General features: G+C 36.6%; 4 protein-coding genes, 1 non-coding gene and 1 pseudogene across 18 annotated transcripts; 3 read left to right on the top strand and 3 right to left on the bottom strand.

Moving 5' to 3' along the window:
- Nucleotides 1-105367: 105367 nt before the first annotated feature.
- MIS18BP1 (MIS18 binding protein 1) lies at nt 105368-162731 on the top strand. Of its 6 annotated transcripts, none has more exons than XM_007097543.3 (17): nt 105371-105712; nt 109385-110016; nt 113660-113764; nt 113987-114471; nt 132995-133068; nt 134749-134879; nt 137151-137238; nt 138216-138373; nt 138989-139140; nt 139612-139708; nt 142053-142920; nt 151874-152046; nt 152814-152974; nt 155212-155360; nt 159778-159865; nt 161563-161617; nt 161800-162731. In XM_007097543.3, exons 2-17 carry the CDS (start codon nt 109479-109481, stop codon nt 161901-161903), a joined length of 3426 nt encoding a protein of 1141 aa, XP_007097605.2. In that variant the 5' UTR covers nt 105371-105712; nt 109385-109478; the 3' UTR covers nt 161904-162731. The 6 variants fall into 6 exon arrangements, with proteins under 6 accessions (XP_042845564.1, XP_007097605.2, XP_042845562.1 ...); XM_042989627.1 differs by lacking the exon at nt 105371-105712 and adding an exon at nt 105794-105812; XM_042989626.1 differs by lacking the exon at nt 105371-105712 and adding an exon at nt 106346-106415.
- On the top strand, nt 146219-147151 carry LOC102955217 (annotated as a pseudogene).
- On the bottom strand, nt 159798-230856 carry FANCM (FA complementation group M). Of its 3 annotated transcripts, XM_042989623.1 has the most exons (24): nt 230035-230856; nt 229295-229467; nt 226579-226656; nt 221150-221308; nt 214548-214679; nt 212768-212900; nt 211539-211664; nt 210961-211047; nt 207070-207254; nt 196205-196411; nt 194306-194519; nt 189231-189388; nt 188326-188481; nt 184873-186778; nt 180587-180678; nt 180404-180472; nt 178664-178792; nt 177557-177713; nt 174289-174395; nt 172719-173285; nt 168188-168563; nt 166009-166300; nt 165281-165433; nt 159798-160353 (listed from the first exon to the last, which is right to left on the bottom strand). In XM_042989623.1, the coding sequence occupies exons 1-23, from the start codon at nt 230549-230551 to the stop codon at nt 165295-165297; spliced, it is 6159 nt and encodes a 2052-aa protein (XP_042845557.1). In that variant the 5' UTR covers nt 230552-230856; the 3' UTR covers nt 159798-160353; nt 165281-165294. The 3 variants fall into 3 exon arrangements, with proteins under 3 accessions (XP_042845557.1, XP_007097604.2, XP_042845558.1); XM_007097542.3 differs by lacking the exon at nt 159798-160353 and having other exon boundaries at nt 165176-165433; XM_042989624.1 differs by lacking the exons at nt 159798-160353; nt 221150-221308 and having other exon boundaries at nt 165176-165433.
- A 1069-nt stretch (nt 230857-231925) lies between these two features.
- FKBP3 (FKBP prolyl isomerase 3) lies at nt 231926-244899 on the top strand. Of its 3 annotated transcripts, none has more exons than XM_042989633.1 (7): nt 231926-232153; nt 234648-234749; nt 235411-235518; nt 240658-240793; nt 241275-241342; nt 243165-243279; nt 244551-244899. In XM_042989633.1, coding segments are annotated over exons 1-7 (639 nt in total). In that variant the 5' UTR covers nt 231926-232045; the 3' UTR covers nt 244553-244899. The 3 variants fall into 3 exon arrangements, with proteins under 3 accessions (XP_042845567.1, XP_007097603.1, XP_015399964.1); XM_007097541.2 differs by having other exon boundaries at nt 231952-232153; nt 243165-243262; XM_015544478.2 differs by lacking the exon at nt 231926-232153 and adding an exon at nt 232268-232577 and having other exon boundaries at nt 243165-243262.
- A 297-nt stretch (nt 244900-245196) lies between these two features.
- PRPF39 (pre-mRNA processing factor 39) lies at nt 245197-283862 on the bottom strand. 5 transcript variants are annotated; one of them, XM_007097536.3, is made up of 14 exons: nt 283734-283862; nt 265111-265457; nt 264515-264640; nt 263748-263866; nt 258899-259066; nt 254294-254459; nt 253728-253835; nt 252006-252170; nt 251565-251691; nt 250889-251157; nt 249899-250083; nt 246890-246964; nt 246254-246374; nt 245197-245937 (listed from the first exon to the last, which is right to left on the bottom strand). In XM_007097536.3, exons 2-14 carry the CDS (start codon nt 265426-265428, stop codon nt 245881-245883), a joined length of 2004 nt encoding a protein of 667 aa, XP_007097598.1. In that variant the 5' UTR covers nt 265429-265457; nt 283734-283862; the 3' UTR covers nt 245197-245880. The 5 variants fall into 5 exon arrangements, with proteins under 5 accessions (XP_007097598.1, XP_007097602.1, XP_007097600.1 ...); XM_007097540.2 differs by lacking the exons at nt 265111-265457; nt 283734-283862 and adding exons at nt 263995-264157; nt 264261-264329 and having other exon boundaries at nt 264515-264601; XM_007097538.2 differs by lacking the exons at nt 265111-265457; nt 283734-283862 and adding an exon at nt 263995-264329 and having other exon boundaries at nt 264515-264601.
- Nucleotides 250725-250810, bottom strand: LOC122239995. Its single transcript, XR_006219379.1, has one exon. It is a non-coding gene; the product is annotated as a small nucleolar RNA SNORD127 (small nucleolar RNA).
- Nucleotides 283863-288358: the final 4496 nt, after the last annotated feature.

Below are 288358 nucleotides of genomic sequence, written 5' to 3'. Positions count from 1 at the left end.
ACAATGTGATGGCAAACAACCATTGTGGTAGTAGTTCCAACTGCCAGTATCTACATTAGTCAGAAGAGGCTAAGCCTAACATACAACCCCAAAGTTTTCATGGCTCAACACTCTGGGGCTGTGTGTCCACTGTAAGTCAAGTGATCTGTAGTGCAGCTGGGCTCCTCATGGTGGCTCAGCCACCGAGGCTGCTTTCAGGCTAGTTGCTTCATGCCAACACACTGCTTCCATGGTCATCACTGAAGAGTGATCCATATCACTTCCCTTCACAGCCCATTAGCTAGAAGCATGTGTTCTCTCTCTCTCTCTTTCTCTCTAAATAAACTTAAAATTTTTTTTTTAACATTTATTCATTTTTGAGAGACAGAGAATGAGCGGGGGAGGAACAGAGAGAGAGGGAGACACAGAATCCGAAGCAGGCTCCAGGCTCTGAGCTGTCAGCACAGAGCCTAATGTGGGGCTCGAACCCACTGACTGTGAGACCATGACCTGAGCTGAAGTTGGTGACTTAACTGACTGAGCCACCCAGGTGCCCCTAAATAAACTTTTTAAAAAATAGATCCTTGAGCAGGAATTTAGTTGCCAAATTCATTCACTAAATTAATCGGAAACATTGGAATTTCTACAACATAACTAGAAATACAACAGAAACAAGACAACAGAAATAAGAGGCTTCTACTCTAAAAGGCAAGATAGCAATTTATTGTAGTAAGTGCTATATGGATAAGAATGGGGGCTCCTCTGGACAGATACTTAACTGGCTGCTTATAACCATTATTCATTCTGAATGAACTATTCTCTGTTTTGTTTGCTTGGCACCCATGCCATAGCAGGTGACAAATATCTTCAATAGCAAGCCATGGTGCCATTATAACAGATGAGAAGGGCACCTACCTGAGTGTCCAGCTTGTTCAATAACTGCAAGGAATACACTACACCTGTATCCTGGAGTGTAAAATGGAGAGTGGCAATGGAGAAGACTGGAGAAATAAACTGTGGTCACATCATAAGGGTCTTCTACATTATTTTTGGGTAAATGGGGAGCTATCGAAGGGATTTTAGTCAAGAGAGCAAGATGTCAAGCAGTATAAGGCAATTTCCAGAATACAGGAAAGAGAAAGTGAAGTTAAATATAATGAGGCTAGAGGATATTAGACAAATCTCAGATATTAACAAAGTGGAATTTAAAGGATTTTGTGATTATTGGATGTGAGTAAGGCAGAGAGGAAGATAGAGGAAGGAAGCTTTCAAGGATGATCTTCAGATTTCCTGTGTGGCAAATGGGAGGATGGCTGCTGACTGACAAAGGCACAACCCTGGCTGTCCTGTGACTACTGGCCACGGCAAGACAGAAAAACAGCAATAGCAGCTCAGTTCCAGCTGAGACAGCCAAAGATGACAGGACATGGTGCTCAGGTCTGGCTTGGATGGGGAACAGAAACCAAGGAGTTTAGGCAGGTGGGCAGGATATGCTGCCTCTCCCCCTATCCTCTGCTACAAGCAATACAAAGACTTGAAGGTTACAATTATTGTAAGAGAGTAGAGCTGGACATGTTCATGTTGTACAGTGTTGTAGAAGTAAAGGACATGGTGTTTTCTGTAGGGGACTTGTGTAAATGGGAGCAAAATGGGGAGAGTTTGAGCCCAGCTAGAAATACCAAAGTCACCGGGAAAAACAGAACCTAAGTCCTGGGCACTACTCCTACCCCAAGGAATACTTTACTAGCCTTTCTATGCCAATAAAAGCTACCCTGTAGAGCAAGATTTCAAGAAAACCAATAGGCTAGCATGTCCTAACCAGGAAATTAAGAATTTTATAGCCCCATTCCTTTTAGCAATTGAAATCTCCTGAATGAAACCACCTCAGGTAGGGGGTGCCTGAGTGGCTCAGTCGGTAAGGGTCCAACTTCAGCTCAGGTCATGATCTCACGGTTCATGAGTTTAAGCCCTGCATCAGGCTCTGTGCTGCCAGCTCAGAACCTGGAGCCTGCTTCGGATTCTGTGTCTCCCTCTCTCTCTGCTCCTCCCCCACTCACACTCTGTTTCTCTCTCTCAAAAATAAATAAACATTTAAAAACATTTTTTTAATAAAAAAAAATCCTCAGGTAGGATTGTGGAAGTTTAATCATAATAGGTTCTTCCAGGAAGAGCAAATAGAAAAATATTATCTCAGGTCCTAGAGAAATATTAATATTGAGGTTCCTGTGCATTAGCTGTTTGCTAAAGAATTGTTTCCTCTGGGTCATTTCACAGTTTGGGAACCATCCAAAATGCACCGATATCTTCATGGAAGAACATCTGATAGTCTCACCAATTCTGCAAGTTTCCCTTAAAATTATCTGATTTGTAATTCCTTTTTCTCAAGTAATTCTTAGTTATAATCCAGTTACAAATATCTTTATTTAATATCTAAATAATCTTCCCAAGGGTCTTGTCATTTTTAAAAGAGGTCATTCTAAGGCATTGTTTTAAAGTCTCTCCAACATTCCTGCTAAAGTCACTCACTGGACAGTTTCTTCCAGTATCACTTTAAATAACCTACAGACATTTTGTTTAACTTCTTCCTTTCAATAGCTTTGAGCAAGTACTATTATAATTGATTAAAACTGCAATTGCCTCTTCAGAGACAACTTGGGAGTTTTGTGTGTCCTTGACTTACAAAGATATGTCTCAGCTTTGGAAAATAAAATTAATATTTCAAAAGCAAATCACTCTATGGTATCTATGGTATTAAAATGTAATTTGTCTAAGAATGGGTCATTCTCACAGAATTGTAAAACAGAGATGTCTGCCTGACTCAACATATGTAAGACTAAACTTACTATCCTTATTATTTCTCCCCAACCCAATTTCAACCCTGTTTTTTCTTTCATATTTACTCTCTTGGAAGTTGCAATACCAGCTACCCAACCAACGAAGACAAGTCTTGGTATTATTGTATATTTCCCACATTTACCGATCACCAAATCCTATTTGTTCTATTCCCAAAACAGTTTTTCTCTCTACTGCATCAAAGTTACTCATGCCACTTCCTATAGTTTGGTCATACAGAATTGCTGGATAGTACCTCCAAACCCAGTATACCTTATATCTCCATAGCTTTTCTCAGCTTGTTTTATTTTGTGGAATGTCCATTCTTTCTTTTTCCTTTATCCATTTTTCAGGACTCAGATAGTATCATCTTCCCAGTTAATCTTTTCTTAACCAAATACTGACTCCCCACACCCACCAAAACTTTATCCCCCTACTGAATCTCATATATGCTTTTAATAAAGCACCTATAATAAACTGTCTATTTATGGTACTGCTTACATGGCCATATCCAAACTATTAAACCAAAAGCTCCTTCTGGAAAGAGACCATTTCTGAATTTGCTTTGTATCCCTAGGCCCTAGCACAATGCCTGGGTAGGTAAATGTCTGTTGAATTAATTAATTAATTAATTAATTCAAACAATGCACAGTTCTTGTAATATGTTATGCATCAGAGTAGACACTGAGATTATGGGCTTTAGAGTCATGCAAATATAGAATTAAGTCCTCAGTTTAACAGTGTCTTAGTTGTTTGTCCTTGGCAAGTTAGCCTCTTAAAACTCCAGTTTCCTCATTTAGAAAATAGGATAATACCACTACTTCATCCAGTTCTGGTGAGCATTGAATAGGGAAATGTATGAAAAGAAACCAGGAGTCAATTGCCATCTAGCAAGGACTTAACACATATTGGTCAGTATTTCCCTGATTCCTTCCCCACCATCCCTCTTGTTTTAGATGATATTCTTCTTTTTCACCTTTCTCAAAGCACCTTATATTGTCTCACTCACAGCACATATCATACACAGCAAGTGACTGTTTCCCCAAGTCTTGCACTAACCATGAGCTTCATAAGAACAGAGCTCTGCATTTTACCCCCAGAACCTAGCAATATGCATACAGGTATTTTGCACCCAATAAATGACAGTTAAAAGAAGAAATACTATCTATTAAAGTGTCATGAACTCAGACATGCAAATATTTCTTGATGATTCAATAAGGTCAAATGGATGATTTGCTATGTCTGTAATGTTGCTTGGAATAGATTAAATTAATTCCATATTGAATTCAAATGATGCCACCTAGAACAGAAATAAATTAAGTGATCAGTTAGGATATTTCATTTTGGTCAATATGGAGAAATTGGGTATTATAGCACATGATTTCAAGACCCTTTATGAACAAGCTCTTGTTTATATTTGTAGTTCTACCTTACAGCTAATTTCAAAAACTAAGCTGGGAGAGCTAACTTAACCTGAAGTACAATAAAGCTTGATAGTAAACTCTTTTAGTCCCAAAAGCTATTTCTTGCCAGGCTTTCTTTTTTTTATCATTATTTTAAATGTTTATTGCTTTATTCTCCATTCCACTTAACACAAGCAAATTAAGATTATGAACCTTAGTCTTAATTTCCACACATCACTACAAGGAAACCTGCAGAAAATAGCAAATTTTGCTCATGTAATTTAAGGTTTGACTTGTATTTGATGAAGAAAATTTCATCCCTGAAAACAGCATGGAATCCTACGATAATGGCTTAAAATATTTATTTATAATTGGGAGGGCAGACAGACTCTCAATCATGCCATGACTTAATTATACCAGCATAAGCATAATTACCACTGTTGTAATATATTACTAATTTGTAAGATGAATTATCTTGCTTCAGTTTTCAAAATAGAAAGAATTCAACACATGATTGTATGACTACTTGTTTTAAATTATTTTTCTTCTGGATCTTGTCTGATGATAACTAAACATTAAATTTTTTTATTCCTTTCTCTACACATTAATTTTAACATCTCAAAGTTAAAAAGAAGAATATCAACCTATTAGCCATTTTAATTTGTGCTATTCATTGGACATCAGCTTTCATTATATATTTACCTTTTTTAAGCTTATTTCTTTTTTGATTACTGATTCAATTTCCTTAACGGTTATAGGTCTTTTCAAATTTTATATTTCTTCCTGTTTCAGTTTTGGGAGTTTATATGTTTCTAGGAATTTATCCAGTGCTTCCAGGTTGCCCAATTTGTTGACATATAATTGCTCATTATGTTCTCTTTTGTTTGTATTTCTGTAGTGTGGGTTATGATCTTTCTCTTTCATTCATGATTTTATTTATTTGGGTCCTTTCTCTTTTATTTTTGATAAATCTGGCTAGCGGGGGTATCAATTTTTTTTTTAATTCTTTCAAAGAAACAGCTCCTAGTTTCATTGCTCTGTTCTACCGTTTTTTGTTTTGTTTTGTTTTTATTTATTTCAATATCATTGATTTCTGCTCTGATCTTTATTACTTCCCTTCTTCTGCTGGTTTGGGGCTTTATTTGGTGTTCTTTATCCAGATCCTTTAGGTGTAAAGTTAGGTTGTGTATTTGAGACCTTTCTTCCTTCTTTAGGAAAGCCTGGAATGTTATGTACTTCCCTCTTGTAAATGCCTTTGTTGAATCCCAAAGGTTTTGGACTGTCATGTTTCATTTCCATTGGCTTTCTATGTACTTTTTAACTTCCTCTTTAATTTCTTCATTAATCCATTCATTCTTTAGAGGGATGTTCTTGAATCTCCAATTATCCATGGTTTTTCCAAATTTTTTTCTTGTGGTTGATTCAAGTTTCATACTGTTGTAGTCTGAAAATATGCATAGTATGATCTAGATCTTTTTATACTTGTTGAGGGCTGATTTGTGACCTAGTATGTGATCTATTTTGGAGAATTTTCCATGTGCATTTGAGAGGAATGTGTATTCTGTTGATTAAGATGAAATGTTCTGAATATATCTGTTAAGTCCATCCAGTCCATTGTGTCATTCAAAGCCATTGTTTCCTTGTTGATTTTCTGCTTAGATGACTTGTCCGTTGCTCTAAGTGGGGTGTTAAAATCCCCTACAATAATGGTATTATTACCAATACATTTGTTTATGTTTGTGATTAATTGATTTATATATTTGGGCATTTCCAAATTGAGGGCATAAATATTTATGATTGTTAGATGTTGGTGAATAGGACTTTTAATTATGGTATAATGCCCTTCTTCCTTTCTTGGTACAGTCTTTATTTTAAAATCTAGTTTGTGAGAACAAACTGAGGGTTGATGGGGGGTGGGAGGGAGGGCAGGGTGGGTGATGGGTATTGAGGAGGGCACCTTTTGGGATGAGCACTGGGTGTTGTATGGAAACCAATTTGACAGTAAATTTCATATATTAAAAAATAAATAAATAAATAAAATAAAATAAAATAAAATCTAGTTTGTCTGATATAAGTATGGCTACTCTGGCTTTCTTTTGATGGCCAGTAGGATGATAGATGGTTCTCCATCCCCTTTCAATCTGCATGTATCTTAAGGTCTAAAATGAATCTTGGAGTGCCCGGGTGTCTCAGTTGGTTGAGCATCTGACTTCAGCTCAGGTCACGATCTCATGTGGGTCCAAGGCCCTCATTGGGCTCTCTGATGTCAGCATGGAACCCAATTTGGATCCTCTGTTCCCCTCTTTCTTTCTGCCCCTCCCCCACTTATGTGCATCCTTTCTTTCAAAAATAATAATAAATATTTTAAAAACTATTTAAAATTAGCTTCTTCTAGGCAGCATATAGATGGGTCTTGGTGGTTGTTTGTTTGTTTGTTTGTTTGTTTTAATCCATTCTGATATGCTATGTCTTTTGATTGGACCATTTAGTCCATTTACATTTGGAGTTATTGAAAAATACGAGTTTAGTGCCATTGTGCTACCTGTAGAGTTAGTGTTTCTCTGTTCCCTTCTAGTCTTTGTTGCTTTTGGTCTTGTTTTGTTTTGTTTTGTTTTGTTTTTTCTCCACTCAGAAAGTCCCACTTACAATTTCTTGTAGAACTGATTTAGTGGTCATTAACTCCTTTAGTTTTTGTTTGTCTGAGAAACTCTTTATCTCTCCTTCTATTTTGAATGACAGCCTTGCTGGATAAAGAATTCTTGGCTGCATATTATTGCAATTCAATATGTTGAATATATCCTGCCACTTCTTTCTGGCCTGCCAAGTTTCTGTGGACAGATCTCCTGTGAACCTGATCTGGCTTCCCTTGTAGGTTAAGCAATTTTTTTTCTCTTGCTGCTCTCAGAATTCTTTCCCTGTCTGTATATTTTATAAATTTGACTATGATATGCCTTGGTGATGGATTTTGTTGAATCTAATGGAAGTTCTTTGTGTTTCTTGGATTTTGATGTCTGTGTCCTTCCCCAGATTAGGAAAGTTTTCATCTAGAATATGTTTACATAAATCTTCTGCCCCTTTTTCTCTCTCTTCATCTTCTGGGACTCCTATGATACGAATGTTATTCCTCTTTAATAAGTCACTGAGTTCCCTAAGTCTTGTATCGTGATCTCTTGCCTTGTTTTCCTCTTTTTTTTCTGATTCATTATTTTCCATAATTTTTCTTCTGTATCATTGATTTGCTCCTCTGCTTCATTCATCCTTGCCATCACAACTTTCATTCGAGATTGAATATCAGTTATAGAATTTTTAATTTCAGCCTGACTAGTTTTTAGTTATTTTATCTCTAGATAAAGGGATTCTATGGGGTCTTCTATGCTTTTTTCAACCCCAGCTAGTATTCTTATAATCGTGGTTTTAAAATCTAGTTCATACATCTTAATTATATCTGTTGATTAAATCCCTGGTGGTCACTTCTTCCTGTTCTTTCTTTTGGGATGAATTCCTCCAAACTGAATATTTGCAAATGACATATCAGATAAAGGGTTAGTATACAAAAACTATAAATAATTTATCAAACTCAACACCCACAAAACAAATAATCCAGTGAAGAAATAGGCAAAAGACATGAACACTTTTCCAAAGAAGATATCCAAATGGCTAATAGACAAATGAAAAGATGCTCAACACCACTCATCAGCAAGGAAATACAAATCAAAACCACAGTGAGATATCACCTCACACCTGTCACAATGGCTAAAATCAACAACTCAGGAAACAACAGATGTTGGCAAGGATGTGGAGAAAGGGGAACATTTTTGCACTGTTGGTGGTAATGTAAGCTGGTGCAGCCACTCTGGAAAACATTATGGAGGATCCTCAAAAAAACTAAAAAGAGAGCTACCCTACAACCCAGCAATTGCACTACTAGGTATTTATTAAAAGGATACAAAATAATGATTCAAAGGGGCACATACACTCCAAAATTTAGAGCAGCACTATCAACAATAGCCAAATTATGGAAAGAACCCAAATATCCATTGACTGATGAATGGATAAAGAAGAGGTGGTGTATATAATTATAGATAGATACATACATACACACATACATACATACATAGAGAGATATAGATAGATATAGATAATGGAATATTACTCAGCAATCAAAAAGAATGAAATCTTGCCATTTGCAATAAGTGGATCAAACCAGAAGGTATTATGCTAAGTGAAATAAGTCAGTCAAATAAAGACAAATATCATTCACTCATATGTGGAATTTAAGAAACTAAGCAGATGGACACAGGGTAAGATAAGGAAAAATAAGATAAAAATAGATATGCAAGGAAACCATAAAAGACTCTTAAATACAGAGAACTGAGGGTTTTTGGAGACGTCGTGTGGGAGGATGGGTGAAATGAGTGATGGGCATTAAGGAGGGCACTTATTGGAATGGGCACTGGGTGTTATATGTAAGTGATGTATGTAAATTCTACTCCTGAAACCATTGTTACACTATATATTAACTAACTTGGATTTAAATAATTTTTTTTAATTTTTGAAAAACTATGTTGATAAAAAATATTAATAAAGTTTATTTATTTATTTTGAGAGAAAGAGAGTAGGGGAGGGGCAGAGAGAGAGGAAGACAAAGAATCTCAAGCAATGCAGAGCTTAAACCCACAAACTGTGAGATCATGACCTGAGCCAAAATCAAGAGTTGGACATTTAACTGACCAAGTCACACAGGTGCCTTTTATTACCTGTTTGTTAATTTGTTTAAAATAGTTCTCAACACTTGTTATCCTGCTCACTGATACATGAGTAAAATTCAGCATTAGTATTATGCCCAAGGTATGGTGAGGCATAGTGAGAAAGACAGAAAAATGCCTTGGAAATTATACAAGTTAATGGCTGAAAAGTACTTCATAGTTAATTCTAATTCTTCAGAACAGTATCATTTGGTGTTTTTATAACAATGCTTTGCTTTTATTTTTCAACTTAATGTTTAAAACTCATTTTTAAAATGACATAATTTTAACCATAATTCTTAGAAAAGAGACATGAAAGCAACATATCACTAATTTTAATGTCACCTACTTCCTACTATCTTTTTTTCCCCTTTATTACTTTGCCATTCACTATAGAATGTATTCTGGTAATAAACTCTAGGCCTGACATACATTGCTGGAAAAAATTGGCCATTAAAAAAATTTTTTTTAACGTTTTATTTTATTTTTTGAGAGACAGAGAGAGACAGATGGGAGCAGGGGAGGGGTAGAGAGAGAGGGAGACACAGAATCTGAAGCAGGATCCAGGCTCTGAGCTGTCAGCACAGAGCCCAATGCGGGGCTCCAACCAATGAATGCAGGATCATGACCTGAGCCAAAGTCCAATGCTCAACCAACTGAGCCACCCAGGTGCCCTGAAAAAATGTCTATTTAAAATTTTTTTCAAGATGATTTTTTGCCACAAATTCAAGGCATTCTTTTTTCCTTTTAAAAAAAAAGAGGGGGGGCGCCTGGGTGGCTCAGTCATTTGAGCATCTGGCTCAGTTTCAACTCAGGTCAGCTCAGCCCACATTGGGCTCTAAGCTGACAGCATGGAGCCTGCTTGGGTTTCTCTCTCCCTCTCTCTTTGCCCCTCCCCCGCTTGTGCTGTCTCTGTCTCTCTCAAAATAAGTAAATAAACTTTAAAAAATTATTTAAAAAAACAGATATTGGGAAAGAAGTGTGTGTCATTGTTGCATCAGAGACAAGAATGTCTCTACAAAACTAAGTAAAGAATTAGAACAAATTTCAGGATTATCTAAGTTCCAGTATGTCCAAGCAAAGTGGATTTAAGGAGCTTGAATTCTCCTGACAGTTGACTCAATGCTTCAACTCACTTTCAAATTGTAGAGGATGATATATTGGAGGAGTTTATATAGTTAAGCCTTAAGAAATTCAACATATAATTTGGGGGTAATGAGGTCATTTTCTGAAAACACAGATGTGATCACCTTATTCTGGTGGATTCTTTGTCCCCAGTCTGCCTTACTTCAGAACTGCTCTTCAGCTTCAGATCAGCTCTGCAGATTGGTGGGATATACAAGCTCATCACAGATGTCTCTCAGATAAGCATTAATGAGACATTTGCCTCTGCCAGGACTTCAAGAATCCAATCTCCGTGACTCAGCACTGAAATAATTTACTACCATGGAGAGCCCAAGAGAATCAAAGGAGAAAAAACTGATTAAGAAATTCAATCTGAAACTAATTACAGAAATCATAAAATTTAGAGATATTAACCTAATTAGATATTTTCTTTTATTTTTTTCCCCAGGGTAATATACCATGGCCTTGCCTAATTCCTTTGCATATTTTTATGATAGAGTAATACCATTTACAGTAAAAAAAATGTAATTGCATCTAGAGGTATAAATATTCAATTAAATATTTTCACTTGAATACAAATTGAAATGTGCAATATTACTGGTCCTTCCTTTTATTTAATCTCCCCCTAGACAATTTTATGGGTTCTTCTTGACAGTACCACTCTCAGCATCAGTCATAACAATGAAACTCCAGCTTACATGTGTGAGGGAGAACATCACTTAAAGCTGACATAGTCATATCATTGACCTTGAGCTGCTCCTGAAGAAAATGAATTGGCTTACTGAGGCAGTCAAGTAGAAAGCAAAAACCATCATTTTCTAAAGGTTTTCAAGGTAGAAATCCTCAGGGACAATCTTTAGTCAGTGTCTAAAGGCTTGATTAACTGTCTTAATTCACTATGATTAATGATTTTTAAAACTCTGGGGCACCAAGTTTCTTATACGTTGTATTGTATAAACCTTATAAGTGGGATGTTCTTCAAATGAACATCATAACCTATACACAAACTACATCAACAACTGTAATAGGCAATTATGCATTATGTCACATAATATAAAAGACATTTCCAGTTGAGAGTCCTTATTCATTTAAATAGTGATATCAATTTCTTACCCAAAATACGTATCTTATCACAGAGATAATTTTTCTTCCATCAACAATGACACTCGATTCTTCCTGTTTCCACAAGTGACTGTGCTCTTAGAAAACCCATTAATGACTCATTTTTGTCAAATTCAGATTTAAGTCATATGATTTAAAAATCTCTTTATTTCTTAACTGCTAATGACTAGAAAATATGAAATAGAAGAAATGAATATGAATGCATTTGGAATGTCAAAACTCTGCATATTTTTAAAGATAATAAAGTTCGAGTTCCAATATCCAGTGAAAATTATGTAAAATTTGGTGTGCTGCTATTATATAAAGTGGATAGGACACTGATTTCCATCTTTGGAATCAAAAGTAGGATCAATCACAATCACTTGCCACAAAACTTATAAAACTGACACATAAGTTGTACTGATGTATCTCAGTTTCTGCAGGATAGAGAGAATGAGAACCAAAACCTTTCTTCAAACCCCTGTATGATCTTCAAACAGATGCCAGTGATGGCACTGTGATGGACTACTCAGATTTCTTATCAGTCTTATTTACCCTCAAGCCAATTTATTTCAGGTTCACAAGCACTCAGAAAAGGAGGCATGCCTCATGCCCCCAGGCTCTCCATAAGTGTGTCAGCAATATGCAATTCTAACCCTTGGACTTACTTATTTTCCCCTTGCTTTAGGATAAAGTCACATCATCACAAGCAACCAAAACTAGTCAGGGACCAAAGCATTACCCTACTAATACTACTGCCTTAAAGGATTGCTCCAAAAACATACCCTAACTTTAGAGAGAAGGAAGTATGCCAAACTTAGGACAAAATTGACATGATGTATATATCAGATGATCATATGAAACCTTCAGAAGTTATCAACATTGAAACACAAAGATAAAGGGAAACTTTACAAGGAAATAAAATCCTCATTCCACCAAACTCATCCCCTTAATAAACTTAAATAACTCTAGCTAGTGAATCACTTATAAATTATATATAATTTTGATGAGTCAAGTAATTTAAATACAAATTACCTCTTCTCTAAAGTCTACGTATTTCATTATAGATACGGAATTCATCATTTGAATTATTTTTTCTTCTTGCAGAGAGAAATAATGAGTTTAATTTTACGTGGTTGATATGTGTTTAAGATAGCTTTAAAAAGAATACCAAAGGAGGGCTTTATTCATAGAAAATAAAATTGTCTCAGAGAATACATTGGCTGGCCATTAGATTTTTTTCCCCTTACATTTCTTTTCCATGTTAAGCTTAATTGATGAAGTAGTTCAGCTCTTAGTAATGTAAAAATTTTTGATGTCAATAAAAAAGACACAAATTAATTAACTAGGATAAGAAATGAATACACAGACACATGATCTATAGGTGTTGATAGGTGGTCATTAATCATTCTAGGAAGGTTAAAACAGTACAGTACCCAGTAAAAATCTGCAACATGTTTTTTTAGCACAAGGTCTATGACAGTTGAAAAATCCATTCTATTTCTGCCCTTGTTAATAAAATGCACAACTTATACCTCTGAAAATTTTTATAGTTAAACCTCTAGGGACTGAATTTCTGTCCTGTACATAAAGGGAAAATGTTCACAAGTGGAGCCTTGTGAGTAGATGACCTTGAGAGGTTTATTCATTGGATTATCTCTCTTGTAAAGAAGTATCATTTTGAAGAAAATAACTAAATAAATGTCTCCCCTTTTGTGCAAAAACCTATATAACAAAATAGCTTATGTTAATAAAATAATTCCCATATAATACATGCTATAAGGGAAAGTTAATTTATATATTTTATTAGCTAGTAAAGGGCATAAATGGACATTATCATGCATCAGTTAGCTATTTCTGCGTAACAAACCACAACATAACTCAATGGCTTAAAACAAGTTATTTGTTATTATAGTTCACATGTCTGTGAGTCAGCTAGAGGTCAGCTTAACTCAAATGGACTCACCCATGTACCTACTGTGCATTATTCACGCACTGGAAGTTGTCTAGGGACTCTGCTCTAGGATGACTTCATCTAGAGCAGCTTAACTAGGGCACCTCCACTCCAAGTGTGTCTCATCCTCCTCCTAAAACTAGAAGGCTAGGCTGGACATGTTCCATGTCTTTCTTGTGCTGGTAGCAGAATTACTAGAGAACAGCAGAAATCACATAAGCACTTTTTCAAGTTTTGCTTATATCATGATTTCTAGTGTTCCATCAACAGAAGCAAGCAATACGTCCAATCACAGATTCAATAGAAAGGAAAATATGGAAGGAGTGGTAAACTTACCTGGCAAATGGTGTGGTTAACAAAGAGAGGTAAAGAATGGGGGTCATTAAAGCACTCTACCACATAATTGAGAAGAGACATGGGCAATAAATAGGATTAATATGGAAACTACAAAGCAAACTAGCAAACTTTTAGAAAATGCCAGAAATTAGGAAAATTTCTTTTCTGCCTTATTCTTAACAGCTACACCAGCCTTATTTGTCTGTACATGTATATCCCCTGGTCGTACCACACTATAGATAGGGGTAAGTGCTATGATTACTCCTCCACAACCTGACTTCCAGGTAGTATGTTACAGTGAAAGTAAGCTTCAAAACAAATTCTGCTATATATAAAAACACTCATTAGCCATCATGACTCAAATAGTTATATAAGATTATTTTGTAAGCTTGGTAAAGTTCATACCTCCCTGTCCTGTAAGGCATCTTGATGACCTCAATACTTAAAAGGTTCAATTCCAAGTGGACACAATAAGGAGCGCCTGAGTGGCTCAGTCGGTTCAGTGTCCGACTTCAGCTCAGATTGACAGCTCAGAGTCTGGAGCCTGCTTCAGATTCTGTGTCTTCCTCTCTTTCTGCTCCTCCCTTGCTCGCTCTCTCTCTCTCTCTCTCTCTCAAAAATAAATAAACATGAAAAAAAATTTTTTAAATTACGTGGACACAATAATATCCTGAAAGCAACACCAGCCAACTCTGTAGAGTTCTTGGAGTTCTTGGAACTCCAGATCTAGGTCACTGCCAGCACTATTTTGTATAAGTTATTTTCTTCCCAAATTTTTACCTCTTGTTTTTCTCAAGAGATGCAATGAATGTACAGTTCTAGTCCTCAGCATTTCCTGAGCACCACTCATTTCAGCAGGGGATAATTATTTCTAAGATCCCTTTTGTTAACTAATGGACATTTTGGTACTTACTTAGATGGTGATATTTGAGTTGTTTGCTATAGCAACCTTTGGAGTGTATATTCCTCATTAAGTTACTTTAGAGAGTAACCAACAACCCCTGGAATGTAAATTCTGATTAGGGCCCCTCTAATGTTCACTAACAGCCCCTTAGCTATAACAGAAAATTAACTTAAATACACCATGTACCTCACACTGTTTGTACTGAAATATTTTAAAGCAAATTACAGGCAATATAATCCCCATACAATACAAAATGTAAGGGACAATCTTCATAATAAAGTCTGGCAGTTTAATTATATAGTATTCAACAAATGTCTTTTAACAGTTCTTTTTTTTTTTTTTTTTTCATTTTCCAACACTCAGAGTCTCAATTTTTAAGACTGGCTCTGCTGCTTTTTTCTAACTATGATTCTATTTATTTTGTTCATTTCACAAACTCTTCAAATTGTTGATTATAAATGCCATCTTCATTTCTTCAGTGTCCCCGAGTTCCTTAAAATCTTCCTTCTAGAGTCTGAAACTGGCATCTAAGATCCATTTTTAACTCTCAAACAGAAATCTCTCTGCAGTATTTGCTATTGTTGGCCATCATCTCTTTTCTAACACTATCTTCCACAGACCTCTAACCTCCTCTAATGGTTCTTAAACTGGCTCTTCTAACTTCTCTTTCCCCTCACTTATATGCCTGTACACCGCACTCTCTACCCCACACCCATGCAGACCTCAGCACCTTTGCACCTCTTTGATGGAGAATTTCTCTCCAAATTCACTTTCATGGAGAGATCACCTGTCTCATCATGGCTTAAACCATCACCACGATATTGAAGACTCCTACATTGACTGTAACTAAGCTTCAAACCCATGTCACCAAAACATGTCTTCCTCTCTTAAATTCTTCCCACCAAATTAGCCAGCAGCCAGTCCTTTGCTGTCCTTTCCAACTGTGCCAATTCTCATTGCTCTTTACTGTTTTAAGAGTTTTTCTACTCTTTAATAGTTTTTCTCAAATTCATTTGACAAATATTTGCTGAATACTCACCACTTGCCAGGCACATCTGAGAGGCTAGGGATATGGTAGTCAACAAGATTAATAAAATCAATAAGATAGACACCTCATCAAGTTTGAAGCCCCCCTTCACTGAGATCTTCCAGTTCCTACATTTCTTTCAAAAGACTTTACCATATCCATAAAGGTATCCCATTCTGGTTCTCCATCTCCGTTTTTCTTTTTTTAATTCATTCTCATTTTCTGTTGTATATAACCTGTACCTTATCATCTAGTCCTTGAGTTGAATAATTTTTATAGCTAATATACACATATATAATCTATTTGTAACATATATGCACATTTAATGATACATTATATAACATAAATAATATGTTTGAAGGCATATGGAAAATTTCTCAACTACTTTGTAAGTTCTTAAAGGATAACATATTTCTATTTAATGCCTGTAGCACACAGTAAGAACATACAACTATTTAAGAAATGTATCATAAAGAACACTATTGGAAAGGGAACATCTTTTGGGGCATAAATAGAACAGAGGAAAAACATCAACTTAATTCCTTATTGCAAAAATAATATGTAACTTATTGAATAGTTATATGTGCCAACCATCATTGTAAGATTTTTATACATATTTAATCCCTCAAAATAAAATCTTATGAGAGGTACTATTACTATCATCATTTTTTAAGTTTATTTATTTTGAGAGAGACAGAGAGAGTGCAAGCAGGGAAGGGGCTGAGAGAGAGGGAGAATTCCAAGCCGACTCCATTCACGGTCCTCACAGAGCCCAATGCAGGGTTCAAACCCATGAAACCATGAAATCATGACCTGGCCTGATCAAAAATCAAGAGTCGGTCACTTAACTGACTGAGCCACCCAGGCACCCCACTATCCTCATTTTTTTTAATGTAAAGCTGAGGCAGAGAAAAGTTAAATAAGTTTTCAAAGCCAGTAAATTATACAGTCAGAATTCAAATCCAGGAAAATTTGATTCCAAATCTAATATTCCAGTCTATTCTGCTATACTGTTCTTTCATGATTCTGAATCTACAGATTTAGACTTCTGGCACTAACAAATGTTTTTATTCTAATAACCTTCATAAGTATCTGCATATTAATGTCATAGTGAAATCTCCAGCTGTCAATAGAAAATAAAAATCCCTAATAAATTCATGAATTAGACTTGTGTTAACATATCAGCTTTATGTAAGGTGACTTTATAATTTTTCATCCAAATAAAAACACTTTTGGAAGTAGAGGGGGTACTCCATTTACTATATTTTGCTGCATAACAAATTATCCCCAAATTTAGCAGCATAACAAATACTCGTTATCTCACCCGCTTTCCCAGGGTCATAAATTCAAGAGAGGTCTAACTGGGTGGTTCTATGTCAGAGTTTCTTATGAAGTTGCAGTCAAGATATAGGCCCAGACTATAGTGATCTGAAGGCTTGACTGGGATGGATCAGTTCCTCACATAAGCCTTTCCATGAAGGCTGTTCCCAGCAAGGTATCAGGCTTCTCCAAGGCCTTTCCATGAAGGCTGCTCCTGGCAAGGTACCAGGCTTTCTGAATGACAAGAAAGAGAGAGAGAGAAAGAGAGAGAGAGAAAGAGAGAAAAGAGAGTTTGAATCACAGTGCCTTTTATAATGTAATCTCAGAAACGACATATAATCACTTTTGCTTTATTCTACTGGTCAAACAGACCAACCCTGGTGTAATGTGGTAGAGTGTGAACACTGGCAAGCAGGGATCATCGGGTATCATCGTGGAGGATCTTATTATAATTAAGCCACGACATCAGGCATAAGTGAGGACAGTCGCTGACAAATCAAGGTTTATCACTTATACTCTATGTCTTGATTTATATTTATCCCATCAGGCAGTAATTTCCTATCTATAAAATTATTTACGTCTATGACTAAGTGCCTGAAAATCCATAATATGAATAACTGCCATAACCTTGTCCTCCTCAGTCCCACAAAATCCCTCTCATGACATTGCTGTGGAAGCTACCAGCAGTCAAAAACCAGTGGCTTTTCAAACAGGTCTCTCTTCTCTGCTACTGAAAATACTGGATTGTTTCCCTGTGTCCCTCACAGTTTCACCTAGGTCCTCAAATATCCATATATGTCTCTGCAGCAGTCTGGGACTTTCATAAATGATAAGAATGTCAGTAACCTTGTAAAACACTAATAATATTGAAAATAAAGTACTTTACAATTTAAATAGGTTTTGATAAGCCTAACCCTGAAATTACAACCATGATATTTGCCATGACAGATCAGTTTACTGGAAGAAGAAAACACTGAATTCTGAACAGGATTTGCTAATAACTATTGGTACTTCCTATACTGGGCGTTTTCCTTCAATAGTTAACTTGACCACTATGCCATCTTAATAAGTTCCTTGTGAATTTGGCTCTGGTGCTAAAGTCAACTCCAACTCACCTTCTTAGTCTTTAGAACAAGAACTAAAGCATAAGCAACATGTCTAGATTATGGAGTTTGGTTATTAGTTTTATCAATTCTCCTTTTTTTCTGGGATATAATGCTAGATATCAAGCAGATCTATCTATGCCCTGAAATAGGGCAAAAAATAAAAATTCATGAATGATACTGTATTATTATTCATTGGAACAGAGTTAAGTAATCCAATCAAGTCAGAAAAACAATATTCTCCTTCTAATAACTGTTAAAGGTAATAAAAATAAAGAATTGTCAAGATTAAAGTTGTTTGGGAGGAACTCAAACTATTATTTTTTTACCCTGTTAATATGATATAAGACCATCTTAGACATGAGCTCATTAAAGGTGCACAAAGTGTGGCTGTCTCAAATATAGCAATAAGCATCATCACATCATAGTCAGACTGGTAATTTAAGAATCAAGCTTAAAACCAGAGAGTCCATTCATGATTCATTGACACTGATATGTTGATATGCTGAAGGGAGAGAAAGAGATTGAGACTGAGAGAGAAAGAAGAAGCAGAAACTTTACCTCCTCCTTCCTCCTGTAATTATTTATCCAAACTCATGACTAGGGAAGTCAGGACCTACCTATCTAAAGAATGAAAATGACTCTAAACTCCCCATGAAAATCAAGCAAGAAACAATGAACCAAGAGAAACAGAAATAAGGTATTTCACCAATGTCTGTCATGATTCATTTTTACATTCATTCAATTTCCAGAACCATCTTGATAAGCCCTGTTAGTAAGGATAAAGCAAAGTAACTGCTTAACCAGAGTACATTATATTGCTTTCTTTCTTCCTCCTTTCAGTTGTGTTGCAGAAATAAGTTGGCTGCTATTTTCTAAATTTTCCCCTGTTGATAACATATCTTCCCATATCATTTGTAAGCCAAGACTTTTTTCTTATTTCACTTTTAAAACAAACCTCTTGCCAATTGAAGTTGACTTCACCTTACCATAGGCTGGGTAATTCCTCTAGGCAGTAGAATATCTCATTATTCACTTAAATGTTGTTTTCTTTAGTGGAGTCCTGTCAACTATATTTTTTTCTTGTTCATCTATTCCATTCCAGTTAGAGATTACCCTAAGTTAAGTCAGCTTGCTCTAAAATTTTTCTAGCTGTGATTTGGGAGTATTCATTCAGGTCCATATAACAACAGCCATGAATCACATTTTCCTATGTTTTTAATCTTAAACCTTTAAGCATCTGCTAGAGTTATTCTTGCTTCTTTTTTGTTTTTGCAACACACAAACAAAACATTATTTATTGGAGAAGCTAAATTGTAAACCTTCTCTCTGTTTAGAAGAAATCATAAAATATATATTTTCATGCAAAGAAAATGTTTTGTGTATTTATAAACTGCATAAAGGAAAAGAGTATTCAATCCTATTTGAAAGAAACTGCAAACTAGCTTCATTCTTTAGATTGTGTTTTCTAATTAAACTGAGTTACTTTTCTAGTATGTTCCAAACTTTCCAGTTTTTCTGTCTAGGTTTCCTAGACTTTATAATAATACAGCTTGTGTTCTTAGAATGAATTTCTCATTATGTACACAAATCCAATAAAATTATCTGTTGCACATCAAACAGTCCACATTGCTCTTCACTACTGGTTATCAAAAGCTACAGAGAATTGACACCCAGGTTTATCAAATAAAAAATATGATACCTTTTGTTTTTGCATTTCCTTCCCACTTGTACATTACAGTTACTGTGTTCATATAATAAATATATACGGAGTGCCTGGCATGTGCTAGATAGTAAAAAGATTAAGAGACAAAGTGCTTTATCTCCAGGGAAATACCATTTCAGGAATTTTGAATTTATTTTATTTTTAATCTTAACTCAGTGTTTTTCAAATATTTTTAGCCACATTTAATACATACAACTGATAAGAGCTGAAAATCTGGGTTAGCAGAAAGCTCAGCGGAGGGCATTCACCTAGCAGCCCTGACATTCAGCCTCCAAAGTGGACAGTGAGGCACCTCTGAGAATCCTGGAGCTCCACAGAATACTTTTAAATCCAGGAACATAGCCAACCTCCTTATTTTTCAGGTAAAAAAGCAAAAAACAAACAAACAAACAAACAAACAAAAAAAACTTTAAGTTCGAGGTACTGTACAACTTGCCCAGAGTCATCAGCCAGCCAGAGGCATGCCCAGAACTCTCCATGTCTCTTGACACTCAGGTTCTCAGTTCTTTCCAGGGATCTATAAACACTTCTTACTTTGAGTAATGTTGATACTTGTCAGAATTATTTCTGCTTGTAAATATTTACCTTTTAAGGCTTGATGAGTTCTTAAGATAGACTTGATTACATCCCAAAAAGCTAAAAAGAAAAGAAAAATCTTCCAGAATTGCTCATCTCTGATGTTAGACCTTAAGTTGATTTTTAAAAGCCTTATATCTTCCATAAAGTAAATAGATGAGAAGAGGGTAGTTCATCAGCCCCGTGCATATCAGAGTGCTAACCACTATAGCTCAGCAAAAAGAAAAGATTTATTCACCTTTGAATCACTGAAAGAAATTCCTATTACTAATACTTCTCCTAGCAAATAGCAATCCTGCATATGTCTGGGTAAATAAATAATGAAATGGTAAACATACGCCCTAGGCTGCTACCCTTCCCAGACTATTTCTCCTTTGTTGCTTTGCCTTTTTGTACCATTGCACCTAGATGCTTCTCACACCCTCCTTCAACACTTAGAGTGAAGTTGTTATGTCACAACCTTTGCCCCTCCCCTTGCCCGTGCCATGTGCCCTCCTGCTAATAATACCTTCCATTGTTAAGAATACAGTGGCAGCTGAGACACAGCGGCCAGAACAAGAATAATGCCTCCCATCATATTTTTGTTCATTATTGATCACAGCTATGCATATACCTGAACTATTCAAAAAACTAATTTGAGCTGGCTTCATCTCTAGCTCTTAATTACAATGAAGCACTCTCTCTCACCTCATCAATTAGTATATATTCATAGCCAAGAATATAGCACTTTTTTAAAAAGTTAATTCTTATCCTTTATTTAAAATAAAAACATTAACTGCTACCCCATGCTATGCTGGTAAAACATTAAACCCAGGCTCCTGAAGTACACTGCTTTTATACTGCAGATATTGAAATGTGACCCTTACCATTATAGACTAATTAAAAATGAAGTTTTATGGCATCTCAGCATGCAGTCTGCTTTTAAAGATTAAAAAAAATGAAGAGAGTGAAGAATAATGAATTACAAAGGCAGTTGGAGCTATCAAAAAGTGCTTAATTTAAAAAGCATTTCCCATAGTTGTGGTACAAGATGTTAGTGCTCATAGCTAAATTAGTTTACAACTCACCTGCATTAAATTCCTTAATTATTCAATTATTACCATGTATATTGTTTAAAGAGGCCAAATGACCTTCAGGATAATTGCTTTCTTTTTGGTTGTTGTTGTTTTCAGTATACACTTAATTCCTTGAAACAGATCGTCAAGTATATCAACAGATTTCTTCAATAAACAGTTTAGCTTTATGTTAGATAGCCAATATGTTTGGAAATTTTCCCAACAATGTTCAGAAGTCATGTACCTTAACACCGTATGATTTATTTTCCTCACTGAACAATTATCTGATGTAAGGAATAGCATGTTGTTTTTCATATTTGTATAAAATAAGTCATAATATCACTTAATCATATAAGTGTCCACTATATTAACAATTTTGTTTTATGACTGCACATTTAATTTTCATGATCTTGCTTACCTAATGGTTTAACCTCCTATACATACAAATTAGGTCTCTCAAAATATTTCAGATAGAAAAAGAAGATACGTAATGTTTAAAATAAAGTAATATTAAAATAGACCCAACCTATGTTGTGTAAAGTAGCCTTGGAATGAAGGAAAAAGAATATAGAGTTATCCAAATGGTTTGAAAATATAGGCTTTTGTTATACCCAAAGATGTGTCTGAGCCCTCATGAATCCCAAATTTGTGAATATACTAAAGCATATCATCTCCTTCATAAAAATCAATGAGGTACAACTGAAAAATTTAGGTGATTACTTCAGATGTTTAATGATTCCATAAATATGAGACTGGAGTCATTTGTAAAACTATTAAAATAAATTCTGCCTCTAAAATAAACTCACCACTACATTACATCATGTCATTACTGTAATAATGTGACACAAAATTAACTGAGTCTCTACATTCTTATAGCTTAAATTGGGCCCTGCCCAGGCATGTGTAGCCAAGTGCCTATGTGGGAGCTGAAGTCCACTTGCCAGGCTGAGTACAGAGCTGCATAAGGCCAGCATCAGCCTAGGAAAAAGGAGACTTTTTCTATTCTCACATAGGATCTATAAATTCTACTGATGACCCTTCTTCTTCTAACTCTGGACAAGCCAAAGTTGAGTAGTAAATCATGTAACTAGAGCCAAGATTGTCTTTCTTAGTCCCCCTGTTGGCATTACTGCATAGAAAGAAAGAAAGAAAGAAAGAAAGAAAGAAAGAAAGAAAGAAAGAAAGAAAGAAAGAAAGAAAGAAAGAAAGAAAGAAAGAAAAAAAGAAGAAAGAAAAAGAAAGAAAGAAAGAAAAGAAAGCACCAAGTACCTGGAATCCTGGCCCAGGGGAAGATGACTGCTGACTGGCTTACATCTGTGTAAAGATTCTGCGTCTGGGCAGGTAAATGCTTGGATTGTTCAGCCTCTCCTTCCATCCTCCAATCCCCTCTAGGGAGGATAAGTGGGTGAGTCACTCTCTGTGATACCAACCACAGCTCACTGACCAGCACTGAAGAGGATGGCAAAGGACTGGAACAGTGCTTGGCATATTCTCTGGGATGGAGTTTCCCAAAAAGATGATGCTAAATACAGGCTTGTATGTATCTGATCAATTTGAAAAATCAGTAGAGGTAAGGAAGGGGGTGCGGAGATGGAAGGGAGAATCTTCTTAGGTTCCCAAGGGAACTCATGGGGAAGAAGTTCAAATGAAGAAACTGGAAGAGTTTTCCTCAGGGCAAGGAAAGAAGGCCAGGCATCCAGGTATCCAAGGCACAAAGTTCCTTTTGCAAAGCTTGCCCATGGTGCTAGCAAAAAACATAGAGGCTTGCAAGACAGAGAATCAGTCCTTCTAAAGGTTCGGCCATGGTATGAGCCAGGATATCTGGAGAATTCGAATGAATGTAGGAAGAAATGAAGCTGGGACAGATAATCCCTGTGCATCTTGACCCACACCAATTTGACAGCAGGACTGAAAAAGCAACAACTACCTGCTGAAGGAGGAACTGTGCCAAACCCCAAGGAGACCAGGAAGGACAAAATGAAAAGGAGCTTCCCTTCCTCTTTCTGCTCATGGGAGAGGGTGACTAAGAACAGTACAGGCACTGGGATGATTGGAGCAGAGCTCCAGATGAGGTCCCCAAGGGCTTCCAAGTACACAGCTGGCCAGGGGCCCAGGGTTGTTTAATCACCATGCCAGGAAAAAGTGATGTCACTCCTGTTAGAAAGCAAGTCAGGAACTTAAGGCTGAATACTTGAAGGCTGATTCCCAAGTTCTGTGTCCAAGGAGGAATCAAGGAGGAATAGGAGAAGAGGGAGGCTAGTCATGGCAAGGGAAATTTCCTGATCTTCTTCAAAGTAACACTTCCCTCAGAGACAAGTGGGAGAAATTTCTGTAAGCATTAGAGATACAGAGACCCCAGAGGTGCACTGAATAAATGCCAAAAGTTTCGAATGGTGGAGGGAGCACAACTAAAGCTAAGCTATTTTACTGGCCTTTTCTGAAGAGGTGGCTAAGCATAAACAAAGTTTCCGAGTTAATGTTTTATCTATGAGTAACTCTATATTACAATGAAGGCACTAAACCTTTCTCAAATCTCTGAAATCATACTGAAAACCAGTTGGTGTACATGTGTCCAGAGGTTCCAGAATTTGTTTCGTTGGGAATATATGTGTATATTTTGTGTATATGTATAAATGTATATTCCCTTTCATAAAATTAAAAACAAACTTTTGAAATTCTGCTTGGAATAGGTAGATGTGGTGTATACAGCCTGATCAAATGGATCAGTTACATATTTGGTCTAGGTGTGAAGGACAGTGAAAGCCTCTACATTTAATCATTTCCAGGGCGGTCCACATTCCCTTGTATACTGAATTGCAATGGTCTTAAGAAAATTAAACTAAATATTTGGCATAAACACGTGTGTTTTAAATTACTAACATCTCTAATTCATGGAAAAATTTTTACTGGGGCCTGAATTATACCCAGTAGAAAGAGATAAGAGAGGGTATAATTTGACAGTAATATGCCTAGAAACAGTAGAAACAGGGGTATCAAAATGTTCTTCCCAGAAACTAAGGCTTTTGAACTATATGTTTTTATTCTGTTTTATCATTTTGGAACATTGGCATGAGGCCGTGACTTCTGAGTGCAACACCATCACCTCCATAGCCCTTCTCTAATACACAGTGATTTGTTGAAGAGGCTTACAAAGGTTTTCCACTTGGAACATTTTAGCATTAAAAGCTTTTAATATAGGGGCACCTGGGTGGCTCAGTTGGTTAAGCATCCAACTCTTGGTTTCAGCTCAGGTCATGATCCCATGGTTTGTGCTTTCAAGCCCTGCCCTGGGCTCTGTGCTGACAGAGCAGAGCCTGCTTGAGATCCTTTCTCTCTCTCTTTCTCTCTCTGCCCTTCCCTCACTCGCTTTCTCTCTCAAAATAAATAAATAAACTTAAATTTTTTTTAATATTTTAATATAAACTAAAAATAAAAGATGTCACAGAAATGAGAAAGCAAACTTCTTTACTGCTAGAACTTTTTTGCCCTTTGCTCCAAACTTAAAATGGAATAAGAACATTGTTATACTTGACTCTTTTATGGAAATTAATCCTTTAATATTATTTTCTGCTTTTCCACTGATGACCATGCAATGACCACAGAATATAAAATTGAGGACATGATATTAGTTTAAAATTATGCATATATATAAGACACATATATTTTCTAAAGAAAATAAATTCAAATATGGAGTACAAATGGGAAAAAAACTGGGAAAAGACATTAAACAAACTTGAAAGCCAATGTTTGTCTTATTTTGCCTTTCATTATTGTCTTTATTCATTGTGCAGGAACTCAGCTCCGATGCAAACCACTGTCTGTGAGGCATCTACCTGGGCCTGCTATGTATAACCCTGTAGGACTTGGGGATTACCGGGAACTGAGGGGAACATGAAGCTCATGCTGACAGCTGTGCTGAGTAACAATGTCCTTTGTATCTAACTCGGAAATCCTGTGTCTTCTGCCAGCACTGGTGAAATCATGCAGGCTAACTTGTGAGGTTGTAGACAGGGTGAAATCCTAGACAACTTCATAGTTCTTGATACCAGGCATATTGTATTTGGGTGTTCTCTTGTATTCCCCTGGAGATAAGTTGGAATTGTTATTGTTGTTATTGTTTCAAGAAAATTTAGTATTGAATGATGGTGACAAGATGCTCTTGGAACCATTTCCAGGATGCTAGAATGAAATGTTTCAAAAATGAAGAAAGAAAAGGAAATGGAGACTTCAGGGCTTAAGGAGCAACATAGTAATTTAACCTTATGAGCTGGAGAGCTAAGAACTAATATAGCATATATTGCAATTAGCTGACAAAGGAAAAAAATCAGTAGCTCATAAAAGGAAAGAAATAAATAGTAAGACCTTGAACTTAGTAAAAGCTGAGATAAATTGGACCCATTAATCTCCAGACACATTTGTGACCTCTTCTCTTTGAACCTCACTCTTTGTCTAACCCATGGGCACTGGTTTCTTCCTTTGTGACGTGACATTTCTTTTAGTCTTGCAATCTCACCTGGGGGCTGTCAACTGCCAGCAAGTGACTTTAAGATGTCCCTGGGTTGGGGCGCCTGGGTGGCGTAGTCGGTTAAGCGTCCGACTTCAGCCAGGTCACGATCTCGCGGTCTGTGAGTTCGAGCCCTGCGTCAGGCTCTGGGCTGATGGCTCGGAGCCTGGAGCCTGTTTCCGATTCTGTGTCTCCCTCTCTCTCTGCCCCTCCCCCGTTCATGCTCTGTCTTTCTCTGTCCCAAAAATAAATAAAAAACGTTAAAAAAAATTTAAAAAAATAAAAATAAAAAATAAAAAAATAAAAAAAAAAAAGATGTCCCCGGGTAAATAGACTTCCTTTGCCTATTTGATTGACATTTATTTCATTTGTTTTGATAAAATGCCTTGATTTCTGGGCTACCAAGAAAACTACAGAATGTGATGGCTGAAGAAAGAGACAGAGAAATAGACACAGAGAGACAGAAAGAGAATTCATCAAGTCTATGCCTCTTATTGTATGGATAAGAAACATCTAAAGAAATTAAAGTATAATTTGATATTGCTATACATTAAATTCATTATGACAATCTAGGAATCCATATCACAGGAATCTCTAAAACAGGGAAAAACAAGACATCACTTCAAATGTTTTCATTTAACAGTATCACTTAAATATTTTTGACAAATATTTCTCTTTTTAATATGGACTTCGGAGGAAAATTGCTTACATTTCAGCTATAGAAAATCTCAGTTTAAGATCTTTGAGACTTGAAATATATGCTTTAAAGAGATTTTGCTTATGGCATTATTTATTCTAATAATAAACATTATAAAATGGTAAATTTCAAATAGATTTTTAAACTGTGCTCAAAGTTGTGAGCACACTTTTAAAAGTTGCCACTGGGTCGAGAAGGATCAGCCCTTCAATCCTAGAGAATTGTTTGAATCAGCCCCACATTAGCTCCAATGTTCCAATCTCTCTGAGGCTTGACAACTTTAGGTGTTTTCCAGGTCTCTTTCTAGGTAATTTTCAGTATATCTCAGTGTCTACTAACTCTCTTCAAGGTAACCTTGTTTTTCCATTCACCATCCTGCCTGCGAGTTCACGAAAACAAACTTGTCACTGGTGCAGTTATTTACAAGACTGATACTATGCACCCATGATTGTCACCACTGCTGGGTCAAATGTCTTTCCTAGCCTCTCTTCCTCTTACATTTTTTGTTGTTGTCTTTTGCTTGATGCTTCTGACTAAATCTATCAACTATCCAGCCTTAGCTCAAAACCCAATCCATCTGACTGTTTCTACTGAGTGGTACCTCCACTTTCACTTTCAAATCAGTCCTCCTGGCTCCATGTTATAACAGGCACTAGTGAATCAAGATACCAAGACACCAGGAGCAGTTCGGTTCTTTATCTCCTCAGAGGTTATTTTGGAGACTCTTCATCTGAAGACAGTAGATGTCCTCTTAAAATCTCTTCACTTTTTATAGCCTTATATGCCTCCTTCAAATCTTTGTTTTATCCTTATCAATTTTAAGATTTTTTTTCCACAGAGAAGATAGAAGCAAAATTGGATTTGATTCATTTCTTCCTTTTTTCACCCAGTGGCTTTTCCATCAGTCCTAAGCTGAACATATACTTTTTTAACTTTCTTATACTCTAAATTTTTTTTTAATTTTGTTAACTGCATCATACTTTTTATAAGACTCAACTTCTGATTCTATTCTTAAAAGTCTATGACAGTCTCACTTCATCCTCTGTCATGTGCTCTTCTTTCTATCTTTGGTCATGGCTTTTAACATCTGAGCTCGTTAGGAATCCTCAGTGTGCTCATGCTGATTTCTTTGGGTCCTTCTTCCTCTTCTCCCTCATTTGTAATCATGTGGCAAGAATGGCCTCTTTGATAATATTCTAAACCTTTAGCACATTTCTCTTTCAGGGACTCATGCCATATAATTATGCCTATTTTTTTCTTCTCAACTTTGTAAAATCTGCCTTCCTAAAATCTAGGCTGTTTATTATGCCCAGTCTTCTTCTCACTGGTTGTCATGGAGTATGCAGTCATGGAGTTACAGACAAGAGGTTTAGAGTCACAAAGCCTGGATTGTAATCCCATATTTTGTTCATTACTCAACCAGGGAGATGGCTTATATAACTTCTCTGAGCCCAAATTTCACCCTTTGAAAAATGAGGCTAGTATTCTAATACTTACTTCATAATTTACTAAGTGAAAAAATATACTCTATAAAAAGTGACTGCCATGTTGCCTGATAAATATGCTCCCTTTTTCATAACCAGAATATTTCTCTTTCTGGTCAGAATTAAGTTCCAAGCAGCAGATCTTTTAACTAGTTAGACGAAATTATCAGTAAAACAGGTCAAGAACATGCCAAATGTTCTTAGTTTATTAGAGGTTTAGAATGTTCTAGATAGCTTAAAATGCCCATCTCCACCAAAGCTTGCCCTCATGGAAGTTCTTGTGATCTGATCATACAAACTTACAATGTGACCAATAGTGAAATTCCACTATAATATTGTTTCTTTTCTCTTTCTTTTCTCTCCATGGGTTTTCTCATGGGCATATTTGTAATTGCTCACAGCAATATTCTTCCTCCACTTCTAACATGTCTATTCTGAATAGCATATGCTGTTGCCTGACTACATTTCAGTCCTGAGCTTCAAACCACCAATGTTTCCTAAGCTCACTTTCTTGGTTACTTAGTATAACACTAAGGAGAAATTTGAGGGCATAAGCAGCATTACTGACCTCTTCCTAAGTGGTATATCATCTTATGAAGAACTCCTTCACTCTTTGCTCCAAGTCATATATGGTATCATCATTAGCCACTGTTCTCATTAGTTTATCTAAGTATTTTTCTTTCTCCTTTTATATGCAGCTCAGTACCTTCCTCCTCAAAGTAATTTGGCTTTATCCAAATATATCCTCTCATGTTTTTATGCAATGTATTAACCAAGAGTTCAATATACTAGAATTTTAATCCATAGGACATGAAATAGAAGCCCTATTCATGATAGGCATATGCAGCTCTTTACCTTCCAGGTCATCTTCTCTCTTCTTATGTATCAACCCTAAGTAGGAGTAAGTCAATAAATTAACAGCTGAGTTCCTAATTCCTTTTGCTTCCATAATGGTTAGGTATTTTGCAATGAGCATGGTTTACTTTTACAAATAGGAAAAAAAATCAAGATATTTAAATTTTAACTCTAAGGACTTTTGAGAAACACTCAAATTTATAAAAGCAAAAAATCTGCTAGAAAACAAAGACAAAATCCTTCCTGGTTGAAAGTTCATGATTTATCTCTGTGCTGACACTCAAAATTCAGCAAAATAATGTTTTGAGGAATAGATACTGGTCATCTTTTTTGTGATAATCCACAAAGAATAATACTGATGATAATTGGTAAGATATCTACTATAGGTCTCATTTTCTGATCCTCACTCAACCCCAAATGGTGGTATCATGCCCTCTATCTTCAGCTTAGGAAACTTAGGCTCAGGGACACGAAGGGACTTATTTCTGTGGTTCAGTCAGTAATGGACAGGGCCCAGGATTTGAACGAAGTTTGTCTAATTCACACCCTCTCCAGAATGTCACCATGCCTCTCTGTATATTGAAATGTAATACAAGAGCGTCTCTGACTATTGCAGGCTCATCTTTTATGAGGCTCCCAAGAGTAGAAGTTCTATACAAAAAAAAAAAAATCAAGAATCAGATTAGAGTCAAATTTGTCAAGTGTCACACTGATGTTAAAGGTCGGTAACAAAATACTTTCAAATTATTTCCTAAAACGTATTTATTATTTCCTAAAATTATTTGCTAGAATTCTATTAACAGCCAAACTATCAGTTAGATATGAAGGTAGAATACATTTTCAACCCTTTTTATTCATCTTCTTAAGAAGATGAAATTAATGGACTACCTGATATGTTTGAGCATATTGAGAGGAGACAAATTAAAAAGTATGTAGAAAACAAAACAAAGCAAAAAATGAAAATTATAACCTCAAGGAAAGCAAAAAGTTGTATATACATGTCTACTGTATGGTTCAGCTTTTAACAGCATACACAAAGTAACAGCAATGTAAACACCAAACTTTTAACTAACCAAAATTGCAATATAGCTCTATTGACAGGATAAGGGACAAGAAGGGACACACTAGTATACATACATACTAGGGAATGTGTGTGCTTAAGGTGGGGTGTGAAAAAAAAAACACTAAATCCTTCATTTAAAAAGCTATCATCTTGGGGAGCCTGGGTGGCTCAGTTGGCTAAGCAACCAAATCATGGTCATGATCTCATGGTCTGTGGGTTCAATCTATGCATTGGGCTCTGTGCTGACAGCTCAGAACCTGGAGCCTGCTTCAGATTCTATTCCTCCCTCTATCTCTCTGCCCCTCCCCTGCTCATACTCTCTCTCTCAAAAATAAACATTAAAAAAATCTTTAAGCTATCATCTTTTGGAGGAGGGACCAAGATGGCAGAGCAGCATGGAAGTGCTCTGCTTTTCTCATCCCTGAAATGCAGCTAGATCAGCACCAAACCATTTTGTACACCTAGAAAATTGATCTGAGGATTAACACAACAATCTGTATGACTTGAGCTACAGACCTTGGCAGGTACACGGCACATAGAGGTGAACTGAGAGAGAGACAGAAGCTGTGGAGGGTAGGGAGCTGTTTTTGTGGAGAGAGGACAGAGGAATGGGGGAGAGTGCCGGAAAAGCACTCCCCCAGAAGTAGCTGGAGAGAAAGAGAAAGAGTGGAAACACCCACAAGTGACTAAACAAGAAAGGGACAAAGGAAAAAGGAGAGGGTTTCAATGCCTTTAGGACTCTATAAACAGGGGAAAGCAGAGTTGGAAATTCCGCAGCTCGATACCTGGCAGTGCTCTGGTGGGAAGAGCAAATCCCCAGAAGCAGGAAGCAAAGTTTAAGGAGTCCATGGGCTACCCAGGGAGAAGTGGCTCCCCTGCTAGGAGGGCATTTGGTGGAGACCATATGGCCTCCACTCAGGCAAAGGTCCCAGCGGACCCCAGATTACAGCCACGTTTGCTGGCTTTGGAATAAAGTTGCTAGGGTATGATGAAACCTGGTGCTGGTTGTGTGTTGTGATTTACCATAATCCCTGAACCACTGCTGCTACATGATCACACAAACTTTTTCTGTGGCAAGCAGGCACCCAGCCACAATCTCCAAGCCTCTGCAGCAGTGCAATTGCAGGAATGTTCCTGGGGACAAGCCAGCACCCAGTCACTGCTCAGCAAGACCCTCTCCCATAGGGTCAAAGTGGGTCTAAGCCACAGGGCCTCAAAAGTGAGGGGTTTGGAAACATAGCCCCATCTGAGATAAAATTCTGGATGGAGGTGCTGCCTGGCAGGCTGACGGCTTGGTTGCAGACAGCATAGAAGTGGGGAATGGATGGATGCCAGAGACAAAAGAGGGGTGCTTGATTGCTGGTCGGTGAGAGCACGGAGCTCTGGTGCTAGAGACTGGAAAGCTGGGTGATGCCATTTTCACCTCTCCTGCTCATGCACATACACGCATACACATGCCACAACAATCCATGCCATTAAGCTAAGCAATGCCACCTAGTGTAGAACAGGGCCATTACACTAAGCCCTGTCCAACTGTGCCAACCAAGTCCTAGAGGACAACCACAACTCTCCACCTAACTTAGTGTATGGACTATAAAGTGCTTCAGAGTTTGACTTCTAAGGGAAACTGGATGTAATTTCATTCAGATTTAATTCTGTTCGCTGGTCCACCTAGTCATGTTTTTTCTTTTTCTTTTCTTATTCTTGGATATAGAAAGAGAAAAAATTTAATTTTATTTTCTGTTTTTATTTTAAATGTTTAATTTTTTATTATATTTTTGTAAATCTTTTTTATTCTATTTTACTCTCTTCATTTCATCTTATTCTATTTTATTGTATACACTTTTTAATTTTTTAACATTTTCTTACCTTTTTTTCTTTTTTTTTTTTTCTTTCCCTTTTTCTCTGTTCTATCAAGCTTCTTTCAACATCCAGATAAAACACAGTTAGGATCTAGCTTCCTTTATTTGATTTTTTGTGTTGTTTTAAATTTTTTAATTTTAACTTTTTATTTTATTAATATTTTTTTCCTCCAAAATGATGAAATGAAGGAATTCACCCCAAAAGAAAGAATAGGAAGATATGATAGCCAGGGATTTAATCAACACATATATAAGCAAGATGTCTGAACTAGAATTTAGAATCATAATGATAAGAATACTAGCTTGTTTTGAAAATAGCATAGAACCCCTTTCTGTGGAGATAAAAGAAGTAAAATCTAGTCAGGATGAAATTAAAATGCTATAACTGAGATGCAATTTTTAATGGATGCCACAGTGGCAAGGATGGATGAAGCAGAGCAGCAAGAGAGAAACTAAGGCAAAACAGCACAATATAAAAATTAGAGAACTCTGTGACTCATTAAAAAGGAATAACATCTGAATCAGAGGAGTCCCAGAAGATGAAGAGAGAGAAAAAAGGGTAGAAGGTTTATGTGAGCAAATCAGGGTAGAAAACTTTCCTAACCTGGGGAAAGACACAGACATGAAAATCCAAGAAGCACAGAGAACTCCCATCAGATTCAACAAAAACCAACCATCAACAAGGCATATCATAGTCAAATTCACAAAAAGACAGTGAAAGAATTATGAAAGCAGCAAGGGGAAAAAGTCCTTAACCTATAGGGGAGGACAGATCAGGTTCACAGCAGACCTGTCCACAGGCCAGAAAGGAGAAGCAGAATATATTCAATGTGCTGAATCAGAAAAATATGCAGCCAAGAATTGTTTATCCAGCAATGCTGACATTCAGAATAGAAGGAGAGAGGTAAAGAGTTTCCCAGACAAACAAAAACTAAATGAGTTCATGACCACAAAACCAGCCCTGCAAAATATTTTAAGGGGGACTCTCTGAGGGGAGAAAAGATGAAACAACAACAACAACAACAAAAAGACCAAAAGCAACAAAGACTAGAAAGGACCAGAGACCACCAGAAACTCCAACTCTACAAGAAACACAACAACAGTAAATTCATATCTTTCAGTACTCACTAAATGTCAATGGACTAAATTCTCCAATCAAAAGACATAGGGTATCAGAATGGATAAGAAAACAAGATACGTCTATATGCTGTTTACAAGAGACCCATTTGAGATCTAAAGTCACCTTCAAATTGAATGTAAGGGGATGGAGAACCATCTATCATGCTAATGGTCGCCAAAAGAAAGCTGGAGTAGCCATACTTATATCAGACAATCTAAATTTTAAAATAGACTGTAACAGAGAGATGAAGGGCATCATATCATTAATTAAGGATAATAATTAGATATCATAATCTATCTACCAAGATGATCTAACAATTGTAAACATTTATGTCCCCAGTGTGAAAGCACACAAATATATAATAAATCAATTAATCACAAACATAAAGAAACTCATTGATAATAATACCATAATAGTAGGGGACTTCATCATACCACTTACAGCAATGGAAAGATGATCATGTGAGCAGAAAATCAACAAGGAAACAACGGCTTTGAATGACACACTGGACCAGATGGACTTAACAGATATATTCAGAACATTTCATCCTAAAGCAGCAGAATACACATCTTCCCGAGTGCACATGGAACATCCTCCAGAATAGATCACATACTGGGTCACAAATCAGCCCTTAGCAAGTACAAAAAGATCTAGATCATACTATGCATATTTTCAGACTACAACACTATGAAACTTGAAATCAACCACAAGAAAAAATTTGGAAAAACCATGAATAATTGGAGATTAAAGAACATCCCTCTAAAGAATGAATGGGTTAACCAAGAAGTTAAAGAGGAAATTAAAAAGTACATGGAAGCCAATGAAAATGATAACACCGCAGCCCAAAATCTCTGGGAAGCAGCAAAGGCAGTCATAAGAGGGAAGTATATAGCAATCCAGGCCTTCCCAAAGAAGGAAGAATGATCTCAGATACACAACTTAACCTTACACCTTAGAAGAGCTGGAAAAATAACAGCAAATAAAACCCAAAACTAGCAGAAGACATGAAATAATAAAGATTAGAGTAGAAATTAATGATATTGAAACCAAACACACACACACACACACACACACACACACACACACACACGCACGCACAGTAGAACAGATCAATGAAACCAGGAGCTGGTTCTTTGAAAGAATTAACAAAACTGATAAACCCCTAGCCATAATGATCAAAAAGAAAAAGGAAAGGACCCAAATATAAAATCAAGAATGGAAGAGGAGAGATAAGAACCAACACTGCAAAAATAAAAAGCTACCATTTTTCATAGGAGGGAGTCAATAGATAATGCCTCAAACTAAAAAATTAAGAATAGTATATTGCTTATATGGCAATAAATGATCAAAAGACAATGTATAAATTGTTGAAAATGGTTGCCTATGAAAGTGGCTGGAAAGCAAGACAGGGGAGTCTGCTCCTTTTTGAAACAAGCCTTGGTTTACTTTTGACTTTTTAAGCCATGTGATCAAAAACAAGAAGAAAACTAATTTTTACAAAGAAAGAAAAGGCAGTTACTCTCAAGGTGTCCACAATTCAATGGAAGACATCAAATGGTAATTGGTTAAGCAGTATTAGAAGCATGTACAAATGTTCTGGGTGAAACTAAGGAGGTACATTCATTCTTCTTTGGGCAGAAGGAATAGGTAAGAAGCTACAGATTAGGTCTTCTTTGGTTAGAACCTAAAGTTTCTAAGTGGTTTTAAGTTGTTTTTAAGTTTTTAGTGGTTTTCCAGTCAGAATAATAGGGAAAAGATATTCAAGTCTAGCCAGGGAAAACAGCGTTAGCAAAGGCATGGGAGCATGGAAGTACTTTCAGGAACTCGGTGTCCTTACTATGGCTAGGCTGTACTGTAATCCAGATAAATGCCAAGTGATAGGGCTAGAGAGTTTATTTGGTTAAAGATGGCATAAAGCCTTATACATCAATCTATAGAAAAATATTCTCAAAGTCATAAATCCAAGCATATTTCCTGAATGACATCACCATCTATCCAGTAGCTTAGTCAATAACTCAGGAGTCATTGTTGACCTTTCCATGTCTCGTAATCCACATTTCTCATCTATCACCAACTGTCACTCCCTGTGAGTAGATAAAAATCTATGGGCAAGTGGAGCACAGAGCTTTTGTGCAGTGCATTTTCCATACAACTGTATGGGGCAGCCCGCTCCACCTTAGTACAAATTCCTACCATCTCCTAACTAGGGATGACTCTTTCCCTTGCATTCTCTATTGGCAGCCACAGTGATCTCATAATGCAAATCCTACTGTGTCAAACTTCCTACTTATAATATTGTAGTGACTTCCCATTTCTCTTAAGATAAAAACTGATTATCATTAACATGGTCTTCAATCCTCTGCAGGGTCAGGTCTAGGCATCATCTCCATCATGGCCCCCACCCTCACCTTACATGGAGCCATTGCTGTCCTCCAGCCACAACGGCCTTCTTCCAGTAATTTTAACTTTATATATGCTCTCCACCACTGGCCCTTTGCACATAATGCTCCTGCAGCTTTGAACACTCTTCCAGTACTTTCCACCACTTCTATCACCATTTTCACATTTGCCTAATTAATTTCTTTCCATCCTTCAGATGTGTGCCTTCAGGACATTAATGCATATATCTTTTGTGGCATCGATCATGATTGCAATTTTAAATTCATTTATAAGATTATTTGACTAAAGTCTATCTTCTATACTATAAGTTCAATGTGAACAGGAACTATACATTAATATGTACTTGTTTAATTCATAAATAAATAGCATGCTTATTGAAATCTGCAAGAATTCTGTAAAGGCCTTAGAGAACAACAGTAATTTTTACTTACGCAGCAACAATTCCAGAAAAATTGGCTCCTCAATGCCATGAACACAATCGATCATGATGGATCAATTGTTGATGGATAAGTTGTCCTGAAGTAATGTCAATATACAAAACACAAGAAAACACACAAATAAAATAAGATATAATTGGAAGTGAGCTCTGAAATGGGACACTTGATTTTATGCCATCTAAGCAATGTGGCAGATTTTTACCATCTTTTAGGTGGCCTACCCTCTCTGATTCCTATTTTCAGCTTTTAAAAATGCTGAGAACAGACTATAAGGAGACTGATAAAAACACAAAACCTATTCAATAAGAGTTTCCTCTTCCATTTCCTTCTGAGTAAAAATAAGTATCATCTTCACCAAACTTCTAGCCATCAGCAGGCCAGATAATCCATCTGTTTTTTTAATTAAACAGACGGAACATTACTTCATTGGAATTGGACACTCTCCAATCTTTCTAAAGTTTTTCTATCCACAGAGCTGCTTATCTATTAAAAAATTCAGGAATTATACCTCATATTCACTCCTTAACTAAAAGTAGAGATCCTGATTTGCCAATATATTTTCTTCCTTAACCCATTTAAAACCAGATGCTCTCTCCAGAAAAACAATGATTAATGTGTTAATTTAACTATGGGTGTTTAAGTGCTTTTATGCCTTCTCTTTTTAGATGAACAGGAAGAACAAAGTTATGAAATTACTAGTAAATAGTTAGCAGAAAAATTCCTTTATTCCATTAGCAATAACTCAATAAGTCATCCAACAGCTAATTGTCATGGTCACAAAGGAATTAACTGCCCACCTTCATTTATTCATTTGTACAACAAAGGTTTGTATTAAACACTTGTCAGGCACTCAACTTGGGGAAAAAGATGAAAATTATAGTCCCTGCCTTCAAGGAGCTCAGAGTCTAGGGAAGGAGAAAGAAAATCCATACAACTTGATAGATGCCAAGACAGATTTCAGTCATGCCAGTTGAAAGAAAAGAAAGAGTGACCTTAAAAAAGGAGACAAGGACAATTTAGGCTGAAAAAAAAAAACTTCATAAATCTTTGAAATTTAAAGGGCTGAAGAAACTGAAAGGAGGAAAGTAAAGTCTGGAAAAGCAAGTAGGACTTATTGTTAAAAAGAGAGAGAGAGACTTTGGATATTTCACTCTGCAGAGTTTTCATTTTATCCTAAAATTGAAGAGAAAGGATCATAAGAAAATTTGTGACATCAAATTTCTTATTTAGAAAAATTACCTCAGCAGTGATAGGGAAGATTAACCTGAAAGGCTAAAAACTTTCCATAAAGCCTAAAAACAATAACTCCTAAAATAGAAGACACTTTCATATTACCACAAAAATAAAAAGAAATTACACCTAAGCTGACTATTTAAAAATTTAAAATACTCTTTCTTGCAATAGAAATAATTTGTTACATAAATCCAGCAAATCCAGCTCTGTAAAGATTAAAAAGTTAGTCTCAAAATTAGCAACAGTTAATATCTAATTTTATTCTTAGTGTGACCAAGACAGTCCTGACATTCCCTTCAGCTTGACGAAAACTTGGGTTTCTTCCTGAAGTTAGCCCCCTGACCTCCCTTTTTCATAGAGCATTTATTTTAGAAAATTTCAAATTATAATTCTTTCCCTGCCCCTCTTAGAGGGTAAATTATCTCCCAGCCTCTTGTAGTCTTATAACCAAGGAATGTCTTTCTCAAGGATTTAAGAGCTATCCTTTTGAAATGTAATCATGGAGAAAGACAGTACCTCTAACTCCTAGTTTCTCTGTGAGGGTAGGAGCCTAACTTCTATAAGTGCCAATTAGTAAAGGCAGATGGCCTAATCACACTGACCAACTCCTACCCCTATGTTCTCCAGTATTTTTCCACTACGTCACCTCAATACATTAAAAAAAACTTCTGCCTTTTGTTTCAGTGGAGTTGAGTTCAATATCTCTCCACTATTGCTCTAGGAGCATTCATCTATATCCTCTTTGATTTACTAATTCCAATACATCCTTCACATCTCAGCTTGAATACCACTTCTTCTAGGTAGTCTTCTGTGCTACCAGGGCTCCAAATCTAGGTCTAGGAACCTCCTCCATTTTATCTTACATAGCATTTATTATGGACTGAACACTTGTGCCCCCCCCCCCATATTGGAGCTCTACTCCCCAGTGTGATGATATTAGAAGTTGGGACCATTGGGAGGTAATTAGGATTAGGTGAGCTCATCAGAGTGGAGCCCTCATGAATGAGATTTATGCCCTTAAAAGGGTTATGAGGGTGCTTGCTTTCCCTCTCTTCTTTCCACCATGTGAGGATATAATGAGAAGTCAGCAGTCTGCAATCTGAAAAAGGATCCTCAACAGGACTGTATTTGTTACACTTTATCAATTGCCCATTTTCTTGTCTCTACCCCATACTAAATTCATAACTTCATCAGGACAATATTTGTTGTGTTCTTTATAGTGCATATAATATTAATGAATAAATATTTGTTGAATGAAATAATGAATGATTATGAAAGTGGCCCAGTCTTTAATGTTGAAACCAGGACACTGATTAGGCTCCTGAACTCTCAATATAGGATGTTATCTATGTCACCTTCTTATCTGTTTTCATGCTATGCAGTCGCTTAACAGGAAGTGCAAGCATTCAATGCCATTGTCAGAAACTACAACCTCAAATTGTCTGTTCTCCTCTTTCTGTAGAATCTTAGCCAAGAGAATTTAAGACAAATTGCCCTAGGAAAAAGCAATATGCCTTTTCCTTTACATGCTCTGAACTATCTTTAAAAAAAGTCTAAGAGGAAAATAGCTTCATATTACTCTAAAAGTATAAAAAGAAGAATCAAGTTGAACCACTAAAAAGTCGACATATTTGGACATACCATTTTGGTCCCTCAAAGGTTCACCTGAAGCCACTACATCTGAAAACTCCAGGGGCACTATGTACTTAGAATTCTGTGTGAAAAGCACACTCTTCCCCCAACTCCCCTTGCATATACTTTATAGTCTATTTGAATAGAGTTATATAAAGCAGTGGTCCTGGAATCACCTCCACTGAGTTGCTCTTCGTATTAAGCCTCTGGCTTTTATAAAAAGCTGGAAATAGACATAAGAAATCATTCCTGAATTTCCAGTATACATATTGTTAATGATATTGTCTTCTTCAATAATCAATGTACTCTATATGAAGTCCCACAGAGAAATGTATTTTTTTAATTTGATGTTTGCTCAGATCCAAAGCTAGTTTCTTCAAAGAAAAGTAGTAAAACACACAAAACACTATCAAGTTTAGAAAATTAAAGAGGCCCTACTCACTGCATCCCTAAGATGGAAGAAGCTTTCCATGGACTGGTCAAATTCCAAAATGATCTTTGGGTTACAGCATTGTCTTTTGGGAATGTCTAACTTCAGTGATGCTGGAGATATGAAGTGGGGCCCAGGTGTTTCACTTCCTTGGAAAGAAGTAATCTCCTCACCCATATCTCATTGCCTTCTACCCTCTTAAAAAGCCAACTGGGAAACCAGAATAAGCCTGAGGGAAAAGACATGTACTTTGGTCTGCCTATTCTAAGAAAAAGAAGTATTCAGGGGTGTCTGGGTGGTTCAGTCAGTTATTCATCTGACTCTTGATTTCAGCTCAGGTCAAGATTTCACAGTTTGTGAGATTGAGCCCATGTTGGGCTCTGTGCTGACAGCACAGAGCCTGCTTGGGATTCTCTCTCTCCCTATCAGAATAAGTGAATAAACTTAAAAATAAAAAAGGGAGGAGTACCTGGTGGTGGAGGTGGCTCAGTAGGTTGAGTGACTGACTCTTGATTTTGGCTCAGGTCATGATCTCATGGCTCAAGAGTTTGAGACCCACATTAGGTTCTTCATTGACAGTGGAGCCTGCTTGAGATTTTCTCTCTGCCCCTCTCCCTCTCTCACTCTCTCTCCTTCAAAATAAATAAACTTTAAAAGAAAAAGAAGTACTCAAAAATAACCTAACTCACCAGCACTAAGGATTCCACTAGGTTTTGAGTCAAAGCTCAGGCTAGAAAAAAATAATATTGCTTTTTCTGGTATTGTCCCTATGGATATATTTCTCCTGAGAGGTGGTAATGAAAAGATGGATTGAATATTTGGTACACTGGTTTATTTCCACAGAAATATCCATTTTGACAGATCTAAGAATAGCTAAAGTTGTTCAAAAGGAAAAAATGATGTTATAAATATGAAAACATATTATAAAACCATAAACGTTAAAATGTGACATTTACAGACAGATAAACTGAACAAAATAGTTTTAAGCAGAGGAATAACAATCAGATTTGCATTTTGAAAGAGAATGTGGAAAGTGGATTAAAAGAGGGCAAGAGTGGACATGGAATAAAACTTTTTAAGCCTCTGTGGTAATCCAAAGAGGAAGTGACAGAGGACTAAATAATGGAAATGGCAGAGGGAATGGAGATAAATGTACAAATCCAAGAAATATCTTAAAAATGAGAATCACCATAGCTTGCAAGTTGATGAAATGTTAGAGGTAAGAGAGAGGAAGGAAGTGAGAATGGTGCTGGGCTTCCTAAATTTGCCACCTAGTGGATACAGTGTCATTCCCAGAGCTTGGAAACATAACAGGAGTAGAAAGTTTGGAAGTAAAATATTAAGTTGGGTTTTGAGATAGTTTTAGTGTAAGACAACTGTATGATACACAAGCAGAGATAAAGTGTCTGTTGGGTTTGAGTTCAGAGAGAATTGTGGTCTGGAAATGTAGATTCAGGGAGTCAGCAACACATAACTAATTCTTAAAGTCACGATAGTGCTGAATAGTACCCAAAAGAATGTATACAGTGAGAAAAGATGAATGACAATACTTTGAGGATTACCTAAAGAATGGTAAATATTGGTCAAAGGAGATAAGAAGAAGCAAGAGAGAAGGTGATATATCAGAGCAACTAGAGAAGGAGAGATTTTTCAGAAAGGAGTTGAGTGTGACACCAGGTCAATGGTGTCAAATATTACTGATAGGTCAAGTAAAAATAAAAAGCTGAAAAATATCCATTGCACTCAGAACGATGAAGTCAGGACCTTGACAGAAGTAGTTTAGTGAAATGAAAGGAGTCTATATGGCAAAAGATTGAGAAATGAATGCAAGGGAGAGAACAGTAGCAAAGAATATAGACAACAGTTTCAAGAATTTCAAATGTAAAGAAAAGAAAAAAAAGGAGAAAAATAAGGCAAAATTTAGAAGAGGTTGTACACTACAAGATTATTTGGTGTAACTGTTTCTTTGGTTAGTTGTTTGGTTAGTTGTTTGCATTTGTTTGTTTTTAAGATAGGCGAACATTAAATATGTTTCAAAGTCTATGAGAAACTATGGCAGCCAGCCACAGAGACAACCTTAATAATCCCTGCCTCCTGGTATTCATGTAGCGTCCTGCCTACCCCCTACCACATTGAATAGTACAGATCTGTGCAAGGAATGGGAAAGTGTAAAAATAATGGTGTGTGATTCTTGAGGTAAATGATAAAAGACATTGTGACTTCTGCCTTGCTCTCTTGAATCACTAGCTCTGGAGGAAGCCAGCTGTCATCTTGTGAAGACACTCAAGCAGCCCTATGGAGAGTTCCATGTGGCACAGAACACTCATTCCGCTCACAGCTAGCAAGAAACTGAGGCTCCCTGCCAATAGCCATGTAAGTGAGCCATCTTGAAACAGATTTTCCAACCCCAATCAAGCATTCAGATGACTGTCCCCTGAGGCTGACATCTTGACTGCAACCTCATGAGAGACTCTGAGCCAAAATCTCCCACATTCCTGATCTACAAAAATTGTGAGATAATAAACATGTGTTGTTTTAAGATGGTAAACTGTTATGCAGCAATAGATAACTAATACAAAAGGTTATAGTGTTAAAAGGGAGAAGTTAAAAGTACAAAAGAAGGAAATAATTGATACGCAAGGTGTCTGGGCAGGTAGAAAAAGAGTGTTCTCTAAGTGAGATGATCAACTTCAGATCAAAAAAGAGTGTGTCATTCATTTCACAGGAGGAAAATAAAAAGATGATGGTTTGAGGTCAAAGCTGTTGGTCAGTGGCAGGGAGTAATGAAGTTTGAATTTGATAGTCTTGTTTTCTCTGTCAGTAGAAAGTGGAGTCATCTGTTATGAGTGATGAAAGAGGTGGGAGAAGTTTCACGTCTGAAGGGGGGAACAGTGGCTCATTCAGCTGAGCATCTGACTTTGGCTCAGGTCATGATCTCATGGTTTGTGAGTTTGAGCCACATATCAGGCTCACTGCTGTCAGCATGGAACCCGCTTGGGATCTCCTGTTCCTCTCTCTCTCTCTCTCTCTCTCTCTCTCTCTCTCAAATAAATAAACGTTTTTAAAAAATGAATAGGATGGAGATTAAGGAAGGCACTTGTGATGAGCATCGGGTGTTGTATGGAAATGTTGAATCACTATATTGTACACCTAAAACTAACATCACACTGCATGTTAACTAACTAGAATTTCAATAAAATCTTCAAAAAAATAAAAACAATATATTTTTAAAATGTTAAAAAGAAATTTTACATAGCTACTGTGGAGTATAGGAAAGAGGTGACCAGGAAAATACAGAAGGATATTTCGGTAGCATTGAGAGCCCAGTTGATGTCAGAGATCATGAATTTTTTATGTAACCAATCTGTGAATTTTCTACAAAGTAGAGGTGAGCTACAGGAGTACCTGTTGGCAAAGTCTCACAAAGCAGACTTTGGATCATACTTCAAATTAAGACAAAGTTGCCTGTACTGTGGTCTAATCACAGCTTGAGGATTAAAGATGGCAAGTCCTACTGAAGAGAAGCACAGTGCTTTACGTTACAAAAAGATGGAAAACCGTATGGCCAAGGAAATTCAAACTTATCCTCCACCCACTGTAGAGCCTTAGCTAGGTAGCTAGCTGTTTTAAAAATTCATCAATCTAATAGTATAGGAAATTATTAGAAATATTTTCTGGGCATTATTAATGATTTATTATTTCTTGCTTTTCCATCTAAATACCTTTCCCTTCTCTTCTTGTCTCTCTTATTCCTTTAATAGGCAATTATCAATGGAGTCTAATAGAACTGTCTCAAAAACAAAAATTACCTCCCTCCCATGCTTCTGTGTAATAAACTGCATTCTTCAGAATTGGTCCATCACATTTGCTGAGTTGTATGTAAGTGATGAAGCATTAGATTCTACACCTGAAACTAATATTACACTGTATGTCAATTAAATGAATTTAAATAAAAACCTGAGGTGGGGGGAATAATTTACCTATCAGGTATGTTTTACACTTTGAACACAACATATACATAAACTTAATCTAACAAATAATTGGGGAAATAATTGCTATGATCTAATCTACAAAGCAAACTTTCCCCTCTAAAATAAATACTTATCATTGGATTCCAAAGAGCAGAGCTGTAGTATACATACCAACTTCAATCAACTAGTTCTAGTTTGCCTCTTTAGATACTTTTTTTTTAATTCCAAAATAAACCAGGCGTAGAAAGATTTATACGATCCCACCATGCATTAACTGAACAATAAGCAATGATATCCTAAATATGAATGCAGCTCCTTGTATTAATCATATTCATTAAGGGATAAAATATTTCATACAAATAAAAGTTTTTAGGCCCCAAGGTATGAAATGCAGTATTTCTTAGCCATGACTATTTTTAAAGAGGTGTATTTCTGAAAATACCTTGGGCTTTATTTCAGCAAACAATAACACATACTAATGCAAACAGATACACTGCCAAGTCATTATTCCCATCCTTATTAAGGCAAATAGTCAGACAAACCTGAAGCACTATAAATAATGAGAGTGTTAAACTGAATCCAATGAATAATTCATGGAACCTAATTCTTCCAGCTTCTTTGGCAGTTCTCTCACAGCCAACTGAAACAATGCAGAATGATTACAAAGATGTATCATCTGTACTGTTGGGGTGTATGCCTTATCTATTAAACTAGCTCATTTATTTAAAAAATAATCATCATCTCATGGCTACTTTGCATTCTAAATGTTTGTTTTTGTAGGATAATGTGATGCAAATGTACCTTTTTGGAGTTTAAAAATGAAGTAATGTCCAAGGAGTATCTACCTTACAATCAAGACTTGATTTAGTGGTGAAGTAGAGATCCAAGAGTAAAATGGAACAGTCTGTGACTCTCAGAGGCATTGTGTTACATTCGTGGTCCAACACTTCACCAGCATGAAAAAAATATAGTTTCACCAAAAAGGATCCTGGGTGTTAAGTGAGCTGAGACATTAGTTCTATTCCTGGATCTGCCATTGACTTGATTTGGCCCCAGCCATATAATTAAACTTGTCTAGACTTTTGTCTCTTATTCTATCACATTAAAGTATGGACCCAAATAACTATGAGGTTCCTTCCATTCTTTGTGTTCAGCAATCTACATCACCAGCAAATCCATCTCCTATCTTCCAACCATACTCTACTAGATTATAAGAATCATGAAGGAAGAGAGAAGTCTGTTTTGTTCACCAGTATATCCTCAGCACCTAGCATAGTGCCTGGCCCATTAAAGTATTTAAATAAATGTGCATTGAATAAACAAATGAACCCATTCCAATTGAGGAACACAGTATCAGTCCCAAGTCTGTTTCTTCTTTCACACAATAACTGATATAGCAAAATTTTGAAACAGCCAAAGCCCTAAGTTACTGACAGAAGCTAAAGATAAGAGAAATTATAACATTCAGCAACAAATATCTTAGCATTGGTTTTCTTGTCAAGTTATTAGAATATGCTTTTCTATTACTCAGTGTAGATGGGCTTAGGACTGGCATTCTGAATAACCAACTGGCTATCCTTTTCTATAGAAATCCTATGGTAAAGGAACAGATTCTCTCTGTCTCCCAATACACATGTATGAACACATGCACACTTAAGCCTATATCTCTCCTCAAAACAGACTCAAGACTATACACAATAAGAAGAGGTTTATAGTAGATACCATGGAAGATTCTGGAAGAGAATAATCTGTAGTTGCTGCCAGCTTCATGCTTACCACATTTTATTTTGTATTTTATCCCTATTGCTTGATTCAACCTCTGTTCTATGGAATTTTGGCACTATATTCAAGAATCGAGGATTAGTCCTCTGTTCCCTCCCTCAGGAATCCTTTCTGACTTAGGAGAGCAGTGTGGGAGAGAAGCATTTTAACTTTTGGATTCCAATATATGAAATTTATTCAAGCAGGCTATTGTAACCATTCAAAACATGAAAGAAAGACATTTTATATCTAATAAAACTCTCTGTAGCAGATGCTTTGTACTATATTGTGCTTTGTATAATAATAATACAATATGAAAGATTATAATGTAAGTCATAAAGTATAGGGAATAACCCAGAACCAGTTAATAAAGTCATTGTGGTGATGCTTATAACAGATACCCGATAGTTACTCTCCCATTCTTCCACTGAGAAATATAAATTGTGGCTTCAGAAATTTATTTAAGTGCAAATTTGCCAGTGATTGGTTCAGGAATGAGTATGTGGCACAATTATTATCAATTAGACATGAGAAGAGAAATGCAAGCTTTTAGAAGTATTATGCTTTCCTTCTAAGGCAGTGGCAAAAACAAACAAACAAACAAACAAACAAAAAACTGGTGTCTTTCTATAGCTGGAAATGAATAAGAAAACATGCAACCATGCAGACAAGATGGCAGCCAGTGAAAAATCACAAGGCAACTAGCCTTGGTTTGAAACCCAGTACTACTGACAGCATAATGGGGGGAAAAAAGAGCCTAGGTCCCAATGCCATTAGTGTATCACTAACGCAGTTACATTTATCGCCTACTCTACTTCTGAATTTCCTTTTATTTGAGACAATAAATGACCTTACTGTTTAGGTTAAGTCAAGGCTTCTGTTACTTGCAGCCCAAAGAACCCTATCTGATACATTTAATTATCTATTTGTGGAGGCCATCTACTATGTAATTTTAAATAAGCATATAGTTACATTGATTGAAGATGATTTAAAAAAAACAGAATTGAAAAAAGAATAGCAAACAAGTGAAGAGTTCAGCCATATATACCATTTAAAAATTACACACAATAGTCTACTCTGAGCACACAGTATACGCAGCAAGTATTTCCTATTTGATTTATCAAGTTTTTTATTTGACTATTCACGAGTGATTTTTTTGAAATGTTAAACACAAAAGGCATCCTAGAAATAAAACTTTACATGGCAGTCTGTCCCTGTGGAAAGAATTTTATGAAAGTAAAAGATGGAAGAGGTCTGTCTGATTTGTCCCTTTGTCAAGGCATGAGTTTCTTACGATATATTTTCTTGTTAAAATTATACAAAGGGTCTCAATCCTGAGGATTTAATGAATAAGCTGACTTCTAGCTGGGATTGAAATGAGATTTTTTCCCCCAAGGAATAGTACTACACGTGTGATCAAGAGAATTACTGAGGGATTTCACCCTACTCTATAAGAATCCTGGTCTGTTTCAGGGTGATAATTTCTAAATACAGAGAATGAGGAAAGGGCAAATGTATATCTTTGAGTAAACTGAAAACTCAAAAGAGAAATTAAATTCAACAGAAGGAGTTGCTCTCAGTTTCCACCACAGCTACAGAAAGATATGAAAAACATGTGCAAGTAAATTTTCTAAAAGATCATTCCAGTTATAAGGGCCATAAAAACAACCTCAATAATCTAACTTGGCCTCACTTCCTAACAGGCATCAATCACACTAAAGTAGTCAGGCTTTGCAGTTTCTTACAATATATTTATTCTTCCATGTTTTTGCTTGTGAAGGTTCCTTTGTCTACGATGGACTTCCCGTTCCTCCCATCCCTCCCACACTTGTCTCCACTCATGCCTCTACTCTGTTCTTTTCTCACTTCTTCCCTACTGTCTCTTCCTCTTTTCCTCCCAATTCCCATTCATCATTTCAGGTTTAATTCAAGTCTGACCTTCAGAAAGTCCTCCCTGCACATTCCTTTCCTCTGAATTCCTATAAAGAAAAGTCTATGCCACAAGATTCCAACATGTCCTGATTTAATTAATCAAAATGGTATAATGAAAAGCATAGTCCTTAAGAAGAAATAAGAATTCATCTCTGACACTCTAGCAGACCCTCAATGAATACTACTGGTCGTTATCATTATTAATAGCAATAACAATTAGCAGTTATTAAAAGTTGATTTTGCTATGCAGTAATTTTATGATCCCAAGCAAGATGTTTAGCCTATCAAAACTTCAGTTTTTCTATCTGTAAAAATTAATAACATCTGTCCACTAACCTCATAAGATTATGAGAATTGAAATGAGATGATGTGTGTGATAGTGCTTAAAATGATTATTATACAAATATTTACATGATAGATTCTAAGAGAGCTATTAAAGATATTCATTAAAAGATTATTAATAACATGAGAGAATGCTTATGTTGTAATGTCAAATGAACAGAGAAAAATACACAGTTGTTCAACAATGTGATTAAAAACTACATAAAAAGTGCATTTTGTGAAAAGACTAATGAGACATTAGTAGTAGTTTTCAGGGCAGGGACTAGGGTAAAGCAAGTGAGGTGCCCAGGCACAAAATTTAAGAAGGCACTCTCTTATCGACTGCAAGAGCAAGGCTAGCCTCCTTAAATTTTGTGCCCAAGATAACATTCTCGATACCCTGATAAAGTTGCAATGCTGGGGCAATAGAGCGTCAATTGCAACTGAAATACAATGGCTATGGGGCGCCTGGGTGGCTCAGTTGGTAAGCGTCCGACTTTAGCTCAGGTCATGATCTCAAGGTTGGTGGGTTCAAGCCCCGCATCGGGCTCTGTGCTGACAGCTCAGAGCCTGGAACCTGCTTCGGATTCTGTGTCTCCCTCTCTCTCTCTCTCTCTCTCTGCTCCTCCCCCACTCACACTCTGTCTCTCTCTCAAAAATAAACATTAAAAAAAAAAAAAACAATGACTAAATAATTAGTACACCAATTAATTAAAGCTTTCACTAGGGGGAGCCTGGGTGGCTTAGTCATTAAGTGTCTGACTTAGGCTCAGGTCATGATTTCACTGTTGGTGAGTTTGAGTCCCACATTGGGTAAGCTCAAGCTCCACTTAGAGTGAGCACCAGCCCTGTGAGCACCCGCCCTGCTTCTGGTGAACCCCGCTTCTCTCTCTCTCTCTGTCTGTCTGTCTCTGTCTCTCTCTCTCTCTCTCTCTCTCTCTCTCTCTGTCTCTGCCCCTCCTGGGATTCTCTTCTCTCTCTGCCCCTAGATCACTTGCGCCCTCTCTCTCTCAAAAAACAAATAATTTTTTTTAATTAAAAAACAGAACTTTCACTAGGAAGACTATGTCTTAATTGCTTTCCTTATAATCAAATTGTTTCTAAAGATAAATTCTGGCAAAGTTCGCAAAGTCCCAACTCCCAGCTAGAAGAAGGCATAGAGCAAAAGCAGAGCCTACCATAGATTTTAATGTAGTGAAATGGCTTGTCTTGAGTTGAAAGCAGAGCCTGCCTGGTATTTTTTTAGTCAATATATGACTACATGGACCTAGAATAATCAATTTTCCAAAGAAATAACTCAGAAAGGATATAGGCAGCATAATGTTGTGGTTGGCAGCATGAGAGTGCTGAAAACAGATCACCCAGTTTCAACTCCCAGCTCCACCATTTATAGGCCTACTTATTTCAGGAAATTCCTAACTTCTTTGCGATTTAGTTTGATCTATAAGGCAAATATAATAATAGCACCTACCTGATAGTGCTACTGTAAAAATTAAATGAATTAATCTACATGCAGCGGTGAGTAGCGCATGAAACATAGTAAATCCTTAATAAATCTTAGCTACTATTCCTGCCAGATAACTAAAATTCTTCCCTTAGTTTAAAAAAGTATAGGGGCGCCTGGATGGCGCAGTCGGTTAAGCGGCCGACTTCAGCCAGGTCACGATCTCGCGGTCCGTGAGTTCGAGCCCCGCGTCGGGCTCTGGGCTGACGGCTCGGAGCCCGGAGCCTGTTTCCGATTCTGTGTCTCCCTCTCTCTCTGCCTCTCCCCCGTTCATGCTCTGTCTCTCTCTGTCCCAAAAATAAATAAAAAACGTTGAAAAAAAAAAATAAAATAAATAAATAAATAAATAAATAAGTATAAATGCCTCTGGGGATAACTCTGTAACTTAGGATTGGTTGTTTATACTAAAGTCTAAATAAAAGATCTGAGGGAAGATTTGAGGGAAAAAAAAACACGAGGAATCAGGAGTGGAGATTTGGGAGAACATGAAGTAGTAGGTTTGTAAAAGATAAAAAGAAGAAATAATATACTGTAAGGTCCAAAATATTTTGCTCACAGTCATAGAGCAAAGACAAGAGCCTAGTTTAAAAGTGGAACAGCAGTGCCTAGGACTCCTTCTTTCCCTTTGACTAAATGAACTAATAAGAAGCATTTGGGCAGTATAGTACCTACCTAGAGCTATGCAAAGGATATAAATAAATAAGCAAATAAATAATAAATAAATAAATAAATAAATAAATAAATAAATAAATAGTGTTATCAAGAAATTCACTAGAAGAAACACAATTCATAATCATGAAATAATTAGAGACTGTATCAAACAGCATATAGCAAAAAACTAAAGTATCTGAAATAAACAGTAAGGCCATAGAAGTTTAGAGATAGAAGGGACAAATCATCTACTTTACTGAGGCTACAGGAACCCATCTCTTGCTGCACACAACACTTCCCAGTATCAATAACTCCAAAGGTCCTGGGGTAACATAATTAAATCAGAGATAATTTGATTGGCAGAATGTAAGATTTTATTGGCAACTACAGAGATCAAAGATATGGTCTCAGCCTGACACAGAAGATTTCATGAAAATTTTCTAAGTCCCCAAATTACAGTAACCTTTCTAGCTTCAAATTCTCCCTTCTGTCATCATATTGCCTACATCCATGTAACATGGAGAGGGGAAGAGAAGGAGGAGGAGCAGGTGTCATGTCAGGAAAGAAAGCTTGCTTTTTCCTAAGAGGTTTCTAAACCTATCTGGTTCAATGGCTTTACTTACTTTTTGATCTTTCAAATAGGTCATGATGAGACTCCTTTATCCCTCAAGACCAGCCTCACAGATCTTAAATGTATAAGGGAATAAATGAAGGAAATCAGTCTTTACCATTCCCACCTTAGCCTTGTTTTCAGAGGGAGCCATAACTGATCATTAGAAAATTAGCCTCCATACCTCAGCTAACTGGTTTTCAATTAGTGAAGCTTTCAAACTATGCTTTGCAACTATTTCCAAAAAAAAAAAGATCATGAAATCCATTTTTCAAAATTATGTTATATATTTTATTTAGGTTCACATGTACTGGCTCATGATATTAAATGCTTTCTTAGTCAGGGTCACAAGTCAAAATAGTTGTGAAACACTGGCCTAATCTATTTACAGGGAATGAGTCGAACCAGGAAATACACCATATTGACACCTAGCTATACAATGCTATATTGACATAATTTTCAGCAGATGAGGGGAGAGTAAAGGTCACCTGATCTGCCAGATCTCCTTATAATATCAGAACAGTGTCGATTATTAATATGATAGTTCAACTTATCTCCTCTCATAGAAGGATCTGGAGAGGACTCCAAACTTACATGTTGAGTTCATTCTCCCCCAGTATTTAGTATATAATGGTTGTCATTTCCCAAGGTCTATAAATAAAGGTATATATGCCTATGGGTGCTGAAGAGTTTATGTGTCTATGTACAAAATATGTAAGTGTAAAGTGGTATTTATTGTTAAAATGGGAAATATTTTATATGGACCTGTCCATAATAAAGTTTGTTTAAGAGACTTCATCTGATAGAACACATGTAGCATGGGCAATTACCTCAGAGGGTGTGGAGGAGAATGCCCTAAAGAATCGAACTGCAAGTCATGATAAGCTGTCTGTAAGCATTGAGTAGATGTCTGCAGTCAGGTGGCCAATAGGACAGCTGACAAGAAACATAGAACATTCCATGTGTGAAATGGCTTCCTTGTTTCTTCCTATCCTGCTGTTTCCTGCCTATGTATCCCTGGAAAGCTCAGCCCCACTGATGCCAAAACTGCCCTGAATATGAATCCAGGCCTAGGTGGAGCAGTTGCCTTCATCACCATTACTGCTCATTGTTTTTATCATATCTCTTTATCTTCTTTTTTTAGATGATGTGCATTATGTGCTATATGCTATATGTGTTAACTGACAAATTCATAAAATTGGTTGTTTGCTACACTGCCGGGCTGTGTATAAAAAGCTGTTCGAACAATATGTTCATAAAGAAAATCATTTTCTCATCCACACATTTTTCATCTGCACAAACTCTAAATCTAAAAGAAATGGAAAGTCTAAAGGAAGCATACAGAACTTCCCACAGAGAAGAATAAATCAATTTCACTCTAGTCTCACCTCTTTATCCCCAAATATGGTCATTACACTACCTGGAACTGACATAAATAGGAGAAAGAAATGCATGAGGGAGTAGAGGCTGGGTGGGAGTACTATTAAATGCCATTTTCATAGCTCTTAGCAATTTTACAAAAGCACTTACATATACATTATAACACTTAATCCAGACTACATTTAGATGCTGTAGACAATATTATTCATCTTCATTTTTCAAATAAGTCATGGAGGCTTGGAAGGGTAAAAACAAAGTCAAGATTCAAACAGAGTCCATCACCTGATCCTTCCATCTATCACACTGCTTCTCTATTGACTCAAGATGCGTGAGGCTTATTCAAAAGGGATGAGTTAAAAACCTTAAAAAAATTTTTTTCTTTAATTTGTAGGGTGGTATATCATCTCAATCCATATACAATATTGAAAAGGCCTCTATTTGCTCTGGTCATCAGTCTCTAACTGCTACTAATTATCATGTTCCATAGTCATCCAAAGCAGCAGTGATAACTGTCTAGAACAAAGCAAACACTCTACTTGTCCCCATTCTCTCAGAGCAAACAATTTCTGTATCTGAATCAAACATATTATGCTAAAATTTAGGGTCAAAATCAGGAAATTTTGTCATGCTTATTATACATATAAAACACAAATACAGGGGGGTCGCCTGGGTGGCTCAGTCGGTTAAGCGTCTGACTTCGGCCCAGGTCATGATCTCACAGTTTGTGAGTTCAAGCCCCACGTCGGGCTCTGTGCTGACGGCTTGGAGCCTGGAGCCCTCTTCGGATTCTGTGTCTCCCTCTCTCTCTGCCCCTCCCCAGCTCATGCTCTCACTCTGTCTCTGTCAAAAATAAATAAACTTAAAAAAAATTTTTTAACATAAATACAGGGTAACCAAAGAACCCAAGTTAAGGTCCTCCCAGGACGTTCACCCACTTACATGGGTGTGTTTGCTAGGAAAATTAGTGTAAATCTGAAAAGAAACAGCTTCTCCAGCAACTCAGTCTTTCTCAGTCTCATGTCCAAGAAAGTGATGGAAAAGATATTAAGCTATTCATCAAGGGAAGTATGAAAGTGTTGAATCACTATATTGTACACCTGAAACTAATATTACACTGTTGTTAACTAACTGGAATTTAAGTAAAAACTTTTTTAAAAGAAGAGATATTAAGCTATTGAAAGTAAAAAATCACTTTGATAGATATAGCATTGTATCTAAAAAGAGTTTAGTAAACATCTCTAACGTGCGAGCCTGTACCTGCCACAACTACCACAAAATTAGTAATAGTGGTAGAGCTTTAGAGACCTTGTGGTTCAGGCCCCTGGAAAATGGACAATAATTTTTATTTGATATCTTGTCTTAACAGTCTCCTTATTCTTCCCTTTCTTTCTTCCACAAAGCAATAAGCTACAAATATAACTCAGAACTAAAAGTTCCTAATTAGGACCACTCATATCCACATAGTGTTGCAGAAAGAACAACTCTGAATCACCTCTTGCCCTGACTTAATAGGTAATATCAACAAAGGGTTCAGTTGTTTCATTTTGGGAAAGGTTTTTTGTTTGTTTGCTTGCTTTGATTTTTGTTTGCTTGCTTGCTTTTGTGGTTCTTATTTAGTTTTTTTTAGAACTAGATCTCTGAACTATAGAGTTTAGTAACACACACACACACACACACACAAACACACACACACCCTAATCCACACCCAAATTCAAAATAATCAAACTATAGAGTTTAGTAACACACACACACACACACACACACACACACACACACACCCTAATCCACATCCAAATTCAAAATAATCAAATCCAAAAGGGGACATCAGATAGAAAACTACCAGAGACCTCAGATAGGTTCATTGTAATTAACAGAGGCCTCATATTTTATTCCTTACCGTATTTCTTTCTTAGAATATTTTTACCATATTCCTGATTATTCATCCTGTAATACTGTTTAGTTTTTAACAGACAGAAGTACTGCTATTGTTTGAAAAGCTTTTATTGTGCATTCAAAATGAATTTTCTGTTTTAATCATTTCAAATGAATTAGAAACACAATACTTAATCTGTGGTAAACCTTTTTGTTAAAGTGAATATTTGTAGCAATGCATAAAGTTGAAATTTCATACATTGGATTTCATGTTGACTGTGCTCCTAACTGGGGTAGGTTGTTTTGAAGTTCCATATTCACAACCAAATGTAATACTACAAATAGGGCTGACTGTATGTCCATCAACATTTCATTTTAAAATGGCTGAAAACACCACATAACTGTCTTGATCAATCTCATTATTGTTCACTACAAGGGATTCAGTAAATGCATTACAGATGCAACAAGGACTTCAACAACTGTAGTGTCTGGTTCGTATAGATAGTATTCCTCATAAGAAAATAAAAACTGACAACCTAAGTTGGTATGAAAAGGTACAACCTAATGGTCTGAGATACCACTCTTTCTTTCTGACCTCAATCTATCATTCAATAACACAATGTTACCATAAGTGAACTGAGACTGAGATTTACACATACTGAAAATTGCTTAGCATTTCTAGAACAGCACATGCCATAATGATGTGCATGCTAGTTTCTCTGATTTAGAAGGCTCAGCTGAGAAAGTTACTCTCATCAGGCTTAGGTAAAATAAGATTCTAACCTATCCATACCTTATTAAAAGTCTCAAAAAAAAAAACAGAAAAGAAAAGAAAATAGCCACTCACTTTCTTTCCTGGTTCGTTCCAGGGAGAAAACGAAAAACAATAGAAGGAAAGGGGAATTGCTTATCAATTTCTCCCTTAGGGAAGGTCCTCAGTGGTCTAGAGAGAGGCTGATTTTTATGCTTTATATTCTGCTTTCCCAGTGGCTTAGGGGAAAAGTTAGAGAAAGAAGCTATACATCAAAGCAAGAGGGGGCATTTCATGAGAAGATGGGAAAATTCAAAATTCCTTAAGAGGCTTCCTACCTCTTAAGGTCAAGGTCAAACTAATATAAATTCATCCTAATTTAGGAACAGAAGAGAGAAAAGGAAGCCCTAATTCCAAAGGCGAATACTCCAATTGTCCAGCTCTTCTCAAGGCTGTGTCGCATGCAAAGCCTACTTGGCCAGCAATGAAGCAACAACCTGGAGCCCCTCTGCGTGGGGAGCCTGAGCCCTGACTTGTGCCTGACTGACTCAGTGCCACAGCCATTTGTCTTCCTACCTGAACTGAGCTGGGCTGATGTTTTACTAAGCATCCGTCCCACTTCTTCAAATAAGGAAAGTCCGGCATGGCGTGGCATACATTACAAAAATTTCTTAAGAGCCTTTCAAGCTCTCCTTTCAGTAAGACACAATCATAAATTTAACAAACAGTTCTAGTCAAATAGATTAGACTTTCAAAAATTTTGTTCAAATAAGGAATCCAACAGCTTTCATCTTTTCCCTCTTGGCATATGAAAAATAAAAGAAGTAACAATAATTCCCTTCTGACTTAACCTTTTTAAGGTTTTCAACTTTTGAATATTTTTACCTTTCAGAACACAGAAATGTTGCTCTAAATATTACTTTCAGAACAACAAATTATCATGTAAGATGAGCAACAGCATCGTAGAGTTTTTAGGGGTTACAGTTTTCTTTCCCAGAACATAGCAACGATGTATAAAATCCAAGCATCTTACAAGACCCTTTGCTAGAAACAAAATTTTCAAGGATGTTTTTATGACAAAAAATAAAATTGTGTGTGTGTGTTTCTGCAAATATAAAGGAAGAGGGAATACTTTATCCTTCTTATCTTGCTGAGATTTTCATCAGCAGTTAGAAGTCCCCACAGTTTTATTGCTAGTACCAGAATTTCATTAATTAGCATCAAGAGAAAAATAAAGACTAGGCTGAAAAGCTCAAAACTCACAAAGTGGAAAAGGGAAAGGGCCAAATAAGATTATTAATAAGTGAAAATTGGGGCATGTAATGTTTTGCATCCTCATCTGACAACTCAATGACATTACAATTAGAAATAATAATTATTGCTCATATAAAGGGAGCTCCATTACATGGGAGAATTATGATAATTTGTGTGCATAGCTTAAGCTTCAAAAGTCTGACTTACAAAATTTTTAGTTAATATATTAATTCTAGATATTTCCTTTATAAAAAAATTGGTAAATATATAATGTCCTCATCTGAAATATAAATGAATTTTTAATTCCTTAAAGGGATTCTGCATTATACAAAAGAAATTTGAGAATTAGTATGCAATTCTGAAGATCAAGGCCCTTTCTAGAAGCATAAAATATTCAATTAACTCTCCTGTAGAATTTTTAATTGTGACATTGAAATGCTAAGCAGAGCATTAACATCTATTATTCTTTATGAATTAATATTTTCCAGGCCTGCATACACTGCCAGTTCTATAATAGCACTTCAGGGCACTATTTAAGGTTTTGGTTTCATTTCTCAACCCATGTTAAAGGGTCATGTTTAATTCTGACTAAGCCACCTTTCATAACCAATGAAGCATCACTTCAAAACAAGGAAACATACTTGTTTAATTTAAAAGGGGTGGGGTAATATGGTTTCACTCTTATGTGGATCCTGAGAAACGTAACAGAAACCCATGGGGGAGGGGAAGGAAAAAAAAAAAAAAAGAGGTCAGAGTGGGAGAGAGCCAAAGCATAAGAGACTGTTAAAAACTGAGAACAAACTGAGGGTTGATGGGGGGTGGGAGGGAGGGCAGGGTGGCTGATGGGTATTGAGGAGGGCACCTTTTGGGATGAGCACTGGGTGTTGTATGGAAACCAATTTGACAGTAAATTTCATATATTAAAAAAATAAAAAATAATAAAAATAATAAAAAATAAAATAAAATAAAATAAAATAAAATAAAATAAAATAAAATAAAAGGGGTGGGGTATTTTTTAATATACCAGGACAACGTCTTCCATAATTTCAAAATCAAGATGTTCCAAATTCCTAACACTATGCTATAAGAAATTACTCCCATAATGTGCTTTCTGGCTCATTTCTTTCCTTCACAAAGAGAGCAACAAGTTCTCCACCCCACTTCCAGAAAACAAGCCAGCTCTGCATAAAAGTGTAATCAGCACAGTATGCAGGTAGCCTAAAACAGTATTGTTACACACCACCAAAACTTAAATGAAAGGAACTGATACCAAATAATGGTTAAGAGTCTGAGCTGTGAAGTCAGAAAGTCAGAGGGAGCAGATCTAAATATTGGCCACCAACTTATTAGTTCTATGACTGGGAGCAAATTACTTAATCCCTTTAAGTCTCAGTTTTCTCATCTGTAAAATGGAAATAATGATAATACCACCATCATAGGGCTCCTGTGAGAATTAGGAGATAATGCAGGTGTAACACTGAACCCAGTGCTTGGTCCCTAGAGAATGATCAGTAGATATTTTACTTTTATTACATTAAGACTCTGATTAATCATCTGGACATTTCTAAATTCAGTATAACTCCAGAATAATAAACAGATTTTGAACTTATCTATAGCTGCAACCAATTGGCAGCAGTTACTTGGAGCATTGTGTTAAGAATAGTCAAGGAAGCATCGCTTCAAACCAAGGAAAGATTATATTTGCTTAATAAAAGAGGGGCGAATTTTTAATATATTTGTTATAACAACTTCTTACATAATTTCACAATCAATCTGAGTTTGGACTCAGCAGAAAAGAATTATCAATTATTGCTCTCTACTATGAGCCCAGAATGGGGAAATAGCCATGTTTCTATCCCTAGTATAGCTATGTATTTGTTGTCATATAATTCATTTTCCTGCTGATGAAATTTTTTTGCTTTTCACTTAGTTTGCTTTCGTATGAATAAGAAAATCCATTCACATGTGTGAAAGAAAGACTGTGAACAGATCTAGAGAAAATTACTAAAATAGCTTTGGTCCAGAATATCCCAATTCAAACTGCCAATGCAGCACTGCCAAGAAGGTTCAACTGACTGACATTATTTAAAATAATGTTTATTTTTTACATAAATACATATGTATAAACATTAGGTCAAATATTTTTACATATTAAAAAAATATGTTTATTCCTTTTTGAAAAGTGTGAAGAAAGCTGGAGATCACTTGCATTAAAGTAGTTTTTTAATAGTGGTGATTTTTTTCAAGAAACAAACATTCAAAAAAGATCCTACCACCCTGCTGCCAAGTTCCTTAGTTTAAAAATAGGTATGATTTTAATGGTTTCCTGTCTCACATTTAGATCTTTCATCCATTTTGAATTTATTTTTGTGTATGGTGTAAGAAAGTGGTCCAGTTTCATTCTTTTGCATGCTGCTGTCCAGTTTTCCCAACACCATTTGTTTCAAAGACTTTTTTCCATGGATATTCTTTCCCGCTTTGTCAAAGACTAATTGACCATACATTTGTGGGTTCATTTCCAGGTTTTCTATTCTGTTCCATTGATCTATGTGTCTATTTTTGTGCCAGTACCATACTGCCTTGATGTTAGAAAAGCAAGCAATGCAGAAGAGAATATAATTTTTAAAACAACTTTAAAAACAGAGCTCATCTGCTAAACTCATATAAGTTCATTAGGTTTACAAAAGATGTGTTTCAACAGTTCCCATTGAATCCTATTCAATATTTATCTTCTGCTGCAGATAATGTATCAAAATACAGATTTTGTTGCCATGAAAGTAGTATAGTTAATTATAGCATCCAGCAAGACATGAAAGATTAAGCCATCTTCCCCAAATATCTACATAACCAAACACTGACACAGCATGTTTAACTTACCAACTGAAAGTTACTGCTAATTCTACTTGCATAATCAGTTGAAATAAAGGGGTTTTATTAAAATACAATGCTATCACTCATAGTTTGACTAATGAGCATTTTGTTTTTAATTTTTTTATGTTGTAATACATCTTTTTTTTTGGTAGATAAGCAGAACATTTCTACTATCACCTGCAAATTTATATTTTCTTCATAAATGGTCCTATGAACTACTTAGTATAAACTGAGTGCTCTAAGAAAATTTGCATGTAATGCTTTTCACTAGATTATTATTTTGAAGAAAAGAAAACCCTTGTATATTAAAACTAGAATAGATTGTGTCTAAGAATCACGGAATCTTAAAGTTGGAAGACTGTTGAAAGCAGTAATTGCCAATGATTTTACCAGGAAAAAAATCCTTTTAAATGCTATCTAACATAATTCATGTTTTAAAAATTCTCTATATCAAAAAAAAATGCATTTAGAGAAGCGATTATTTTTCCTACTCTTAATGAATATATGGAGCTATGCCCACTTTCCAATGGGCTTTAGGAATGGCTCATGCACCAGTGTGAGCACATCGTGCTGGTAAAGGGTGTGATATCCAGAACCAGATGCCTAGGTTCAATCCTAGATCCACCACTTACTATTTGCATTATCTTTGCTTGTTTCTTTAGTAACTACCTCATAGGAGTAAATACTAACATGTGTAAAACAATGCCTGGCAGATAGTAATTGCTCATTAACTATTAATTATGGGGGCACCTCAGTGGCTCAGTTGGTTGAAGGACCAACTCTTGGTGTCAGCTTAGGTCATGATCCCAAGGTCATGGGATTGAGCCCCACACCAGGCTCTATGCTGTGCATGGAGCCTGCTTGGGATTCTCTCCCTCTGTGTCCCTATCTCTCTGCCCTTCTCCTGCTTGCACATGTGCGCATGCACTCTCTCTCTCAAATAAGAAAATTTTTTAATTAAAAAAATTATTATGTTAATATTACCATTGTATTCCATGAGAAGGAAACCATCTTTGAACTCTTCTAGTCTAAGTATTCACCCAAGTATTTTTTCCTATAACAGTCTTGACTGATAGCCAATCATCTCCTTCTTGAACATGACTAACCAACAGAGAATGTGTCAGCTACCTATTGGCACAATAATACTGCATAACAAACCACCTAAAAACACAGTGACTTAAAACTATAACCATTTTTTTCAATTTATAATAAACAAATGGATCAGCAACTTAAAGTGGGCTTGCCTGGGCAGTTCCGGACTTAGTTGTATTCAACTTGTATATCTGGGGGCCAGCTGGCCTTCAGCTGATTTATAAACGCCTCAACGGGAAAGACCAAGATGACTCATGTGCATCTCATTCTCCAAAAATCTAGGCCAAGCATGTTCCTATGGTCCCCACAAAGATATAGGAGAAAACAAACCCCATCGTGCAAGCCTACATCAATCCTCCGCTTGTATCACATCTGCTAACATCCCATTGACCAAACAAGTCACATAGTTCAGCCCAGCGTTAAGGGGTAGAACAGCTCAAACTGCCCATAGTGGGAGGCTCTGCTAAGTTACATGACAAAAGACATGGATACAGAGAGTGGTGATAAGTTAGATCATCACTGCCATTATACACAGGGAGTTTATTACATCAAAAGTCAGTCCTATGCAATTGTCAGGTACTGGGGCTGAGCCAAAACTTCCCTCTCTTTAACTTCTCTGATTTGTTCTTAGTTAATTCTCTGGAGCTATAACTGCGTAACTCTAATCATTCTTCCAAATGACATTAAGTAGCATTAAAATATTTGATTAGGCTTGTCATAAATCATCTTTTGCTAGCTTAAAAAAAAAAAACTCAGTTCCTTCTTTTGTACTTCATATCTGGAAAATGATCTGGCTTATACTGTCAACATTCCCTTTAAATCATGATACTTTAGGGGAACCTGGATGGCTCAGTCAGTTAAGCTTCTGACTCTTGGTTTCAGTTCAGGTCATGATCTCATTGTTGGTGGGTTCCAACCCCACATCAAGCCCCACATTGAGCTCTGCACCCAGCCTGCTTGGGATTCTCTCTCCCTCTCTCAAGCCCCTCCCCCACTTGCTCATGCTCTCTCTCTCTCAAAATAAATAAATAATTTTTTTTTAAATTTTAAATAATGGTACTTTATCAGAAACACTCTTATGCTACTTAAATTATTCTCATTATTCTGCATACTATATACTCATTATTATATTATAAAAAATAGCATAGGCTTTTTTGGATACTGAACTCACAATTGAGCTTGGCAGCAAATAAAATCCCCAGGTGTTTTTCATAGAATATTGTTAAGGAAGCTCCTCTTAGGATGTATTTCCCATAGATTGACCCAAGAACAGACTTTCCTGAGTACATGCTTTAGCTGACAATAAATTGGTATGGCATAATCATGGTTTTCTTGTTGCCAATTTGAGTTATCTGAATTGCTTGTTACATGTTTGTAAACTCACTGACCACATGTCAATCCTTAGTGAACTGCCTGTCATTTACTGGCAAAGCACTTACCACGTTGTGTTGTGAATTATTTGTCTATATATCTATCTCTTCTGTCAAAATATGAGCTCCAATGGGCAGGAATTATTCTCTCCTCCATTGTATACATTCCCTCAACTATACCTTATATGATGTGGCTTCAGCTCACTCTTCTCTGGATACACTCTAGTTGGTCAAAGTCATTTTCAAAATATGATACCCAGAACTAAACACAATCTACCAAATGTATTTTACAGGGAAGGGAAGGTGTTATTTCCCTGTGATAGGACCAATGACTGGATTACTGCTTTTTTCTTTTTCCCTGGCAACTATATCACACTGTCAACTTATTTTAACTTTACAGTCAACGATATCCTTAAGATGTTTTCACATGTACTAAAGTTTGCACAGGGTTTTTGGTTGTCTTTCCCCCCCCACCTAAGTGAAGCACTTTGTATTCAGTTTTAGGAAATTTCATTTTCTTAGATTTAACTTTTGATCTCCCATTCCAGCTAATTAGGATCACTTATATTTTAATTCAATCATTTGACATATAAGCTATGTCTCCCAGCTTCATCATTTCCCAGGTTAATGAGTATGTCATTTTAATAAAATGATTTTTAAATGTTGACCCCAACATTTCAAAAGACCCATTACTAGAGATCTATTTTAGGCACTATTTGAGCACAGCCTTCAAACAAGTTAAAAATCCAATTTCTGTGTTTTTCATGTACTATGCCTTACAAGCATGTTTATATTTTAGTATGAAACCTTTAAAAGACCAAAACCTGCAAGGCCAATAGAAATTAATTTCTAACCATGAAACTTAAGAGTTGTGGGAGAAAAAGTTCTGCCAGGAGAGTTCTATTGTAGTTGTCTGTCTATTCATAAGCCTACACTAGCTAATAGCATCCTTGCCTAGGTTTTTAATTCCTTCTCTTCACAATAGTAGTTGAATTGTGCTGAGAATTTATTAAAAGTATTGCCTTGAGTGAGACTGATCTGAGGGAGATATGATCAGCTGATTTCTTTTAAACATAAACTCTAATGCATATTATCTCTCATACTAATATCTGTGGTGAGCAGCTCCACATAAAGAATCTCTAAGGGTTCCAGGTAATCATGAGGGCTGTAACAATACAATATTAAAATGATTTCCTTATGTAAAATCTGAAGAAAGTCAGAACATCCAGATATTAGGCTTGATTTTTGGCATACATAAGTTACTATGATCATCTCCTAAATTCATTTTGGATTCAGCAATTTTACTTCCATTTTTATAACTCTCTTATGTCACTGAATCTTCCCTAGAATCTACAGCCCTGACTCAGTGAAAACGAGGTGAATCACAAGCTATACTTGTTTTATTTTTAGTGTGCAGCACAATCCTGAGGGAGTTGCAGATGTTCAGAAACAAAAAAAAAAAAAAAAAGCAAAAACCTTGTAAGGCCAACATAACACTCCTTTGCGCCATAAAGCGAGTGTTTCCTGTTGTCTGAATCTTAATACATGTCAAGAGAGAGGGGGCTGTGTGACACTTTTAGGAGAAACTATTTTCTCTCTGCCCTTTTCTGATACCTTTTTCAGTGTGACAAAAGGCACAAATGGCAAAGGAAAAATACCACATTTATGAGCCAGGTGAGTAGTCTACCACACAATTTCATTTCTATTACTCACAGGCTGTGTGTGAGATGCATGGAGGAAAAGAAAACCAGGAGTGACTCCTTTACAGCCAAAACAAACCCTTTTACCAGAGATAAGAAAACTGTGCTAACATTATGCTAAATTAAAGCATGTCAGAAAACAGGTTCCAAACACAACTCTAAAGCTATTTTTAAACAGTCATAGCTACTCCCTTGAGTAATAAAATGTTTGCCAATAATTAATTCTAATTTTTCTCCCTTCTTTTGCTTTAGAAATTTTTATAGTTAATGCAGACTGCTATTGGAAATGAATACAAATTAAATCTGAGCTTAAAATATTACTACACAATTCAAGTGATTTTTTTCTTCTAAATGAGCTTATATCAATGAAATCACATACTATCAGGCTTTATTTTTACAATACACTGAGATGACTATCGCTCAATAAAAATAGTGCTTTTTCTTTACCTTGGAAAAGTATGTTACTACATAGGCTTAATTGGTAATGAGGTCTAACGTCCAAAAAGAAAGCCCCAGCTGTCAAAGTGACATCACCTCAAGACGTTGTGAGATAAAAAACATGATTTATTCAGTAGAATTAACTTTACATATAAAGCAAACAAGTACTCAGAAGGAAATGGTCCATTTTTTATTTAAATGGCATTCTCTATCCGTAGCATTTCCTGAACTTCCCAACGGATTCATGGCCCATCTACAAGATATGGTCAAATAGAAAATTTTCCAGTTATAAATATTTATTACACAATTACAGGAATCAGATATATGGGTATTTTTACTTGTACCCTAGTACCTTCTGACTCAAAGTGTGGTTTATAGATCAGTAACACTGGCCTCAGCTATGAGCTTTTTAAAAATGCAGAATCTCTGGCCCCACCCCTTACTTCCAATTTATAATCTTCACTTTAAAGAGATCCCCAGGTGATTCCTATGCACGCTGAAATTTGAGAAATGTAGACTTTAAAACTCTCTTCTAGCTTTGATCTTCCACAGTCAGGACCCTGTACTCCCATTTAAATAACTAAAGCACGTGAATAATACATATATTGTTGAGTCCCGCATTCCTTTTAAATTAACTGGAATAAAAATTTGTATGAACTTGTCAAATAATGAATAAATAACTGATTGTGGTGGCAAGAATGAAAGTTACAGGAAAATTGTACTTAAGCAGGGAAAACAAATCTGGTGGATATGATAACACATTCAGTATGCTTACTGCTTGTAAAGGTGCAAAGGATGCTACTAAGTAAGATCAAATGAAGTAGCTATACTGAAATGAAAGAACATCAAAGACAAAGGCAAGAAGAAAATTATAATACCAAATGTGAGGTTGTATTTGAAATAGGAAATTGAATTTTTGTGCAGATTGTTGTGAAAATGACAGTTACAGAGAGTCATGACGTAGATCTTATTAAATCCTCCCCTTTGTCTCTCTGCCCCACCCTGCCCCACGGAGGTGTTGTGGAGAGAACCCTGTGTCCTCATCTCTGGGCAAAACTGCTCCTAAACAACTTCAAGCAAGTGATCACTCCAGGATTTTTAAACAAACATCTTTAATTCCTCCCTATATTTTTACCAGAGTGATTTTTTAATGCAAACAAAAAATTATTTTCCAGATTGAATCCTTCAGTGGTCCAACCCCCTTAACAAATACACAGATCCTTTCATGAGCTGCTTATGACTTTCCAGGCTCACATCCTGCTACTTCCACATGCCCCACCATACAGCCATCTCACACTGCCAACTCAAGCATTCAAGTCTTTGACCTTTGTTCCTTCTTCCTAAAATGGTCCTCTCTGGTGCTTTCCCCTTATCTCCTGGGTACATATCCTTCAAGTCTCAGGTTTCAGTAGAATTAGTCTTCCCTCTGTTCTACCAATGTAGTAGCACTTAATATGCTCTATTCAAATTTATTGACATCTCAGGGTACCTGGGTGGCTCAGTCAGTTAAGCAGTCAACTCTGCCTCAGGTCATCTTTCAGTTCATGAGTTCAATTCCTACATCAGGCTCTGTGCTGATAACATGAAGCCTGCTTGGGATTTTTTTTTTTCTCTCTCTCTCTTTCTCAAAATAAATAAATAAAACACAAAAAAATTTATTGACATCTCTTTCTCTTCCACTAAGCTAAGTTCCTTAAGAACAGAAATTCCTTACTCATCTTTTTTTTAATTTTTTTAATGTTTTATTTATTTTTGAGAGAGAGAGAGAGAGTATGAGCTGGGCAGGGGCAGAGAGAGAGGGAGACAGGATCCACAAAGCAGGCTCCAGGCTCTGAGCTGTCAGCACAGAACCAGATGCGGGGCTTGAACCCATGAACCACAAGATCATGACCTGAGCTGCAGTCAGACGCCCAACCGCCTAAGCCACCCAGGCACCCCTCCTTACTCATCTTTTAACCCCAGTACCTAGTACACTAGAGAGCACTAGATGTGTGTCTCCATTCCTGGATTCTCTATTTTTTAGTAATTTCTTGATTAGCTGGACTCCATTTGATGAGACCTGGTGCTGATTTCTTTCTTTTTCTTTTTAAGATCTTCAATACTCATTCTCTGAATCCTTCATATTTGAATGATAACATGTGTGGACATAATATTTTGAATATTTAGACAAATATTCCTTTGTCAAAGAATGTGGTAGGCATATCTGTATCTTTTAGCATTAAGTGTTTCTGCAACAGTCTGACACCAGCTTGAATTTTCCCCTTTGTAAGTAACTTGCTCTTAATGCTTTATATCTAAAGAGCTCTTTCCTGGGGCTTCTGCATGGCTCAGTTGCTTTAAGTGTCTGACTCTTGATCTCAGCTCAGGTCATGATCTCACGGTTCGTGAGTTGAAGCCCCGCATTGAGTTCTGTGCTGACAGCACAGAATCTGCTTGGGATTCTCTCTCTCCATCTCTCTCTCTCTCTGCCCCTCCCTCACCCACGCTCTCTCTCAAAATAAATCTGTAAACTTTAAAAACAATTTAAAAAAAGAATTCTTTCTTTTTTTAGTCCTTGAGGCTCAATAACAACCAGGACATGTCTCAATGTTGATATTCAATATCAGATTTTCCTGTTAGATGTGTACACTTCCTGATTAAAGAAATTTTCTATTACTGTATCTCTGAATACTTTTTTCACCATCTGTTGTCTACTTCAGAGATACCAGTTATCTTTGTCATTCATCCATGTCTGTCTTCCTCTTCTTAATTGCTTTCATCTCCACCTGCTTTCCATTCACTGTAATCTTATGCCTTTCTTCTGTTACATTAACATGAATTTTATCATTTCTGTTCCTTACTCTTTTAACACATTTATTAGATTTAAAATGTTATCTCAGTGAGTTTCCCTATGCACTTGCCTTTTTATTTCATTCTGTTGTTTTATATTCTTCTGTTTAAACTTTCATTTTATTGAATTTGTATTCATATAAAATTCTTCTACAGCAAGAAGCATTTATAAGGAAACAGTTTCTGTTAATGAAGTTATGATTTATTTCAGACAATTTCCTCATCTGATACATATAGATAGATAGATAGATAGATAGATAGACAGACAGATATAGATATATCTCTGTCTTTCTCTACGGTAAATTTATACAGTTTTATGTCATTTCTTTTCATCTTGTACATACTTAAATAGGTAACATTGTCCAGACATTATTTACTCTAGTATAGTGTTTTGCAATCATTCTTATTTCTTTACACAGTCTTTCACAAAGGTCATGCTAGAATGTCTACAAGAGAGAAGAAAATAATAACTAATATTTTAAACACAACTATGTGTCAAACACTGTGCTAAATGCTTTAATTTACTATGTTTTTGAAAAAACACTTAAAAAGTAGTGGTTAGGAGAATAGGCTATGGATCAAACTATCTAGGCTTGAACCTAGACAGTTTATCTTCAGCTAATATATTATTTAATCTCTCAAAGCTTCCATTTCCCAATCTCTAAAGTAAGACTAATAGATCCTGGAAACTTGGATCCTAGGCAGTTTTGCAGAACCCTGACATCTATGGACTCTAACATGGACCTCATTTAAAGAAATCCACAGACCATTAATGGAAAAAAATGAATCAATTTGTATTATGGCATTCAAATCCTAGCACTTTGGGAAAGCATTGTTCACAATAGCCAAGATGTGGAAACAACCTACATGTCCGTCACTGGATTAATGGATAAAGAAAATGTGTGTATGTATACACTGGAATATTATTGAGTCATAAAAAAGGGAAACCATGTTATTTGTGACAACATGGATGAACCTAGAGGATATTATGTTAAGTAATATAATTATTGGAATTATTTGACAAAAAATATTTTTTCAGAATTTGTAAATAAGAACAAAGTAAGCTTCCTGATTTATTAAAATCACATATGTAGAAGCCTTTACATTTTCTGAAGCATGGGAAAATGTTTCTTTTAATATTAAGTTTAAAAAGCGAGACACAAAGCTGGAAAAAAGGCACAATCTTAGCTAATTAATAAACATGCAATAAAAAGACTGAAAGATAATGTACAAAAACATTAACAATGGTTATTATAAAAGGACTATTTTTTATATTTTCTTTTAATTTTAAAAAATACAAAAAGATTATCATTTTAAAAAGGGTCCTCACCAACCTCTTTGGGAAACTATCTGGAAATATCTATCGAAGCTGAACATGTACCTCGTGTGACCCAGAAGCTAGTAACATTTACTGAATGAACACCTATGTGCCAGGCCTTGTCCTGAGCACTTCATATGTATGTTGAATTGATGTGGTGCAAGTGGACATCCTTGCCATTTTTCCAATCTTAGGGGAAAAGATTTTCATGTTTCATCATTACTATGATATTGCTGTAAGTTTTATATAGATCTATTTTATCAGTTTAAAGACGTGGTCTTCTATTCCTAGTTTTATGAGAATTTTTATGCGAAGGAGTGTTGAATTTCATCAAATGCTTTTGCTGCATCTATTAAGATGATTGTATCATTAGTCTCTTTTATTCTCTTAATGTTGTGTATTATATTGTTTGAGTTTGCTGACATTAAACCAACTTTTCATTCTTAGATAAAATGCCATTTCAGTCCAAAAAAATGGACTAATTAAAGCATCTGATATCATTGTTGGGAGGGGAGTAAGTGAAACAAAGTATGGAAAACACATAAGAGGTACACAGTGTTTGTCACATGAACGAATGAATATATATTCTCTGGATAAAACTTTTGAACACCATAATATATTTTCAGTTTCAGTTTGAATAACTTGATTCTAAATCTGACTAAGCTTGAGAATCAGGCCTTTATCATTTTTTGATACAAGTGCAGCTGTCTCATGAAAACATGTAAGTTTGAAATAGCTGCAATTTTTTAGCTTGATGCCATGGAGAAATTGAAAGAGGATGCTTGCCATCTAGTGGAAACCCGTTAAATTCCAGCACTGCTTCTGCATTTTGGCAAGTTTTTAGAATCAAGTGAATTATTCATTTTGTAATATCTTTTGTGAGAAACTTCCTTCACATAATTTTTCGTACACATTTATAGGGAGAAAAAGCTCTGCAGTAGAGCAAAATCATCATCATCATCTTCAGCAGCAGCAGCAGCCTTGAATTAACCTCTGATCAAACAGGATCTGTTTTACCAGATAATATATGTGTAACAGTATTTTCATTTTTGTTTTGTTTTGTTTTTTAATATGAAATTTATTGTCAAGTTGGTTTCCATACAACACCCAGTGCTCATCCCAAAAGATGCCCTCCTCAATATCCATCACCCACCCTCCCCGCCATCCCACCCCCATCAACCCTCAGTTTGTTCTCAGTTTTTAAGAGTCTCTTATGCTTTGTAACAGTATTTTCAAATGAAGCCTGAAAGAAAATTCCAGAGAATAATCAACAGTACAAAAGACACACACTCATTTAAGGAAATTTCAGAATTTCTTCCACAGTGCCCATGCAGAAGGGCCACGACTATAAATAGGTTCATGCTCTCAGATTTCTATCTGTTTTCTATCTGATTTTAATGTCCAGTTTCTCTATAATTACTCTCCTTTCTTTTTCTCTGCATTTATTTTTTTTTTTTTGGATCAAAGTCTGATCACAAAATTCCAACCTATTCTGTCTTTCAAGAAACCATTTCCTTTTACTATTAAAACTACCTAAACACATTTTCTTTTCCCTTAATAGATTACCATGTTTTATAAGCACTTCTTGATTTGAGTTTAATTTTACTCCTGTAATCACCATAGAGATAAAACCCTAAAGTAGCTAAGTCTTAAGAAACTAACTCATATTTCAAGAAACAAATTACACTGGTAGGGCCATGAGTTTTGGCATTGATGTACAGTTCTTGGGTCAAAGGGTAACCAATCTGCATGTTGAATAAGGTTCCTTTTCTTTGAAAATGAGGGAACCTGACAAAGTTATGGGTGATAATTCTTAAAAGAGGCAAGTAAGTAGATTCCATAAAATTATTTGAAAGGTTAATGGCTTTAAAATATAATGACCCAGGAACTATGAGTAACAGGAAAAAAATGTGCCAGTAAGATAGGATAAAAGCCTGTGTGCAAAGGATATAGTAGACAATGATTTCCAGGACCTTCTGTCTTTTAAGGCTACGATTGAGTAGGGCTATTTTTGACTTTCATCTACATACTAAGCTGACTCATCCATAAATTAAGGTTGTGTTTTCTTTTTACCCTTCAGATAGTCCATACAGAATACCATACAGAATATCCATACATAATCAGAGGCATGAGCTGAGGGAACGGCACTGATATAACTCTGCCATGAGGGTCTGTGATATTTGCTCATGAAGCTTGTTTGTACCATCTGGTAATGCTTGTACTTACTCCCAAATGTACCACTTCCATCTTGCAGTGTACTGTTGCTGATCCTATCTGACCTTATTATTTGGGGAGTCTGACAGGATTCAGCCCATCATAGAAATTTCTAAATAGATGGCCACTAGATGCTCCATGGCCAGGCATTGTGTCTCCACCAGGAAATAGAGGCACATGAAAAGGCATATAATTCTCCACTGAAAATCATGGCCTTGCTTCAGAACTTAAGGGGCTTCCATTAGGCTTTTCCCACTGGGGCTTGTGACAATCTCCAGGTAACATGTTTTCTCACCAACACCTTTAACATAATAGGTTCTGCCAAACTGTATGGCCCAAATGGCAAAGCTACCTACACCACAGCTTGAACCTGTCACTGAGCTCTTTTCTACTCTAGATCCCATTTAAAATTGGCAGCCTCTTACTTATGACCCAGGGAAGTATCCCTAGGAATGGAATTATGCTGCCTTCAGAACTCAAGGGCTCACCAGGTATTGTGCTTCCTTTTTAATAAGAGATATATGATGCAGTAATTTGTATTTTACTTTGAAGGATATATCCAGGCACATCACTGATCAATAGGCCTCTATAATATTTATGGATGTGGTAGGCACTTGAATCTTCGTAGGATTTGTCTCCTACACTCTAGAGTACATATCTTACCAATGCCTCCACTGTGCTAGCTATCTCTTGCAAATCCAACTCAATCAATATAATGTCATTAAAGTAATATAGTGCAGAATGACAAGATGGTCCATATCTACTCAGATTATATTTTGACAGAAGGTAGGAGACTTAAAACAGCCCTGGGACAAGCCTATAAATACATATCATTATCCATTTCATATGACTATTAACTGTTTCTTATTCCCTTTTCTACCTGAAATAAAAAAGAAAGCATTTTCCAACTCAGTGGCCACTCACCACATACCTAAGGCCAAACTAATCCACAGTGATTAGATGAGGCTGTGTTAGTCTACAGTCATTCTTTAAGATATGCTGGATTCTGCAGATGCCAGGTAAATTAAATGGAGATGTGATAGGTACTACCACTCCAGCATCCAACTGGGAGCTGACAAACTTTTTCTGTAAAAGGCAAAGTTGTAAATAATTCTGTGTATGAGTCTGTGGGTCATACTATCTCTGCGGCTACTATTCAGCTCTGCCATTGTAGTGCAAAAGTAGCCATAGACAAAATATAAATAAGTCAGCATAGCTGTATTACAATTAAATTCTATTTACAAAAACAGGTATCAGGTCACATACTTAGTAACAGCCATCCAATTTTGTTATCTGTATATATGCATATATGGACTTTTCCTCCATAAATCTCCAGTACCTAATATATTCACCCATTAGTATATTCCCATATACCAGTTTACCCTCCCAGTTCGCTAAGGGTAAAAGCTTAACAATGAACCACCACTATTGTCAGGAACTATTTAGGTTCTTCATTGGCTGCCAGGAAGTGAGTAATCCAACTCTAAAATCCCACCTTATCAATGTTTTCTTTTTAGCCTACTCCCAGTCCAACAGCCAGCAACTGAAGTTCTCTACAAGCAGATGGATCAGAGTTTGAGGTACAAGATGTTGATTAATGATCAACACCAATGAAAGGAAAGAGGAGAAAACAGGACTGAGGAAAGACAGAAATTAAACTATAACAAACATCCAATAAAGCCTCAATCAATTTGGCATGGAGCCCTGAAGCTAGTATTGCCTATCAAACTATCCTAGGCTGGGCCAAAATGGCCAGGCATTTAAACTGCTGTTTCACTCAGTCACCCGATACAAGCTGAGCAGACAGGATGTGACTTCAGGGAAAGTGGTTCTCTGCATCAAAGGCAGACACTAGAAAGAGACTTAACAGCTGTGGTGGGCTGAATAATGGTTCCAAATGTATCCATGTTCTAATGTAACCTGTGAATGTTACCCTATACGGTAAAAGGGACTTTGCATATGTGATTAAGTTAAGGGTCTTGAGAACAGAGAATATCTTAGACTATTGGGAGGAGGAAGAAGGGAGCCGCTGAAGATGTGGTGTAATCATGGTGGTTCTTTGAAAACAGATGCAGGAGTAGTCAGAGTTAAAGGAGAAGGCAACATAATGATGGAAGCAAAAATTATAGTTATACACTTTGAAGATGGGGGAGGGGCCACAAGCCAAGGAATACAAATGACCACTAGAAACTGAATAAGGTAGGGCAACAGATTCTCCCTTCAGAGCTCAGAGCTCCCAGAATGAACTACCTCTGCCTATAGCTTGCCTTTAGTCCAGTGACACTGATTTTGGACTTCTGACCTTCAGAACTGTGTAAAAAACAAACAAACAAACAAACAAATCCGTGTGGCTTTAAATCAATAATTTGTTACAGCAGCCATAGAAAACTAATACTGCCACAAATGTGCTTGGTGTATGTCCCTGCCTACCACACTAGTAAAGTCATTAAATCTCAGTCTATGGGTCTTACAGGAGGTATATAAGCTTCACTACAACACCTGCACCCTAGAAACCACTTTATTGTAACAAAGAAAAGGAAGCAGGCAGAAAATATGATTTCATGAGATTAAATACACTCTGTAAGTCATGATGGATCAAAATCACAGTCTACCATTCATGGGTAGGGAGCACTACGAATCATTTAGAGATAGAAGATAATGTTGGTCTTAGAAACCTCAAGACTTAAACATCAGGAACCCCAAATGATGCCGGCTTAGACACTAGATTCTAAGGTACTACATCATAGAACACAAAGATGGGTTGATATCCAGAAATATCACCCATTCATTAGATAATCTAAAGGTTCTTGGTTTTATGCTTCATGTAACACCAAACCAGGAAACAGCTCCCAATGACTTCTGTAATCACGGGAATGGCATATTCTACAAGACTGCAATAATACAAATACATGGATGGAGTTCCTCCAGGTTCTTATTCTACCATGCCCTATATATTTAGGGTATATTGGTCCAAAAAGTAAAACTCAACTGAGAATCATAGATATTGGATCATGTTTAATGAGACACTGTTTTGTTGAGATGAACTAATGCATAATGCTCAATTCCAAAGTTGCTCCTCTCCCTCCCTCCTCCATGAACCCCTTCAGACTCTCTTTGATTCCTCTTCCTCTGGTAAACTTCCATGTCTCCTCCCCTACCCATACTCCCACCAGGCTCAGTTCAGTAACAGTGGGCAAAAGTAAAACTAGAAGAGAGCCAAAAACTACTGCCCCCAAGTTAGCAAATGCTTATGTTCTTGGCATTTGTTCCTTTGGATGTGACATATGAAAGGACATGGCTTACTGTGCTTGTTCCAATCCTTCCCATCCTTAGGAGAATCAGAAAAGTAAGTTTAGCTCTGGAGAAGTCATCTTAATAGAATAGATGCAAGGTTCACTACAGTAACCTCAGACTGTGATAAGAGTTTTGAGCTTTTTATTGCTCATCACCTAATTCAGGACTGGGCCAGAGAGAGAGAGGGTGGTGATTTTCAGGACTATTTCATGAGGAACAGAGGGGTTATCTTTTATTGCATATTTTCTCCTAAGACAGAGGCAGAAATATGACAGAAAACTTCTATTGGTTCCACTACCAGTTTAATACATCAGTACATTCATCTCTGGATTATGTGGATATGAATGAAATTATCTTTATATTTATAATACACTCGGAACCAAAGCATACTCACTATTTGAACCTTGGACATTAGGATAGCCTTGGCTTCTATTTTCCAAAGGAATAAAAAAACATCTGCAGAAGAAAATCCTCAGAACCCAGCTGAAATAAATTTTACATTTGTTCTATGTTCACCCCCCCAAGTTTAGATAATCATAAAACCTAAGAAAATACCTCTATAAGACTTTTTTTTAACTGACTCAGATTTGCAAAAAGGAGTGGGGAGAAGACGCTTTAAAAACTGAAACAGCAAGACATTTTTGTATATTTTTAAACTGCACAATAGCTCTGAAATGGCTGAGTGGCACTGTTGAACAACCATTTGGGTACGCAAAAGTATGATAGTTATTGATATTCTAATCTCATCTATTAAACAGACATAAACTGTTCCAAAGAGAAGATTCCTCTTATTTTGCAAAGACTTCCGAAGAAAAAAACTTGGATACTTCACATCATCTGTCAGGAATCTTTTCTGGTTTTTTTTTTAAGTTTATTTATTTTGAGAGAGTAAGAGAGTGCACATGAGTAGGGAAGGGGCAGAGAAAGAGAGGGAGAGAGAGAATCCCAAGTAGGCTCAGCACTGTCAGCACAGAGCCCAGTGCAGGGCTTGAACTCATGAACCATGAGACCATGACCTGAGCCTAAATCAAGAGGGACGCTTAGCCGACTGAGCACCCAGGTGCCTCAGGAATCTTCTTTTATAATGCAGGTGACTATTTCTGTCACTACAAAAGGGTATACTAACCTGCCTTAGTCAGCTCCCAAAGTATAGGTCTCAGTAGGAAACAGAAGACACTCAGCTGAGGTTTGCAGATATTTTAATAAAGAGACTATCCACAGATGTATGAAAAGAGTTAAGATACGCAACAGCAATGTTGAGCACTATGGGACTGTTACCACTTCTAGGCCTAAAGGACAAGCTGGAGCTGGAGTGACCGAGGAGTTAGGAAAATGGAAGCCTATAGTGTGTAGCATTCAACCACAGCCAGAACACAGCTATAAGGCAGGAACAGAGAGAAGGAAGAAACACCTTCATCTGTTCTCTCTCCCTCCTCACACCCTACAACCTCTTGCTCGTGCCTCCCACTGCCTATAACCTCTTGTTGTTACTTTATTGGAAGCCAGAGGACAAGAGTCTACATAATGCAGTTTATCAGGATCCACCTCCAGCAGCAAAAAGTAGGGCAGAGAAGGGTGGAAAATAAATCTGGGGAAGAGGAGTGGGGGAAACAGAAAATAATCAGCACTCAGGTATTTTACCTACTGATGACTAATAGCAAGTATAAAACAACCCATGTCCTGTTCCTCTAAGAGTCTTCTATGGTCATCCCTAAGGAGTGTCATCTCCGAGAGTCCATGAAGCACATGTCTCAAGACTGAGTAGCCACCTCTCATCGGAGCAGAAATAAGCTGTCTCTAATGGAGCATTCTAATATCTTTATATCATTTTAGTTAACTATCAGAATTGCCCTACCTACTCTGCTTCATTCAAGGAACAAGGCGCCAAAACTTATCTCTGAATTCCTTCAATTACTTTGAATATCAGGTTTTAACTAGATACTTTGTTGTGAGCCATAATACTTCATGAAAAAGTAGTTATAACAGTTTTTGGAAAGACGAATTAAATATTTTAGGATGCTAACGAAATCCAACTCACATGGGACATATATTAACCAGAGATAGATATATCTAAGTACTACAAAAATAATAGTATGAATTTAAAATAAAATCAGTTCTCTTTAAAAAAAAAAAATCATTTGCTAAAAATCATTTTGCCCACATACAAACATGTCAACTGAAACAAAAGAACAAAGGAAAAGTGAAATCGCTATTTGATAGAAAAATAAGTCAAATAAACATAATTAAGAATATACATTATATAAAATAATGGGCATTTTCTTTCATATACAAAAAAATGGCACAAAAATGTAAAGTCACTGCCATTTAAGCTACATCACACATTTGAATTGTTTTACTCATCATATCACAGAAATTGTATATCCTGTACCATGCTTTTGTTGACATATTAGCAACTCAAACTATCACTAATTTTCCATGTATGAAGTATCTGTTGGATTTAGGTCTTAGGACAAGTGCATTATACTATTACTTGCTCTCAGAAGGCTCCCTATAAGATCCCTGTTTGCAGAAAGTATAGCATGAGCCCTGGAGATGGATGACCAGCTCTGCCAACTGTGTGTCCTCAGGCAAGTATATTTAACTTCTCTGTGCATTGATTTCTTCATCTATAAAATGGGTGAGTAACTGCCTCATGGGAGGTTGTGAAGATTAAAGGAGTCAATTCATGTGCAGTGCTTTCAACAGTGTCTTGAATAAATAAATACACAATACATACTAGCTCTTGTTATGGTAGTTATCCTCTTCCTCATGCCTAAGATTACTCCTTAAAAGCATGTTAAGCAATTACGAGGAAACAGGATCTCTTTGTGCTACACTCTCATTCTTTTACTCTACAAATTATCCTACTCTCAATATAATCATTGGTTTCAAAGGAGAGCACAAGTATGACTAAGAAATATTCATCGTATCAGGAACTGCAGTTGGGCTGCAATAAATAGTCATTAAAAAAAAGCGTAAAGCAAAAAAAAAAAAAATCTTGTTCTTTTCTCTAAGAATACAGAGGTGATAGGGTGGCTCCACGAAAAGCATCAAGGACCCTGAATCATTCTATCTCCTCCATTTTCTGTGAATAGTTTTCATGTTCAAAGTTGCCTCATGAACCAGGATGACTGCTGAGCTCTAGCTAACACATTCACATTCCAAAATAGCAGAAAAGGCAAATTAATCCTCTTCCAACCAAACCCACTCCCAGTAAGAACCTTCCCAGAAGTCCCACACAACACTACCATTGAACTCAGTCAGTTGGTCACATCTACCTGAAAATAAGATTGGAAAATATAATCCTTTAGTTGGGTGTATTGCTGCTCTGAAAAAAATCTGGAGTTCTAATTCCCTGATTCAAGGATTCAGACTGTGAAATCCACTTTCTCTAATTAGAAAGACTGGTAGACCACAAAAAATAGCTCTCAAGAATATATTGATGATGACTTTATAAAGAGTTGACTGAAAGTTTGCTTATTTAGTATTTATTGTTTTAAGTTTGTTTTATTTTGTTTTGTTTTGTTTTATTGGAAATGAATGACTTTATTTAGGTAGATATTGAGACTGCATATGTACTTATTAACTCTGAAGAGAAGATACCTTAGTTTAACTAATAACTGGCTAGATCTAGAAAATGTCACAGTCTAATCTAAAATCCCCACTCTTTTTTTTTCTTTATTCAAATGTTTATTTAAATTCCAGTTAGTTAACATACAGTGTAATATTAGCTTCACATGTAGAATTTAGTGATTCATCACTTATATACAACACCCAGTGCCCTCCTCAGAACCCATCACCTATTTAATCCATCCCCCCACCCAACTCCGCTCCATTAACCCTCAGTTTGTTCTCTGTAGTTAAGAGTCCGTTTCCTGGCTTATCTTTCTTTATTCCCCAATATGTTCATTTGTTTTGTTTATTAAATTCCACATGAGTAAAATTACTTGGTTTTTGTCTTTCTCTGACTGACTTATTTTGCTTTCCATAATGCTTTCTAGTTCCATCCACATTGCTGCAAATGGCAAGATTTCATTATTTTTCATGGCTGAGCATATATATAATATACCACCTCTGACAGCACAGAGCCTGCTTGGGATTCTCTCTCTCTCTCTCTCTCTCTCTCTCTCTCTGCCCCTTACCCACTTGCAAGCACATGCACTCTCTCTCCTCTCAAAATAAATAAATAAATAAAAATAAAGTCCCCTACTATTATTGTATTATTATCAATGAGTTCCTTTATGTTTGTTATTAATTGTTTCATATATTTGGGTGTTTCATGTTTGGGGACATAAATATTAACCAATGTTAGATCTTGTTGGATAGACTCCTTTATGATGATATAATGTCTTTTTCCATACCTTATTACAATCTTTGATTTAAAATTGAGTTTGTCTGATATAAGTATTGCTACTCTGGCTTCCTTTTGACTTCCATTTGCCTGGTAAATGTTTCTCCATCCCCTTACTTTCAATCTGAAGGTGACTTTAGGTCTAAAATTAGTATTTTGTAGGCAGCATATAGAGGACTCTTGTTTTTTTTTTATGCATTCTGACACTCTATGTCTTTTGATTGGAGCATTTAGTCCATTTACATTCAGAATAGTCATTGATAGATATGTGTTTAGTGCCATTTTATTACTTGTTTTGTCATTGTTTATGAAGATTTTTTCTGTTCCTTTCTAGTCTTTGTCACTTTCTTTGTTCCTTTCTGGTCTTTCTTTCCCACTCAAAGTGTCCCCTTTAATATTTCTTGCAGGGCTGGTTTAATGGTCACAAACCCCCTTAGTTTTTGTTTGTCTGGGAAATTCTTTATCTCTCTTTCTATTCTGAATGATAACCTTGCTGGATAGAGTATTCTTGGCTGCAGATTTTTCCCATTTAGCACGTTGAATATATCATGCCACTCCCTTCTGGCCTGCCAAGTTTCTCTGGTGAGATCTGTAGCTATCCTTATGGGTCTTCCCTTGTAAATTAGGGACTTCTCTTGTATTACTGCTTTTAGGATTTTTTCTTTATCACTATATTTTGCAAATTTAACTACAATATGTCTTGGTGTTGGCTTGCTTTGTTGATTTTGATAGGAGTTTTCTGTGTGTCCTGGATTTGGATGTCTGTTTCCTTTCCCAGATTAGGGAATTTTTCAGCTTTTATATCCTCAAATAAACCTTCTTCCCTTTTTTCTCTCTCATCTTCTGGTACTCCCTATGATGTGAATGTTATTACATTTGATGGCGTCTCTGAGTTCCCTAAGTCTATTCTTGTGACCCATAATTCTCTCTTTTGTTCAGCTTCATTATTTTTCATTATTCTATCTTCTATATCATTTATTCATTACTCTGGTTCCTTCATCCTTAAGGTCATTACATCCAGTCTGTTTCAAATCTCAGTTATTATATTCTTCAGTTCTGACAGGTTGTTTTTAACTCTTATTTCTGAAGTAAGGTTCTCCCTGATGTCTTCCATGCTTTTCTTAAGTCCAGCAAGTATCCTTATGATTACTACTTTAAATTCTCCATCAGGCATATTACTTATGTCTATTTCAATTAGATCTCTGGCTGTGACCTTTTCTTGTTCTTTCTTTTGGGATGAATTCCTCTGTCTTGGCATTTTACCTAAGTCTCTGTCTTCTTCCATGTGTTAGAAAAGCCTGTTGTTTCCTGCTCCTGAGAGTAATGGCTTTATGAAGGAAAGGTCATAACAGTGTCCATGGTATGGCGTTTCAGGAAGTGTCTCTGGTGTGTGTTGTATGCACTCTGCTGCTGTGTTTTGACTGATTCATCCTTCAGGTCAGTTATCTGTAGAGGCTCTCCTTGCCTGCAATGGGCAGTGTTTGGACCTTGACCAGAGTGTGATGAGTTTTAATTAGGTGTGCTCTGGTCTGCTTGTTAAATGAGACCTGATGCTACTTCCACTGGAACTGAAGCCTTACAGAACTCTCTGGTCAGTAAATGCTGTGTGTGCAGGGGGTTCTGCTGGTCTTCTGGGGAAGGGGCCCACTGAGCTTGTCCTTAGGCACACTTACCCAAGAAAACCAGTACCAGCAGAACACAGGAGGGTGGGACTTGGTGAAGCAGGTTAAGCAGCCAGTGTTTGCACTGTGCTGTTTACTGAAGTTGGTTTATGCTTAGGGGCAGGGGAGGGAAATGGCACTAGCCAGCTCCTTTGTCCCCAGAGAGGGGGGTCCGTGCTTGCCACTCTCAGAAGCACTCCCAAAAGAGCAGATAATTTCCTCTTGTGCATCCCAGACATTTTCAGATCACTGTTTTCATGCTGTCTGTCTCAAGGTTGCTTGCCTGCCTGGAGCAGCACAGTGTACATTGGCTTCTATTCCAGCCAAGCCTGCTGACTTTTAAAACTCCAAACTTTAGGGACCTGGTATGGTGGGGACCTGTTCTGGTCTTCTGGGGGAAAGTCTCACTGCACTGAGACAGATGCAGGTTTGACCAAGGGCAGTCGCACCAGAGTACAGGGGTGTGGGATCTGGAGCAAGCAGGCTAAACAGATGGTGTCCAGGTTAGCCACCCTCAGCAGATGTCTCTGTACCTATGCCAAGGGTTGGGGGGGGGGGGAGTGGGAAATGGAACCCAGTGGCTCTTTTGTCCCTGGAGAAGCATCTCTGTGAATACCATCTCTCACAGATGTGCTCCAAGAAGAGCCAACAGTCTCTACTACTGTGCCTTAGGTGATCCTCAGGTCACGCATTCTATGCCGGGTTGCTTGTGTGCCTTCTCTTTAGGAGTAGGGCAGCACCCTCAGGGCTCTATCACAGCCAAACCCACAAACATGTAAAACTCCAGTGTTTGAGCCCTGCTGGTTACAAAAACTCACAAAATCAGCCACTCTTGTTTTTCCAGCCAATGGCTTTGGGAGAGTATTCTCCTTGCACATATCTCTGTGCACTCTGCTCTCTCTCACCTTTCTCTGAGACCAGGGTTTCCTCCCCTCTGCTGCACCCAAAATCCATTTCTCCCCCAAACCATGTCTCCATGCCTCCTACCTTCCTCAATGTGGCCTCTTCTCTCCCTGTGGTTGCACAGTTTGTTCTATCAGTCCTCGCGTCTATTTCTTGGATATTCATTAGGATTTGATAGTTATCTAGTTGTGTTCAAGGGACAAGACAAACCTCGGGTCCTCCTATTATGCCATCTTCTAAAATCTCCTCCTTACTTGGTGCTTAGACATGTAAAAAGGAAGAGTAAAATACTAAGTTTAAAACAAGAATGTTTTTCTCTTAATTTCATGTATATTTTAGGTGAAGGAGATTTTATGGCCCAAAAAAGCCAAAACTATTTTTATCGAGCATGAACAAAATGAACCTAAAAAACAGATTTACCCTTGAGAAAAGGAACTCAAGGTTACTTGGTTCACATACACTTCTAATAATTTATCTCCATGGTATTACCTTTTCCAAGTGATCATCTAGCCTATATTTGAACCTATGTTAGAACTTAGTATTTCTTGAGGCAATGCACACCATTCTTAGAAAATTCTAACTTTGAAAATTCTTATGTGTAGCCAACACCTCTTCATGGCCTCCATCCCCTCTTTCTAACTCATAGGACCATGCATCATAGCCTTGGGACTATACAAATACTTTTTTACAAGGTAGCCAATAAATATTTAAACAGAACTATCATGTTCCCCTGAGTCTTCTTTTCAATACTATAGTTGAAACTAGAGTTCAATACTAAGTTCTTATCATTTATCTTTTTGTTTCAAAATTGGAATAACTTTGTTTTACTCCACATGAAAGAAATATATTCTCACTATAAATAATTTTTAATAGAGGTGTATATAAAATGTAATGTAAAAGCCTCACTCCTAATCCCACCTCTTCAAAACAACCACAGTTAATATTTTAATGTATAAAATAGACACAGCTGGGATGGCTTTTCCAGTCCACAGCTATACCTCAGGGGCCATATTCGTGCTTATGGAAGCAGTCCTCAACCATGACAACAAGCTGGCAAATTGTAGACTCTAACCCTCACTGTAACACTAATTGGTCAAAAATGTGGGCATATAATACAAGGCTAATCAAAATCCTGCCCTGAGATTTTCATACTGGGAAGCTAAAAGAGAGAAATCTTTTCTCCCATTCTTGTTTTAGAATTATACAATGCGTATCTGTATCTGTACCATAACCAGTAAGGAGCCCTACACCAGGCTTGATCCACAACAAAGAGACCATGGCCTGAGCTGAAATCAAGAGTCAGTCACTTAACTAACTGAGCCACCCAGGTGCCACGTAATTTCTTTTAGTGTGAACTACTCAGTCCCTTCAACAAATCTCCTTTTCTGTATAAACTAATTTGAGTTGAATTTGGAACCCTAGGAGTTACTGGCTAATTCAAAGAATATCTTTTCACATTTTTTAAATGCATCAAAAATATGTTCAAATAAGTGGGATTATAGTGTAATTACTATTATTTAACTTGTTTTGCATCTTAACTTAAAAATAATCATGGCGGGGTGCCTGGGTGGCTCAGTCAGTTAAACACCTGACTCTTGATTTCAGCTCAGGTCATGATCTCAGTTCCTGAAATCTAGCCCCACATCAGGCTCCATGCTGAGCATGGAGCCTTCTTAGGATTCTCTCTCTCCCTCTCTCTGGCCTCCCCTGCTCACACTTGTGCGCGTGCTCTCTCTCTCTCTCTCTCTCTCTCTCCCTCTCAAAATAAATAAATAAATATATTTTTTAATCATGGCAGGGGCACCTGGCTGGCTCAGTTGGTGAAGCATGCAATTCTTGATCTCAGGGTTGTAAGTTCAGGCCCCAATTCAAGTGTAGAGATTACTCTAAAAATTTTTTAAATCTTTTAAAAAAAATCATGGCATTTCTGTGGCAAAACCTATACATCTCTCATCAGTTTTAAAGGCTCTCTCATAAGTTTTAAGCATTAATTTGTATAAGGTACCATTTCTTTTTTTTTTTTAATTTTTTTTTAATGTTTATTTTATTATTTTTGAGACAGAGAGAAAGACAGATCATGAACAGGGGAGGGGCAGAGAGAGAGGGAGACACAGAATCGGAAGCAGGCTCCAGGCTCTGAGCCATCAGCCCAGAGCCCAACGCGGGGCTCGAACTCACGGACCGCAAGATCGTGACCTGAGCCGAAGTCAGACACTTAACCGACTGAGCCACCCAGGCGCCCCTCTTTTTTTTTAAATATACGAAATTTATTGTCAAATTGGTTTCCATACAACACCTAGTGCTCATCCCAAAAGATGCCCTCTTCAATACCCATCACCCACACTCCCCTCCCTCCCACCCTCCATGAGCCCTCAGTTAAGGTACCATTTCTTATTTAACCAATTACCTATGGAAAATATTTAGATAATTTTTCATTTCATTCGTATAAATAATATTTCACTTATCCTTGTACATATATTTTCAGATACTTATGCAGTTAATTATTTTGAATAAACTTCTAAAAGCAAAATTGTTGGCTAAAAGGATACATACATTTAAAACTTTGATAGCTTTTATCAAATTTCCATCTAGAAAGTTGTAAACATTTCTATTTCTAGCAACTGTGTGGGCAAGTGCCCTCACCAGGACTGAGTATAATCACAGTTTAATCTTTACCAATATAGTTGTCAAATGTGCTGTCTCATTGCTGTTTTTATTTTTGGTTATCTAACTAGAAGAAAGATTGAGCATCTTTTCACTTTGGCCATTCATAATTATACTTCTTTCTCTTCTCCTTTTTTTCCTCCTCCTCTTCTTCCTCCACCTCTTTCTTTGAAAATGACATCCTGTAACAAACATAACACTCCAGGACTGATATATTGGGTCCAGAACAGGGCAGGAATATTAATCACTGCATTTATTCCAAATACTTATGGTAATGCTGTCATATATTACATACACTTTTTTAGTTACACATGAGTTAAGACAAGTGACAAAAGTTGATTCAAACTGGCTTAAGGAATAAAGGGAAAATTCGTTCATGTAATTAAGACGCCAAGGGCTATTGCTGGGTTGAAATGTACCTTGATCCACAGCCTAGCTCTGCTCTCTCCATATCTTGGCTCTGCTTGTTCTGTATTTATTCTTTTCTCAGGCAAAACTCTTCACATATGGTGTCAAGATAACCACAGAAACTGCTCACATCATCTCTGATTTAAGTCCATGAGAAACAAGAAATTGTACTTTCCTGAGGCCACCTTGATCTTCATAACTAGCATGGTGATCTTAAATAGGTGTCTTTAAGTTCATATGATTGATTTGCTAACCTTTCTTGTATGTCTATAAATCTTACATTCCTTTCTACAAGATGAATAGAAAGACCTCACACATCACAGAACAGAAATTAGACCTCTTCCACAATCTTCAAGCACTGAAAACTGTAAATAGGCACCACTAAATCTACACAGAATCAGGAAATGTTATAGGCCACTGCACTCTCTCACTGATTAATGACCCCCAGTCCTTTTAAAATCTTCTTGGCTAGACAGAAACTGCAGAGTCGGATTTTGAACAAAAGTACATCTTCTCCTCAGGTGGTTGGTTGGCCTCCTGAATAAAGCTCATATTCCTTTCCAATCAACACTCACCTTTTGAGTCTTGCCTTTTCAATCAACAGGCAGCCAAACTTGGGATTCAGTAACATTCCTAGTAACAAATCTCCTAAGATTTACTATGAGTGACCTAGATCATTTGTCCACCCTGACCCAAACACTGATCAGGCAGTACAATATACTGATTGATTAAAGCCTTGGTCACCTATTCTATCACTAGGGCCAAAGGTGAAGTACCATTTAGAACTATATAGTATTGAGAATGGGAAAAGACTAAATTCTAGAAATAAGACCAGATTCTAGATATTGTTACCAAAAGAAGGGTGAAAGGAAGCTAGAGAGGCAATCAACAAATAACTCCTACAGATAGTCACGTTTATTATTAACTAAATGAACTGCCAACCAAAACCCTGATATCTTTTTCACAAATAAATTAAGTCCATGATCACTGATTCTTTCTGGAAAGAAGACTATATCTTCTACCTTCTCTTCAGGTTACTTTTGGTAGGAGTAGAGAACACATATATAATGACACGCAGGCCTAATTAGGAATTAAGAATTAAAGAAGCGGGGCTTCTGGGAAGATGGCGGCATAGGAGGACGCTGAGCTCACTGCGTCCTGCGGATCACTTAGATTCCACCCACACCTGCCTAAATAACCCAGAAAATCACCAGAAGACTAGCAGAACGGATTATTGGAGGCAAGCATAGATTAGAGGTCCACGGAAGAGGGTAGGAAGGGCGGAGAGGCGGTGCACGCTACACGGACTGGCAGGAGGGAGCTGGGGCAGAGGGGCAGCCTGCCGGCCAAGACGAGGCCCCGAGTCTGGCTGGCAAAAGTGGAGGGGCTGTACGGAGTGTGTTCTGACAGCAAGCGGGACTTAACATCTGGAAGGTTATAAGTTAACAGCTCTGCTCAGAGAACAGGAGGGCTGGAGGACAACGGGAGGGAGAGTTGCTGAGCCCCTGATGACAGAGCTCAGCTTGGCGGGGAACAAAGGCACTTGCCAACACCATCTCCCTCACCCATCCCCCAGCCAAAATCCCAAAGGGAACCAGTTCCTGCCAGGGAACTTGCTTGCACTGTGCAAACACTGAAGGCTGTGCTTCTGCGGATCCATCCCTCCAGCGGGTCTGACTCCCTCCCGGTGCTGCAGGGCCCCTCCGGAAGCGGATCTCCGAAGGAAAAGCGAACTGAGCCTGCCCCTCCCGCCCCTGTGCACCTTGCCGATCCACCCCAGCTGATACGCCATATCCCCAGCACCACAAGCCTGGCAGTGTGCAAGTAGCCCAGACGGGCCATGCCAACCCACAGTGAATCCCACCCCTAGGAGAGGGGAAGAGAAGGCACACACCAGTCTGACTGTTGCCCCATCGGTGGGCTGGGGGCAGACATCAGGTCTGACTGTGGCCCCACCCACCAATGCAAGTTATTCAAGACAGCACAGGGGAAATGCCCCGCAGTTCCGCACCACTACAGGGACTATCCAAAATTACGAAATGGAAAAATTCCCCTCAACTGATCAAAAACGATTTAAACAATACAACAGAAAGTGAATTTAGAATAATAGTCATAAAGTTAATCGCTGGGCTTGAAAACAGTATAAAGGACAGCAGAGAATCTATTGCTATAGAGATCAAGGGACTAAGGAACAGCCAGGAGGAGCTAAAAAATGATATTTATGATCTGCAAAATAAAATGGAGACAACTACGGCTCGGATTGAAGAGGCAGAGGAGAGAATAGGTGAACTAGAAGATAAAATTATGGAAAAAGAAGAAGCTGAGAAAAAGAGAGATAAAAAAATCCAGGAGTATGAGGGGAAAATTAGAGAACTAAGTGATGCACTAAAGAGAAATAATCTACGCATAATTGGTATTCCAGAGGAGGAAGAGAGAGGGAAAGGTGCTGAAGGTGTACTTGAAGAAATGATAGCTGAGAACTTCCCTGATCTGGGGAAGGAAAAAGGCATTGAAATCCAAGAGGCACAGAGAACTTCCTTCAGACATAACTTGAATCGATCTTCTGCATGACATATCATAGTGAAACTGGCAAAATACAAGGATAAAGAGAAAATTCTGAAAGCAGCTAGGGATAAACATGCTCGAACATATAAAGGGAGACCTATAAGACTCGTGACTGATCTCTCTACTGAAACTTGGCAGGCCAGAAAGGAATGGCAGGAGATCTTCAATGTGATTAACAGAAAAAATTTTTCCCTGAGAATCCTTTATCCAGCAAGTCTGTCATTTAGAATAGAAGGAGAGATAAAGGTCTTCCCAAACAAGCAAAAACTGAAGGAATTCGACACCACTAAACCAGCCCTATAAGAGATCCTAAGGGGGATCCTGTGAGACAAAGCACCAGAGACATCACTACAAGCATGAAACCTACGGACATCATAATGACTCTAAACCCATATCTTTCTATAATAACACTGAATGTAAATGGACTAAATGCACCAACCAAAAGACATAGGGTATCAGAATGGATAAAAAAACAAGACCCATCTATTTGCTGTCTACAAGAGACTCATTTTAGACCTGAGGACACCTTTGGATTGAGAGTGAGGGGAAGGAGAACTATTTATCATGCCACTGGAAGTCAAAAGAAAGCTGGAGTAGCCATACTTATATCAGACAAACTAAACTTTAAATTAAAGGCTGTAACAAGAGATGAAGAAGGGCATTATATAATAGGGTCTATCCATCAGGATGTATAGGGTCTATATAACAGGGTCTATCCATCAGGAAGAACTAACAATTATAAATGTCTATGCGCCGAATACAGGAGCCCCCAAATATATAAAACAATTACTCACAAACATAAGCAACCTTATTGATAAGAATGTGGTAATTGCAGGGGACTTTAACACTCCACTTACAGAAATGGATAGATCATCTAGACACATGGTCAATAAAGAAACAAGGGCCCTGAATGACACATTGGATCAGATGGACTTGACAGATAGATTTAGAACTCTGCATCCCAAAGCAACAGAATATACTTTCTTCTCGAGCACACATGGAACATTCTCCAAGATAGATCACATACTGGATCACAAAACAGCCCTTCATAAGTGTACAAGAAGTGAAATCATACCATGCATACTTTCAGACCACAATGCTAAGGAGCTTGAAATCAACCACAGGAAAAAGTCTGGAAAACCTCAAAAGCATGGAGGTTAAAGAACACCCTACTAAAGAAGGAGTGGGTCAACCAGGCAATTAGAGAAGAAATTTAAAAATATATGGAAACAAACAAAAATGAAAATACAACAATCCAAACGTTTTGGGATGCAGCAAAGGCAGTCCTGAGAGGAAAATACATTGAAATCCAGGCCTATCTCAAGAAACAAGAAAAATCCCAAATACAAAATCTAACAGCACACCTAAAGGAAATAGAAGCAGAACAGCAAAGACAGCCTAAATCCAGCAGAAGAAGAGAAATAATAAAGATCAGAGCAGAAATAAACAATATAGAATCTAAAAAAAACTGTAGGGCAGACCAACGAAACCAAGAGTTGGTTTTTTGAAAAAATAAACAAAATTGATAAACCTCTAGCCAGGCTTCTCAAAAAGAAAAGGGAGATGACCCAAATAGATAAAATCATGAATGAAAATGGAATTATTACAACCAATCCCTCAGAGATACAAGCAATTATCAGGGAATACTATGAAAAATTATATGCCAACAAACTGAACAACCTGGAAGAAATGGACAAATTCCTAAACACCCACACGCTTCGAAAACTCAATCAGGAGGAAATAGAAGCTTGAACAAGCCCGTAACCAGCGAAGAAATTGAATCAGTCATCAAAAATCTCCCAACAAATAAGAGTCCAGGACCAGATGGCTTCCCAGGGGAGTTCTACCAGACGTTTAAAGCAGAGATAATACCTATCCTTCTTAAGCTATTCCAAAAAATAGAAAGGGAAGGAAAACTTCCAGACTCATTCTATGAAGCCAGTATTACTTTGATTCCTAAACCAGACAGAGACCCAGTAAAAAAAGAGAACTACAGGCCAATATCTCTGATGAATATGGATGCAAAAATTCTCAATAAGATACTAGCAAATCGAATTCAACAGCATATAAAAAGAATTCTTCACCATGATCAAGTGGGATTCATTCCTGGGATGCAGGGCTGGTTCAACATTCACAAATCAAACAATGTGACACATCACATTAATAAAAGAAAAGATAAGAACCATATGATCCTGTCAATCAATGCAGAAATGGCATTTGACAAAATTCAACAACGTTTCTTAATAAAAACCCTCGAGAAAGTTGGGATAGAAGGAACATACTTAAAGATCATAAAAGCCATTTATGAAACGCCCACAGCTAACATCATCCTCAATGGGGAAAAACTGAGAGCTTTTTCCCTGAGATCAGGAACACGACAGGGATGTCCACTCTCACCGCTGTTGTTTAACATAGTGTCGGAAGTGCTAGCATCAGCAATCAAACAAAAGGAAATCAAAGGCATCAAAATTGGCAAAGATGAAGTCAAGCTTTCACTTTTTGCAGATGACATGATATTATACATGGAAAATCCGATAGACTCCACCAAAAGTCTGCTAGAACTCATACATGAATTTAGCAAAGTCGCAGGATACAAAATCAATGTACAGAAATCAGTTGCATTCTTATACACTAATAATGAAGCAACAGAAAGACAAATAAAGAAACTGATCCCATTCACAATTGCACCAAGAAGCATAAAATACCTAGCGATAAATCTAACCAAAGATGTAGAAGATCTGTATGCTGAAAACTATAGAAAGCTTATGAAGATAATTGAAGAAGATATAAAGAAATGGAAAGACATTCCCTGCTCATGGATTGGAAGAATAAATACTGTCAAAATGTCAATACTACCCAAAGCTATCTACACATTCAATGCAATCCCAATCAAAATTGCACCAGCATTCTTCTCGAAACTAGAACAAGCAATCCTAAAATTCATATGGAACCACAAAAGGCCCCGAATGGCCAAAGTAATTTTGAAGAAGAAGACCAAAGCAGGAGGCATCACAATCCCAGACTTTAGCCTCTACTACAGAGCTGTCATTATCAAGACAGCATGGTATTGGCACAAAAACAGACACATAGACCAATGGAATAGAAAAAAACCCCAGAACTAGACCCACAAACGTATGGCCAACTCATCTTTGACAAAGCAGGAAAGAACATCCAATGGAAAAAAGACAGTCTCTTTAACAAATGGTGCTGGGAGAACTGGACAGCAACATGCAGAAGATTGAAACTAGACCACTTTCTCACACCATTCACAAAAAGAAACCCAAAATGGATAAAGAACCTGAATGTGAGACAGGAAACCATCAAAACCCTAGAGGAGAAAGCAGGAAAAGACCTCTCTGACCTCAGCCGTAGCAATTTCTTACTTGACACATACCCAAAGGCAAGGGAATTAAAAGCAAAAATGAACTACTGGGACCTTATGAAGATACAAAGGTTCTGCACAGCAAAGGAAACAACCAACAAAACTAAAAGGCAACCAACGGAATGGGAAAAGATATTTGCAAATGACATATCGGACAAAGGGCTAGTATCCAAAATCTATAAAGAGCTCACCAAACTCCACACCCGAAAAACAAATAACCCAGTGAAGAAATGGGCAGAAAACATGAATAGACACTTCTCTAAAGAAGACATCTGGATGGTCAACAGGCACATGAGAAGATGTTCAACGTTGCTCCTTATCAGGGAAATACAAATCAAAACCACACTCAGATATCACCTCACGCCAGTCAGAGTGGCCAAAATGAACAAATCAGGAGACTATAGATGCTGGAGAGGATGTGGAGAAACGGGAACCCTCTTGCACTGTTGGTGGGAATGCAAACTGGTGCAGCCACTCTGGAAAACAGTGTGGAGGTTCCTCAAAAAATTAAAAATAGACCTACCCTATGACCCAGCAATAGCACTGCTAGGAATTTACCCAAGGGATACAGGAGTACTGATGCAAAGGGGCACTTGTACCCCAATGTTTATAGCAGCACTCTCAACAATAGCCAAATTATGGAAAGAGCCTAAATGTCCATCAACTGATGAATGGATAAAGAAATTGTGGTTTATATACACAATGGAGTACTATGTGGCAATAAGAAAGAATGAAATCTGGCCCTTTGTAGCAACGTGGATGGAACTGGAGAGTGTGATGCTAAGTGAAATAAGCCGTACAGAGAAAGACAGATACTATATGTTTTCACTCTTAGATGGATCCTGAGAAACTTAACAGCAAGGAAAAAAAAAAAAGAGGTTAGAGTGGGAGAGAGCCAAAGCATAAGAGACTCTTAAAAACTGAGAACAAACTGAGGGTTGATGGGGGGTGGGAGGGAGGGGAGTGTGGGTGATGGGTATTGAGGAGGGCTCCTTTTGGGATGAGCACTGGGTGTTGTATGGAAAGCAATTTGACAATAAATTTCATATATTGAAAAAAAAGAATTAAGAATTAAAGAGGATCTAAATAAGTAGGTATGCATGATGTTCATCTACTGGAAGCAATATTGTTAACACGCAATTCTCCCCAAGTTGGTATACAGATTGAATGGAATCAAAATAATAAACATATATCCATCACCCCCACATTTTTTGCACACGCCTTTATAATGTTTCTCCTCTTCCTCTTCCCTCCCAATCCTTAGTCTGCTCAGGCTGCCACAACAAAATATCACAGACTGGGTAACTTAAATGACAGAATTTTCTCACAATTCTGGAGGCTAGATGTCCTAGATCAACATGCCGGCCAATTTGGTTTCTGGGGAGAGCTGTCTTCCTGGCTTGCAGATGGCCTCCTTCTTGTTGCATCCTTACATGGTTGTTCCTCTACAGTGCATGGAGAGAAAAGACTCTGGTGTTTTTTCCCTTTCTTACATGGACACAAGTTCTTTTGGATTAGTGCCCCATTCTAATGACCTCATCTAACCTTAATTATTTCCTTAACGGTCCTATCTCCAAATATATCTCATTGGAAGTCTGGTGAGGCTTATGGATCCCTTATCAAAATAATGTTTTAACATTCATCAAATGAAATGCTTGTATTCCCAAAACAATTATATTGGGATACATTTCTATCTCTATATCCAAGGAAAAGCTCTGCACACAGTGACCACTTCCAACATGGCAAAGGGACAGAGCAGTAGCAACTTCAGACAGCTGTGGATGGATAAGATGGAGGCAGCAACCCTGGTTCCCTATGTGTAGTCCTCTTATGCACTAGACCCACATATGCCTCCAGTGAAGGGATATGCAAGTCTGAGATCCTTGGGAAGAAAAGAGAGGCCATGGTGTGGGGATACTTCAAGACACCTTAAAGTATGTAAGACCATGCACTCCAGCAGCATACATTAGCACCCTGAAAGGCAGATAGAATGAATCTTATCTCAGTAGTCACCAGTCCAATGAGCAAAACTAACCAGCTACTCCACATCAGAGACCAGAAAGAATGTAGAGAACATGGTATCTCAGTCAGGATTTTTTATCCCTTCCCTCTCCTGAAAGTGAGAAAGAGAGAAAAAGAAACAGAAAAGACTGAGAATTCACTAGAAAAAAAAATGAGTGAAAAGTAGTAGTTAAGACCATGAAGATGGTCTCTCCAAGAGACACTGAGAGAACATAAACTCCACAACCACCATCTCCCTGCCATGCCTAAATCCTTGGATTTCCCAAAGTTACATAAGAAAGAGTATGGACTTATTGTACTTGACTGTTAAAAGAAAAGGTAACCCCATAAAGCTATAAATTTTCATAATATTTAGGATGCACATGTTACTTCCTTGCCACTTCTCTACATTACATTTCTGTAGTTGGTTATGGTTTTGAGGAACCCACTTATTTCCACCCCAATAAGACCTTTTTCACTCCCCAATTAAATTCTATTGAGTTTATTTAGCCCATCAAGCCTTTTGAAGATATTTTGTATCCTGATTTTACCATACATTTGCTCTCTACCCTAGAGTTACAATGGTGGCACATTTGATTTGCCTTTCTTTATCATTCTCATCAAAATCCTTAATTAAAATGTTGGCCAACTATGACAAGGGAACCAAGAATACTCAAAGGAGAAAAGACAATCTCTTCAATAAATTGTGCTAGTTTCACTGGATATTTGGACATAAAAGAATGAAACTGGACATCTATCTTACACCACTCACAAAAATTAACTCCAAATGGATTAAAAACTTAAATGGAAGACCTTAAGTCATAAAATTCCTAGAAAAAACAAAGAAGTAAAGCCTTGACATGGGTCTTGGTAATTATTTTTTGGATAAATATTTTGGATAAATGTTTTGGTAATTATTTTGGGGATATGAGACCTAAAACACAAGCAATCAAATCAAAATAAACAAGTGGGACTACCTCAAACTAAAAAGCTTCTTTCTGTACAGCAAAAGAAACCCTCAACAAAGTGAAAAGACCACCTACAGAACAGGAAAAAATATTTGCAACGATACATCTGATAAGGGGTTAATATGCAAAATATATTTTAAGAAAAACTCATACAACTTAATAGAAAAAACACAAATAACCCAATTAAAAATGGGCAAAGGACCTAAATAGATACTTTCCAAAAAACGTATATGAAAGGCTAACAGGTACATGAAAAGATGTTCAACATCACTAGTCATTATGGAAGTGTAAATTTAAACCATAATGAGATATCACCTCGTGTCTGTAAGTACGGCCATCATCAAAAAGACAAGAGATAACAAATGCTGGCATGGATGTGGACAAAAGGGAACACTTGTGTACTGTTACAAGGATTGTAAATTGGTACAGCCAGTATATAAAACAGTATGAAAGGTCCTCAAAAAATTAAAAATAGAACTACTACATGATCCAGTAATTCTACTGTTGGGACTACATCCAAAAGAAATGAAAACACTAACTTGGAAAGATATCTGCACCCCCATGTTCATAGCAGCATTATTTACAAGAGCCAAGACATGGGGAAACTTAAGTGTCAGTTGAATAATGAATGGATAATGAAGTTGGGAGATATATATATATATATATATAGTTGCCAATGGTAGGATTTCCTCATTTTTATGACTGAAATCCTACCATTGGCAACAATATGGATGAACCTTGAAGGTATTACGCTAAATGAAATAAGTCAGAGAAAGACAAAACTGTACAATCTTACTAATAAGTGGAATATAAAACAAAGAAACGCTTAAACTCATAAAAAAGAGATCAGACTTGTGGTTACTACAGGTGGAGTTGGGGGAAGAGGGAATTGGAGGAAGATGGTCAAAAGGTACAAACTTCCAGTTATAAAATGAGTACGTTGGGACACCTGGGTGGCTCAGTCAGTTAAATATCTGACTTTGGCTTAGGTCATGATCTTGCAGTTCATGGGTTCAAGCCCCACATCAGGCTCTGTGTTGACAGCTCAGAGCCTGGATCCTGCTTCAGATTCTGTGTCTCCCTCTCTCTCTGCCCCTCCCCCACATGCGCGCGCGCGCGCGCGCGCGCTCTCTCTCTCTCTCTCTCTCTCTCTCTCCAAAATAAATAAACATTAAAAAAAATTTTTTAATAAATAACTAAAATAAGTATCAGGGATGTAATGAACAACATAGTGACTATATTTACATTGCTGTATGATATGTTGAAAAATTGCTGAGAGTTAATTCTAAGAGTTCTCATCACAAGGAAAAAATTTTTTCTTTTTGTTTTCTTTTTACTGTATCTATATGAGATGATGGATGTTAGCTGAACCTATTGCGTAATCATTTTTACAACACATGTAAATCAAATCATCATGTTGTACACATTAAGTTTATACAGTGATGTTATGCCAATTATTTCTCAATAAAACTGGGGAAATTTTTTTTAATGTTAAGTCTCACAGTTTGGGGCAGATAGAACCATCAAAGCAACCACTAGTGGGCATCGTTCAGCCAGTCATTTCAGAAATACATATATCATCCCAAGTTCTAAAATTTAAGAAGTCCTTATCAAATGACCTTGTGAAGCCTATTGATATTTCTCTAGTATTTTCCTGATCTTTCTGAAATAGTAAATACCAGAAATAGTAAAGCTAACATCTTTAGTGAAATGTTTCAGTGAAAACTGACCTAGTGGACAAGATATATCAGAGACCTAACCTGCAGGGGTAAGGAAACCAGCAAGAAAAAAGCTGATTTATATCACAAATGCCAGAAAATTTCAGGAATTGTAATTATGCTCCAGGTATATCTGAAGGCAGAGTGTGGAACTGAGGTGAAAATAGGAGAAATGGTTGAGAGTCTACATTAAAAAGAAAAAAAAGTTTCCATGACCTTTTTCTTCAGCCTAGATTTGGGGACACCTATTTAAAGCTGAGGGTTAAGTTGCCATCTGAAAACAGACTAATTGAAAGTCTTCATATTGAAAGGTGACATCCCAGCCCTCTCCCCATGTTCTCCTCATGGAACACTAGCAGACAAGTGTATGTTCTGTGCTGACTGTTCTTTGTTTAGCTCTCCACCATTCTCTGCCCTACTCTGGGAGGATACCTCCATGGACTACATCACCCAGGATTCCTTTGCCTTTGCTATCATTTGAAATCAGCCAGTGAGACACCAGCAGAATAACAAAGGGTAGAAGGAGAGGGGGGTTGGACTCTGTATCCTACCTCAGCCCCCAACAACCACCACACACTTTTGACAGTAGCTATGTTCCTCTGCTTTCAAACACAGTAACTGTTCAGTGTACTCCCATATACAGTTACAGATCTTTCCAGGTTCCAGTAACACAGTCCTTTCCCCTTGCATCTTTAGGCCTACAAGAGATAAAGGCTTCCAACTGTTTTTAGTCTTTAGGTATTTTACCATCCTTGAAGGACCCTGTTTGTAAATATTCCCCTCATTAAATTCTCCTCTAGGTGCCCTTCCATTATCTCTTCAGTGTGATTCAACTGCTTCCTTCAGGCCCAAACAGATACATACTTGTGGAAGTTTTGTAGCATGCCTCTAGGGAACCTGAACAAGCTGGAGAGAAAGATCTACAGGTGTTTGTTCCTAAACAAAAGGGAACAGCTCCCTGTATTCCAGGAACAATAAGTGTTACTAGATGTGTGAGGTGAAGAGTGGAGAGGAGGCTCAGAAGTAGACAAACGCCAACTCAAAGAGTACTTGTCATAACTTGGACAGTAGCAGAAGAACGGAGGAAAGAGACTGAAAATGAGATGTCATTTGGAATTTTGAGGCAGAATAAAGGAATGAAGGGGAGAAAAGAAAAAGAATCAGAATTGCTCTTAAGCCTCTAATTTTTAGCAGTGGATGAACTGTCTTTCACTGAGATAAAGAGCAGAGGAGAAGAGAGTTTCAGAGTGGCATTCACTGAAGAGAAGGGGGTGAGGGCAAGGAGGGGGTGTATAAGGGAGACAGTAGGCTGCATAATGCAAAGTTCTATTCTGAAGATGTTGATTTGGAATACCTATGGGAAATCAAGGTGAAATCTTCCTTGAGGCACAGGGAAAGAGCTTTCCTTCAACTCACTGAACTCATCTAGTCAGTGTAAACCAGATCTAGATCCACAGAAAAAAAGCTAAGCTAAATTGCTTTTAACCAATTTAAGAGAGCAGTAGGCAGTAGGCAAGACCGGAATAAAAGGTTCCCAGTGCAGTCACCTATTTAACCACAAGGTGGAGTCAGAGTTAAACTACAGGAGAGCCTTAGTCAGAACCTCCTCCAATGCAACGAAGCCATCACTTATGCCATCTGTAGATTTTGTTTTTTAGCAAAGAAGAGCTACTTGCTGGCAAATATGGCTGAAAACAACCATTGAGAACATTCTAAAACAAATTATATAGGTGCCAGTATGGTTTAGGAGCCAAGAAGATAGTGTGTGATGAGCAGACAACTGAAGGGACTCAAGAGTCAGATGTCTGTTTACATTGGACCTTAGGGGCTATGAGATAGTGGGTCTGAGCCTTGAAGATGAACTACAAGTTTTAAAAGCTGGTCAAGAAGTTAGGTCAATTGGCATAACAGTCAGAAACAAGAATGAAGACAATAACCAGTCTATGCATCACCAAGCAGGACTCCAGGCTTCACTCCAGTTGATCTTTGAAGAGTCTCAGGTACCCCCAGGCTAAATATTACATCTGGGCATCATGCCATCTTGGCCCTTAATAAATGCCACTGCAAACACTGCAGTGCGGTCACTCACTGTGGATTCAGATGAGTTAGCAAAAAAGAAACCAAATCTGTCTTAGCATCTCATTCCTTCATTCCCAACTTAGTTCCTAGGAATCATGTCAGCACAGGGAGGAGATGGAGGCAGCAGGACTACAGTGAAATTTTAGGCATTCCCACCTCCTGGAGGGGAAGGAGAATATTGTGCTTTTGAGTGACAGGGATCTTCAGGTGGCAGAATTAGGTCAAGATATTTTCAGGGTGGTAACTAGAGAAACAGGTATTTGACAGACCACAATTGGAAACAGAGATTTGGAAAATCAAACCATTTCCTGTTTATTTCCTAATAATTTGAGACTCTTTTGTAAACTGGTTCCATCTCAAATCTTTGACTTCAGGTTGGCTTCAGTGCAGCTTCTAGGTAGCTGTATGTAGCTTCTTTTATTCTCATAAAATTTATCAGAAACAAAAATTGCCAGTCCTACAAATTGGTGCTACAGCAAATCTTGATTCCAGCTTTAGCCTGATGTTCAATATGCTCCAACAATCATTCTGTTTCTCTCTCAAGTCAACCTTCATGTCTTCTATTAATGCTATTCCAAAATGTAATCACTCTTCTCACAGAGGAATTATAGTGAAGATTAAATATTTCAATACTCCTAGCTCACCCTTAACACATGATCTCTCTCTTATATCATAGCCAAAAATATAAACCATGAGAAGATTTCAACTTTAAGGCTATTCCTTACCTAAAAATCCTCATGCATCTCTACCAACCACTCCGTCCTTCCATACAGCTACTTATTCTAAAAGAAATGTCCCTCCATTTGTATCAGCTTAATAATTCATCAGCATTTGCCCTAAGAAAAAAAATCCTACTTAAGTCAAAGTCAAGTCTTTCCAACCTTGGGGGGAAAACATTTCTTTAGCCCTAGAAGTTCTTCTTGCTCTCTCTTTCCTTTCTTTAGACATTTCTTGAGTACAGAAGAGGGAAGGAGTCTCTGTGACTATCTCCATGCATTTCCACCCAAATGTTCCCTAACCTACTGTAACTGAGTTTCTGCCCTACTGAAGACGTGTGGTCCCCCAAGGCCTCGTTGTTGCTAAATCCAAAGACTGTACTTTAGCTAGCCCTTATCACATTTGTCTTTGGGGCAGCATTTGACAATAGAGAGAACATTATTCAAATTGTGAATCTATAATAATAATAGCAACTACCATTTACTGAGTACTTAATATATGCCAGCCCCTATCTGTTTTATACATATTACCCTATTTAATTGTCACAACAATTATGTCTCATAAATGAGAAAATGGAGGTAAAGTAACTTGCCAGAGGATGAATAAAGAGTAAAAGAAAGAACTGGGATTGCTATCAAGGTTTCTCTGAATCCAAAATCCATTCTCTTAATGAGTATGCTATTTTCAGATGTATATAACGAGCTGCCTACTGGCCAATCCCACATGGATGCTACACAGGAACTTCAAAATCACTATGTCCAAAACCAAACATATCTTTTTAGCCCGAGACCAATACTTTTTCTGATACTATTTACTTCTATAAATGGTGCCATTATCCATCAAATTGCCAAACCAGAAATAAGAAAGTTTTGTTTTAAAATTTTCCATCTCCTTGGGTGCCTGGGTGGCTCAGTCAGTTAAGCGTCTGACTTCGGCTCAGGTCATGAGTTTGAGCCCCGCATAGGGCACTGTGCTGACAGCTCAGAGCCTGGAGCCCGCTTTGGATTCTGTATCTCCCGGTCTCTCCACCCCTCCCCTGCTTATGCTCTGTCTCTTAAAATAAAATAAAATAAAATAAAATAAAATAAAATAAAATAAAATAAAATAAAATAAAATAAAATAAAATAAAATAAAATAAAATAAAACAAAACTTTACATCTCCCAGGTCCCACATAAAACTGGCCATTTAATTCTGTCAACTGCACTCCTTTAATCTCTCTTCTATCTGTCCATCCTCACTGTCAAAGTTTGGGTTTAGGCTCTTATCATGTCTTACCTTGACTGCTACAAAATCTTCTGAAATGGTTTTTCCCTTCTACAATGTCATACCATTCTAATCAGTTCTCCACATAGAGCCAAAGTGTCATTCTAAAATCTAAATGCTAGTAGGAATGTTTAGAAACTCAATCACTCATACATTGCTGGTGGAACTGTAAAATGCTACAGCCACTCTGGAAAATAATTTGCAGTTTCTTAAAAAAACTAAACATACACTCACACTTACCATATGATCTAGATATTACACTCATGGGGATTTGTCCCAGAAAAATGAAAATAAATCCCTCAAAATATGTAAATGATTGTTTATAACAGTTTCTTTGTAATGCCAAAAAACTGGAAATAACTAAAATCTCCATAAATATATGAATAGGTAAACAAACTGTAGGTATATATATAAAAATAAAAATGAACAAACTATTGATACAGCTTGAATAGATCTCAAGGCATTATGTTGGGTGGGAAAAAAGAGTGGATCTCAAAACCTCAGAACATGTTCTATAATGAGTCTGTTTATATACACTCTTGAAATGACAAAATTACTGAAACAGAAAACATATCAGTGGTGTCAGGGTTTGGAATTGTTGGGCAGGGAGGTGGTGGGGGCAGGTATGGGTGTAACTATACAGATTAGAATGAGGGTGATCTTCCTGGTAATGAAATAGTTTTGTTTCTTTTTTTTAATGTTTATTTATTTATTTTGAGAGAGAGAGAGAGGGAGAGGTAGAGCAAGCACAACAGTAGGGGAGGAGCAGAGAGAGAGGGAGAGAGAGAGAGTCCCAGGCAGGCTCTAGGCTGACAGTGCAGAGCCTGATGTGGGGCATGATCTCACAACCTGTGAGATCATGACCTGAGCTGAAATCAAAAGGCAGAAGAAGCTCAACCAACTGAGTCACCCTGGTTCCCCTTCAGTTTTTTCTTGATTGTAGTGGTTGTTACACAAATCTACAGATAGGATAAATTGACATAAAGCTATATGCATCTATATCACTGTCAAATTTCCATTTGGGTATTGTACTATGCTTATAATTATATAAGATGTAACCACTGGAGGAAAATATACAAAGGGTACTCAGGGACTCTCTGGCTACCTTTGCAACATCCTATAAATCTCTAGTTACTTTTAAATGAAAAGCTAACAGTAAACTAAAATAGCAGTTTAAGCTTTCAATAAGTTGTAGAAAAAGAAAATAAGGTGATTAAAATATCTAATTTGTCCCCACTTATGGGCAGAATATACCTGAGCCATCCTATCTTTTTAAAGTTGATCTCTTTTCTGTTATTTGCCAGAAGACTTCATTGAGTCATGCTTCTTCTATCTGCATCAATATTTGTTTAGTTTTTTATTTCCTGCATTAGAAAATGATCATCTTCACATTGCAGCCAAGGGGATCTCTTTAAAACAATCTGACCTTGTCATTCTCTTACTTAAAACCATTCAGGGGGCGACTGGGTGGCGCAGTCGGTTAAGCGTCCGACTTCAGCCAGGTCACGATCTCGCGGTCCGTGAGTTCGAGCCCCGCGTCAGGCTCTGGGCTGATGGCTCGGAGCCTGGAGCCTGTTTCTGATTCTGTGTCTCCCTCTCTCTCTGCCCCTCCCTCGTTCATGCTCTGTCTCTCTCTGTCCCAAAAATAAATAAAAAACGTTGAAAAAAAAAAAAAAACATTCAGTGTCTTCACTTTTCCCTTAGAGTTCTTAACAGGCTCCTTCAAAATGATCAGACTCTTAACTCCCTCTTTAACTTTATCCACCACCACTCTTCTGGAGCTTTTATCCTTTAAGTCTTTAAACAAACCATTACATTCTTTCCGTCTCAGTGTCATCATCCTAGATGATCCTTCTGCCAGGAATTTTTCCCCTCCTTCTCCTAGTTAACTCCTAACATTCTTTAGGCGTCAGCTTAAATAATATTGCCTCATGGAAGGCTATCTTGATCCATTAACATAATAAAACGACCTGGAGTATGGTTTTCCTACTGCTGTGGGATATGAAATTATTTTAGTGGTATATAAGGTTTTAATCCTGTATTTATTTTCTTAATAGCAAACGTGAGATTTCTAGATTAGGACTTACTATTACTACTTAGAGCAATAACCACATTAGTGTCCCAAGATCCATTTTCCCTGTATGAAGTGATGTGATAACAGCCAGATGGTTATTTCTGCACCTATACAAACAGGGTTCTTAATATCCCTGAAATTATGAATCTGAGAGCTTATATAACAACTGCAACACTGCTACACCCTCATCTCCTGAGAGAAGAAAAAACTTTATCTCCCTAAGGTAAACAAATCATGTGGAACAGAAACAGATGCCTCTGTATTTCATTCCTTTAAAATGTGAGGAACAAATGGATCTGGTAGAAGAAGACATTCTTCATCTTTATTAGAAGACAATTTTCTTTACTCAAAAAGCCTGATCAAGCAAAAATGGCAAAACAGGTAATTCCAAGAGTCCATTTTTTTTTTTTTTTACATTAAACAATCAAATTGTTAGAATCAGCTTTGTCAGTACTCTGGAAAATAGTCAAAAGTTTATAGCAACCAAGAAAATGTCAAATTAAAAAGGAGGCAACTTAAAAGTAGTACCAAAATTTTATGAGAAGCATTTTTAATTGCCATTCCTAAATTCTCCTTCCTGGCTAGGTAGCAGTCTTGAAGACAGAATCCCACATTCCAAGAATGGGACCCCAGTCTCTTGCTCCAGAGAGAGCAGAACAGACTTCATTCTCAAAGAATTGTGTTTGTCTGTTCCCACCTGTCTGGGTGCTACTTGAAAAAATGATGCAAGGGGCCTGCTTTTGATTTGCTCAAGTTGGAAGTCAGTCAGCACAGAAAAATGGCCACACATTCCTCAAAAAATTGTCAGAAAAAATGAACAACATACCATTGCCTGGAGCAAAAGATTACTGTTGAGGCAAATAGTAGGTGCACTGAAAGAATGGAAGGAAAAGCTGGGAAAAGAGTTTCTTTGGAAAATTGGGACATTCAAAAATGCCTGCATATACTGGGTAATTTAGAAAGACACATACAGTCCTAGGGCAGAATGCATGTGCAGAAATGACCTGAGAAGACCTTGAGCTTTCACCTCTGATGAAATTTTATTTTATTTTATTTAACACTTATTTTTCATTCTATTCTAGTTCCTGGTGATCATGGAAATCTCTGTCAAACACTAGACAAACACAAGCTAAAGAAACAGATACTTCAGATATCACACATAACAAAGAATATGAACTTTACAAAAATAGTGTCCAAAAAAATCTCTAAACAAGCAAACGGCTACAGCCCAAAGCAAACAGCTACAGAAACAAAAACAAATCCTGATGAGGGAAAAGAATCTGTTACCAGAGTTAGCACATTTTTTAAAGTTTATTTATTTATATTTAGAGAGAGAGAGAGAGCATGCACAAGGGAGGGGCAGAAAGAGAGAGGGAGAGAGAGAAAATCTAAAGCAGGCTTTACACTGTCAGCATGGAGCCTGATTCAGGGCTCAAACTCACAAACTGTGAGATCATGACCTGAGCCTAAGTTGGACAAATTAACCAACTGAGCCACCTAGGCACCCCCAGAGATAGTACATTTTAATATTCAAATGTCCAGTTTCTAACAAAAAAATGACAAAGCATGTAAAGAAACAAGAAATTATGGCCCATTCACAAGAGAAATTAACACAAATTATCCCTGAGGAGACACAGACATTGGACTTACTAGACAAAAATTTTAAGTCAACTGTTCAAATTGCTTAAGAAAACCATAGACAAAGAGTGAAAGGAAACCAGCAGAATAACCTCTCGACAAACAGAAAATATCAGTAAAGAGACATAAATTATGAAAAGGAACCAAAAATAAGTTGTGAAGCTGAAAAGTATAACAACTGAAATGAAAACTTCACTAGAGGTTTTCAATAGCAGATTTATGCAGGCAGAAGAAAGAATGGGTGAATCTGAACATAGGCCAATTGAAAGTATCCAGTTTGAAGAACATAAAGAAAAAAGAATGAAGAAAAATAAACAGAACCTAAGATATCTACAGGAACCATCAAGTACATCCACATATTCATTATGGGAGGCCCTGAAGGAGAGAAGAAAGAATGGTGAAGAAAGAATATTTCAAGAAATAGTTAGAAACTTTGACACCACAAGCAAAGGCAACAAAAGCAAAAATAAACAAGTGAGACTACATCAAACTAAAAAGCTTCTGCACAGCAAAGAAAGCCATCCATGAAACGAAAAAGCAACCTACAGAATGGGAGAAAATATTTGTGAATCATAAACCTCATAAAGGATTAATATCCAAAATATATGAAGAATTCACACAACTCAAAAGCAAAGCAAAACCCCATAATCTGATTTACAAATGGGCAAAGGGACTGAATAGACATTTTTTCCAAAAAGACATAGAAATGGCCAACAGGTACATGAAAAGAGATTTAACATCACTAATCCTCAAGGAAATGCAAATCAAACCCACAATGCGATATCACCTCACACCTGTCAGAATGGCTATCATCAAAAAGACAAGAGGGGAACCTGGGTGGTTCAGACAGTTAGGCATCCAACTCTTGATCTTGGTTCAGGTCATGATCTCATGGTTTGTGAGTTCGAGCCCTGCATCAGCCTCAGCATTGACAGTGTGGAGCCTGCTTGGTATTCTCTCTCTCCTTCTCTCTCTCTCTGCCTCTCCCCCAGTTGTGCGTGCGCACGCACGCTCTCTTTCTCTCTCTCTCTCTCTCAAATAAACTTAAAAAATTGTTTAAAGACAAGAGATAACAAGTGTTGGCAAGGGTGTGAAGAAAGGGGAATATTTGTGTACTGCTGTTGAGATTGTAAACTGGTGCAGTCACTAAAAAAAATAATAATAATACAGAGATTGCTCCAAAAATTAAAATAGAACTACTATATGATCCAGCAATTGTACCACTGGGTATATATCTGAAGGAAATGAAATCACTATCTCAAAAAGTTATATGCACTCCCATGTTCACCGCAGCATTATTAACAATAGCCAAGATGGTAACAACCTAAGTGTCCACTGACGAATGAATGGATAAAAGATGTGGCATATATGTAATATATATACACATATATGTTATATTATATATAAATAATATATATAATATACAAATAATATATGATAATATTCAGCCATAAAAGAAGAAAATCCTGCCATTTGCAACAACATGGATGGACCTTGAGGGCATTATGGTAAGTAAAAATGGCCAGGCAGAGAAAGGCAAAAACTTTATGATTTTATTTTAATATGAAATTTAAAAACAAAACAAAATAAGAAGATGTGGTAGGTATATGACCTGAAGTTGGACAATTGACCAACTGAAAAGAGGAAAATCCTATCATTTGCAGCAACATGGATGGACCTTGAGGGCATTATGCTAAGTAAAATAAGCCAGGCAAAGAAACACAAAAACTATATGATTTTATTTTAATATGAAATTTAAAAACAAAACAAAATAAAAACAAACTCATAGGTATGGAGAAAAGATTGGTGGTTACCAGAGGCAGGGGTGGGGATGTGTAAAATGGGCAAAGGTGGTCAAAAGGTACAAACTTCCAGTTATAAGATAAATAAGTCCTAAGGATGGAATGTACATCATGGTGACTGTAGTTAATAATACTTATTCTATATTTGAAAGTTGGTAATAGAGTAGATCTTAAAATTTCTCATGACAAGAAAAAAATGCAACTGTGTACTGATGGATGTTAACCAGACATATTGTGATCATTTTGCAATATATACATATATCAAATCATTATGTTGTACATCTGACACTAATATAATGCTATATATCAATTATATCTCAATCCAAAAAAATTAATCAAATTTTTTTTTAAGATTTTAGAGTAATCACTACACCCAAAGTGGCTTGCATTCACAACCCTGAGCTCAAGAGTGGCAAGCTTTACCAACTGAGCCAGCCAGGTACCCCTAAAAAATGTTTATTAAGCCTTTGAGTCAAGGCCATCTTTTTCCCAGGCAGCCTCCACAATATTGGATTCCAGGATCTGCCCATTTCAAGACACCTCTGATGGGTTACCCCAAGTCTCCCTATTGGGTTGGCCAATACTTTGTCAAATATGCATCGCAAGCTTAGGCTCCCTCTGTCCAATTCTGCTTCCTTCTCCCTTTTTCTTTCACAAATGTCACATCTGCATCAAAGTCTGAAGATTTATCAGGCCCAATCCTTCTCCCTCTCCCTTAAACCTTCACAGGTATTATCTCCCAATAAATCTCATGTACTCCTAAATCCATCATACCATCAGCTTCTTGCAGGATCTGTCCTGATATATCTCAACAGCACTTATTACAATTTTTTAATGATATGTTTGTAATATTGACTCTATCACATAGCAATCTCTGGAAGTTTTTTCCACTGAAGGGTCCTCCCCTCGCACAGCCTGGATAACCTCTCTTTTGACTGCATCCTCATCTCTCCTCCAGGCCCCGACATAGCAGTAGTGATTCTATAGTTGCACCTCACAAAAGGGAACACAGCTGAGAGAGTGAGAAGAGTCTAAACTTCTTACAAGTGTAGGATAGGGCTATATCTTACAAGTGTAGGATTTCTCAACCCTTGGCACTATCAACATTTTAAACTAGATAATTCTTTGTAGTGGAGGGGCTGTCCTGCACATCGTAGGATGTTTAGTAGCATTCCTGTCCTCTACTCACTAGATGCCAGTAGCACTCCTCTCAATTGTGACATTTATGATTTACAGGTCTCCAGACATTGCCAAATGTCCCCCCCCCCCGAGGTGGGGGGGGTATGCAAAATCACCCCTGGTTGAGAATATTCAGCCTTAAAGAAAGAGCATCTTTTTTCTAATTATCCCCAAAATGCCATATGGTTAATTGTACTGATTGTTCCCTGCTGGAACTTACCATGGTCCTGGGAATATTCTTTCAGGCTAAGCAGACCCAGATGTTTTGGCAGCAGCTCCCACACAGTGTGTGGTTTTCATTCCCTTCCTCCTGTGTCTGTCCCTTGGACCCTAAGTGGGTCTGCATTTGTTTCCATGAATAACAGACTTAAGCCTGGACAGATTGTCCCAGGTGGCTGGCTGTGACGTGGAGAAGCTCTCCCCTCTTGACAGAAACTTAAAAGAGGGCCCAACCAGGGCAGTATGTTGATGTCCCAGTGGACAGATGAACATTGTCCCTTGGCCTGTATGCCTTGTCATCACACTTTGTTATCCACAAACTGTTTTCTCCAGTTTTGTTTGTAAAATCATTAGTCATGCTTACATAAATCCCTGTGGCTGTTCACCCTGGAGTCTGGTAGGCACTAGCTACTCCTCAAAAGAAAAATGACTAATTAAAAAAATGAAAGTGTATATTTCTGAGAGTCTACTCTTAATATTTCAAGGTTCCTATTCTGGCTGAATGTGTGAGACACGGCCATCTCCATATCAGGCATAAAAACCTTTTATACTTCTATTTCTGATGCTTTGGAATATGAATGCCTATCCCCTCAAAGTCTCTCTGTCACACAAAATGCATTTCATACACTTTCATACATGTCATTTAACAGGTATCTTAAGTGTAGCTTTTCCCAGAAATCTGGTACAAATTCATGTCCAGCCATTTTCTCATTATGCTGCACAGACAGAAACTTCATTTTATCTATGTAGATTTGCTTTCCTCTCCTCGCCGAAACTGGTTTCTTCTCCTTACTTGCATTCATTTGCACGTTTTAAATTTTTATTTCGGATTCTGAATATTGTGTGTACAAGACTTAGTGGTTACAAGATTCAGACGAGGGGATTGCGAAAGTCACTTTAAAAAATCAATCCTTTATAACCATTTCAGTCCCGTGTTAACGGAGAAATGCGATATATGGTTCTAGGATGCTAAGGAATTTTCTTGGATGAGGCATAAACTCTCCTGTCCCGTTCTGACTTGTTGGGGAGCGGGCGGAGTTAATGGAGAGAAGATGCAGGATCGGAGCTGGAAGGGGTTTAGGACTGAAAACATTCATTACTCCTCTGGCTCCTACTTCTCCGCCCCCAACACTGAAACAAGGCGCCCTGTACGATGCTTCCAGCCAGCGAATGTTCCTTGCCAGGGCGCTGAGACGGAAGATGCACAACACTCCGCGGTTGTTAAGAGTACAGAATCACTGGGTGCAATCAATCTAAGGCAGGCTCAGTCTAAGTGACACTGTCACAAACTGCTTTGCAACCTCAGTCGTCAAGATTAAAACTTTTAGGATTCGATAAGATGAGGTTCAAAAAACATCACACTTCTTGGGGAAATAGTTCAGACTAAACATCCCATGGCAAGTTTAACTTTGCATTCAGTATATTATCCTCTCAAGAACAAAACGTTCTTTCTCGTTCTCAAATATCTGGCAGCCAGGGAGGGCTAAAAGCTCTCCGACGAACTCGGCAAGCTGTTCCTTCACACAGGTAAGCAACAGCGACGATACACCACGGGCTACCAAACCAGTAGGGTAGAAGAGTGGCCGAGAAAGGCCAAACTTAAAAAACCGCAGTAGCGCCGAAGAACGCAGCCGACGTCTGACGTAAGCCTTCCTGTCGCAGAGCATAACGGGAGGAGCGGCGGAACGCGCTGGTGGCACGCGCCCTCTGTAAACGAAAAGAATTCTGCGGAAGACTAGAGCGGTGCTCTCGGTTCTCGTGGCAGCTTGGGGTTACCCACCTGTTGTGGAAACAGCACTGCGCACGCGGTACGGGCCGCCCCCGCCAGTTTTCTTGAGTCGCACGGTGACGCCATTCCGGAGCGCGCCAATCAGGGCTGGCTGGAGGGCGGGCTCTTCAAATTTGAATTCCGAAACTTGTGTCAGAGAGCCTCGCTGAGGAAGTGAGGGTCACCTGTGGCCGGGCTACGGGGGGCTGGAGCCGACTTGGGCCAGAGGCGCGAGCCCTGGGGCGCCCGGCCCACCCCCGTGCGAAGCCAAGCCCGGACTGCCGCCTTCTAGCTCTATCAGGCCCTTCACCCAAGGTATGAACTCCTTGCTCTGCTTCCCTCGCCCCCTGCCATCGGTCCGCCTCTGGCGCTGAGGGTCCCAGCCCATCAACATTCTCGGTCCGCGTAGACTTCTGTAAGTTTTTAGCTTTGGTAGGAGTTTCACGACTACTCACTCATCCGTTGTATACATATTTGTTGCGTGTCTACTGCAGTTATCAAGAGAGTAGACCACTATTCGTTCAGATTCGTTTTGTAAGTGAACGCTGTAGGCCTTTGTTCTAAAATCACTTCTAGCAAGAAAAAAAGCTTTACGTTAGAATGATTTGTGTGCGTCACTGCCCTGGGACCCCAAGATCCACAGTGCTATAGAAACCGTTGATCCATCGAGCTCATGTTTTTTTTCTGGTTAAATTTCACATTGGTTGCAAACACATGTGGATATTAATAAAATTATTTAGAAAATGGAGGGCCCTTCATCCTCCTCTTCAAAGTTAAACACTGTTTACAATTTGGTATGATTCCAGATATTTCCCCCTATGCTTTTTGCTCGTGTGTGTTTACTGAAATGCAATTGTACGTCCTGTTCTGCTTCCTTTTTAATATATCCTAACTATATTCTTTGTCAGTACATATACAGGCATATATCTTTTTATTGAATATACAGAATTCGGTTGTATGGATGTAGCAGAATTTCATCCCATAGTGGTGAAGATCTAGATTATTTATAATTTCTCCGGTAAGTCAGTGAATATCCCTGTACAGTGCTTGTTTAAGAACTTGGGCTTGGCAGTCAGACTTAGGTCCTGCTCTGAATCGTTGTCAGTGGAACCTTGGGCACCTGTGCCTTAGTTTCCTCATCTTCAGAACTCTTAAGATTATTTGCCGTAAGGTTATGTAGTGTCTGACATATATGCAGTAAATATCCACTGTTATTGCTACTTACATATATTTGAATTCTTATGTAGTAGTTTCTGTAAGGAAAAAATTTAGAAGTGCAATTTCTTGAACAACAGCATGCACACCTGTATTTTGAAATTAATCTTTACCAATCTGCTAAACTTAAGAACTTCCACTGTTTAGTTTGTTTAGTTTCACTTATTAGTGAAATGAAGTGTCATTTGACTCCCTAGGTGGCCTTTTGTATTCTTTAGTAATTGCCTTTCGTGCCTTTTGGCCATTTTCTGTGTTGATCATTTTTAAAATTGATTCATTGGTCTCTTTGAATGTTATTTATATTATATGTCAAGTGCTGGGTCCCCCCACCTCCACCCCAAGTGTTATCATTTGCCAGTTAACTTAAAATTAGTTTCATTTTTCCCACCTCCACCTCCCAGTTTTGGTTGGTGTTCTTTGGGATTTTTGACTCTTTCCATTATAGTAATAATTCAATTACTGCTGCTACCATGACAGTAAATTCCTAGAAAAACTTTTCATGTAATTTTGGGAAAAAGAGTAACAGTTACATTCAGAATCATTCATATCCATGATAATAACAGTTGTTTAGCCTTATATATTTACATATGCTGTAAGTGCTCATAGCTAGATTTTTCATTTAATGATTTTCCATGCTTGTCTTTATTTTAATAAATAACAAATTTTAATTCGTACATCAGCATTTGCCAACATTCAGAGTAAATGACAAAGATCAGATTTTTCAAATAGTTTTAAGCACTTAGTGAAGCACAAGCATAACGTTTTAGAATTCACCTTCCCTTCTCTAGTCCAAAAAGGAACTAACAGTTTCTTGCTAGCAATCTTTTGTTAGGTCAAGTATGTTTGGCCTTCAGGATACTGTTTTCCTCAACCTAGGAATGCCTGTCACTTGAATCCGCATCCTCTAGCATGTGTCTCTTCTATCAGAGTCTGAGCATCATAATCTGTTTTCTCTGTTTTGCTCTTTTTTAACCAGGAGGAGAATGGGGCTTTGAGTGTTTGGCCTCTAACAAGTGATTTCTTGTTTTCTTCTGTATCTGTTCTGCAAAGCTATAGGTCAGAAAATTCTAGGTAATTTTTTTCCCTCTACATCCTCTCTTTTACCAGCCACACTGAAACCACAGACAACTGTTGCCAACTCTTTGGACTTCTGCTGAGTTGCTGTTTATAACATAATGGGAAATAGGGGCTCCTAGGAATCTTCTGCGTCTTTTTTGGAGACGGGGGTGGAATTTGAGGTTTTTCAGAATCTTGACTGCTCATCTCCATGCTATAACATGCTTGAATTGGGAGGGAAGAGGTTGGGCAACATGCAAGAGGAGTTATATGCTGGTTCTTTAAGCCTTTCAGTAGGACCGCAGTTATCTGCCTTTAGATGAAAAAACTAATGTGTACGTCTACTACAGATTGGTCCTGTTTTCAGTTCCACTAATTTATTTGTATTTTGTAATTCTGTTGAGCATTTCCTTAGGTTGTGAAGAATTGAGATTTTATAAACCTGCACATACTTTGCCTTTTTTTTTTTTTTTTTTTTTGTGCACTTGGCTCAATTTATTCACTTTCGATTTTGAGAGTTTAAAGTGAACTGCTAGTGAGTATTTTAACTCCCAGAACAGGATTCTTATCACTCACACATTGCCAAACACATAAATCTATGCATTAGTACATATTTACTGGATTAACATTTTGTGGAAGAGTTCAGTGATTTTTGTGTGACAGGGCTAGACCCAAGATAGCCTGCTTTGTCAGTTCTTGTTATTGAGGATTATTTCTTTTTTCTCTTAAAAACTATTGGATAAAATGCTATTTGTATATGAATTTTTATCTTGCATATTTCTCACAGAAGTTACTTAAGTAAAGATATTTGAGTCTTTGATATGACTACATTAATATTTTCTGTGGTAGGCTTTTTATGTTTATATGATGTCAAAGACTGGTTAGAATAGTTGTAAATTCAGCAATAGGAGATGCAGTAAGGTGAAATTAGTAAGTTCCAAGCACCTTGCGTGGAAATGTTTTATTTACTAAGTATTACAGAATGCAAGTGTATGGTTCATCACCTAGAATCTTAATTTCTAGGTGTGGGAAATAAAATGTGTTTATAAAAGCAAGCTAAAACAAGTCTAAGACCATGTATGCTCAAGTACATGATTGCCTCTAAAAATTGTAAATAGAATTAACTTTTAAAAATAATGAGTATAATTTACTTTTGATTTGAGGGTATTTCAGCTAAAACCTCATAGTTAAAATGTTCTGCAGCATAACAAAATCAAGACTGGGGATGATTTAACTAAAAAATTGAATGAATTTTTCAGCTTTCATTAAGACATATCATCATAGTTGCTGCCTTAAATTTAAGTGCCTAAAGGGAAAAGTTATGTTTGTGAAATTTAATCCTTTATAGTCTAATATAGTACCATATGCAGATGTAATTTAATGCTTTTTGATGTAAATATTAGATTGGAATCTCCAGGACTTGAGGTTCAAGTATCTTTAAAAACCAGGTACTCAATATTCAGTTCTTAGTGTTCTTAAGTAGATGATTTGATGAATGCTGCTTTTTTTAGAGAAGTAAATTTAAAGACCAAACTGCTCATCTAAAATAATAATAAAATGAGTCTTTAACAAAAATATAAAACCTTAGATTTGTGAGCTATAGATTATCCAGTGTTGTTATGAACCACTTAAGCCTTAGTATAATATAATTATGGAAAGCAAATAATCTTTTTTGCATCAAAGCATGATAAAGGTTGATTTCACATTGAACTACAGGTTCCTCTGGGCCCCTGCTGAAAGTCTCCTATCCTGAAAACTGTGGTTAAGTGAATTATCTGTTAGAGAAAACTTATTGCTACTGTTTATCAAGATGATTGCAACACCTTTGAAACATCCAGGAATTCATTTGTCTTCAGAGACATCTCAAAGAAGAAATATGCCTATGCATGCAGTCTTTTTTGACAGCATTCCTGCAGGCACACTTACTCCTGTAAAAGATTTGGCAAAATATCAGAACCCCTCTTTAAAATTGAATGACCATGAAAAAACTCATTTCCTAGAAATGACAAATTTTAATAATAAAAAAATATTTCATTCTACCATGCTAGCAGAGACTACCTCCTCTAACAGCTCTCTTGATATCAGTGTTATAAAGCCCAACAAGGATAGATTAAAAAATAAAGCAAACTATGAATCACCAGGAAAAATATTTCAAAGAATGAAAGAAAAAGTACTGCGTGACAAGCAAGAACAAGCGTCAGGCAACAGTAGTTTGTTGGAACCAGTGAAAAGTGAAAAGAAAATTTTCACTCCCAAAAGAGATGAGAAAAGAGTATTGCAGAATACCTGCGTCTGTGAAGAAAAGGAAAACAACATATCACTCCAATCAGATAACATTTCACCAAGAGGTTAGTTTTATTATGTGTTGGTTGAAAAGCTATAATGTGTTATTTTTATTATGTCTTATACTGTTGTGGGTACTCAAGATATAAGAGTGAACAAAGTGGACAAAAATCCCAGCCCTAACACGTTCACATTCAGGTTGTGGGAGAGACAAATTTAAATTAGTAGTTTTTATGGTACAATAGAAGAGAAGTGCTATGGAAAGAAAAGCAGAGCAAGGATGATGGGGACAGTTGGAGTAGGTTGTAATTTTCCATGTGGTGATCAGGGTATGGTTCAATGAGAAGATGACATTTGAACCAAAACATTGAAGTAGGTGATAGATAGATACAGATGGATATCTTGGAGGAATTGGGAAGGATGATCCAGACAAAGTAACAGCTGGTACAAATGCCCTGAAATAGGAGCATTCCTCAAATTCAAGGACCAGTTATGAGATTAGTAAATCATAGAGTGAGTGCATAGAGGTGGGGAAGGGGGGCTAATTAAGGGTCAGATAATGTAGAGTGTTATAGATGAATGTAAGAGTTTGGGCTATTACGTGAGCAAAGTAAGAAATCAGTGGAGGGTTCCAAGCTGATAAGTGACAAGATCTGATTCATTTTAAAAATATCACTCACTGTCGATTTGAAATAGTTACTGTAGTAGTCTAGGTGAGAGATGGTGTTAGTTTGGTTTAGGTGGTAGCAGTGAAAATAATACGTGCTTGGATTCTGGGTGTATTTTGAAGGAAGAGCTCATAGGATGTGGAACATAAAAGATATAAAGGGTGGCTGTAGGGTGTTTTATGTTGTTTGGTTGGTTCTGGGTTGTTTTTTGGTTTTTTGGCTTTTTGTTTTTTTGTTTGTTTGTTTGTTTTTTGCCCGAGTAACTGGAAGGATAGAGTGGTTTAACTGAAATGGAATAGACAGGGCAGGGGGCTCTGTAATTACATTTTTGGTATGTTAATTTTGCTATATCTATTAAAAATTGAAGTGTAGATGTGAATTAACACTTATGAAAAAATTCGTTGGAATTTAGAGAAGTGGTTCAGGTAAGAAAAATACATTTGGGAATTATTAGCACCTAAATGGTATTTAAAGAGATTAAAGGAGATCATCAAGGAGTAAGTGTAAAAAGAGAAACATTCAGTGATGAATCCTGGAGCACCCCAAAATTTGGAATTTCAAATAAAAGATAGTAGTGAAGACCATGAGAAGAAGATGAGGAAGAAGAAAAACCAAGAGTGATACTTTGGAAGCCAAAGGAACAAAATGCTTGAAGGAAGGAGTCTTTGGCTGTATCTAATGCTGCTAATGAGTGAAGTAAGATAAAGGCTGAGATTTGAATGCTGGATTTAGCAACATGAGGGTCACTGGTGGCTTTAATAAGGGGAGTTTGGTGAAGTGATAGGAGCAAAAACATGATTCAAGAGGGTTCAAGAGAGAATGTGAGGGAGAGAAATTGACAGTGGTGAATATAGATAACTCTTAGAAGACAGCAGAGAAATATGGGCAATATGGTTTTAAAATATTGTTTTTAATGTATGATGAAAGAACATTTTTGTATGCTATTGGAAATGATCCAGTAGGGAAGGAAAAACTAAAATTGGTAGTATGATACCCTTGAGTAGTTGAAAGGGAACTGAATCTAAAAGTGGAGATTTTGGCCTTAGCAAGAAACATAAACAGACCATAAATCAAACAAGAAGATAGGCAGTGTTGTATGGAGAAATAATCTGAAGTACACAGTAAAATCATCAGCTGAGAGTAAGCATGGGAAGCAGGTATTAAAGTTTGAGGAGGTGGAGGTTTGAATAATGCAGGAGAATGGAAGAGTCTAGGCCTAAATTTGATTTCTTGGGTAACATTAAGGACCTGCTTGAAACTTGTGAGCATGAATTTAAATGAGAGCAATAAATATGGTTATGAGTTTTCCTCTAGCCCTATTTAGCTGCACAGATGCTGCTCAGGAGCAGGCAGAGAGTTGGATTTTATCAGGATTGTAATTTTATCAGATAGGATGAAGAGGACAAAGGTGGTATGTAAGGGCACCATGAAATTTAAGTTAGTTATATAAAGAGGACCTGAAGGAAATGAGGAAGTATAAAGAAGTGTAGGGTGTTGTTAGGATAGTCGTTGGATTTGAGAGAATAATCTGGGAAGATAGGAAGTGGTCAGAATCTGAGACATTTGAAGTTGAGATTTTTAATGAGTTACAGTAATTGATAAATATGTTTTATATGGATTTATCTCATAATCCTTTCAGCAGACACTATGGGTAGATGCTCATTTAATAGTCTAGGAAATGGGGCTTACAAAAAGGTTATGTCTGCTCTATGTATGACATATGATAAGCGATGGGCTAAGAATTAATACAGGTGTGTATTTGAAAGCCCATGCTCTTTACTGCACAATAGATTGTGGATATACTGTTGTATTTCAAAGACAGTGTTATATTTTAACACAAAAAGAGTTTTCTAAGGGAGCTTAAGATAGAGGTAGGGGAATACACAAAATCTGATTCATACAGTCTTGGAGAAAAGGGAGTAGCAAATGAAATAATGCACATTAAAACATATTTTATTTGTCAAGTGGAACTAGAGAGGAAGAAACAACTCATTGCTTTGAGAATCTGATGACTCTTTCCCCAGAAAATGCACGTATATACAAACACAAATTTCGTGTGTAATTTCAGAGACTTTTTAAATAGTCTACATGAACTTTGTACTCTAAAATAAATGACCCAGATTCTATAGCCTGTTATATCTGATTGAATTACCTGTTTGTCTTTACTACATTGCCTTGCCATTTCTAATAGAATGAGCTAAAGAAATAGAAACTTAACCTTTTATGACACACATCATTATGATAAAAATCTTCATATTAAGATTTCTAAGACTAAAGCTACATACTTAAGCAAAGTCACCACCAATTTTTTTCAATCATAATATTTGAAATTAAACATATAAAATAAAATAATTGATTTTTTCCTCCAGTTTTAAGTCTATTACCTTCCCCTCTTTATGTAAAAGAAACTCAACCATCAAGAAATAAAACTTAAACCATCTAGGATGCAAAGTAGAATAAAATGTAAGCAATACAATTAGTCCGTACTTGTCTAGTTGATAAGCCTACCAGATTTTTGCCTTTGAAGGCTTACTAAAGAGATGTCAGAGGGGTATAAATTATGGTTGTGTCTGCTATTGAGTCACAACATTTCAACTTTTAACATATAAGCCACAACTCTTCGGCCGTTCTTTCAACATTTGAGAAATTTACAGCAACCAGAAGCAGAATCAGAATATTCAAGACTGGATGGTACTTCATATATAATCTTAAGATATACCTATCTGATTTGTTGCAGCACCAGAATTGTATTCCAGATCTCTAAGCTTCTAAGTCCAGTAATATACTTTTGTCTAGAGCTGGCAAGTTATAACATGTAGAGTTTAGAAAAAGTTCTTTCTTGGTGTAATGTAGATAGAATGTGATGAAGGCATGAAAAAACAGAATGAGAAATGGAACTCCTATGTTACAGAAGTGTACTATATTGATCTGATCATTATTGAATGTAACTCTTTAAGACTTTAAGAAGGCTTTTTTTCTTCTCAATGACTAATATAATTCAATTTCCTCTTTCTTTAAAAAAAAAAAAACTCAACCTCAGTGCAAGAAGTTCCTCTAGAATCATCAAATAGTACTTTCCTTCCGATAAAGCAAAAGATTCAATGTCAGCAGGAAAAGAAAGCACCTCTGCATAATTTAACTTATGGTAAAGTGCTTTTTGTTTTGTTCAATGTATAGTTAAATGTTCTGGATAATTATTCTCCGGCGTAGGCAATCCATGTCAGAGAAACACTGGGCAGAAGGGTGGAGCATTCCTAACCTGAAGACTTCTTTCATATATAAACGGTTTTATATTATTCTATTTCTCTCTTTTAATTTCATTTGATTCTTCTCTAAATTTTGTTTGGCTTTGTATTTTTTTTTGCAGAGATTCCATTTCTGAACCAAGAACATGAAAATGTTTCAGCTGCAGGATTCTCAAACAAGACATTACCTAGAACTCAGTTGGATAAACAAATTCTTCACTCAAAGGAGAATACATTTGTAACCACTAAGTCTAAAAAGGACACCTTTGTTTTAGAAGGTGTTGATTCTATCATTGAAAAATCCCAAAATACTACTGTTGAGACTCTAAATACTAACTGTGTTCCTGTTAAAAATGATGATCAGTTAATGGTTTCTGATAGTAAAGTGGCAACAAAAAGGACTTCACAACAGGAAATTAAGGAAGGAAATGAGAACTCAGTGCCCAGAGAGACCGATCTTCTGGGTTCCATGAATGATACATGTAAAATCGTGCTTGCAACTCCAAGATTTCATATAACAATACCTCAGAAATCAAAAAGAAATGCTTCAAATCGTTCTCTTCCAAGTACACCTCAAACTCTTTCAAATGAAGTTAAAGAAATTAAGGTAGGAAAACTGAAGGCCAATGTACATTTGTGTTTTTACCCTCATTCTTCAAGAGCTTGAGCTCCTAAGCTCTCTCATTAACAGTTTCATGTTTCATTATTATTTAGTGTAGAGGCAGGGTGCTCTAGTGAAAAGTGCAGTGGGTTGAAAGTAAGAGAATCCAAGTGTTAAGTTTTAACTTTGCTCTATTATCAGTTGTATCATCTTCAACGGTTTACTTATTCCCTTTGGGGATGAACACTGAGTTCATTTCTTATTTTTTGTTTATTTGTTGTTGTTGTTTTCCTGATTCTTGGGTACTATTAACAGCTATTAAAAGAGAAAGGTATTAGAGGTGCCTGGGTGGCTTAGTTGGTTAAGTGTCCAACTTTGGCTCAGGTCATGATCTTGCGGTTTGTGAGTTCAAGCCCCATGCCTGGAGCCCGTTTCAGAATCTGTGTCTGCCCTTCCCTGCCTCACACTCTGTCTCTCTCTCCTTCAAAAAAATAAACATTAATTTTTTTTTTAAAGAAAAGAATTATAGCATCTGAATATTTGAGAATTTTTCCTGTTGTAAAGTAATATAGAATGATCATTAAAACACTTTAGGCCATCACACTATGTTATATTAGGATAAATTCTCTGAATGAAGTGGAATGGAAATCCAAGTTCAAGGAGAAAGATTCAGTGTACATTTGTGGTTCTATTTCTAGATTCTGGATTCTGTTCCATTGATCTGAGTGTCTGTTTTTGTGCCAGTACCATACTGTCATGATGATTACAGCTTTGTAACATCACTTGAAGTACGGGATTGTGATGCCTCCTGCTTTGGTTTTCTTTTTCAAGATTTCTTTGGCTATTCGGGGTGTTTTCTGGTTCCATACAAATTTCAGGATTGTTTGTTTCAGCTCTGTGAAGAATGTTCGTATTACTTTCATAGGGATCATGTTGAATATGTAGATTGCTTTTGGTAGTATCAACATTTTAACAATGTTTGTTCTTCTTATCCAGGAGCGTGGAATATTTTTCCATTCTTTTGTGTCTTCAGTTTCTTTCATAAACTTTCTATAGTTTTTAGTATAAATTTTTCACCTCTTTGGTTAAGTTTATTCCTAGGTATTTTATGGTTTTTGGTGCAATTGTAAATGGGATCGATTCCTTGATTTCTCTTTCTTCATTGTTGCTTCATTGTTGGTGTGTAGGAATGCAACCGATTTCTGTGTATTGATTTTATATCCTGCAACTTTCCTGAATTCATGGATCAATCTAGCAGGGTTTTGGTGGAATCTTTTGGGTTTTCCATATAGAGTATCATGTCATCTGTGAAGAGTGAAAAGTTTGACTTCCTCCTGGCTGATTTGGATACCTTTTGTTCCTTTGTGTTGTCTGATTGCCGAGGCTAAGACTTCAAGTACTACGTTGAATAACAGTGGTGGTAGTGGACATCCCTGTCATGTTCCTGACCTTAGGGGGAAAGCTCTCAGTTTTTCCCCATTGAGGATGATATTAGAGGTGGGTCTTTCATATATGGCTTTTATGATCTTAAGGTATGATCCTATACCTACTTTCTTGAGGATTTTTATCAAGAAAGGGTGCTGTATTTTCTCAAATGCTTTCTCTGCATCTATTGAGAGGATCATGTGGTTCTTGTCCTTTCTTCTATTGATGTGATGTATCAAATTGATTGTTTTATGGATATTGAACCAGCCCTGCATCTCAGGTATAAACCCATTAATCGTGGTGAATAATTCTTTTAATGTATTGTTGGATCCTGTTGGCTACTATCTGGTTGAGGATTTTTGCATCCATGTTAATCAGGGAAATTGGTCTATTGTTCTCTTTTTTAGTGGGGTCTTTGTCTTGTTTTGGAATCAAGGTAATGCTGGCTTCCTAGAAAGAGTTTGGAAATTTTCCTTCCATTTCTTTGTGGAACAGCTTCAAGAGAATAGATGCCAACTCTCCTTTAAATGTTTGGTAGAATTCTCCTGGAAAGCCATCTGGCCCTGGACTCTTGTTTTTTGGGAGATTTTTTATTACTAATTTGACTTCTTTACTGGTTATGGGTCTGTTCAAATTTTCTATTTCTTCCTGTTTCAGTTTTGGGAGTTTATATGTTTCCAGGAATTTGTCCATTTCTTCCAGATTACCCAAAATATTGGCATATAATTGCTCATAATATTCTCTTAATATTGTTTGTATTTCTGCTGTGTTGGTTATGATCTCTCTTCTTTCATTCTTGATTTTATTTATTTGGGTCCTTTCTTTTTTCTTTTGATCAGACTGGCTAGGGGTTTATCAATTTTGTTAATTCTTTCAAAGAACTAGTTCCTGGTTTCACTGATCTGTTGTACTGGGTTTTTTGTTTGTTTGAATAGCATTGATTTCTGCTGTAATCTTTACTATTTCCTGTCCGCTGCTGGTTTTGGGTTTTATTTGCTGTTCTTATACCTCCTTAAAGTGTAAGTTTAGGTTGTGTATCTGAGACCTTTCTTTCTTCTTTAGGAAGGCATGGATTGCTATATACTTTCCTCTTATGACCGCCTTTGCTGCGTCCCAGAGTTTTTAGGCTGTGGTGTTATCATTTTCATTGGCTTCCATGTACTTTTTAATTTCCTCTTTAACTTCTTGGTTAGCCCTTCATTCTTTAGTAGGATGTTCTTTAGTGTCCAAGTATTTGTTATCTTTCCAAATTTTTTCTTGTGGTCGATTTTCGATTTTGAGTTTTGTAGTGTTGTGGTCTGAAAATAAGCACAGTATGATCTTGAAATTTTTGTATTTGTTGAGAGCTGATTTGTGACCCAGTATGTCATCTATTCTGGAGAATGTTCCATGTGAACTCGAGAAGATGTGTATTCTGCTGCTTTAGGATGAAATGTTCTGAATATATCTGTTAAGTCCATCCAGTGCAGTATGTCATTCAAAGCCATTGTTTCCTTATTGATATTCTGTTTAGATGATCTGTCCATTGCTGTAAGTAAGGTGTTAAAGTTCCCTACTATTATGGTATTACTATCAATGAGTTTCTTTATGTTTGTAATTAATTTATTTATATATTTGGGTGCTTTCATGTTTGGAGCATAAATGTTTACAATTGTTAGACCTTCTTGGTGGATAGACCCCTTAATTGTGATATAATGCCTTTCTTCATCTCTCTGTTACAGTCTTTATTTTAAAATGTAGATTGTCTGATATAAGTATGGCTACTCCAGCTTTCTTTTGATGACCATTAGCATGATAGGTGGTTTTCCATCTCCTTACTTTCAATCTGAAGGTGTCTTTAGGTCTAAAGTGGGTCTTTTGTAAACAGCATATAGATGGATCTTGTTTTCTTATCCATTCTGTTACCCTGTGTCTTTTGATTGGAGCATTTAGTCCATTGACGTTTAGAGTGGGGACTAAAAGGTATGAATTCATTACCATTATGTTGTCTGTAGAGTTGGGAGTTTCTGGTGGTGTTCTCTGGTCTTTCTAGTTTTTGTTGCTTTTGGGCTTTTGGTTTTTTTGTTTTGTTTTGTTTCATCTCTTCTCCCCTCAGAGAGTCCCCCTTAAAATTTCTTGCAGGGCTGGTTTAGTGGTCATGAACTCCTTTGTTTTTGGTCTGGGAAACTTTAATCTCTCCTTCTATTCTGAATGACAGCCTTAGTGGGTAAAGAATTCTTGGCTGCATATTTTTTCCGAATCAGCACATTGAATATATCCTGCCACTCCTTTCTGCCTGCTAAGGTTCTGTGGATAGGTCTGCTCTGAACCTGATCTGTCTTCCTTGTAGGTTAAGGACTTTGTTTCCCTTGCTGCTTTCATTATTCTTTCCTTGCCTGAGTATTTTGTGAATTTGACTATGATATGCCTTGTTGATGGTCAGTTTTTGTTGGATCTAATGGGAATTCTCTTTGCTTCCTGGATTTTAATGTCTTGTGTTTCCCCAGGTTAGGAAAATTTTCTGCTATCATGTGCTCACATAAACCTTTTACCCCTTTCTCTCTCTCTCTCCATCTTCTGGAACCCCTGTGATTTTGACGTTATTCCTTTTTAATGAATCACTTAGTTCTCTAATTCTTATATCATGCTATTTTGCCTTAGTCTCCCTCCTTTGTTCTGTTTCATTATTCTCTATAAGTTTGTCCTCTGTATCACTGACTTGCTCCTCTACTTCCTCCATCCTTGCCACCATGGCATCCATTTAAAAATGCAGCTCAGTTATAGCATTTTTATTTCATCCTGACTTTGACTTGTTTTAACTCCACAGAATGGGATTCTATGCTATTTTCAACACCAGCTAGTATTCTTATTATCATGATTCTAAATTCTGGTTCAGACATCTTGCTTGTATCTGTGTTGATTTAGTCCCTGGCTGTCATTTCTTTCTGTTCTTCCTTTTGGGGTGAATTCCTTCATTTTGTCATTTTGAAGGGAAAAAAGGAATTAATAAAGTAAAAAAAAAATTAATAAAAAACAGCACAAAAAAATCAAATAAATGATGCTAGATCCTAGGTGTGATTTGGTCTGGTTGTGAAAGAAGCTTGACAGAGAAAAAAGGGAAAGAAAAGGAAAATGGAAAATGTTTGAAAATTTTAAAAAAGGAAAACAGTAAACTAGAATAAAATGAAGTGATGAAAGTAAAATAGAATGTAAAAAATTTACAAAAAAATAAAAAATATAGTAGAAAAAATTTAAGAAAAATCTTTTAAATAAAAACGGAAATTAAAAGTAAATTTTTTCTCTTTCTGTGTTAAAGAATAAGAAAAAAAAAATTGAATAGATGGACCATAAATATAATGAAATATGATTGAAATTACATCCTGTTTCCCCTAGAAGTCAAACTATGAAGCACTTAATAGTCTGTAAACTAAGCAGAAGGAGAGACTTGTGTTCTTCAAGAACGAGGTTGGCCTAGTTGGGCGGGACTTAGTGTAATGGCTCTGTTCTCTACCAGATGGTGCTGCTTAGCTTACTGGGGTGGATTGTTATGGAAGATGTAGGCATGTATGTGCATGCATGGGAGGGCTGAAAATGGCATCACCCAGCTACCCAGTCTCTAGTATCAGAACTCTGTGCTCTCCCCTACCGGTAATCAAGCATCCTTCCTTTGCCTCCAGTTTCCATACATTCCTCGCTTCTACAGTGTCCGTGACCATGCCATCAGGCTGCCAGGAGGCACCTCCTCCTAAGTTTTATCATAAGTGGGGCTGTATTTCTCAACCCCCCCTCACTTCTGAAGGACTGCAGCTTTGACCTCCCTCTCAGACCCCCTGGGGGAGGGTCTTACTGAGCAATGACTGGGTGCAGGCCTGCCCCGAGTTTCATTCGTGAGATTATGCTGCTGCCAATGCCCAGAGACTGTGGCTGGGTGCCAGCTTGCCCCAGAAAAAGTTCATGTGATTATGTAGCAGCAGCGTTTCAGGGATTATGGCAAATCACAACATACATTTGGTACCGGACTTCCCCCTTAACATCCTTCTTCCAACACCAGCAGATGTGCTTGTTCTCCAGGGTCCCCTGGGACCTTTGCCTACAGCATCTACCAGATGTTCTCCCAGAGGGGAACTGCCACTCTTTATGTGGCCCGAGGAGCCCTTGGACCTTGCTCTCTGTTCCTGGGGATTTGCCCTTCCCACCAGACCACTGCCAGGTATTGAGCTGCAGAGTTCAGACTCTGTGCTCCCCCTGTTTATAGAGTCTTAATGGAATTTAAACCTTCTTCTTTCTGCTTTCTTCCTTTTTTTGTTCAGTCCCTTGTGGCTGTTTCCACTCTTCCAGTTACTCTCCAGGTGCTTTCAGGGTGGGGGGTGCTTTTCCTGTACTCTCTCCCTGTCTCAGTCTTTTCTCCACAAGCAAAAACAGCTCCCTGACCTCTGCGGCTTCTCTCTCCCCGAGATCACCTCTCCATGCTGCAGTGTGCTTGCTGAGTTCTGTGGTTTAGGTTGTACAATTGTTGTGTTAATCCTCAAATCAGTTTCCTACATGTACAAGATGGTTTAGTGTTGATCTGGCTGCATTTCAGGGATGAGAGATGCAAAAAAACTTCTGTGCTGTTCTACCATCTTGGCCCCTTAGAGATTACTTTAAAATAAAATCTTTAAAAAATAAATAAATAAAATAAAATCTTAAAAAAAAATAAATCCTATCTAAATTGAAAGTGTGATGTAACATAGTTTTATATTTCAGTGTATTCTTAGAAGTTGCATTATTCACAAATATTTAGACTTACAATGAAAATTTTTAGATTTTGCTTTAAAAACATGTGAGATGGGTTGAGCAAAAAAGTTTGAGGACAACTGTAATGGGAGATCCCACAGCACTAATACTATCATTGCTACAGTGCTGTTTATCTTACTACGAGAAGACTAAGCCTCCCAAGACTCTTATCTCTATACAGTTCTATACATCCCCTAATTCTGACACTATCTCTCACTCATCTCCAGTTATCCAAACATTACATTGTACCCTCTTGAACTCAAGGTATGTCATTAGCAAAATCTTATATTCTCAGTCTTCTGTGAACTTTTCTTAACTTTGCTATAACCAGAATATGACTTCTTAAATGGTGGTTCTTTTTTCTCCCATATCCCACATTGTCGGACCTAGAGATGATATAATATGCCTCTTTTGTTCCTCATTACGGTTTCAGGCCATTTTCCTTCTTTGTCTTTAACAGAAACCCTCCCCTGCCCCAGCTTCTTTGATGTATGTGCTGTAAAACTTTATTGATCCTGTTCCTCTTTTTGTGGTCACATAAAATACAATATAGTCATGTTGCATGACTATTGAAGTGTTTAATACCTGTTACTTTTTCCTCTGTTACTACTTCTGTCATCAACTCTGGTGACACCAACATCCATATTGATAATCCATCCAGCCTCCTTGAATTATTATTATTTTTTTTTATATTTTTAAAGTTTATTTATATGGATAGAGTGAACAGGAGAGGGGCAGAGAGGGGGAGAGAGAGAATTCTAAGCAGGCCCTGCCCTGTCAGCATGGAGCCTGACACAGGGCTCGAACTCATGAACTGTGAAATCATGACCTGAGCTGAAGCCAAGAGTTGGACACCCAATTGACTGAGCCACCCAGGTGCCCCCGGCCTCCTTAAATTCTTGATCTTAAGCGACCTTTCCCTTATCCACTATTCTAGTCACATCATACCTTGTCTTTGCCAGTACCTGCACCAGATTTTCAGTTTCAAGCATCCTGCTCTCACCAACTCCTATCTTTCTAGACAATTCTACCCCTACCACTCTTCTTCCCCCACTATCAATACTCTACCTAAGGCAATCTTTAGTCCATCAACTCTCTCGTCCTCATTTCCCTCTTTACCTGACACAAATTCCATGGCCTTATTATTATAACCATTCTTTTGATTTAACTTTTAGTTCTCTATTGCTTTTCCTTCTGTCCCCTTTTAACAAAGTTGTGACCTTAGTTAAAATTATCTCTTCTTTTGCTATATACCTATATCTAAGAAGCAGCAGCTGGAACAAAATGCACAACCATACTGACTGGTCTCATTTTAAATTTGACAACAAACCTCAAGTGGACTCTCAATATTGCATATCAGTCCTGCTACACTTCACTTGTCAATCCACCCTACACTCTGACTTTCATAGAATAATATTTCATGCTCTTTCTCTCTTAAGATCTCCAAATCTCTCTCCTCCTCATTCTCAACTTATTGAGAGCCTTATATTCCCATTATTAAATCTGCCAATCTACTTACTGCTTCATCTACATATTCTGCTTTCCCTTCTGTTATATGAACAATTTGTGCTCCCGTTTCTTTTATTTTTTTAATTTTTTTTAATGCTGATTTATTTTTAAGAGAGAGAGAGAGTACAAGCAGGGGAAGAACAGAGAGAGAGGAAGACACAGAATCTGAAACAGGCTCCAGGCTTTGAACTGTCAGCACAGAGCCTGATGCAGGGCTTGAACTCAGGAACCATGAGGTCATGACCTGAGCCAAATTCAGACGCTCAACTGACTGAGCCACCCAGGCGCCCCTTGTGCTCCCTTTTCAAGGCCAGTTCATTTCCTCTTACCACCTAAAAGATTTTGTCCCTCTCATTATCCCCTTGTTTCCTCTCTTTTGGATCATTCCATTAGCATAGAAACGTGTTGAAACGTGGCTTGCATTTTATTTTATTTTTTTAAGTTTATTTTAAGAGAGAAAGAGAGCACAAGCAGGGAAGGGGTAGAGAAAGAATCCCAAACAGGGTCCTCACTGTCAGTGCCAACCCCGGCATGGGGCTTGAACCCACAAACCATAGGATCATGACCTGAGCTGAGACCAAAGGATGCTTAATTGACTGAGCCACCCAGGTGCCCCATTTTTTTTTTAAGTTTATTTATCTATTTTGAGAGAGAGAGCACAAGCAGGGGAGGGGCAGAGCTTGCATTTAAAAAAAAAAACAAAAAACAAAACTAAGCCCACCTTCCTTTTACTCCCTATCCCATTTCATCTACCATCCAATTTTTGTTTGTTTCTACTTAACTGCAAAACACCTTGAAAGAGTTATATGTATTCACAGTTTTCATTTCTTCTCATTCCCTCTTAAATATGTTCCACTTTGGACATTTATAATCACCCCTCCATTAAAGTTGTCCTTTTTAGACTCAGCAGTAATCTCCTTATCACCAAGCCCAATGGTTATTATTTCTTACTGTTACATTGCTTACAAAGGTTTAACACAGTGAATCAAAACATCCTTCTTAAAATGTATCACTTTTTTTTTTTTTTAATTCAGGATATTTCACTCTTGATTTTCTATTATCTCACTGGCCATTTTTCTCATTCCCCTTTGCTGCTTCCTCTTGTCACAACCCGTAATGTTGGAATTCCCCCAAATCAGTCCTAGAAACTGACTCTCTAGTATCTATTCACACTTACAAGACTGTATATCCAGTGCTATAGCTTTAAATTCCATTTCTCTGCTGATAGTTCCCAAATACATGTCTCCAGTCCAGAACATTCTCCTGAATCCCACACTCACATATTCAGTTGTCTGTATGACTTCTTCATTGAGATCTAATAGGAATTTTAGATTTAATATGATTTGTTCCCCCCCAAAACTTCTCTGTTTTGTTTTAATATTAGTACATAGTAATACCATTTCCCCAAATACTTAGGTTAAAAATTTTTAGATTTACTTGAGACTCTTGTTTTTCTCTTATACACCACATCCAAACCTTGAGGAAATCCTCTTGATTCTGCTGTCCTGAATTTGGCCACTTCTCACTATTCAATCACTGCTTAGTGGTCCAGAGCACTATAATTTCTTGCATTATATATATACACTAATGGTCTCCCTGCTTCCTCTGTTGCCTCCCTCTCCAGAAAGAAGCCAGATTTTTTATATAGTCCAATTTCTACCTAGTAGCCCCTTAAAATAATAAATCATCTCATTACTCTGCTCCAAATCCTCTAAATTTTCTGTCTTCAAGAGAAAACCCTAAGCCTTTACCATAGTTTACAAGACTCTACATAATTTCGTCCTGGACATGCCTACCCCTTGCTCTCTTGATTACTCCTTTCAAGCTACTTTGCCCTCTGTGCTATCTGCTAAGGGCCTTTGTACGTGTTCCCTTTGCCTGGAAGACTCTACTCCGAGATACCCATATGGCTTATTCCTCACTTTATTCATTTCTCTGTTCCAAGACCTTCCATGACTAAGTAAGTATTCCTTATACTTACTATTTTTTTTATTTTGAACATGAACAGGGAGAATTTTTATTTTTATTTTTTATATTAAATATAATTTATTGTGAAATTGGTTTCCATACAACATCCAGCGCTCATCCCAACAGGTGCCCTCCTCAATGCCCATCACCCATTTCCCCTCTCCCCCAACCCCCATCAACCCTCAGTTTGTTCTCAGTATGTAAGAGTCTATTATGGTTTGCCTCCTTCCCTCTCTGTAACGTTTTTACCCCCTTCACCTCCCCCATGGACTTCTGTTAAGTTTCTCAGGATCCACGTAGGAGTGAAAACATACGATACCTTTCTTTCTCTGCCTGACTTACTTCACTTACCATAATACTCTCCAGTTCCATCCCCGTTGCTACAAATGGCCAGATTTCATTCTTTGTCATTGCCAAGTAGTATTCCATTGTATACATAAACCACAATTTCTTTATCCATTCATCAGTTGATGGACATTTAGGCTCTTTCCATAATTTGGCTACTGTTGAAAGTGCTGCTATAAACATTGCAGTACAAGGGCCCCTACGCATCACCATTCCTGTATCCCTTGGGTAAATTCCTAGCAGTGCTATTGCTGGTCATAGGGTAGATCTATTTTTAATTTTTTGAGGAACTTTCACACTGTCTTCCAGAGCGGCTGCATTAGTTTGCATTCCCACCAACAGTGCAAGAGGGTTCCCATTTCCCCACATCCTCTCCAGCATCAATAGTCTCCTGATTTGTTCATTTTAGTCACTCTGACAGGCACGAGGTGGTATCTCAGTGTGGTTTTGATTTGTATTTCCCTGATGAGGAATAACATTGAGCATCTTTTCATGTGCCTGTTGGCCGTCTGGATGTCTTCTTTAGAAAAATGTCTATTCTTGTCTTCTGCCCATTTCTTCACTAGATTATTTGTTTTTCGGGTGTGGAGTTTGGTGAGTTCTTCATAGATTTTGGATACTAGCCCTTTATCCGATATGCCATTTGCAAATATCTTTTCCCATTCTGTCAGTTGCCTTTTAGTTTTGTTGATTGTTTCCTTTGCATTGCAGAAGCTTTTTATCTTGATGAAGTCCCAATAGTTCATGTTTGCTTTTAATTCCCTTGCCTTTGGAGATGTATCGAGTAAGAAATTGCTGTGGCTGAGGTCAGAGAGGTTTTTTCCTGCTTTCTCCTCTAGGGTTTGATGGTTTCCTGTCTCACATTCAGGTCCTTCATCCATTTTGAGTTTATTTTTGTGAATGGTGTAAGAAAGTGGTCTAGTTTTATTCTCCTTCTGCATGTTGCTGTCCAGTTCTCCCAGCACCATTTGTTAAAGAGACTGTCTTTTTTCCATTGGATATTCTTTCCTGCTTTGTCAGAGATTAGTTGGCCATACTTTTGTGGGTCCAATTCTGGAGTCTCTTTTCTATTCCATTGGTCTATGTGTCTGTTTTTGTGCCAATACCATGCTGTCTTGATGATTATAGCTTTGTAGTAGAGGCTAAAAGTCTGGGATTGTGATGCCTCCCACTTTGGTTTTCTTCAGTATTACCTTGGCTATTTGGGGTCTTTTGTGGTTCCATACAAATTTTAGAATTGTTTGTTCTAGTTTTGAGAAGAATGCCAGTGCAGTTTTGATTGGAATTGCATTGAATGTGTAGATTGTTTTGGGTAGTATTAACGTTTTAACAATATTTATTCTTCGAATCCATGAGCATGGAATGTTTTTCCATTTCTTTGTATCTTCTTCAGTTTCCTTCATAAGCTTCCTATAGTTTTCAGCATACAGATCTTTTACCTCTTTGGTTAGGTTTATTTCTAGATATTTTGTGGTTCTGGGTGCAACTGTGAATGGGATCAGTTTCTTTATTTCTCTTTCTGTTGCTTCATTATTGGTGTATAAAAATGCAACCAATTTCTGTACATTGATTTGGTACCCTGTGACTTTGCTGAATTCATGTATCAGTTCCAGCAGACTTTTGGAGTCTGTGAGGTTTTCCATGTAGAGTATCATGTTGTCTGTGAAAAGTGAAAGTTTGACTTCATCTTTGCCAATTTTGATGCCTTTGATTTCCTTTTGTTGTCTGATTGCTGATGCTAGGACTTCCAATTCTATGTTAAACAACAGTGGTGGGAGTGGACATCCCTGTTGTGTTGCTGATCTCAGGCGGAAAGCTCTCAGTTTTTCCGCATTGAGGATATTAACTGTGGGCTTTTCATAAGTGACTCTTATGATGTTTAAGTATGTTCCTTGTATCCCAACTTTCTGGAGGGCTTTTATTAAGAAAGGATGCTGTATTTTGTCAAATGCTTTTTCTACATCTAGTGACAGGATCATATGGTTCTTATCTTTTATTAATATGATGTATCACATTGATTGATTTGTAAATATTGAACCAGCCCTGCAACCCAGGAATGAATCCCACTTGATCATGGTGAATAATTCTTTTTATATGCTGTTGAATTCAATTTGCTAGTATCTTGTTGAGAATTTTTGCATCCATATTCATCAGGGATATTGGCCTGTAGTTCTCGTTTTTTGCTGGGTTTCTCTGGTTTGGAAATCAAAGTAATGGTGGCTTCATAGAATAAGTCTGGAAGTTTTCCTTCCCTTTCTGTTTTTTGGAACAGCTTGAGAAAGATAGGTATTATCTCTGCTTAAATGTCCGGTAGAATTCACCAGGGAAGCCATCTGGTCCTGGAGTTTTATTTTGTTGGGAGATTTTTATTTTTATTTTTTAATGTTTATTTATTTTTGACAGAGAGAGAGAGACAGAGCATGAGTGGGGGAGGGGCAGAGAGAGAGGGAGACACAAAATCCGAAGCAAGCTCCAGGCTTTGAGGTGTCAGCACAGAGCCTGACATGGGGCTCGAACTCACAGACCGTGAGATCATGACCTGAGCCAAAGTCGGACGCTCAACTGACTGAGCCCCATCCAGGTGCCCCATTTGGGAGATTTTTGATAACTGATTTAATATCTTCCCTATTTATGGGCCTGTTCAAATTTTCTATTTCTTCCCATTTGAGTTTTGGAACTGTGTGGGTGCTTAGGAATTTGTCCGTTTCTTCCAGGTTGTCCAGTTTGTTGGCATATAATTTTTCATAGTATTCCCTGAAAATTTCTCAGGGATTGATTGTAATAATTTCATTTTCATTTGTGATTTTATCTATTTGGGTCCTCTCTCTTTTCTTTTCGAGAAGCCTGGCTAGAGGTTTATCAATTTTGCTTATTTTTTCAAAAAACCAACTCTTGGTTTCATTGATCTGATCTACTGTTTTTTTTGGATTCTGTATTGTTTATTTCTGCTCTGATCTTTATTATTTCTCTTTTTCTGCTGGGTTTGAGGTGTCTTTGCTGTTTTGCTTCTAGTTTCTTTAGGTGTGCTATTCGATTTTGTATTTGGGATTTTTCTTGTTTCTTGAGATAGGCCTGGATTGCAATGCATTTTCCTCTCAGGACTGCCTTCGCTGCATCCCAAAGCGTTTGAATTGTTGTATTTTCATTTTGTTTCCATATATTTTTTAATTTCTTCTCTAATTGCCTGGTTGACCCATTCATTCTTTAGTAGGATGTTCTTTAACCTCCATGCTTTTGGAGGTTTTCCAGACTTTTTCCTGTGGTTGATTTCAAACTTCATAGCATTGTGATCTGAAAGTGTGCATGGTATGATCTCAGTTATTTTATACTTATTAAAGTCTGTTTTGTGGCCCAGTATGTGATCTATCTTAGAGAATTTCCATGTGCACTCAAGAAGAAAGTATATTTTGTTGCTTTGGAATACAGAGTTCTAAATATATCTGTCAAGTCTATCCGGTCCAATGTATCATTCAGGGTTCTTGTTTCTTTATTGATTCTCTGTCTAGATGATCTGTCCATTGTTGTAAGTAGAGTATTAATGTCCCCTGTAGTTACCACATTCTTATCAGTAAGATTGCTCATGTTTGTGATTGTTTTATATATTTGGGTGTTGCCGAATTCAGTGCATAGACATTTATAATTGTTTGCTTTTCCTGATGGATAGACCCTGTAATTATTATATAATGCCCTTCTTCATCTCTTGTTACAGCCTTTAATTTAAAGTCGAGTTTGTTTGATGTAAGTATGGCTACTCCAGCTTTCTTTTGACTTCCAGTAACATGACAGATAGTTCTCCATCCCCTCACTTTCAATCTGAAGGTGTCCTCAGGTCTAAAATGAGTCTCTTGTAGACAGCAGAGAGATGGGTCTTGTTTTTTTGTCCATTCTGATACCCTCTGTCTTTTGGTTGGAGTATTTAGTCCATTTACATTCAGTGTTATTATTGACAGATATGGGTTTAGAATCATTGTGATGTCTGTAGGTTTCATGCTTGTAGTGATGTCTCTGGTACTTTGTGGTCCTTGCAACATTTCACTCGCAGAGTTCCCCTTAGGATCTCTTGTAGGGCTGGTTTAGTGGTGACGAATTCCTTCAGTTTTTGTTTGTTTGGGAAAACCTTTATCTTTCCTATTCTGAATTACAGGCTTGCTGGATAAAGGATTCTTGGCTACATATTTTTCCTGTTCATCACATTGAAGATTTCCTGTCATTCCTTTCTGGCCTGCCAAGTTTCAGTACATAAGTCTGCTACTACCCTTATATGTCTACCTTTGTATGTTAAGGCCTGTTTATCCCTAGCTGCTTTCAGAATTCTCTCCTTATTCTTGTATTTTGCCACTTTCACTATGATATGTCATGCAGCAGATCGATTCAAGTTTCATCTGATGGGAGTACTCTGTGCATCTTGGATTTCACTGCCTGTTTCCTTCCCCAGATTGGGGAAGTTCTCAGCTATGAATTGTTCAAGTACATCTTCAGCCCTTTTCTTTCTCTTTTCATCTTCTGGAATTCCTATGATACAGATATTCTTCCATTTGATTGCACCCCTTAGTTCTCTAATCCTCCCCTCGTATTCCTGGATTTTTTAATCTTTTTCTCAGCTTCCTCTTTTTCCATAATTTTATCTTCTCATTCACCTATTCTCCCCTCTGCTTCTTCAGTCCACACTGTGGCCACCTCAGTTTTATTTTGCACTTCATTTATAGCATTTTTTCATTCATCATGACTGTTTTTGAGTCCCTTGATCTCTGTAGCAGTAGATTCTCTGCTGTCCTCTGTGCTTTTTTCAAGCCCAGCAATTAATTTTATGACTATTATTCTAAATTCTTGTTCACTTATATCACTTAAATTGGTTTGATTAGTTCATTAGCTGTTGCTACTTACTGGAATTTCTTTTGAGGAGAATTCTTCCGTCTCATCATTTTGGCTAGTTTTCTGTCCCTTATGTGTTTTAAAAGCTTGTTGTGTGCTCTGCACCTGCGAGCACTGCTATATTAAAGGAGGGTCATACACTGTCCACAGCCTGGCCCTTCAGGAGGTGTTTTTTCGAAGATTGTTACTTGCTCTCTGTTGTTGTGACTTTGGTTATTTTATTACTCTACTCTTAGTGATATTTTGGACCCCCCACCAGGTGTGCTTTGATTTGTTCTTTGGATTAGCCCTGTAAAGGAGAACAGATAGACAAACAGGAGACAAAAACATGCAAACACACAAACAACACAAACAAATAAACAAAAACAAAAATCTAAAGACTAAAAACAAGAAACCCCAAAACACCAACTACAAGTAATGAAGAGGGTGGAGGCAGTGCTGAAGGAGGAGCACATACAAAGAGAGAAATGACAGGAGGCGGGGGTTGGGGGGGAGAAAAAATAAACATTGACGAGGCAGAGAGACTAAAAGGCTTAATCCAGAGAGAGAGAAAGGAAAATAAAGAAGGAGGCGGAGAAAATGAAACAAAGATAAAGTTACCTAGACAGAGAAACTATATGGCTTGATTATTTCAGAGAGAGAGAAGGGAGTGTTAAGAAGGAGGTGTAGAACATGTATCAAGACAATGGATTGAATATGTCTGTTTAGACCAATAACCAGAGTAACCAGCCTAGGGGAAGGAAGAGATAAGGAGGAGAAATGGGGTGGGTAGAATATATCTATATATCCAGAATTGACCTAGAGTTAATCCAGGCAACGCTGCTGCACTTGTTTGGAGGAGCTGTCCGCAGGGTCTGTCCTGCTCTGGTAGATAGGCAGTTAGTTACCCAGTGCAAAGGGGCATGGTTTGGTGTAGTCTGGACCCACCTCCACTGTGGGCCCCTTGAGTGATCCCTGAGGCCCTGCCTTGGTGGTGGTGGTGGTGGTGGTGGCGGCAGCGGGGAGATGGTGATTCCCTAGTCTCTTCTCCACAGAGCTGGACCCGGTGGACTCAGTTTGAGTCATCCTCACTGTGCCATGGCTGCAGACGGGGCATTCCTTCTCTCTCTGCCAACTCCCCTGACCCTGTGCTTGGCTAGGACTCAAGGCCCGTTCCGTGCACTCTGGCACTGGGGAAGCTTCTCTCAATGCAGCCCGATATGTGGTCCCGGCTGGATATGTCTGTGCCTCCGCACTTCAGGGAAGATTGCCTTCTCCTACTGCAGACTGCACCGCAGTACTTGCCGCCAGGGGTGGTGAACGCAGGCGGACACAGGCAGGCTTTGTCTTTTCCCACAGCACTCCAGGGAGAGGGCCACTTTCTCCTATTGTAGACTGCGCAGCCAGCCGACCTACCTTGCTGGGGAGCCCCCTGGGGTGGCAGACACAGGCAGGCTTTGTCTTTTCCCACAGCACTCCAGGGAGGGGGCCTCCTTCTCCTACTGCGGCCTGTGTCCTCAGCCCAGCCACTGAGCCCCGGGGATGGCAGACGCAGGCAGGCTTTGTACTATCGCGCAGCCCCCCAGGGAGGGAATCACTTTCTCCAACTGCGGACTGCTCCCCTGACCTACCCAGGTGCGTGGACAGGCAGCCGACCCCAGTGCAAAGAAAGCCCCTCAGTTAGAGATAGGATCCCTCTCAGTCTCAGTCTGAGGTCTTTCTCCTGGCCAGATATGGTCCTGCACTTCCCTAGCCGCTTTTTCTGTTTCCTTTGTTTTTCTGCGGAAGGGAGTCTCTCACCTCCGTGCCCACACAGCCCTTTTTATCTCCCCCAGTTCGCAGTCACCCACCTATCTTTTCTCCAGTTTTCCTGTTTTCTTCCTGGTAGATTCAGTCTCTTTTCCTCCCAGGCTCTGGGGTTCAAAGTCCTCTGGCTTCTGCACTTCTTTCTTTGAGAGACACGGGAAGTATGGATCCCCCTACTTCTCCCCTTGTACTTATTTTTGATAATTATCACTGGCAGACATTATTTGTCCATTTGTTTGGATATAACCACCACCAGTCGACTTGCTTCCACACATCCTCTCCCCCCTCAACCCCTGTGCTTATACGTGCATGCACACACACATTACACATTTGCTCTAATAGGGCAGCCGTTTTATTTTGTTTCTTGCCAAAACCCACTGCCTAAAACAGTGCCTGGCACATAGTAGAGCTCAAGAAATATTTGCTGAATGACTATGAATAAACATTTTGATATTTTATGTAAGCAGGATGGCACAAGATACTAGAGCCAGAATTCCCAAATTTGTAACCCCACTGTGCCCCTCACTAGCTGCATGTGACATGGACAAGGTATTTAACTAGACTTTGTAGTTTTTCTTTATAAAATGAGGATAATATTACCTGCCTCCTAGTGTTACCAGGTTAACATGAGTCATTGAATCTAAGGTGCTTGGAGCACTGCCTAGTGGTTTTTATTTTTAATATCATCTACATCTGTCAGTTCTTTGATCTATCTTAGGTAGTTCCAGATGTGGAAGTGTTAAAAAGAAAAAAGGAATTTCATTGCCTGTTCCCCAAGTTCTACCTGTAACTTTAAAAATGAAAATAACTGAGGAAAAAAAATAAAAATTAAAATGAACATAATTGAGAAGTGCAATAATTAAGAGCACCTTCCATTTTAGCACATTTTTCTGGCTTAGCATAAAATTACCACTGAAGAATTTATCTTTATAAATTTGTAATTTTTTATATGTAAAGTAAATGGCTACTCAAATTATTTTATGACTTTTGCTGAATTTCTCATCAGAAATAGTTCAGTGTTAAATTGTTAGTCAATAAAAGCAATTCCTTAATACAGACATTCATAGAAATTTTCCTCTACAATTGTATTTTGTCCTAAAATAAAGAATTTTCTGAGCTGTTTAGATGTTTGCTTTGGGATAGATTGCTGTTAAATACAGATTATTAGCAATCACCTTCATAGTTTAGAAAAAACTGAATGCAACTCAAAATCAACCTTGCAAAAACAAAATGCTGTGTTTTTTAGGGGATAAGAGTGACGGTGAAGTGTATACTATATAACTGATTCTTTTTTCTAAGTTAGGTCTTTTGTCTTTAATGGATACCTTAGAATTTTAGGTAATTTTTTTTCTCCAGTGGTGGAAATATTTGACATAATATTTGAAGTATAATTGATTTTGGATTGGAGAGCAAATTATGCAGTATAACCCCCATTCATTCTCCCTCTTTTCTGTTTCATTATATATAAGAGTTTTTACCTTATTACTATTAAAAAAATTTTTTTAATGTTTATTTATTTTTGAGAGGGAGACAGAGAATGTGAGCAGGGGAAGGGCAGAGAGAGGGAGATACAGAATCCGAAGCAGGCTCCAAGCTCTGAGCTGTCAGCACAGAGCCTGATGCGGGGCTCAAACTCACAAACTGTGAGATCATGACCCAGGCTGTGGTTGGACACTTAACCGACTTAGCCACCCAGGCACCCCATGCCTTATTACTATTTGAAATAGAATGTGATTCTTATATAGATGAGCACTAAGGAATCATTTGCATTACTTATATGAGTTTTTCTTTTAATTTAATGTAAATTGATTTTGTAATATTTATGCTACAAGTAATACAGGGAATATATACTTCATTTTATGCTGATTAGGTGGTCCAACTACAGGAATGGATGATTAAAGTCATCAATAATAATACTGCTATATGTGTAGAAGGAAAATTGACGTAAGTATAACATTTCAATATTTTATAAAATGTATAACAAAATAAGATACTCATGTATAAGAGCTTAAAGGAGATTGATGGAAAATAGCATCCTCCTACAAAACAAAAGACTTTCTAACAAGTTTACAGACTGAAGACAGGAAAGTAAAATGACTATGCAGTACCTGACCATGTTGATTGTGAACAGCTTTCTTGGTTTTGCCTGTTAAGTTACTTTTAGAATAGTAACAGCTCAAATTTATATACACAGCGCTTTATTTTTTTTTCAGAGGTTCTAATAAGTGGACTGGTATTCTCTGCTTAATTACATATAGTTAGCTAATATTTACTACATGCATTTCAGTTCAGATTCTCACATGTAAATTGGGACAACCAGATTTAAATTACTGATCCAGAAAAGGAATCAGAATTATTTAAAACTTTGCCATACAGCTACATATTAGGTAATCATTGGCACTTTCTGGTTCTCCCTAAAGCAAAAGTATCATCAGGTAAGTGGGCTTTGCCTAATTCTGCTACTCTCTTACCACCATTTCCTTTTTTTCGAAACCAATTTCTTAGTGGTACAATGTTTGTAATAAAAGGTTGTAATAAAATAATACAGGATATTACTGGTCAGGGTACTTACCTAGAAGTTTGTAAGTTGATTATTTAAAATCTGCCTTTCCCACTCTATTTCTGCTTGTCTTGTGCCCATTTCCTTAATATCAAAGAGACAGTCTATGTTGCCTTTGTTGGAATCCCTTTTGCTGCTATCTTCCAAGCTATATGACCTGGACAAGTTACTTATCCTTTTTCAGTTTCAGTCTCTTTCTCTGTGCAGTGGTGATAATAACATTACCCATTCTTGCGTTATTTTGAGTATTAAATTAATATTTGTAAGACTTGAAGACAGTGCTTTTAGAGTGCTATTTAAATGTTAGTTAAATAAAATAAAAAGGAACAAGATCACTGTATTAAAATAGTAGGAGTTTAATCCCATTTGACCAAATGAAAGGAACTTCACTGTCATATTATGCTTGTATTTAGTATGTTTATCTGATGAATTGGGAGTGTTCAACATCTATCTAATACATCTTAAAGTTTTGTTCTTTCTGTTTTATATTCTTAGCATCATTTAAGGAAATAAGAAGAGTAGATTTATGGGTTAGTGATTTGATTCTACAGTTTGTTTTTTTCCCAACTGGAACCTCTTTTTGGTACTTTTTAAAGAGGAAGGTAAAAACACTTGGCTGTGTAGTGAGGGTAAAAAAACCCCGCAAGATTAGAGGGATCCAAACTATATAACTGCATGAAATCTAACACAGTATAGGCTCTGAGGAGAGGGACAGGAAAATCATTCTTTGGAAAGTTGGCATCAGTTAAGATGAAGTTGCAGGCATTGTCAGCATCAGTTATTTAGAGAAGGCCCCTGCTTCCTTGATGAGGATAAATTTTATATTAGTGGTTTGGTTTGGCCACAGTACAGTTTGGCACATATTCTGAGGATCACATTAGCAAGGCAGTTGAGTTCTGCAATGTTTGGCCCTCAGATGTTTTGTAATTAGATGAATAACACTGCGAATGTAGCTGGAGTGCAAATTTATTACTTTTTAGTATAATTTGTATGCTTATATATGTACATTGTGATTATTGGTAAAATGTGAATATTTTGGCCTTAACTACGCTATTTTCTCCTAGAGACATCACTAACATATATTGGCACAGTAATGTAATTATAGAACGGATTAAGCACAACAAACTTAAGACTTTATCAGGCAACATTTATATATTAAAAGGGATGATAGACCGGATTTCCATGAAAGAAGCAGGTAATGACTGACATTATTAGTTGATAAATTACTTTCAATGAAGCAGTTAACCATATTTCTAACTGATATATATGTTTTTACTCTTAATTAGGTGTTTTAAAATGATGAATCAATCAAAACTAAGTTTTAAAACAGAATTGACCACATTATGTAAAACTATTATATGTGTTGGTCATTTTCCCTAATTTAATCACCCTTATTGACAGTTTGAGTCGGTCTAGTGATTTTAAAAAGTTCATGTGAGATATTATAAGGCTATAATTTAACTAGTTTATTGAACCTGCCCAGTACAACCCCATTCCTGGTATAATCTAATTTTCTGTCTATGCCTTGAACACGGTAATGTGGCTGAAGAAAAACACACCTGAGCATTCTACTTTAAGATGGTGATTACCAGCAAAAATTGTGGTCTCTTAGTGCCATTTGGTATCCTACCACATTTCCCTAATGCATTCACTCTCCCATCCTCCTTAGTGACTATTGCATATTTTTACAAATTTTCAATTCCTCCTTTCTCCCACTCATAGGGGAGGTGGCAGGGAGGGGAGCACCTTAGCAATAGAAACAATCAGAAGAGAACTTCACCATCACCTAACTGACCTGCTTGCATCTATATCTGTTTTTGTTATGAATGAACTGTTCATGTTGTCTTTGTCAGCCTCTCCATTTGTACTCTATTTCTCATTTTTTCTCTTACTCAAGGATATCGCTCTAGTAATTCTCCCTTCTCCTGTCAAAACAAAAACAAACAAAAAAGTCGTTTAACTCCACTTATTTCAGCCACTGTTTGCTCTTAGTTACAGCAAAACAACTCAGAAGATTTGTTATATCTAATTCCTTGAATTCTTTCCCACTTTTAAAAAATTCTCTTTAATCATGCCTTAAACCCCAAATCTTTACCAAACAGCCCTTATCACAGTTACCAGTGGCCCCCACATTGTTAAATCCAATATATGTTTACTGCACTTAATCACACTTACTTCCTTTTAATTCCTTATTTGCCTTCTGGAACACCATATTCCAATTTTCATGCCACCTCACTTCCTGTTCCTTCTTAGTTTATTTGCTTATTTTGCTCTTTCTTCTTTGCCTCTGAATAATAGGATAGACTAGAGCTCTTTCCACACTCAGTGCTGTGTTGATTTCTTTTAGGCTTTAATCTATATGATGACAAATGCCAAATTTATGTCTCTTACCAAAAATACTCCTCAAGCCACCCAACTCATTTTCCATCTGCCCATTTGACATCTCCACTAGGATATCTACAGGCATCTCAAACTTCATGTGTCTAAAACCTGATTTCTCTGAAATCTGTTTAATGGTCTTCCCCCTTTCTTTGTTTCCAGTGGCTAGCCAGAATCCTTGGAGAGATCTTAAATCCTTTTTCTCTCACACCCACATCTAGTGGGTAGGTACATCCTATTGGCATTATCTCCAAAAATATATCCAGAACCCAGGCCTCTGCTGACTTCTATGGTATATACATCTCCCTTATCTTTTGTCTGAATGATTACAAAATCCTAACTGGTCTCGTTATTTCTTCACTTTTACTTCCACAGACTTCTCAAAATAGCAGCTAATACAGTCCTGTTAAAGTGAGTCAAATCCTGTGGCTCCTCTGCTCACAATCTTCATATAGCTTCCCATTTCACCCACAGTCAAAGACTAGGTCGTGAAGTGACCACAAGGCCTTATAATCTTTCATGTTCCTCCACTGTTCCTACTCCCTTCTGAAGAGCCTCCTAGTGCTAGCCTTTCTTCACTCTGCTCCATCTGCACTAATTTTTACAGACAGGCCAGGCACACACACACCATAGCCTTTTGCTTTGTCCCTTTTGCTTCCAGTGTTTTAATCCCATATTAAACTCACTACCTCATGTCCTTCAGAGCTTTACTCAAATGATGCTAGTTCAGTAAGAACCTCTCTGTCTTTTAAAAGTGCAATCTGCTTCCCATTCCTCCCTCAGCATAAATACACTAATACTCCTTGACCCATTAAGTGCATAATTTTTCTCCATAGCATTGATGACCATCTAACAAAAAAAAATGTATGTTTATTGGTTTGCTTTCTGTTTGACATGAAAATGCAGGTTCCATGAAGGCAGGGATTTTTGTTTCATTTTGTTGACTGATGAATCCTTAGTATTTGTGGCTGTGCCTGGCCCACAGTTAGCAATAAGTGTATATGTTTTTAATGACTTAGTGAACCAATTACATGCCTTTAAAATTTTTGGCTTTTAGGTAATTTTTTGTTTGTTTTTTGTTGAATAGGATATCCAAATTATCTCATAAGGAAGTTTATGTTTGGCTTTCCAGAAAAGTGGAAAGAGCATATTGATAATTTTCTGGAACAATTAAGGTAAAGTACTCCTTAACTTTTTAAAAACTAACTTTATTGAGGTATAATTTGCATTTGATAAAATGTGCCCATTTTGGGTATAAAATTGGAGGTTTTACAAATGTATCTTTTCATGTAACCAATGTAAATTGGTTTTCTTTTTTTTTTTCTGCAAATGACAGTTTTGAAGTAGTTCTCTTGATCTTGGATCTTTAGAAAGCAATAGTTTACTAGAATTTCTGTCATATGAAATAAATGTAGAAGGAAAATAACAGTGTTGACATTTCAGGAAGCATCCTCATTCACCCACCCTTTGAGAGGGTGTACCTATTAAACATGAGTGTAAAGTTCTTGGTCCTTTTTCTTTCATTCATTCCTTCAGAAGTTAATATCAGTTGTTTAGCACACACTGTATTGGCACAGGGAAAGCAAAGAAAATTTGATTAATTCTTGCCCTTAAGGAACTCATAGGGGATACTGTGATATAAGTTAATTAATCATAGTACAATATAATAACTTCAAATGGGGGGGACAGTTTTTTCCTGTAAAGAGCCAGATAGGAAGTGTTTTTATGGGCATGCTGCCTCTATTGCAACTGTTCAACTCTGCCTTTGTAGCAGAAGAGCAGCCATAGACAGTAGTTGAATGAATGTGGTGGTGTGGATGAATGTGGTGAAATAAATAAAATTTATTTCCAAAAATAGGTAATGGCAGGATTTGTCCTGTAATTTTTTTACAGGATTAGCTTAAGTAGAGATGTAAGAGTGCATAGAGTAGGAAGCACTTGAGTTTTATTTGATTCTTTTGACTTAAGACCTTATACCTAAGTTCTTTGTGGGGGAAAGGGTAGAATCATGAAGACTTAAATAATGTAAGATTAAAGGTAATCTTTGCTGGGCGCATAAAACTTTATCTGAGGGACTTTATTTAAATTTAGTTTTTTTGTTTTAGTTTTTTGAGATAAAAATTAAAGGAAAAATATTACACTTGTGTTTTAGGGCTTGTGAAAAGAAAGAGAGAAAGGCCAGACAAAAACAGAAAACTGGAAAATTTGTCCCTGACGTACAAAAATCAGCGAAAAATAATGCAAGAGAAAACCAAACAGATGTTCTGCAAAGAGCCAGCACCACTTATGACATTGATTGTTGTCATTTGGGTATGTCTCTTCTTTTCTGCTGATATAGTGGTAAATTCTTACATGAGCTCCATATTTATCTGTTTATAGTTTATATTGTATTGAGTTTTTGACTTGTACTGCCTTGAAATTATTTTTTAATACTTAAAAAACTGTAGTGCAGTCTGCTCATAGCATTCAGCTTTTTTTTTTTTTTTTTTTTTAAAGAGAAGGAGAGAACACATGTGCCTGAACTGGGGAGAGGGGCAGAGTGAGGGAGAGAGAAAATCGTAAGCACGCTCCACGCTCAGCACAAAGCCCAACACAGGTCTCGGTCCCACAAACCATGAGATCATGACCTGAGCTGAAATCAAGGGTTGAACGCTCAACCAACTGAGCCCACCCCAGGCGCCTGGATTTTTCTTTTTTTTTTTTTGAATGTCCATTACTATAAAGGTAGCTGGCAGAACTTTTTTGTGTTCACTCTTTGCCAAAACTATAATCTGACTAACATCCCATCGCACCCTCCCTGCTGGAAAAAAGTATGAACATTAACCTACAGCCTTTGCTAGATAATATTTCGAAAGTGAATTCTTTAATATGGAAAGGCAGCTTATATATAATAATTTATTGAAATCTCCATCTTTGTACTCATAGAACTGAAGAATGGTAAGCGCAGGAGGTTGCCAGCAGCCCCAGAATTAAACGTGTGCCATGATAATTGCCAAAATAAACCACGATTAAGGCTCTCAGATGACCAAAGGCATAATACTTGTCAAAATGGAGGAGAAAATGACTTAACTAATCAGGTAAACTTTTACTATACCCTATGATACGAAGAGTGATGGTGTGATGCTACTAAAAAGTTTTGGGACCAAATCAGAAATCATTTTGTTTGTTAAGTATCTGTTAAGTATCAGCTTAACAATCAGTTTGGCAATGTCTTGCTTGATATTTATTTTCTCAGTGTCTCATTGGGAAAGTGTAATCAGTAATAACAGAAAGGTTAGCTCTTAGAGTTAGGGTTAAAGTGTGTGTGTGTGTTTGCACCTAACAAATCACATGTATTAAATTTATAAAAGAAATATCTAAGATAGTGGATGCCCACATGGTGCTTCCAAAGCTCAGGCTCTGGCAAATGAGTTTCTAAATACCTCCACTAATGAAATTTGTAGAACGGCAAGTACCTAGATACTTGTATGCTTGATACATAATGTGAAAATGCTTGAGGTCATGTTTATAGATAGTAGTTGTTAAAAAGCTAACTTTTTGTTTTGAAGGAAATAATTGGAAAGAAAGCATACGAAAAGTTGTCTTCAAAGAAACTTGAAAATTGTGAAAGAACAAATGAAAGGATAATTAAAAGTCAGAAGCAAGGTGATATATCTTTATTGGTTTTATAATAAGCATACAGCTCTTATTTGAAATGTTTTTAATATAATAAAAGTGATGTCTTAAATTTCCAAATCTAAAAATGGCAAACTAAGTATTACAGTCATTATAAATGTCTGGGGATTTTTTATTGTTTTGTTGGTTTTTTTTTAGAATTACTTTTTTTTTCTTTAAAGCATAATTAACATAGTGTTACTAGTTTCAGATGTACAATAGGGTTTTGCTTTTCTATACAGCATGATTTGCTGTAAAATCCATTACATTAGTAAAAAAATCCATTACATTACATACCATATGTACAATAGGGTTTTGCTTTTCTATACAGCATGATTTGCTGTAAAATCCATTACATTAGTAAAAAAATCCATTACATTACATACCATACATATTTACTTGTAGGTTTGCCTCCCTTTATCTTGGCACTAAATAATTTTTATTATTTATTTATTTATCTATTTAATTATTTAAACTGTATGTCCAACATGGGCTTAAACTCACAACCCCAAGATCAAGAGTCACATGCTCTACCAACTGAGCCAGCCAGGCTTCCCTAATCTTTTTGTTAAAAACAGAATTGTATATCATTTTAAATATGCTTTTTGGAATGTTTAAAGGCTATGAATCTCTTTATTAAATTAATGCCATAGTTTAGCTATGTGTGAGTGTGGATTTCCAGTATGATTTCATTGAAATCCTATATAACAGATTTAAAGAAACTTTTCTTGACACATTAGCAAGTTTGAAATTTCATATTGAGTTAAATCCATCAGCTTAGTAGCATTTTTTTGTATTACTTCTTATAAGTGGAAAGTAGTGAAAGTGAAGAACATTTATAAGTGTTTAAAAGAAGTAGAGAGGAAGGCAATACTGTTTAGACTATCAGGATCATGTAACTTAGGTTAAAGTATCCAGAATAGCTTGAATCTTCATTCAAATTATTTAATAAAATGAATAAAAATATTTTAAAAGTGATTTGTTCAAAATTAGAAATTTCAAAATTTTCAAATTTCCCGTTAAACATTTGAGTCAGATTTATATGAGGAATTAAAAGAAAACACTTCCTTCACAAAGATAGATAATTCCATTGAGAAATCTTATAGAAACTTTGATTACCTTTTATCAGTACCACTTTTCCATGAATTATAATTTAGTGGCTTCTTTTCTCCCCAGCATTCAACATTACTCATCAGTCTTTAATTTTATCATTCATCTTGTAAAGTGGTACGTAACATGTGTAGGTCATTGAAGTATTTAACTAGGATGGTTGCTGTGACAGTTTATAATTTGTATATATTTATAATTGCAATTGGATAATTTACAATTAGAAATTAAATTAGTTTGGCTTCTGGTTTCTTAAGTTTCAAATTAGAGAATTTCTCTCATTTTAATTTGCTTTCTTTAGTGACACAGTATAATAAAGATTCTCAATTTCTGGTTTGCTTGTTATCCATGATACTTCATGGAGTTTGGGTGAATCAGCAGAAATGTCTTTCCACGGCCACCACTGGGAATGAGAATAGGGCCATACCTATCGAGTTCCATATTCCCCTAATTAGGATAGCTTCCATTCCGTATATTAAATACCTAGTAAGGTTTTGCAACCTTACTGGTTTTCTTATGTCACCTAAATAAGATTTAACAAATACTGATTTATCATTCACTGTACATGTGAAAGACTCTGTACTAACTGCAAAAAAAAAAAGAAAGAAAAAAAGATTCCAAAAGCGAAAACAAAATTCATACCATTAAGGATTTTTTTTTTTCAGTCTACTTCAAAGACAAATTTGTTAAGTATAATGCAAGGCACATTGTCAAACATGGCATTATTTAAAAGTATTCTGGAAATTTGAAGGAGAGTTTTCATTCAAATGAGAGAATCAGGATAAAGTTTGTGGATTAGGTGGGTTATAGAATGGAATTGAAGCAGGTAGTGATTTGGTTTTTGAGTGAAGAAAACTTTCCATGTAGAATGATATTAGTGAAAAGTTGAGAATCAGGAAAACCGTGGTGTAGTAGACATAGAATTTGGTTCACATTTGAGTACAGTGAGAGATTAGAACTACATTGAAGGCCAGACAGAGGAACTTATATGTACACTAAGTAGACTTTAAGAAGTCAAGGACCGGTTGGTATAAAAAATATGTTTACAATTGAAGGGGCAGTAATCTGAATCAACCGGTGCTTCTGAAAAACTAATAATGACAGTAGTGTGTACAATGGAGTTTATGGAGAAAAAAAATATATATTTTATTTTAGAAAAAAAAAATCTGTGCTTTGTTTGTAGCTAATTTGAGATTTTGATCTTTGGTTTTGTCTTATGAAATTAAAGAGAGAACTGAAGAATCGAATGTATCCATTGACATTCTGACCTTAAGGCAACCGTTTTTCTTGGACGAAGAAAGAAAATGTATGGCTCTTAATCCGAAGAAAGCTTATATTTTAATGACACCACTTAAATCTAAAAAAGTGATAGAACAAAAATGCATGAAGTATAATCTGTCTTATAGCACTATTAAAGCAGTTACAGATTTTGCAGTGCCAAAGCATCAAAAAGAAAGTAAATCAGACTTAAATGAAACTACCAGTTTGATCAGTAAGCCCACAAAAACCTTCAAAAATGCATTTGAGTTTAGTGAGGGCCATGAAAGTAAAAACAAGGAAGACTGCAGTGAATGTGATTTACTCACTGTCAACCAGAAAATCAAAATATCTAGTCCTAAAAAAGGACAAATGGTCACCTCTGACTTTAAGAAAAATGCAAGGTTGTTACCAAAATCGAAGAAAATAAAAAATGTGTCTATGTCATTTTACAAGCAGCAGTCCTCATCAGATTTGTCTAGTGAAGAGAGTGAAACAGAAAAGGGAATTAGAAGGAAAGCTGCAGTTGCTAAGAAAAATACAGCAAGAAATCCTGAAGAAACAGTGGTTCACCTGAGGAAAAGCACAAGAAACACCACAAGGAAAATCCCAGTGATTTCTGAATCTGAAACTGAAGAAAGTGAAAGTGAATTTTATATCAAACAAAAGAAAGCTAGATGTTCTGCTAAAGAAAATCTTCAGAAGTCTGGTATTAGGAATGAGTTTCCAGTTATTGAGGCGATCAGATCTGATGAGACAAACAGGCATCCTTTTGAATGTTTTCCTGGCTTAATTCAGGATGAGGAATGGAATGAGAAGGAATTACAGAAACTTCATTGGTAAGTAGTTAGATTTGACTCTGAAATATCTAGAGTGGCCACACAACAATCGAAGACCTAAAAATTCCAATAAAGGGCTGATTTGGTGACCTCTAATCATTAAAATGGAAAATATCCAAAAACACATGGAGAGAAATAACAATTTATACAAAGAATATAGGGAGAATACAGATAAAACTTCTAACTAGGTACCTTGTGGCCATCTCTACAACTTGCATATGAGCAAAGGAAAAGTTAACCTTATTTTCTTTCCATTTAATATTTCAAGACAGCTACCCTCCCCCTCAGGAAAAGGGTAACTGTGTGGGGGATGGATGTGTCATTTATCTTGATTGTGGTGATCATTTCCCCATGAAATGTATATAAAGTGATCCCATGTACACTGTATACAGTATAATTTATTTGCCACTTATACCTCAGGGTGTGGGAAAATATTTTAACATAGACAAATGCTGCTCTCTCAGATCTTCATATTTTAAGAAATATTTTATTGTTATTTTTTCTGTTTTAAAACCTTAAAGCTGAATTCAGACCTGCAGATTATTTAAGATGCTCTTTTCCCTGCATTTATAGAATAGAAATAGCCTCAAAAATTAGGTGATCCATCCAAGGTTTCATGGTTAGTGCTAGTAATAAACCAAGTATGACAAGAATTGGATTTGGCTACATAGCCTTGACAAGCAGTTTGAGTAGTGCAGTAGCACTGGAAGCTAAAACATAGCTGAGCAATGAAGAGTGAGTGAAAGAGTAAAAACAACCTAGGTGGACAACACAAGAAATTGGCAGTGATAGGGGACAACAAAATGGATAGGTAATAGAAGAATGTGAAGATAAGGGAAGACATATGTTTGATTGCTTGTTTGTAAGAGGACTCATGCCAGAGTATGGTGGTGTGTTGATGGAAATGATCTAGTAGAAAGGAAGATGTGATTGATCAGAGTGAAGAGCATAGAAACATACTACATTCAGTGATTCACTTGCTTGAGTACTCCCTAACCTTATAATATTTGGAATTTATTTTCAGATCTACCTTCTTGAAACACTATTCCTCAGGCATCTCTGTGCCACTACGCTCCTTTTTTAATTTCTTAAGTGTTCTTTCTCTGTCTTATCTTCAGGTAGTTAAGATAATTTTCCTTCTTCTCCATAGTTCTTGTTTTTGGATGCTTTCTTCCTATTATAATGTAGTCTTCAATGGTCTTTTCCTTCTATAGTTCTAACTTTACTCTTTGGACAGGGATTCCCAAGTCTGTATCTCTAGTTCTAAATTCTTATATTTAGATTTTTATTTCCCTTTGCCTGTTGGACATCTCTCTATAAATCTCATTTACAGAGATTCTCACTTAATGTGTCAAAAACCAAACATTTTTTCCCTGCCTATCTACTTTGTCTGACATTCCTGACTCTGAAAATGGAATTCTTTCAGTCAACTAGGTTTAAACTCCTTGATCATTATTGATACCTCAGGTAGCCTCTGTCCCCCTGGCCCACTCCTGGGGATGAGGGGGTTACCCCTTCCCAGTGTTTTTTATTCCTGTGTAACTTTGTAAAAAAATAAAAAATAATAAATAAAATGAAAAGTAAAAATTAAAAAATCTAATTAGTTCCCAAGGAACTATAGATTTTCCCACAGGACCATTCCATCTGCACCCTTTCTTGACACTACTTTTTTTCAGACTTTTAATGCCTGCCTACTTTAATGGAAGTAGCCTTGTATTTGTACTTTGTTTTTTTCATCTGGTGATCTGTTTTATATATCTTCAGATTTGTGTTTCTTTAAATTTTTTTTCAAGTTTTATTTATTTTTGAGAGAGAGAGCATGAGTTGGGGAGAGGCAGAGAGAGAGGGAGACACAGAATCTGAAGCACTCTCCAGGCTCTGAGCTGTCAGCACAGAGCTCGATGTGGGGCTCTAACTCACAGACTGTGAGATCATGACCTGAGCTGAAGTGAGACGCTTAACAGACTGAGCCTCCCAGGCGCCCCTCTCCAGATTAATTTTTGTGTTTTTTTTTTTAACGTTTATTTATTTTTGAGACAGAGAGAGACAGAGCATGAATGGGGGAGAGTCAGAGAGAGAGGGAAACACAGAATCTGAAATAGGCTCCAGGCTCCTAGCTGTCAGCACAGAGCCTGACACGGGGCTCGAACCCATGGACCGCGAGACCATGACCTAAGCCAAAGTCAGACGCTTAACCGAGCCACCCAGGCGCCCCCGGGTTAGTTTTAATGTATAGTTGTGATTCTAACATCAGAAACCTTCACTGCATTCTTACTCATTTTCAAATTATATGGAGATCATTCTGCCTTAAATTGACAGCATATCATACTTTACCTTAATTATCTTTCCAGCTATCTCTCCTGTTGTTTCGTTATAGTAAAGGTTCTCAACGTTTACTGTATATCCATATCATCTAAGAAGATTATTTTAATACCTGAACTGCAAAGATTCCAGTTCCCAGTAAGATGAGGAAATCAGGAAAATGACTGAGCCACCCAGGCATTCCCAGAAAGACTAGAATTTTAAGTAACACTGAAGTGGGGGCAGATTTCCAGTTTTCCTTTGGTGTTCCTTAACCTAGATTAAGGCCACTTAAAAATTAGAAATTGTTGCTGAGGCATGACTAAGAGAGTTCAAAGAAAAGCCTTATATTTTTGGCTTGAGGAAGAGGGAAGGGGACTACTAACACTCAGAAACAGTGAAAGAAATCCCCAGTTCTCTTTTTCTTTTCTCCTTTCTCTTATGGCCCAGTCTGCGTACAGTCCTGCAGGGGTAAAAATCACAGCAGCATATGGAGCCCATATGCACCTAAAATCCTGAAAGTAGGAAACCTCTTCTGGAATATAGGACTCAGAAAGTGTAGGGCAACTTGTGTTACATGTTTCTTTTTCTGTCTTTTGTGCTTCACACTGCAGAAAGATGCGGTTGTGTGATATGTACTCCAGAGTTGGGTAACTAAAGCCCTAGCTTTCTGCCAAAGAACCAAAAACAGGAATCCTGGGGAACTAAAAGTTGCAAAGGGAAGATCTAGGGAAAACAACCTTATATAAAGTTGTTTATGAATTTTATTTATTTTTTTTTTAATTTTTTTTAATGTTTATTTATTTTTGAGAGACAGAGTGCAAGCCAGGGATGGGCAGAAAGGGAGACAGAATCTAAAGCAGCCTCCAGGCTCTGAGCTGTCAGCACAGAGCCCGACGTGGGGCTCGAACTCACAAGCAGTGAGATCATGACCTGAGCCGAAGTCAGAGGCTCAACCGACTGAGCCACCCAGGCGCCCCTGTTTATGAATTTTAGATCTCACTCCTGAGTTGAGCATTTAAGGATTTGATCCTAAACAGCATACTCAAGACTGACAACTGAACTAAGAGGTAGACTGGCCCCCAGTTTCCAAGCCAGCCACTCAGTGTCTCCTACACAGAATATTTTAATATCACTGCAAAACTTTAAAAATGGAACTGATACTGAAACTGCAACTGCAAAAGACTGACTAGAATTTATAGTTCAGGTTACAACCAGCTTGATTGCCTGCTAAAACAAAAATATTAACATTCTCCATAGGATACAAACATGACCCAGAGTTTTACAGTATTTTTAAATGCCTAGGAAATAATCCAAAATTAGTATATGAAGAACCAGGAAAATTTTTAACTCTCATAGGAAAAAAAAGAACAGATGCCATTGCTAGGATGACACAGATGTTGAAATTATCTGACAAGATTCTGAAGCAGGTATATAAAATTGCTTCAGAAAAAAAGGCCGACAAGATGGCAGAAGTAGAGCAGAAGAAGAAGCGCACCTTCCCATAAGTTCTCATACCACGGTATGGATCTAGACCAGCTGCTGGACGCATCTTACAAGCCATTGATGCAGCTGTATGGGGCTGTGCAGTGGTGGCAGCTGAACGGAAGTTTGCAGAGGAAGCCTCAGAAGGATGCTCTCCCCATGGAGAAGTCCGAGGTGGTTAAGAAGCACCTGTGGGACATGATCGTCCTGCCCGAGGTGGTGGGCAGTGTGTTGGCTGTCTACAATGCCAAGACCTTCAACCAGGTGGAAATTAAGCCCAAGGTGATTGACCACTACGTGGGCAAGTTCTTCACCACCTACAAGCCTTTGAAGCAGGACAGGCCCAGCATCTGGGCCACCTACTCCTCCCGTTTCATCTCTCCCAAGTAGCCTGTTTAGCCAATAAAGACAGATTTCTCTACTCAAAAAAAGAAAAAAGAAAACTCCAGGAACTAAGAGCATACATTCTTGAAAAGAACAGAAATTTAGAAAATCTCAGAGAGAAATAGAAGATAAAAAGAAGGATCAAATGGAAATTTTAGAACTGGAAAAATAGGATAATCAAAATGTAAAACTTACTAGATAGGCTCAATAACAGAATGGAGAGGACAGAGGAAGGAGGCAGTCAGTATCAGGTATGAAGGAATAGCAAGAGAAATGGTATCTGGATAAATAATAAATTGTTCTCTTGAGTTCTTTAAAATGTTTAATGGCTGAAAGCAAATATTAACAATGTATGGTGGGGTTTTCAATATATGTAAATTTAATACAAAGCAATATAAAGAAGAATGGAGAAGATGGTAAATTTTTACATTCCACTTGAGCAGTAAAAAACTTAAGTATGTAGTAATCACTAGAGCAACTACTAAAATACAGTAAAATACTGTTAAGTATGTTTGTAGTAATCACTAGAGCAACTACTAAAAACTACAAAGATTTTTTTTTATATACAATAGATAAAATACTAAAAAAAAAAAAAATACAGAAAAGAAATAGAGAAATAGGAAACAAAACAGAAAGCAAATAAAATGGGTGACCTAAATCCAAACATTATGTTAGAGATCTAAATGCACCATTTAAAAAACAGATTGTCGGAATGAATTTAAAAACATTCCATTTTATTACCATGTAAAAGAAACTCACTTCAAATATGAATAGATAAGTTACAAGTAGAAAGGTAGAAGAATACGCACACTCATAGCTGGAGTGGCTGTACCCTATCAAAGATTTCAGTACAAAGAAAATTATCAAGGATAAAGAACATTACAAAATGATAGAACTGTGAGTTCACCAGGAAGAGAGCAATCCTAAATGTATATGCACCGAACCCTCAAAATACATGAATCAAAGTCTGACATAACTAAAAGGAAACAACTGAACTGAAAAGTTAAAACTACATTTATAGTTGGAAACTTCAATGCTTTTCTCTTGTAATGGTTGACTAGTAGACAAAACTAGCAAGGATGCAAGAACTGAACACCACCATCAACCAACTATCTAATCAACATTTGTGTAACATTCCATTCAACAATAGGGAAAGAAATACATTTTTTTCCCCAAGGGTAGATGGATCATTCACCAGATAGAACATTGACTAGGTCACAAAACAAACCTTAACAAATTTAAAATAACTGAAGTCATACAGAGGGTGTTCTCATCACAGTTGAATTAAACTACAAATCAATAAAAGAAAAATCAAAGGAACATTTCCAAGCAGTTGAAAGTTAAATAACATATTTGTGAATAATCCATGGGTCAAAAAAGACAAAGTCTCAAGAGAAAAAAAAATGCTGAACAGAAATGAAAATATATCATAATTTGTGGTGTGAGCACAGAAGTTCACAAACAACTTTATATGGTGGTTTTATAGAGCTCAGTTCTGTTGGTTTCCATAGAACTTTCTACATAAACCATGGTACACTCTTAAATGAATGGGCGACTGTGTAATAAAAAGAACTATCGGTGTGTGTAACAACTTGAATGAATTTTAAAGGCATTATGCCAAGTGAAAAAAGCCAGATCAAATGGTTACATACTGTATGATTCCATTTATATCACATTCTGGAAAGAAAAAACTAAGAAAAGAGATCAGCAGTTGCTGGTGATTATAGTGGTGGACAACAACAAAGAGGATGCACTAGGAATTTTTTTCAGTGTAATGGAACATTTCTGTATCCTAACTGTGATCATGGTTCTACAAATCTGTTTATCCATTAAGATTCATAGAACCATATGCAAAAAGGCCATTTACTGTATGTTAACTTAAAAAAAATATGTTAAGGTGCCTAGACTGCATACTACTAAAATATTTAGATATGGCAAGCTTGGGTTTGGACTCTCTAGTTTTTTCAAAGCTCTAATCTGCAGCCGTTCCTTTGAAATTTACCATACTATAAATACGAACTACTGTCTATTCCCTAACCTTATGTCCTGTCTCCTCATCTTCATTTCTTTGTCAATACTGTTGCCTCATTTTCAACTGTTCTATTTTATCCATCCTTCAAATTTTCCCTCACATATCAGTCACCTCTTCCCTGTAACCTTTCTTTGTCATCACGTATTCCTGCTACCCACTCAATTGGGATATAATGCTCCTTTTTTAACATAAAGTAATTCTAATCCTGACTGCACAGCAGAACAATCACCTGAGGAACTTCTGAAAAATGTGAAGTGTTGCCAATGCAAACCTACTAAATTGAAATCTTAAGGGGCTGACTTTATGAATCTGTTTACTTGTTTTACTGCCTTATTTGCTTGCTTGTACTTTTTTTTTTAATGTTCATTTAGTTTTGAGAGAGACTAAGTGTGAGCAAGGGAGGGACAGAGATAGAGACACAGAATCTGAAGCAGGCTCCAGGCTCCAAGCTGTTCACACAGAGCCCGATGTGGGGCTCGAACTCAGGAACCACAAGATCATGACCTGAGCTGGAGTTGGACACTTAACCTTGACTGAACCACCCAGGTGCCCTGCTTGCTTGTACTTCTGATCTAAACTCCAATGACTCTGAGTTGCAGCCCAGTTTTGTACTCATCATGCTTATAACCTAGTTAGCAAATAATCACTCTTTAAGTTTAGGAGAATATAGATCAGGGAAATCTGACTTAGCTTAAGCAGATACTTGAACTAAGATCTGAAGGACAAATAAGAATTATTTAAGCCAAATTTCCATGATAAGTTCATTTGAAATAAAACAGCATATGTAAAAGTGGATAGGAGGAAAACACATTTAGAAATCCTAAAAGAAGGCCAAAATAAGTGGAGTACAGAAAATGAGGGACGAACAGTACGGGATGAGACTAGAGAGACCAGAACAATGAAAGTCATATTAAATGCTTTGGTTTTCATGCTAGGAAATTATAAAAGCAAGTTGCTTTTTTCTTCCTCTGTCACCTATGAAAGCAAGTTTTAAGTAGAATTGGAGTGACATGACTATATTTGCCTTTAAAAATTATCTAGGATAAACTAGAGATGTGTTAATTACAGACTAATTTCTCATTAAATGCATTAAGTATTTTTATTTTTTTATTTTCTTAATGCTTATTTATTCATGAGACAGAGACAGTGTGAACAGGGGAGGGGCAGATAGAGAGGGAGACACAGAATCTGAAACAGGTTCCAGGCTCTGAGCTGTCAGCACAGAGTCCAACACAGGGCTCGAACCCACGAACTGTGAGATCATGACCTGAGCCGAAGTAGGACGCTTAACCGACTGAGCCACCCAGGTGCCCCGCATTAAGTATTTTTATCATGAAAAATAGTCCTAGCAGTTCTACACTTGCAAATTAATGATGTACACAAATGGAAAACAATGTACACAAATGGAAGCTTGAGCCTCCATATCCTTTTAGTTCTCTACTTTAGAACACCTGTAGAATGATTATGTGCAAAAGAGTAGAGCATTCATTAACAATAAGTATTTGTCTTCCTTTTGTACATGGAATGAGTGGTATTCTGTAGTCACGTGGTACCCATTCACAAGATCAGATTCACACAGATTCACAAGTAAATTTATTAATACCCTAACTCATCACTTCCTAATTATTTTACTAAATTTATTATTGTTATATATGCCTTAAGTTCTTCACATCATTTGTGTCTGTATGGTGGAAATTCTGTATAATTGTGTCCCATCACACATTTCTTATTCCACATTCAGAGACATCATGTTGGTAGCTTGAAATCAGCCACAATAGTTACTTACAATATGGAAATTGGCAAACACTACAAATAAGGACTATTTCAGTGAGAGCTGATTTTAAAAATTTACCAGCATAATAACGCTGCATAGGTTAATTAGATCTTTTCTGGCTGAACTGCCAGCTTAACTGCAATACGTAAAATATATTTGGGAGGGAGGGGAGCAGAAATACATGTACCAGTTTCTGAATATTTACAAATAAACTTTAGAATGTAACTCATTTGTTAAATTAGATGACAACCTTATATTGACTAACAGTTTTTTTCTCTTTCAGTTTTCATTTCCCTCAATTATATATAAAACATCACATTCTGTAAATTATAATAGAGTGAAAGCAAGAATAATACTTTTAAAAAAAAGTTTGTTTTGAGAGAGCCCGTGTGCACTAGTGGGGGAGGGCAGATAGGATGTGAGAGGATCCTAAGCTGACAGCATAGAGCTCTACATGGGGCTTGATCCCATGAATTGTGAGACCATGACCTGAGCTGAAACTGAGTTGGACGCTTAACCAACTGAGCCATCCAGGTGCCCCAAGAATAACACTTTTTAATAAGAATTTATAACCTAGAGTATATAGGAACTAAGAGCTCATTTTCCAATATACTTAGCACCAGCAAGGTTTGAGCAACATTGTTGAAAAGTTAGTCATGCTAAAGTCCCCCAGAAGATCAAATCACTGATAGGTGGACTTAGGAAAAAGATGTTGAAAGAAAGACCTGGGATGATTGTTCAGGTTTCATAGAATACAACAAAATAGAAGGTATCTACTCGATATGTAAAATTACACCTTTATATTTTAAGCACTCAAGTAAGTTACTGAATGGAAATAATGGTATCTTCTTTTCAAACAGTTATCTAGAATGATTCCTTTAGCTCAATAAATCTCATTGATTTAGTGGTATGCATTCAGGATGTTGTTTTTATTGATTTGAATTTCTGGTTCTTCAACTGGTTTTGGTCTTCCATAGTGCTTTTGCATCTTTTCCAAAGCACAAACCTGGTTTCTGGTCAGATGTAGCAATGGCTGTAGGTTCTCGATCTGCTGAAGAATGCCAGAGGAAGTACATGGAAGACCCCAGAGGAAAAGAATCCCAGAAACCTGTCACTAAGAAAAAACCAGTTAATCCCAAAGGCCAAAATGGTAATCTTTATAAATTGTTTTTGCTTAGTTCTCAGTATTGATTTCTGATTAGTCACTAGATGTATTTGATATTTATGTATCATCTTATAGGTGTTTTCTCAAAATGTTAAAGCTAGAAAGAACTATAAAGGTCATTATTTAATTTTTAGGTCTTATCTAGACAGTTACTTCTATCAATAGTAGCCTTAGCAGCCTTGTGCTTTGAGTTTGTTCTAGGAAACTAGATGCAGTTAGTTAGATATGCAGTTAGATCCAAAGATTCCAATATCTGGATTATTGTTCAAAGAGTCTATTGTAATCTGAGGCCACTTGGGAAAGACCCTCTAGAAATTCATAATAAAATTCAAAATAAATTTAGTTTTTGTACTCCCCAGGAGTACGCATTCCTGCTTAGGGTTTATGACAGGACTTGTACTAAGCTTTAGAGCATATCCTATCCCTACCCTAATCCAGTAAGGTTTATATTTTTGCAAAATCAATAAATTAGGCATTCAGCAAGGGGAATATGGGAGGTAACCTTTCTCACAGGGTATAGAACTTTTTCACCTCACACTGGCTAATCTTATGTAGTTTCTTCATGAGTATCTTGTGGGCTAGTCATACTGCATAGATCCCAGTATAGAAAAAATCATTTGCTATATTGGAGATTTACTAATAGTAGGTGAGTATACTTAATACAGATAAACAGTTTAGGTTTTGTAAAATCTGTTAACTTTAAAGCACTTACTATAAACGAATCCTTATCAAAATGTTTGCTAACTCTTAAGGCAAAATAGGTGATGCCGATAAGAAGCAAATGATTAAGATAACTGCCAAAGTGGGAACTCTTAAAAGGAAGCAGCAAATGAGGAATTTTCTGGAACAGTTGCCAAAAGATGATCATGATGATTTTTTCAGTACAACACCTTTGCAGAACCAGAGAGTAGTGGTAAGAGTCTTAAATGCATGAAATCATTGCTCTCTTTATATTGACTTTTACATCTTTCATTTTTATATATGGTTAGTGTTCATCCCTAGTATTTAGGCCAAGGATTGATAGCCTATACAGACATCACCCAAAATGTACTGTAGGAAGCAGTCTGCCAGTACATGCTGTTCTCATCAGTGTAATGGTTGTAGAGCCAAATTGAAAACCCAGAAATAGGCTAAACGTCTATATTTAAAATTTCGTATGTAATGAGGCAAACTTAAAAAGGTGATGGGGCACCTGGGTGGCTCAGTCAGTTAAGCATCTGACCCTTGATCTCAGCTCAGGTCTTGATCTCAGGGTCATGATTTCAAGCTCCACATTGGGCTTGGCACTGGGCATGAAGCCTACTTAAAAACAAAAAAAAAAAGGTGGTAAGAAAAGATTATTACCTACTCTATAGTAAATTCAATGGAAGGATTAGATGACAGCACGAAGTTGACATTTGAATGTATAAAATATTTTTTGTAGTATGAAAAATCGTACAACTAAAAACTTCAATTGGGGAAAAATATTTACAACAAATAAAGACAATGCTTATAATATGAAGAACTCATTCAGATGTTACTGGAATACTAAAAATTGTCAAGATCACAGGGGAAAAGTGGGCAAGAAAATATTTTAAAGGCTGAATGAATATTTGGAAAAGTGGTTAGTTATACTGGCTAGCAATTGGAGGAAAACAAAGTAAATCATATGTATATATTCCAAATTACAGAATCTTTTACAAAAAAGTTAAAATTTCCATAACAAAAAGCAGTGGAAACTTTGAAATAGTCATACATCAGTGGATGTATAAGTGAATCATACCTTTTGGAAAGCATCATGGCAATATTTGAGAGCCATAAGATTAATTCTGTTCATGGAAATTTATCCTAAGAAATTCAAAAGAAGCCAGAAGTCTCCACAAAGACCTTCATTGCAGGTTTATCTTTACAGCAAAAAACTGGAAGCAGTCTATATCCAATAAGGATGTTCTTCATAAATGGTCAAATACAATATAAAGTACAAATTTGAGACTATTTCTAGAATATAAATGTTAAGAATATTAAGGTTAATGCAAAAATGGATAGATATAGACAACTGATAGAAGTATAAAATCTTTTAGTGAGCTAACCATCAGGGATAATTTTTTAATTTACTCATTTAATGTATTTTTTTAACTTTATTTATTTTGAGAGAAAGAGAGAACGAGCAAGCACACAGGGACAAGGGAGGGGCAGAGAGAGAGAATCCCAAGCAGGCTCTTTGCTGGCAGGTGAAGCCCAATGCAAGGACTCGATCCCACAAACTGTTAGATTATGACCTGAGCTGAAATTAAGGATTGGATGCTTAATGAACTGAGCCACCCAGGTGCCCCTCATTTCTTAATATTGTTACATTATCTCCAATATTAAAAGGCAACACAAATGCTTTAAGAATTTAGTAACATCATTATCTAGGCTCCATTTGCCTACAGAGGTTGTAAAGGGAGATCTCTAAAGGAGCCAGCTGAGTCTCTTACTGTGTTCCCTGCATAACAACCATGGTCCTTTAGAGGTTATATCCTTTATATAATTCTACCATCATTTCAGGTTTTATATATGTTTTGGCTTAAATGCAATAGTAGCGACATTTTAAAAACAAAAATAATAAAACGTAGAAAGCAGTGAAGTAAGTTCATTTTCTGTGGGATAAATCCACTTTTTCTAATGTTTTGATGTAAACTTAGATAAAATCTTAATGATTGAATTGCTGTTTACTAGATATATACACAAAAGTTTAATACTTGCTTGAGTTCCTATAATATTCAGTGAATTAATTCTGTTTTGTTCTGATTACACAAAGGTAAGCAAACCATGACCCATGGATCAAATTCGGTAGACCACATTTTCTATAAACAAAATTTTATTGGCATATAGACATGCTCACTGTTTACATAGCTATGTCTGATTTCATGCTACAACAGTAGAGTTTAATATTTGGGACAGAGACTGTATGCACCACAAAGCTTAAAATATATACTAACTCATTACAGAAAACATTTGCTGACACTGGTCTTTTCACAACTTTGTCATTGTCTCCATTTAACACAATAGAAAATAAGGTTTTTTTGGAGGTTAAGGTTCTGTTCCATCCCACCCAAAAATATTTAGTGATAATGAGAAATCCCATTCTTAGGGGAGCCTGCTGGCTAGTAAGAAATATTTGTTTTTTAGTTGCCAAGTCTCCAGGACAGTGCAGAAGAGGATGATATTCTGCCCAGTATGGACAAAAATCCAACAACTCCATCATCAGTTGTCTTTCCATTGGCAAAAACTCCTCAGTGTCAGCATGTCAGTCCTGGCATGCTAGCCTCTATAAATAGGTAAATATGCATATGATACTGTAATCTCTGCATCAGCATTTGGCATTTCATGAGTTGAAGAGAGTAGATGTCAATAATGAGAAGAGGCATCATTAAAAAGGAAATCAAGAAAGGATAGTTTCTAGAAGTACAGGTTGGACAGTTTCAACAAGTAGGGGTGGTGTTCAGTAGGGACACACAGCTCACACTTTACCTCAGGATAATTCCAAATGGATCAAAGTTTTGCATGTAACAAATTTAACTATAAAATATACCTAAAGAAACCTTGGAGGATTATCTTATGATTGTAGATTAGTGAAAGTCTTTTCTAACTATGATGCAAGACTCAGAAAACACTAACAAAACAAATGGTAAAGTCAACCAAATAAAAAGTTTTACCCCATACCAACCACCCTAAGCAATCAAAAGGTCAACAGTAATCTGAGAAAAGAGTATATGGAACCCATCAAAGGAAAAGGCTAATATTCCTAATACAGCACTCCTACAAATTAAGAGGAAAAGAAAGCCATTCTCATGCATTACTAGTGAGGAGAAGGTAAATTAGTGCAGTCTCTGCAGACAGCAATTTGTAAATATCTATCAAAATTGTAAATACACACAGTCTTTAACCTATCCATCCTGCTTTTAGAATAGTGAATGTACAGCTTTTTAGGGTATTGTTTATAATAGCAAAAGTCTGGAAACAATTCGAATCCTCACCACTGGGACTAATCACAAAAATTGGTTTATTATATAGCCATAGAAATTAATGAGGAAATTATTATTACAGAAAAATGTTCACGATTTATTAAATGAAAAAAGGTAGATACAATGAATTACGTGTTATCATTTGTGTAAATAGGAGCTGTGTATTTATGTATGTATATGTATATACTTGCATATATATGTGTATATATACAGAATTGCTTTCCTTTGATGAAATATCTCTTATAGAATACATAAATTGAAAACGGGTGATCCCTACAAAGAGAAACTAAGATAGCTTGGAGAGTAGAATAAGAGGGAAGCTTTTTGAATTTTGAACTATGTGAATATAGAAGCACTTAAAATATAAATAAAATTAAGAAAAATCAGGGGTGGCCAGCAATTGAATGACACAGAGAAAAAATGGAAAGTAATAAAAATGAGGCCTGAAAATAAGCCATTCTATCTGGCAATCAAGCAGGACAATGCTGTTTTTAGTAAGAGTAATTTCCATGGGGTATGAGGCAAAAGCCAATAATAATGACTGTGAAAAAAGTATTCATTCGTCTCCTGAAGCTTGGTGAAATTTTAATTTGCATTTATTTATTAAAAACATATTTTTTCCCCAGCAATCCACAAATTATTTTTGTTTATTTTTTATTTAGTATTCATTGCAGGTGAAAGTATTCAGAGTATAATTTTGGACAAAGCTTTTGGTAAGCACGTTGGCCAAATCATGAAAAGCTTTAAAATACTCATCTCTTTGGCTCTTGGGTTTTGTGAGTCAATTCTGAGGAAATATATTTGGGCAAGTATGTATGTAAATTTGTATGAACAAAGATGTTCATCATGAAACATAATACTAAAAATATAAAAATGACCTAAATGTCCAATAAGTTAAGAAATTAGGATTTATCCACATAATAGAATAAGTAATAATTAAAAACCATGCCTTCAAGAATTTTTAATGACAAAGAATAGTGTTCAGTAGACAATAGTTTTTAAAAGCTAAGAAGTTAAATTATATACAATATGATTCCAATTCACAACAGCATGTATTCAGAAAGGAAATTTCTTGACTAAAAACATCACCAGCTGTTATCTAGGTTATTGAATTACATTTAAGTGAGTTTTGGTGTATCACTTTTACAATTACAGGAATACATTCTTTTTTCTTATAGACTACATAGTATACATAGATTCATTTATATCATGAATATATTTCCTAAAACTTTTTTATTTTAAAAAATGTCTCCTAGGCCTCTACACTATCTCTTGACTCACCAGCTCGAATAGATTACTTCCTTTTTATAACAATTTTCAATAATGAAACAATTTTTATCACTTCAGAAGTGACTTCTTCTGACAACAGAGTCATGAGGTACTGATCCTGAACAGCTGGCTAGGCTTCTTACTAGCTACGCAGCATTTTTTTGTGGTTCACATTAATATCTTAATACAATCACACATTTAGAAATTTCTACGTGTCATACCTTTAAGGTTGCTCCTAAATAGTCATAAAGGAAAAGATCATTGATCAAAAAGGATCTTGGAGCCAAGAGAATCAGAAGTGTTGTTCAACTGAGATTTACTGTCATAAGCAGCACTAGAAATTGCAGGGAGAAATGAAATAGCCATTCTGTTTGGCTTCAGTTTGTAACTCTACTTGAGTCAAGCCTGTTTGCTAAGAATGAGAGGGGAAAGAAAGTAAAAAGAAATGAAAAAAAATTTCATAGTTGGTGTGGAGAATATAAACAAGATGTAACTATGTAGAAATAAAAGACTTGCGGACTGAATTGAAGACTGAATTGAGAGTTTTCATCACCAGGTATATCCTTAAAATGGTTACCTGTGAGATTCAGTGTGATGGGGAAGAAAGTGAACAGGAGAAAGGAGTGAGAGGTCTAATAAAAGGGAGTCCAGGGACAAGAAGTCTCTGGATTCTGGAAAAGAGAGGCAGCAAGATAGTGGTTGGAAAGGGCACAAATGGGACAATGAACAGTAAGCAAAACCATAATTTCCTAGAATGCTCATATTCAGTGTTTCCTTTAAAATGTTTGGTTGAAGCATTTTGTCCATTTCTATCAGTACACCATGGTCTTTTTAAAAATGGAAAAGAAAAATATACCTTTTTGTTGTAGTTTTTATTTAAATTCCAGTTAACATAAAGTAATACTAGTTTCAGGTGTATGATATAGTGATTCAGCACTTCTGTATTATCAGTGCTCATCACAGCAAGTGCCCTCCTTAAAACCCACCACCTGTTTCACCCATCCCCCTACCTCTCCTCTGGTAACCATCAGTTCTTTATAGTTGAGAGTCTGTTTCTTGGCTTGCCTCTTTTTGTTTCCCTTTGTTCGTTTCTTAAATTCCACATATGAATTAAATCATATGGTATTTGTCTTTCTCTGACCTATTTTGCTTAACATTATACTCTCTAGCTCCATCCATGTCATTGTAAGATTTCATTCCTTTTGATGGCTGAGTAATATTCCATTGTATATGTATACCACATCTTTATCCATTCATCAGTTGATGGACACTTGGGCTGTTTCCATAATTTGGCTATTGTAGATAGTGCTGCTCTTAACATCGGGGTACATGTATCCCTTTGAATTAGTGTTTTTGTGTTCTTTGGTTCAATAGCTAGTAGTGCAATTGCTGGATCATAGGATGGTTCAAGTTTTAACTTTTTGAGGAGGCTCTTGTTTTCGAGAATGGCTGCACCAATTTGCATTCCCACTAAAAGTGCAAGATTCCCCCCTTTCTACATCCTAACACCTGTTGTTTCATGTGTTGCTGATTTTAGCCATTTTCTTTTTCTTTTTTTAAAGTGTATTTATTTTGAGGGAGAGATGAGGACAAGGGCAGAGATGGAGAGAGAGAATCTCAGGCTCCGGGCTGTCAGCACAGAGCCCAACTCAGGGCTTGAACTCATGAAGCACGAGATCATGACCTGAGCCAAAGTCAGACACCTGACTGAGCCACCCAGACACCCCTGATTTTAGCCTGACAGGTGTAAGATGCTGTCTCATTGTAGTTTTGATTTGTATTTCCTGGATGAGTGATGTTGAGCAGCTTTTCATGTGTCTGTTGGCTATCTGGATGTCTTCTTTGGAAAAAATGTCTATTTCTTTTGCCCATTTTTCAATTGGATTGTTTTTTGGGTGTTGAGTTTTATAAGTTCTTTATATATTTTGGATACTAAACCTTTGTTGGATATGTCATTTGCAAATATCTTCTCCAATTCCATAGGTTGCCTTTTAGTTTTGTTGATGGTTTCCTTTGCTGTACAAAAGCTATCTACTTTGCCGGGGGTGGGGGGGGGGGGGGAGGGGGAAGCTATTTACTTTGATATAGTCCCAATAGTTTATTTTTGCTTTTGTTTCCCAGAAAATACACTTTTTAGAAAAGCTTGGAGGGGTGCCTGGGTGGTTCAGTCAGTTAAGCGTCCGACTTTGGCTCAGGTCATGATCTTGCAGTTCAAGAGTTCGAGCCCCACATTGGGCTCTGTGCTGACAGCACGGAACCAGGAGCCTATTTCAGATTCTGTGTCTCCCTCTCTCTCTGCCCCCTCCCCCACTCATGCTCTGTTTCTGTCTCTCGAAAGTGAATAAATGCTAAAAAAATTTTTTTAAATAAAGCTTGGAACACATTTTAATTTGGTCAACTGCTGTTCAACCTGTGAATAGAAATATGATAATGTTGACAAAACTATTTTGTATTCAAACAGGGATGACTGTGATAAATATGTTTTTCGTATGCAAAAAGAACATAAAAGTAAAGGTGGCATTGTCTGGGGCAATATCAAGAAAAAAACAGTAAGTATTCATTTATCCATCACATCTGTTGATATATTGATAGATGGCAAATTGTGGAGTTTTAAGTTATGTAAGTCCTTGCTCTCAAAGTAGTTAATCTTAGAGAAATACAATTTATGGAGGTAAAAATGTTGAAGACCACCTTTTCTCCTGATTGTATATTCCTTCTGATCAGGTTATGGCAATTTCTTCCTCCCTCACCCATGTTGAAATACTGTTACTGTAGCATGCATGCAGTATAATTCTTCTCAGAGTTTCTAAACTAAACATTGGCATTACATAATCACATCCAATCTTTATGGGTTTCATTTGTCCATAGGAAATGGTAGACACTTCTGGGCAGTTTGGTTTAAAATCATCCTGGAGACTAAATTCTTCAAAAGAAATCTCTAAAATTGAAGGTGTAGACAGATTCCATGTTTCTTAGATTCTCTTTTTCCAGTCTCACATTCCTTATGAGAATGAAATTTTGGTTTGTTGCAGAGGACCTGGAATCAACATAGTAAGAAAGACTTGTTTGGCTTCTAGTTCCTATTTTGCCAGTGTGAAGTTAGGCTGCTTTGACAGTTTTTTCACAAGCTTTAATGTGCATAGAAGTCCCTTATGGATCTTGTTAAACACCAGATTCTGATCCAGCAGATTTGAGATTTCTGCATTTCTCACCAAATCCAGGTGTCTGTGTTGCTGATCCATGGACCATACTGAGTGGTAGCAAGATCCTAATCCATTCAGTCTGTTCTGTCTGCATAATGATGAAAAGTTCATATGGATAGATCTATAAGGACTATTCCTATTAATAATTTTTATTTCTCTGCATTTCTGACATCATCCTAAGCACTACTGGGCCTTTGTTTTTCTTAATGGGTCATAATTTGAGTAGCCTACCAAACTATGGTATCTTTGTGATTTAGTCCTATTTTTTCATTGACTCATATTTTAGTCAATGCATGAGGATAGAAAGAGCAAAGGATTTAGTGTCAAAAAATTTTTATTTCAAGATCTGACTGACCATACAGCTTTATAATAAGCTACTTGAACTTTCTAATCTCGTTTTGTTCATATATGAGTAAAATGTACCATCAGTGTGGGAATCATATTGATTTAATGTCACTGAATGATCTTGAGAGCTAAATGATATAATAGTGTTTTAACTCATTTCAAAGTACATTTACGTCACAATCTGAACACGAGTGTATCTTGAAAGTTTCAACAATATTCACTCTTAATACAGTGAATATGCCCTGTCATATTTTCTATTCTATTCCTTTTCATTTTTAAAGATAGCCAGCCATGGCCAATAGTTTAAAAGCACTGATGTAGTAAGTCTCAATCATACACTTAAAACTTGTCTATCAACAATTTAAATTTTGCTAGTGTCATGGAATGGAATGAGTACCTAGATTTTGGCAACTGTCAGAGGCCCATAGACTATCTTGTAACCTCTATAGCATTAGCATTAGTTTGTAATATTTTCTTATAGTTTGCCGGCAGTGGGAAATAACATTGAAGAAGTATTCTTTCTGTGGATAAATTCAACTTAAAGGAGAATTAGATGTTTCACAGATACTTATGTGATTAGGTATTGTTATAGGCATGTGTTCGAGGTACTCAGGGGATGAAGCAAGCTTATTCTGTTTATGTTTGAGGCAGAATTCACAGGAGGTACTATTTAGCTATTAACATGAACTCTCTTACAGGTTGAAACTGAGTTTTCAACTCCAACATCAAGGAAAAAAACTCTGTATAACAAAGGTAATTTATTTGTATCTTTCTTTGGTAGCTCAGTTCTATTGTAAGATAGTCTCTTTATTCACATGGTACTAAAATTAGCTGCTTGCAAGTGGGCAGACCTATTCAGTTTCTCATTATTTTCAATTTCATTGAAATTACTTTTAGAAGTATATTAATCTTTTTTATTAAATTTCTCTTTACAGAATTAGGAGAACACTCTGGTATTGGAAAACTTTTCACCAATGCTATGGAGTCTTTAGATGAAGAAGAGAAAGATTATTATTTTTCAAACTCTGATTCTGCATAGTATAAATGAGAAAATATTTCCAGGATTTTTGTCAAGAAGCAGACAGTGTATTTATATCTTTTTTTGGAATACATATTATTTTCCTTATAATGTGCCTTCATATGAAATTGTGGATTCCTTCTCAAAGGTTTTAGGTGTTTGTATTCAGAGTAAAACATCCTTCTGTAGAATGCTGTTCATTGATACAGGTTACTAAAATATAAGGAAAATTGTTTTGCTTGTATACATACTTGTATATTTCTGTTTTTTGAACATTAAAATATTCTAGATAAGTCTCTCTTAAGCATCTGTTTAAGAAAATCATGTCCTAAACAGATTTTTTTAAAAAGCTCCCAAGAAAATGTTGCTACCCTTAAGGGGTAGGGGAGGGGAAATAAAAAGTAGACTGTATTGCTGGCTACAAATTCATGACAACTGTATTAGCATTTGTTACCACTTGATTTTTTCCTTAAAACTTATCTTTGGCACAGCTATGAAACCTATGTAAATTTAGTACTTTTATTAGGTAGAATCAGAGAATAAATTTTGTCACATTAAGCCTTATTTACATATGCAGACATTCATAGTTTACATTTGGCCTTAGTATTAAAAAGACTGGATTAGACGTTCACGTAATTGATCTACCATTATAAAGAGTCAAGTTAATATGCCATGTCTTAATAAAACATTATTTTCCTCCTTTCAGACAGCTCCTTTGGAAATAAACTTTAGCTTATTCTGTCATTCTGTTTTAAAATTTGACAGAATATTTCTCCTCTGGTTACAGTATATATTCACTTACCCTTTCTCTCCAGTTAGATTGTTCAAATAAATTTTGCTTTTAGAACATTTGGATTTGTATTTTGCTGGATCATTAAAATTAAACAGGCATTTTGTTATTGGTTCAGCTTGTTTCTTCAAAAAAATGCCAGAACTTTTAGTAAAACATAATTTTTTTTAAGAATTTAGTCAGTTTATAAAACTATAGGATTTATAGAAACATAAGATTTTACAAGAATATTACAGTTAGACTGAGATCATAATTGTTTCTGCCACAAAGACCTTTAGATGTCTTTGTGGATGGATGGAACAAATGAGGGATTATTTCAGAGTGAAATACTGTTGTAGAACTTAAGTTGCCAGTATTTGGTATAAGAACTTAAGTTGCCAGTATTTGGTATAATACCATGCTGCTTATTAATGTTAATGGATAATGTTAACGTTAACTCCTTTTAAGGAGTTAGAAGGTAGTTATACTGAGAAACAAAGGGATAATTTTGATGCAGCACAGACTTAATACAAACCAAAGAGTGTGGCCCTCCTCCCCCAAATTCCGTGTCCTATTGGAACTGCTTCAATGTCCTTCCTAGTCAGTTTTATTGTATCCCACCTGCCAGGTACCTGGTTAGTCCCATCAGAACATAAGTTATGCTAGGAAGGGTTGAAGTAACCTCCAAAGGACACTTGAAAGCGCGCTTAAAGATTAATCATCAGCAGGGCTGAAAGTTCAGTGCTACCAGTAAGAGTATGAAGGCTATTGCAGCTTAAATATGGATAAATCTCTGTACACAGCAAGCATAAGTAAGTGAAATCCTCTAGGTTATGTCCCTCATACCATGTTAACTTATATTTTGTCTGATGGGTGGACACAAAGAATTTGAGCACACTGTTGTCTGCATGGGAGATGCTGCAAGGTGGTCATCTGCCCAAGTCAATGTGAATTTGCTGAGGTAAGGCAGAGAACCACCAAATGTCCCCACCCACATGCACCGCTAACCCCGTGTAAGAGGAACAAGAAGCAGCAAAACAACATACTGGAACAAGAAAGAAGCCCCTTTCTTCCTTCTACTGACAAAGCTTAAATCATGCTCACTGTAGGTAGAAATATTCAAAAAGTCCAGTCCATTATAGCAAAGCAAGATACTAAAGGGTAAATTTAAGCCTGAGAAATAAATCAATAGCTGCACATCAGCCAACAACTTCTAGAACTTCTTTTCTCTCTGGCTTTGACAGAATTATTGAATAGCAAAACTATGAAATCTGCTAGTCTCAGAAAAATTAAGAATTTATACTACCCCAAGGAAGCTATGTTTACAATTAGAATAACTTTTTAGTGAAAAATAATTGTATCTAGTTCCTGGGTTCTGGTTCTGGATTTCCCAGTAAACTTGAGTAAGTCACTTGTTTGTGGGCCTCACTTCAATCACCTGATAAGAAAAAAAGCAATTTGATTTGGATGAACTCTGAAGCCCCTGCCAAGTCTAAGGCAAGGAGACCTCTCCGCTGTGATGTTGGTTCACCTACCCTACAGTGTAGCAAGAAAAAATAAGACAAACAGAATAAACTCTAAATGGGGGTGTCGGTGGGGGTGGGAATCCATAGTTAAAGGCTGCATTAGCACTAGACTGACTAGAAAGAAGGGCCTCAGATGTTGCAGATATAAACGTGGAGATGTCTGTCTTAAAATATTAATAATATCACAGATACACTGTTACGGGCACAACGAAGTCCCTATTCAACAGCTCATCTATACTAAATTTCCCAAATCTAAGCCAATATCCCACTTCTTTGAATATGGTATTTCAACAAAAAAAAGTGTATGTAAGGTGAAGTTCATAATAACAGGATCTGACTGTACTTGATTGAGACACTTTTGGTAAGATGAACATACTCAGTTAAATTTCCAACTCTACTAATTACTAGAGCATTTATCTCACAATACAGCTACTGCCCTATACACACACACACACACACACACACACACATATACACACTGCCCTTATCCAATATATAGGTAGATTCAGGACATTGAAAATATTCTAGATATTATGATTTATATATAGGAAAAATTACGACCACTAAGTTGGTGGCAGACACCTCAACCTATTAATGCTAACAAATGGCAACCACAGTACTATAATCTTTAGAAAAATTCTAAAATATGTCTCTAACTCTATTACTTCTAAGTTTATTTATTTATTTTGAGAGAGAGAGAGCACAAGCAGGGGAGGGGCAGAGAGAAAGAATCCCAAGTAGGCTCCAATGTGGGGCTCGAACTCACAAACCGCAAGATCATGACCTGAGCCAAACCAAGAGTTGGATGCTTAACCGACTGAGCCACCCAGGCGCCCGCTTTTACTTTCTTAATAGCTCCTTCAGTAAACCTTTTTTTTTTTTTTTTTCAGTAAAAGAATGAGTTTCATAATCTAGTTAATGAAAATGATTACTGAACGTCAGGTTTTCTTTTAAAATAATTTATAATCTATATAAATAAAAATGTACACCACATAAAACAGATGTGGGAATATTATTTTACATATTTTAAACTGATTATCACAGACCACAGCAATGATTATTGAAATGCATTTAGTATTGTGAGAGTTCTTTCATAACCGCACCTTGAGCAGTATCATTATGCATCAGATTGTAGTCTCCCTTGGTTAAGACCATTTGGTAACATTTGCATGTCAAATACGTAGTGAAGATATCTATAGATCTCCTCAGCCTTCTGATGAGTTACTTGTGCACATGTGGAGATTTCTTGAGGTGAGCTGAAAAATAAATTAGAACTTTTTGACTTAACACAATATTCTTACTTGCTTAAAGAACACCAAACATAAGCCTTTAAGAAAAGCATTTCTTCTAAGCATTTTACATCTAGTTAATATGTCCTTAGCATGGTTTAAATAAAACATACTTATTCCCTATATTCAAAGTCACTTATAACAATTTCAACATCTTACCTGGGCCTTTAATTTAAAATAACCCATTTTCTAAAATTTTCCTTTTCAAGCAATATAATAATCAAAAACTAGTAAAATCTATACTGTGATATTTTTCTACTTCTAGAACTAAACAGCCCAGAAATGTTAGAATGCAAGATCAAATACAAGCGCTGTCTAGCTCTCAGAGGACTCTAAGCTCCCCAAAGGCGGTGCCTATCTTTTCCCTCCATTAACGTCCTCAACTTCATGCAGTGACTGTAACATTGGGAAGCAAAAAGTCTTTACTGAATGAGATACTCTAATATGCACTTATACATGTTTAGTTTTTAAATAAAATTTCTATGAAGTAGTTCTAAGAATCATTTTACAGTAACCGTTTAAAAATATTAAGACTGACATACCTGTTAGTCATCTTTCTCACAGAAGAAAACCAGTGACACATATTTAATGCAGTTACATAACTTATATTGGGAATACTTAGATAAAACTGAAGTGCTTCGCATTTATTTCTGTTCACCACTATTGGAACATGAATACCAACATTCTTTCTTTGTTCTACTAAAGACAGTTCCTTTAGCAAATCTGCAGTTTCTTCTTGGCAGGAACTGAAAAGAACTCGGATTCCGGCCCCAATTAAGGTAGTCAGCAAGTTGTCGTAGCTCTTTGTTCTCCTAAACATCTTGGATGTGTCTCCTAAATATTTCATATTTAGGAAAATGCAAACGTGAGTAACTTACATTAAGTAGAATCATTAATACTATATATTAAAATCCCAAGATCTACGACCATTAAGCAAATTAGTGCCACATTATGCTAATGAGAAACCCTACTAGTAAAGATTTAAAGTGACTCTCAAATACCTGGGAGTTAAAATAAGAACTATCTTTATAAGTGTCTTCAGTTGGTATCAAATAGTAAGATGAGTAGGCAGAGGAGAGCTTATATTCCTAGATAATTCATTCATGAAGACCAAGACCATATTACTTATCTCTACAATTCCTCATAATGCTACAACTGATAAGTAACTCAAGTATTGGCTTGATACAAAATCTTACGTATTTATTCTAAGAATAACTCAAAACCCTGCATACCCATTTTAATGTCATCTTTAACTCTTGCCTCTTAATTTACTTCCTTACCTTTCCCATTCATTTCTTTCCATATTCTACCCTCTATCATTTTAGGGGCACTTTTCATTATGGAAAAACAAAACTTTTTACATAACTTCCCCCCCCCCCCCCCGTAACTTTTGCAATGTTACTTTTCTCTTTATTCCAAATTTATTTCCTTTATAAAGGATATGTTGGTGAAGAAGAAATTATAGAATTTTAGCACTAAGAGAACCCAAGAGATCACTGAATATAAAGCCCTCACTTGTCAAATAAAATAAAACTAAGAAAAAAACTTGGTTACTGAAAGTGTGACTTATTCAAGGCCACAGTTTACCAGTGACAGCATGGGGATAAAAAGGTACAATGCTCAATTACCAAACCAATGTTTTACATAAACTATGCTATCTTCTTTTACTATATCCTGTTATGACTGTATAATTCTTGAACTCTTCCATAGTGGCATTTGCCTATATGATTTCACATAATCCTCATAACATCGAAAGATGAATAGGACAAGTATATTATTAATCCCTCAGAGGGAGTGATTTGTCAATGCAACATCACATAGCTGTAGTGACACCAGAACTCAGTGTCTTCTGATTCCATATTCCATGACCTTTACACCATCCTCAGGGCTCCACCTATAATTAAATATGAGCCATAGAAATCCCCTAACTGAAGCTCCTATGCACCTATTTGAGCTACCAAATAAGAACTTAGTGTGTTCAACTGAACACCCCTTGTGCCTCAAATCTGCTCTTCTCTAATATTCATAATTTCAATAAAGAGCACCACTACCTAACTGCCCAGTGACCAAGAAACTGGTCAACACAGAAGAGTAATTCTTGGAATGCCTGGGTGGCCCAGTCAGTTAAGCGTCAGACTCTTGATTTCAACTCAGGTCATGATCTCATGGTTTGTGGGATTGAGGTCTGCTTCAGATTCCATGCTGGTAGCGTGGAACCTACTTGGGGTTCTCTCCCTCTCTGCACCTTCCCCATTCGTGTGTGCATGTACACACTGGAGCTCTCACGCTGTCTCAAAATAAATAAACCTAAAAAAAAAAAAAAGTAATTCTTGCCTCCTTTCACCAACTACTGCTAATCCTACCTCCTAAACCCCCTGAATCCTTGTCCCTTTTCCCACTGCTGCCTGAAAGGTGCTAATCCTTTCTGGGGCTCCTAAAAAAAGACATACTGGTTCACTTGCCTTCAGTTTCTCACCCTTCAACTCTCAAACTCATTTAAACACAATGAGTAAAAAAATACAGAAAGAAACCTATTTATGAAACAAAAACATAAACACAATGACTAATGAAAAGCATGGCTTTGTATAAGTATGAAGTAACATTTATGAGTCAGGTATTTATATTTTAAGAGTTTTCCACATCCTGACAGTAGAAGAGTGAACTAAATAATAGCTGAGTTCCTTTATAGCCTTATAAACAAAAACATTTAAAAACACAAACCTGTTTTTTCTCTGTCCTTTTCCACAATCACACATATTCTTTCAAACATGCTCTGTAGGTACCGGATCTGGTCAATGAGTTTGTTCTTATTGATACTATTTAACATCTCAGACTGAGACCTCCTTTCTACCACCATGCGGTTACTCACAATGTAATCACAGCCATTTAGAGGACAGACCTCTACGTGAATGCCATGAACTGCTCTTAAGGAAGAAATTACTTCAGAACCAGAAGTGATTTCACAACTATCTACAAGAATACAAGTTTTTTGGCCTTCCTGTGGAAGTCTAAGAGAAGCATGTGTGCCAGACAAATGTGGTCTTGAGTTGGAACAGTATGCCATTGACGTGCTAGAATCCTCCAGGGCACTACCAACCTGCAAAGGTGGAAAATATTGGTATCAGGTTAAATATATATTAGTGCCAAAAACTTCTAACACCTGAAGTTGATTTTTTCTTACTGATAATATTATTTCCTTTTTTTTTAACTCTTTTTTTCTTCCTTCAGTATGACCGAAGTGACTATATACATGAAGGACCAAGCTACCACTTCACACCTAGTAGAATGGCTAAAATTAAAAACAAAATAAAACAGTAAAATAAACGTTGTTAGAATGTGAAAAAAAACTGGAACATACATATCTGGTGGGAATGTAAAATAGTGCAGCCGCTGTGGAAAACTGGCGATTCCTCAAAAGTTAAAGAGAATTACTGTATGACCCAGAAATTCTATTCCTAGGTATATACCAAAAAGACCTCAAAACAGACTCACATACTCATTTGCCAGTGTTCATTAACTTTGGAAAATTCTCAGCCATTGACTGTTTAAATACACTTTCTATCCTTTCCTCACTTCTTAATTCCATGTATCTTAGACTATAGGATACAATCCTACAGCTCTTGGATGCTCCATTCTGTTTTTCACTCTTTGTGTTTCATACTGCGTCATTTCTACAGGCCTAGCTTTAAGTTTCTTGGTTCTTTCTGTGGCTGTATTAAGTCTATTGATGGGCTCATTAAAGATATTCTTCATCTGGGGCGCCTGGGTGGCTCAGGTGGTTGAGCGTCCAACTCTTGCTTTCAGCTCAGGTCATGATCCCAGGGATCATGGTCTAGTCAAAGGTTGAGATGAGTTTGGGTTTATTGCTATGATTACCCTAGGTACAACCAGAGGCTTCAAACTCCCATAGTGTTATTTGGATTTAGGGTGGGACAAGGTTTGTCAGATGATTTTTCCAAATGTTCTCTCAGCTTTCGATCTTCTCTGTTTCCTTGTACCTTAGAGAGGTTCTTTCCTCATACTCTTGTCTTCCTCTCAGCAGTTGACTGCTTTTATGTTACTAAGTGCTTGCTAGCCTAGTTGGAGGGAATGCTAGGTGCATGGGGTGGCATGGTGGCAGGACAGGAGGAGAGGGTAAGTTCTATTCTACTTCAGCCTGAGCAGGACTTGTGTCCGTCAGTTCCCAAAACAGGACCTTTACAGTGATCCTGCCCTCCCTTCCCAGGGCTGGAGATAGCTAATGATCTAGGCCCAAGATGTTTTCATGCCCCTGTCTCAGGTACAGAACATTTTTTAATTCTTGCCTTCCTCCATCTGTAAAGGGTCTTCTTCACCTAGGCCCTGAGGAATAGCTATAAGGTCTGCTGGTAATCCCCAGCAGCTTAAAGCTTTTTGTTCTATAGGGGAAATACGGTAGAAGGAACCAGATGGGGTTTGTTGCCTTTCCACAATAATTGCTGGTCACTTCCCCCAAGCCGTGGCATCAGCAAGGGAGGCTTTCTCTGATTCTCAATCTTTCCTGTGAACACCCAATGAGTCTATGGAGAAGAGCCCTCAAAAGGTTATGAACTCCCCTTTTGTCTGCAATTCCCAGGGGTTCTAAACTCTCATGCTGGTTCACTGCCTTTTGCAATTTATTAAAGGTTTAGCTCAATTCCTCTTACCAAATTATACAGAGCCCAGGGAATGTCCCAAATCAATAAGTCTCTCTTTGGAGACACTTGTCTTTCCTTAGAAATGAGACCAATTGGTTGTCCTACACCCTCAGCTCCATAATAGTTTCAGATAAAACCATGACTCTGGAGACTATCCGGCTTTTTTGTTGTTACTAGGATGGAAGAGCGCTCTTTCCAATTTTCTATATCCTAAGCTAAAGATAGAAATCCTAATCATTCAGAAAATAATCTTTAAAATAATTCAGTATTCAATTCCAAAAAGCAAAAAATAAATGTAGTAAAGGAAAAAATGGTACTAAAGATCAAAACAAAAGTACTGGAACTACTTAGTTATTCTGAAGTAGAAAATGGCTTCCTAAACATGACACTGAAGTTCAGGAACCGTAAAGAAAAAATTGAGACTGAATAAAAAAGTTACCTTTTCCTATGGCACAAACCACCATAAATAAACAAAAAGGCAAATGACTGACATGGAATACTGTTTGCAATATACATGACAAAATAGATGTTAACTTTTTTTTATATATCTAACAGTTTTCTACAAGATAGTCTATTTTCTGTCTTCTCAAAACTACCTCAAATTCTTCCCCTCCTAATTTCAAGTGAGAAGAATCATACTACATGGAATCATAGGGTAACAGAAGAAAATTTAAAACACATTTCTGTAAAAATATATGTGTCTTTTTTCACAGTCCCCAAAGTATTACTAGCCTGAATCCAGTTTTTAGTTAGAGCATGCCAACGTAGAAATGTAGCTAGTGCTTAGTGGTTTTCAAAGTACTGTTCATAGACAGATCTTTCTCAACTTATAATAAGATTACCTCCCAATAAACCCATCATAAGTCAAAAAAATCCTAAGTAGAAAATGCATTTAAAGTAACCTACCAAACATCATAGCTTAGCAAAGCCTAGCCTGCCTTAATTGTGCTCAGAACACTTATACTGGCCTATAGCTGGGCAATCATCTGATATAAAGCCTATTTTATAAGAAAGTGTTGAATATCTCAGGTAATTTCCTGAATACTGTACTGAAAGTGAAAAACAGGATGGCTGTATGAGTACATAAAAGTTCTAAGTGTATCAGCTGTTTGCCCTTGTAACCATGTGACTGGGAACTGTGGCTGCCAACATGATGGGTATCATACCGCAAGTTGCTAGCTCAGGAGAAGATCAAAATTCAATATTTGAAGTATGGTTTCTATAGAATGCATATTGCTTTCACACCATCATAATGTCAAAAAATTGTAAGTTGAACCATCATGAATCTGGGACCATATTACCTACCTTGACCCTTGGGATTACTATCTTTATACTACAGTTGAGGATACTGAGGCTCAGAGAAATGAAGTAGTCTCTATTTCCCCAATCTATTACAAGACTTAACCTAGTCAACCTTATCCTAAGTATGTCTTGAAGAAATAACTTTGTGCAAAAAAGCCTGGGGACAATTTAAAACTGTAAACTTCAATTTAAGTGCCCCTGGGTCAACACTGAAGCATGTTGCTACAGCACAATGGCCTGAAACACCCGAATACTACAGAGAAATAGAAGGTTAGGTCTGGGTCTCACTCCAAGATGACAATCAAGGAAAGGAATCAGTTATATACAGGTAAGGGATTCCTGTTACTAAACTTTTAATTAACCCCTATTTAACTACTATAACTATAAACTTATTAAACTATAAGCCCCTAGAACTATAAACTCTTAAAAACTAAAAGTGGTTTTAGGGATGGATTATTTCAGCAATAATAAGACAAGGAGAAGCAGGAAACTGGAATACTTAGCCATTCTAAAAAGAGAAATTTAAACGAAGGAAATCAGGTAGTGTCCCTAACTCTTCTCCTCAATAAAGACAGTTACATATCTGAAGCCTTCAGTGGGGAAAAGAAAAGTTAATCTGTGGGGAATTAGTTCTGAGCATGTAATTTCTGTTAATTTTATCTTGTAGGAAGACTATTTTCCTATCTCCTTTTCATAAAACTAGCAAGTTTCCTTACAGAGTTTTACTAAGAAAACTGTGATCACACTTAAAAAATTAAAACCTAAAGGCGCATCTGAGTGGCTCAGTTGGTTAAGCCTCTGACTCTTCATGTCCGCTCAGATCATGATCTCACGGTTTGTGGGTTCAAGCCTCACATAGGGCACTACACTGACAGTGGGCACTATGCTGACAGTGTGAAGCCTCCTTGGGATTCTGTCTCCCTCTCTCTGCCCCTCCCCCACCCTCTTTCTCTCAAAAATAAATAAACATTAAAAAAATTAAAACCTACGCATCCTTATACAAATTAGCAATATAATTTAGCGTGCTATTTTCTTGTTTGAAGAATTTCACCACTTGGTAATTTTTGTTTGACCTAGTTATTTAATACAAAACACAAAAGAAAGCAAAACAACAGGGGCTCCTGGCTGGCTCAGTCAGAAGAGCATGTGACTCTGGACCTTGGGGTTGTGAGTTCAAGCCCCACATTGGATGCAGAGATTACTTTAAACAAATAAATAAATAAACTTAAAAAGGCAAAACGACAAAAAAAACCCTTTCGGTAAACATAAGGCTTTTTCTCTAATTTGATTCATACCTTCAAATGAATTGGAAATTTTCTACAGTCTTTCTGTGAATCAACAGTAGGGAATGGTGGTGAAGTACGTTCAATTTTATTACAGCTCCGAGGTTTGAGGTCTGAGACATCAGAAACTGCATCTTTTAAAGTGAGAGGTATCTGTCCTCTCTGCTTTGGTGACTGATTAACAGTTGGATCAGAATGGTCCTTGGACTGCAATGAAGACCCAAAAGGCACTCTATTGACACAATGGTCCTGCTGTTTGCTCTTATTAACAGTGCTTGGGTTAACCACAAGACTGGATTCTCTTTTATCATTTACATTGTTTTCTTCCTCACTCGAGTCACCGGGTAAAATAATTCTGGATAATTTTTTTTTTGAACGTGCACAATTTTGTCTCATCTCCATTTGTTTTAGCTTTACTGCACGTCTGGTTCTATAGTTTTTGCTCCCACTTGCAAGGCAATCTTCAGTTATTATGTTAAAATCAACATACACTTCTTCTTCACTTGATTGACTTTTATAAGACTCATCTTCATCAACACAAAAACTGTCTTCTAAATAGGTTTCGTCTTGCTCAGGAATCTACAGTAAAAATACAAATTAGCATATTATAAATTTCTTTCATAAAATCAGTATGTATTTAACATTCTTTTAAGTACATGAAATCTTTATGATTATTTCACTTACTTCATTAATTCAGTCACTTGTGCTCAACTACCATAATACTGAGTATATGCTTTATGGAAAAAAATGGGGAGACTGGGGTTATAAAAAGAATGATTTACTCTCTAGAAATGTACAGTCTCTTGTAGGTAGCCAGAAAAATAAACAATTTATAAACAATGTGATAAGGGCTACATAACAAACACAATGGAAGTACAGAGATACGAACATTACACCAAGCTGAATACTGGCAATTTATTAACAAAGAAGACTAATGTGAAAATGTTGTCCATAAATCAAAAATAATCTATAATTTTAGAAAATAACATCTTTATAAAAAAGAATTTTTTTTTTTTTTAAATTTTTTTTCCACGTTTTTTTATTTATTTTTGGGATAGAGAGAGACAGAGCATGAACGGGGGAGGGGCAGAGAGAGAGGGAGACACAGAATCGGAAACAGGCTCCAGGCTCCGAGCCATCAGCCCAGAGCCTGACGCGGGGCTCGAACTCACGGACCGCGAGATCGTGACCTGGCTGAAGTCGGACGCTTAACCGACTGCGCCACCCAGGCGCCCCTATAAAAAATAATTTTTAAGACAAATAAAAGAATAAAAGAAAAAATAAGAAATAAAAATGTAACTCATGATTAAATTCCATTCACTTCTTTTAAATATTCTCCTAATTGGAAACCAATTCAACAGTATATTCTAATTAGCTCAAATTAAAGATAGGGTAATTTGATCAAATTAGGACTAAAAGGGATTCTGAGAATTCATCTAGTCCACCTTTCTGAGTCAGAGCAGAAATTATCCCAAATAGCTCTGACAGTCCAGTACTAGAAACAAAATGGAGACTTCATTAACAGGAACATATCTCAACATTACCATCAGGAAATTCTCCACTGTATTTCTATAGTTCATACCTGTGAGAAAATATTTATGTTGTTATGCTTCTTACGGACCATTTTATACCGATTGTTCATCAGTGGACTACGCAAAGACTTCATGTAAATAGCTCTCATTTCAGAATCTGTGTAAAGATAGTAAGAATTTCAAGTAGCAGAATTATTTAAATGAAAACCAGTAGAGTATTTAACTTTGACCTATTCCAAATTCACATAATTCAAACCTGCAGAATTATTTTATACAAAAGATATTTAATGTATATCGAAACAAGTTTAAAAACAATTATTAAAAACTGTAAAGTTAGTTTTGCCTTCAAAATCAGACCATCTGGTTGCATGATTGTGACAATTCATTTAAGCTCTCTGCCTTAGCTCTGAAAATGAGTATTAAGGTAGTGTCTTTTCATGAAAAATAAATGTGTATGAAAATCTGAGGACTGTACTTGACTTACAGAAAGTACTAAATAAAACATAAGACATCCAGGCAAAAAAGAAAACATATGCTTAAAGACATCAAAAGACACAGCTAGGAGGTAAGGTCGTTTCATAACTTGCTGTCAAGCAAAAACTGGGAAACACATGAGTTTCTATTTATGTGTACTTTCAGGGTTATAATCAGAGAGCAATTTTATTTTTGTCTCTCATTTTCCATTACATTTTTTGGAGTGATTAAATTAATCAACTTAGGTTATTTTCAAGGCTAACACTAATTTAATGACCGCACTGCTTGGAACAAGATGTATAATTTTTTCTTTGAATAATATTCCCCTTCCCTCCATTCCATAGCATAGCTATCAACTACTAGGTATCCTCCTGATTACCTATCCACTCCTTACTCATGCTAAATCCCTATAAACTTAGTGAGACTTTACTTCTAGTTTCTTATTTAGAAGGACTCAGGATCTAGGAGCTTTCAGAGACTTTTTTTGTTTTATAGATTTTTTTTTTTAATTTTTTTTAACGTTTTATTTATTTTTGAGACAGGGAGAGACAGAGCATGAACGGGGGAGGGTCAGAGAGAGAGGGAGACACAGAATCTGAAACAGGCTCCAGGTTCTGAGCAGTAAGCACAGAGCCCGACACGGGGCTCGAACTCACAGACAGTGAGATCGTGACCTGAGCCGAAGTCGGATGCTTAACCGAATGAGCCACCCAGGCGCCCCTAGATTTTTTTTTTTTTTTTGGTAGAATGTATATACAATAAAATGCATCCTCCTTCAGGATACAATTCTGTCTTGACAAATGCATCATATGACAAACAATAATCTATTTGCTGTCCCTGCTGTTTTTACCTTTTCCCAAATGTCATACAAATGGAAAAAAAAAAAAACAAAACTTTGAAATCCTACATATTTAAAAAAAATTTTTTTTACTGTTTATTTTTAGAGAGAGTGAGACACAGAGCATGAACAGGGAAGGGGCAAAGAGAGGAGACACAGAATCAGAAGCAGGCTCCAGGCTCCAAGCTGTCAGCACAGAGCCCAATGCGAGGCTCAAACTCACAAACCATATGATCATGACCTGAGCCGAAGTCGAACGCTTAACCAACTGAGCCACCCAGGCATCCCTGAAATCCTACATATTTTAAATGCACTATGTCTAAATGGAGTTTCAGGGATGTCTGGCTGACTCAGTCATAAGAGCATTTAACTCTTGATCTAGGGGTCATGAGTTCAAGCCCCATACTCAGTGTAGAGATTATTAAAAAAATAACTTTTGAAAAATTAAAAAAATTAAAATGGAGTTTCAGATCTCCTTACTCCCTATCCTAAGGGCTCCACCTGTAGCCTGCCTAATATAAGACAGCAACAACTATGTCCTTCCTGTTGCCCAAACACACTGACTCCTTTTTTTCTCTCAAATCCATCAGGAAAACCTGGCAGCTCTAAGTATCCACAATCCAATCTTTCTGACCCTGGCACTGCTACCACATTGGTAAAAGACTGTATCATTCCTTAGATTACTGCAATGAACTTGTAATTGGTCTCTTCTCCCACCTTTGCTCCCCTGAAGACCATTCTCAACAGTGAAGCTAGAGTGATACTACTAAAATAAGTCAGACCATGAGCTGGACATTGCTTGTTGTCTTTGCATCAATATTCCCCGCCAGATTAATACTGCAAACCTTCAAAAGTCACTGTTACTGAACATTAAGGGCATAGTACTAAGAAACCTTATTCTGCAAGTCATTTCAGTATCAAGGGCATAGTACTGAGAACTTAAGTCTCTAAAACCTTTTTTTTTTTAATTTTTAATGTTTGTTTTTTTTTTAGTTTTTGAGAGAGAGCGTGAGCAGGGGAGGGGCAGAGACAGGAGACACAGAATCTGAAGCATGCTCCAGGCTCTGAGCTGTCAGCGCAGAGCCCAATACGGGTCTCAAACTTGAGAGTACAAGATCATGACCTGAGCTAAAGTTGGATGCTTAACCAACTGAGCCGCCCAGGTGCCCCTAAAACCTTTTTTTCTCTCAAGTAGAGCTTGGGAAAATTTGCTGTCTTACAACATATCAGACAGTACAGGAGCAAAATAAATGGCAGGATTTGTGAAAGATTAGAACACTGAAAATCTCACCAGAATCTTTCCTATTTCTATTACAGCCAATTGGACTCATCTGTAATTAATATATATAAGATCTGCTCAAGCATTGTTTGGAGAGAATGTTTTCCAAAAGCAGATCTCTCTTACTTGGCAAATTTAATAAACTTAGGTTTGTATCTCACCTGTTTTTAACATTCAGCATTGCTCAAGTCCTCATCTCCTTCTAATCTTTGATCAAATATCATCTTCTCAATGAAGCCTACCCCTAATTACCTTATTTAAAGTTACACCATGTCCATTGTTAATACTGCTAGCTCCTCCCACTCCAAATCCTCATCTTACTCTTTTTTTCATTTTTATGTAAACTGTTGTGTATACTGTTTATCTCTTTCCATTCACATGGAAGCTTCATAAGGGCAAGGATTTTTGTCCACTGATACAGCTTTTTCAAGAACTTTACACAGTACCAGCACACAGTAGTCACTAACTACTTGTACAATGAACATATGACACTGAGCCAACCAGGTCATTCTGGTAAGATCTGATCAAATTAGCAGAAGCCTATAAGCAACCGAGTCTAAAATAAAGCAAACATTACAGAATTTGAATGAAAGTGACCAAATATTTCAGACATACCAAATTTTCTTCCTTTATAACTCAAAGATCTTTAAAAACTAAAATATTTAAACATAATCACGTTAAAAGCACTGAAAACTAGAAGAAAAAGAAGCATCATTATATCATTTACCATTTATATCCTGTGAGAGTTGAGTTGCATCATTTAAGAAGTCAAGTAATGAGGAATCTTGTTCATTTTCTGACTGATCATTTTCATCTGATGAAACATACTCTGCCTCTCCTTGGGAAAGTTCTGCTTCGTCATCTAAAAACTTTCTAGCTGCAAGCTGTGACAAATTAGAAAACAAGGAAACACACTTAAGAAAATAATTTACTTTCTTACATAACTGGAAATAGTTTTGTAAAATGGATTTCTTGCCAATGCTTTAAAGAAAAAGAAAACTTCAAGAAGAAATGCCAAAGTAGCACACCTATTTAAATTTTCCTCTGATAACTCTACTGTAAGTAAAATACAGTACAACTCAGCATGTCAGCTTGCTGGATGTTTCTTAATAAGCAGAGAGTTTCCCAAGTCTTCTGGCTAATTTTTGCCAGGAAAAATACTGCACCACAAAAAGGTTGATTACGAAAAGAAAAGGTGTAGGGGTGCCTGGGTGGCTCAGTCGGTTAAGCGTTTGACTTTGGCTCAGGTCGTGATCTCGTGGTTCGTGAATTCGAGTCCTGCATCAGGGTCTGTGCTGACCGCTCAGAGCCTGGAACCTGCTTCAGATTCTGTGTCTCCCTCTCTCTGCCCCTCCCCTGCCCTCACCCTTGCCCTCTCTTCTCTCCCTCTCATAAACATAAAAGGAAAAAAAAAAAGGTGCTGAGGATTCTTTTCCAAGGATTTGAGTATCATATAGACATAAGAAAAATGATGTACTGACTGTAAAAACAAATAATCTAAAACTCAGATTTCTGTCTCTGTATTTTTTCAGTTTGAATCTTAAATTTTCACTAAAGTTTCTTCATTCAGTCATTCAAAATAACAAAGCACTGAAAGATAATTTCAAAACATAAAAAGAAACTAAACTATCACACCTTGAGATTTTAACTCCAGTAAAACAAGTAAAATTAGAGTGAAAATATTTTTAATTTTTGGATTTTTTCCTATAAAGAAATTTTAACAAGAAATCTACTAATGTAAAACCTAATTTTTATTATTAATACATATGATATATGGGTGTGTATATATATATTTAAATACATATATATATATATGAAAATGAAAAAAGTTGACCTTAAGGTGACTCTGTTTCTTTTGGACTTTGATGCCTCTGTTTGCATTCCTGTTATGACCCCTGAAGTCTTCTAACTGTGGATGTTGTTTGTGAAAATTGTCACTCTCATCACTAGATGAAAATTCTAACTGTAATAATTCAAAAAATGTCTTGCATAAGAAAATATAATTGAGTTGTATTTTAATGTATTTCTCACAGGTTTTTGCTTTTATTTTCTTTTTCTTTTTAAATAGTTGACCTAACATTTTTTGTTAGAAAAATAAAATACTCTCACAACTCAAAGCCATGTTAAAAATACATAATACTTAAGAATTTAAAAGTGATGCTAAGTACTAAAACACTAAATTAGGTACTACTATAGTCTTCATTCAATTTAGTATACATCAAATGCATATGATGAATACTTATAGTTTTCATTTATCTCCTCTAGAAGATCCTAAAGGGCTGTACAAAAATTAATGAAGACTATAAATATAACTCTCAGAATCAGTCATCAACGTACAGCCCTTTCCAACCAAGAAATGACTAAAACCATGACAAATTTTGACAATGAGGCCTATCACTATATCTCTTCAGAACAACATAAAACCAATCAAAACAATCAAAAGTTTACCAAAATAATTTCAAGTAACAGGAAAAACTTTAAAATGGATTGATCACCAGCATTGTCAATATTTTAATTCATTTATGATGAGGCAGTCAGACATTCCAGTTAAGGTAGCAAGCTAAAGCAATTTTTCTAGTGTTATAGGAGTATATACAAAATAAACATGAGCTGATAACATTTTTAATAATTTTGCAGTTTCTCCTAAATTGCATTAGAGAATTAAAATACACAATATTACCTAATCTCAACTTTTAGTTATCAAATAGCTATAAACTGATAACAAATGAACATCATTAGCCTTCAGACTTGCCCTCTACCTAAACTGCAGATTCAGTCCTGCCAGACAATGCCTGCCACTGTCACATCACTATTCCACAAAATCCTCAAACTCAAACATGCTCAACACTGAATTTATCATCTTTTTGCCTTCTCTAAATTTGTGAAACATATTCCAAACAGCCCTAGCCAAAAACCAGGGACTCATCTTGAACTCCTTTCTTTCCTTCTTTCAAACCCATTCAGTAAGCAAATGAAAGAATAAGGCCTTCCAAAACTGACCCAAATTTTTCTGCAATTTTACTTCCTGGCACTCTTTGTCTTTACAATCCAGTAATAAAGAGATGCTATTTCCCTGCTTTGCGTCATTCATTAAGCTGCTAGCTTTCTTGGCAAGCCTTTCCATTGGCTTACTACCATATATGCTCTAAGGTATTTATATCTTCAAGAAACATTCCAGAACTCCTAAGGACTAAGCTAAAGGCTTATAATTTTTTATCATTTATTAAAGAATTATATTGAAATTATCTGTTTACTTATCTGTCTCTCCTGTTAAGACTGTAGGTGACTTTAGACAATTCCAGGATATCATACTTATAGTAGTACCCTGAGCATCTTACACAGTAGATAGAGAGCAGATATTTAGTGAACTGAAGTGTATTGACTAAAGTAAGAATAGTTTTTAAAGAAGTATAAATTTGAAACAGAAATTCCAATCACATAGGAATTACTATTCTTGTGTTAACCATATACCTATTAGATCAAATACACCTACATTCACCTACACAAATATTTTTCTTGTAATATTTACTCTAAAATAATTTGAACTACTATGCATTATCTATTATCTACTTACTCTGTTTAGAGGAACTCTGCGCTTTTTCACAGCATGAAGTGGGGAAGCAACTTCCCCATTTTTCTCATCCTGGATAAAGTAGATAAATAGATAAAAAGTTTTAAAAAAAGACTTAAGTGGGGGCGGGGCAGATAGGGAGGAGAAAGCCTTTATATAATCACATTGTTGTCATTACTGACTCACCTGTGGGGATTCTAAAACATTTCCTTTTGTTTTTTTACTTTTTCTTCGGAAAATCTCATCATCTTCACTTTCACTGCTTGTTAATTGTTCATCTAAAATTTATTAAAAAATGAATCTGGTCAATAGATTTAAGTTCATCCACAACTATTTTATTGATTGGGTACATTATTTAATGTTAGTTTTTTTTTTTTTTAATGTTTATTTTGAGAGACAGCATGCAAGCAGGGGAGGGACAGAGAGAGAGGGAGAGAGAATCCCAAGTAGGTTCCATGCAATGCAGCAAAGACCCCGATGTGGGGTTTGATCTCATGAACTATGAGATCATGACCTAAGCTGAAATCAAGAGTCAGACACTTAATTGACTAAGCCAGCCAGGTGCCCCTGATGGGTGCATTATTTAAAAAGAGTTTTTCAGAAGTTTGGCCAAAAAAATCAGCAGGAGACAGAAAAATAAAACAGAGCCAGTGAGGAAATTAAGAGGATAACTTTTGCTAATAACCACATATTTAACTAAAATAACATTTGTATAAATACGTTAAATTGCCCATAGTTGGTAGTTAAATATAATGCTAGAAAAAGTTTTAATGAAAATCTGACATAAAGATAGGAAAAATGATCTCACCCATTAAGAGACTTAATATTAAAGTGTTAAAAGCAAATACTGGAGGCTCAAAGGTAACATAAACTTGGTAAAAATATAAATGTTAGAGTATATCCAAAACTATGCAAAAGAGTTAATTTTTAAAAATTAAACATATTTCGGGGCGCCTGGGTGGCGCAGTCGGTTAAGCGTCCGACTTCAGCCAGGTCACGATCTCGCGGTCCGTGAGTTCAAGCCCCGCGTCAGGCTCTGGGCTGATGGCTCGGAGCCTGGAGCCTGTTTCCGATTCTGTGTCTCCCTCTCTCTCTGCATGCTCCCCCGTTCATGCTCTGTCTCTCTCTGTCCCAAAAATAAATAAAAAACGTTGAAAAAAAAATTTTTTTTAAATAAATAAAATAAAAATTAAACATATTTCCAGACCTTAAATAAGTTTTCATCTTAAATGAAACATTCATAAATCATGTCCTTGATGCCAATGAGAATAACATAATAAAAGATTTACATCTCAATAGATGCAGAAAAAACATTTGACAAAATACAGCATCGTTTCTTGATAAAAACCCTCAAGAAAGCCAGAATAGAAGGAACATACCTCAAGATCATAAAGGCCATATACCAAAGAAAAACCCACAGCTAATATCATCCTCAATGGAGAAAAGCTGAGAGCTTTCCCCCTAAGATAAGGAACATGACAAGGGTGTCCACTCTCACCTCTGTTATTCAACACAGTGTTGGAAGTCCTAGCCTCAGCAATCAGACAACACAAAGAAATAAAAGGCATCCAAACCGGCAAGGAGGAAGTCAAACTTTCACTCTTCACAGATGACATGATACTGGAAAACCCCAAAGACTATACCAAAAAACTACTAGAACTGATCCATGAGTTCAGCAAAGTCACAGGATATAAAATCAATGTTCAGAAATTGGGTGCATTTCTAAACACTAATAATAAAGCAGCAGAGAGAGAAATCAAGGAACCAATCCCATTTACAGATGCACCAATAAACATAAAATACCTAGGAATAAACCTAACCAAAGAGGTGAAAAATCTATACTGAAAACTATTAGAAAACTTATGAAAGAAATTCAAGAAGACATAAAAAAAAATGGAAAAACAATCCATGTCCATAGATTGGAATAACAAATATTGTTAAAATGTCAATACTACCGAAAGCAATCTACACATTCAATGCAATCACCTGTCTAAAGAACACCAGCATTCTATACAGAACTAGAACAAACAATCCCGAAATTTGTATGGAACCAGAAAAGACCCCAAATGCCCAAAGCAATCCTGAAAAAGAAAATCAAAGCTGGAACCATCACAATTCTGGATTTCAAGCTGTATTACAAAACTGTAATCATCAAGCCAGTATGGTACTGGCACAAAAACAGACACTCAGATCAATGGAACAGAATAGAGAACCCAGAAATGGACTCACAAACGTATGGCCATCTAATCTTTGTCAAAGTAGGAAAGAATATTCAATGGAAAAAAGTTTCTTCAGCAAATGGCTGTTGGGAAAACTGGACAGTGATATGCAGCAGAATGAACCTGGAGCACTTTCTTACACCATACACAAAAATAAACTAAAAATGGATGAAAGACCTAAACATAAGACAGAAAGCCATCAAAATCCTAGAGAAAGCAGGCAAAAACCTCTTTGACCTCGGCCACAGCAACTTCTTACTTGACATGTCTCTGGAGGCAAGGGAAATAAAAGCAAAAATGAACTACTGGGACTTCATCAAGATAAAAATCTTCTGCAAAGAGAAGGAAACAATCAGCAAAACTAAAAGGCAACTGACAGAATGGGAGAAGATATTTGCAAATGACATATCAAATAAAGGGTTAGTATCCAAAATCTATTAAGAACTTACCAAACTCAACACCCAAAAGACAAATAATCCAGTGAAGAAATGGGCAAAAGACATGAATAGACACTTTTCCAAAGAAGACATCACGAAAAGATGCTCAACATCACTCATTATCATGGAAATACAAATCAAAACCATAAGGAGATACCACCTCACGCTTGTCAGAATGGCTAAAATTAACAACTCAGACAGCAACAGATGTTGGCGAGGATGAGGAGAAAGAAGAACCCTTTTGCATTGCTGGTGGGAATGCAAACTGGTGCAGTCACTCTGGAAAATAGTATGGAGGTTCCTCAAAAAATTAAAACTACCCTAAGACTCAGCAATTACATTACTAGGTATTTATCCAAAGGATACAGCAGTGTTGAATTGAAGGGGCACATGCACCCCAATGTTTACAGCAGCACAATGGACAATAGTCAAAGTCTGGCAAGAGCCCAAATGTCCATTGACTGATGAATGGATAATGATGTGGTGTGTGTACATGTATGTATGTATATATATAATATATACATATATGTACAATGGAATATTATTCAGTGATCAAAAAGAATGAAATCTTTGATTTGCAATAACGTGGATGGAATGAGAGTGTATTATGCTAAGCAAAATAAGTCAGTGAAAGACAAATATCATATGATTTCACTCATGTGAAATTTAAGAAACAAAACAGATGAACATAGGGAAGGGAAGCAAAAATTAGATAAAAACAGAGAGGGAGACAAACCATAGGAGACTCTTAAATACACAGAACAAACTAAAGATTGCTGGTGGGGTGTTGAGTGGGGGGGGGGGATGGGCTAAATGGACGATGGGCATTAAGGAGGACACTTGCTGGGATGAGCACCCAGTGTTATATATAAGTGGATGAATCACTAAATTCTACTCCTGAAATCATAATAATGATTTGTATGAAAATAAGGAAAAAAAGAAAGAAGAAAGAAAGAAAGAAAGAAAGAAAGAAAGAAAGAAAGAAAGAAAGAAAGAAAGAAAGAAAGAAAATAAACATGGAAAGTAAAAAAAATTTTCAGAGCAAACTCATTTTACCCTACAGCCTGCTACAATAATCTATACATAAGCTAGAATTGAGTTCTGTCACGGTACTTAAATACTACTAAGTCATTTTAGTACCAAACATCTATCACTATATTTTCTAGTGTTCTACAAGTGTTTAGAATTAGATCACAGAAAGCCAGAGATTTCTCTGGAACTTCTGTGGTCTTATCTCAGTCCTCCAAATACAGTCTTGTTTCTCAACTTTTTTCAACTATTTTGCTATATGAATCATCTACTTTATACTGTTCCCTCCAAATCTTACACTTCCTTTTCCCTTTGTTTTCATTTTATAACCAAATTCCCTATTATTTTCAACATATTCAAATTGTAAATATTCCTGAAGAGTCAAAATGAAAATCTACATTAAGAAATCTACATTACCAATCTAACCCAGTCCACAATTCTGTCATCTTCTGAACCTCCTAAATATCCACTATCTTATTATTTATTTGGTAGTTATTTCCACAATTTACTATGATCTTTTCAAATGTATATGTCACACAATTGTTTGGGTTTTCCAGCCAAGGGGCAGGGGCCAAAGGGCAGGAATGCCTTTCCCATGGCATGCATGCCATAAATATATGCAGATAAAATACATCTTTTATTAGTAAGCATCAACTTAAGAAATACATATACATCAATGATCTCATTCAATACACCAAATATTGAAAAATTACATTTTGAAAAATTACAGAAGCTTATGTAAATTATTCTAGCAAGATTTATGTGCTTTATTAAGATGGAATCTTACCTTCAGCAAGATGACGGGATTGACGAAGACTGATTTGCTCCCTGCTTTTAGCCTTTTCTACAGAAAGTCCTGAATCATCAAAAGTTGCATTCAATATTTCTTTGAAACTTTGTAGATCTACTTTTCCCTTATTAGAATCTGGTGTCCTAGGCATTTCCTTTCTCTTAGAAAATGAGTTCAATGTGTTTGATTCAGAAAGTGGTGTACTCACAACTTTTTCTCCTACTGGCAAAGAAAATTGAGAATAACCAGGAGACATAAATTCTTTATTTTTTGCTGCACTCAGTGGAAATTGTGCAAAATTTGGACTCCACTTATCTTCACTTGATGGGAGAGTAATGGTTCTACTCGTAGAACTAGCAACATGATTTTGTGGTATTACTGCTTGATTTGAAGCATAATTTGCATCACTTATCTCCTTAATATCTAAACACCTTTCAGATAGATCTAAAAACTTATTATTTATATCTGATGCATGTTCTAATATTTCATCATCAGAATCTGGACTACAAAATCCTAAATCAAAAGTAACAGAGAATAAATCCTTAGAGCAGTCAAAAACATATTCATCACTCTTCAGGTTTTCCTCATGCACACCTCTCAAATCTTGATGAGATTTCCAACTATTAGTATCACAGATAATTTGATCTTGGGGTTCAGAATCATTGTCTAACAAAAGTTCATCAGAAATTAAGAACTGAGAGACAGGTGCCATTTCACTTACAGCAGGTTTGTCTGGCACACAAGAAAATTTATATTTATTGTTTGAGGGAGAAAGGCTCACATCATTAAACTCTGCATTAACATCTTTGAATAGTGGTAAACTCTCATCCTGATCAGTGAGCAGTATTGGGAGGCCATTGCTATCCCTATAATTTTTCTTTTCAACTAAATACTTTGGAGGGCCTATGTTTATTTGAATATGACTGCTGGATACTAAATTTTCATTTATATTATCTTTATGTACTTCATCAACATAGTCATTGAAGCTTGGGTCATCAGAAATTTTATCATTAGTTGCACTATAAAAGCAACTTTTTGCAAAAGCATGATTAATAGATTTAAGCGAATTCAATTCTAAATCCTGTTGAGAATTTACAGGTGAATATGACATCATACGGGTAGATATATCATTCTGTAAATACTCAGTGCAGGGTAGGAAAGGCAAATTATCAAGTTCAGAACCCTTAACAATTTCATATTCCAAATTTGAGAGTCCAATGAGAGGTGGAGGAGAATGAGACAAAAATCTCTCTACATTAACTAGTACCTCTTCCGTTAATGAATGACAATTATAAAATCTGTCATCTATTCTAGTTATACAAAGTTCTTCCTCAAATGGAAGAAATAAGCTAGATGAAACATATTTCTCATCAATGAAACTGTTATAACCAGAGTCTAAAAAATTTCCTACAAATGAACTAGATTTATTTATGAATTGACCTTCCATCAATCCACGTGGCTGATGAACAACATTTTCACTGACAGCACATACGGCAGCAGCAACTTCATCTATATCTGAGGCCCTTTTATCATTTAGTACGTCTACCTGAAAAATATTTTCAACAGTAGCACCGCCATCAGTATCTAAAGAATCCATAACAACATCATTATTTTCTTTTTTAGGCTGATCTTTTTTCAATTCTTTAGAAGATTTTTTCTTTAAAGAAGCAATTTTAATAGGTTTGATTTGAGTTTGTTTAAAAATTTCAGCACATTCTTCATCAGATTCTGCCACTGAGAATGAACTGTCTTGACTTATATTCCTTGAAAATGATGATTTCTTGTTACTAGTAAAGGTGCCATTGGCAAGAGGATTGTATCCATTCTTGGAAGCACGAAATGTTGAACTAACATCTTCCATTTGTAAATAAGATATAATTTCTGATTCATAGCTGCATTTTCCCTAGGAAATCGGAAAATGAAAAAGTCACAAGAAAACAAAAGAGCCAATACTAAACGAGTTTACTTTATGTTATTTTCCAAACAGTATTACATTATTCAAATAATTTTCTCTTATAACTTAAAAATTATTCTAATAAATCAAACAAAATTATAAATGACACTACTGTATAATTATCATAAATTATCTTTAATCAGTCAATATTTTTGCATCCTCAAAATTTAATACATGGAAGACCCACAATAACTGTTTGCAGAAAGAACAAATTTAATAAACACATAAGATTATAAACACTAAGTTTTTCACTTCTAACATTTAGTTGAGCAACTATTCTAATTTCCTAAAAAAACCGATATTTAAGTAATTAATGTATATAAATGCAAACAACATATATGTATGTTAAATTTACTCTCTTGATAAAGGTAAACTAAGAACAGCTTTTAGAGCATCTGAAATAGATGTACCGGTACATCTATTAAGCTGTAGGATGGAATATACTATTTTTAACAAATTTCCCAATCAAGAACTCTTAGAGTAAATTTGTCTTATTTATCTCTAAATCTAAAACAATAGTCCCCCTCCCCCCCCCCCCCATTTCTGACCCACACTTCCCTCTTCCTCCTGAGTGGCTACTTTAGTTAGGATTCCTCTACTATTCAGGGACTGAGCAATTAACTAATTTTTTTGTATAATAAGTACACTAAGTATTCATTTGAGAATGTTTGTCTCCCTGCTGGTGTCTATGCTTCCCACAGACAGAGTATTTCATTTAGCCAAATGATGTATAACTGGGCCTGGGATAGAGGTGGACATATACAAGTGCAGATTTTATGGGATCCACAAATAATTACTTTCTATATGTATTCATGAACACTAGCTAATAATACAAATAGCAGCTACAATCTATTGAGTCTGCCAGTTACTATTCTAAGTGCTTTACACATATTAACTCATTTAATCCTCACAACCCTATGAAGAAAGTATTATTGTTATCCCCATTTTACAGATGAAACTGAGGTCCAGAGAGGTTAAGTAATTTATAGATACATGAGTAATAAGATGTAGAGTTAGAATTCTAACCCAGACATTTTGGATTTCATACTTATAGTAGGTTCATCATTCTGATTCTCTCAAGGAAGAAAATCAAGAAACTACTCAAGTAATCAATAATTCTCTAAACTACTACCAGGATCAAAGAGACATACACCAAATGACCTATGTGATGGAGAATATTTCAATAAATCCCATTCTAACAAGAATCCTAAACTAGCTTTACTAACAGTTTATATAAATCATTAGTATATTAAATTTTTACTCTGGTTTATCTGTATTTTAGATGATATTCTTCTAATTAAGTCTACTAACTCACCTAAGGCAGAAAACTGGTTCCCTATTAAGATCACTAGGAACTTTATAAGAAACCAAAATATTCTAACTATCATTATTTATATTAAACACTTGTTTCTTGTAACTTCAAATTAAGAAGAATAAATATCAAGTATTCTAGTTTCACCATCATATCAGTAAGAAAAAGTTACAACAAACTCTACCTCTTCATGTCTCATTCCTTCTATCATTTGCATAATGCTTATAAAATGGTGGCAACGATCTGAATGGTCCACTTGATACGTAGGAAAAGGATGATCCTGCCATACTCTCCAATCAGATAGAGAGAGTTGATGAATTCCAATGGCTGGGTCTTGAGTCTTGAATAATGATTTAAAAAATAGCAAAAATGATAAATATACATACTCAGATTTCATAAACTTATTTAAAAAAACAGTATAATCAGCCTACTATAAATAATCAATTGATTTGGGTATTTTGAACTAAAAACTCAGGAGAATAAAGAAAAATAAAATAACAGTTCATGAGTTTGAGCCCTGCATCAGGCTCCGACTGACAGCACATAGCCTGCTTGGAATTCTCTCCTTCTCCTCTCTGCCCCCTGCCTCCCCCCCTCTCTCTCTGTGCCTCCCTCACTCCCATACTATTTCTCTCTCTCTCTCTCTCTCTCAAAATAACTTAAAAAAAAAAAGTTTTACATAGTTTCAAAAAAGTGTACAAGGATACTCATGACAGCATGATTTTGTTAGTAACATATTAAAAAGAATTCCAAAAACACAACAGGAAAATAAGTAGTGAAGCAAACTATGGTATACTACAGAGTAACATAACAACCATGGAAATTATGCCTATGGAAATGCTCATATAGTAGAAAGTAATTGGAAAAATGCAGACATTATGTAAATACACTACAGTGAAATAAAAATATATACACAATAAAGAATATAAAGAAATTAGTTCTACAAACTTAGACTTTAATATTCTTTTTAAACTGTTTACATTCTTAATTTTTTAAGTAAGCTGACATTCTAAACATACACATTCCTCTCCACTCCCAAAGCTATTGCATTATCACTCTAAAGAGCATCTGAAAACATGTTCAACTTACTGGTCTGTCTTCCTCATTTTCTAAAGATAAAAACTGAACTTGAGGCAATGTTATTTCCTTAATTTCATCACTGTCTCTTAACCTATAAAGTTTGTTCCATAATTTAAATTCTTCTGCTGATAGGTACCAATCTTTCTTTGAATTACTTTGCTTCATTCCTACAAGTTGAAAAAAGAATTGAAAAGAAGTTTTTAAAAATCTGCTAGGCAAACACAAAATACACAACATCAACTCAAACTCTCTGTTTATATCTATTTATGTTTGCTAAATGACTGATTCTCTTCCTCAAAACCAGTATTCTTCACATAATCATTTGTGATTCTTCACATATTCACATTCATATTCTTCACATAATTCATAATCACATAATCCTGCTTCTATAGATCTTCTAACTTTCTCTCACCTCTTTGAAAGTACTAGTACAGCCTCCTGTCCAGAAGCTAACCTTCCATAATGACTTTGTTAATATAACAGAGCCAGGCAGCTAGGCTCTCAATCTTGGTTCGTTTTGGACTCTCTCCATGTTGTTGTCTAAGATCTGGCACAAAAGAGTCAAAAAACTTACCAATGAAAACTGGTATGACTCTATCATTGTCATCTGAAAGATTATCTGACATTTGGTTGGGAGTAGGGGAAGATGTCAAGTCTAAAAAGCATTTTTAGCTTTAAGTCTTAAATGAGGGGGGGACGTGGAGGTAAACAGAAAAGACCTGCTTCAGAAAGTGAAATAATACACTTTTTTTAAAAAGTATACCAAATTAGGGCACCTAGGTGGCATAGTCGGTTAGGCGTCCAACTCTTGATCTTGGCTCAGGTCATCATCTCAGGGTTCATGAGTTCAAGCTCTGCATGGGGCTCTGCACTGATAGCGCAGAGCCTGCTCGGGATTCTGTCACTCTTTTTGTCTCTGCCTCTCCCCTGTCTGTGCATGCGCTTGCTCACTGTCTCTCTCAAAATAAACTAAAAAAAAATTTTTTTTGAAGGTATACTAAATTAACCCTTTCTGACTTCCATAACCTCTACAAAGGAAAATAATCAGCAAACTGGAAAGGATAAACAGTATAAAGAACAAACTCTGGTCCAATACCAATGAGGACAGAAAACAATCAGAAAGTCTACTGAATTAGGAATCAGACAACTTCTGTCTTAGCTATTCCCAAATACTGTATAACAAGCTTTTGAAGGCACCTGGGTGGTTCAGTTGGTTAAGCGTCCCACTTTGGCTGGGGTCAGGATCACATGGTTCATGGGTTTGAGCCTGTGTTAGGCTCTGTGCTGGCAGCACAGAACTTACTTGGAATTCTGTCTCTTTCTCTGCCCCTCCCCAACTCATGCTTTCTCTCTCTCTCAAAATAAACAAATTACAAACTTTAAAAAAAAAAAAAAGCTTTTGTTAAATAACAGGTTTAAATTTTCAGGTCCCTTTGAGATCTAACAATTTGAGGCTCTCAGACTCTTAAAATTGGAAGGCATGCCTATCTTTTAGTCACTTTAAATAAGTTCAGATCTCTAAGCCCAGATGAATTGTATACTAATATACAGAAGATTACATTTATACAGACAATCTTAGCAAGATGAATCACTGACACTTGAAAAATCAGGAAGGGGCGCCTGGGTGGTTCAGTCGGTTGAGCGTCCGACTTCGGCTCAGGTCATGATCTCACGATTTGTGAGTTCGAGCCCGCATCTGGCTCTGTGCTGACAGCTCAGAGCCTGGAGCCTGCTTCTGATTCTGTGTCTCCCTCGCTCTCTACCCCTCCCCCACTCATGCTCTGTCTCAGAAATAAATAAACATTAAAAAAAATTTTTTTTTTAAAAAAAGAAAAATCAGGGAGAATGGGGAAAAAAGCATAGAAACATGAACATGAGCTATTATTTTTAAAAATAGGTTCTAAAAAAAAGGTTCTAGAATTTTACAAAAGAAATTTGTCATCCATGTCTAGTTACATTTTAGAACCAATTATTAAACATATGGTTTATTTTCACATTTACAAAAATACAATTATCACTGAGAATAATTAATGCCAAGTTAATCAAGTTTTGATGCTATTATTAGTTAAATAAATTCAAAACAATCCAAAATACCATTGACTCCTAAATAATTCAGGGGTTAGGTTATGCCCCAGCTAAAAACGGGCACTTAACTTTTGGCTCCCCTAAAACTTAACTACTAATAGCCTACTGTTGTTTGGAAGCCTTACTGATAACATAAATAGTCGATTAACATATATGCTTTCTATGTTTTATGTATTATTTACTATATTCTTATAATAAATGTAGAAAAATATTAAGAAAACCATAAAAGAAAATACATTTACAGTATTGAGCTATATTTACTAAAAAAAACTACAGTTAGACCAGTGTTGTTCATGGATCAACTATACATACTATCTTTTTTCTTTAGCCAAAGGTCTGGCAAAGTATTGTGAATGACAGGTATATTCCTATTAAGTAGATTTGTCTGAGGTTTAATAAGCATATCCAATAACAGCTGATTTATTAGCTGTTACTAATAATTAGCAATAACACTGGTTAACAGCTCTGAGTTAATGGAAAGAACATTAATAAAGTGAATCCAAAGCAACGGACTAGGGGGGAAAGGATCTTGAAACTTCATGGTATGAAAATCAGTGGAACTGACAGTTAAATTTGAGAGGTATCGTCTTCAAATATATAAAGAACTGCTACTTAAGTACACAAAGGATCAAAACCATTCCTTGTATCTAGAAGATAACACTAAATCAATGAGAAGAAGGTACAAAGACATTTTTCAACATATGAAAGAAACTTCTTCTGTATAGGGCTTCTACATAGGGAAGAACCTTTATAAAGAAATAGAATTTCTAGATTAAAAGATATTCAAGCTGAGACTGAATATGCATTTAACAAGAATACTGAATGCAGATCAAAACCACAAAGAAACATCATCTCCCAGCTGTTAGGAGGGCTACAATCAGAACGTTGAAACATAACAAGTGTTGGTGAGGATATGGAGAAATTTGAATCCCAGTATACTGTTGGTGGCGTCATAGAGTGGTACAGCTGTTAGAGAAAACAGCATGGAGGTTCCTCAAAAAATTAAAAATAGAACTACCATAGGATCCAGCAATTCCACTTCTGGGTACATACTCAAAAGAACTGAAATCAAAGAGATACATGCACCCCATGTACACTGTAGCAGTATTCACTATATGTAAGAGATGTAAGCAATCCAAATGTCCACTGACAGATGAATGGAGAAAATGTGGTATGTACAAACAATGGAATATTATTTAACCTTAAAAAAGAAATCCTAACTGGGGCACCTGGGTGGCTCAGTCAGTTAAGTATCCAACTCCTGATTTCGGCTCAGGTCATAATCTCATGATCATGAGATCAAGCCCCATATTGGGCTCTGAGCTGGGTGTGGAGCTTAAGATTCTCTCCCTCTGCCCCTGTACAACCCTCAAAAAAAAAAAAAAAAAAAAAAAAAAAATCCTACCATTTGCTACAACATGAATGAACCTATAGGAAATTATGGTAAGGGAAATAAGCCAATCACCGAAGCACAGGTACCGCATGATTAGACTATCGATATAATATTATCTAAAATAACACAATCAGAGAACAGAATGGTGTTGCCAGGGGCTGGGTGGAGGGAAAAATTGGGAGTTCTTGCTCAAAACATCTAAAGTTCCAGTTGTATAAGATGAATACATTTTATAGATCTGCTATATAACATAGTGCCTAAAGCTAATATGACCTCCTTCTTAAAATATTTTTTAAAAATAGCTGCAGAAATACCTCCTATCTTGATAGGTAATTTGACCAGATGATCCCCAAGGTTCCTTCCAAATGTTAAAATATAACTATATGATTTTATGATTCTTTAAAAGCTCTAAAGATTAAGCAAAATTTAAAACAAAAAATTTTCAGTTTCTCTTCTTCATAGTGTTAACATTTCAAGATATTTTCTTGATATCACCAAAATCTCTGCAGTTCTTAAACTACCAACTCTCATTACTAGATATGCTCCCTGGCACCAAAGTATTTGTTTCTCACTGACTCAGTATCACCAGGAACTTGGTCTAACTTGGCCACTATCTCATATAAGAGTAAATTTAAAAATAAAAAAAAAAAAATCTCTTTTGCAGAAAGGGAAAGAAACCATTTCCCTTCCTTATCTTTTATTTATTTTTTTAACTTTCTTTTTTTAAATAGGTTCCTTGCCCAATGTGGAGCTTGAACTCACAACCCTAAGATGTAGAGTCAGGTGCTCTACCCACTAAGCCAGTCAGGAGCCCCCCTTCCCCTTCCTTTTCTTAAAATAATTCCAGAGATCCCTAATGTTTATAAATCTTTTAACTCTTTGGTATTTTATGTGAATCTCTGTAAAGTCTGAGCAAGCCTCTAGTTAGCATTTCAACCATAGAGGTTTCCCTAAGGATGTAGGAACTCTCTCTGAAACATCAAGGAAGATAGTGACTCTCTCTCCTAGTTACCAGGGAAGTTTAGCCCTAGGCACCATTCCCTTCACTATCTATTTGCACAGATAAAAGAAGTCTTATTTCTTTGAATAAAGGCACTAAACCTACCACAAATGGCTACCTTAATTACCAGGTGAATTGAAGATGAACTATGAAAGAATATATAGAAAAAGGTGCTATCCTCTTATGTGAGGATAAATTACAATTAATCTTGAGAATATGTATGTAAACAATTGTAACTACCTGAAGGGATGTATAGGGTAGAATTTCTGTTTTGTATTACCTTAGTGGATTGTCTACGAATGCACACTAAAATCTGATTCAATCTCTATTCAATAATAAAACTGTTTCCTTCCTTTTCTATATTTTGTAAAGATGATTCTCTGAGTTGATAGGCCATTTTTAATCTTCCCAACACTGAGTTTCTATCACTATTCTGTCACTGTCTCCTTCCCTTTGTCACGTGAATAATCTCTTATCCTCTTCAACACTCATAACATCCTAAAATATACACTGAGTTTCTCAAAAAGAAAATATATCAACATATGGCCTGTTAACTAACAACAGGGGGAAAAAATGCATGGTTCAAATGCAAAGTTTTTTACTCACCATTCTTATAGGAAAAGATAGAGGACTTCCGCTGCAAGTTCCGAGAAGGCTTCTCTGGTTCATAGACACCACATGTGATGAACATTTTATGTAATTCTGGATTGATTCCATCAGGCACCATTCGTGGACTTCCTTGGTAAAAATGAAGAACTTGCTTGTTACCTGAAATAGCTTTATAAATACTTCTTTTGTTGCACTGACTTTGATTATAAGTCTGCAAAGACAAATGTCAAATTACATTATTTCTATAATAATCATCTAGCCATGACAAGAAGTTTGGATTTGTTATAAACAGTAAATTAAACTCTGATCCACTTAAATACTGAGAATATCTATCTTGAATTTGAGGCCAGTTCAATTAACTCTTGAAAATCAGTTCAGGGGCACCTGGGTGGCTCAGTCGGTTGAGCGTCCGACTTTGGCTCAGGTCATGATTTCGCAGTCTGTGAGTTCAAGCCCCGTGTCAGGCTCTGTGCTGACAGCTCAGAGCCTGGAGCCTGCTTTGGATTCTGTGTCTCCCTCTCTCTCTGCCCCTCCCCCACTCATGCTTGCGCTCTCTCTCTCTCTCTCTGTCAAAAATAAATAAACATTAAAAAAATTTTTCAAAAAATCAGTTCAAAATCTAGTATTGTAAAAGCCTACCTTCATAACTATATTGCAAAAAGGAAATCTATTATTTAGGATCTTGCCATTTTTGAATAAGGCGAATATTTATATGTAAGTGTAAATTGCTTTTTTTAAAAATACTATTCCCTTATTCCAGCTTGTTACTTCATCTTTTTACACCTCAACTTTCTTTACTGTACACTGTATATCATTTAAATGAGAAAATGTATCTGAAGCACTTAGAAGAGTGTCCAGGAGAGCAAGTGCTCATTAAACATGGGCAATTATGACTAGTTTACAGATAAGAAAACTAACAACTGAACACAGAAGTTAAGTGGTTTGCCTGAGGTAACATAATTATAACCTAATCCATTTATTGATAGTACACAGATTTTATAAGCTGCCAGATATTTCATTTATTGAGATCATTTTATAGATCAAAAGAATGTTACATAACATGCTATAATCACATGAAAAGTATCTGGGGAGAAATTCATTTTTCAGGATGAATTTTAAAGGGTCTATTAAACATTTTAAATCACTTTTTTTTTTTTTTTTAATTTTTTTTTTTCAACGTTTTTTTATTTATTTTTGGGACAGAGAGAGACAGAGCATGAACGGGGGAGGGTCAGAGAGAGAGGGAGACACAGAATCGGAAACAGGCTCCAGGCTCCGAGCCATCAGCCCAGAGCCTGACGCGGGGCTCGAACTCACGGACCGCGAGATCGTGACCTGGCTGAAGTCGGACGCTTAACCGACTGCGCCACCCAGGCGCCCCTTAAATCACTTTTTTAAAACTACTATAATTAACGAAAAATCTATATGAAACGACATATTGGGCCAAGGAAATAATCCCATTGAGTTGCAAAAGTTACTCAACATTATAGCAAGATACATTCATACTTTACTATAATCTTGAGTGATGTAATTCAAGTCTCTTATCACTTTAAAAGAAAAAACTAAAAATAAAAAACAAGCCTTAGAAGCACAGGGAAATAGTAAAACAAAATAATACAAAAATAGTGATTTTTTTTTTTGGTGTCTCTAAGTTGGTACTGAAGTACAAAAAATGTGTTTCTTCAATATGGATAAAAATTAGAGACTGAATCCAGTTAAGAATTCTCCCAATTACAAGAAAATAAATAGTCAGAATCTACTACAAAGTGGGGGGGAAAAATCAACCACAATTTCCTACAGATTGTTTCCACTTTGAATGTTAACAGATTGATATTTGTCTTAGGCTTTATTTCTCAAATTTCAAGTATCAAATCTCGTTTCTGAAAGTCTACTTACACGTTCTTCTCGTCCTTCAGCAAGGATAACAACAATTCTGCCTTGACGTTTGCGGCCAGTTCTACCCATTCGTTGTATAAGACGAATTGGGCTCTTCTGGGCATCAAAACATATTATAAGATCAACTTCTCCTATATCCAAACCTTCTTCACCAACACAAGTAGAAACCAATGTATTATAACCACCACTACGAAACTGTTTCACAACCTAAAATAAGAATGATTTAAAAATAACCAGATACAAACATAAGAGACTTGTAGGTCAAAACATACTTTTCCACTCACCCCAAAATGGTGAAATTGGATTATAAATCAGAATCCAGAATACCATGGAATAAGAAGTGGCAAAATGGCAATATAAACCAAAACAGATTGTGGTAAAATGCAAAGAGCAGTCCTAATGCTTTGGTTACATAACGGTTGTGATGGCAAAAGTGTTTGCTAATCATTTACACATAAATAAGAAATCCCTGATATTATTTAGCATCACTAAAAGAGCCATGGGCAGGTAAATGGCCCAGAGCAATTACTGCTGCTTAATCATATCCTAGACTTATATTTATTTTTTGGTGTATCTAAAGTAAAAACTTTTATTACTCCTAAAACTCCTATCTTACCTTTTATACTGCCATTCTAATGAAGGGTAGCAGAATACGCCACCCCAAAATATGACTGTGGGAGTCTAGGACATACTGCCCCGAAATATGTTGCTTTGACATATTGACAATATTGAACTGTAGACACTTGAAAAACAGCAAAAGCAGGGAAAGGCTTCCTCTCCCCTTATCTGTCCAAAAACAGATTCTCCAAAAGGAACTCAACTGTCATAAATCCCCTCCCCTGAGATTTTCATCAACCAGAAAAAACTGACTCATCACAAGGAGAGGCAACTAAAAGTTATTCCTGCACTTAGACAAACTTGATTACAAATTATCACACCTCCCATTTTTCTTCTAAGGGCCCATTCATCTTTCCTAAAAATCAATTAATTTCTACTTAGGAGCCTATGTCCCTCCTCTCCTTTCTCTTTTAAGATGGTATTTAAGGGGCAGCTGGGTGGCTCAGTCGGTTGAGCATCTGACTTCCACTCAGGTCATGATCTCCTGGTTCATGGGTTGGAGCCAGTGTCGGGCTCTGTGCTGACAGCTCAGAGCCCGAAGCCTGCTTTGGATTCTGTGTCTCCCTCTCTCTCTGCCACCCCGTCCCCACTTGCACTTGCACCCTCTCTCTCTCTTTCAAAAATAAACGAACATTAAAAAAAAAAAATTTTTTTAAAGATGGTATTTAAGTCTGAATTCTAAGCCACCTTAGGGAGTTACTGATTTTCCCTGAGTATCTCCCATGTATAACATAAGATATATATGTTAATAAACTTATTTGTTTTTCTCTTGTTAAGCTGCCTTTTATTACTGGGGGCTCAACTAACAGCCAAAAAGGAATAATTATTTTTCCTCTTCTATACCAAGATTTCTATCACTTTAATAAAACTGCAGTAGCCTAAGAATTAATAAAAAGTCAACGAAACATTTTGAAAAACTTCCTTGAGCCTTAAAAACTTATTCTGAACTGCTCTGAGCCTCAGTTTCTCCACATAACACCAAAGTTGCAGTTTTGTATGTGGCAGACAGAGGTAGTAATAAGATAATATTCAACAGATAGATAAAGAATAGAAACAAAAGTAGAATGATAGTATTCCAGAGAAATCAGTCATGCACTTGAGTAAAGCCTCTATAAATGCCTATTAAAATATCAGAATACCCAACACAGGGCTCCATTCCACAATCCTGGGATCATGACCTGAGCCGAAATCAAGACTCAGGACTTCAACCAACTGAGCACCTATCCTTAAACTAGCTCTATTATTGACAACAACAACCTCAAAAGCATGATTATAAATTTAAACTTATATTAAATCCTCTTGTAAACTTTTCCAGTAGCTTAGTAAGAGAGTTTTCTTTGAATATGAGAAACCTCAGAGTACAGGGATAACCAGTGATCATGATTAAAAGTTAAGATTAATCATTTCTCTTTGGAATCTGGAATCACATTAAGCCAAGGAAAGACTAACCTAATATTACCTGTATATAACTTAAAACACATGTCCTCTTTGCTCCCCCCCCGACCAAAAAATGGGTCACAGTCTTAGAAATGTAAAAGAAAAATAATTCTTTAATATAAATAGTTAACAGATGAATAAAAGATAGTTGACATACTTTTTAGGTAACATGTATAAATGAAACTATTATTTATTTGCCTAACACTGACTAATTTGCCGGGACTTTGAAAAATAATCAATCATAGAAAGGGATATGTGATTAATTAAACAAATTCTACCAGGATTTGTAATCCACTGATCCTATCATTTTTTCATTGCTTACACTTTACCCTCACTCCACTCTCATATCATAGTCCTCTGACTAAACTCCACCACTGAATATATCCCACTTTCCAACCAAATCTAAGCCTGTACCCACATAGGTGAATGGAAGAAAATACCAACCATTCTTATTGGTTTCACTTTAAACTCATAATCCCTCACTTGAGAGGGCCTTTAGTGCTATCTGAAAATCATTTCATATTCCCTAATCCATTCACTTTCCCCATTCTTCTAGAAAACTATATCCTCTTCTCTCCTCTTTGATCAAATTTCCATCCAACATTTCCTCCCATCCTCATTCTTGGCTGATGACAGGACAAAAATTGAGCAATCAAAAAAGACCTCCCACAGGATATCACTGTCACGTCTACTTACTCACCTGTATCTGTGCCTAAATAGTTCACCTTCCCTCCTGCTGTTTTGGATAAACTGCGTTTTTAACTGAGATCAGCTCCTATAGTTTTGTATACTAGATCCCATCGGTTTCCTCATCTACTCAAAGATCATACTAGCTATACTCTTGTCTCTGCTCTATTAACAATTTTTCTTTCTCAGTTGATCATTCCTATCAGTATACAAGCATATTGTTAGATCTCCTAATTTCAAAGAAACAATACTTCCATCTCTGCTCTCCTTTACAGCAAAAATTCTTGAAAGACTTGTATACTTGCTATCTCTAGGTCTCCTCTTCCTGTTCTCTCTTGAAAATACCTCAATCAGTCTTGTCCCCACAATTCCAATGAAACTGTCCTTTTCAAGGTCACCTGCCTTCTGATCTCTTAATCCAAAGGTCAATTCCCATTTTTCATCTCATGACCTACTAGCAGTAGGTCTGCGACTAGCAGCACTTAAACAGTTCCTCCTGCTCATTTGGCCCACAGGTATCACACTCTCCTGGTTTTTCTACTATTACTAGCTACTTACTCTTATTCCCAAGGAAATCATAATTACTGCCTATACTAATAACAATGAAACCCTTGGCTCAGTCTTTGGACATCTTGTCTATCTCTATTCCATCACTTGGTAATTTCATCCAGTCTCACGTATATGATGATGATGCTCCCAAATATATATTTCCACAAACCTGTGAACTCATGAACTTAAGATTCATATATTCAACTGTTTATTCAACATCTCTATTTGACATTTAAAACAATGCAACTCAAAGTGTAGTTCGTGAACTGTTTATTACTGTTGAGGTTCAGGTGTTTAGAAATTTGACAGAGTAATACTATGTTTGCTGGCTTTAATAATAAAAAATCTGGCCATGAATATTGTTTTCATTAATTTTATTTTTTTAGTAATTCATTTTTATTCAACTGTATCTGTGACATACTAAGAGGAAATAAACTAGTCCTCCATCAACTAGTCCTCCATCAACTTTGATACTCCAAAAAACACTAATCTCATAGGTATGCCAAAGTTAACTCATCCAGAACCAAGTTACTGATATTTCTCTCCAAAACTTGCTCTTCCTACAGTCTTATCCATCTTCGTTAATAGCAGCTCTTTTCAGTTGCTCAAGCCAAATTCCTGGAATCATCATTGGAGTCACCCTTCACCCTCCTCAATCTCACACTCCACTTTAATTTGTCAATAAATCCCATCAGCTTGACCTTAAAATATATCCAGAATCCAACCAGTTCTCACAACCTTCCATGCTACCACTATAGTCTAAGCTACCATCATCTTTAGCTTGGTATCATAATAAGTCTTCCAATTGGGTTTCCTGTTTCTACCCTTAGTACCCTATACTTTATTCTGAAGATAGCAACCAGTGTGATTCTTTTAAAATATAAACCAGGCTGTAACCCTCGCCTATTTCAAACTCTCTAAAAGGGCTTCTTCTTTTCCCATCTCCCTCACAGTAAAAGCCAAAGTTACTGAAATGGATACACTCCACTTACACCACTGCACAGAGCATCTAAATTGACAATAAATAAGCAAACAGTGGCTTTGAATGACACACTGGACCAGATGGACTTAACAAATATATTCAGAACATTCCATCCTATATCAGAATACCCATTCTTTTCAAGTGCACATGGAATATTCTCCAGAAAAGATCACATATTAGATCACAAAACAGGCCCCAAGAAATTCACAAAGATTGAGAGCATACCATGTATCTTATCTGACCACAATGTTATGAAACTAAAAGTCAACCACATGAAAAATTTAGAAAGACCACAAATACATAGAGGTTAAAGAACATCCTACTAAAAACATGAATGGGTCAACGAAGAAATCAAAGAAATAAAAACAAAATACAGTAAAACAAATGAAAATTAAACAGTCGAAAATCTTTAGGATGCAGCAAAAGTGGCCATAAGAGGGAAGTATACAGCAATACAGGCCAACTTCAGGAAGCAAGAAAAATCTCAAACAACCTAACCTTACACCAAAAGTGACTAGAAAAAGAAAAAAAAAAAAAAAAAGGAAGCCTAAAGTCAGGAGAAGGAAGGAAATAATAAATATTAGAGCAGAAATAAATGATACAGAAACTAAAAAAAGAAACAAAAACAAAACAATAAAATGGGTCAATGAAACCAGGAGCTGGTTCTTTGGAAAAAAAAAAAAAATCAATAAAGTTGATAAAACTCTAGCCAGATTTATCAAAAAGAAAAGAGGGCCCAAATTTTAAAAAATCGCAAATCATAGAGGAGAAATAAGAACACCACAAAAGTACAATTATAAGACAACCTGGAAGAAATGGATAAATTCCTAGGAACATATTAACCACCAAATGGAAACAGGAAGAAATAGAAAACTTGAACAGACTGATATCCAGCAAAGAAACTGAATCAGTATTCAAAAATCTCCCAAGACACAAAACTCCAGGGCCAGATGGCTTCACAGGCAAATTCTACCAAACATTTAAAGAAGAGTTAATACCGGGGCGCCTGGGTGGCTCAGGTGGTTAAGCTTCCAACTTCGGCTCAGGTCATGATCTCATAGTTCACGAGTTCAAGCCCCGCATCAGGCTCTCTGCTGACAGCTAAGAGTTAGGAGCCTGCTTCAGATTCTGTGTCTCCCTCTCTTTCTGCCTCTCCCTCCCTCCCTCTCTCTCTCTCAAAAATAAATAAAACATTAAAAAAAAATTTTTTTAAAAAGGAGAGTTAAAACCTATTCTTCTCAAACTATTCCCAAAAAAAAAAAAAAAAAAAAAACCAGAAAAGGAAGGAAAACTTCCCAATTCATTCTATGAGGCCAGCATTACCCTGACACCAAAAGCAGAAAAAGACACCACTAAAAAAGAGAACTATAGGCCAATATCCCTGATGAACATGAATGCAAAAATTCTGAACAAAATACCAGCAAACCAAATAAAAAAATACATTAAAAGAATCATCAAGTGGGATTTATTCCTAGGCTCCAAGGGTGGTTCAACATTTGCAAATCAATCGATGTAATGCACCACAGTAATAAAAGAAAGGATAAGAACCATATGATCTTTTCAATAGATGCAGAGAAGACATTTGAAAAAGTACAACATCCATTCATGATAAAAACCCTCAACAAGGTAAGTTTACAGGGAATATACCACAACATAATAAAGGCCATAGATGCAAAACCCACAGCTGCTATCATCCTCAATGGGGAAAAAGTAAGAGCTTTTCTCTATGTTCAGAAACAAGAGAAGGATATCTATTCTCACCTGTGTTATTTAACATAGTACTGGAAGTCTAGCTATACCAATCAGACAACACAAAGAAATAAAAGGCATCCAAATCAGCAAGGAAGAAGTCAAACATTCACTATTTGCAAATAACATGATACTGTATGTAGAAAACCCAAAGACTCCACCAAAAACTGCTACAACTGATAAATTCAGTAAAGTTGCAGCATACAAAAATCAACGTACAGGGGCCCCTGGGTGGCTCAGTCAGTTGAGCGTCCGACTTCGGCTCAGGTCATGATCTCGCGGTCCGTGGGTTCGAGCCCCGCATTGGGCTCTGGGCTGACAGCTCAGAGCCTAGAGCCTGTTTCAGATTCTGTGTCTCCCTCTTTCTCTGACCCTCCCCTGTTCATGCTCTCTGTCTCAAAAATAAATAAATGTTAAAAAAAAATTTTTTTTTAAATAAAAAAAATCAATGTACAGGAATCTGTTGCATTTCTATAGACCAATAATGAAGTAGCCCAAAGAGAAATTATGGAATCGATCCCATTTACAACTGCAGCAAAAACCATAAGATACATAGGGATAAACCGAAACAAAGAGGTGAAAGACCTGTACTCTGAAAATTATAAAACAATGATGAAAGAAACTGATGATACAAAGAAATGGAAAAACATTCCATGCTCATGGATTGGAAGAACAAATATTGTTAAACTGTCTATACTACCCAAAGCAATTTACACATTTAATCAATCTCTTTCAAAATACCACCAGCATTTTTCACAGAGCTAGAACAAACAATCCCAATATTTGTATGGAACTCCAAAAGACCCCAAATAGCCAAAGCAACCTTAAAAAAGAAACGTAAAGCTGGAGGCATCACAATTCTGGACTTCAAGTTACATTACAAAGCTATAGTGATCAAAATAATATGGTAGTGGCACAAAAACAGACACATAGATCAACAGAACAGAATAGAAAATCTGAAAATGGATCCACAACTGTCTGGTCAATTAATCTTCCACAAAGCAAGAAAGAATATCCAATGGGAAAAGACAGTCTCTTCAAATTAATGGTGTTGAGAAAACTTGACAGCAACGTACAGAAGAATGAAACTGGACCACTTTTTTTACACCATACAAAAAAATAAATTCAAAATGGATTGAAGACCTAAATGTGAGACTTGAAACCATCAAAATTCTAGAGTAGAATAAAGGTAGTAACCTCTTGACATCAGCTGTAGCAACTTATCCTGAGGGAAGAGAAACAAAAGCAAAGATAAACTACTGGGACTACATCAAAATAAAAAACTTGTGCACAATGAGTGAAACAATCAATAAACCTAAAAGGCAACCTATGGAATGGAAGAAGACATTTGCAAATGACATAGCCGACAAAAGGTTAGTATCCAAAATATCTAAAGAATTTATAAAACTCAACACCCAGGGTGCCTGGATGGCTCAGTTGGTTAAGCATCCAACTTCAGCTCAGGTCATGATCTCACAGTTCGTGGGTTCGAGCCCCACATGGGACTCTGTGCTGATAGCTCAGAACCTGGAGCCTGCTTTGGATTCTGTGTCTCCCTCTCTCTCTGCCCCTCCCCTTCTCACACTCTGTCTCTCTTTCTCTCTCTCTCAAAAATTAATAAACATTAAAAAATATTTTTTAAAAAAACTCAACACCCAACAAAGAAAGAATCCAATTTAAAAATGGACATAAATTAACATTCTTCCAAAGAAAACATCCAGATGGCTAACAGATACATGAAAAGATGCTCACCATCACTATCAAGGAAATACAAATCAAAACTATAATGAGAGATCACCTCACACTAGTCAGAATGGCTGAACTGAACAACACAAGAGACAGCAGGTGTTGACAAGGATGTGGAGACAGGGGAACCCTCTTATGCTGGTGGTGGGAATGCAAACTGGTGCAGCCACTCTGGAAAACTGTATGGAGATTCCTCAAAAAGTTAAAAATAGAACTACCATATGATCGAGCAATTGCACTGCTAGGTATTTACCCAAAGAAGACAAATATACTAATTCCAAGGGATATATGATCCCTATGTTTATTGCAGCATTATTTAAAGTAGTCAAATTATGGAAACAGCCCAAGTATCTATCTATCGACTAATGAATGGATAAAGAAGATATAGTGTGTGTGTGTGTGTGTGTGTGTGTGTGTGTGTGTGTGTGTATGTGTATATATATATATATATATGTGTGTGTATATATATATATATGTATGTATATAAAATGGAATATTACTCAGCCATAAAAGAGAATGAAATCTTGCCATTTGCAGTGAAATGGATGGAGTTAGACAGTATTATGCTAAGTGAAATAAGTCAGTCAAAGAAAGACAAATCACATATGATTTCACTCATATGGAATTTAAGAAACAAAACAAATGAGCAAAGGAAAAGAAAGAAGAGAGAGGGAGACAAACCTGGAAACAGAACAAACTGACGGTTATCAGAGGGGAGGTGGGTAGGAAAATGGCTAAAATAAGTGATGGGGATTAAGGAGTACACTTATGTGATGAGCTCCATTTGTTGTATGGAAGTGTGACTCACTGTATCATACATCTGAAACTAATATTATACTGTACGTTAATTAACTGAAATTCAAATAAAAACTTAAAACAAAATTGGGGTGCCTGGGTGGCTCAGTTGGTTAAGCATCCGACTTCAGCTCAGGTCATGATCTCACGGTTCATGAGTTTGGGCCCCACATCAGGCTCTGTGCTGACAGCTTGGAACCTGGAGCCTGCTTCGGGTTCTATGTCTCCCTCTCTCTGTGCCCCACCCCCTCTCACTCTTTGTCTCTCTCTCTCTCAAAAATAAATAAAAACATTTAAAAAAATTTTTTTTAACTTAAAAAAAATGGAAATGACCTAAAAAGTCCTAAAGGATCTGGTCTCCTACTTCCTCTCTCACTTCATCTCCTGTTTTTAAAGAAATGAAAAAATTTACTTAAAACTATTTGCACAAAAGCTTATTTTAGAATACAACTGCAGGAAAGCAATTATTGCAGGAATAAGAAAAAGGGTTGCTACTCTAGCCTATATAAAAATATTACTGACATAAGTGAGGAAAGGACAAAGCTAATATAAAATCAATAAGGTTTCTTATGGTAACTGACAAACTCAGGAAATAATGATTTTAGGTAATAATAAAACTGGCCAGAGATTAGGTTGGTACTATCAGTATTTCAAAATGCTTAACCCCTTAGACAAAAAGCTACTTCATTTTTCATTCATATATAAATGTAAGAGTAGTAATAATAACCTGCTAGATATCTTAATCTTTTAAAATACATATAATCAGACTCGAGAAAGGTAAAGTTATTCTGTTTCAGATCCAGGGAAACCTCTTAGACTGTCCCCACAGATCCAGTCAGCTTAAACAAACTCTGCGGAGTGCAGTGAGGACTGGTATAAAAGGTATTTAAAGAATAGTATTCCTCTTGTAACTAATGTTTACAAACTGAAGAAAAGATCTGTCAAAATTAATTAGACATTAAAGACACACCTAATTGTCAATGACTACTCAAATGAAGACCTATAGTTAATCTACAGAAACCTGTATACAATTTATAAAAATCAATAGTCTAAAACATCCCAAAAACACATACATAGCACTTAGAAAACTTATGACCTCTTATTCAGAGCATAAATGGTTTCATCTGACTGTATTTTTAAATTAAGATTTTTAAATAATAGGGCACCTGACTGGCTCAGTCTGTTGAGCATGTGACATTTGATCTGGGGGTTGTGAGTTTGAGCCCCATATTGGGTGTAGAAATCACTTAAATAAATAAAAATTGGGGCTCCCAGGTGGCTCAGTCAGTTAAGCAGCAGACTTCAGCTCAGGTCATAATCTCACAGTCTGTGAGTTCGATTCCCGTGTCAGGCTGTGTGCTGACAGCTCAGAGTCTGAAGCCTGCTTCCGATTCTGTGTCTTCCTCTCTCTCTGCCCCTTCCCTGCTCGCTCTCTCTCTCTCTCTCTCTCTCAAAAATAATAAACATTAAAAAAATTTTTTTAATAAAAAAAAAGAAAAAATTTTTAAAAAAATGCATCTTTGGGGTGCCTGGCTGGCTCAGTCAGTGCAACGTGTGACTCCTGATCTCAGGGTTGTGAGTTTAAGCCCCACACTTGGGTGTAGGGATTTCTTAAAAATAAAATCTAAGGGAAAAAAAAGATTTTTAAATAACAGAAAAAAGAAATAAGCTCATTATTTGTTCAGAATATATAACTAAAGTGACTTAAAATAAATAAATAGTAAACATTTACTGAAGGCTCTACAGTATGATTTCACTTAATGCTTGCGACAACTCTATCAACTATGTTTACAGGTAAGGAAAACTGCGGCACAAGAAGTAGAGGAACTAAGTGGTAGGGCCAGGATTCCAACCTCGGTAATATGATTTCAGAGCCTTTCTCCTTAACCACTACACATTACCTTACTTGAATAAAGTCTCAAAATCACAAAAAACACTTTTCTGATCTTTCAAAATATGACTCTGTTTATTTACATGTTTACTATAAAATTATCTTTAAGAAGTAGCTGATTGAGGGGTGCCTGGGTGGCTCAGTCGGTTGAGTGTCCAACTCTTGATTTCGGCTCAGGTCATGATCTCACAGTTCATGGGATCGAATTCTGTGCTGGGTTCTGCACTGAGAGCGTGGAGCCTGCTTGGGATTCTCTCTCCCCAATTCACGTGCACTCCCTCTCTCTCTCTCTCTCTCTTAAAATAAATAAACTTAAAAACAAAGTAGCTAACCAACAAATTAAAACAAAAGAGGCATAAATACAAGCTAATCAATATTATTTTAATATTCATCACCTCCAAAAGTAATTACCTCCAGTTGTTCCTTCTGGGTAAACCCTTTCATGCTTTTCCCTGAGGCGTGGCCGACGAAAGTCATCACTCTAATAACTGGCTGATGCTTTAAAAGCATTTCCGCAATTTCTTGAACACTATCTCGAAATGAAGAGAAGATTATAACTCTGGTCTCACCACATTTCTTTTCAGAGGCATTTTGAGCTACGTAACAAAAAAACACTGTCATTACAATTTTTTTTAAAAGCAATATACAAAAAGTATTTCAAAAGACAACCCTGAAACTATATACTAATGAATGATAATTCTTTCAAAAAAGTAATTGAAAATGTCTTAAACCTTTGCTGGTTTCCTCCTACCTTCTCTAGTAATTTTAATGTTCTTGGCTCCCTACCTCTCATTGGCTATCATAATAATCCTAAACAAATCATTGGCTGTCATAATAATCCTAAACAAATCAAATAAAAATCCTAAACAAATCAAATAAACATTACCTGAATCCCTTTTAACCAGTACTTCAATTCATGCATGATGCCTGTTATTCGCCTTTACTTTCTAAGTCAGAATCACAGAATTGTAGAGCTCCCACTGACTTCATAAATATTTCCTTTTCTTTTTGTTCACTAAAGGCACTTTCTTAATCCAGGCCATAGCATTCTGTCCCTGAATCTAAGATACTTGTAAATTCTCCAAGGTTAGGGGCACCTGGGGGCTCAGTCTGTTAGATGTCTGACTTGGGCTCAGGTCAGGATCTCACAGTTTGTGAGTTCAAGCCCTGCATCAGGCTCTCTGCTGTCAGTGCAGAGCCCAATTTGGATCCTCTGTCCCTCTTTCTCTCTGCCTTTCCCCTGTTTGTGGTCTCTCCCTAAAATAAATAAATGTTAAAAAAAAAATTTTTTTTTAATTCTCCAAGTCTAACTATAGAATATACCCTATAGTCAATCACAAAACTGATCCCAGTATCTCTGTGCTTGGGAGGTAGTAGAATACACAGAATAATTACATGATCTTTGAGGGTGGGCCTCTTACTTTTCTGGGTTATGTGAAACTGTGACAGTTCATCTTTTTAAGCTTTAATTTCTTCATATCTAAAATGAATTGAATATAAAGTATATAGACTTGCACAAAGCAACTGGTTAATAATTGAATATTGTATGAGGTTTTTTTGTTATTTACTTTTAAGCTTGCTTAGGACTTTGACAATCCTTTTCTTTGTTAGGATTTATGTTAATCTTTATGTGTGTGCCATACACTAAGCATTTTATACATTAACTCATTTAGTCTTCATAAAAACTCTAAGAATTAAATGATTTAATATATATAAAGTTAATTCATAATACCTAAGGAAAAAGCAACAGCTGTTGCAAAGAAAATTATTCTAGATAAACCTTCTTTGAATTACCATAGCATCAAGCCTCTACATCTGACCAACTTCTGACCAACTGCTACTTTCAATGCAAACCCTATCAGCTTCAACAGGCTATGTAGCCAAAGTTCTACCTTCATTCCACTGAAGACCCTCTACAAAAGACATCAATAACTTACATATTGCCAAATTCAATGGCCACTTTTTTTTAAATTTATTACCTTTATTTATCTTAAGAGAGAGACAGAGTGTGAGCAGGGGAGGGGCAGAGAGAGAGGGAGACACAGAATGCAAAGCAAGCACCAGGCTCAGAGCTATCAGCACAGAGCCCGACGTGGAGCTTGAACCCACAAGCCATGAGATCATGACCTGAACCAAAGTCAGATGTTTAACTGACTGAGCCACCCAGGCGCCCCCAATGGTCACTTTTTAGTTCATTTTACCAACCTCTCAGCAGCATCTAACACAGTCCACTACTTCTCACTGAAATAGTCTCTTCCCTCAGCTTCTCTGCCATTCACTTGTTCAGTTTCTTTCTTAACCTCCTTTGTGGTGGTTTTTTGCTCTGATTTTTTTTTTAGGATTTTATCTTTAAGTAATCTCTACACCCAACATGGGGCTCAAACTCACTACCCTGAGATCAAGAGTCACATGATCCACCAACTGAGCCAGCCAGACATCCCCCCCAACTTTAAAAGGACTACATTCTAGGCCTTCTCTGGTCTCTAAACTGTATTCCCGGTAATGTGATGATAACCATTTCTGAAACTTTAAATATTACCTTTATGCTGAAGACTCCAAAATTTATTCATATATATGTAGAGAATATACATATTCTATAAAAATAGCCCAGATCATTCTTCTGAGATCCTGTTTCACTTAGTCAGTACTTACATATCTCTACCTACATATCTCAAAACCATCTAAAAGTGCATGTTCTTTCTTCTGTATGCTGTTCCTAATTTTTTTTGTTCATACAATTACACACACACACACACACACACACACACACACACACACACAAAGGATTCCTTTTATTTTTCTTATATCCTATGTCCAATCTACCAGCAAATACTGTTGGCTCCAAATTCAAAGTATATGTAGAATCGATAACCACTCAGCACCTCCACTACTACCATCTTGGCACCAGCCACCATCATCTGGCATCTTCTTAAACATGACGATAGTCTCCTAAGATGCTAATGTTTACACTCTGCAAAAGCTACCACAGTGATCTTTTAAAAATGTAAGTCAGGGGTGTCTGGGTGGCTCAGCTGGTTAAGCATCTGACTTCACCTCAGGTCATGATCTTGCAGTTTGTGAGTTCGAGCCCCGTGTCAGGCTCTGTGCTGACAGCTCAGAGCCTGAAGCCTGCTTTAGATTCTGTGTCTCCCTCTCTCTGCCATCCCGCACTCATGCTCTGTCTCTCAGTCTAATACATAAATATTAAAAAAATAAAAAAATAAAAAAATAAGAGGCACCTGGGTGGCTCAGTCAAATAAGTATCAGACTTCGGCTCAGGTCATGATCTTGTGTTCGTGAGTTCAAGCCCGACATCAGGTTCCCTGCTGTCAGCGTGGAGCCTGCTATGAAACCTCTGTCCCTCTCTCTCTGCCCCTCTCACACTTGTGTGCTTTCTCTCAAAATAAACATTAAAAAAGAATGTCTTTAAAAACTAAATACATAAATAAAATGTAAGTCAGAACACATCACTCTCCTGCTCTAAAGGTCCCTCTAACAGTTTCACAAAGCACAAACATTTGTAAAATAAAAACCAAAGCCTTGACTTGGCCTATAAGCTACCTCTCCAATCTTTGCCTATACCATTCTTTTGTTTTCCTTAATGTTTCTTTATTTTTGAGAGAGAGAGAGAGAGAGAGAGAACATGAACAGGGGAGGGGCAGAGAGAGAGGGGGCACAGAGGATCCAAAGCAAGCTCTGCGCTGACACCAAAATGCAGGGCTTGAACTCACCAACCGTGAGATCATGACCTGAGCTGAAGTCAGATGCTCAATCAACTGAGCCACCCAGGCACCAGGCCTATACCACTCTTACACTACTCCAGCACATTGGTTTGTTTACTGATCCTCAATCATACCAAATACCCTATTGATTCAGGGACTTTGAATCTACTATTCTCTCTGCCTGATATGATCATCCCCCAGAAATACACAAGGCTTACAACCTCACTTCCATCAGGTAATGACTCAAACATCACCCTAGAGATAGGCTTTCTCTAACACTCTATATAAAACAGCACTCCTCCACGACTATTTCCTTACCTGCCTTACTTCTCCCCACTATTATATATTGTTTTACTGTCTGCTTGCCTTCTATTGCCCCAGATTGACTTTTCTTTTTCATATAATACCTTATTCTTAACATTCCCACCATGTCCCTTGTCCCACCCTCCCAAAACTTCTCAAAATCTTCTTTTTTACATTTATTATCCAGGGTAATTAAAAGCCCATCTTCCCCATAAAGTCAGAGTTTTAGCCCTTTCAGTAACTTTGTCTTGCCTTGAAGCTACTAAACATGACTTACTATTCCATGACTTGAAATGTTCAACTACAACTTCTTCTAATTTCTTTAACTTTGGATGACTATAGACAAAACTTTTATCTTTATCTCCTGTAAAACAAAAACCAAAAAATCATTCTATATTTTCTATATTCAATTAATGTATTTTAATTATCCTTTTCAAAATAGATTTGTTAAATCTTACTTTTTTTCTGTTCATTTAAATACTAAGTAGCATCTGGGTAGCACATAAGCCCTACTATAAAATAAACTTTGAATTTTTATTATAATTTCATTCTGAAAGAGAATCCAGATGAAATCAGAAGCAAAGTAGATGGGAAAAATAGGTTTTGAATTAAGCTTTAAATCAGTTTTTGGTAGTTCAAAGAATTTTCACTAACAGTAACAACTACTAGCATCTATTTAAAGTTTATAACCTTGAATATATACTTATCCTAACTTAAAGAATAAAATCTTTAAGCATTTAACAGATCCGTTGCCACAGAAATAAAAGTGATTATAGATAATTTGGATCAATGAAGTCTAATTTCAAAATTAATCTGATAAAGAAATAATATAAAGTTTTAAAAGAAAAACCAGACCTTTTTGGATAGTAGAAGAGCCACTTGCTGAAGTACCACGTGTATGTGCAAACATGCACTCTAGATGATTATAGAGTTTCATGAAGTCTTCATTTCGGCTAAGTTCATTTTTTGCCCGAGTCATTCCTTCAGAAATTAAGTAAAGATTTTCCAAATTAACAAATAAGTTAATCAAATTTATTATTCATTAAAAAGAAATTAGGGGCGCCTGGGTGGCTCAGTCAGTTGAGCATCAAACTCTTAATTTCGGCTCATGTCATGATCTCATGGTTCGTGAGTTCAAGCCCCACATCGGGCTCGACACTGAAGGTGCAGAGCCTGCTTAGGATTCTCTCTCCCTCTCTCTCTGCCTCTCCCCAGCCCCTCTCTCTGAAAATAAATAAATACAGCTTTAAAAAATAATAAAATAAAAATTAAAAGAAATTAAACTTTAGCAATGAATACAAATTTTTCTAATTTAAACATAAAAACCAGCAACTGTTTTCAGTTCCACAGTCACATATGTATTAAATGGCTTGCTTTTTACTACCAATTTATCAAAAACAAAAAAAGTCATTTGTTACATAACTATTACATTGCTTTTTGTTTGTTTTGTTTTGTTAAATAATCTCTACGCCCAAAGTAGGGTTCGAATTCAATATGCATTCAAGAGCTGCATATTCTACTGAGTCAGCCAGGCACCCCTATTTTATTGCTTTTTAAAATAAAGCATTTTGGATGCACCTAGGTGGCTCAGTGGGTTAAGCATCCAACTCCCGACTTCAGCTCAGGTCATGACCTCACAGTTTGTGAGATTGAGACCCATATTGAGCTCTGCACTGAGCATGAAGCCTGCTTGGGATTCTCTCTCTCCTCTCTTCTGTCCCTCCCCTGCTCATACTCCCTCTCTCTCAAATAAATAAATAAACATTTTAAATAAATAAATAAAGCATTTAAAAATTTTTTTTAATTTTATTTTTGAGAGAGACAGAGCGTGAGTGGGAGAGGGGCAGAGAGAGCGGGAGACACAGAATCCAAAGCAGGCTCCAGGCTGTCAGCACAGAGCCCAATGTGGGGCTCGAACTCACGAGATGGGAGATCATGACCTGAGCTAAAGTCAGATGCTCAACCAACTGAGCTACCCAGGCACCCCTAAAATAAAGCATTTTTAAGTAACCCAAGTGTTCAATATATCTTTAACCAAAATAATAACATGTCATTATTCCTTTAAATAATTTAATATAATTTACCTTTAGTTCCATCCATAATTCCACAAAGAAAGAAATATAATGATCTCATTCCCATTTGCTGCAATAATTCATAACCATGATATAAACTAATACAAATAGCAAACTCTCCCTCGATAATGCCTTGTTGTATTCCCTAGAAAAACAAGCACAGACCAAATTTAACCAAAGGAAGAAATAAAGATACATGTTCTGTGTAGAATTTACTGCTCTATTGAAGGTCTACCTATAGAATATCATAGGACCTTGCTTTGGAAAGGGGCCAGTGTATTTCCCATATAAAATCTGTGCCTTTATTTTTTTTAATTCAATACGAAACTTACACTTTAAAGAGAATAAGTGAAGGAGAGAAATATGTATCATATACTGTTTCTCATTATAGGTAAATTATTAGCAGTATGTATATTCATTTGTTCTTTCAAAACTATTTAACATATCAAGCATGGAGATAGATATTTGGGATATAATGGAAAATAAGTCACATATTGGCCTGTCCTCATAAATGTTACTGGCACCAGAACAGAATTTAATCAGACAGTTTAACACTAATATTTCACACCACACATACATACCATAGTAACATGTGACACTGTCTTAGCACCAGACACTGTTCTAAGCACATCACTTACACAAACTCACTTAATCTCAACACCTGGGAGGTAGGTACTATGGTTATGCCCATTTTATAGATGAGGAAACTGTAGAGCCAGTATTTGAATCCACAAACTCTGGCTCAGGGTACTTGTGCTTTTAACCACTACTCTCAAGGAAAAGTGAAATACGTATTCCTTTAATGAGAACATACAGCAGGTGTAACTATGTAATAAGGTAAGAGAGACCACTGAAAATAGATTTTTATTATTTTCCTTTATTCAAGATAACTATTATTCTGGACCTTACATTCCTAGTAGCATTTAAGATCAATAAATAGCAATAGCCATTTTAAATGTTCACAGCATAGTGATAAATGCCCTAAAATGGCACCCCAATTACCTGAAAGGGTAAAACCCTGTCTCTACAAAATATAAACTCTCATTAGTGAGATCCAAGTTCAACAGGTTCAGATTTAGTACTTAAAATTTAAATGAACCTTTAACTCCTAGCAGAAATTTAAACACATCCTATTAAAGTTTAGTATAATATAATGTAATTTTACAGAAAAGTTTCCCTTAGTGGTTCCCCCAGATACTATGAGATAAAAATCAGTATTTCTCGGTGTAATATTTAAAACCATTCTTGTGTGCACACAACCTAGACTATCATATCTGACTTCCTCGATCTTTTACCTCAGCCACAATGGCTAGTTCACTGACTCCTTCATACCATCATTCAATGCCTCTGTTCTTTTGCACACGCATTACCTCTCAGTTCAAAGAATGACTCAGTGCCTTTTTGTACTTGTGAGCATCTCTTCTAACTTTGGACCTAGCTTGATGGGTATGTTCCTATCCATCTAATTTTTTCCTAAGAAGATTAGAAATAAGAAACTTACTATGATGCTCTAGGTGAAAAGTTAGTTAGAATCTACCCTCTCATAGCACTTTGATTTTGCAACACAGAAATGAACTAAAATACCAAGTCTTTATTAAAAGTTAGAAGATAAAATTAACTTAATTCAAAGCATTAAGGTGCATTCTTGCTAGATTTTTTCATGCTTTTATGAACTACATAAATCATATCTGAATTCTTGATGAGCTAATATATACCAAGAAAACAACCATTATTTACATTTTATCATAGCACTAAAACTTAATCTCTTCAAAATTAATTTAAAAATACCTACCACAATATTTGGAGATGGGTTTTTCCTAAACTGATCTCTTGCCAAAATTAACTGGTATTTTGTTAGATTAGGGATATCCCTTCTCATCAAAACATTCCTCTGAATCAAAGAACTGGCAAATGCTTCCAAAACCTGCAAATTTCAATGAAATTTAGTTTAAGCTTAATTTAAAGTCCTTTTTCAAGGGGCGCCTGGGTGGCTCAGTTAGTTAAGCGTCTGACTTCAGCTCAGGTCATGAGCTCACGGGTGGGTTCGAGCCCCACATCAGGCTCTGTGCTGACAGCTTGGAGCTTGCTTCGGATTCTGTGTCTCCCATTCTCTCTGCTCCTCCCCTGCTCATGTGCTCTGTCTCTCTCAGAAATAAACATTAAAAAAATAAAGTCTTTTCTCAAATATAATCATTGCCTCACACATTAAAATAGAAGTCATATATTAAATGAAGTTTGTCTTACATTTTGAAGTAAACACAGCAAAATAACAAAACTTAAGAATACTTAACATTTATCCCCAGAAAACATCCATATGAAAGTCAGCATAACCAATTACTAGATCCAACTATAATTTAAGAACATATATGTTGGGGTGCCTAGGTGGCCCAGTCGGTTGAGTGTCCGACTTCAGCTCAGGTCATGATGTCACAGTCTGTGAGTTCAAGCCCCATGTCAGGCTCTGTGCTGACAGCTCAGAACCTGGAGCCTGCTTCAGATTCTGTGTCTCCCTCTCTCTCTGCCCCTCTCTTGCTTTCTCCTTCTCTCAAAAATAAACATTAAAAAAATTTTTTTTAAATAACAAGACATACATGTTTATCTGTGTATTTCTTAAGTCCGTTTCCTCCCCAACCCACACACACTATAATCTAAGCACAATTAATGGAGGACTTTTAATTTCTCACTGATGCATCTCAATTGAAGAACAAAGTCTGGCATATAGGTAAATATTTGCAGTCTGGCTGACTAAATCAAAATGCCTTGAGTACATTCAATGTGATTCGTTGATTCATTCTTTCAAGAAATATTTATTAAGCACCTAGTATATGTCAAGCATTGTCCTAACGGCTGAGAATTTGTAGCTGAGACAAATGAAGTCACTACTTTCATAAAAACATATATCCGATGAAGGGAAGCAAAGAACAAAGAGTGAACAAAGAGATAAATGTACAAGAACCTAAAACACAGTAATACTATAGTTTTTGAGGGAAAGGTAAACAAAGATAGTCTCTCTGAAGAGTACTATTGGAACCGACATGTGAATGCTGACAGGTTTTGAGGAAAGAGCCAGAGGAAACAGCATTCGAAAGGTCCTGATGCAGGAATGAGTTTGATGGCAGAGGGAAGGAAAACAGAGACTTCCCGATGAAGACCTACTACAACAATACAGTTGTATAAAAGTTTAAACTTTTGCCTGATTCATATTTCCTAAAATAGGGCAATTTAGTAGAGTTTTATTTTTCCTCCCTTCCAGTTTTGCTGATCATAATACCTACAGAAGTACTCTAAAAATATCACTAAAATTAAATGCCTACTATATGTGTTTATAAAAATTATAATTTTTAGATCCTTATAAATGCAATGATTTTAATCATGAGAAAATGTATTAGTATTAAGGAAGTGATTATTACATCAAAATAAAAAGCTTCCGGGAGCTCCTGGCTGGCTCAGTTGGTATAGCATGCAACTCTTGATCTCGGGGTAGTGAGTTCAAGCCACATGTTGGGTGAAGAGTTTACTTTAAAAAAATAAATTGGGACACATGGGTGGCTCAGTCAGTTAAACATCCGACTTCGGCTCAGGTCATGATCTCGCAGTTTCTGAGTTTGAGCCCCACGGTGGACTCTGTGCTGACAGCTCGGAGCCTGAAGCCTGCTTCAGATTGTGTGCCTCCTTCTCTCTCTGCCCCTCCCCCACTTGTGCTCTGTCTCTATCAAAAATAAATAAATGTAAAAAGAGTTAAATAAAAAAAAAATTAATAAATTAAATAAATAAATAAATAAATAAATAAATAGGCATTGCAAAGGAAACCATAGTCAATGATATAGTAACATCGCATGGTGACAGATGGTAGTTACAACTGTGATGAGCATAGCAAAACATATAAACTTGACAAATCACTATTTTGTACACCTGAAACTACTGCAACATTTCATGACAACTATATCTAAATAAATTTTTTTTTTAATTAAAAAGGAGATGAGGGACACCTGAGTGGCTTAGTCAGTTAAGTGCTGGATTCTGAATTTTGGCTCAGGTCATGATCTCACAGTTGTTAGTTCGAATACCCTGCTTGGTTTTCTGTCTCTCTCTCTGATCTTCCCCACCCTCAAAAATAAATAAATATTTTTTTTTAAGTTAAAATTTAAAAAAAGAGATGATTACTTGAAATTCTTTGCCGTATCTTAAATTAGTAATGCTTCAAATTTGTTACAATTTAAAAATATTAACCATAATCCTATAGAACTTTTCTTTAAAAAGACTTATTAAAGGTTAAATGATAAATGAATATTTTGGTTATCTATTTCTGCATTACAAAGTACTTCAAAACATAAGAAATTAAAACAACTGGGGCACATGAGTGGCTCAGTTGGTTAAGCGTCTGATTTTTGGTTTCAGCTCAAGTCATGACCTCACATTTCATGAGTTCAAGCTTTGTGTTGAGCTCTGTGCTGACAGTGTGGAGCCTGCTTGGGATTCTCTCTCTCCCTCTCTGTCTCTCCTCAGCTTATGTACATGCATGCTTTCTCTCAAAATAAATAAATTAAAAACTTAAACAAACTCAATTAAAAAAACATTTACTCACGATTCTAATTCTTCAGATAAGAATTCAACCAGTAATGCTAAGTTAGCGGTCAGTTAAGCTTCCAACTCTTGATTTTGGCTCAGGTCATGATCTCACAGTTCATGGGATAGAGCCCCATGTCGGGCTCTATTCTGGTGGTGAGGAGCTTCCTTGGGATTCTCTCCCCCACCCCCCCCGGGCCCTCATCAAATAAATAAATAAAACTTAAAAAAAAATAAAAAAGAATTCACTAAGGGCTCAGGTCAAGACACCACAGTAACAATGAGCACACCTAACACACAGATCTTGGTTTGAAAATACCAATCTCCCATAAAAGGAACAAGAATTTCCTGGAGAAATGGTCCATTCCATGGCTGGGACACAAGAAAAACTTAATGAGAATGAAACATCTTGTGATGCCAGAAAGTTAAGCATTAAAAAAAACAAAAAGGCACAAGCCCAAAGACCACAAGGAGCTCTAAATGGCCAAAGCTGAAGCAATATGAGCAACAAAATTAATAATGACAGTATTAGATTGTAGTGCACAGAGAAAAATAAATACCTATTAGTCTATATTGATACAAAGAACTGAATTAGTAAATGAAGGAGAAGAAACAGGTCTTCATTATATAAGAATTCAAGTTGACAATATGAAAGAATTGAGGAAAAGGAGAAACCGTGATTATGCAAACAGAAATAACTGTAGCAGGCAAGAACCATTATTGCATGCTAAAATTGGAGGGCACAGGCAAAAACCTCTTTGATCTTGGCCACAGCAACTTCTTACTCAACATATCTCCGGAGGCAAGGGAAACAAAAGCAAAAATGAACTACTGGGACCTCATCAAAATAAAAAGCTTTTGCACAGCAAAGGAAACAATCAGCAAAACTAAAAGGCAAATGGAAGAATGGGAGAAGATATTTGCAAATGACATATCAGACAAAGGGTTAGTATCCAAAATCTATAAAGAAATTATCAAATTCAACATCCAAAAAACCAGTGAAGAATAATAATCCAGTGAAGAAATGGGCGAAAGACATGAATAGACACTTCTCCAAGGAAGACATCCAGATGGCCAACCGACACATGAAAAATGCTCAACATCACTCATCATCAGGGAAATACAAATCAAAACCACAATGAGATACCACCTTACACCTGTCAGAATGGCTAACATTAACAACTCAGGCAACAACAGATGCTGGCAAGTATGCGGAGAAAGAGGATCTCTTTTGCATTGTTGGTGGCAATGCAAGCTGGTGCAGCCACTCTGGAAAACAGTATGGAGGTTCCTCAAAAACCTAAAAATAGAACTACCCTATGACTTAGCAAATGCACTACTAGGCATTCATCCACGGGATACAAGTGTGCTGTTTCAAAGGGACACATGCACCCCCATGTTTATAGCAGCACTATCAACAACAGCCAAAGTATGGAAAGAACCCAAATGCCCCATCAATGGATGAATGGATAAAGAAGATGTGGTATATATATATAAATGGAGTATTACTCGGCAATCAAAAAGAATGAAATCTTGCCATTTGCAACTACGTGGATGGAACTAGAGGGTATTATGCTAAGTGAAATCAGTCAGAGAAAGACAAAAATCATATGACTTCACTCATATGAGGATTTTTAAGAGACATAACAGATGAACATAAGGGAAGGGAAACAAAAATAATATAAAAACAGAGAGGGGGACAAAACAGAAGAGAATCATAAATATGGAGAACAAAGTGAGGGTTGCTAGAGGGGTTGTGGGAGGGGGTATGGGCTAAATGGGTAAGGGACATTAAGGAATCTACTCCTGAAATCACTGTTTCACTATATGCTAACTAATTTGGATGCAAATATTAAAAAATAAAAAAAAAATTATATAAATAAAATAAAATAGGCCAAAGTATGTTGAGAAATAGGACTTTCAAGCAGTCTCACAGTATCTCCCCAATGGAAATCTCTATACTATTTGTGCATATTTCCTGAAAATCTAAAACTACTGTAAAATAAAATGTCAAAAGTCAAAAATTCTGTCAGGGCACTGCAGGGACAGCTAATCTCTGCTCTTTGATGTCTAGAGCCTCAAATAGCTGGAGGTTAAGGGTTAACATACCTCGACTGGGGCCATATGTCTATGCCTTCGATTCTAGCTATCTACTGTTTCCTCATTTCTCCTGAACATGGCTTAGCTGAGTTTCATCATGGCTTACTTAGGGTTTATCACATTCTGCTGGTGAAAGTGAGTCACAGAGACAGTCTAGATTGGAGGGAAAAGAAAATGCATCTTCTCTCTCCATGGGAGGAGTGTGAAAAATCTGCAGGCATCTTTAATCCATAACAATGAAGATATGAAAACAAAATGTTCTCTTAGCATGACACTAATTATGAACTATAGAAAAAGAATGTGTTACCTCAAATTTTTCCCATTGGATGTGATGACTGTCTAAGCAATTTCTCAATCACTGTAATACTGACAATTGGCCCAGATAATTCTTTGTGGTTGGAGGTCTATCCTGTTCATTACAGATGAATTAAGCAGCATTCTTAGTCTCTACATATTGGGTTCTACTAGCAACTGTACTCTACCCTTTCCAGTTATGACAACCAAAACTGTGTCAAGACTGCCAAATGTTACCAGGTGGGCAAAACTGCCTCCAGTTGAGAATCATTGCTGTATAAGAGACCCAGGAAGAAAATACTGAAAATATATTTTCTTATAAAGAAGCTTCTGGGGGCGCCTGGGTGGCTCAGTCGGTTAAGCGGCCGACTTCGGCTCAGGTCATGATCTCGCGGTCCGTGAGTTCGAGCCCCGCGTCGGGCTCTGTGCTGACAGCTCAGAGCCTGGAGCCTGTTTCAGATTCTGTGTCTCCCTCTCTCTGACCCTCCCCCGTTCATGCTCTGTCTCTCTCTGTCTCAAAAATAAATAAACGATGGGGCGCCTGGGTGGCGCAGTCGGTTAAGCGTCAGACTTCAGCCAGGTCACGATCTCGCGGTCCGTGAGTTCGAGCCCCGCGTCAGGCTCTGGGCTGATGGCTCGGAGCCTGGAGCCTGTTTCCGATTCTGTGTCTCCCACTCTCTCTGCCCCTCCCCCATTCATGCTCTGTCTCTCTCTGTCCCAAAAATAAATTAAAAAAAACGTTGAAAAAAAAAAAAAATTTAAAAAAAAATAAATAAATAAATAAATAAACGTTAAAAAAAATAAATAAATAAAATAAAGAAGCTTCTGTTTACATCTGGACATGTATTCTAAGTGTGTTCACTATATGAAAATTCAGTGAGCTATACACTTAGGTTTTCTATGCTCTGCTATTTATACGCATGTGTGTGTGTTTTAATAGGTGTATTTTAAAAAATAAGGTTGGGGGCGCCTGGGTGGCTCAGTCAGTTGAGCGTCCGACTTCGGCTCAGGTCATGATCTCACAGCTCGTGAGTTCGAGCCCCGCGTCGGGCGCTGTGCTGACAGCTCAGAGCCTGGAGCCTGCTTCTGCTTCTGTGTCTCCCTCTCTCTCTGCCCCTAACCCACTCGCATTGTCTCTGTCTCTCTCAAAAATAAATAAACAATTAAAAAAAAATTTTTTTAAATAAATAAAAAATAAAAAATAAGGTTGTTATTGGCTTGTAGAAACGGTCCATCATTTTATATTTCCTCTTTAACTAATAGTAACTAACAAAACAGGGTACTCATTCCAAAAATATTAATTTCAAAGAATATTTCAAATACTAATGATATAAAATGATATAAATATGTAATATGCTCACACCAGATTCTACAAAATAAAATACATTATCAGTTCATTCATCAAAACCCTGAATTGTGATACAAATGTCTTACCTGGATATATGCCTTTTGGATGGCTACAAGTTCTTCACCAAGGGGAACAACTAGCTTTTCAACTCGTCTTTCATGAGAGTACGGCAAAATATCTGGAGAATCTTCAGAACGAAGTTCTATCTGCCCAATTCGTAGGTTAGTAATAACCTGTTGAACAGCCTACACAAAATCAAGTATGATTATAATTATATTACATGTTAAATTTTTAGTTTAGGCTACCAACAAAAATAAAATAGTGGTAAAATTCATATTAAACCTTTTTTAAACTATAATAGTGGTACAATAGGAGGATAAGGCTTTGAAACATCTTTCATGCAGCCTTTCCAGCCAAGCATCTAAAAAATAAGAATATTAGTAAACATCCAATAAGTTCCTCAAACATATTCTGCACCTTTCAACGGGAGTGATATATTCCTTCATCTACATCTTATGAAGACTCAGACAAAACAGAAGCTTTAGATTAGCAAATAAATCACCAAAACATTATGTAACATAGTCAATTTTAGAGCCAGAACTACAACCCAGATTTCCTTGTTTTCTGGCAAACACTTTTGTCCAATGGTGTGTGTGTATGTGTGTGTGTGTGTGTGTGTGTGTGTGTGTAGAACAGAGAAGTCTTGTTACTGTTAAATGACACAAACATATCTTAGAAGTACTTTACAAATTGACTTGTTAAGAAATTGAGGAGATAGGGTATATGCTACACTAAATTAATTATTGATAAATTAGAATATTTTCCAGTATATATAATGTGAATATATTTCTGGATATACTGTACTTCTAAATTTTCTTCACTGAAAGCTTATACAAAAGTTGAATTGTAATTTCAGGGAACTGGAGCAAAAACATAAATTCAAATACTGACAGTGTGATCAAAGTTGAAAGAAAGGGGCACCTGTGTGCCTCAGTCGGTTAAGAGAATCTTGATTTCAGCTCAGGTCATGATCTCACAGTTAGTGAGATCGAGCCCTAGCACAGCACAGAGCCTGCCTAGGATTCTCTCTCCCCCTTTCCCTGCCCCTCCCCTGGTAGTGCTCACGCACGCACACTCTCTATCTCCATCTCAAAATAAATAACATTTTTTTTTTTTAAAGTTCAAAGAAACTTAAAGACTCCACCGAAAAACTTAGAATAAATGAATTCAATAAAGTTGCAGGATACAAAATTATTATACAGAAATCTGTTGCATTTCTATAGACTAGTAACAAAGAAGTAGAGAGAGAAATGAAGAAAATCAATTTACAACCGCACCCAAAAGAATAAAATACCTAGAAATAAATGTAACCAAAGAGGTGAAAGACCTATTGCAGCATTATTTACAATAGCCAAGATATGAAAGCAACCCAATTGTACCTCAATAAATATGTGAGATACCTCACATACATGTGATATATATATACACATATATATATAGTGTGTATGTTACACTCACACACATACACACTGATTATGCAGCCATAAAAAATGAAATCATGCCATTTGTGACAACATAGATGGACATGGATATGCTAAGTGAAATAAGTCAGAGAAAAACAAATGCCATATTATTTCACTTATATGTGGAATCTAAAAATCAAAACAAACAAATAAGACTCTTAAATATAGAAAATGAACTGGTGGTTGCCAGAGAAGAGGTGGGTGGAGGAATAGGCAAAATAAGTGAAGTACAAACTTCCAGTCATAAAATAAGTTACAGAGATGACAAGCACAGCATAGAGAATATAGTCAATAATACTGTAATAATGTTATACAGTGACAAATTGTGACTTTAATTATTGTGGTGAGCACTGAGTAATGTATAGAATTGTCAAGTCACTAATGTGGGACACCTGAGACTAACATAACATGTCAACTATACCTCATTGATAATTTTTTTTTAAAAAAGAATTGAAAGAAAGAATAAATGAACCAATGTGGGGGTGGGGGGCAGGGGGGAGAATCTGAAAGTGTCTAGAAATTAAGAGCTTTATTTTTATTTTAATGTTTATTTATTCTTGAGACAGAGCAAGAGAGACAGTGGGAGAGGGGAGAGATACAGAGGGAGACAGAAGATCTGAAGTGGACTCCAAGCTGATAGCAGAGAGTTTGATGCGGAGCTCGAATTCACGAACCATGAGATCATGACCTGAGCCAAAGTCAGATGCTTTACTGACTGAGCCACCTGGGCGTCCCAAGAGCTTTTTTTTTTAAAGCTAGAAAAGCCTCATAAGTTTTCAAAAAAACAAACAAAATATAATTGCATGTATATATTAGTTTTTAAGTAAGGTCTACCCCCAATGTGGGCCTTGAGCTTACAATCCTGAGATCATGAGTCATACACATTACTGACTGAGCCAGCCAGGTGCCCCAAACTAAATATAATTTCAAATTATATTTATATAAATGTATTATATAAATTTATATAATATCAATTTAACAAATCATATAAAATCAATTTAACAAATTTATATATTATCAAATTATATAAATAGAATTTCAAATAAAAAATACTCTAGAACAAGAATCATATCTTAATCATCTTTGTATTCGCAACATGTGGTACAATACATAATATAGTACACTACAGTTACTGAGGGTCCACATAATCTGCAGTAGAATTATGACCATTTTATAAAACTGAGTAAGACATTAATATTTTAACATTTATTCATTTTTGAGAGTGAGAGAGACAGAGCATGAGCAGGGGAGGGGCAGAGAGAGAGAGGGAGACACAGAATCCGAAGCAGGCTCCAGGCTCTCAGCTGTCAGCACAGAGCCCAATGCGGGGCTCAAACTCCTGGACCGCAAGATCATGACCTGAGCCGAAGTCGGACACTCAACCGACTGAGCCACCCAGGCGCCCCAAGACATTAATATTTTTAATCATTCAATAAATATTTGAATGATTCCCACAGGCCAGGCATTGGGTTGATAATACAGCTATGACCAAGATAGACATAATCTCTATAATCATATAGCTACTACTTTCACGGGGGAAAAAGACAACAAATAAATGAATAAGTAAAAGAATGACATATTATGATTAAGAACAAAAACACACACACACAAGAGGAAATCACAACATAGGGAGAGCTAACTTTTGATAGCTTAGAGTGAAACTTTTTGAAGTGTAACATTTCAGCAAAGACTTGAAAGATGACAAAAACCATCAAGCATGGGGGCACCTGGGTGGCTCAGTCAGTTAAGAGTCCAACTTCAGCTCAGGTCATGATTTCTCAGTTCATGAGTTCAAGCCCTGCATCAGGTTCTCTTCTCTGCTGTCAGCAGAGAGCCTGCTTCAGATCCTCTGTTTCCCTCTCTCTGCCCTTCCCCCTGCCCCCCCCCCCGCCCCCACCGGTTCTCTTTTTCTTTCCCAAAATAAATAAATAAACTTAAAAAATAAATAAAAACCATCAAGCATGTTTAAAGAGATTGGGGTAAGATCAGAGACAGTACAGAAATTTCTGAAAAAATATCAAGGCTATGAACAGAAGAAAAAAGTCTTACAACTTGACAGGATTGAAACTTATCATAGAAAGTCTTCAAAACTCAATACAGTAGACCATTCAGAGCTACTAAATTAGAGTGTCATGAGATGGGGTTCAAAACCTGCACTTTTATCCTCCTTTAATAAAGGAAACCAGAGGTCCCTGGAGAAATGATTGATTCCATGGCTGGGACATGAAAAATATTAAATGAGCATAAAATATCCTGTGATGCAAGATGGAAAGTGTTCACAAGGAAAAAAAAAGTGCATGTCCAAAAGAACATAGGTGCCATCTTAAAAGAGCTCCCAATGGCCAAAGATGGAATAATCTGAACAAAAAATTAATAATGATAACACTGGAATGCAGCCCATAGATAAAAATAAATATCTATTAGTCCATATTGATACAAAGAATTGAATAAATTGGAGAGAAGAAACAGCTTTTCACTAAAATAAATATCTATTAGTCCATATTGATACAAAGAATTGAATAAATTGGAGAGAAGAAATAGCTTTTCACTACAAAAGAATTCACATTAACAAATGTAAAAGAAATGAGAGAAAGGAAACAATGATTAGGAAAATACCACAGAAATTGCTATTGCAAGCAAGAACCATCATTGGAAAACAGAGAGGATAACAGTAATTCTAAAATGCAGAAACTGGGAAGACATCACTTTAACCAAGTCAAAATTAACAGCAACAGCCGTAAGACAAATCAACATCATGTATTCTCTGATACCATGCCCTAAGAAAGGTACGGTATCACTTCTGAAGTATTCTTGCCAAAAAGGCATAACCTCACTCCAATGTTTTCATTAGAAAACATCAGACACACCCAAACTGAGGAATATTCTACAAAATAACTGGCAGCTACTTTTTTTTTTTTTTAATGTTTAGGTCTTTTTTTTTTTTTTTTTTTTTAGAGAGAGCATGCAAGTGGGAAGAGGGGGAGAAAGGGAAAGAAAGAAAGAGAGAGAGAGAGAGAGAGAGAGAGAGAGAGAGAGAGAGAATCCCAAACAGACTCAACGCTTAGTATGGAGCCCTACGAGGGGTTTGATCCCATGAACCATGAGATTATGACCTAAGTCAGAAATCAAGAGTCAGATGCCTAACCAACTGAGTCACCCAGGTGCCCCTGGCATTTACTCTTAAAAGCATCAAGGTCATGGAAGACAAGAAAATACTGAGGAGCAATCACAGATAGGAAGGACTGACACATGACAACTAAATGCAATATGAGATCCTGGACCAGACAGACCCTGGAACTGAAAAGAACAGTGGTGGGTAAAGTGACAAATTCAAGCAAGGTCTACAGAGTAGTTACTAGTATTGTACCAATGTTAATTTTCCGGTTTTATCAATTTTATTATGGTTCTATGTTAACATTAAGGGAAGCTGAGCAAAGGATAGAGATTACAATTTTTGCAAATTTCCTGTAAATCTAAGTTATCTCAGACTTTATTTAAAAAAATTTTTTTTTTAATGTTCGTTTATTTTTGAGAAAGAGACAGAGCACAAGCAGGAGAGGATCAGAGGAAGAGAGAAACATAGTATCTGAAGCAGGCGACCAGCTCTGAGCTGTCAGCACAAAGCCCAACATGGGACTCAAACTCATGAAATGTGAGATCATGACCTGAGCCAAAGTCAGATGTTTAACCAACTGAGGCACCCAGGTGCCCCTCAAAATAAAACTTTAAAAGAACCCTGAAAATATAAACAATTTAAAAACCACTTATACTATGTACGAATTTAGTACTTTTAACAAACTACTTTAGGTTTCTTATGCACACTCACATCTGAAAACTACTAATGTAGAAAAAAACTCCTCCAACCAAGGTAGGCATGTTTACGAAATGCAGTCTTGATGTCAAACTAAATACTAGAATGACAAACTGATCTGGCCCCATACAAAAGTTCTTATATTCTCAACTGTTAATAAATGGAAAGACATTTTACTTACCTTTATATCACTACCTGGTGTGGCACTAAGAGCCAAGATTCTAAAATGATCTGTGTATTTGACTAGTTCTCTCACAACCTTAAAAAAAAAAAAATTTTTTTTTTAATTTCATCTATCCAATACAAAAATATCAGTGATTCTGTTAAACAAGCTATTATATTGTTCCAATGTTCTATTATCATTATTCCTTATTCAGAGTATTGATGGGCTAAGGGATGGAACTATCATTAGTCACATTACCTGAAAAGCAAATAATTCAAGTTCATACTCTACACCAATCAAAAACACTTTAGGGATTCTTATATACATAAAGCTACAATGTCAAGGCCTAATTAGAGGCAAATCGAAATAATGAGAATTCAAGGGCAAATGAAAGAAGCAGAGTCTACTCTCTGTGGTCTGGGCCACAGTTTAGCTTTACAGCTATATCCGTATACACACTTACCAGATTAAGATAAGTCATAACATAAAAATGGAAAAAAAAATACCAGTATGAATTTAGATTTGAAATGGAAAAAAAAAAAAATGTTTTAGGAAAAGACTTTAAAAACCCACCTCTCCTTTTAAATTCTAACACATTTTCTCAGTGGCACCAAAGCATCATTCTAGACTTTGCAGTATGATTTCAACCCACCCCTTCTGGTATGATTAATATCGGATATTTCACCAGATACATGTGGTCCTTATATAGGCAAAAGGACCCCTAAGTAAACCCAACTGCAGGAACAGCTCTCAGTACCCCAGATTTCCACCTTAGATATAGGAAACAGTTAAATCAGATTATCTAAAAACTGCTCTTATTTCAACCTATGTCAAGGATGAATTCAATGAGATACTGAATTTGGACTAATCTCAAAAAACATTATTTTTTTTTAACATAATAGAGAATACACACAAAGATAAAATATCATACTTAATGTAGAATTGTTCTAAAAACTGATGCAAGACAAAATGTCCCTAATACACTATTCTTATGAAAGCGGGATTCTCAAGCATTTTGTAGAAGAGGAAATGATGCTGTGTTTGTAACCCAGGAAGCTACATTCTTCATGGACTTGGTGTGCCTGTTGGACTCTATAATATTCAATACAGCATAAACACTAAGGGGTATCTGGATATTAATGAAGTCAGTGTATGTCTCTTTGTACTCAATAAAAGCATCAATATTGTAATTAAAAAAATTAACAATGCTAGAAATTTTTTGCAAATAAAATAAATGAGTTAAAGTTGCTGAGTATTAGTAAATCTACAAAGTAAATTCACAGACTTAAAATTTTTAAATGCCCCTCTCAAGCAGAAACATTAACACATTGGATATTAACTTGGAAAGATATTAATAATATATACATATACACACACACAGATATATGTGTGTGTATATATACATATATATACATGTATATACATATATACATATATACACATATACATGTATATACACATATATACATATATACACATATACATGTATATATACATATACACATATATACATATATATACATATACATGTATATATACATATACATATATATACACACACACACAGATATATATATGTGTGTGTGTGTGTATATATATATATATATCCATTTCCTTCTTAAAATCAACTCTAAGAAAGAGGACTATTCTCTTCAGAAGACAACAAAGAGATATAATACAATAACACGTAAAGTCCCCAAGGAAACTACAAATGCACAAACTGGCAGTAAAATTCATCTCTTTGCACTAAATAAAATCAATTTTCACTTGTATTCTTACTCTATACCTTCTCCCTGATATCACCAGCTTATAGTTTTAACTACCTACCACCTATATGCTGGTAATTTCCAAATCTGTATCTCCAGCTCAGAACTCCCCACTGAGATTGAAAGTTGTCTCCCACTGCCCACTGGGCCTTGATAGCTAGATTCCTCACAGACACTTCAAACTCAACAATCTAAACTGCACTCATCTTTCCACAGTACCCAAATCTTCTGTGTCTCCAGAACTGTCCATCTCGACTAGAAGCACAATCTTCCAAGTCAGACACTTGGGAGTCATCCTAAATTGCTCCTCTCTCTCATCGTACACTCTACTTTTAGTCTTCTCTCTTCTAATCTCTTTTAAATCTTAAGTATCACCCCAGTAAACACTTTTCAATGAGTCTCCACTACCTACATCCCCAGTGTCCTACAAACAGCATTCAAACTGCTAAGCATAAAATACAAATGCCTCCATGACCTGGACTTCAAGTACCTCTCCAGCCATATCCCACCTCTTCACCTTTGTAATTCATATTCATGTGCCTTCAACAGAAGGCTCTGTGTTAGGTATGTCCCATACATTATGTCAATCATTCTTGGTAACAACTCTTGACAGTTAAGTATGATTTTTACCTAGCTGCCAAGGAATGATACTGCATATACACTACCAATCTTTGGATTATTATCTTACTTCCAAAACTCACCCATAACCTTATTTTGGATCACTGCCTCAATCAGGACTAGGCTTTCATCATCTACACCTGACACTAATGGTCTTGTCAAGGATTAAAAAAAAAAAAAAAGACAACACAGACACTGATTTGAATGAAGTAGTTCCTATCATCATCTATTCGGAAATAAGAGGCTGTTTCATAATGATAATACATCAATAACTTCCATCAAGAAGTAGTCACCAAAATACTCGTTAACAATATATTCACAGTACAAAATACTTTTAAATAAAATATTACCTGGCAATAAGCATAGTTTCCAAGAGCTTTATGAGCTTCATCAATAACTAGACACTTTATTTCAGCAGCCGGACAAGCTCCTCTAGAAAGATCATTTACCATGACTTGAGGTGTAAGAAAAAGGACTCTCTTACTGCGCCATATTTCCTTCCTGGTTAAAGCTTGAGTAGATCCTGTAAACAAAAGTGACATCCTACATTCTAAACACCAAGGCTATTATCTTTAAAATATTTATAAACAATCTGGCCTAATTTCAGAATGCAGCCCTGCTTGGTAATCTGCCTTCAGACAAGAACAATTTAACAAATCACGGAAATGTTACGTTTTAAACTCTGCTGTGACCCAAATGTCAACGCTGGCTAAAAACAACAAAACTAGCCTGTCTTTAGAGAATTCCTACCAAAATGGCATAATAGCTGCAGAGAAGTACCTTCTTCAACTGGGAAATCTTTCTGGGGAAGAAAGTCAGAAAACCTCATGTTCACTTACCAATGGGGTATACACACATAATCAATCGCTTCAAAATGCTCAAACTACGGGGAGTCTCTGAAAATTGAATAAATCAGCCCTTTTCGTTAGGGCCAGACTTGCTACAAGTAGATAATGCCTTAAGGGAGAATATGTAAAATACGGATATTGAGATCTGGGTACTATTCCACATGGGTCAGGAATTCCTTTACTTCCATTTCCACCAGAATGCGTGCTCTTAATTTCAAATTAGCCCATTCTTTCTAAAATACCTGTCATTTCGGCCATGTGGGACTGCGGGATACCCATCACTCGGTAGCAAGCCTCTATCTGCTGTGTCACCAAAGGTTTCGTGGGGGCCATGAAGACCACCTTGCCGGAAGGAAACCAGCGGTAGAAATTGTACATGACCACGGCGGCAATAAAGGTCTTTCCCAATCCAGTCGGCAGACACACCAGCGTGTTGCAAAACAGAGAGGTCCGGGCAATGTGTAGCTGGTAGTCCCGCACTGGGCAATTAGTTGGGTAAATCCACAGGGAGCCCGCTGAGGTGCAGAAACCGCCATTCTCTAGACTCAGCTGCCGCTCTGCCTCGTACACTGCAACCAGCAATACATCATCGTCCGAATCCGGCGGAACCTCGGCAACCTCTACCGCTGGAGGACAACGTGCCCTGGAGATGCCAGGGCTCTGAGGCCGCTCAGGTCCAGAGTTGCAAGCCGGAGCCCCTACGGATCGAGAAAAACTTGAGCCCCACGTCTGGAAAAGCGTTTTTTGCCGTCCGCTCATTAGGCCGACAACCACCAAACGCTTCTCTCGGACACTAGCAGTTGCAGCAGCTCAACCGCCATTCGGCTCCACATCGGTTACCTTCGCACACAACAGTGGAACGTGAAGGCGGGACTGCGGCCGGTTCATCTAGTTGAAAATACCGCCACTGAGTTTGCGTTGGAAATATAATTGGCTGGCTTCCCGGAAACTCTCGCGGCCTCCCGGAGACGCATGCGCATTGTTAAGGAGTTAGTCTAAATGTGGTCCGTAGTTAATTTCTTTACAGACTCTAAATCTAAGTTCCGTTCCCAAGGACTTTGTGTGTCCGGGCCTCATCGCTCAAGTGATACTGTTTAAAAAGATAAAAATAAATAACCTTGAGATACTAGGAACAACAGATACCCATATTTTTGTGAATTTAACGTTTTTGAGCGTCTAACATTCCTTATTGGCTGTGTTTTTAAATCAGAAGATGAGGTGAAAAGGATTTAGGTAGAATTAAATATCTAGTCTTATTTCTTTATCCAAACTGAGGAAAAAAAATGTCTCTTTTTCACAGTATTTGGAGAGTCAACCCGTTATGTTAATAGTTTTATTGTTAAGAGTGAATGGCTTGGTCCTGTATTTATCGGGAAATCCAAAAGAAAAAAGTTAGGTTTTCCTGATACTCCACCATTACATCTTCATAAATGATACAGAGCAGTAAGCGTCAGTGTGGCATTATTCTATTCTAGCAATAGCTTTCTACGTCAGACTTGGATATGATTCCCGACTTCTCCACTCTAAACCTTGGCAACTTGGAGTAACCTCTCTAAATTTGTTTCCTCGTGTATTGAGAAAAAGTACATTCACCTGAAGTTGTTTTGAACATTGATGACGTCACCCTCATCAGCAAGCGTGCTTCTTTACATCGTTTTATTTGCTCAAGTTTCTTGAACTTGCTTTTAGACAAACTTTCTCGTGTGTTTTTATTTCTTGGGCAGGGAAAGTGAAAAGTTGTATTTTAGTTTAATTTGTGTGACTTTTAAAAGGGAGATGGTGGGGCATATGTTGTTCTGATGGACAAGCCAATTTAGGTGTGAATTTTTAGGCTAAAACTAGATAGAATGGAATTAGATTCTGACTGCTGTTGTTTTCTTGAACCAGGTAATATACAGGCCTTAAAGGCATAGAAGCCCGTCGGTAATACACAAATGGGAGTAATGGCTAGTAAATAAAAATCACTACCAACTGTGATCACCTCACAATGGTTCCAATTAAGAGCAGATGACAGTTTTAGGTCATCCGCATAGTCTGCCACAAGGACTCCATCAACTGGTTTATTCCCGGACTCAACAAAGAAGCCCTCAAAGCACAGCCTTGACGTCACTCAAGGACCGGCCCCCAATCCCGACGGGTAGCGCCGTGACCCCGCCTCCCCGAGCTCTAGGCGGAGACCACGCCACGCCCCAGGGGCGGGGCGATGCTGAAGCGAGGCGGGCTGGCTCAGTAAAGCAGAGGCAGCGGGGGAAGATGGCGGCGGCTGTTCCACAGCGGGCCTGGACCGTGGAGCAGCTGCGCAGCGAGCAGCTCCCCAAGAAGGACATTATCAAGTTTCTACAGGACCACGGTTCAGATTCGGTACCAGAGGCGGCGGGGCGGCCGGGCTGGTGCTGCTGAGGGACGCCTCACCCCCCCGGAGATGCCCGTACATTCCGTATTCCTCCGTGCCCCCGCCCTCGTCCTCCCGCGGCCTGTGGCCTGGAAGGCCGGAGAGGCCTCGCGTGCGCCGCGGAGCCATGCTCCCGCCTTCCCGGGCTGCCTCGTTTGGGCGGAGGGAATGGCTTTATTTCTTGGGGCAGGCAGGCAGGCAGCAATTGCATAATTAGAACCTCCTTGGGCGCGTTGAGTGAGGGTGGAAACCATGAAAAAAAGAAAACAAAAACAAACAGGAGATACTGGGGGTTGGGACTAATGCCTGAGGACTGGGGACCTGGATGAGACCCTTACAGGGGAGTAGGCCATTAGGGAAATGAGAAGGATTGTGAATATTTTTGTTGGAACGGTATGTTCAATTTGCTTTTCTCATCACTTACTAAATACTGAACGCTAGTGCGTGTAATTTTTAAAAGTCTGTAGATTGCGGGTTAACTTTTTAAAATTTCGACTCTTCACATGACCTTTTCACCCTTTATACTTAGGAGAGTTACATGCGCATTTAGGGTAGTGTCTCCCATTGTTATAAACAAACTTAAGAAATGTATTTGGCATTCTTTATACTGTACGCGCTGCATTTTTCAATATAGTCTCCATCTTAACTGACTGTGGTCATAAGTGTTTGTTTTTTTGCTTTTTGGGTTGTTGTTTTTTTTGTCAGACTCTGCCCTTTGGAAATTAAGACCATGCCTCTCTTAAACTGCTGAACCACTGTATAATTTGTGCTCGCTGCATCCCCCCCACTTACGGGAAATAGAAGCAGCAGTATGATTTCTCTACAATTTTTAATTTAAGTTCTAAACTTGGATTTAAAAAAATTTTTTTGGCTTCTGTGAGGATTGTACTTTATTTTCATTTTGAAGTGTCTTGAAGAGGAGGAGATATAGTTACTCTCTAGCTTCCGGTTCCATACACCCATAATAAGTATCCTGACATCAGCAAATATTTATACATCGATAGCAAGAACTACGCTTAGTGTTTGGGGATACAGGATAAAAAGAAAGACCATGCCATTCTAGTGGAATTATTTTCTCTTAAGTCAGTTCATATTTCAATTGGAACAACAGAATAAACTAGGCATATCATTTGATAACATTTAATGCCTCAGTACTGTACTTCATCAAATTGTTACAGAGCAAATCATCCCAATGTGGAATCTAACCTCAAACTAGCCTACATGGGACAATTTCAAGAGACTGGAATTTTCAGAGTATTTTTTAATGCATTAACCTTTTGAGTGCATATTCTCCAGTATTAATTCACATACTTAAACCTATATTTGACAATCACTGTTCTATTGATCATAAGATATCAAGGAGATGTTTATATTTTGGATTTCTTTTTGGAATCTTGCTAAAGAAATCACAAGAGTGCTAAAACAACTTATTACTTCCATTTAATCAAAATAACCTTTCCCCAGCCACCTTTATCATTTAGAACATTTCTCTAAGAGGGGAAGAGGAAAAAGCAGAGGAGAAAAAAATACAATAGTGATAGTATTAGAAAAGCTGCCTTATCAAAAGAAGATGCCAGAAGAACTTTGAGAAAGTAACAAAAATGATGATTCAAGGGCCAGAAGGCAGAAAAGGAAGCAGAATAAAATAAGGAAAACAAAGACATGATTTTGAGATGAAGTTACAATTTGATGACTCAATATTCAATAGTAGTATTTTGTTGTCCATCTGCCAATTTAGTCTTTTATTTGAGATAAATGGAGTTATATTACTTTGAATTATTAAGTACATTATGTTATTAGTCCCAATAGCTAATACTGAGTTCTGACCATGTGACAGGCTGTACATAAAAGGCATTAAGTGGATTGTTGCATTTGTCCTTAGAACAACCTTCTGACATAGATGCTGTTACTAATCTTCCACTCTGATACAGAAACGGAGTCTTTAGGAAAGCTTACTCCCTTGTCTAAGATCAGATAGCTAAGATTTTAACCCAGATGATCTGACTCCTCAGCCCATATACTTAACCACCGTATATCCAGCATTAGCTAATAATGCTTCCTGGTCTGCTAAGAATGGGTTACAGATTTGTCAAGACAGCTATGCCCAATGGTTTGAGGCTCCCAGGGCCATGGCCTACCGGTAGCAGCATTGTCCAGTCACCAGAGTGTACTTGCTGTATAAATGTTCTGTGAGTTCCATAATGGGAAGGAAAAGGGTTAGTATGCAACAGTGTGATCTTCTACATATTACAGTTCCACTCTTGTCAATTTTTATAAGTAATATTTTTAATCTTCCATAAATCTTTTTGTTATGAAGTAGGATATAAATATGTTTATTTCATTTCTTCTGTCATTAGTAGTTCTATTGAAGGCATAATTGCTAACATAAAAGGGAATTTTCTAACATTTAGACCCTTATTATGTGAGGGAGATTATTCTAACCAGTTTTTTTTTTTTTTGTAGTTTCTTGCAGAACATAAGTTATTAGGAAACATTAAAAATGTGGCTAAGACAGCTAACAAGGACCATTTGGTTACAGCCTATAACCATCTTTTTGAAAGTAAGGTGAGTATTGTTACATTTTATTACCAAAATATTATTTTAAATATTTTATTTGCAAAAAGAAGGTTTAAACTTATTCCCAAAATATGTTTTTAAGTTTTTCCACCTGCAGTTTTTCTTAACTCTAGTCATAAGTGGACTAGCTGTCAAATCTAGCAAAGCTCATCTGTAGTATGGGAGGATGTTTTGATATTTTAAAAGGAACCAAATTCTTAAAAATAATTCCCTATAGTTTAAGACAAATAAGCACACTGAAAAGTTAAAATCCAAAGTAAGTTCTATTTCCAGATTAAGCCAATGAATTTAAAATCTCAGACTGAGGCTGAGCCTTTAGAAAAACAAATTTTAAATTCTCCAGTATTTGTTCATTCTGAAATGACAAAGCAAAGAGTCATTATTAAGGAGTTTTGTGAATGGTATTCATATATGAGTCTGAGTTGCCTTTTCTAAAGATTTCATTTCAGAATTTATCTTGTAAAATACTTTCAGGGTCATATTTGTTGATTAAAATGAAGATTTTTCCTAGGCAGTTTCCATTTATCTACATTTGAATAATGTAGCCTATATTCATGGCGCAGATGTTCATTCAATTAAAATGTTGAAAATCTAGATGTCCCTTCTAGCTTTTAACCTGTCCTGAATATGGTGAACATTTTCCTTACAGCGTTTCAAGGGTACTGAAAGTATAAGTAAAGTGTCTGAGCAGGTGAAAAATGTGAAGCTTAATGAAGATAAACCCAAAGAAACCAAGTCTGAAGAGACTCTGGATGAGGTTTGTGTAGAATATTATTTTATTTCTAATGTGAATTTGATAAAAGTATTTGCTTACAGCACTGATTTCTCCTAGTAAGGAGTGGTGGAGTATGGGCACTTTTCAGTGAACCAAACACTGATTTGGAGTGTGTTCTCTCCCTTAGGTGTACTAAATCATAAAAAACACCTAAGAACCAGTACTTTACAGTATAAGGCTTTCCTGTAAAACCTCTAGCTTTGTATTTTATATTTCCTCTATGTCTGACCAGAACTTCTGAGCTTCCAAAGCCATTTTAAGGTCATGATTGTATAGCCAAGTTGGACTGAGTGAAAGATACTTCACTGTGACTATTTTTAGCTTTTTCTAATGTACACGCTATCCTTGGCAATAGATATAGTCCAGGCTTGGCTGCAGGGTATGGAGTCATCTGTCTCATCTTTCCCAACATAGATTTTTACATTTTGGTACAAATGTTTGAAGAGCCATATTAAACCATTTCTGCAAATGGAGAGCCTCAGTAGAGCCAAGGACAGTACTGAGAACAGCCACAGTAGAGCTGAATAATTACAATCGTAACACTTCTGATAATACCTTGCTAACTAAGCTCACTCATTCCTAGCACTTAGTATCAGTGGTAATAATCCAATAGTAATAATAATATTCCTCAGGTCTTATAAAGAGGTGTGACCTAATGATGAAGGTGTATAGCATTTGGATATTTGTGGACAGAGTATAAGTTCAGGTACAGAATTACAGAAGTTTATACAACTAAAGCTAGTTAATTTACGTGGTATTTTCCTGTTGATTGAAAAGCACAAATTAATATTTGTGGATATGTATTCACACTAAAGCAGTTTTGAGGTTTATCACATCCAATATGATTTGACAAATTTTTTTTTTTAATTTTTTTTTTACGTTTATTTATTTTTGAGACAGAGAGAGACAGAGCATGAACGGGGGAGGGTCAGAGAGAGAGGGAGACACAGAATCTGAAACAGGCTCCAGGCTCTGAGCACGGAGCCCGATGCGGGGCTCAAACTCACGGACTGCGAGATTATGACCTGAGCCGAAGTCGGACGCCCAACCGACTGAGCCACCCAGGCACCCCAAGATTTGACAAATATTGTACTGGGCAAACACTGAGCAGCTACTAAAGTAAATAAAGGTATAATAATTACTAAAAGGATTACAAAAGCAATTAGCAAAATAGTTTGCCTTCCAGAAAATTAGAATAAAGGAGGGATAAGGCAGCAGATAGTATATCATTAAGAGCTCAAGGAAAAGAGAGTTACAAATAAAAGGTTGTAAGGGCTGGAGACACTCTCAAAGAGATCTTGTGAGGATCCTAAACCATATCCCTTTTTTAAAAACCTCTTCATTTTATTTAACTGGCAGGCCTGAACCCAGTTATGTACTCTGTCTTTCTAGCACCTGGATTCCATAGCTAATACTCGGCTGATTCCTGCTGTCTACTTTCTGTGTGCTTTGGAGCTGCAGAGTGAACACTGTGAAGAAAAATAATCATAGTCTGTTTATTGGGTTTGGCATAAATTCATGCTTCATATCAGCCAAGCATGATTTCTAATTTCACTGTTACTCAGCAACTTTTATATTATCTCTTGCTGCATTCCCCATCACATTGCCCACATAAACTACTGGACACTTCTCCCACAAGTTCTCAGTCCTCATACTCCTTCACCATTGTATCATTTTATACTCCTATTTTACCAAAATGTTAACATAGTTGTAACCATTTTCTTCTTCCTACCTTAGAATTAAAGATTCCTGAATCTCTAATGTTTTCCTTCTCATGTCTCCCTCAGGACTAATGCTCTCAAACATCTTTTCAAACCTTTTAAATCTTTCTTAATCTTTTTTTCATATCTTCATTCCTTTTTGATTCTCAGGCATTCCAAGTCCTCAGACCTGAAGTATTGGAAAAATCATTGATCTGCCTTCATTCTCTTTCTTCCTCCATTTAGCCCTAAAATATTTATTCTAGTAAAATGCGTAAGTTTTACTTAAGTAAAATAGTATTTTGCAAACCATACCCTGCTCAGAAGTCTTTAGTAATTCTGTACTGTCTAGAACTGTGCTGTTCCGATACAGCAGTCCCTAGCCTTATGTGGCTACTGAGCACTTTATGGCAACTCCAAATTAAAATGTGCTTTCAGTGTAAAATACGCACTCTGTTTCAGAAGCTTGGTATGGTTTTTTTTTACAAAAGAATTTATAATCTATCTTTTATATTGATTAAATACTGACATATTATTTTGAGTGTGTTGGTTTTATGTGGCAGCCAGACAACGTAAAATCATATTTGTGGTCCTCATTGTATTTCTGTTGGACAGCATTATTGGCATTCAAAGTTTTCCAGTGTCTGCCCAGCTCCATATTTACTACTTCGGTAGAAACGTTCTTCTTTAACCGCAAATGTCTGCTCATTGCCTATTAAACTGCCCTTTCCCACTCTCATACTTTTATTTCTTATTTAATGTGTCTTTCTCTTTAACTCCCTATTTGTCAATTCAGTGTCACTTTTAAGAACCAGGTCATGGGCTCATCACTTCCTCTGAAGTTTTCACCATCCCAGACTTTATACTTAACTGCATAAATTCCTGTAGCACATGGTATCTATATTATTTGTCTCTACCTTATTTATTTTAATGTAAAGAACCGTGTCTAATAGCTCTTACTGGACTTTAAATAAATCAGTCCTCGTTAATATATTTATTTTCTTTTATGTATTTAATGTTAAAGTTTTCAAGTAGGAATGAATATTGGATGGGAGAAAATACAAGATGGTGCAGGAATTCAGGCTCAGCAGTCAGAAATGACTAAAAATACTTCAGCTAAAAATTGAGATTCATCCTGTACAGTTCCTCTGCATCTAATCATCACCAAATTCTGTTGATTTTGCAGTACATGTATCTCAAAACTATATCTAGTGTAGATCCAGACTACTAACCTCTTCCTAACAGGTCTCCCCACTTCCACTTTGATTTCATATCCATTCCTTACTAGGTCACAGTGATCTGTTGGGGTGCCTGGGTATCTCAGTTGGTAGAGTGTTGGACTCTTGATTTTGGCTCAGGTCATGATCCCAGGTTCATGGGATTGAGCCCTATGCAAGGAGCCTGCTTGGGATCCTCTGTCGCCCTCTGCGCTTCTTGCTTGCGCTCTCTCTCTCTCTCTCTCTCAAATGAAAAAAAAAAAAAAAAAACAAATCTGATTCTATAACTTCTGTGTTTAAAACTCTTAGTTGGCTGTTCAGTGACCTGAAGATTTAAAACAAAACAGTTTCTTAACTTATGCTACCTATCTTTCCATCCTCATCTCATCCCATTGTCTCCTTCATTACTCCCTTGCAGACTATACTATTTTCATGCTGTTCCCTGCTGTGAAAATGCTCTTCTCTGTTATAAACTTCGCATCTTAGCACCCTGTGCTTCCTGTTTAGGTCTCATAACCCACGTAATTACACACATGACTATATTCTCTTCTAGACTGAGGGTCAAGACCCTGTCAGCACCCTATGTATCTCCAATTTCTAACACATAGAACATGTTCAAATATTTCTTGAAAGGATAATAGTAATAATTATGTAACATACTTTCATGTTTAGAGGCTATGATGTTATCCAGTTAACTGAAACCGTAATGTTTACTCTCAAAATTCTGAACTAAAGAAATTGCTGCAAAGCTAAGAAATTTTCTTAAAGCCAGGTCCATTCAAGCATATAACTCAGGTATAGCCTTGGGACTGATCTGACCTCTCACCATAAACCAATCAGGTTCTTGCAGTGAAACGCAAAATCAGATCAAATAACTAGAACAGCATTTCTTAAAGTGTGTTATATAGGTTCCAGAAGGTCCAGGTTGTTTACTAGCATCATCAAAACCTGTGCTTTCTGTCTCCTTGAAGATTCACAGTGCATGTGAGCTGATGACAGTTCTGAGAAATCATGCAGAACAGAGGCATATTTAACTTTAACATGGTGTTTCCGAAACAATTATGGTAGACCCCTTTTTTTCTAACAGTGGTAACAATACTAAGCAATGAGTGGTCTGTAAAAGACACTTTGTGAAACACAGAAATGGATGCCATCCATGAGCAGACTGGCACCTTCACCATGAAGTCTGAGCCATAATCACCAATTTAATGGTTTTTTTGCATTATTCTAGTTCATTCACATAATTACTACAGTATTTGACGTTAGTAATTATAAGGCAATAACAAAGCCCCGGCACAAATAATTCTTGCTCCTTTACTGACCATACTTACCATCCATTTACATTTCAGTTTATCAGTAATAAAAACTTGCTTTTCTCACATGTTTGGAATCACTGCTGATTAGGTTAAGCCTTTAACTTTTAAAGAAGACCCAGATGATCCTGTTTTATTCTAGCATAATATGCCTATTATGGTAATTTTTTTTTAATGTTTTATTAATTTTTGAGATAGCACGAGTAGGGGAAGGGGGAGAGGGGACAGAGGATCCTAAGCAGACTCTTTGTAGACAGCAGTGAGCCTGATGGCAGGGCTCAAACTCATGAACTGTGAGTTCATGAACTGAGTTGAAGTCAGACACTCAACTGACTGAGCCACCCAGGTACCCCATGTTATGGTAATTTCTATAAATAATTCTATTCATTGTGTGAATTTATTTTCAAGTTCAGAAACCAATAGAGCATTACTGTATTTCATTCTAATTGGATATAATAAAATATTCAGTAATGTTCGTTATTGGTAACAACTCAAATCTTTTAAAAAAAGTCACAGCGTTTTATTTAATGCCTTATGATTTTATAGGAATTAAATAGTAATGATATTTCTGACCTTGGAAAATAACAGGATTTATTTTATGATTTGTTAATTAACAGAATTTTGTCAAAAGAACATTGGTTTCCAGAGAGGCTGGAAGTTATTTGAAATTAGAGAGAGGCTATTTACTAACATTGTCATCACAGACTTGCAATGAGTTGGTGGGTTTTTTTAACTCAGAGGTGAACCAGAAGGAAAATAGTTTTCTATTTAAATCTTTGAAACTCTGTGACCAGACTTGGGTCTCAGTTGGTAGTATTAGAATTCTCTTGGTCATCCTTCTCAAAAAGAAGGATGTGAGTTAATAACTCTGTGTGTTATTTCTGTTTTTAGGGTCCACCAAAATATGTAAAATCTGTTCTTAAAAAAGGAGATAAAACCAACTTTCCCAAAAAGGGAGATGTTGTTCACTGCTGGTATACAGGAACACTACAGGATGGGACTGTTTTTGATACTAATATTCAAACGAGTAAGTCTAAATGTAATCTTACCTTTTTAGCTATAAGGCATTGCAAAATATTTGTGTGGTACATGAGCAGTTGGCTGTACCTTTCTCTTGGCTGTCAATTTTTCCAGAAGTCTTTGCACCTGTGATTTACTTGGAAGAGGTCTTCAATTCACTATTGGCTGGGTGAATAAATATCTCTTGGTAATTGGGAAGCAAAATATAGGGAAGCTTAGTCTAAACTTGGTTAATGTCCCAAAGTGAGGCTTTCATATTTCAATGTAAAAGGGAGAATAGTGTGCTGTTTTAGTGGTGTAAATATAGGTCCCTCTCCTCTACCTTTTAGACCATAACTATATGTAAAGATAGAATTTTGAGTTTCCTGAATTTTTATTTTCTTTTCAAATGCATGGTAAGTTCTAAAATCAATTTAAAGACTTAAGTCAACTGTTTTTCCAATGAAACTTAATTTCATCATGCATTATAAGGAAAATTTGTTTTACAGGTTCAAAGAAGAAGAAAAACGCCAAGCCTTTAAGTTTTAAGGTTGGAATAGGCAAAGTTATCAGAGGAGTAAGTAAAAAATGGCAATGAATCAACAGATGTTCTGGCACATGCTACTTGTGGTATGGTGCCATAAAGAATTAGGATTGGGGCTATGATAAAAAAATCTTTGGAGTCTAACAAATCAAGTGCTATCATTGCTAACTGATCTGGCACAATTTTTCTGGGTCTCAGTTATGGACAGTACAACCTTCCTCAAGGTTGCTAAACAAATAAGCTTAACTGCAGCACATAATATATAGTAGAGACTCATGTTATTAAATGCCTGCCCCTTTTAATATTGTTTTTCTTCTTAAAGTAATTCTTTGTCAGAAAGTTTGGCTTTCTAAATTTATCTTTGGGGCACCTGGGTGGCTCAGTCCGTTGAGTGTCCGACTTCGGCTCAGGTCATGATCTCACAGCTCGTGAGTTCGAGCCCCGCGTCGGGCTCTGTGCTGAAAGCTCAGAGCCTGGAGCCTGTTTCAGATTCTGTGTCTCCCTCTCTCTCTGCCCCTAACCCACTTGCATTCTATCTCTGTCAAAAATAAATAAACATTAAAAAAAAATTTTTTTTTAAATAAATAAATAAATTTATCTTTAAGATTCTTGTAGGGGTGCCTGGGTGGCTCAGTTGGTTAAGCATCCAGCTTCAGCTCAGGTCATGATTTCTTGGTTCGTGAGTTCGAACCCCACGTCAGGTTCTGTCCTGAAAGCTGAGAGCCTGGAGCCTGCTTCGGATTCTGTCTCCCTCTCTCTGCCCCTGCCCTGCTTGCGCTCTCAAAAATGAATAAACATTAAAAAAAAATTTTTTTTAAGATTCTTGCAAAACGTTACATAGTTGTACTACTTATACATGGTAGAGAAAGGTAAAATACCTGTTTCACTGAATTACTCATAGAAGAAAGAGTTTGTTCTGAGTTTTTTCACCTTGCACAATCGAGGTTCAAACACCAAAAAATCTTTCAAACCTAAGGATGCCTTTTTTACCCACCCCTTCTTGTGAGAGGTAACAGGAGACTTTGAGAAAAGGGGAAGATAGGCTTGAGCTGCAGTGACCACTGCAGTGTACAAAAGGAGGTAATGGATAGTAGCACTGATTATCAGCTTCACTGAAGCTGTCATTCTAGGGCCCATTTATTATTAAATGGTCTTTATTCACAACATCAAACGTTGTAACTGACATACCTATTCACATGCATTTATGAGAATCTTCAATGTTATTCTTTGTACTGTGATAAGTCCTAAAATACAACTCAATCGTATCCAGAGCCTAAAATAGCATATAAAACATCTTCAAACTAAAGGTTTAGTTGAAAATAACCTTAACTGCTACCTGATTGTACCTAGTTGATACTAACTATATACCAAACTGATCAATTTTTCTATTCCTGTGACTAATTTGCTTGTGTATTTCTTCTAGTGAACCATATTCTTAGTTGCCATTATGTAACAGATCTCTATCCCTTAAGCTTTATGTGACTGACATTTCAACAGAGTATATGATATTAGTCATATCTTTGCATCCTGTTGATTTAACTGGTTTTGGTAACTGACTTTAAGACCCAAGGTGCCTGGCTGCCTTGGCTGGTAAAGCATGCAACTCTTTATCTTGGAGTTATGAAGATCTCTACCCCTATATTGGGGGTAGAGTTTAGTTAAAATTAATACATCTTTTTTTTTTTTTTTTTTTTTTTGCAATGAGGAAATAAAGGACCAAGATTCACCCAAGGACATTACCTTAGAATATAATGAAATTCAGTAGTGGAATGCTTTTTGGTATATACTGTTTTCTAGGTTTACATGTAGTTTTTGCAAATTATCATTAGTATTTATTTCATGTTCTTGCCTTTAGTGGGATGAAGCACTCTTGACCATGAGTAAAGGAGAAAAGGCTCGACTAGAGATTGAACCAGAATGGGCTTATGGAAAGAAAGGACAGCCTGATGCCAAGTATCCTTTTCTCCTTTGTGAGTAAAAACAAACAAAAACATGAAGACCACCTGAAGGTATAAAAGACGCTATCTAGGTTAATTTCCAGATCAGGAATCATGTCCAGACCAGTATTCCTAATACTTAGATGCTTCTGTGTAGACACCTCCAATAGAGACAGGAGTTAACATGTCTTAGTAGTACAAAGTATCCAAACCTGAGCTAGAATAGAATTTACATTTTTGTCCTCTTGAAATCAGTTCTTGATTTTTAAGAGCTAAATTGTGAGGTTTACGTTTTCATCTTTGAAAGGCAGTTGTTACTATTTGAAGGATTTACTTAAAGGAGTTAAGATGTCCAGTACAAACAACTATAGCAAATTATAGGATATAAGTATGGCTCATGGTAATTTTATGCTGCAGTATAATTTCAGGCATTTAAATGGGTACTCAAAGCTTAGAAATGGAACATATGTTAGGGATTACTGGTTGTGAAATTTAAGGGGACCATGGGTCCACCATAGTGTAAGCATCTGTGATTACTACTAATGACAGTACTTTTCTGATAGGCCCAGTTTGTGAAAATTAAAAAAAAAAAAAAATAAACAAAAAAATAAACATGGCTCCTGACCATTATGATCAGAACAATCCAATAACTGAGAAGTTGTTTTTTCTTTTGTTGGTTCCATTCCCATTGTACTAGTTGGATTAAAGTAACTTTTAAAAAACTTGGAAGTTCTCTCCACTTGTATCAGTTAAAATTATTTAGGAATATAGCCCTCTTCTAAGCCTATCAAAATTAGATGGCCCAACGACAGCTGCCTCTCTCTCATGTGAAGCATCTCAAAACCAATCAGATAAAAACAACACTTTTCTGAACTTGGCATCTTAAAAATCACAGCAAATATAAGGCACTACCTCATACGAAATTTGATTTAACATAACCTATACACCCAGCTAGATTGAAATCACGTCCTTGTTTTTGTTTTGTTTTTTTTAAAGCACTGAGTAACCATCTTCATTAGGTGGTGGCTAATTTGGGAGTACTGGTGAGGCATCCAGGTAAGGAGGATCCTAGTCCAAACTCAACTTGTCTTGTCAGCCTATACTAGTAGATTATGATCACCATTCACAAAGATACTTTGGGAACCACTAGGCTAGTATGTGTTAGCCTCTCAGTCATTCATAAAGCCCTTCTCTTTGAGGTTAATACCAAATATCCATTAGATATAATGCTAATTTTAGACTGAGGATATTGGGAGTGAAAGAAGAAGCAATTTTTATCAAGTTTACCTTGACTTCTTCAACAGAATTCCACCAAATGCAAAACTCATTTTTGAAGTGGAATTAGTGGATATTGACTGAAATAGCAATGCTTCAGATGTAAAGACATCAGCAACAATAAAACATGGCCTTGAAGAAACTTATGTAACTAATTAGAGCTGGTTACTATTGTAACGGAAGAGTCAACTGGAAAATTCAAGAATGCAGATACTGTTTACCCGATCCGCAACTTTTAATATATGTAATCCGTTATAATTCCCTAAAGTTTGAAATATTTTACTACAGCTGTGTAAAATATTGGTTAAAGAGAACTGACTTTCCTTTTACCTCATGTTGTAAACTGAAAGGCTCAATAAAATGTATTCAGTGTCTTGATTGATTTGTTGTTAATAGATAATTGTTCTGATTAGGTTAACCAGGACTAACATTTAATCAAAACAGGGAGTTATAGTAAAACTGTCCAGACAGCTTTTCCAGAGGCACACTCCTCTTTAAATAAATGTTCCTGTATAGTGAGAAGACAAGCAGAGAAACAGAGGGAGCAAAAAGCTATAAATGGTGTGATTTTAGCTAAATTCAAGAAAAGTATACTTCAAAACCAATGGTCCACTAATAATGAGAAAGTTAATATTGTTAGGTGAACCTGCCCCCAAATAAATTCATAACAATTAGTTAAGGAGTCTTAAGTTTTATTACAAAAATGAAGATGATCAGTTTGATCAAAATGAAAGCTTGCTCACAAGTTTTACATGAATATTCTAAATACAAAGTCTCCTGAAACAACATACTTTTGATATGATTTTCATTTTTTAAAAGGGATGCAAACACTCCATTTTTTCATTTATAATCTCTATCCCAAGACATAGTATTTAATAGTGTATCTTTTCTGCAATTAAATCCAAATTCACAAGGATAATTGAAACAGACAAAACCTTGTCATTAAAGGTTAAAAATCCATTTTTTTTTTTTACAGAGGAGGTAAATCCTTAATAACCAGCCCTTATATATTTTCAGTATCTTGAACTACACTGACATGATTTCCAGTCAGTTTTTTTCCTACCCCTTAAGGCTACAAAGGATTTCTGTTGCAAATCCATTGCAAAAGAATTCTAGACCACTTAATGCAAAAAATCAAAAAAATAGTTCTCCAATAAAAAGTAAATTTTATAAATGGTAGGAAATAGTATCTGTGGTAAGCTACTAAGTGACATTTTCCCCTATTACTAAACAAATCATGTTACACAGAAAACAGGAAGACAAGTTATCAAATACAACAAGCTTATGCTATGTTTACATCCCTCATTAAAAAAAAATAATTTCATACTTTTAATACATTCCATCTGATATATTTTCCCATCAGGTTGGAGGGGGAGGGTAATACTGTCCATAATTCCACGGATTCTGATAATTGTACTGAAAGGAAAAAGCACATGTTAGCATGCTAAAACTGGCTCGGTTCCATTTATGAAAGTATAATTAAAGCATATACATTTAAGAAACCAGGCATGTGTTCAGTGCTAAAATTCCAAGACTTAACCACAAAAGACAATTTATTATACAGTCTGGAATAGAAGTAGTTGTTATAAAAAAAAAAAAAGACTATCCTAATTTATTTTTAATTTTATTATTAAATAAATTATCCTAATTATTAAAAAATTATTATTAAATTATTTTTATTTTCATTTTTGAATAACATCTACAAGCAAAAAATTCAATTAGGTGAACTCACTTGATACCAGGCACTATAATTATATGCCGCTTGATTTGCCTGTAAATCACCATCAATCATCTGTGTAGATGATGAAGTTGTGTCTTCTGTGTGAGCTTTCTTTTCCTCTGGTTCTTCTGACCTAAATACAAGGGAAAAAACTTTAAATTCCCACAGGTAAGTACTTTTAAAACAAATGTATACATGTTTACATTTGTACCTGTGTACATTTGTTTTAGTAAAGTTCTCAACTACTCAAGTTTTGTACAGTTTTTTTTCAAATCATGAATGTAAAGTATCTAAATTACCACAACCTGAAGGCAACATTTAAAAGTATGTATCTTTAGGGGCGCTGAGCGTCCGACTTCAACTCAGGTTATGACTTCAACTCAGGTTATGATTTACAGTTCAGTTTGTGTGTATGAACCCTGGGTTCAGCTCTGTGCTAACAGAGCAGAGCCTGGAGCCTGCTTCAGATTCTGTGTTTCCCTCCCTCTCTCTCTGCCCCTCCCCTACTCACGCACGCTCCCCCCCCCCACAACCCGCCCCCTAAACAATAAACATTAAAATTTTTTTTTTAATATTTAAAGGCATTTTAGCAATGAAATGTCTTTTTTTTTAAGCATCATGAATCATTCTGAGCAAGAAGTTACATACCCATTTTCTGCTTTCCTTTTTAAAGAATCCTGTTCTTTTAGGAGTGTTTGATGTTCATCATAAGCATTCAGAAGCCTGAGAGGGAAGGAAAAATAACATCCTATGGAATATACAAAAGCCAAACTGTTAAAGTTTTAAAGTTTGGACTTACTTTCACTTGGTAACAAAAATATGTTGCAATAAACATAATTTTTTTTTTTTTTTTTTAAACGAACGTGCAAGCAAACCTCCTCCCAGCCACCTTTTCCAATTTATTTCCTCTTGGGAAACCACTGCTCTACACTTTCCTTCTCAGTCCATGTGATTCAAATGGGGCTTCAGGGATTCAGAACTGGCCAACCACAGCACTATATACCCCTGATCAATAATTGGTTTAGAGTGAACATTTGACCCAAACCAAGATGTTTAATAACTCCCAGGATTTTTGAGCTACTAGAAAAGTGCCTGTTCTCACTACTACAGTTGACTGAGCTGATGGGATATTGGTCAAGAGCTACCTTTTATTATCCTTTCTAACACACGGGGAGAGCCTGCCTAAGAAGTTATTCTACAACTAAGACAGTGGCCTTGAGGATGTGTTTTTGTCCAGTGCAAATAAGTCCTGACCGTTCTGTAATTTCTACATTTTTGAAATCTAACCATGCTTATTAAAGACACTTGACACCAGTTAGGATCAAGTGTATTTAAACTTTGACCATGTGATAAACTGAATTAGAACTAATATAAAAGTACAATATAATTTTTATCACTGATGAAGATTTTTTTTAATAAAAAAATTCCGACATAATACGTGTATTAAGTCTCACCTGGAACTCAGAACTTCAAAAACAATGTCACTTGAAGCCAAACTGACAGAAAAATCCTAAAGATTCTGTTTTCCTTTTACCATTTTCTGAAATATTTTTTTAAAAACAAACATGGCCTTATTTTTTAAAGTAATCATTAACCCTACTAACACAGATAGTTAACATTTCTGTAGAAATGACCTTGATAATTTACATGCATATACAACATCCCTGAGCAATCTGCATATATACACATCCAATGATAACAACAAATAACTCTGGCCCCAAAATGTTCAAGAGGCTATGAAATTGTTAATCCCAGTGCTCTGGTTGTTCCTCAACACCAAGCACTTTAAATGGACTAATTTCCTTAAGGCTTAAGGAATCCACCTATGGATTAGGTGGTAAGAGACTCAATCTATACATGAGAAAATCTGAAAAGTGAGGAATACACAAATAGTTAAGTGACACAGCTAGGATTTAAGCATATATTTAGCTGAATTAAACATCAACTCATGAGTACTAAGGGGGGCACTTGTGGTGGCCACTGGGTGTTGTATGTAAGTGATGAATCACTGAATTCAACTCCTGAAACCAATACTGCACTGTATGTTGGCTAACTAAAATTAAAAAGAAATAAAAAATCAGTTCTTACCAATACATACTACCTAAATTCCTAAGTTTCTAATTTCTAAGCTCATCTATTTTTCAGTCAAACCCTTTTTAAATTTCAACTACAACAATCTTAGACCTGATATCCAGACCCTCTATAATTTTATTTGCAAGGACCGGTTATCTTTGTGTTAAGCCTCTGATTTGTCCACATATTACTGCCAATTTCAAATATGTCATTTAATCCCAGTCAAAATTCTTAATAGCTTCCTACTGTCAATCATGGCACTGCGTGTGCTCTGAACCAAGCACAGCACAATCAACATCACACCTTCTACTTCAAAAATCCTCCCATCAAGCAGATGTTACTTTCACATGAACTTTAACTTTCTTCCACAATTTTATTCTTTCCTTACCAGAATCCCATAGTACCCAAATGAAGCCCCATCTCCTCTGTGAAGGATGACAAATCCATTCTGATCCATAGAAAGCACAGCCTTCTTAACAGTTCTGTGCCACCTCATACTTACCTATTTCCTCTGATTAAACCATCCAACTAGACTAGAAGCTAGAATTACATATCCCATTTCTTTTGTGCACTTTCTTCAGTGCAAAACAAACAGAAGACACTAAATATACAGCACAGGTGGTTAGCAGCATAGACTTTGAAGCAAGTTCTAATCCCAGTTGCACAATGTAATAATAGCTAACTGACCTTGGAAAAACTTCCTAATCTCTTTAAGCCTCTCTTCATCTATTAAAAGAACAACAGTAGCAACAAAAAAATAAGAACAGTACCTACAGCCTCATTAGACTGTTAGGTATTTTACATTAGACAATTCATGGAAAACATTTACTATGATGTAAAGCACATATATACAACTGTATTAAAATTTAACTTCTGTTAAATGTTTTTTTAATTTTACTCAACCATCAAAAATGTATACACACATACACAAACAGAGACAAATAATCCTCATTTTATCAACAGCTGTTTCAATAGAAATCACTCTAAATTAGGGTAATTAGAGAAGGGACATGCCTTATAAGAACTGTGATAGTTCCCTACTACAATCAGTTAAGAATGGAACAGCAGCAATACTCTAATCAATACTTCTGCTCTTCTATTTTGTAAATATAAGTTGCAAACTTGTCCTTTTCCCAAATCCCCTAGAGTACACCCCCTTCCACCACCCTCAACTTTCAGCTTTTTACAATGCATGAAATGAGGCCACTAGGCATCATCTGTGCAACCATACTGTTTCCTCCAATCAGAGATAAAATGGCATCCCTATTCTAGATTAACCACATCCACCTTTTGTGGTGTATATACTGTTTCTGTGTTTCAAGGTTCAAGCCTTGACTCATTTACTTTTTCAAAGGATTTGCTGTTTCTTGCCTTCTCATTGTTTACATTACAATGCCAAAATTTTGAAAACAATTTGAAGGAAAGACAAACCATATATCCTGTTACACATACATATTTGCAAAACTGAATTTACCCCCATATATATGAGGAAAAAGAAATATGTTAACTTCTACTAATCATTAAACTCATACAAAATTATTAATGCTCATTTATTATTCAAATAATATATAATTAAGATCTTACTTATTAACATCTGAACCAAAATCTTCAAGAAACTCCACTTTTCTCTGAGAAAATGTAATTCTCATTTTAATAGGTAATGAACCATGTATAGCTTTGTCAAAACAATTTAGGATATTTTCTTCATTTTGTTTGAGGTCACCACTATATTCCATTTCAAGTAAATTGAGGTATAACTTTGTATTCTCCTGTGTAAAAAGCAGTATCAATTAATAATATTTCTAAAATGTTTTGATTAGAACACAGATATTTAAAATGTCTTAATTTTTATGTCTGAATTTGAAAAATATTGAAAGTCATTAAAATGTAACTCAAGTTAAATATTTTCAGCATACACATAACAGGTGAAAAAACTAATTAGCATACTGATAAGTAATGACATCATCCTGGTATCTCCCCAACTATTAAAATTATTAAATGCCAATAAGTTAAGACCCTGTATCTTATCTTAGGTTTACTGTGGCTTGACCTACCATGACAAATACAAAACATTAAAAAATGGTTTCCACAGTTCCACAGACCTGTCATTAGCTTAAAATCTAAAAAGTAAGAAATTTCCTATACACTGCCTTTTGCCAACCGATATGTAAAACGAAATACTTTAAAAAAGAATCTCACTGTTACAGTTGCTAAAACGTAGACATCTGCCATGTTTTTGTTTATAAAGTACTCTCCCAGGTCCTCTACTTAAAACTATCAGTAAATTTGTTGTGAAATTTCTAAATGTGAGGGAAATACAAAGTGTCACAATGTCTGCAACACTTTTTAACCCAATAATCTTAATTTTCTCAACCTTTTAATACATAATAATTTAAACAATTGTTAAAGATGGCAACATCAGTTTAGAGGGACTGTTGTCTTCATTTAGTAATAAAATATATTACATACAGACCAAATCTTTCATCATAGTTGCCAAAATGGGAAAGAAAAAAAACAAAAACGACCATTTATTTTTTTTTTTTATGGAAGATATTCTAAAATACAAATACATACTTTGTCTCTTTCGATTGCTTCCAAAAGCACCTTTCTTGATTTTGGAAGGTTTTTTTGTATTTTGAAAAGATGTCGGGCTAGTTTGATAGCATAAAACGATGATTCATTATTTGATTTAGCATTCTTAATGGCATCCTGAAGCAAATGTTCAGCTTCTTCCATATTTCCATGCCGTCGTTCTAAACTTACTCTTCTCAATCGAACCATTGCCAATCCTAGAACACATTCTTCAAATGTTCTCAAGATATTCCTGGCTTCATTAATATTACCTAGAAATGTTAATTAAATGTTTATGCTTTGATTTAAACTTCTGAAATATCCTTTATGCCAGGTATTGGCAAATAACAGTCCACAGGCTAAATCTAGCCCTTTGCCTGGTTGTTTTTTTTAATTGAAAATAACCGTGCTCATTTGTTTATCTACGGTCTACAGATGCTTTTGGGTGGGCTACAATGGCAGGGTTGTCAGGAAAGAGACCATATGGCCTTCAAAGCCTAAAATATTCACTATCTGGCCTTTAATAGAAAAAAAGTTTACCCCCTGAAGGAAGAAAAGCAAAAACAAAAAACAAGACTGACCTCTGCTCTATACCATCCCTCAAGACTCAATTCCTAGAACTTTATCTTGAAGTTAACTTAAAATCCCAAAAATATCAACTGAATTTCCTCATTCTTACCCTGCTGTTCCTCAAAAGCTGCCCAAAGCATATGCACCATGGGTTTCTTTGGGAGATGAATAGTGCAAGCTCTGCTGAAGACATGCCTCACTCCTTCAATGCTATGGTTTTCCATGTACTTGGCATACTACGTACAGAAACAGAGGAAATACTGAATAATTTACAGTTGAACAAGCCATTAAATATGTGACAGAACGATAAAATTCTATTTTTAAACCCATTCAGCACCTTTATTGAACCACTAGACTAGTTTCTGTAAGGAAGGACGAAGAGAGGCAACGAGGTTGGCATATGCAGCAGTCAAATCTGGTTGCAAGCAGACCATCTCCTAATGCAACAGATATAGTTATATGAACAACATTCAACAGAAGTACAAAAAAGGTTAGTCACTAGATCAATGTTTATAATATGTGCAAGTTTCAGAGCATATAATTTTCTTACCTTAATCCAAAACTCCTCATAGAGGGCACATGATATGACACATCTTTCAAAGAGAACCACAACTCGTTCATGAGTCCCGTTTTCTATTTCAAATTCTAAGTATTCTTTCCAGTTTTTTAGTTGTGCCTTCTCCAATGGTTTCACATGAAAATAAGGTCTTTTAATCTGTAACAAAAGTATAACAGGAAAAAAAAAGTAGGACATTGCAACGAAAGAAAACACTAGACTATAGGAACAATACAAACCATCTAAACTATGTACATAATTAATGATGGTGAACCAAGAAAATTTTCATCACCATATTTCATGATAAAAAAAACTTACAACTAAAACCCCTTAAATTTCTTAGGCTTTAAAAATTGAAGAAACAGAATGTATTCTTTATTTATTTAGTCATTTTAATGGCACTACATAATTTTTTTTATTTTCAGCAAATTTATTTCTTTATTGAGTAATTTAAAATTGAACAATTATGCTATATAACAGAAAGCAGATCAGTAGGTAACTGGGGCTAGGAGTGGGATACAGGTTACTGAATGAAATGGGGCCAAGGGAACTTTCTGGGATGACAGACTAGTTCTATGTCCTAATTGCTGTAGTGTGCCATACCATAATGTACATTATACATGCCAAAACTGAATTTACTAGCCAGTCACAAAAAACCAAATACTGTATGGTTCCACTCTCATATGAAAGGCCAGAATAGGTAAATCTATAGAAACATCAAGGAGATTAGCGGTACCTTAGGGCTAGAGCAGGCAGGTGAGGTAGTAGAGGGGTGACAGCTAAAAAGCAAGGTTTGTTTTGTTTTTTTAATGTGCATGTGCACACGAGCAGGAGAGGGGCAGAGAGAGGAAGAGAGAATCCCAAGCAGACTCCATGCTGTTAGCACAGAGCCCGATGTGGTGCTCTCTCTCACAAACCAGGAGATCATGACCTGAGCCAAAATCAAGAGTTGGATGCTGGGGCACCTGGATGGCTCAGTTGGTTGAGCGACCAACTTCAGCTCAGGTCATGATCTCGCAGTTTGTGAGTTCGAGCCCCGCGTCGGGCTCTGTGCTGACAGCTCAGAGCCTGGAGCCTGCTTCGAATTCTGTCTTCCCCTCTCTCTGCCCTCCCCTGCTCATGCTCTGTGTGTGTCTCTCTCTCCCTCAATAATAAATAAACGTCTTAAAAAAAAAAAAAAAAAAGTCGGATGCTTAAGCAACTCAGTGACCCAGGCGCCCCAAGGGTAAGGAATTTGTGAGGTGATGAAAATGTTCCAAAATGCACTATGGTGATTGCTGCATGTATCTGTGAATACACTAAGAACTACTGAATTATATACTTTAAATGGGTAAACTATATGGTAAGTGAATTATATCTCGATGAAGCTATTTCAAAAACAAAAATAATTAGAATCTGTGAGGGGAAAACCTTCATTTTACTACACATCTAAAATGGGTGTATTTTGTAATACGTAAAGTATGAACTCAAACTTGATTCGAAAAACAGAACTATAATAAAATGGTTCAGAGTAGACATATCTTGCAAATCAAGTAAATCTGAATTCATTCTATAAGATTCTAAAATTAATAACAGAAAACTGATAATGGTAGAGATAAGTGGGACAAATGTCTTATTACTTAAATAAACAAAATAGTAAAGACATTACTCAAAACGGAAAAATACATTATTCCTATCTTTATATTTTGAAGCCTATTACAAAACAAAAACACTTACACCTTCTTCAAATGTCCACCTTTTACTAACTTCATGCTCATTATAATTAAACATTTCTTGATGAATTTCAATGATTCTATGTCTCATGTTTTCTATTTCTGTAATTAGCTTGGGAAGAAAAAGAAAAAATTTAAATCACACAAGTTAGATAATGAAATTTTTTAATATTACTGCTTACATTTAAGTATTATTCACACCTACTTTAATCTTATAATTGTGATAAGTTTTAAGCTGTTATCAATTATGTGTAAAGTACAATTAACAATACTAAAAGTTAGTTAAAAATCTCCTTTAAAAAACCCACTTTCTCATGTGTGTATTTAAAAGGGGCTAGTAGATCACAACACAGGCAAAATGCCCCTTCTAAGCTATTTCCAGGTGTCTCATAGTAAAATAGATTCTCCACGTTAAATCTGTATTTAAACTACACCACAGCTAAAGAATTCCCACTTGCCTCAATCAGAAATTAATTTTATATGAGCTACAAGTGATACAACACATGAAGTAAAGGGATATAAAGTCTAGTTTCTCATGCATTCAAGGATTTTTTCCCTAAGTTTAGTTACCTTTGCTGGATCTGTTATGTCTTCAATTCCCGATGGTAGATCATCACCAGGAGGACCATCATCACCACTATGTCCATTTACAGAAGCTAATTCCCTTCGCAGCTGAATAAACTGTTCACCAGTTAACAGATCTCTAGGCAAGTTATTCTGTACATGTTCTTTAAATCTAAAAGAAGCCAATGAAAATAAATGCTCTATATACGAAGCGTAATTTTAGATCCCATTTTCAATTACTACTACACATTACTCTTCCAAAAAAATTCTGATTTAAAACCAAACCCTTTCCTTGTCTATGGTGAAAGCTACCACTTGATTAAATGGTCTACAGACAACTTAATTTTCTTCATGCCTTGGCAATGGAATGGAAAAAGCATGGAGAGGCATAAATCCAAATCCTAGTTCTGTCCATTATTAGTGATTTGACTTATGGGAAGTTTTCCCTTCTTTATGTCTTGGCTTTCTCATCTGTAAAATGGCACAATGCTATTTTGCAAAGTTTTCTTTCTTTCTTTCTTTCTTTCTGCAAAATTACTTTAAAATGAAATAATAGTAATCCCTATTTAAATTATAAATGATCATTTATAAATGATCAACAAACATTTGTAGCTTCTTCCCACTTCTCAGTTACTCCTGAATCTGTGTCTGTGCCAAAAACTTCAATGAAATTGCCCTAATTAAAGCCACCAAGTGCCTTTTACATGCAAAATTAAATGGACACTTGTTTCACAGTACAGCCTCTATCCTAAACGTTATCACTATCACTTAAGTCTTCACTACTTAAGCCCTTTAACCACACTTTCCTTTTAGAACCTTCTTTGCCCTTGGCTCAGAGTTACTGCGTTCTTGGTTTTCTTCCAAGTCTCTGACTGATCCTTGATCTCCTCTGAGGGTTGTCCCTTCCTATCAGTCCCTAAATGTTAGGATTGCCAAGGACTCCATCTGACATTTTGTTCTCATCTATTTTCATTTAATTCATGCCCAATCTTATTAATACAGAAATAATAAGCATCCTATGGTGACTCTAAAAACTATAACTCAAGCCCATACTTTTCTATCCAATTGCCAAAACTCTGCACAAAGAAATAGGTTAATTTTAAGCAAAAAGTGTTTTGGAAAAAAAGTCATTTCATTCTATCCATGCACACTAGTTTATATATATGCAAATTTTAATAAAAAACACCAAGCTAAAGACCTAAAATAGCTACACTATCTAAATTTGGAAATTTTATGCAACATCTTGAACTAATTGTGTCATTTCATCCACAATCAACACCCTCAGCATTTCTAATTTTGATTAATGGTACTGCCAACCACTCAGTTTCTACATCTCTTCTATTTTGCTTTTATCATTTACATTCCACTGGGTACCAGGTCCTATTGATTTCACCTTCTAAATATGTCTTCATGTCCTCATTTTTCACCTGGATAAATATAAACTGCTCTTCCAGCCTCTAGTCTCACTATTCCCATCTCAACCCCAATATTGCTATAAAAATATTAAAAAGTAAACATGAAAAACAAAATAGTAAACATGATCATATCCTCCCCCCCCCCCCCCCCTCCCAGCCCATGTCAAAATAACTTCAGTACATTTACCCTGCATTCAGGCTAAAATCCAATCTCCTTAGATAAAGTCTTTATGCTGATCCAAACCAACCTCTCCAATCAAATTATTACACATAGTTGTATATTTATCTTATGTTCCAATCTTATGGATATTTTCCCAAGTTTCTTAAAACTGATTTAGGCTACTGACACCTGAATTTTTATGGATTTTAAGGCTGTCACTCATGTATGTAAATAACATTGGAAACTAATCTAAATTTTGCATAGTCAATGGATACAGAGGCTTAACTTGGATCCGTTTCACCACTGGGAGACAAAAAATACAGACTTCCTTATTAAAAAAATTTTTTTAATGAAGAACTCAAAAGTATAGTAAGAAAATGAACAGATTTAATATTCATATAAATATTAAAATTGTTAGGATACAAATAAAAAAACTTTTAACTACTTACAGAGCACAAACTTAAAATAACTGCTATGTTATATAGGAAATTCTTTCAAATGGTGATAAAATAGGAATACTAAGCAGTAATTTTTCATCAGCCTTTTTTCTACTGAAAACTAATTTATTCAATAAAGAATGGCTGAGTATCTAATATACTGAGCCCTATTCCTAGGTATTAAGGATAAAAAGTATTAGTAAGTCTCAGAAACTGACCAATGTGCAAGAACTATATACAAGAGACATAAATTTAAAGTGGTGTTATTAGCGTTAAGACAATGTAAATAAATAGGCAGAGTGCTGGCACAAATGACAGAAATACTTTCTATTTTGCTAAACTAGAGAAAGTTTCATATAGAAAACATTAAGCTATCTGGTTTTGAGTCATATGAGCAACCAGACAAATGGGGAAGCAGAAAAGGTATCACAGCCATAGAAATAAAAAATACTGCCCTTTGGGAAATTATCAGTATTTAGATATTATTTCTGGAGCTTAGGAACTACGAGGGCATGGGTCTGAGAAGTTAGATCACATCAACAAAGTCCACATGCTAACAATATTTTAAATTACTTTCTTAGAGATGTCATCAGTGTATATCCAGTATACAAACCTACACGACAGAAAAACTATTACAGGACTTAGAACACTTTTTAAAAAAAATATGCGCTTCCTCTTCTACACTTTCAACAAGATTGACGGCCAACACCATTCACACATAACTTGTTTGAGCCTTTATTTCTACAACTTAAATGGTATATAATCTTTTACATAGCTAGTGCTAAATAAACAACTAAGTAGGAGGAGTGTATTAGGCAAAAGAAAACATTCCCCTAGTTCTCAAAGCAGTTAGTCATGTCATAAGATTTACTTACACAAACACTACTTGTGAGTTTGCTATATACACTGATAAGGAAAATGTCAAAATATTAAAAGAACAAGAGCAGATTAAAGAGCAATATTTGTAATGCAATCCACTAATGTCTATTATAAGCATCGATACATTTTTAAAAATCTAGTGGGATATTCATTTAATAACAAAAAAAAAAGATGTGGAGGAAACTATACCAAGAACTTTGGAGCCACACTGTCTACGTTCCAAACGGCTTCCAACTAACTAACTCTGTGACATCATTGCAAGTATTTTAATCTATCTGTGCCTCTACTTCCATAAAATGGGGATAATAATAGTACCTATACCTCACTGGCTTCATGTGAGGATTAAATTAACTATATGGGATTCAGAACAGCATCTCGTACATGGCAAATGGTATATGACAAGTGTTTCCTAATTTATCTTTCTTACCAACAATAAAGTTCTTATTGTCACAGACTTTGTATCTATACGATAGATCCTAGAAAAATTGGCATGTGAAAAGGCACCCTCTTGTTCTCATAAGGATTTTTAAAAACTTTGTATTCATTCATTCTTTCAAACATTCACCAAGCTTTTGCATATGGGAAGTCTTGTGTTAATAATGTCTTTTAGCAAGTTTCTGCCTAGAAACCTGTGCATCTCCTATACTCCATAAAAAAACAAAGACAGTATATTCAGATCTACATCATTCCTATTCCTAAACTGGATCAGCATAACTTCTGTCTTTAGCAAATTGATCCACAGTACTTTTCAGATGCTTCATTAAGTCTTCTACTTTTTCAGTAAAGAAAAATTTAGAAAATCCTTCAAAAAGTACCTAACTTACAGCCTTTAACACAATACTACTTATAAAAATTGTAACATAACTATAGAAAATATGGTAGCTAAAAAAGCAAGTATTTATCAACATAGTAAATACTTACAACACATACTTTCTTGTTCAGAAAGACTTTGAGTCCATATCAGTGGGACACTTTGAGTACATCAGAAAACAGAATGTGGAAATCGTATCACACAGAATTAGTTGTTTTAACAGTACTCATAAAAATGAAATGATACCAGTCAGGACAAATTCATAGTGGAAAATTTAAATGAAATTATTTTTGATTTTGATTTTGATATAAACAGATCTAGATTTACTACATAAATAATAGATCTTTCACAGTTTTGAACATAAGGTATTATACGAATCACAAAAATGTACCTTTAGTACATCATTAAGTTGTTTTTTTTTTAACTTTTTTTTCTTAAGTAATCTCTACACCCAAAGTGGGGCTCAAACTTAAAACCCTGAGACTGAGTCATATGCTCCACTGACTAAGCCAACCAAGGCATCCTAAGTAAATCATTAAGTTCTAAATAAGCATCTTTATGTGCCATGTACACTGTTAATTTAGTACCACAAAAAATAATTAAAATTTGATTCTATTTTCTCATTCTTCACCACTCTGAAATATCTTAGGAGTCCCATTATTCTTCATCTATAAAAGGGGTATAGAGAAACTTGTTTAAATATGGTTAAAATTCCTAAACATTTCATAAGGTATGTGGAAAAATATCAAAATTCAAAAGTGTGTAAATTGTGATTATCAAGCAAGAAACTTTATTCCTGTTTGTATCTGAAAGAATCTTACATGACATTTCAAGAGAATTACAATCCTCAATATTAAGAATTACCTGATTAATCATAATATATCTTAATGATCGGACTTTTCCACCCACCTCTGAAAATGATGACTGTACAGCTGTGTTGGAATACCAAGAATGCGATCATATATAGCTGTAACTTCTCTCAGGTTTCCCTGTTCATTTTCCCAGTTTATATACATTTCCCATAGTCTGTCAGATCGGAAATCTGTTCCTGCAGCTAAAACAGCATGCTCGAAAGTTCTGAAAAATTAAATTACTTCTAAGTTATCTTTCCAAGATAAAATCACTTTTAAAATATTATTTCTACACCCTGCAATATATACAGATATCAAATCCTTAAGTTGTACGCCTAAAACTATTATGTCAATTATACCTCAATTTCAAAAAATTTTTAAAAATTAAAACATTATTTCTAAATTTCAGAAGATTATGCTAAATTCAAAATTACATTCAACTGCTTCTCATATAAGCAGGGAGCAAAAAGCAGAAGGAATAACAAAAGTATACAATAACTAATTATTAAAAAAGAGTAAGGAAACAAAAAGGGAATATATGTATGTTTATAGAATTTTATCTTATACAGAATTATAATGCAAAACATACACACTGCAAACATATAGAGTGTCAATGCAGACACTTAAATATTTGTTAAACTTGAAATGCTGAATAGATACATTTAGGGCAGAAGACAGAAACTAATTTTATCTCAATTTAAGGAATAATTTTCTGGAAAAATAACTCCAAGAAGGGACCCAGCTGCCTTGTAATGGAATGAGAAGTAGACATATATTTTAAAACTTTCAAAAGTCTCTCCTGCTACATCTCCAGCTAACTAAAAAATAACTAAAAAACAAACAAAAAAAACACATGTATTTTTAAACTACCTAACTCATTTCAAAGAGATTTTTGTAAGCAATTTTAATCACTGGATTTGACATCCCGATGGGATAAAACTTTTAGATACACATTTTCAAAATAAGTATCTTATAATCAACAGGGGTTTTTAACAGTATAAAAGTACCCTGCCTAGATTAACCTACAACTTTAATACAATCCCAATCAAAGCTCTAACAAATTTTGAGTGGGTCAGGTAAAACAAATTCTAACACTGAGCTAACATACAAAAAGGGCAATGCAGTGGCATTTTCCTGAAAGACATCAAAAGAAATTAGGAAGCTATAGTAATTAAAAGTATGGCACTAGCCAGGTAACATAAAAATGGATCACAAAATAGTTTCAAGAAAACAAAATAGATCAATGTACATGTGAAAGATTAGTATATGATAAAGAAGTTATTTTAAACCAACATAGAAAAGCCTGACAAAATAAAAGGTTAATTTGTGTCTTAAAAAAGATAACAAATTTAAATGCTAGATGAATAAATGGTAACAAAAAACTATTAAGAAATTAGAAGAAAACACCAGATTTATATATTCTTGACAAGATAGGCACAAAACTCAGACACCAACAAAAGATTAAAGACTGAGCCACATTAAGAAAAAAATGATAAAAAGACACGATAAAGAAACATCCTAAACAAACTTTAAAGAATGTGTTATGTGCTAAAACTGGAGGGAATATGTTAAGATAGGTAATAAAGGATTGAGTGTGTATGTGTGTGCGTGCACATGTGTATGTTTATATCTAACCTTTTTAAGACAGTAAAACACATGTTACTGCCCCTGCAGAATCCCAAAATGATTCAGGAAATTAACACACCAGACACTAAGAAAAGTTGCGGAGTTGGGAGAGGAAGTATGATAAGAAGGTAATGAACTAAAGACAGGATGTTACAAGATTTGTTTAATGAATGGTAAGAAACCTTAAACCCTCTTCTTTTCTGCCCAGCTATGGGATTTCAGGAGCTAGGTATACATTCTCCAGGCAGATCAGATGATCCTTAAATGAGAAACCACCTGACACAGGAGTATGATATAAGAATACCAACACTGGGATTCCCCCAACAAAAACCTGAGTGGCCACTTGATCACGCTACTGTGAAGCTTGCCAGGCCAACTAATAGCCCACAAATAAGACCCACAGAGCTTACATTCCATTTATTAAAATCACACCTTTCACATGAACACAAATCCAGATATCAGACAAGTCAAGAGACAAAAACAAGTAAACAGAAACACTTTAGAGGAAACAGTGCTGGGAGTAGAGGAAAACATCAACATTTCTTAATACCTTTTAAAAAATAATAAAAATACATTAACCCACATAACAAGAATAGGAGACTATAAGAACAGGAACAATGAGGGACACGTGGGTGGCTCAGTCAGTTAAGCAACCGACTCTTGATTTTGGTTCAGGTCATGATCTCATGCCTCATGGGATTGAGCCCCACACTGTCAGCATGGGGCCTGCTTGAGATTCTCTCTCCTTCTCTCTCTGTACCTCCTCTGCTCGCATACACATGCTGTCTCACAAAAATAAACTTAAAAAAAAAAAACGGAACAACAAACAAGAAAGATTCTTGGACGTTAAAAAACTGATGGCAGATATTAAAAATCCAATACAAGGGTCACAGAAATACCTCAAAAAGTCAAACAATATCTGACATGAAAAAAAGTAAAAGATAAGAAAATTAAATGACTAAAACAAGATCCAATGTCCAACAACTAAAACAGAGAAAAACATAGAAAGGAAATTAGCAACACAAAAATAAATACAATACTAATTATTTTGTTTTATTTTAATTTTATTAAGTACACTCTACACCCAACATGTAGCTTAAACTCACAACCCCAAGATCGAGAGCTGCATGTTCTATGGACTAAGCCAGCCAGGTACCCTAATAATAACATTTCTCAGAACAGAAAGACATGAGCACCCTAGATTGAAAAGACCCACTAAGTAAAACACAATGAATTAGAAAAAGAAAACCCACGCCAAAGCATATCATTAGAAAACTGTATTTTGGGGGCGCCTGGGTGGCTCAGTTGGTTAAGCATCTGACTCTTGACTTCAGCTCAGGTTATGACCTCACAGCTCATGAGATCAAGCCCATGTCTGTGTTAGTAGCACAGAGCCTGCTTGGGATTATCTCTCTTCCTCTCACTCTGCCCCTCCCCTGCTCACACTCTCTCAAAATAAGTAAATAAACAAAGATCTACTCTTTAAACAAAAAAACAAACAAAACTGCATTTTTATCAAAGATAAATCATTTTATAAGCTTCCATGAGGAAAAACAAGTCATATAAAGGGAATCCAGAAGAGCATTATCATACTTCTGAATAACAACACCAGAAGCAATATGAGAATGGAGAGATGCCTTCAAAGCCCTAAGGAAAAATTACTTCCAACTCGAAGTTCTATACCCCATTGGACCATCAACTAAGTGTTTCAGGCATACAAAATCTTAATTTTTTTTTCATCCCAAGCATCCTTTATCAAGAAGTTACACTCCTCTAAAGGCACACATCAATCAAGAAAAAGTAGCATCTAATAAACTCTCAAAAATAGAGCCTGAAACCCAGGAAAGAAGTAAAGACATATGCTAGAATTAGGAGAAGAAGGAAATTCCAAAATAACTGCTGTACGATAGATAGAAACAGAGACTAATCCAGACTACAGAAAAGAAGGTTCCAAGAAGAATACCCCGCCAAGAGGAAGGGTAAAAAATGGAATTTCTATATTTCTGAGTATAACTTTAACAGTTTTCAGATTAAGTAGAATAACACTAGATATATACACTTTTTTAGCTTCAAAAAATGACTTAACAAAGCATTCGTACATCGTGGAAAGTCTGTATTAGTACTGACTACTGAAATTAGCTGTTGGGAGGGAGTGGGAAATTTTAAATGTTCAAAGAAAAACTAAGCAAATGGGAAAAAAGAGGAAGATGTAAGAAAGGGTAATTAACTCCAAGAAAAATAGAAGGCTTTGAAACCTATCCATTGTGGAAAATAAGTAAAGGGAAAACAGAGTATACATTAGCTAAAGTTCTCCTCTACCATCACAGAATCTTAAGAACTGAAGAGACAGAAAAGAGCAGTAAAGAATTGCTATTATAAACATGTGGGAAAATGTCAGAAAAAACAGCTAAAATAGTTCAACAGGGGTTTAACACTTAAGCAGTTTAACACTGACTTTTTAAACTATATGCACATACTTTGATAAAAAAAGAAAACACATTTTAAAATGCCTATAATCAGTAAGAAAAAGACAATCCAAAAGTAAAATGAGCAAATGATATGAACAGGCAGTGAGTAAATGGCTTATACGAGTATATGAAAAAAACAACAAACTAGGATGAACAATCTAGAGATACACAAACTAAAATAACGAGCTACCACTGGAAGTGGCATGGACAGCTTTGGGAAATAAGACCACTCATGTATACTGTGGGAATTTAAAAATGATATCACTTTTGAAATAACACTTGATAAAACTTAGCCCTGGATTCTCTTTGACAGAAATTCCATTTCTAGCATGCTCTACATAAATAATGACTTTGTACAGACATGTTTACTACAGCACTGATTATTTCCTATGAATAAGGATTTGGTCAAATAAAAGATAGTACCTTTGACACTACAAAATACTTACGCAATGGTTAAAAATATACAGTAGGGAGAGATTCCAAAGCATTCTGTTATATTTTTTAAAAAATCATATATGTACAAAATGCACACATGTATGTACATCTATGTATGTATTAAAGAACACACAATTCATAAACCACAAAAGAAATGGGATTGGGGACATAAGGAACAGAGGTGTCAAATGAAGGAGGATATTTTTATTTGCAATTTTTATATTCATGCATTAAGTTTATTACATGTATCATTTTTTTAAATAGTGAAAAAGAAATACATGTTAAACATTCAGTTTACCATTCATAAGTAGTTCTATTATCAACATCAGAATACTTATTCCTACTTTGAATACATTTGAATATCAATTTTTCCCATACCCTCTTATTGTGCTGTTTGTCTCAGGATCACCAGGGTCCAATGTTTCTTTTAAGAAGTTTATATAATGTATCCATAGGTCAACACTAAGAGGTATTGCCTGAAGCCCCCGCCGATACACCTAAGAAGAAAACAACAAACTGTACTTCAAATATTTAATTATTTCTTAACAGAGAGGCAACACTGTGTTATCCGGTGAACCTTAGAAATACTAATTACTGGAATTTTGTTTAAATAATCTACCATTACCATTTGGGTGGAGGTTGGATAGAACATGGCAATGTTCTGATCCCCACGTGCAGAGTCTTGATCTTCAAAGCGCAGCAGTCCCTGCATTCTGACCGGGTTGTGTGGGCAGGCTTTGGGTTACAGACCATAGGGCACAGACCCATTAGAGCATCAATGACAGCGTCTGACCAAAAATGCAATAAGACGTAGCAAATGTGACTAGCAAACCAACTATATTGTTTGGAAAATGAGAAATAAATGTAAGTGAGAGAAAAGCCCTGCCCTACTTGTTAAGCTGCAGTGTAATACAGAGGCTTGCACTGCAAAGCTTGACAAACTGTAGAGGTTTAACGCACCTGCCAACAAAGAGAGAAAATATTAGCTACAAATGCCACAAGAGTGACAAATGCAAATAAAATACCCTATAAAATTGTTTGACCATAAATCGTAGGTACTGCCAGCCAAAAAAAAAAGTCTTTGTTTTGTTATTATTTGGCTTACAGTACCTAATGGAGACAATTTTATTCAGTAATGTACGCACCTCATCTGATTGTTTAATGTTGTCATGCCGCTTTTCAAGGTCTGCATACTTTTTCCAGTAACCATAGCAATACGGATAGTGTATGAAAAATTTGTCAAACGCTTTCCTGGCAGCCATCAAGTGATTCTGATGAAAATAAAACAAGGTGTTTAAAAACCTTGGAGGTTTCTGTCAGAAAATATTTATTATTTCTTCCAAATGTAATATCTCAAAATAAATGACAGGTTTAAAAACCACACACACAACATCTCTTTTTCCTGCATATACAATCTTAATCCTTTGAAACAAAAGGACATAATTCTGTTGAATAGCAAGGTATTCAAAGGTAACCTTTTAATTCAGTGATTCTACACATGCATGCATGCACACACACACCAATTTTTACAAATGTCAGACTTTGAGTCTATTAATATTGTCTTTCCATAACATACAAATGCTATGAAAGTTATCCTTTGAAGCCAAAATGTACATATCCAATGTTATTCAACTTAATCTGAAAATTATAAAAGATGCAACTTTAATTACAAAACAATAAAGCCTCATCAGGTATTACTTGATTAACCTGTCCCTCTAGTCCCATTTAAATAGTTACTAACCTCCTGTTCTACATACTGAAGCAAATATACCCAGCCTGTAAAATCCTGAGGATTGTTTTCTACAGTTTTCCAGAATTTTTCATATTCAGGAGGGAAATTTGCTTCCGTTTCTGTCACTGGAAGGTCCACAACATTTGTTATTTCATTTTCTTCTGTAGATGTATTCACATTAGGAGATCCATCAGGGGACTGTTCCATTTCCGTAACATTCATAATCTCAGTACTGAAATCAGCAGACTGTTCTACCACTACCTCTGAACTGTTGCCTGTGCTGCCATTAGTAGAATTTCTGTACTCTTCCATGTGAGAATTTTGCATAGTTGCTTATTTTGTCTTCAGTTAATGATCTGTGGAAACACAAAGAGGAACATCTTCTAAATGTTTATTTGTCATCATCGAAATCACCTTTTAAAAGCCGCAGTTACTAAAGCAATAGTAATTTAGTTACTAAAGCAATATAGTAATTTCATTCTGATCTCTCCTGTAAGTTATTATTAGCAAGTTTATTAGTTTCTGTATTTAAATTTTTTTAAGTTTATTTATTTATTTTGAGAGAGACAGAGCCAGCACAAGTGGAGGAAGGGCAGAGAGAGAGAGGAAGAGAGAATCTCAAGCAGGCTCCCAGCTGCCGGCGCAGAGTCCAATGTGGGGCTTGAAACCGTGAGATCATGACCTGAGCTGAAAGAAAGAGTCAGACGCTTAAATGAGTGACCCAGGTGCCCTATTAGTTTCTATACATATAAAAAAATAAAAAATTAAATAAAAAATTAATGTTTATCTATTTTTGAGAGAGAATGCAAGTAGGTGAGGGGCAGAGAGAGAGGGAAACACAGGATCTGAAGCAGGCTCCAGGCTAGTTTCTATATTATAAATGAATTTCTATAACATCTAAATTTCCCCAAAAGTTGCCATTTTATTGCTGGGTGCTTGAGTAAAAGTGAAGTAAAGATGGATTTAATTCATTCTTCAATAATTGAGTGTTATGCCTGCTCCCTCAAAATAATCATATCTAGAATTCAATGTTTCCTAGCTAGCTAAAAATAAAAAACCCAATGTCTAAATTTATCTTGCTATTAATCCTGGGAAACCAAAATATCTTTAATATCTGTTCTGTAGGATAAAAATAAAATTAACAGGGGCGCCTGGGTGGCTCAGTCGGTTAAGCGTCCAACTTCAGCTCAGGTCACAATCTCACGGTCCGTGGGTTCGAGCCCCGCGTCGGGCTCTGGGCTGACGGCTCAGAGCCTGGAGCCTGCTTCTGATTCTGTGTCTCCCTCTCTCTCTGCCCCTCCCCTGTTCATGCTCTGTCTCTCTCTGTCTCAAAAATAAATAAACGTTAAAAAAAAAATTTTTAAAAAAATAAAATTAACAAAACATATTCTGGTCTTGGATATAAATGTTTCAGAGAGAGGTTCATTACTTACCTGAGGATAAAGTTTTAGAAAGGAGAAAGAAAACACACATACTTATAAATTTAAAACTGCTAGCAACTAGGTTTAACTTTTTTAATTTATTTTGAGAGAGAGAAAGCACGCACACGAGCATGCATAAGAGCAGGGGAGGAGCACAGTGAGAGGTAGAAAGAGAGAATCTCAAGCAGACTTCATGCTGTCAGAGCAAAGCCCGACACAAGGCTCAATCCCACAAACTATGAGATCATAACTTGAGCTGAAACCAAGAATCAGATGCTTAACCAGCTGAGCTACCCAGGTACCCTTAGGTTTGATTTTATTACAGAAGATACAAAATAAGATTTAAAAAAATTAAAGTGATTTTTTTAATGAATAAAGTTATTAAAAATACATTTATGGATAGCAACTGCATAAAGTCTTTTAAATTAAATCATCTCAGGGGTGCCTGGGTGTCTCAGTTAAGCATCCAACTTTTGATTTCGGCTCAGGTCATGATCTCATGTTTTGTGATATCCAGCCCTGCATGGGTTCCATGCTGAGAAATGGAGCCTGTTTGGGATTCTCTCTCCCCCATCTGTCTGTACCTCCCGTGCTCATGCTCTACCCCCCATAAATAAACATTTTTGAAATATAATAAATTAATCATCTCATTAAGAGCACAAAATAGTAAGAGATTATTCTTTTATCCTATAAAATTTTTTTAATGTTTATTTTGAGAGAAAGAGAAGGAGAGAGCTTACATGCACAAGCGAGTTGGGAAGGGGCGCAGAGAGAATCCCAAAGCAGGCTCCAAACTCTGCGCCGAGCCTGACGCAGGGGTATCTCATGACCTGAGCCAGTATCAAAAGTCAGACCCATAACCAACTGAGCGACCCAGGCACCCCTATCCTATAAAATATTAACACAATAGATTTTAACAGCTGGCTTCATCCCTTTCACTAACAGTTAAAATAGAAACTGAATCATTAAATCATAAAATGTGTCTTATTTATTAAAGTGAGGGATTATTCTCAAAACTAAACAGACCATAAAACTGATTTACTCTTAAAATATGCTCAGAATACACAATTACTTAATATAGTACAATATAATTAAAAAGATGACTAAGACTCTAAGTAATTCAAAAAAAGAAATGAAAGTGACCAATAAACATGAAAGCATCATATCTTTACTAATAAGGATGTAAATTAAAATGAGATATTAACTTGACAACAATTAGAAAGATATCTCTTGGGTGGACAGTCAAGTAAAATGTACCAAATGGAAATTGTGTGTATTTCATGTTATAGAAATAATCACACAAAAACATTTATTTGTTCAAAAGCATTCATTACAACACTGTATAACAGCAACCAGAGAAGGAAGTACTAACAGAATTGCTTTAGTAAATGGCATATTTATACAAAATAATAATTAAAAAGGAAATACATACATTTGTATTGATATAGAAAGATGTTCATTATGTATATACTATATACATGAAAACACAGAGACACACAGGTATTTATACCAAATAAAATGAAACACAATAAAAATATTTGATATTAACACCTGTTCTCCCTATATAACTGGGCTGATGATTACTTCTTTTGGCTTATCTGCAATAATTTGGCTCAAGCAAAGGAAAAAAGGAGGCATTTTGTTTCGTTCTAAGAAAAGCCAGCTATGCATGCCAATGGCTGCCTGGCTGCCTTTTTTTTTAATGTCTACTTTAAAAAGCTGGGTTTCCCGGGGGTGTCTGGGTAGCTCAGTCGGTCGGTTAAGGTACAACTTCGGCTCAGGTCATGATCTCAGGGTTTGTGGAATTCAAGCCCCGCACTGGGCTCTCTGCTGTCAGCACAGAGCCCACTTAGGATCCTCTATCTCTCTGTCTGCTCCTCCCGAGTTCATGTGCACACATACATACACACACTCTCTCTCTCCAAAATAAATAAACATTTAAAATGAAACCTTAAAAAAAACAACTGAGTTTCCTTACAGTCTATACAGAAATTCTCAAATGCAGCTCCACGCAATAGTCACCTAGTAGGCCATTTTTTTAAAATACAGATTCCTTGGTCCCAACTCCAATGATTCTAAGATGCAGACTCAGCCCCAGAAAGTTGTACTTCTACCAAGTTCTCTAAGTAACTCAGAAGAACAGAAACTTACTCATGGGTAAACTCTGAACAATGGAACCACTGGATCAAAGAATACGTGTATACTAAATCTGAGAAGATGCTGACATTTCACCTCTAGAAAAATTGCATTAGCCATGTGGCAAGACACTGTTAGTTGCCTAATCCAATATCCCCTCTCACCATCTTCCTAATAAAACACTGTTCTTGGTCAAAGTAGCAATATACCTAATCCCATATAAGGAAGGAATCATGAGACTGAAAAAAACATCTGCTACAGAGCCCTGGGAAAGATTCTGCTTTTCTGATTAAACGGAACAGTCACAAATAGTGTAGGTTCTACCAATTTCTTCTCACCTTGAACATTATCGTATCTAAAACAACCTATGTCCGTGAAGCAGTCAATTAGGGGTTGGCCAGGAAAATTAAGAGAGCCAGCCCTGGGGCACCTGCTGGCTCAGTAGGAAGAGCGTGCAACTCTTAGTTTGAGCCCCACATTGGGTATAGAGATTACTTAAATAAACATTTTTTTTTTTCAAACATGCCAAGGGCACCGGGGTGGCTCAGTCAGTTAGGTGTCCAGCTCTTGATTTTTGGCTCAGGTTATGATCTCATGGTTCAGAGTATCGAGCCCCACGTCAGGCTCTGTGCTGATAGTGTGGATTCTCTCCCTTCCTCTCTCTCTGCCCCTCCTCTGCTCTCTCTCTCAAAATAAATATTTTAATTTAAAAAAAATCTCAAATGCCAACCCTAACATCATCAAGCTACTAATAACACAATGTCAACTTCACACAGTACGAGAAAGTAAGTCCCTAATCAATAGACAGGTTTTCTATTATTTGCAGACAAATGAAGTCCCAATTTCTATTACTTGCAGACAAATGAAGTCCCACTAACAATGCATTAGAATGGCCATTTCTCCATTTCCCCTTGTCAGCTGTAAGTACCATAAAACTTAATTTTTGTTTATCTGATTAAAAAAAAAAAGTAGTACCTCATTGTGATTTGCATTTAACTATGAAAAAGCCCAATTTCTATTTTTTTCTTTTTTTCTTAAATGCCTTTTCACAACCTATATTCACATTTTCTATTGCATTACTAATTTTTATTCTTATTGGCTTATGTAAGTTCTTTGTAAACTAAGGAAATATGATCTTCATTGTAAAACATTTTCTGTGAGTTTGCCTTCTTACTAGCTTATGTGTATAGAAGGTCAATTGTCAAACAGATATGAAATCCAAACTTTAATACATGTTTAAAACATTATTTAAAAATACAGTATGAAGCAAATTTTTTCCCAAAAAAGAAATTTAACATATTAAATCAGGAGACTTTTTGAGGCTGAATGCCACTGGAAGAATTAACTATAATCAGCTAAATCTAAGGAATGTTAAAAAAGAAGTGGGAAGGGATGGGAAGAGTAGAGAGAAGAAAAAAATAAAAAAAGATGAGGGGGGAATTCAGATGGAAACAAAAAGTTTTTAATGCCTGATGTATATCCAGTACTATATTACATTGCTGGTAGAGCATACCTAAGTATAAGATAAAGTTCTTATCAATTCAGTGGGAGAGAGATCAAAAAACCAGGCAAAACAGAGAGAATTTCAAATGAAACAAAGTTTAGAGAAATCAACTGAAAATTACAGCCATCTAGAAGAGCCTCATGATATACAGAACGTGGTCTTAACTTTGAAAAGCTGTAAGTTTTAGAATAATAGGAAAATAATTACTCCAGAATAGAAGAAAAGTCCACTTGACTTGATAGAATAATCTTTCTTGACAGACAAACGGGTAGAATTTAGGACTGATTCAGAGACAAGAGAAACTGACCAGAATGAACAGGGTTTTATGGGGAAAGTGGAAGGTAAGCAGCAGGTAAGCAGGGTAGAGCCAGAGGGATTTGAGAAGAAAAGACAGAGATGAAGTCTACAGAGGATTCTGAGAAGAAATAAAACAAGCAGCAATCTCACCAGTATATAGTATAGGAGAATTCAAAGTACAGTATTACACTACCAGAAAAAATAAGTTACTGCTTAATGTCCTAAGCTTTTCCAGGCTTAAGCCATTTGAAAGCCTAGAAAAAGGCAAAGAAGTTCTCAATTTATTTTTTCCTTTTTCCCCCCTTCTTTAAAGACACATTTGAAGATTAATATGTAAATCAGTCACTGACTTGTGTCCTTTTATTTCAAAGCCACTCAAAAAAACAAAGAATGTTGGCTGATACATTGAGTCATTTACTACCAGCCCTACTCTAATAGCACACTTAAGTGGAACAAAATGGTTTCTTCTGGAATCAGCAAATTTACCACACCCCTGCATCTTCAGACATTATCAATTACTCCACACCCTGCAATTAAAGTGTTGTAAGAAGGATTAAGAACATCATCCTTACCCTTAGGGAGATCATTTTTTCTGATTACTCCAAAAATCACATAGCCAAAAGAATACACTAAAGTTATTTTTCAGTAAGTTATTCCAACACATTCTTCATAATGTGGCAATTAACTGGTCTCACTTTATTCTTAACAACAATAACTTCCAATTAACAAAACCGCAAAGGGGTAAAAAATAACAAAAGGAAGAAGACAACAGCATGGTTTTAGCATAAAAACAAACGCACCAATAGAACAAAGAGCCCAGAAAGAAACTTTTGCATATATAAATGATTTTCTTTTTAAGTTTTTATTTAAATTCTAGTTAGTTAACATATAGTATATTGGCTTCAAGAGAATTCAGTGATTCATCACTTACCTGTAACATCCAGCGCTCATCAGCTCATCCAGCACTTAATACCCATCACCCATTTTAGCCCATCCCCCACCCACCACCCCTCCCACAACCCTGTCTTTGTTCTCTGTATTTAAGAGTCTCTTATGGTTTGCCTCCCTCTCTCCACCCTCCCCCAACTTACCCTATGTGCATCTGTTTTCTTTCTTAAGTTCTACATATGAGTGCAGTCATATGGTATTTGTTTTTCTCTGACTTATTTTGCTTAACATAATATACTCTAGCTCCATCCATGTCGTTGCAAATGGCAAGATTTCATTATTTTTGACGGCTGAGTAATATTCCATTATACACATGTACATATGTATGTATGTTTACACACACACACACACACACACACACACCCACTCTTTAACCATTCATCAGTCAATGGACATTTGGGCTCTTTCCATAATTTGGCTGTTGTTGATAATGCTGCTAAAAACATCGGGGTTCATGTGCCCCTTCGGATCTGTATTTTTGTATCTTTTGGATAAATACCTCATGGTGCAATTGCTGGGTCACAGGGTGGTTTTATTCAACAAGGCTACTAAGATCACTCCATGAAGAAAGGGCAGTATCTTTAACATGTGGTGCTGGGAAAACTGGATATTCACATGCAAAATAATGGAATTGGATCATTACTTTATACCATATACAAAAATTAACTCAAAATGGATTAAAAACCTGAATGTAAAACCTAGAAATATAAAACTTCTAAAATAAAACGTATGGGAATCTTCATTACATTGAATTTGGCAATGATTTCTTGGAAATGACACCAAAAACAAAGAGAACAAAAGTAAAAACAGACAAATAGGCTACAGCAAACTTTACAACTTTTGTGGATCAAAGAACACAATCAACAGAGTGAAATGGCAACCTACAGAAATAGGAGGAAATATTTGCAAATCTTATATCCAATTGGGGTTAATATCCAGGATATGTAAAGAACTACAACTCAGTAACAACAGCAAAAAAAAAAAATAACTTGATTTGAAAATGGGCAAAGGACAGGGCACCTGGGTGGCTCAGTCGGTTGAGCATCTGACTACAGCTCAGGTCATGATCGCAGTTCGTGAGTTCGAGCCGCACATCAGGCTCTGTGCTGACAGCTTGGAGCCTGCTTCGGACTCTGTATCTCCCTCTCTCTCTCTCTGCCCCTCCCCTTCTTGGTGTGTGTATGTCTGTCTGTCTGTCTGTCTGTCTCTCTCTCTCTCTCTCTCAAAAATAAACATTAAAAAAAATTTTCTAAGAAAAAAAAAGGGCAAAGGACTTCAATAGACATTTCTCCACAGATGATATGCAAATGGCCAGGAAGCATAAGAAAAGATGCTCAATATCACAAATCATCAGAAAAATGCAAAACAAAATCACAATGAGGTATTACGTCACATCTGTTATGATAACTACTATCAAAAAAACAGAGGGGTGCCTGGGTAGCTCAGTCGGTTAGGTGTCCAACTCTTCATTTTGGCTCAGGTCATGATCTCATGGGGTGTGGGATTCTCTCTCTCTCTCTCCCTCTCTCTCTGCCCCTCCTGCACACTCTCACTCAAACTAAATAAATAAACTTAAAAAAAAAAACAGAAAATAACAAGTGTTGGTAAAGATGAGGAGAAACTGGAATCCTCATACACTGTTAGTGGAATTGTAAAATGATGCAACTGCTATAAAAAATAGTATGGAGTTTCCTGAGAAAAGTAATAACAAAACTACTATATATGACCTAAGAATCCCACTTGGTATATATCCAACTAAAAGCAGGGACCCAAAGAGCTATATGCACATCCATGTTCATTAGCAGCACTATATGCAACAGCCAAAAGAAGGAAGCAAACCAAATGTCCATTGACAGATAAATAATATGTGGTAGATACAATGAAATATTATTCAGCCTTTAAAATGGAGGAAATCCTTTCATATTCTATATGGATGAACCTTGAGGACATTATGCTAAGTGAAGTAAGCCAGTCACAAACCAAATTCATAGAAACAGAAAGTAGAATGCAGTTACCAGGGAATGGAGTGAGGGAGAAAGGGGAGTTGTTTAATGAGTGTAGTTTCAGATTAAGATGAAAAGTTCTAGTAATTTGCTTATAACCATGTGAATATATTTAACACTACTGAACTATACACTTAAGAATAGTTAAGGTAAATTTTATGTTATGTGGTTTTTATCACAATTTTAAATAAAAGGTAAGACAACAGTTTAATTATAACTAAATTAGGAAATACAAAGTACAAAAGACTAGTAGGAATTAGAATTTCCAGATCTTTCTTTCATCATAAGAAGATATAAAATGGTAAATATCAGAATAAACAGAGTAGGGGGAGTAAGTCCTACTTCTCTCCCTTAATATAAGCATGTGATCCTAGGTCATTCTTACTTTCCTCACTTCTAAAACACTTTATACTACTTGCACAGGGCTGTTAAGATCAGATGAGATAAAAGCATGTGGAGGTCTATAAATTCACATAAATGAAAAGTATCACGGCAAACAAGTTCCTTAGAAAGTTTTATCTAAACCTAAGATGTTATACTTTAAAATAACAAAGGAGGGGCACCTGGGTGGCTCAGCCGGTTAAGCATCCTAACCTTCCTTCCTAACCTCCGACTTCGGCTCAGGTCATGATCTCAGGCTCAGGTTTGTGAATTTCAAGCCCCGAGTTGGACTCTGTGCTGACAGCTCAAAGCCTGGAGCCCACTTTGGATTGTCTCCCTTTCTCTCTGCTCCTCCCCTGCTCACTCTCTGTCTGACTCTCCTTCAAAAATAAACATACAAAAAATTTTTCTTAAATAACAGAAAAGAAAAAAGAACTTCACAATGCACTTAAATTTTTTTGCATAAGTATTAGGAGGGAAAGAGCTGTTGACTTTGACTTCATTAAAACTAGTAGTCAACATAGAGTTTATCTGGAGATCTATCTTATTTCTTGATTTTTCAATTTTAGACATTTTTTACCATCTTACAGAAGATTAGGGTTTAACTATTGTACCAAACATACCTTCACAATTTCCCTCTCATATGCTCTAATTTCTATCAGTTTGGAGTTAAATCAACATTCAGGTTTACATTAGCATGCCTCTGTAAACATTTTTTTCAAGCTACCTTATATACTATAATTACATTTCCTTGCTTCTACCTTTTTAAATCTTTCCTTATTATTTTCAAGTTTGGCTGTCTTTGAAAAATGACTCCAAACTCCTGTAGAGGCCTTATAAAAGTCCTTCAAAAAAAAAAAAAATGACATTTGGGATGCCTGGCTGGCTCAGTTGGTAGAGCATACGACTCTTGATCTCAGGGTCATGAGTCTGATTGAGCCCCATGTGTGGCACAGTTTACTTAAAAAACAAAACAAAACAAAACAAAACAAAAAACCTGATACTTATAGTATCAAGTCCATTTTCCCTTCAGGAGACATCCTTTCCAAAACTATCTAATCTGCAGCAATCTAGAATAGCTTGTCTGGTCTAGGTTTTGTCTGTTCATTTTGATCCAAGGAATTCCTTTCACTTATTTCTCATTTATAACAGCCTTTTTCTTTCTTGACTTATTCCCTCTTTTAGAGAATTATTTCTATAACTTTCTCAAAAAGGGTATGTGGTGTAAAAAAATTAAGACTTTTCAATTCTAAAATTCTCACAATTGAATGATAGATTGTCTAAATATAAAATTCTAGAATGAAAATAATTGTTTCTTAAAGAGTTTTGAAGGGGGGTGCTTGGCTGGCTCAGTCAGAAGAGGCAACTCTTGATGTTGGGGTCGTGAGTTTGAGCCCCATGCTGGGCATAAAGATTAGATAGATAGATAGATAGATAGATAGATAGATAGATAGATAGATAAGGGGGCGCCTGTCTGGGTGGCACAGTTGGTTGAGCATCCGACTTTGGCTCAGGTCATGATCTCAGTTTGTGAGTCTGAGCCTTGCATCAGGTTCTGCACTGACAGCTCAGAGCCTGGAACCTGCTTTGGATTCCGTGTCTCAGTCTCTCTCTGCCCCTCTCCTGATCACGTTCTCTGTCTCTCCCTCCCTCCCTCCCCCCACCTCAAAAATAAACATTAAAAAAAAGGAGTTTTGAAGGAATCTTTCCATTGTTTCCTAGCATAGTGTACTCCTATTGAGAAAATTCCTCTATATGAGACCTGGTTTTTTCTCCAAGGCAGTGTTTAACATCTCTCTTCATCCCAGGTGTTCCGAAATTCCAGAATGATATGTGCCTCAAGGTGACTCTTTTCTACTTATTCTGCTGGCATTTATTTCGGAGGCCTACTTTAATCTAGATATTTACATCATTCAATTCTTATGTTCCACATGTATCATTTCAGTGATATTTTCTCCACTTGGTTTTATCTTTTATCTTTTTTTTGAACTCACATTACTCAGGTGTTAGACCTCCTGGACTGATTCTCTACTTTTCTTACCTTTTCCTTCATTTACCTCATCCCCATCCCCATTCTCCTCAGATCACTTTTACTAGATTTTTATTTTAATTCCCTTTTTTAATTCTCTGAATAATCTATTTTGTAGTTTCCTATTCCTGTTTCACTAGTGCAGTATCTCCTGCTCTCTCTCTCTGTCACTTTTAAATTTTCTTCTGTTCTCAGCACTATCTCTTCTGAGTGTCTTTTGAATATTTGCTTTGTTCTCCCAAGTGGAGTGGTCTTCAAACTGCTGTTGAAGGAGTGTGAGGCATCACAAAAAATCAGAAGCTAGATACAAGTTTGGAAACTGGTGAGGCTCCACACAGGATGGCATTCTATTGAGGGGGAGCTCACTAAATGTCAGTGCTTTACATCACTTCCCTTGTGTTAAGTTTTCCCAAAAAAGAATGTTTCAACTTAAAAATCTATAAAGAAGGCAACACGCATTCTGGGAGCAAAGAAAATAAACAGGGCTAGTGATGTCACCATTCAGTATGTAAGCTTTCATTCATTTCCCATTTGCATCAAGACCCTTTACCCTTGCCCCACCTCCCACCACCTGTGTCAACACTTCTCTGGTTCCAGCCTCTTCAAATAATTAGCATCAGTTTTTTTGCTGTCTATACTACATGGAGAAGGAAAATCTATGGTCTAACCTACTCCAGACTTTCAACCAACCCTCGAATTTTTAGCTCCATTCAGCAGTCTCATCTTCAGAGGCGCTTGGTACCCGGAATTCCTGAGCCTCTCTGGAATTTTGTGGGAGGATCCATCTTACTTTTTTTTATTAACTTCCCTTTGTGCAAGTACAGAACTAAACGCAGAAAAATGAAAACCTAAGCTCATCAGTTAAATCCTGTCCATCTGTTTCTTCCAAGATGTTAATTCTCATGCTGATTTGCTCTTCTGTTCTTTGTCCTTTAGGGTTTACACAATTTTATTTCTTTTTTTATGTTATTTTTTTATTTTACTGAAATTAGGTGTACAAATTATGCTGAATCCCCTCCATTTAGGACTTTTAAAAAATTTCTAACCAGTATCACTTCCCTGTGTAATAATATTCATTCAAAATTTAGTAAGCAACATCTGTGTGTCAGATACTACTGTTCTAGTACTGGAAATTTAACTGAACAAAACAAAGTCCTTACAAGGAGCTGACATCTTAGTTGAATAATACAGACATCTCTTTAAAAAAAAAAAAAAAGTAAGTTTACAGTATGTACATGGCATTAAGTACTAAGAACAAAACAAAGGAGAAGATGAGGTAGTAGGAAAGTCAATTATACAGATATGCAACGCAAGAAAATTCCAGGCAGCAGAAAGAGCCACGTTCTGAGACAAGTGTTTATTTAGCATGTTCAGAGAAGACTGCTAAGCAAGAAGGACCCTATGTCCATATTTGCTTAAATATCCCTCAATCTGGTTTGAGTCCTTCCTAATACTTACTAAGTATGTCACAGTGAATCTCATGTAAATACTTATTTTTGAATACCTATTTCTTTGGGATTATATTCTAAAATTTCAATATGCCAACATATAGCATAAACCTTAAAATTAAGCATATTTTAACCTAACACTAACACTTGCAGAATTTTCTCTTAAAGAAATAATGATAAATCCTGTAAGTTTTAGACTAACAAAGTCAATAAAAGAGATACCTAAAAATAAGTGACATTTCTATAGTTAGAAATAATTTAACCATCTGTTAGTACACTATGCAGTCCAGCCCATATCACTCCAATAAAAATACTAATTTCTCATAGTGAGCTATTTGCCACAACCAGTGGTCAGTCTTTATCCTATTAGATCTCCATTAATCCTCCATTTCCTTCTTAAAATTCTTTACACCTCCAAGAAATATATTATGATACCAACCTCCCAACCCCCTCACCTCATTTATAATCTTGCCTCTTTTCCCCTCTCAAAGTATTTGTTTTATAGCACTCCTATAATGGCTGAAATCCATCATTACTGGTCCTCCTCCTTGCCTTGGTCATAACTGATTAAGTATCTCTGCTCCTACCAAAGGTCATACCCTGAACAACTCATGATCTGATCATTTCTCCCACCCATCTTCTCAAGAATGTTGCTTCTTAAATTATCTTTACTCTTCATCAGTTTCTCAGTGTACTAAATCTATTCCACTAGCATTCAACATGTGTAAATGTTTTTCTTCTTTTATATAATAATTTATAACATATATACTACAATGTAGCTTATCTTAAAAACAAGCAAAGGGTAGGGGCACCTGGGTGTGTTTCAGTCTGTGGGACATCTGACTCTTGCTTTCAGCTTAGGTCATTATGTCATGGTTCCTGAGATCGAGCCCCATGTCAGGCTCTGTGACTGTTTGGATATTCTCTCTCTCTCTCTCTCCCTCTCTCTCTGCCTCTCCTTCTCAAAATAATTAAATAAACCTAAAAAAAAAAAAAAAAAAAAAAAAAAAGCAAAGGGTAATCAAGCATAAGCTATGTTAAAATTTGGATTTTATTCTAAGGACAAAGTCAACTAAGTTGTCTAAGCTTGTTATCTCTACTTCTGTAACCTCCATTCACTTGGTAATTTGGTTTCCTTACCACTCTGAAATTTGCCAAGGTCACAATCTTCTTGTGTATAAATCCATTTGAATGCTTCCTAATTCATCTTTCTGATCTACTCTTGTTTTTTTTTTTTTGTTTTGTTTTTCTCTGATTCACTCTTCACAGCATCCAACAGGAATGATGACTTTCTACTTGAAAGGTTCTCTTTCCTTGCCTTTTCTGACATATCGCATTTACCTAGCTTTCCTCCTACCTTCTTGGATTGCTCCCTTACCATTTGGAAGAAATTTTTTCTTCTCACAGTCTATCAGAATTGGTAGCACCCGGGGCGCCTGAGTGCTCAGTCGGTTAAGCGTCCAACATCGGTTAAGCATCCAACATTGGCTCAGGTCATGATCTCACAGTTCATGAGTTCGAGCCCCACATCGGGCTCTGTGCTGACAGCTCAGAGCCTGGAGCCTGCTTCGGATCCTGTGTCTCTCTCTGTCCGCCCCTCCACTGCTTGCACTCTGTCTCTCACATTGTCTCAAAAATAAATAAACATTTAAAAAATTAAAAAAAAAAAAAAAAAAAAGAATTGGTAGCTCCCAAGATGTTGTCCTCAGCTCTTTTTCTCAACCAACACTCTCCTTGGGCTGATAATGTTCTCTCCCATCTGATATATTTTCTCACTTGGCTTCCAAGTCACATCATCTCTTCTTCCTACCTCACTATCTATCACTCTCTCACCTGAGTGCCAGTCTCCTGAGGCAAATTGGGTATTCCTCTTCTATGTGATTTTTTTTTTTTTTTTTTTTTTTTTTTTTTGAGAGAGAGACAGAGTGCAAGCAGGGGAGGGGCAGAGAGAGAGGGAGACACAGAATCCGAAGCAGGCTCCAGGCTCCAAGCTGTCTGCCCACAGCTCAATGCGGGGCTCACAGTCACGAAACACGAGATCATGACCTTAGCCAAAGTCGGACACTCGACCGACTGAGCCACCCAGGCACCCCTCTATGTGATCTTTTAGAGTGCCCCGGGACTCAACCCTTGGTCATCTACTCCTACCTCCATTAACTCCCCAATCTCACATGGTTTTAAATACTAATTATGTGCCAACTCCCAAATTCCCATCCAGTCATTTCAAATTATAAAATGTCCTTAAAAGAACTTCTGATCTCTCCCCCAAAACCTGCTCTATCCATTTCCTTCTCCATCTGACAGAAAATCCCTCCTTTCAGTTGCTCAGGCCAAAAATCTCGGGGACTCGTCCTTGCTTGACTCTTCTTTCCCTCACACCCAACCAATTTTTTACGGAATCTTTTATATTCAGCATCACACTTCTTATAATTTTCATTCAAACCACTCATCTCTCATCTACAATACTATGACAGTCTTCCATAACCTTCTACAGGTCTCCCGCTTCTTCCCTTTTGCTGCATTCCATCAGCTCCCAATCCCCAGTCCATTCTCAATACAGCAGATAGTACTCTTTTTAAAACATAAATAAGACCATGTCACTCCACTGCTCTCACAGAGTAAAAGTCACTGCCCTTGCAATGACTCACTGTCCTTTTGACCTCATCTTCTCCTACCCTTGGCCTCACTCAGCCCCAGTCAAAATGACATCTTGTTTTCTCTGAAACAGACCACATCCTCCAGCCTTAGAGCCTTTTAGGTGGCTGTTTCCTCTACCAGCATTATCTTCTCCCAGATACTCATATGGATAACTTCCTTATCTCCTCCTTTGTTGAAAGGTCACTTTCTCAATAAGACCTACCTGCACAACCCTATTTAAAATTGTAACTTGCTCCCATCCCCAGCACACGATTCCCTTTACCTTCCTCAATCTTTTTTTTTAATATTTATTTATTTTTGAGACAGTGCAAGCAGGAGGGGGGGGACAGAGGATCTGAAGTACTCTCTGCATTGACAGGCTGACAGCAGAGAGCCTGATATGGGGCTTGAACTCACAAACCACAAGATCGTGACCTGAACCTACCGAGCTGCCCAGGTGCCCCTATTTTTTTTTCTTTTATTCATAGTATTACACTCTAACATGGTAAATAATTTACTTATTTGGTATACCCTAACATAAGAATTAACCATCCCCTTCTTTTTACTCACAGTAGTATTGCTATAGTTTAAGTAATCATTATCTCCCTCAATAGACCAACATTTTTCAAACTGTAGACTGCTTCAGACCAGCTTGTTCTTTTTTGCAAATGAAAAATAAAATAGAAAAAAATTTTAGGGGTACCTGGGTGGCTCAGTTGGTTAAGCGTCTGACTTCGGCTCAGGTCATGATCTCGCAGTTTGTGAGTTCGGGCCCCACATCAGGATCTGTGCTGACAGCTCAGAGACTGGAGCCTGCTTCGGATTCTGTGTCTCCCTCTCTCAGCAGGTTCCAGTCTCTGAGCTATCAGCACAAAGCCCGACACAGGGCTAGAACTCACGAACCAAACCGTGAGATCATGACCTGAGCTAAAGTTGGATGCTTAACCAACTGAGCCACCCAGGCACCCCAAAGTTTGTTTATTTAAGCAATCACTACACCCAACATGGGGCTCAAACTCACAACCCGGAGATCAAGAGTTGCATGCTTTACTGACTGAGCTAGCCAGGTGCTCCTATTTTATCTCCCCTCTTAAGTAATGTTTATCAAACTTTAGACCGCTTCAAATCAGCTTTTCAAATCAGCTTCTCATGAATCAGCTTCTCGTTTGTTTTTTAATAGAAAAATATAGAATTGAAAACAAAGTATCAGAGTTCAGGCACATATTGAGGGCCTATTGTCGAAACACAGAATGCAACTACTGTTTTTTGGGATTCACTATTACATGTACAAATTATTACAGGTCTCAGTCACAAAAAATTGAAAAACACTGCTACACTAAGGCTATGGATAAATTAATATTACTGTAATGTTAAATTCAGCAGAACAGAGATCTTGGTTTTGTTCAGTACTGAGTTCCTAGAACCTAAAACAGTGTCTGGTATGTAACAGCACATTAAATGTCTGTTGAAAAAGTGTGTGACATAACTTTTCAAACATACGAATCCTACAGTATTCCTCCTCATTGCCATTTACAAAGCCCAATATATTTTTCATGTCTGAGCCTTGGCTCACCCTGTTTTCTGAGCCTAACAAAACTTTCCTCCTTTTCTCAACTCACCAAACCAATCAATGCCTTTTTACTACATTGCACTTTCTTACAAAATCTTATTAGATAGACCTAAAGTTCATAAGCACGAAAGAAAACATGATAAATTATAAGCTGACAGTGTAGTACATTAAATAAATACAGTTCTTTATCATACATTGAACTTTTAGTTCAGTTATAACATACATTAAACATTTCACTAACAATTCAGCATGCCATCTTAAAATTTAAAAGGTCTTTTTGGCGGATCACTTAACCCATACTTAACTAAGAATGGGAAGTCTAATTTAATATCTTCTCTTTTAACTCTATAGGCACTCAAGATCATACTGTTTATTATTCTTTTCATAAACAGAGCAACACACAAAAAAAATCTAAGGACTAAAAAGTCAGTAGTTTGCGTACTGCAAATCAACTAGCTTTACAATCAGATACTCTGTTCCTCAAACACAGATAAGCCAATTTGAAAACAAATGCTGTTAAGAAAAGAGACTAACCACTGGTTTTGGCAACGACTTTCAGAGGCTAAACAGAATGTTCACAGATAGACCTTTTTTAAGTTTCCACATATTAAACACTTAGTATGTTCCAAAAACTCAACTTTATATACACATATTTACATAAATGTCTGCGTCATCTTCAGGTCTTTGAAAAAAAAAATCACCATTTGACTGGAACTACTACTACTTCCTATCTCCTTTGACTATTTTTCGCATACACAGAAAATCCTATGTTCTATGTGGAATTACTTACTAACATACCACAGAAGGTTCTGTTCTATTTATTTAGTTTTTAAGATTTTATTTTTAAGTAATCTCCACACCCAACATGGAGCTCGAACTCGTAACCCTGACATCAATAGTCCCATGCTCTACTGACTGAGCCAGCCAGGTATCCCTGTTCTTTATCATTAAAACACGGGCGTGTGCACACACACACACACACACACTTTTATCATTTGATTTATAAAATTCTTTTTCTTACTCAACTATAGGTAAGCAAGTAAAAATATTACCAAATACTCTGACACTAAAAAAAAAAAAAAAAAAAATTCTGCTTTTCAATTCTCATGTCAAATATCTCATACCATCTACTAATTAGCCATCTTTGGTCAACACCTAATTATTCCAGAGTTCAGAGTCTAAGAACTGTATTCTTTAGTAGAAGTCCTTTAGTTCACTTTATCCCTACCAGAAGCTGAACAGTGGAAAGTTCCAACTTTTGCAACTCTAGAATGAGGTTATAAATGGGAGGAAGGAGGGGGGGTACCTGACAGTTGTTTGTTTTTTTTCAATCCACTTAAGCTCCCAGAGAGACAAAACACTTAAGTTCCAACACGAGCTTCATACAAAACACTTAAGTTCCAACACGAGCTTCATGCTTCCCTGTAAGCTTCAACCTTTCCAGCTGTAAAAAAGTTTAAAGTATTTCTGAACAGATTGGATCAGTTGCCAAATAACAAGAAGTCCTTAAAGAGAAGGCAACATGAACACCAAACTAAAAAATAGGCATAAAATAATATGGTATTATAATATCATCGATAAAAAGAGCAGTACTACTTACTAAATTTCAAAGCGAGAAAAACACACTGTTGGTCTCTGCCTACAAAAGGTAAACATTATTTGTAAATAGATTTCTTTAAGAGATCCTATTAAGATCTTCAATGGCTGCTTTTCCTGCTTCTATCCTGTGCCGCCAAAACCTCTGGCCGGTATTTGAGGTGCTGTGACTCAGGGTCCTAGAAGTGTGACTAGTGTTAGTCAGAACACGCAGCGCGCGCCCCTACAAGGCGCCTACAAGCTTTAATTAACAGAATTTGAATTCTCCCAATTCTCTAGCGGCTACTACTGAGTCCCTTCCATTCCCGGTTGTCCCGGCACACTGGTTTGCATCTCTTGAGGAAGCAAGGGCTTCAGACTCAGCCCCAAAACGCTTCCTATATCAAGGTGGAGGCCCACATTTCCCCGCGCTCCGTAAGCACTCGTCAGAGAAGCGTTTGGTCTAACTAAGAAAAGAAACCTTCCACTGCTCCACCCAACAGGTGGGAAGGAGAAAGGAATGGACAGCTGGGAGCCGAGGCCAGGCCAAGCCTGGCCTCAAACACGGCGGGAGAGGGAGGCCGCAACCCCAGTGCGGCCTGAAACAAGGCAGGCCCCTTCCAGTCCCTCGAATCACCAACCCCACCCCCCAGGCCAATTCCAAGACGCCCGCCCCAGCTGACCTGATGACGGATGCCACTCAAGGCCATGAGCCGCAGTCTGGGCCAACCGAGCCGAGGATGGCACTTCCACCGTCTCCGTCCCACAGCCACCGCGGCAGCCGCCACCAACACCAAAGCCGCCTCGTCGAGAGCGCGGCGCGCATGCGTCGGTGTCCCAAGGGGCGAAGGAGTCACGTGGTTGTGCTGCGCGCAGGCCTCGCCCTCAGCGGGATCCTAGGGCCCCGGCCCCGCCCGGTCTCCGCCTGGTGTACGCCCCGCCGTCACCGAAGACCGGGCAGCTGCTCCTGCTGTTTTCTTCCCTCTGTGGAGACTTTCTAAGCTAGAAGACGGTGTGTAGGGTCTTTTAAATTCTTGATCTTAAGCACAGATACCGCCCCACCCCACCCCGGAAAGAAAAATATTGTAGAAAAATGTTGTCTTTTGGGACAAGTATAAGATTTTCCCCAACAATTTACCACTCTCCCTAGACATCAACAGAAATTCAGTCTTAAATCTCCATACTTCAGGATGATACGGATTCAGGGTCCTCTCAGGTCTCCTCACGAGGAAACAGAAAAAAAAAAAAAAAAAGAGGAAACTGGTGGAAACAAGTTAGGGGCTTGAGGAACTGATCATTAAAAGGATGTGTAAGATTATCCTCTGGACGAATATGAAGGCTTCTTGCCTTGACAATCTTAGCAGTCCTCTTGAATTACACTCCCATCCTCACTTTAAAAAATGGTGGGTTTTTTTTATTTTTCTTCCAATCCGGCCTCTATCCTGTTTCTGTTACAAGGTTCCTGAGTTCACACACCACCTACCATGCAATCTCTTGTTCAAGGTTCAGCAGTACCATAATTGCACTGCAAGTTCCTCCTTTGGAATCTGATTCCAGAAATATTTCTTTGCAAGATGGCATTTCCTGTGCACAACCCTGTTAATCGTAAATCCCCTTGATACTAACTTTGCTTCCAAATATGAAAAGCAGTGGCACCTGGCTGTCTCAGTCAGAGGAGCATGGGACTCTGTCTCCGGGTGCTGAATTCAAGCCCCCCATTAGGGATACAGATTACTTAAATACAAAAATAAACTTTAAAAAATCAGTCTTCTTATGTCTACCTTTCACTTTCATAAAACTGTGTTGCAACTTTCCCTTTCCCTTTCCATTGGCACTTTTAATATTCAAGCTAACTTTTGGATTCTCAGTGCAGCTACCTACACTTTTTACTGGTTTTAACCAGCAACTTTAGATGTTGACTATGGGAAGGAACAGTTAAGGGAGTAATATATTGGAAAGACTGGCAGAATTTGCCCCAGCACTGTCATTCAGTGTTTCTGAGTGCCAAGCCGTCACTCCTTTTCTGGTTCTTCCAATCTTTCCTAAACTTATTACAAATTCTTCATCAGTAAATAAGATTAGCTCTGAGATAGCATTCCCCTCCAATAGCCATTTTGTAAAAATCTATCTACTTATTCTTTATTCACTGTACATTCATTCATATCACATACGTACATTCATTATCTAGTTTTCTACTTCTTACCTTTCCAACCAGTCAGTGCTCTTGCTCTCACTCTCCTGCTTTAAAATCTCCACTGGTTTTTTTTCCCCGATAAATCTCTTGCCATTATGGCATCTGCTTTTTGGAAGACCCAGACTAACACGAAACCTCACATAAATGTGAAATTTAAATGCAATGTGTTTTCTCCTAATTGATTACATTACCTTCCATATGTCAGTGACTCATGCAGTGGACATTTTTTGTTTTAGCATACAAAATCCTCGCTCTGTTTGGGACATCACCTCTCTCTGAAGCAGAGAGCCTACATTCCACTGTAGGAGCCAAAACTACCAGACACTTACTTTCCTAGTCCCCCTACATACATGCAGGCGCGCACGCGCGCGCACACACACACACACACACACACACACACGCACAGAGATATGCACACATGACTCTTAAGGCCAGGATTCAGTGTGGGAGTGTGTGGTATCAGTGGGTGATGTGGTACCTCTCCTCTATAATACTGGCAGTAGTGTTTTCCCCAGACCAGCTGTGTAATGCAATTTGGACATTCTTACTAGCTACCCAGCCTCATAAAAAACTATAATACCAGATGCTTTTTATGAACTCTCTTCTGTTTGAATTAGGCATCTACAGGGGCTCCTGGGTGGCTCAGTTGATTAAGCATCCAACCCTTCATTTCTGTTCAGGTCGTGATCTCACGGTTCATGAATTCAAGCCCCACATTGGGCTCCACACTGACTTTGTGGAGCCTGCTTGGGATTCTCAACGCATACAGTACACATATGGCATAAAACTGCAGCCATCTAGAATGACGTGCCCATGGAAGGCAAAACTTTTGGCAGAAAGTGAAGGGTGGGGTGGTTATTTATACTAACACTGGACAGCTTAAAGACAGTGATAAGATCAGATTTCTAAATTCTTAGCTTAAAGTAGGAACCAAAAATCAAGGACTTCCTCTGATAGTAACAAAAGAATTTATTCTTTGCAGCCATGGGCCTAAAAAAGCCAAATACACTCAAAGTCTGAGCCCACAGATTGCCAAATTACAATGTCAGTTGAATTCATAGCCTTGTCAGAACTCTTCTGTGAAGATTAAGGCATTGTTCAGGAAAGAGCAGAACCAAAGAAATGAAATGGGCACATGGTAGAATTCAAATAATTTGAAGTATCTTTAACTCATAACCTCTCAGTGTTTGAGCCTCATTCATCAAACAAAAGCAACCCCTTCTCACTGGTCTGAAGAGATCATTCCTGCCTTATTTGGAAATCTATATAGACTTCACCAAATCTGTGGAGGCCACATCTTGCATGAAGAGGCCAGTTTTTCTTATTCTCTACTCCCAATACTTACATTTTCCCTCAACTTAGAATCAGATTCCAGCATATTCTGGGGGCCAGTTATAACGTCAAACTTGTATAGCAAGACTTAAATAGCAAGACAGTTGAAAGTTTACAAATTTACCTTGACAAAAGTATGGAGAACACATGAGAAATTTCATTGAGTGCTAGACGAAGAAGAAAATAGTTTTAGATGAGATTAGATATATGTAATATGTATTATATATATTTATAATATTACATATTGACATATACACATATATGTATATATAAATTCAATGGTTCTAGTAGTTTGTTTTGTAAGAGTGTTGGCATGAACTATTCATCAACAAATTTCCACTTACCTGTAACCATATATCCCTAAGAGTGCCAGGTACACTCCCTTCACCAAGATTTAAGAAATACACAGGAGAGGGGAGAGTCAGCATCTTTGAAAAGTACTACAGTCTCCAACTTACATGGTTCAAGTTAATGATTTTTCAACTTCAAGATGGTGCAAGAGTGATTAAGCACATAGTCAGCCACTCAATCACGAGGGTAAACATACCATTAAAACACTTGGGGCACCTGGGTGGCTCAGTCGGTTAAGTGTATGACTTTGGCTCATGTCATGATCTCACAGTTCACAAGTTCAAGCGCCGCATCCAGCTCCAACAGCTCAGAGCCTAGAGCCTGTTTCGGATCCTGTCTCCCTCTCTCTCTGCCCCTAGCCTACTCATTCTCTCCCTCTCAGTCTCTCTCTCTCTCTCTCTCTCTCAAAAATAAAACATTAAAACAATTTTAAAAAACATTAAAACACTTAAAACCATTCTGTACACATACAACCGTTGTTATTCACTTTCAGTACAGTATTCAATAAATTACATGAGATATTCAACAGTTAATTATATAATAGGCTTTGTGTTACATGATTTTGTCCAACTATAGGCCATTGTGTTGTGAGCACGTTTTTTTTAGTAGAAAAAATTTTTTAATTATTTTTTTAATATATGAAATTTATTGTCAAATTGGTTTCCATACAACACCCAGTGCTCATCCCAAAAGATACCCTCTTCAATGCCCATCACCCCCCCCTCCCATCCCCCATCAACCCTCAGTTTGCACTCAGTTTTTAAGAGTCTCTTATGCTTTGGCTCTCTCCCACTCTAACCTCTTTTTTGTTTTTCCTTCCCCTCCCCCATGGGTTTCTGTTAAGTTTCTCAGGATCCACATAAGAGTGAAAACATATGATATCTGCCTTTCTCTGTATGGCTTATTTCACTTAGCATCACACTCTCCAGTTCCATCCATGTTGCTACAAAGGGCCATATTTCATTCTTACTAGCCATGTAGTACTCCATTGTGTATATAAACCACAATTTCCTTATCCATTCATCAGTTGATGGACATTTAGGCTTTTTCCACAATTTGGCTATTGTTGAGAGTGCTTGAGCATGTTTTTTTATTAAAAAAATTTTTTTCTAATGTTTATTTTTGACAGAGAGAGAGACAGAGAGACAGAGCACAAGTGGGGGGAGGGGCAGAGAGAGAGAGGAAGACCCAGAATTCGAAGCAGATCCAGGCTCTGAGCTGTCAGCACAGAGCCCGACACAGGGCCAAACTCATGGACTGTGAGATCATGACCTGAGCTGAAGTCGGATGCTCAACCAACTGAGCTACCCAGGCGCCCCAGTTCTGAGCACGTTTAAGGTAGACTATGCTAAGCTATGATGTTTGATAGGTGTGTTAGATGCATTTTCAGCTTACAACATTTTCAACTTACAATGGGTTTATTGGGACATA

The sequence above is a fragment of the Panthera tigris genome, chromosome B3 (assembly GCF_018350195.1).
Source record: "Panthera tigris isolate Pti1 chromosome B3, P.tigris_Pti1_mat1.1, whole genome shotgun sequence".
NCBI lineage: Eukaryota > Metazoa > Chordata > Mammalia > Carnivora > Felidae > Panthera > Panthera tigris.
The sequence above is the reverse complement of the archived record's forward strand: the minus strand, read 5'-3'. Positions and strand labels throughout refer to the sequence as shown.

Excerpts from the sequence above, each read along its gene's own strand:
- MIS18BP1 (XM_007097543.3), top strand. The coding sequence starts at position 109,479 with ATGATTGCAACACCTTTGAAACATCCAGGAATTCATTTGTCTTCAGAG. Across the intron at positions 133,069-134,748 it reads TGTGTAGAAGGAAAATTGAC|AGACATCACTAACATATATT; the intron begins GTAAGTATAACA and ends ATTTTCTCCTAG. Across the intron at positions 159,866-161,562 it reads GCAATATCAAGAAAAAAACA|GTTGAAACTGAGTTTTCAAC; the intron begins GTAAGTATTCAT and ends ACTCTCTTACAG.
- FANCM (XM_042989623.1), bottom strand. The coding sequence starts at position 230,551 with ATGAGCGGACGGCAAAAAACGCTTTTCCAGACGTGGGGCTCAAGTTTT. Across the intron at positions 214,680-221,149 it reads TCCAAAAGGCATATATCCAG|GTTTTGGAAGCATTTGCCAG; the intron begins GTAAGACATTTG and ends TGAAATTTGCAG. Across the intron at positions 211,665-212,767 it reads AATTATGGATGGAACTAAAG|GAATGACTCGGGCAAAAAAT; the intron begins GTAAATTATATT and ends TAATTTCTGAAG.
- FKBP3 (XM_007097541.2), top strand. The coding sequence starts at position 232,046 with ATGGCGGCGGCTGTTCCACAGCGGGCCTGGACCGTGGAGCAGCTGCGC. Across the intron at positions 234,750-235,410 it reads ACCATCTTTTTGAAAGTAAG|CGTTTCAAGGGTACTGAAAG; the intron begins GTGAGTATTGTT and ends TTTTCCTTACAG. Across the intron at positions 243,263-244,550 it reads AAAGGACAGCCTGATGCCAA|AATTCCACCAAATGCAAAAC; the intron begins GTATCCTTTTCT and ends CTTCTTCAACAG.
- PRPF39 (XM_007097536.3), bottom strand. The coding sequence starts at position 265,428 with ATGCAAAATTCTCACATGGAAGAGTACAGAAATTCTACTAATGGCAGC. Across the intron at positions 264,641-265,110 it reads TTCAGTATGTAGAACAGGAG|AATCACTTGATGGCTGCCAG; the intron begins GTTAGTAACTAT and ends TATTTTCATCAG. Across the intron at positions 263,867-264,514 it reads ACATTAAACAATCAGATGAG|GTGTATCGGCGGGGGCTTCA; the intron begins GTGCGTACATTA and ends TTTTCTTCTTAG.